General features: G+C 46.1%; 11 protein-coding genes and 1 long non-coding RNA gene across 21 annotated transcripts; 5 read left to right on the plus strand and 7 right to left on the minus strand.

The window, feature by feature from the left end:
• The first annotated feature begins 3,349 nt into the window (after positions 1-3,349).
• On the plus strand, positions 3,350-10,191 carry LOC132079263 (spermatogenesis-associated protein 2-like protein). The gene is made up of 2 exons (XM_059481765.1): positions 3,350-3,673; positions 5,972-10,191. The coding sequence occupies exons 1-2, from the start codon at positions 3,350-3,352 to the stop codon at positions 7,388-7,390; spliced, it is 1,743 nt and encodes a 580-aa protein (XP_059337748.1). The 3' UTR covers positions 7,391-10,191.
• A 1,853-nt stretch (positions 10,192-12,044) lies between these two features.
• TK2 (thymidine kinase 2) lies at positions 12,045-23,969 on the minus strand. 6 transcript variants are annotated; one of them, XM_059481306.1, is made up of 10 exons: positions 23,862-23,969; positions 22,569-22,606; positions 21,764-21,838; positions 20,379-20,432; positions 18,387-18,476; positions 17,052-17,125; positions 14,503-14,591; positions 14,131-14,210; positions 12,889-12,969; positions 12,045-12,494 (listed from the first exon to the last, which is right to left on the minus strand). In XM_059481306.1, exons 1-10 carry the CDS (start codon positions 23,905-23,907, stop codon positions 12,390-12,392), a joined length of 732 nt encoding a protein of 243 aa, XP_059337289.1. In that variant the 5' UTR covers positions 23,908-23,969; the 3' UTR covers positions 12,045-12,389. The 6 variants fall into 6 exon arrangements, with proteins under 6 accessions (XP_059337289.1, XP_059337292.1, XP_059337287.1 ...); XM_059481309.1 differs by lacking the exon at positions 23,862-23,969 and adding an exon at positions 23,547-23,716; XM_059481304.1 differs by lacking the exon at positions 23,862-23,969 and adding an exon at positions 23,415-23,556.
• Positions 23,617-27,264, plus strand: LOC132078945 (chemokine-like factor). The gene is made up of 4 exons (XM_059481311.1): positions 23,617-23,801; positions 23,885-24,043; positions 25,199-25,294; positions 26,871-27,264. Exons 1-4 carry the CDS (start codon positions 23,640-23,642, stop codon positions 26,973-26,975), a joined length of 522 nt encoding a protein of 173 aa, XP_059337294.1. The 5' UTR covers positions 23,617-23,639; the 3' UTR covers positions 26,976-27,264.
• A 384-nt stretch (positions 27,265-27,648) lies between these two features.
• On the plus strand, positions 27,649-43,392 carry CMTM3 (CKLF like MARVEL transmembrane domain containing 3). 2 transcript variants are annotated; one of them, XM_059481755.1, is made up of 5 exons: positions 27,649-27,942; positions 36,985-37,140; positions 38,814-38,909; positions 40,110-40,227; positions 41,664-43,392. In XM_059481755.1, the coding sequence occupies exons 1-5, from the start codon at positions 27,832-27,834 to the stop codon at positions 41,690-41,692; spliced, it is 510 nt and encodes a 169-aa protein (XP_059337738.1). In that variant the 5' UTR covers positions 27,649-27,831; the 3' UTR covers positions 41,693-43,392. The 2 variants fall into 2 exon arrangements, with proteins under 2 accessions (XP_059337738.1, XP_059337739.1); XM_059481756.1 differs by lacking the exon at positions 41,664-43,392 and adding an exon at positions 40,355-40,521.
• A 6,713-nt stretch (positions 43,393-50,105) lies between these two features.
• On the minus strand, positions 50,106-83,243 carry CMTM4 (CKLF like MARVEL transmembrane domain containing 4). The gene is made up of 4 exons (XM_059481516.1): positions 82,826-83,243; positions 65,386-65,562; positions 55,906-56,004; positions 50,106-55,035 (listed from the first exon to the last, which is right to left on the minus strand). Exons 1-4 carry the CDS (start codon positions 83,009-83,011, stop codon positions 54,865-54,867), a joined length of 633 nt encoding a protein of 210 aa, XP_059337499.1. The 5' UTR covers positions 83,012-83,243; the 3' UTR covers positions 50,106-54,864.
• A 10,805-nt stretch (positions 83,244-94,048) lies between these two features.
• Positions 94,049-123,453, minus strand: DYNC1LI2 (dynein cytoplasmic 1 light intermediate chain 2). 2 transcript variants are annotated; one of them, XM_059481178.1, is made up of 13 exons: positions 123,373-123,453; positions 119,519-119,592; positions 119,009-119,125; positions 112,972-113,202; positions 106,701-106,867; positions 106,250-106,343; positions 105,510-105,645; positions 105,082-105,193; positions 104,345-104,404; positions 103,575-103,616; positions 103,043-103,160; positions 101,970-102,086; positions 94,049-97,032 (listed from the first exon to the last, which is right to left on the minus strand). In XM_059481178.1, the coding sequence occupies exons 3-13, from the start codon at positions 119,094-119,096 to the stop codon at positions 96,926-96,928; spliced, it is 1,272 nt and encodes a 423-aa protein (XP_059337161.1). In that variant the 5' UTR covers positions 119,097-119,125; positions 119,519-119,592; positions 123,373-123,453; the 3' UTR covers positions 94,049-96,925. The 2 variants fall into 2 exon arrangements, with proteins under 2 accessions (XP_059337161.1, XP_059337160.1); XM_059481177.1 differs by lacking the exon at positions 123,373-123,453 and adding an exon at positions 120,224-120,358.
• Positions 121,356-141,953, minus strand: TERB1 (telomere repeat binding bouquet formation protein 1). The gene is made up of 21 exons (XM_059481766.1): positions 141,909-141,953; positions 139,801-139,858; positions 138,753-138,863; positions 138,444-138,572; positions 137,875-138,006; positions 137,369-137,429; positions 137,158-137,273; positions 136,892-137,014; positions 136,217-136,369; positions 135,042-135,173; positions 133,519-133,644; positions 132,391-132,548; positions 131,317-131,672; positions 129,727-129,788; positions 128,642-128,734; positions 127,135-127,305; positions 125,998-126,078; positions 124,935-125,051; positions 124,435-124,547; positions 123,608-123,907; positions 121,356-121,469 (listed from the first exon to the last, which is right to left on the minus strand). Exons 2-21 carry the CDS (start codon positions 139,832-139,834, stop codon positions 121,356-121,358), a joined length of 2,682 nt encoding a protein of 893 aa, XP_059337749.1. The 5' UTR covers positions 139,835-139,858; positions 141,909-141,953.
• Positions 141,954-144,761: 2,808 nt separating this feature from the next.
• On the minus strand, positions 144,762-211,086 carry LOC132079267 (hydrocephalus-inducing protein-like). Its single transcript, XM_059481768.1, has 66 exons — positions 211,051-211,086; positions 210,751-210,870; positions 208,632-208,751; positions 206,703-206,837; positions 205,075-205,274; positions 201,501-201,619; positions 199,991-200,195; positions 196,984-197,170; positions 195,882-195,981; positions 194,618-194,736; positions 193,235-193,458; positions 191,285-191,352; positions 189,231-189,463; positions 188,312-188,412; positions 186,938-187,073; positions 186,325-186,489; positions 185,288-185,440; positions 183,340-183,578; positions 181,934-182,186; positions 181,165-181,401; positions 179,767-179,907; positions 178,960-179,276; positions 177,283-177,448; positions 176,706-176,891; positions 175,806-176,015; positions 174,821-174,949; positions 171,774-171,951; positions 171,050-171,255; positions 170,203-170,336; positions 169,107-169,243; positions 168,346-168,467; positions 168,076-168,258; positions 167,555-167,707; positions 166,259-166,495; positions 165,897-166,008; positions 165,481-165,564; positions 165,271-165,438; positions 164,819-164,971; positions 163,607-163,731; positions 163,095-163,223; positions 162,589-162,793; positions 162,012-162,102; positions 160,410-161,067; positions 159,841-159,921; positions 159,144-159,340; positions 158,796-158,978; positions 158,457-158,576; positions 157,069-157,228; positions 156,792-156,964; positions 156,437-156,635; positions 155,641-155,740; positions 155,002-155,101; positions 154,364-154,532; positions 153,915-154,153; positions 153,524-153,596; positions 152,708-152,912; positions 152,077-152,303; positions 151,339-151,490; positions 150,200-150,392; positions 149,537-149,645; positions 148,698-148,946; positions 148,211-148,353; positions 147,635-147,856; positions 146,302-146,462; positions 145,699-145,790; positions 144,762-145,117 (listed from the first exon to the last, which is right to left on the minus strand). The coding sequence occupies exons 1-66, from the start codon at positions 211,084-211,086 to the stop codon at positions 144,762-144,764; spliced, it is 11,277 nt and encodes a 3,758-aa protein (XP_059337751.1).
• A 6,630-nt stretch (positions 211,087-217,716) lies between these two features.
• NAE1 (NEDD8 activating enzyme E1 subunit 1) lies at positions 217,717-231,257 on the minus strand. Its single transcript, XM_059481300.1, has 20 exons — positions 231,199-231,257; positions 229,263-229,366; positions 229,111-229,171; positions 228,192-228,222; positions 227,503-227,574; positions 227,126-227,205; positions 226,498-226,607; positions 226,071-226,180; positions 225,421-225,483; positions 225,124-225,187; positions 223,988-224,079; positions 222,695-222,754; positions 222,474-222,607; positions 222,242-222,317; positions 221,982-222,021; positions 220,529-220,615; positions 219,569-219,661; positions 219,042-219,156; positions 218,917-218,966; positions 217,717-217,956 (listed from the first exon to the last, which is right to left on the minus strand). The coding sequence occupies exons 1-20, from the start codon at positions 231,252-231,254 to the stop codon at positions 217,847-217,849; spliced, it is 1,608 nt and encodes a 535-aa protein (XP_059337283.1). The 5' UTR covers positions 231,255-231,257; the 3' UTR covers positions 217,717-217,846.
• Positions 231,258-237,547: 6,290 nt separating this feature from the next.
• CA7 (carbonic anhydrase 7) lies at positions 237,548-247,107 on the plus strand. Of its 2 annotated transcripts, none has more exons than XM_059481385.1 (7): positions 237,548-237,590; positions 239,586-239,783; positions 242,522-242,640; positions 243,529-243,624; positions 243,865-243,927; positions 244,928-245,083; positions 245,357-247,107. In XM_059481385.1, the coding sequence occupies exons 1-7, from the start codon at positions 237,551-237,553 to the stop codon at positions 245,477-245,479; spliced, it is 795 nt and encodes a 264-aa protein (XP_059337368.1). In that variant the 5' UTR covers positions 237,548-237,550; the 3' UTR covers positions 245,480-247,107. The 2 variants fall into 2 exon arrangements, with proteins under 2 accessions (XP_059337368.1, XP_059337369.1); XM_059481386.1 differs by having other exon boundaries at positions 245,332-245,403.
• Positions 242,481-248,686, minus strand: LOC132078988 (uncharacterized). Its single transcript, XR_009419341.1, has 3 exons — positions 248,370-248,686; positions 248,070-248,134; positions 242,481-242,776 (listed from the first exon to the last, which is right to left on the minus strand). It is a non-coding gene; the product is annotated as an uncharacterized LOC132078988 (long non-coding RNA).
• Positions 248,687-252,858: 4,172 nt separating this feature from the next.
• Positions 252,859-257,823, plus strand: PDP2 (pyruvate dehydrogenase phosphatase catalytic subunit 2). Of its 2 annotated transcripts, none has more exons than XM_059481600.1 (2): positions 252,859-252,976; positions 255,729-257,823. In XM_059481600.1, exon 2 carries the CDS (start codon positions 255,784-255,786, stop codon positions 257,386-257,388), a length of 1,605 nt encoding a protein of 534 aa, XP_059337583.1. In that variant the 5' UTR covers positions 252,859-252,976; positions 255,729-255,783; the 3' UTR covers positions 257,389-257,823. The 2 variants fall into 2 exon arrangements, with proteins under 2 accessions (XP_059337583.1, XP_059337584.1); XM_059481601.1 differs by lacking the exon at positions 252,859-252,976 and adding an exon at positions 253,036-253,093.
• Positions 257,824-282,540: the final 24,717 nt, after the last annotated feature.

Below are 282,540 nucleotides of genomic sequence, written 5' to 3' on the forward strand. Positions count from 1 at the left end.
ATTTAAAGCCATTGTCCTGATGAATATAAAAGTAAGATGAAATGGAGGTAAAAATAAAAACCCCCATGGATATTTGAGTCTAGTTATGTAGCACTCTGATTTCACTTTCTAACCTCTCCCTTCCCCAAGAACCATTTCCATCACCCAGCCTGGGGTTTGGGAGCCTGGCAGTAACACAGGGGCACAGTGTGTGCTGCAGTCTGCTGAGAAGACACATGCTCAATATCCCAATTTTCAGGAAATATCCCAGATCTTAATTGCCCTGCAGTTAGTGTGGCTGAGGAAATAGGTTCTTAATTTGTCTGGCTCCAGCAGAAATGTTTTTCAGGTTAACTCAATAGAGAAAGGGTATTTGATAGGAGACATTTAACATATAAGGTAAGCATGCATTTTTTCCTAAGTAGATGACAGTAAATATGTATGTTGCTAAAATGAGACAATTCTTTTGCAGTTCAGCAAGATTTTCAATATTCTCAGTACACTATACCCAAAAGAACAAAAATTCACCATTTTGCACTGCAGAACTGCTGGCACGCATTGCTAGAAGGTAAGGCTCTATTTCACATTTGTGTTTTTAACAGGGAGAGCTGCTCATCTCAATAAAGTTTTCATTTCAAGAGTTTGGGGGTAAGCACAGCACCCTGCAATGAGAGAAACAACCCTCTGCCCCAGCTCAGAGGGGCAGAGATGCACAGAAGTGCCTCAGTCAGGTTTACTGGCAGGGCAGTCGGCAGAGAGGGAAGTACAGGGGGCTCTGTGCAGAATGGGATTGCAGAATGGGATTGGCTTCCATCTGCCTGCAGCCCTGCACAGCTGTCACTGCCCTGGGCTGGCCGTGCCTGCAGCCCTGCACAGCTGTCCCTGCACTGGAACAGGCTGTGCCTGCAGCCCTGCACAGCTGTCCCTGCACTGGAACAGGGCCAGGGTCTGGGACCTGCTGCCCTTGGGCTGCTCCTGGGGAGGGCTGGGCAATCTGATGAACCCACAGCAGAAGGCAAAGGGGATTTTTTCCCTGAAATTTAAGCTCTTCCAAGTTACATGGTGTAACTTGGAGTCCCAGGCTCTTCTGCAGACAGGCACAGAGGGCTTTTCACACGTGGCAGACAAGTCCAGTTACTGATGCTCAGTTTCTCTGCACAGATGGAAACCCTTTGCTGTGGCTTTTCACCTTTCTAACAGGGATTTCCTGCCCTTCCACCAACTCTGTATCTGTGATTTACAAAACAAGCTGACTTTAAGTAGACTTCTGATGAGAATGGGAGATTTACATATTGCCTCATGTTAGCAATACATTGGTAAAATTGTAGAAGACTAATCCAAGTCTTTCTTTCTTCCTTCAGTTACAGTGAAGTGTCCCTGGCACTGTGCTCTGGGTTTGGCAGCATTTCTCACACACATCTGCCTGCTCCCTCTGGTGGTGTGGGCCCTTCCATAAATTCCTGTCATCCTGTTATCACAGAATAATCCAAATAACCCCAGCTGGCTGTCAACGGATATGGGAGCCAAAACATCCACATCCAACTGTAGCATTTTTCTGAGTTACCACTGAATACCTGGGGTTTGTGGTTCATTACAAACATATATAATTAAATAACAAACTGTGAATTGAAGGCAGAGTGTGCTTCCTTCTGTGATATCTTACCACCATCACTTGCAGGAGTGGTTTAGCATTTTCTGCTCTTGTTAATCTTTTCAACTGAGTGAAATCCAACAAACATGGAGGGGGAATATAAATCCAAATATAACATAAATCCAGACAGACAGCCCCAGACAGAATAAATTAGCTGTAAAACACTACAGAGAGACATTTGCAGCTCTGAAGCTGCTGGAGCAGCTTAGGATGCCACTACTGCTGGTGTTGAAATTCCTTGTGATGATGCAGTAAGGACATGCTTTCATTTCTTGAAAATATTGCAGATCTTAGATAAGTCTCAGCAAAGTTGGCAGAGTGATGTTGCTCTTGAGAAATTAATCTCTTGCTGTCAGATATTATCCTAAACCCTTGCATGATTTTAATACCAGTGCTAAAACCCAGGCTTAACACAGGCCTTTGCTTTATTACATGGGTGAAATCAGAGAGAAAACTGGACATGCTATTTCTTGCTACATGATAACAACCCTGTACTTCTGTAGTCCTCTCTTCTGCTTTAATTTTTAGTATACTGATCTTATACAGAACTTTTAGTAAAGAACACACACATATTTGGGTTGGCTTCTGTGCTTTTTATTTTACATCTCCGGTACCACCCACGACTGAGCAACTGCTGAGGAAGCAGCTCTGTGCTTCAGTCTCTTACATTTGGATTTTACCTTTGTCAGAGGCCACAGGAACAAGCACTGGAGCAGTCAGGTCCCTCCTGCTCTGGGGGACAAGTCAGTGTCCAAGCTCAAGAGGGGCAGAGTCAAATTACTCAAGTCAGGACACTGAAAATGACAACTTATCACCAAGGGAAAATATGAAAATAGGAAAAATAGGCCAATCACTCCAGAAATATTCAAACAGATAATTTTTTAGCACAGCAAGGTGAGTAAAGATGTATTTCCTGAATGGAAACCACATCCAACTGATCTAAGTGGTTTTGGTACAGTCTGACAAATTATTCCCTTCCTTACCCTACAGAAATAATTTCTATGTGAAATTATGGCCATAGACTTCTGTGAAATAAAATAACAATCATCATATGAGAGAATATTTATCAATTTGTGAAGTCATACAGGAGCACAACATCATGGTGGCCACAGGTGGTGACTTGAAAATTCAGATTCCAAAAAATCAAGGTCAGAAAAGCACCTGGATCACAGGTGAGTGCTCCAGCTGCTGGATCCAGCCAGTGCAGGGCAGTTAGCCCACAGCACAGATCCCATTTAACCCCAGGGCAGGGCAGGGCAGGGCAGGCACAAACCTCTCGCAGCCAGACATTACCAGCAGCGAGGGGTCTGAGGGCTAACCAACACACAATTTGTGACCAATGACTGCCTATACCTCTGTTAAAATGTGCAATGTAAACTTTTGATGACCAGGGAGCTTTTGGTGGGTCACCAGGAGCTCCCTGCTTCGTGCAAACCAGGTTAGAGTACAGAAACACCGCCCGGCGGTGTAAGAATTGGCTCTGCGCACCGGGGAGCCACCGACATCTCGGGACATTCCCGAGACACCCAGAGACATCCCAGGCCATTCCCCTCCCCTCACCGCCCCTGTCGCGACAAGCCCCGCCCCGCGCCGTGCGCAGCCCGAGCCCTCACCGCCCTCCCGCCTTTCACTTTCGATTCGCGTGGCTCCGCCCCCCCGCCCCTCCCACTGACAAGTGGGAGAACCAATGGCCGCCCGGCACGCGGGCGGTGCCGGCCAATGGCGGCGCGGGGCGGGCCGCGGGGCGGGCCCGGCGCCATGGCGGAGCCGGCGCTGCTGAGGGAGTACGTGTCGCACCTGGCGGCCCGCGCGGCGCAGGGACAGCTCGCGGCCTGCGCCGACCCCACGCTCAAGGCCCGGGCGCGGCGGCTGCTGGGCCCGGGGCGCCGCGGGGCCCTGGACGTGCGCGGCGTGGCCGAGCGCTGCCGGCGGGCGCGGGGCGGCCGCGCCCTGCGCGACCTGCTCAAGGCGCTGGAGCTGCTGGAGCTGCTCTGCGTCAACCTCCTGCTGTGCCCTTGGCGCCGGGAGATCCGCTCCCTCAAGGTACCGCACTGCCGCCCGACCCCCGGGCTGCGAGGCCGCTTCTCCGGCCGGGGCTTGGCAGCGGCACCGGGACGTGGGAGCGGGGTCGGGGGCACATCCAGCTCGGGATAGCAAGCAGGGCCGGGGGTACGTCCAGCTCGGGGCAGGGAGCGGGGCCAGGGGCACATCCTGCTCGGGGCAGGGTACGGGGTATGGGGTGAGCAGGGCCAGGGGCACATCCTGCTCGGGGCAGGGAGCGGGGTATGGGGTGAGCAGGGCCAGGGGCACATCCAGGTCGGAGTGAGCGGGGTATGGGCACATCCAGCTCGGGGTGAGCAGGGCCAAGGGCACATCCAGCTCGGGGTGAGCAGGGCCAGGGGCACATCCAGCTCGGGGTGAGCGGGGTCAGGAGCAGATCCAGCCCGGGCCAGGGTGCCCAGCACGGTGCACGGCTGCTCAGGGGTGTTCATTGGCCTTCACTGGCCGTGTCCTCGCTGAGGCCCTGAGTGCTGAGCAGCTGCGGGGTCGGCAGTGCAGCCCCTCGCTGTGGTGAGGCAGCAGGGAAGGTAAAAGCCATCCCGCAAGGCTTTGCCGTCCATCGCGTTAAGCTGTGAGCAGGTGTGCCCATAAGCAGGGGTGTTTTGGCCGTGGCCGTGTGCGGTGGCTCGGTGCCCCCGGCCAGGTGAGCCAGTGCCGCTCTGGTCCCTGATCCCAGCTCAGGCTGCAGCGGGCAGGGACAGCCCCTGGGAAAGAGGAATTGCTGCTGCTGCTTTTTGCAGCCGGGTGCTCACGGTTACCCCGCTTCCCCAGCACACTGAGCACGTCTCATTGCCCAGAGGACACAGACATCTTCACACATCCCAGTTTTAAACAGACTCCCCAGACACCCAAATGCAAACTTACTGCCCTTGCTTTGACAACAGGTGCTGGTGAGAAAAAGCCATTTCTTTGATTCTTCCTGCACTTAGGTCTCACCTGTGGATTTTCAAACAGCTGTAAATTCCTGTTCTTTTCATTCATCTCCCTAAAACAGGGCAGAGCATCAGATAGTCAGGTCTACACTTGGTGGGTTCAGCTTTTCCTAACACAAGGATCCTAGGCTGCATTAAAATTAAACTTTGAAGACCACTGTGGGCAACCCAAGGTGTAAGACAGCCTGCTGCAGGCCTGAAATAATTCTACCACAAGGCACAAGTTGGGGAAAAACCAGTACCTTGTGCATGTAGAGGTTTGACTAAAGCTACTGAACTACATGGAACAGTATTTCCCATGTCCTGCCCCTCACCTGCTCTGATGTCCCTGCAGTGCCTGCAGCTGCCCCCCTCCAGAAGGAGCAGGAGGTGGGGAGTGCAGGGCACTGTTATCAGATTTATCTGAGGATTACACTGTGCCCGTTCTGGGGGTCAGTTTTGTTCTCCTGAATCTCCTCCTTGTGACACCAATGCTCAGGGCTCAGCCTTGCTCTGGCCCAAGCTGAGCAGCCTGAAAACAAGGTTCCCCACTTCTGGAAAGCCTGGCCTTGCATTCCCACCTGTGTTCTGTTCTGACTGGCCAGGAGTTGGTCATGCCCAGCTCACAATAGTCTCTCCTGTCACAGGGTTTCTGACAAAAACAAAAACCACTTCCATGTTACAGTCTAGGCCTCGTGCCTGGGGTAGCTCTAAAATCATGCAAACATTGAACAGTTTTTTGAGTTGTTGCACAGCATTTTATTGGTGCTTGTGCAAAGAGAGGTGTTTGAACAATACTTCTGTTAGAACAGTCTCTCTTCAGCTGCTTTTTAAAAATGGCAGTTTAATTCAAGGGTAGCAAAGTTCACAGCAGGAGTCTGAACCATGGAAAAAGAAAATGTTACAGACTTGTCCCCATTTCAGAAATGGGATTCACAGTGAGTGCGTCATGTCTGTTTCTTTAGGAAAAGACCTCAGTGATTCATTCTATGAATCTCAGTTTGTTTCAAAGCTTAGGTTCAGTAGAACACAAAAGGTTTATTTCTGAGTTTCTCTACTTTGACTAAAATGATTTCCTTATTATTTCCTTATTTTTGAATACTGGCACTCTTAGCCAAGACCCCAGCAGGTTTAAAGTGGCACAACTTCACTGGAACTGATGTGCTGTAGCAGAGCCACCATGCTGGAGAGGCTTTTAGAAAAGGCTCACTCACTGCAATTCAAAACTCTGACTGGTAGAACACAGCTTTGTGAAAGCTGTAAGCAAATCTTGAAGTATTTGTGATCTTTAGGAAATCAGCTGTTTCACATTTCCCTGCACCCTTTCCCCCAGTGTTCACCAGCTTTTCCATGTTGTGTTCTGTTCCAGACTTTCACTGGGAATTTTGTCTACTACATCCAGCCAGTGCTCCCAGAGGACATTGTGAAAGCAGTCCTGGAGAAAATCGGCTATGTTGCAACTACAGCAACAGAGTTTTCACTTGTCAAAAAGAGAAACAATGAGGAAACGAAGCAGACTGCATTTGAGATATTCCTGGCAAGAATCGAGTGTGAGGCCATCCTGGAGATGGCAAATGAAGAAGCACGTGGCAGTCTGGAGGAGAGCCTGCAGCAGGGAACACAAACACGACAGCATGGAGGAGAGGAGGATGAGGAGCATCACACACCCCAGAGAGGGGACACTGGAAGTCTGGGAGATGAAGGGAGCAGTGAGACACCTCTGTGCCCTGTCCCCCAGCAGAAGGGCTCGGTTCCCTGTGCTGCATCCCGTGGAGCTGCTGGGAATGTGAGGATCCCAGGGGACGTGGCTCAGTCAGCAGCTGCTGCATCCCCCAGCAGCCTCCAGCAGCCCCAGAGGCAAAGCGCGGACACCCTGCCGGGGAAGGGCTCGGACAGCGAGGACTTCCTGAGCAGGTACAGTGACATTGTCATAGCACAGACACCCATCTTCAGTGAGAGCCTCTCCCCCAGGGCTTTGGGGCAGGAGCCCAGGGCCAGGCTGGCTGAGGAGCGTGCCTTGGCACGGGCACTGGGGCCTCTGTCCCCGGGAGCCAGCGGCCCCCCAGCCTTTGCCATGTTTGCTGACGGCGCCTGTGACAGCAAAACCACCTTGGAGTTTGAAGCTCCAGGAGTCCCAGAAGGATCAATTGAAGCAGAAATTAATGATGCCATAAATTGCATAGACCCAGCCCCTGGTGATGAGCCCTCTGAGCTGAAGTCTCTGCCCTACAAGGACTTTGCCCAAAACTGCGGCGTGCCCAGGGAAGAGGACATTTGTGAGCTGTCTTTAACCTTCACAGAACTGCAGATCAAGGATGCTCAGGAAGAACTTATGTATCCAGTAGAGGAAAGTGGCCAGCCTGGGGCAGGAACAAGTGACAGGCACGTTAGAGAATGCAGTTGCTCCCAAATAAAACATACATACCTGCCTGATGCTGACCTGCACAAGAGAGCACTGTCACACCCTGAGCCACCTTCAGGTCTGTGCTGCACTGCTGGGCACACAGAGGATGCCACTGCTGGTTCTGACAGCAAGAGACTGTTCATGGATCCTGCTAAGGGACACCCGGCTTCTGAGTGCTTCAGGCACGTCAGAGAGCCCCCCAACCTCACCTACATCCCCCCCCAGAGCATGGATGTGCAGCCCTGCCAGGGGCAGCCTGCAGGGGCCTCTGCTGGAGGCAGGGGAGGGAGGCTGGAGCACAGCAGCTCCCAAGAGACTGACGGCCAGGAGCCCTATGTCATCATTGACAGCACCGAGCAGGCAGCGCTGAGCCAGCACACCTGAGGCTGTCACCCCCTGGGGGACTGTCCCCTCACCTGTGGCCTTGATCCCATTGGCAGCGAGATGATTTGCTCTGTCACAACAATTCTGAAAAAACCCAAACCACATCCCTGCCTTGGGATAGTAAATAGCAGGAGTTACACAAATTCCTGATGGTTCCTTTTGCAAGGAAACCTGAATGGTCACCTTTTTAAAGGGTAGGCAAACTTCTATACATTTAAATCCATTTAATTCATCAGTCAGATTCCTTCTGGCTGTTCTTAATGCCAGACAGCTTTCTCCAGCTGGGCATCCTGCTTCTCTTTTTTCCCTCACAGACCTATTCCTGGAATACTCTTCCAGCACGAGGTAAATTCTGCTAAACTGGAAGAAGTTTAGAAATGCCTTACTGGACTGTACTCCTTAACTCTGCATTCCTTTGAAGCTGTGTCTGAGCTAATCTTCCTCCTGACTTCAGCTGAAAACAGGTTTAGAAAGTTTGGTAACATTCCTTTAGCTTTACAGAGGGAAACAGCTCTGTGAGCAAACACTTGGTTTTGTAGAGACATTGACCTGTGTTACAGATTTTATATCTAACCAATATATAACCATTTGTTACCAAAGTATTTTGTGGCCACCACCACAATTTCCAGGAGAAGCCTTGAGCACTGGAACTGTTCACTGCACCAGCAGAGAGAGGTCCAGCTACAGCTGCCATTTCCCTTGCCCCTGCTCCTGACATTTAATTCTGCACAGAATTTTTCTGCAGGCTGGTTCATCTCACTGAAATGAAGAGGGAAAAAAATCTCATTCTTCACCATTTTAATGGCAGGAAAAAAAAATCTGCTCGGAGATGATCCCAGTGAGCAGCAGAGGCAGGACCAGGGATGTCCTGCAGGTGGGAGTGCTGTGTGGAAAGCTCAGGATGTTGGATCAGCTGGAAGCTGGGATCCCAGCACTGAGAGCCTGTGTCACACAGCTCTGAACTCCTTTAGGAGAGCACATTGCTGCTGGGCTTGGGCACAGTCTGCAGTGCTATTGGTACAAATTCCTCCAAGGGCTGTCAGAGCCTGGTGCCCAGCAGCAGGACAAAGAGCAATGGCCATAACCTAAAACACAGAAAAATTCACCCCAACATGAGGAAAAATTTGTTTTCCTGGAGGGGGCAGAGCCCTGGAGCTGATGCCCAGGGAGGCTGTGGAATCTCCCTCTCTGGGACATTCCAAACCTACCTGGACATGTTCCTGTGTCACCTGCTCGAGGTGACTGTCGTGGTTTGAGAGGAAGTGAGGTTTTGGGATGCTGTGGTCAAACCAATAGGTGCTCAGATTTGAATATTGGCACCTGGTGTGGCCACTCACTTCCTCTCAAACCACAATAGTGACCCTGCCTGGGCAGGGCTTGGACTGGGTGACCTCCAGAGCTCCCTTCCAACCCTAAAAATTCTGGGATTCTATGATGCACTTGTTACCTAGAAAAACACTTCAATACTGCTTCAGGTAGCTATTTCAGCACACTGAAATGTGTGCTGGCTTGGGCTGGGGTAGAGTTAATTTTCTTCACAGTGGCTAATATGGAGTTCAGTTCTAAATGCTAGAAAATGCCTTTCTTGTACAGTTAAAATATTAGCTGACACTACTTTTGTATTAATTGCTTATAATTGACTTTCATCCCAGAAAAAAATCAGAGGAGCACACATGGATTAGACTAGAAAAACCTCAGGAACTAAAACATAAAGATTTGCTTTTTGAAGAACTAATGGTTGAAATTCTGTCACCCCCTGATTCCAGCAGTGTAGGAGAAACAGAATTTGCTCAAGGTAACACCAGGGGACAGGACAGAGCCTTCAGCTCTGGGTGTGGTGTGAGAAATGAGTGTTAGGAACAAAGAGCATTCACAGGGCTGTGTCTGACAAGTAACAGTGCCATCCTTTGGGTGTAAGATTCTCTGTACTAAACCATAAAGTGACATTTTCTGTGCTCTGCAAAATGTATGCCTGTAGTGAAATTAGAATTAAGAACAAACTGCAGATGACTGAACTTCAAACATATAGAACCATTTCCAAAGAAATTGTTCTTTTGGACTCTCAGAGAAGTAAAAGTTTTGAAAGTTTAACAGAAGGTATCAAGAATAGCTGGTATCCCCCTACAATGAAGCTGCAAGAAGTAAGAGAATTATTTAGCATACAAAATCTTACTTTTAAGCTGGAATTTTAAAGGTTTACAACAGAGCAGTAGAATGGCATTCCTGGGATCACAAGCTTTAGTACCAGCTTAGTACTTCACTAGGAAATGCTCTCTCTGTGCATTTATTAAGTTGCATTTAAAACTTACATTATTTAGAAAAGAAGCAGCTGATCAGGTGGGGATTACAGGACAGGAGCTGCAGTTCCTGGCTGCGTGTGGTTCTTCCAGTGCAATGGGTTTTAGGCAAACCACAGCCCTACAGAAGCAGCACCATCAGATATTGTTGAAAAGCCTCATAACTGAATGTTTCTATCCTGCACAAAGTGCCTGACAAACGTCTGTACAAAGTGATCAGAGTGCTGTTAAAGCCTTGCATCTAAACCAACCAAAACCAATAGGGGAAAACACATTCTGTACTTGTGGGATCACTCCCTAAAACTGCCCAGGAAATCATTGTGAGAGCAGTGTGTGTGCTGCAGGGAGAGGATTCCCCCGAGGGCAGCACCCACAGGGTAAAGCACAAGTGAAGGGCAACTCAGCACTTTGACAGGGCCAAGAATGAAACCCCCACTGCTTTTCTGTACTCTCCAAGTACTTACAGGTCATAATAAACTGATCATGGCATAAACCCCCAAAAAACGGTGTTTTTCTTTATAAAAAGAAGTAAAATCAAAGAATGCAAACCAGTTAAGAAACCAATTAATTCTAGGATGTTTTTAGAACCATTTGAAAAGAATAACAAACAGTCCCATGCACCCTGTATTTTCACTGTTCCTCAGCTCAGCCAGAGCAGGGCTGGGATTCTCATGAACACATATAAAATAGGCTCTCTATAAAAGCCAGCTGAAAAAAACTCCTCAGGGCCATTCTGCAATCGCTTACAAAATTTTTTTTTGCACTGAATTCAGTGGGACTACCAGTGCACAGCTCTCTTCAGAACTAAGCTATATTGTAATGTCCTGTAGAGCAGAAAGAACTTCCTGAATTCAATGAAGTTGCATTCATGTGGGCAGGATTAGAGCAAAACCTTTCAAACTGGCAAGATCTGCCTAACAAAGCTATTTTGACTAGATGCACTTCATTTGCAGCCTCCAATAATAAAATAATGAACATCCCCCTTCCGGTGTGAAGTGTGTAAAGCCTGGGGCAGGAAGGAGTCAATGCCTTGCTGTGCCTCTGGATGTGCCTGGAAAGGGGAATGAAGGAGCAGAGGGTGAGGCAGCACCTTCCTGGAGCCAGATTGCTGCTCAGGTCCATGGTGCCCACACAGCACAGGAGCACCAGTGGGCACAGCCAGAGGGGCACTGAGACCACCCAGGCTCGGAGTGCCCTGCCTGCTGCCAGGGAGGCTCCACCGAGGGCTCTGCATGGCCCTCAGAGCTGGCAGGAGGAATCATTTCCCTGGGGAGGGACACAGCTGTTCCCACATAAATGGAATGTCTGCAAGCCTCTGAACCTTTTGTTTGGTGGGTACCACCCCAAGGGATCAAGAATGAACATTGATCTGACCGTGGACATCAAAATTCCAACATCGAAATTCCAACCATCCAGCCTTGTTGCTCTGACATCTCTCCACTACCTACTCTTACCTTTGCCTTCCATACTTTGTGCTGTTTTTGTACCTGAATAGAAAATCCAAAGAGCTGCACCCCTCCTCTCTGCTGCTATTCAGTTGTTAGAAAATCACAGAATTACTGAGGTTGGAAAATACCTCGGGGGTTTTTGTGTCCAGCCTGTTCCCAGTGCTGTGACCCCGCCTGGAGCACTGAGTGCCACACTCAGACCTGCCCTGGAGCTGCAGTGCAGGGTCCATGGGACACCCAGCCAGCCTGGCCAGGGCCCTCAGCAGAGCCCTCCCATTCCTGCCCAAGGGCTGTCACCCCAGTTAGCTCAGGGTCAGCTCAGTGCCCTCCTCCAGACCATCAGAGCAGGTTAAACAGGGCTGCTCCCAGCATGGATCCCATTCCCACCACCCTGGGCCCAGCCAGCTGCCAGGTGCCATCCCACCCAAGCTGGGACTGCAGCTTCTCCAGGAGATGCCATGGGACAGGGGCTCAAAGGCTCTGCTGAGCTCCAGGGAGACACATTCACAGCCTTTCCCTCACCCACCAGGAGGGACACCTGGCTGGGGAAGATGAGGTGGGCCAGGCAGAACCTGCCCCTCCTAAACCCAGACTGGCTGGGGCTGATCCTGTGGTTGGTGATCCCGTGGTTGGTGATCCCGTGGTTGGTGATCCCGTGGTTGGTGATCCCGTGGTTGGTGATCCCATGGTGATCCTGTGGTTGGTGATCCCATGGTTGGTGATCCCATGGTGATCCTGTGGTTGGTGATCCTGTGCTGAGCCCATCCATGCCCTGTGCTCACACTCAGGATGATGTCTGGGCCCCAGGGTACAGGCTGACAGCTCTGTACCTCCCTCATACACACCCTGGCCCTTTGGTGTTGTTTCAGCACAATTCACCCCAAGGGGGGCATTAAGAGAAACCTCAGGTGCCCTCCCTCAGAGGAACACTGTAATAAACCATTTATTTCAAATTACAACAACAGGGTTGTCTTTGGGGGAGGGGGGAGGAAAGTTACTTCTAGGAAGCAGCAGTGAAGTGGGAAATGAGGAAAACAGCCATGTTTTAGCTGAACAGAACTGACACAGTAAAGCTGATGGAAAACCTAAAATCACAAAGGAAATTGATTCACATTCTGTTCCTGACTGGTACCTGATCATTTCAGAGATGTAGTCCACAGCGTTCTACAAAGCATAGTGCAAAAACAATATCCATCATATTTAAATATTAAAAATACCAACTCAGACTTGAGTAGATGATTTCTGATACAACAGTCACAGGCTTCTATAAACAGTGCAGTTAGCTGGGTTCAGTATTTGGTCCCGGTTCTCCTCATACTTCTCTATCATTTTCTGCATGTCATGGTCAGCTCCAATCACCTTGGAGAGAAGAGGATGGACACTGGCAATAGCTGACACCACAAAACTTGGTTTCTTTTCAGCAGAACAGAGCAGGACTACCAGTGCAGCCAAACTGGGATACCCTATGGATTTGCCCAAGCTGCTTTCTGCTGGGAATTTGGCATTCCCTGAAAAGCTCCACAGCTGATCCTGCAAGCAATCCCAGTGAACAGCCCCTCAAACTCCACTGCAGAGATGGCAGACCCCCTTTTGTGCTACACACCAACAGCTGTCACATTTGTCTGAGGCTGTCCTTCTCCAAAGGTTATCAGAAAAGCAGATTTATTTACTTTTACCACTAAACAATGCTCCCATTATTTGGAAAGCACAACCCTCCACATGCCTAATTGGTTATAATAAAAATAATACTCACAAGTACTGGGCAGGACACTTCAAACAGTGCACGTTTAATGAGCCACTCTTCATAGAGCTCATGAATAGCTTCTAAATATTCCTAGAAAAAAGGCACTGGAATAATACAAATGCCCAGGGATGACACACACATTGCAATCTTTATCCACTGGGATACATATGAAAGCCTGCAACACATATCTTCCACTAACAAAAACTAAAAAGCATCAGAATGTTTTTGAGAAAAATTAATTCTAGTACAAAGTTTAACTCCAGGGAGACCTCAAAGACACAGCTTACAGGAGCACAGGGCTCTCAGCTCCTTTTGAGATCAAGCAACCATGATTCTCTCCCACAGGTAAAATGTGCTTCAAGATTTTACAGAAAAAATTTACAACAAAGTAAGGACAAAAAGGGCAAGGCTGCAAAGAATATGTATGGGAGGCACTTTCTGTGTCAGTACATTTCCCTAGAATTCCCAGTTCACTTTCTCATAACTCAATTTCCTCTAAAAGCTCTCCTGCCTGTCATGAACTGCCTTTTTTCTTCATGGAGACCACTTCACATTGCTCATTCATAACTGCTCCCCTCTTCTTCAGCAGAGCTGCAAAATAACACAAGGGCTCTTCAAATCCACTACAGGAGGATTTATTCTCAAAATTTCACATGGCCCAAGATTTAACTCTTAGCACGATTTTCAACTGATGATTGCTTCTCCTGAGCCACCCACCCAGGGCTGCATTCATGCCTGGTCAGGCTCCTTCAGAAGCCTTGTGGCACAAGAACTGACACAGAAATCACTGCTCCACCAGCACAGCTTGTTCTAAAGCAGATTCCCAAGCTCACAGATTTCAAGGAGCTGCTTCCTTGCAGCCACCGCAGGGACACTTTTCATGCACAAACATCCTGGAGGGAGCAGACAGCAAAGGGCCCACAGAAACCTCAGCACCTGCAAGGCCACACCTGGGTGCTTCTGTGCCATTTCATGGTACAAAGATAATTGACTTTTACATCCCAGAGAAGATTACCAGTTGATTAATGCTGCACCTCAAGTCAGCTACAGCAGAACTCCTGGGAGAGTCAGCATGCATGACAGAACATATCTTAAAAACAAATCTAAATTCAGTATTCAGGGTTTAGTTTGCAGTGGAAACAGCTGCACCACATTCTGGCAATATACTCAGGATATAATTTTAGTATTTAGATTGGAATTGTTCTGTTTTCAAAGCTCCTTGTAAGCACATGTATCAGAGGAACTCCTTACCAGAGGAATGACTTTTTCCTCTTCCCTGCATCTTGTCTTTAGCCTCTCATAGCAAACTTCAGGAGATGTCTGCAAATAAACTGCAGGAACAAAAATGTCAATAGCTATGTTCAAGGATCAGCTTTAAAAGCAAATAAGAAACTCACTTCACAAACTACAGAAGGGAAGGACCCTGGCTTGGGTACCACCACTGGACCTCCCCTTTGGCACTACCCAACCCATGAACCACCCACAAACCCAAGCTGCCTGATGGTGGTCACTTTTATACTGAATAATGTGATTATTTATGACCCAAGAAACAAGAATTATTTTCTTCTCCCAGAAAGAAAACCCACCCACAAACACAGCCCTCCAGACCCATCAAGATGTTACCTATCAAATCAACTGAAACATCAGTGTTGCTCTGGATCCAGTCAAACCATTCACTCAGGACAGCATAATCCACCTCTGGCATTTTTCCACTGAACAAACACAAGAGGAGCACATCTGAGCAGCATGCAGAGATCAAAACTCCCATTTTGCTCACCTGACCACAATCCCTCCCCCTTGACTCCAACATTTGTGACAAGAAGCCCATGCAAATTGAAGGCCACATAAACCATTGTTTATAAAACAGAAAGGCCAAATCTTTTCCTTTTTTTAAAGTACTCAATGGTATTTATTGCTCAGTTCTCTGTATCAAATCTGTCCCAGGGCATGCCACCAGAAGGGCTGGATTTACTGAGCAGCACCAACAATTCCTTACAGAAGCCACAGCAAAAGGCAGCAGAAATATAATGTCCATGTGTCAATAAATTCACTCCCACTGTAAGAAATATTTGTGGAAAGAGTAGTAAAATACTCAATATGCTTAACTCTGAACTCAGCACAGAATGTTGGAGACAGATGTCCCAAAGTTATCTCAGCAACAACAATAAAGTATCAGACAACTCAAGTAAAAGGGAGTTACTGAGGACATGTTAAGAATCACATACTGTGTTTTTATTAGTGTATCAATTTTCACTTATTACCACATTCCTGAGTGTCAAATATTACTAATTTTACAGTATCCACTCTGCAAAACTGGTGACAATAACACATACTCCATACTCTTTCCTAAACACTTCTGCAATACAAAAAAATGTTAAGAAGATGGAGTTGGGAGGCTCCTGTGCTCTCCAGCTGAATGATTCAGACCAGTTAGGCCATTTTAAATGGACTGAAGAAAAATATTCCACAGATTTCTAAACCAGTCCCCTGGCAACTTGCTTTGATCACTTGCAAAAGTGAGCAAAAGTAATACAGATATTTCCCTAAGTATGGAAAAAAAGCAAAATCCCTGTTTGTGCCATGTCCCATCTTGATCTGCCAGCCAGAAATGGGGTAGCACTGCTCACTGCTGCTCTTCTTGATAATCACAGCAATTCTGGGCAGCAGGGATCCACATCAGCCAAAGTCTTATTGTGCTGCTTTTCTCCAGGATAGAGGAAGGAAATAGGAAGGCTGAAATAAACTGGAAATAAGAAAAAGCTCCACTGTTCCTACTCAAAAATACAAATACATCCAAGTCAATCCTGCACTGACCTGCCCTACAGACAGCACATCTCTGCTTTCCCTGGGAGGACTCTGGCTCAAGATCCACACAGACACAGGGTATATAAAAGGCACAAAAAAAATGGTGTTTACATTTCCAAAGCTTGCTGGCATTTGGCCCCTACCAAGTCAGGATTTTACTGCCTCAATCCAACATGAGCAGAGTGAGATTCCATCCTAAGCAGTGATGGGCTCAGAGGGACAGTGAGCTGCAGTGCTCACCTACAGCACACCCATGTGCACACTCTTAACACTCACCTAACACAGCCAGACTCACTCCATGCTTAATGTCTCACAAAACAGCTACTTTCACACATTCCTCAACTATTCCTTCTTTTATTTAGAATCCTTTTACACATTATTTTCTTTTGGCTTGCTGTTGGTTCTATCAGCTCCCTCCTAGCTTGCTGTAACAAAACAAAGCAAATGCCTTTTTTCAACATTTAAAAAGGGCAAAACATCTTAAATGGCCTTAAAATTGTTATTATTAACTCACAGCATTGCCACAAACGGATTTAGCCTCAGAGCAAGTAAGTCTTTAGGAAAACAAGCACTTTGTCTACAATGAAAAAAGAACAGCAAGTAAAAATGAGGATATTCCAGGCTGCTTGCACTGTGTGTGGACTGGGATGAATAACTTCCAAAGGTTTTCCCATGGCAGAGAGGTGCTCGTGCAGCATGGATGACACCTTGTGGCACAAACTGGGGTTTGTTACTGTTCCAGTCCCTCAAGGCCACTGAAAAACCCACTAAACCCCATCTGTCACATACACTCCTCGTCAGAAATTCAGCACTCAAAACAAACAAACAAAACCCCGATTCCTGCACTATTTCAGTTTGTTTGGGACAGGTGAGTTCCACCTAGGGCAGTTAGGTGTAACTGTTAGAATTGTTCTTCCTTTACTCACAGCCTACCAAGACTTGCAGTCTATTTTGATCCTGTCAATCCTGATTCTGAGCAAGAGCCCAGGACTTGAGACCCCTGGATGCCAGGCTGGCTAACACTGCCCAGTTCTCTACTTCCCACACTCTCATTCTTTCTATCTTTGTGGTTTTTTACCTGTCCAGCACATGTTTGATTCAAGCAAGATTTGGGTATTCAGCTGGAGAGCCAGTAACTTCAATAGATGAGTGCTAAATGCTCAGGAGCACTGCTGGAAAATGTTTCCCAGAGTCCTGCAGGGAGTGGGCAGCAGCACAGCCCACACCAAACACACTGCCACTAAACACAGAACTGGCACATTTCACAGGCCCCTTAAATGCACACTACCAAAGGAATTATCATTTGATTAGGTGTCTATTTAAAATAATGAAGCCAAGAAAGTAAAGCAGAAAACCACATGCCATACCTTCGATAGAGGTTTTCCACAAAAATGTGTTTTGCACTGTGAATGGACCTCTCCATCATCCTTATGGGGGAAATCTGCAACACAGAACCTGACTCTGTACAAGTTCATGCTTGTTTCTTTTCACACTCCTAGGGCACATATGAAATACAATTTTCAGATCTTGTGAGAAACAAACTTACCAGAAGGGTGGGAACCACAAAGCAAACAAGGACTCCTGATCTTACTCTGATTTGTTATTCAGTTCGAAGCCAAGTGTTCAGCATTCAGCTGAGCAGTGGAAGGTAACTCAGGGTAAAAAAAGCAGCAATCCATTTGGGGTCTGCAGGACAATGGGAACTACTGCTCCATCCCAGGCATTGCTGGTCACAGCACACAGCTGACACCAGACACATTCAAGAAAGGAAACAGGACTTTTAAAAGAAGTGACTGCAGCTGACAGGGCCCAACTTCATGTTGGAGCAGGGAGATTTCTGACACTCCTGGGCCTGGCAGAGCAGCTTCTCACCCAGGCTTCTGCACATTAACAAAGCAAAAACGGCTCCAGCAAGGCTCAAATGACCAAAAAAGCTCAGAGGGAAATCCTCGGAATTCTTGAATGAACAACTTCTCCAAGAGAACAGGATTTCTATTGTCTTGGAAAAACACCTTTTGCAAAAACCTACTGATTCTATGTGCCACTTTCATATTTGGCACTGCCAACAGTCTGCCCTGACACAAACTCAGAAAACAGAACATAAGAACAATCAGTAAAATAGAAGCATGGCATCTAAGACCAGGTGTTGTCATCAAGATAGCATAGAATGTAACAAAAAGTGTTTGAAGGAAAAAAGAATTAAGAAATCTTGATAAAAAGGTAGGATGTGAAATTTAATATAAAAAAAATTTACACGAAAGAAAGAATGTCAACCACCTGAAAAAGGAATAGAAAATGGTAGTGGAAGTATTTTGCATAAACAGAAGAAGCAATGGCTAAATTTGTACTAGACAGCAGGAAGCAGTACTATGTATTCTAACAAGAGATTACTTGGTGTTTGCCAAAGATTTGAGATAATGAAATTCCAGACAAGTCACTGACATGAAATGAGGAAGAGATTTGTGCAAGCCTAGCCCTGGAGGGTGTGCCCAAAGAGCAGCACCACTTTGGGGAAGCTGTGAGCAGGCAGGAGGCAGAGGTTTTGCCCCAGAGCATATCAATGTGCACCTCAGAAATTCCTGCTCGCTGCAGGAACAAAGAATGGATGCACACAGCATCCCAGCTCTTGAATACAATGTTAAAGGGATTTAGCACTCATTACCACATCTAATTACTCATAAAATGAAAAGAAGTTTCCTTACCATGGGCCTGGTGTGCTGCTCCAGCATGGTCAGCTGGACATAGGTCTGCAGAGTTATCCCCCACCTTGATGCATCCTGGTACATTAAGCCCTGGGGCAGAGATGGAAGCAGGACAGATGGACATTTGTTGGGACAAACAGCACAACAGGAAGTTGGGTATTTAGGAAACTTTTCCCTACAACAGCATGGCTCTAAGAAAAGTGCTAAAACAGCTGACATCAGGTTTGACCAAAATGAAGTGATAATTTGCTCTCCACAATGGAGATGCAGAATTACAGCCCTGTCCCCACAGACACTGAGTGGGAGGCTGGCTGATCTCAGCAGGAATTAGTTACTCTGCACATAGAACAGTCAGAACCAACTAATGGAAAAACCCACCTACTACACCATTTTTGTGCCCTGACAGACCCTCAGTGCACCCAGTGCATCCAGACATCATACAGGGTTCTAAATATGGTCTGGGCCTCAGCAAAGGTGTCCTTTAACACAGGACACATCCTCACAGCAGCTCTCAGGTAGCTGTTCCACTTTCTGATTGCTGCAATTCCACACTCACATAGAACTTAAAGCAACCATCTATCCTGCACAGCAGAGAAAGGATCTCACTCAAAATAAAACATCATTCAGTGTCTTTTGGCTGAGGTGACAAGTTCTAATACAGCAGCAAAGCTTCAGCCCACAGCTCTCACCTTCTGCTTTGCTCCCTGCCAAGATCAGACTTTCCCACTGCTCCAAGGCTGCTGTGCTGTCATGCAACACATGCCCCAGCCCTTCACTAACAATCAGAAAGGCATCAGCAACTCCTAGGAGGGACAATTTACTGTTCCAGAGGGCCTGTGCTAACACTGATGATATTTCACACATGTCAGGGCAAGCATGGCTTGGGCTGTGTCCACAGTGCAGACTGCAGAGCACAGACCCTGCCTCAGCCACCCTGGGTTCCTGCAGAGGGGCCAGCACAGGGCTCACAGCAGGGACCATCCCAGCAAGGCCAGTGTGCAGCTGGGAGCCAGGGACAGCCTGGGGGAGCAGCTCCAAGAAGCCTCAGCCACCCAAAGGACAATGGAAGCCCTCAACTCCTCACTGGGCTGAACTTTCCTTACCTGCAGCAGCCACAGGATCACAGATTCATGCAGGGTTAAGGAGTTGGAATGGACCTTAAATCCCACCCAGTGCCACCCCTGCCGTGGCAGGGACACCTCCCACTGCCCCAGGCTGCTCCAGCCCCAGTGTCCAGCCTGGCCTTGGGCACTGCCAGGGATCCAGGGACAGCCCCAGTTGCTCTGGGCACCCTGTGCCAGGGCCTGCCCACCCTGCCAGGGAACAATTCCTTCCATACATCCAATATAAACTACCTCTCTTTCCATTGTCCCCTTTCCCCCTGTCCTGTCCCTGCAGTTCCTGAGGAACTGTCCCTGTCTGGGTTCCCCTCAGAGCCTGGAAGGAGCTGTGAGCTCTCCACACAACCTTCTCCTGTCCAGGCTGAGCAGCCCCAGCTCTCCCAGCCTGGCTCCACAGGGGAGCTGCTCCAGCCCCCTCAGCCCCTCCATGGCCTCCTCTGGACTCTGCCCAACAGTTCCATGTCCTCCTTGTGTTGGGGGCTCCAGAACTGTTCACAGATCTCCAGTCACACAACATTAACTGACAGATCCACCCCTCACCTCACCTCCTTCCCTTCTTTGAAACAGGCACAACAAAAAAGCACATTTAGAAACAACTGCCACACTCAGGGCTGACCTTCCTGGGAACTGCTTTAACTCACCCCACTGGACACCCAGTCCTTGCCAAAACCACATTTTATATACAGAGTTTCTATTGCATGCATGTCTCAACCACAGCAGAAGCTCTTTTGCTTTGTGGAGCTTTAGTTTTTGCTGTGTGAGATTTGGATCACACCTTTTGTAGCAGTTTTGCTGGCTGATAAAAAGCCATCACACAAATCTTGCTAAAAGAGCAAGACTTGTAACTGCAGGAATCATTTCTGCCACTTACCAGGATATTATGACCTCGAACATTCCTCCACTTGGTCAAGGGCTCCTTCAAAACCTGGTTTAAAAGAATTACTCCATGTTAAATACATCTTAGATTCAAAATACTTAATGTGACCCTACAAGTGACCAACTACTCTTCAGGAATACTTGTGCAGTAAATCAGAGCATTCAGGACTTGTATTGGAAAGCTCATGACAAAAAACCAGCACTGAATTGTGTAACACAAAAGGTAATAATGAACACTGCTAAAAATAGAGACATGTCAATACCCAATGTCTTCTCAGCATTTTTAAACACCTCCTAAGCCTGGAGAGAAATTTTTTTTGAGTCAAAATCAGCACCACATAAAGGAAAGAGCAGCTTAGCAGAGTGCTTAGCATTTCAATGACAAGTCCATCCCCTCACAAATTAACTTCTCAGAAAGTAACACTTGTCAGCAAAGGACGAGGATCAGACTGCTGCCACATTCGTTTTCATTTTATTTTTGTGTTCTAACAAACAAAATGTATTCAAATCTTTTACAAAATGAATCAGAAAATCTTCTACCCTGAATAGGTAAAATCACAAGAGACCTGCCTGGTTCAAACAGGGTCTAAATCTACAATAATACTGTAGAGTCAGACCTAAGAGAATTACATCAGCCTAGGAGCTTAAGTAGCTACTTTAAAATGCTGCACTGTATGCAAATTAAAGTCTGTTATCCTTTGAATTAATAGTTAATTACTTCATAAGGACAATTCCTGTTAAATTACAAAATAACATCTGGCAACCCAGCATTTCTATGAGGACTCAAACTTATTGCCAAATGTGTTGCTAGGTCTGTTGGGGAAAGCATTAATATCTGTTGTACAAGAACAATTGTTCACTAAGGTTTGACCTTGGTTTTGTTTAAAATGCAACAAGACTGCCCTTCCCCTAACCTGGTTCTAAGCAACATGAAATCAAATACCACATCAGTCTAAGAAATCTCCTGAAACAGCTCTAACAGATTTTCCTTTTATTAAAAAAAGCCATCTATTCACTGGGATCTCTGTTACAAGGTATTTTTACATAATAATTCTTTACTTTGCTTTCACCAGACCCATCTAAGATTTCAGTGACATGAAAGGGCAAACAGGCAAGTCCAAACATGCCCATACTCTGTGGGTTGCTGTCACTTTATAAAGGCACAAACACTGATTCACAGTTTTTTCTGGTATTTTGGCATCCAGTACATACCACATGTGATCTACATTTCTCTGCTGCAATTTGAGTGTAAAAAGTTGGGGTGGTGCCCCAGCGAGCCCCTGGCCCGGCCCCTGCTGCTCCCTCCTCACACACAAGGACACATTGGATCCAAGACAAGCTCAGTGAGGGGATAGGGACAAAGAAATGTGCATCCAGTACCTCAATGCTGGTAGTCTGTGCAAAATAATCCAGGCATGTTGTTTTTCCACTGGCAATGTTGCCCTCGATACAGATCTGGTGAGAAGCAGAGAGACTCTGAGCCCCACGCTGTGGCAGGGCAGTGACAGTGTGTCAGAAATGCCCCCTTCCATTCCAGCATGCCATGCTGGGAACAGATTGTTCCATGGGATCCCTCTGGATGCTGTGACTCCCCCAGAACATCACTTTTTCCCTCCCTGCATCCCCCACAGCCAGCCCTGTCCTGCTCCCAGCTTTCTCCCCTTCCCAGGACCCCAGAGGTTCCAGACCTGCTGCTCCCACTCTGCCATAACCCACCTCAGAGCCTGACTCCCAACTCAAATAAGTGCCAGCTGTCATAATAACCTCAGCATCCATTATATAGATAGCTTAAACCTTAACAGGGATCACATTTTTATTTTCAGAGACCTAAACAGCTAAAATAAACTCAGGGAATTTTTTTTCAACTGTCTTAAAATAATTTATAGCCCAGGGGGTTATATAAGCAATGGCAAGGCTGCACATGCAGGAGTGAACCCACACTGCCACCTGTCCTGACACAAGCCCTCACAGTTTTTGCACAGATCTCCCACAATTTCACTACAATTTTCAGAACTAGACCAGCATAGTTTTGCACAGAGTATGAGCCAGTGACAGACACATCACCACACAGTGACACAGCTATGGCCTACGGCTGCCTTTACACACACACTCAAATTACAATGGAATTACACTGAAAGAGGCTGCACTTTTCACTTTGTTTTCTGAACAAAATGCAAATACTTACAATTCTCTTCCTAGGATCTTTTTTTATCAGATGCTTATCTAGAATGGAAATAAACAACAGTTTATTTAACAACAGTTAAATCAAAGCAATTTCCATAACTTAGTTATACTGAGTCTCTTAATATGAGACACTCCAGCCCAGTTTTAGGTAATTAATTATTGGGTCATGTAACAGAGACATTGTGGCACCGACTGACACAGATTTAGCTAAAGTTCTGCACTGTCCCTGACACTGCCAAGAGTCCGATGGGGAGTGCTCACACTCTCACCAGAGTTTGGCTGCATCTGCTGCTCCTCAGTGGGTCTGCACAGGGGAAAAATAAGCTGGGAAAAAAAGTCTTGGAAAAACCAGCTGGAGCAGCACCCATTGGCCTCACAGGATTACAGAGCAGCTCCCAAACAAGCACCTTACACCTCAAAACAGCGGTAAAAACCTGTCCCAGCCCAGCTGAGCTTACAGACCCTTCACCCAGGCAAGCACGGCAGGAGGGCAGGGACGGGCTGGGCGCTCCAGTCCGACCCCTCTCCCGCTCCCGCGGAGCCCTCCCGGGTCTGACCCCGCTCCTGTTCCCGCTCCCGGGTCTGACCCCGCTCCTGTTCCCGCTCCCGCGGAGCCGCTCCCGGGTCTGACCCCGCTCCTGTTCCCGCTCCCGGGTCTGACCCCGCTCCTGTTCCCGCTCCCGGGTCTGACCCCGCTCCTGTTCCCTCTCCCCCGGAGCCGCTCCCGGGTCTGACCCTGCTCCCCCGGAGCGGCTCCAGCGCATCCCGAGGGCTCGCAGGGAGCCGCAACCGGGCCCAGGGGCGGCCGCCCGGCCCAGCCCGTGCTGCGGTTCCGCCCCGCACTTACGGTGGGCAGCGGCGCGGGGCCCGCCCGCTGAGGGGCCGGGGACGGCAGTGCCCGCGCCCCGCCGGCCCCACGCCCAGGCCGCGCCCCGCCGCCACATTGCCCATCCCCGCTGCCGCCCGGCCCGCGCCGCACCGGCCCAGCTCCGGCCCGCCCCGGCCCTTCCGTCGCCGAGCCATCACTTCCTCCGCCCCGGCGCTCTGAGGCGGGGCTGCTCCAGCGCCGGCGATGGCCCCGGCATCACCTGCGGGATCGGCGCCGGGATCTCCCCGGCTCCCGCCGTCCCGGAGTCCCGGTGCCGCGGCGCGCCGCCCGCCCGCCACAGGGCGGACGCTGGTGGACCGGGCCTTCCCCCGCACGCCGCAGGGCGCGCTGAAGATCTCCCGCACGGTACGGCCAGGGGCGGCCCGGGGCCGGCGGGCAAGGCCCGAGACACGGGCCGGCGCTGACCTCCGTCCCCTCCTGTCCCGCAGCTGGTGGCGCTGGCCGCCTTCATCTGCTTCGCGGTCTCGGGCGCGCACGGGGCCTACACGGCGCTGGCCGGCATGGAGATGGTGATCACCCTGCTGTTCCTGCTGCTCTACCTCCTCAGGATCGACGTGCGGATGCGCTTCCTCCTCTGGCCGCTGGCTGTGAGTACCCGTGGGCTGTGAGTACTGATGGCTGTGAGTACTAATGGCTGTGAGTACCTGTGGGGTGTGAGTACTGATGGCTGTGGGTACTGATGGCTGTGAGTACCCGTGGGCTGTGAGTACCCGTGGGCTGTGAGTACCTGTGGGGTGTGAGTACTGATGGCTGTGGGTACTGATGGCTGTGAGTACCTGTGGGCTGTGAGTACCCGTGTGCCCGGCCGTGAGTATTGATGGACGCTGGGTACCGATGTCCCCTGGCCGTGAGTACCGATGTCCCATAGCTGTGGGTTCTACTGTCCCCCACTGTCCCCAGAGTCCCCTGGCTGTGGCTATGGCTGTCCCCAATGTCCCCTCGCTGTGGGTATGGCTGTCCCCAGAGTCCCCTGGCTGTGGGCATGTCTGTCCCCAATGTCCCCTGGCTGTGGCTGTGGCTGTCCCCAGAGTCCCCTGGCTGTGGGTCCTGCTGTTCCCAATGTCCCCTGGCTGTGGGCATGGCTGTCCCCAGTCTCCCTTGGCTGTGGCTATGGCTGTCCCCAGTGTCCCCTGGCTGTGGGTCCTGCTGTCCCCTGGCTGTTGTGGCCAATGGCTGTGAGCACCAGCAGGGCTGTGACCTGGAGGGATCACCTGTCCCAAGGGACGTGCTCGGCAGCTCAGTGATTGTTTCTGTCCAGGTAAGGCAAGCCCCAGTGTGCTGTGGAGGCTGAAGCAGGTTCTCCTAACAGAGTGTTCTGTTCCATCCATTCTGGACACTGCTGGATCCGATAACAGCCCCTCCTGGCACAGGCACTGTTTGCTTCGTGCTGTAACACCTTCACATCACAAATTAGTCACACACTTTCACTCAAATGCTAACAAGGTCTCCTCTTACCTCCCTTTTGTACGTGTATTTGCTGCTTCAGTCTCTCAGATGTAGCCTAGTTGCAAAAATTTGATGCAAAAACAACAGAAGAAAGGTAAAACAAGGAACTTTTACTCCAAACACTCTTTTTGTGATCAAACCACTGGGTGTCAGTGTCCTCTCACACAGATATTGCTGTAACTGTCTTCATGGCCGTCCAGCTGCTTTCAACCATCCCTTCTGTGCTGGGAGCTCTCCACACTCTCCTTCAGGCCTGTATTTCAGAATAAATATTTTGCTTCCACTGGCTGTTTCAGGATATTTTCAACTCGGTGATTGCAGCGTTGTTCCTCCTCGTTGTGGCCTTGTTTGCAATAATAATCAAGACCAACAAGGGGACATTGGCTGGAGGAGTAAGTAGGAGCATTGTTAATGAATTTCAGTTCTTAGAGTGCAGTGATTTGAACCTCTTAGTACACTCACATTGTGGTAGGACCATGCGAACAATTGTCTTGGAAGAACACTCAGCAGTAGCAAACAAGTTACATCCAGTGTGTCTCATTAAAAGAAAATAATCCTCACACCACTATTAATCTAAAGATGTTACAAGACTTAAGAATTACTGCAGAGAAGTACTGAAACTTCTAGAGTTTTTAAGTAACCTACATTTGCTACCATAGCTTGAAATCCTGGGTGGCAGAATCCCTAGCTCTTTTAGGACTACCCAGTTGGGTTACTACTTGAGAAAAAATGCTAAGTGTCCTAAAAAGAGTTTAAACTTTTTTAACAGACACACTAGTACCTCCCTCCTGGCGTGTACATTGTTTTTTCTGACACAAACTGAGGGATTATGTCAGTTAAAAATGGGTTTTGTTCATACTATGATTGTAAGAATTTTGTGTTCTTAAGATGAAATCAGTTTAATAGTTTGAGTAACTGGTATTTTTAATTCAAATGTCAATTAATGTAATTAACCTTAGTAAACAATAAGGAGAGAAAGAAAGCCCTCCAGTTTTGAAAGTCTCTAGAAGTACAAGATAAGCTGAAATGTGACAAGCAACCAAAAGAAACCTAAAAGCTGCCACAGAGCTCTTTCAAACTCAGCTTAGGAGGTGATGAGGGGGAAAGCTGATGGTTTCACTGGCAGTGGCATCCTAAGCAAAAAGGAGACTTTCTGATAGAGTGACTGTGCTGGAGTAGAATTTATATTCTCACTTGTGAAGTCCACAGAAATGAAAGGTGGGAGCAGGAGGCTGAGCAGGTAGCTGGGAACACAGGTTTGGGTAGAACATGTGACATCTTCAGTGCTGGGAGGGACAGAATCACCCCCAGCCTGTTCTGCTGAGGCACAGAGTGCCTTGAGCTGTGCCCTCCCAAGAGCTCTCCTGAAAATAACTCCCCTGATCAGGTAATGCAGTGCTTGCATTAATAACCCCAGTGTGCACGTGGGATGGGGCTGGAGGGCAGGAGCTGAGTTATCTCAGTGGCTTTTCTGCAGACACATTTTTCCAGTTACCTTCCTGAGGTGGTGTATTTTGTAAATAATTTAGTACATTTTCTTCTAGTTTGGAAATATGTTTCCCATTCAGAGCTTCAGAGGAGAAGAGCATTTTTCTGCTGGGCTTGTTTCTAGGAATACTGACTTTCCCTTGACTTTTCTCAGGGCCAGTCCCATTAATTAAGCAGCCCTTAAAGAGACAGAAGGGCTTTCATTTAGGATAAAAGTATTGTCTGGCATAGTGCAGCATTAGCTTAGCTTTGAGGGAGAGCACCACGCTACCTCCAAGGCCTGACAAAACATCAAACAGAGCAGGCTGCAGACAGCTCTCTGAAAGCCTGATGGGATGTAAATGTAGGTGTATTTAATTTATCAGTATCTCAAATCACACACATTTTCAAGGCCAGAAACAAGTATATGTTTACTGATGAGTCACTACAGTAAAAGTTCGAGACTGAGTGGGGGAACTAATTTTATGGTAATTCTTATAGGTTTTGGGTCTTATATTGCTTGTTCTCTGCATTGTCGACGCGGTTCTTCTTTGCAAGAAGATTAGACTTGATAGAGGAAGAGGAAGGAGTGCTCCTCCCAAATAAGAATGACATGTTAGTGAAAGAATGAGTTCTCCATTCTGTTTTCCCACTCCCTTTTAAAGAGTTTGTGTTTTCATGTGCTCACTTTTGAATTTCCTGTGCACTGATGTTTCTGCAAGTATCATTCATAAGGTTTTGTGCTTTTCCAAATGCAGTTTCAGCATTGCAATTTCACCAGTTAAAGCTTGGGAGAAAATTGTCGTGTTTTTCTAAACTTAATTATGTTTTTACCTGTATGAAAATTGTTTTTATGGTTGTCTTCTTTCTCTAATAAAAAGAAAATACAAACGGGCTTAAGTGCATTATTTAATCTTATTTATTTACTAAGTGTAAAAAAGTACATTAGAGTAAATGTACCTTTTAAAGTAAAGTAAAAATGTAATGACCCAGTAACCATTCTTTGGAAAGATTTTCTTCTGCCATGCAGATTTCATGTTAAAGCGCTCGCCGAGGCATTTGTATCCCGAAATTTCAGCCCTGAGCGGGGTTTGGGCTGTGATCTCCAGCGGTTCCGTGCGTTCGGGGTGGCGGGACCCGAGCCCGCCTGGCTCTCTGCTCTGGGTCCCGCAGCCCAGCTCCATTGTCCCGGGGCTGGGGGCGGGCGCTGGGGCCACCCCCCACAGCTGGGGATGCTGAAACTTTTTTTTTCACGTTTCCGCAGTGTCACGATTTCCGCTTCCCTCCTTCAGAGAGAAAAAAAAAAAAATTAAAAAAAAAATTCCACGGCCAACCCCCTACCCCGAGCCTGAGCCCGCGCCCAGCCCGAGCCCGGCTCGAGCTCCGCCAGAGCCGAGCCCGGCCCGGCCCAGCTGAGCCGAGCCCGGCCCCAGCCCGCGCCCACCCCGCCCGCGCCGCGGCCATGGAGGACCCCGAGTCCGAGGGGACCGCACCGCCGCCCGGGCTGAGCTCGCTGCTCCCCCCCCGGGAGTTCCTGCGCTCCCGCAAGGGGCAGCTGCTGCTCGCAGAGTCGGTAAGGACGGGACACCGGGGCTGGGGCAGCCGGGACCCGAGCGGGCTCCGCCGGACCGAGCCGTCCCGGGCCGCTCCCTGTGCGGCTGAGGGAGAGGGGGCAGCGGCTGAGGGGAAAACTGGGGGAAAACAACCGAGGGGAGACGGGGCCAACAACTGAGGGGAAAATGGGAACAGCAGCCGAAGGGGAAAATGGGGAACAGCAACCAGGGGGAGACGGGGTCCACAGCTGAGGGGAAAAATGGGGAACAGCAACCGAGAGGAGACGGGGGGCAACAACTGAGGAGGAAAATGGGAGAACGCAACCGAGGGCAGACGAGGGGCAAGAGCTGAGGGGAAACGGGGAAAACAACCGAGGGGAGAGAGAGGCAACAACCAAGGGGAAAATGGGGAAACCCGTACCCCAATGGAGGAACTGCAGGGCTGTTTCAGAGCATAATGGATTTAGCGTAATTCAGGCAGAGCACGTTAGAGACCAGAACTTGTCGCGTTAGACTTCCAGAGCATTAAGTGTGTTTCACTATTGGGACCCCTTTTCGGTAAAAAAGGGCTTTGATTTCGTTTTAAGCTCTTTGTGGTGTAATCCAGTAACCACTGGGGCTGCGGTTTGTATTATCGGCTGGTGCCAGGTTGGGGGGTAGCCTGTCCTGAGTGTGTCAGGAAAGACTTTACTCATTAATTTATGATGTGTGCCATCAGGCTGTACACCACGGTCGCTCAGCCACTGTCCCCAGCCCTCCAGAGGCACGTTTGTCACTGACCCTCAGAGGGACTTGGGCTTGGGCTGGAGAGCTGCCCACAGGGACAGGCACCAGCCCAGGTGGGCACAGGGCCAGGGACACCTGGCATGGATCAGCACAGTGTGGCAGCAGGACCAGGGCAGTGACTGTGGTGTGAGACTTTCTGGAATTTTACAGGTAAAGGCTTAAACCTGACAGCTGAAACAGTACCCATGTGATAGGGAAGGAGATTGCTCACCCCATGGGGAGTGGGTATTTCACACCAAAATTTAGCTTCTGAATAGGAAGCTCGTTGATTGAAATTAGATGTTCAACATCGTTTTTGCTAGAAATAATGATAAATTCAAACACTAAGTTTGCTGGAGTTTTGGCAGCAGATAGTCAAATATCAGGACAGCCCAAATGGCAGTCAGGTCCATGGAGCACTGTTCAGATGTGCAAGGTGTCTCTGGCTGTCCACTGTTCTGACTCAGGGAAGGAAACCAGGATATTCCAGCAAAAGAAAGATGAGGAGCAGACAGAAGGAGGCAGGATTGTCTGTGGCCAGCTGGTGGGGACCAGCTCTGAGGGCTTGTGAGGCTGTGGGCAATGCCCTGTGGCAGAGAGACAGGAACAGCCAGATGTGAGGCTGGCTCTGAGAGGAAAAGCATTCACTCAGCAGGTCAGGATGGCTTCAGGGGTGGAGAAAGCCTCGGGCTGGGTAGCAGCAGGCCATGGGCTTTATCAGCTCCACCAAAAAAATGCCAGCTACCCCATCACTCACACAACATGTGGAGTTTACAAAACCACACATTTAGAAGATACCAGAGCCCAGCTAACCTGGCTCCTTTGGCATGTATTTTTGTTACATCCTATAACACACACTGGAATTTCCTTTACAAGCTTACAGCCACTAAATGATGGCTTTCAGGCAGCCTGGCTTTTTAACATCTCAGAATGATGACATATTGGAGGAGTACTGTTCTGGTCATGGGATCAGACTCACCCTTTTGTTGTCATAGAGAAGCACTGACGATGCCTCCTTGGAGTAATAAAAACTGCTCTGTCTTGACAAAACAGGGGTTTATCCTCTGTCAGGCCACTCGGGGCTTCCCGAGGGCTTGGCTGGCTGAGAGCAGCTCTGAAATCCCATCTGCAGAGAGCTGTCCCTGTGCTCCTTGCAGGCCAAGCCCACGTGCTCAGGACGTGGTTTCCTGGCACACAAGAGGCAGCAGTAGTTTCTCTGCAGTTGTCTCAGCTTTGCCAGAAGAAACCCTTGAAGACAGCACAGGCCCCAGAGTAAATGCAGCCTGTACACAATTAGAGAAATGCAGTGCCAAATAATTGAAGATGAGTCCAAGTTAAATCTATCATGATTTAAATCTGTGTTTCATCTTTAGCTTTGTATTTCTCGTCTTGAATGTTTAATTTTTCCTCTGACACAGTGCTAATGTGGGGTGGGGTTGGGTTCTGCATAAATGTATGGAAATAATATTCATGGATGCACTTTTTGAACAGTGCTTTTTGTTCAGAAGCAAAGTGGGGTGCTCATTACTGTTACAAATGTCACATTATTCAGCATCTTGGCAGTTCCCCAGAAATGCACTTTATTTCTGCAGCTCTCGAGCCGTTTTTGAAAATAACATTTCCACACAGGGGATCTTCTGGATCTTCTGGATGTCCAGGTGTGATTTGCTCTGGTGCAGTACCCGTGCAAACTGGACATCTAGAGCAGGCCAGGCTGGGATGGAGCTGATAATAGGTAGAGGCTTAATTACCTCAAATTTTATTCAGATAAGAAAGATATCCTCCCCCTATCCCCCGTTCCTTTTGATCTCTACAGGATCACAGAATAGTTGGGGTTGTATGGGGCCTCTGGGGAACATCCAGTCCACCTCCCCTAACCTGCCTGATTAATTTTTTATTCCACCTGGGACATCTGTAAAGACAAAGAAGCAGTAGCATCAAATACATTCATAAGCTTCACTATCTTTCATAATCCTGTTTATTTTCACTGCCTTGCTCCCTCCATTTTCTAACCACCATTTTTAATCTTACAGGTTACTCCTCTTTCCTTTCTACTCTCCCCTTTTCCATGCGACAGTTTCTTCCACACATTTTAACACTCTTTTTAAGCTACTGATTTTTCCTAACCACTCAAGTTGCTGTGCTGAAGGTCAGCATCTCATCCTCACTCTTTTCCACCCTTCAAGAGATGAGTTTTCAGCTCCCTGTGTCCTGTGTTGGAGCCATTTAACAGCCACTCTCACACTGGCACCAGAGCTTGTCTGGGCAGGATCCCAGCTGTGGGTTCTGCTGCTCACCTGCCTGTTCCACTCGAGCCCTTGTGGCTGCTTTATTGGCACCTCCTCAGTCTCCTGAAGCCAGCATGCAGTGGCATTGCATTTTCTTTAGTTTTTATAAAAATGCAGTGAGAATAAGTAAAATTGTGCCACCTTTGTGGTGACATAAAAGGATGTAGAAATCATTGTGCCTGTTTCTCTCCTCTTCTCCTGTCTTTCTCTGTCTTTTCAGTCTCCTCTGACCTGACCTTCATAACTGAAACTCCAGATGCTCGGTGTAAACTCTCCTTGGAAGAGGCCCCTGTGCCCTTCTCAGGGTCTGTGGCCAGGCCTCTCCTGCAGCCAGTTCTGGAGGAAGCAGGAATTTCACCTCCTCAACAAGTGCAGCAGAGAAGTAACTGAACAGCAGAGACCACTGAGTGATGCACTTTGTCTGTCTGACAAGAATACAAGAACAAAATGCACTCTTGCCCAGAAGGTGACACTGCTGCCCACTCATAAAGCCTTAGGCAAAGCTGTTCTTTCCTGGGGATTGAGGTGGGAGCAGGAGATGAGGGGAAGGAGATGGGAGCAGGAGATGAGGAGCAGGAGATGAGGGGCAGGAGATGGGAGCAGGAGATGAGGAGCAGGAGATGGGAGCAGGAGATGAGGAGCAGGAAATGAGGAGCAGGAGATGAGGAGCAGGAGATGAGGGGCAGGAGATGGGAGCAGGAGATGAGGGGCAGGAGATGAGGGGCAGGAGATGGGAGCAGGAGATGAGGAGCAGGAGGTGGGAGCAGGAGATGGGAGCAGGAGATGAGGGGCAGGAGGTGGGAGCAGGAGATGAGGAGCAGGAGATGAGGAGCAGGAGATGGGAGCAGGAGATGAGGGGCAGGAGATGAGGAGCAGGAGATGAGGAGCAGGAGATGAGGGGCAGGAGATGAGGAGCAGGAGATGAGGGGCAGGAGATGAGCAGGAGATGAGGGGCAGGAGATGAGCAGGAGATGAGGGGCAGGAGATGGGAGCAGGAGATGGGAGCAGGAGATGAGGGGCAGGAGATGGGAGCAGGAGATGAGGAGCAGGAGATGAGGGGCAGGAGATGAGCAGGAGATGGGAGCAGGAGATGAGGGGCAGGAGATGAGGAGCAGGAGATGAGGGGCAGGAGATGGGAGCAGGAGATGAGGGGCAGGAGATGAGGAGCAGGAGATGAGGAGCAGGAGATGAGGAGCAGGAGATGGGAACAGGAGGTGGGAGCAGGAGATGAGCAGGAGATGAGGGGCAGGAGATGAGGGCAGGAGGTGGGAGCAGGAGATGAGGAGCAGGAGATGGAGATGAGGGCAGGAGGTGGGAGCAGGAGATGAGGGGCAGGAGATGAGGGGCAGGAGATGAGCAGGAGATGAGGGGCAGGAGGTGGGAGCAGGAGATGAGGAGCTGGGCAGTGGTGCCTCCCAGCATCCCCATATTCCCAGTGGGTTCCAGCAGGTCTGTTCTCCCTCCTCCAAGTGCCTCTGGAGCTTCCATGACCTCAGCTCTGCTCAGGCCTCCCTCCCTTCAGGGACACTGTGCTCTCTAACCACTGTCAGCATTGTTTTTTAGGCCTTGAACTGCAAGCTGGTTGTGCAGTAAAGTGTAACTTTGTAATGCCTGGCCACCCTAAGAACACAATATTAAGTAATAATTGCATGGGATTCAATGGGAAAGTTACTTTCTGAAACACAATACCCAAGAAGGGTTTTGTGTGAATGGGAGTGTACATAAAAGGTGCTTAGTGAACAATCAGGCTGCTTTTTTGCCAGGATTTTTTATTATTTTTTTGCCAAGCTGTGAAAGGTTCCTGTCCTGCTCTCTGCTGCATTAGAGCTTCCTTCACTGCATGCAGATATTCCTGCCCTGTGAAGCTGGCAGCAGTCACACCAGCCTGTCAGCAGCAGTGCCTCAGGAAGAGCTCAGACTCAGCTGCTCTCAGTGCTCAGGGTGCAACCCCAAGAGAGGGGAAGAGAAAAAAGCTGTGTAAATACAAATTGACAAAACTGATAAAACATTGCTGCTTTTTTTCCCTCCCAGAAGCTGCAGTGCTTTCTGAAAGTGCTAGCAATGAACTTGCAATGGCATGGAGACTCAGAGACTTCCTCTCTAGCTGCCTTTTTTTTTTTTTTTTAAGCACAGATACAAAGCTCTAACAAAAATCAAGGTCCATTGCTTGACCTTTCTCTGAAGTGACCATGAAACACACAGCTCCAGGAAAAGAGGTGCAGAGGTGCACAAATGTGATGTGCAGTGGAACATTTGACAGTCCTTGGAGGGGTCAGGGTATATTCTGAAAGGTGCTGTTGAGTTTTTAGAGCACCTTTCAGTTTGCAAGATGCTTTTTACGAAGACTTGAAGTCTGGATAAGTACGTAGGTAGGTGTCATTATTTCTGAGTGCAGACTGGCACTGCAGTGTTTGTATTGTGGGAGGGGAGGTGTATTTTTAAAATTTTAAGATAACATCAAATGCTTCAGTTAGTAGCAGTGCACTTAAATGGCCAGAAAAGGCACCTGCTGACTTCTGTAATTGAGAAAAGACAGTTATAGGTAATATCCAGTATTGCTCCAGGAGTCCACAGCTGTGCATTCCAGCTGTCAGAAGAGGAAATGAGAAACATCATCAAAACCCTACAATTTGTGGGCTCTTGTATTACACAGGGCTGTTCCCAAGCTACCAGGGAAGTTTGGCATTGAAATCCATGTCAGGGCAGTGACAGGAGACAGAAAAGACAAAAACCAAAGAGCAAGGTGCAGTACCAAGGTGCAGTGCCATGGTCATCACCTGACAGACCTCAGGCACCTCCTTCCTCCTGATCCTCTGGCTCTTTCCAAGATCTGCCTCCCTCCCCTTCCTGTGCTTTCCGGCCTTCCCCCAGTGAAGGCATCTAAAAATACCATCTTTCAAATCTTCATTCTCAAAATCTGGTCTGTTCTTTTTTAGACATTTATTTCACATAAAATCTCGAGTGCCTCCAGAATGAGGAATGATGTTTAACTGCAGACCAATTTCCAGTCTTCAGAGTCTTTCCCCTTTACTAATACCATCAGTAATCTACTGAAATCAATGGGTTCTTGTGAATCAAAGGTGCCTTTTTTTTTTTCAGCGTGCCTGGAGGTGCAGTTCTCCCCACAAAGGGATGCTGCCAAGTGGAGAGCAGGACAGGCTGGAGTGAATCCCAGCACTGAGGGTGGGAAGGTGGGAATGCAGTGCCTGACCTTCAGGGCTGAGGAGCAGGCAGCAGGACACTGCTATCATCTACCACCCATGCAGGGCTTGCTTTGAACAAGTGACTGGCCTGGGAACCACATTTTTAAATAAACAACTAAAATTTCCCCAGCTTCTCTGGGTCAGACCATTTAGAAAGCTGAAATGCTCAGACTGATGTGACCCTTCAGCAGCCTCCCTGGCACAGAAGCAGGGATCCCCTGGCACCCCAGCCCCTGGGATCAGGGGCTCCTTGGTGTGTTCCTGCTCCTCTTTCACCCTGAGTCTGATCCTCACACCTGCCCAGGGCTGAAAGGAGATGGCAGGAGCCTTCCCTGGCACAAATTGCCATAAAGCTGATAAGAACAGACCACAGAGGCTCTTCCTTTCACTTTACACCTCGTCAGGAAAGCTTTTTTCTCAGTGCAAAAGCAGTCAGAGCCCAGGAGTTACTGAGGCAAAGAGAATGGAGATCAAAGGCATCTCTGCTGTGCAGCATCACCTTACAGATCTGCAGTTTGCCTCTCTGCCTCCCTTACTGCTCCAGCAGGATGGGTTATTTAACACTGCATTTAATCCTCTCTTAAGAGATCACTAGGTTTAGTTCAAGTCTAAGATCTGCCACTGGAAGGGTTGTGGTCAGTGGGACCTGCCCTGAACCCATCACCTCTGCAGCTCAGCCATCACACACCTGCCTTTAGCCACAAAAAGGAACATATTTTTTCAACACCAGAACAAAAAGAAAATGTCATGTATAGATGGTGATTTCTTTTTATTCCAACAAGACATAGAACTGTGTCTAAATTGTGTTCCAGAAATGCAAGTGAAGCAGATGCACAAAGCAAGTGCAGTTTGTTCTTTGGGGTGGGAAGGGAATAGGTGCTGTGATGGGAAGAAGGAAGTTCTCTCTCCTCTTAGGAGTTGTCAAGCTCTGATAAATCCACTTCCCTTTAAAGAGTTCTTACCCCTTTTAGCTCATAGGAAGAAAATACTACACTGAGGATGAGATACAGGGAATGAACTCCCTCCACTTTATGAAAATAAGAAAAACCTGCAGAGAGGCTTTGTGAGCAGTAAACACCTCAGAATGGGGTAGACATGAACAAAGGGGCAGACATTACCAGCTAGCAGGCCCATGCAGAAATGAGCTCTGTAAACTATCCCAGCTCAGTTTCTAGAACCAGTGAAACAAGAACAATGCACAGACCTGCAAGATAAATATAGTCCCTTACTAAAAATGTCACATCCTCTCTAGCCTCACCAGCCAGTCCCAATGGATGAAAACAGTTTGTTCCAGCTGTTAGCATCCTGCTCAGGCACTGACTGCTTTCCCCAAAACACAGGCTGAAAGTAAAGGCTTGGTAATTAATTACACCAAGAAATTATTTCAGGGGGATTGAACTGCTTAGTTGTCCCCTAAACATAAAAGGGTTTTTTTGATACATGTATTTGAGGGTTGAATGACCTCTCATGGGAGTAATTACCAATTAATAATTATAGGAACCTTATCAGTAAAGTGTAATTATGATTTTTTTCTGAGGCTTAGGTGGTCCCCAAGAACCTATGGTAGCAGCAAACAAGGAAATCCACAGAGCTGAAATTTAATGAGGCAAATGCATTGATTACCTTTGCAGGAAGCTACATCTGCCTTTAGATGCATCTGGGGGAAAAGAATCCATTTATTTTCAGTGCTGTGTGAGTGGGAATGTCAGTGTCCTGATTTGGAATTAGAAGTTAAAAAACTGTTTGTAATCTACTGCTCAGTCTGTGCTGACCAAAAGCATCCCTGAGCTTTTGGAGTCAGAGATTTGTGTCCAGGAGGAAAGGCTGGTCAGAGCAGCCCAGGTGCCAACTGGCACATAATAATGTGTAATTAGCATCCTGCCTACTTTTGTTACTTCAGGCTAATTTGATTGAAGCAGCAGCCAGTTCCCATGCAAGGCAGTGAAACAGGAGGGACTGGACCTTCTTTTTGGAGGTGACCAACCCCCAGTACAGCAGCTGAAAATGGTCTTGAGCTTCTCCATGGCTCCCTCACCATCCTCTTATACAAACACAGTCCAGGAAAGCACTCTGGTACTGCCTGGTTTAGGTGAAAATGCATTTTCTTCAGTTGTTTTCCCATTGTGAAACTTTCTATTTTGAACCATATGCTAAAGGTATTTCAATTGAGTGGGGGAAAAAAATGCCATTTTTTATTATTTACTAGTTAGGAAACATTATGGAGATAAAAGAAATCTATGGGATTTATCTGTCCTATTACTCTCTAAAACAGCTTCCACGCTGGAAAACTGGAACCAGACACTTCCAGAAGTCACAGAACAATTAATTCTTGGCCCTTTTCTATCCATCAGCAGCAGACTTTATTCTTTCAACTCCAAGATTATACATGCTGAGTTACTTCAGGCTGTCTGAGCACTGATTTGGGTTTCAAATGAGAGCTGTCACAGTTGAAAGCTTAGAGCTCTGCTTGCTTGGCAACCCCACTCTATTTTCAGAATTATGTTGTCAGAGCTGTTTACAATCCAGAGCAAATTACTGACTTGGAGAGGTGCAAATCCACCCAGCGCTCCGGAAAAGCGATTTCACACACGTGGAAATAAACACCCTTACTTCAGATTTATTCTGTGCTCAACAACAAAAATCATTTGGCCCAATGAGAAATAAAAAAAGTAGGATGCTGAAGGTATGCCAGCAGCAGCAGCAGCCCTGACAGAAATACACAGGGAAAATAACACTTCAAAGCTGCTCAGCTGCCTACGGCTCTGCTGTTCCATGCAAATAACTTGGAGTTTTCCCTTTACTTTAGGTGCTGTCATTTATCATCTTTATCTGCTATATTGCATCTCTAGCAGCTTCTTTCATGATGGCACCACTCCTAGAGTTTCTGCTGGCACTGTTTCTTTTTTTTGCCTACGCCTCCAGGCTTAATGAGAAGTTTAAAGGAGTCCACTGGCCTTTGGCGGTAAGTGAGATGTGCAACAGAAACCTTCAGATTTAATTGTGCAGTGAGAGGGGAGGGAAGGTGGCTGGGCAGGAGTTCAGGGTGACTGTAGCAATTTTACTGCCCTCTTAGAAACTTGTCCCTGCTGTCTCTGCTTCAGAAGGTCCCAGAGCACTCTAAACTCTGCCCTGCTCTGCACTGCAGCTTTTTGAGTGCTGACACCGGGCATGGCTTCATCAAAGCCCAGAATGTGTGCCCAATTCCAGGCAGATGGCCTAGGGCCAGCATCAGCCCAAGTCTGCCTGCCGGGGGCTCCTTACTGCCACCCTTGCAGAGGGGGAAGCAGGTGTGTTGTTGATAATGGGCAGGCTTTGTCAGGCTGTGATTGAATTCTCGGGTAGAGTTACACCCACAGACAATCTGAGCTGCTCTGGGAAGGGGCAGCTCTGGCCAGTTCATGCTCACAAAGGAGCCCAGTGGCTGCTGGGGCAGTGCTGGGGCTGCAGGAGAGCCCTGGCCACTGGATGGCCCTGCAGTCTCAAATATCACTGCAAAGGGAGCAGCTGCCTTGCAGTACAAGTACTTCAAAAACCCTTTCTGATCTTATCAATCTTGATTCTCTTTTGGTACCATCAGTAGTTCATTGCACTGAGATTTGAATTTGAGCTCTCAGTGTATAAAAATAACTTCAGCAAGGCCACTGGTGGATAAAACAATATCAGTGACTTTGGCTATGACTGTGCACAGCTCTCAGCTGGTAATCTCTGTTCCATCATTTTCCCATTTTCTACATGCATCTGGTTCCAGAACTAAGACAAAAAAAGCACTTGTGTGTTTGTTATGGCCATTAACATAACATATTGCAGGCACACAGTGTAGATAACTGACCTTGTCCTGACTTCAGAGGAGTCAGGTTTCTTGCAGGATTTGTGCTTTGAGACAAATCTTACTCCTCCATCTGTTCTGGAAAAGCAGGAGAGCTAATTGTGAACAGAGCTGAGGGTGCCATTATTGCAGCCCTCATTATTTGGGCATGCCCTGGACACAGCTCTGTGCCTAGAGCTCACTGCAGAGATGTCCCTGCTGGTATGACAGGGCACAGCTCAGCAGGACAAATCCCAGGGGTCACACCAGGCACGAGCTCCTGGGGCAGGCTGGTGGACATGAGAAGTACAAATCGTTCCAGCACTAAACCAAGGGTTTGGTTCCTCAATGAGGAATTGCACAGACAGCTCTCCCTGGAGATCACCACACAGCCCTGCATCCACAGAGAGACAGGCACCTGTTCCCACAGAGCTGGGACCCCCTGAGCCTCTGGGGCCACAGCAGTTCTACTCTAACACAAGGCTTTTAAGGCATTTCAAATGATCTTTCCATTAAAGCCCTTGCTGTGCTCCAAGGCAAACACCCCACACAGCCCTCCCAGGCTGAAGGAGGGTCTGCCTGACACAGGCAGGGTGGCAGCAGGATTTATCCAGCATCTTTACAAGCAGAAGTTTCTGCCAAGGTTCAGCTCTTCTCTTATTTAGAACTATTTCACAGATGAGCAGTTCCTCCTCTACAGCAAACCAGGCTGTGCTCACACACCAGCAAAGGCACTGATGCAACAGCAGAGGGGCTGAGTGTTGGTTCCCAGGATGGGTTTAGAGGAAATCCTTAACCAGTCTGAGAGGGCACCGTTGCTTCTTCCCCAGGATTTCGTGCGCTGTGTCACCGCTGCCATCATTTACTTTGCCATTTCCATTGCTGCTGTCTCCAAGTACGGCGATGGAGCATCGAAAGCAGCAGGGGTGAGTAGGCATCAGCTTTCCACCTAGGTGCTGTGCTGAACTGAGTGCACTTCAGTGCATGGATGCACTTATAAACAGTTCAAATATCACCCCACTGCAAGTCATAGACGTTTCTTCAATTAACTGAGAATTAATTTGCCTAAAGCAAAGAAGAAATGGTACTTACTCAGAAAAACATGTCTCAAACCAATGAATAGATTTTCACCCTAACAGAGCTCCTCAGTGTTAACTGTACCCTTAGGGAAGGCACCTGTTCTGCTTTTTAATTTTACTAGCTGCTCCTGCAAGGAGTGTCAAGATCCTTGAATGGAAGGAGTAATAATAATAATGATGATGATGATGATAAAAAAAAAAAAAATAACTCAAACCTGTAACTGCTAAGGCCAGTCTAAATTAAGTAATTTCAACCTCCTGCCTCTTCTGCTTAGTTTTAGTTGGATGAGTTGAAACAAGAGCAGTGTCATTTTACCCTCCTGCACAAGGACTGCCCAGGAAAGAGTCTTCACCCATCAGCATTTTGAAATACAGAAATACAATACAGCCCCTGCATCTGCAACTTGACTCTAAGCATCAATAATGTATGCAACATAAATAAAATTTGCATAACAATTTTTTAAGCTTGGGAAGATCAGTGCCCAGTGGTGTGGGCCAGCAGCCCTTCCCAAACCATCCCACAATACAAACCCAAATCTTGTTTAATCTTTGTCCCTGCAGTGAGCAATGGAGTGTGTTCAGCCTTGGCTCCTCTTCCAGCACCCAGCTTGGCACAACTCTGCTGCTCTGTCACTGGAGAGAGAATTCCAGAATCATTTAATCTGTCTCATTCACACAGCAATAGACACATCTCCTTGTAAACAAGTGGAAAGTTATTTCCCAAGAAATGGAGGTGATTCCTTGGTGGCAGAGGTGCCCTGGCACAGTGGAGGTGCAGGAGGTGCTGATGTCCAGAAGAGGCCCAGAGCCCAAGAGGGCTGCAGCCTGGGGCAGGGATAAAGACACCCCTGGTCACTTCTCAGGCTCCCAGAGCAGCTGTAATTCAGGTGACACGAGTGTCTCACAAACCATTTCTCCTCCCTGCCTTTTTGGAAAGGCACAGGCCAAAAAAGCCATGGAGTTTTTGCTGTGTGGGTTTGGTCGGGTTTGGTTTGTCCCCGACAGACTGGAGCTGTTGTTAGGGACAGCATTATTTTGCCCTTTCAGGTGTTTGGGTTTGCAGCCACCATCGTGTTTGCCATTGATTTCTACATCACCTTCAATGACCTGGTCACTTTCCTCAAGCAAGGCAGCTCCGATTCCCCCGAGGGGCACAAGACAGAAGGTGGGTGAAATTCCCTGCTCGTCACACGAGCTGCAGGGTGAGATTTCCCTCTCCATTTCACCCTTTGCAGGGAGCAGGAGCTCTTGCTCAGTAAGAGCAGTTTCTATTCTTGGTTTGTCTGCCACAGCTCTGCTCGGTTAGGAAGCTGCAAATGGAATTCCAGTGATTTATGAAGATAACCTGCAAGCCAGGAATGTGAAGTTTCTCAGAGTTTCACATCTCACTTTGAAAAGCCCTAGATCCAATTTTAGAAATCACCATGCAGTACAGATTTTCTTTCCCTATTAAAATGTCTTGTTGTAAAAAACAAGGAAACTTCTACCTTTTTTTTTCTTTTTGTAACTTATAATTAGCATCCATTAATCCACAGCTTTTTGTGTCCAAATAGTGCTTTTCTCTTTATCATTTCCTTGTCATGATTGCCTCTTATCATCTTTGACTATCTGTGGGCAAATGACCTTAAAATCCAAGGGTCAAACAGCATAAAATTAACAAGGTTGCTATCAATTTTTTTTTTTTTTATTATTATAGTTTACTTCAGATCAGACAGACCCACTTAGGAGAAGATAAAAAGGTGTTGGGTGTTCAGAGCCAGTTCAGGTCAGGACAGGGGTAGTTGTTCTGTAGTTTTCAGGAGCCCAAATGGGGCATCATGTCCCTGTGACTCCTTATTGCACCCACATGGATTAAAAAGACTGCTCCACACTTAAAAGCAAACAAAAAATATCCCCAAACACCTCATCTAAAACCCCTGAAAAACCAAACACCCAAGGTGTGTATGGAATCCTAGGAGGGGAACAGCAGCACTGACTGTCTCTTCTGGGGATTTTAGTAGACTGTTAAGTGTTTTTTCAAGCTTTAGGCTGAAAAGAAAGACAAAGGGAAAAAAGAATAAAAGGAACAAGAAATAGACTGTAAAAGCTAAAACCTGAACTGCCCTCAGAAGATGATCAGGTGGCAAGGGTGCAGAATTAGGATACAAATAGGATCTAATTTCCCTGGAGATGGAGGCACGAATACATAAACTCCCAGAAGTGCAGTCACAGAGATTTGTGTTGGTGTTTGTGGCCGTGCAAGGAGGGCTCAGCCCTGCAGCCCCAGCCTGTGCTTACCCAGGGGCTCCTGAGTGCTGAGGCCAGAAGGGTGGAGCTCTGTGGGCCTGCTGGGGTTGCTCAGCGTCTCAGAGGTGCACACAGCAGTGCCCAGAGCAGAAGGATGCCAGCAGGGCCTCTCAGCAGCATCTTCCAACTCCTTCAAACACCATTTCAGGTCCCACCACGTCAGCAAGAGCTGTCATTTCACAGAGGTGTTCATTCCCAGCCCTCTGTGTTCCTTGCGCACACCCTGTCAGCACAGCCTCTCTGTCCCAGCCAGAGCCACAGCTGGGGGGATTTCCAGTTTGCATTTTCACTCTTGTTCCTTGTTTCACCCCTCAGATGAGGACTCCGACTCTGACTCAGACTGAAGAACCAAACACCAACCAAGCGTGAAGGGAAGATGATCAAGCACTTTCCTCTTTGCTGAATGCACTGCCAATTGAAATATCCCCTCATTTCAGCCCCTTTCCACTTCACTGTTTGTGGAATCACCAGAGCACAGACAGGGCAGTGATGTGGAAAAGGAGACTACTCCCACTGCCATTGAACACTCCTTGGCAACTACAGATCCTACAGCAGATCTGTGCAAACAACCCAGCTCAATTCTCTGTTGCCCCTCCCCAGCCAGCACATCCATGTCCCAAGTAAGTGGGAACAGCATTTGTAACATTTACAGCTTTTAATGTGCTTTCATCATTCCAAACCTTTAACACTTAGAGCTTTTATATTTCTTGACACGCCAAAGAGGAGAGGTTTGGATGCCTGTTTGTATTTTTCTTGATTAACTAACAGTATTTCTTTATCCAGTCTGAATACTCCCAAGCACTGAGGGCAAGGAGTGCAGTTAACAGTTGGTTTCAATGCCTTTGTATCTCCTGCCTATCTGTGACAAGGAAAAGTGACAACTGGAAATCTGCAGCAAGAACAAACCTCAAAGTGTAATGGTGCTGCAGGGCAGCTGGCTCATCAAACCCTCAGTATCCCTTGTTTTAAGCTGCTTGCATGGAGTCACAACCCCTCTGCTGCAATTCCACCCCAAGATGGGGGGAGCTGGTGAGACAGCTCTGGGCAGCCCTGTCCTGTTTTTGTGGAAGCCCTGGGAAGGCAGGCTTGGCAAATACCTCCAGCAGGACCTGCCTGGAGAACCTGCAGGAGTTTGTGCCCCAGGCAGCAGTGCTGATGTCCTGCCCTGTGCCATGGCCACTGCTGCTGCCACACTGAATGCACCCAGGCCCCAGGAGGGCAGTGCCCCCTCCCCACTGTGAAAAGGCCAAGAAACCAGCCCCAAACTACAGAATGTCTGCAATGAATTCATCTCCCCAGCCCCCCTTTTCAGTGTGGGGTGGCTTGGGTTGGTTTTTCTCCCCTGGAAGGATGTGATTTATCTTGTGGTGATGCATTCCAGGAAAAAAGCCCTCAGAATGTACAAGCTGTTTTCACAGGTAGCACAACCTCCCCTGGAATATCTGTGTCCATTTATAAACCCTTGGGAATGCTTGGGAAGAGCGTGGCACACTCCTCACAGGTGGCATCACACAGATCTGTGGCAAAGAAACCTGCATGGATGTTTTAAAAATGAATACAGTGCCAGAACAGGTGTGATTAAAATGAGAGCAGATGGTACTAACAGAGTAAGTGAAAACCAGGGATGAAACAATGAAAGCAGATTTCCTTTGGAATAAAATCAGCACCTGGGCTCCAGGTCCCTGTGGCAGCTGCCAGCAGGACAGGGGAGCTGGCAGGGACCAGGGCTGCTGCTCAGGCTCAGAGCTGTCCAGCAGGCACTGCTACATCTCCTGCTTCTGACCACTGACAGTAAATGCAAAACAAGTGGGAAAGACAATCTCAAAGATTTCTTTGAACCTTTTCCTGTATGATACCCCGTGTTTCTCTTCCTTCTCTTGTCATATTTTACTGGCACACACTGTGATGTTCAGGGGACCTGGGCTCATTTTTGTACTTTTTTTGTATTTCTCTTTTTTTTAAGTAAAAAAATGTACTGCATGTCACAGCTGGAGACATGGTTAATATTTAGAAACCATGCTGGATTAAACTTCTTTTAATAGAAGTGTTGGGTGTCTTTACTTACTTGGAGACCTGATTTTGCCTGCTTACCTGATTTTGGTGCTTTGCCTCTGCCCAGCACAAGGGACTGTGACTTCAGGAATCCTAAATCTGTACTGGGGAAGGGGCTCAGCTCAGAGCCAGCCCTGGGGACCAGCCACAGGTCAAACCTCTTCCTTAGGGCATGAGATGAAAAAATTTAACCAGGAATTTGTTCTAACTATTGAGTAGACATTGTGGATTCAGTGCTCTCTCTTGGCAACCAATAACCCTGTAAACAACAAAGTCCCCTTTGGGTTCATCCTTACACACCCAAAATATACTGAGATTTTCTGGTCATTTGTTCCATGTTGGTTTAAAGTAAACAGGCAGCAAACAAAATGTTCATGAGTTACTTCAGGACTGCTTTAGCAGCTTGCAGTGAGTGCCTGCCCAGAGAAATTCCTTACTGGTTTTTTAGTCCTTGATGGCTCAGATTATTTCAAAGCAGTTTGCTCCCAGGGCCAAGCACTTCTGTAAGATCCCTTTTGTTAAAAAAGATCTGTTCCCATGACTGAAAGAAAACATGGTTCTGTATCTTAGGGATATCATTTCAGAAAATTAGATTTAAAATCATTACTTCAAAGCCAGTTTGGATTGGGGTAGAAGGGGCTGACTCAGTCTTCTGCCCATATTCTGCCACAAATACTGCACAAGTTCAGGCTCTGGGGCACGTGGAGGAAAAGTCAGCTTGGCTTTTTGGGTTTTTTGTTTGTTTGCTTGTTTTTCCTCAACTGACAACATCAAAAGGGTGCTGGGAGCACTCTCTGCAATTCAGGAGACAAGCACAACACCCCACCTGCAGTGTGGATTCAGTGGCCTCCTCAGACACCTCTTTGCAATCACAATCACTCGTGTGCCATGGAGGAGCTGCTTCCAAAGCCCCCAGAGCCCAATCCCTGCCCTCACTGCAGCACCTGGAGTTCCTGGGCCTGCCCGAGGAGGAGTTTCCAACCCCAGGTGTGGATGAATCCCTGTAGGATCAATGCCAGAAGTTCCATGGGCTCAAAGCCACGGACAGGAAGGGAAAGTGGCACCTCAGGTGAGTTCACTCAGCTCTCGCCTGCCTGGAGGGCTCTCTCCCTCCTACCAAGCTTCTCCATTTACCTGTGGACTTGTTCAGACTTGTGCAGTGATCTTTGGACAGGTGACACTAAAGAGTTCAAAAGACCTTTCCAAGGAATTGAAATGCCTTTCCAAGTAGCTGTTTTAGATTCTGACTGAAGTAGGAGGCTGTTATCCTTTGAACACTGTCCATTACCTAACTGTGCTTTTCACTTGATACTGTTTGAAGTTCCTCAAGTCTTCAGTTTCCATCTGGCAGTCACTCCCAGGATCCCAGGGAAGAGCAGAGCATCTCAGCTGCTGTGGTGGTGGAGAGCAGCCTGCTGTGCTGGAAAGCAGAACACAGCTGGATGCTCCTGCTTCCACTCATGCTCCTTCTGCTGAGGAAGTTCACTGGGCACAGTTCTGGTCAGAAATAATAAATCATTGAGTGGCTTCACTCCAGATTTGCACCAGGATACAAACAGCCCAAATGCCACATGTGCAGAGCAGCCCTGCCTGGCCCTCCTTTAATCCTCAGAGAGGATGCATCAAGGAAGCACAGGAAATTTAGGTAAGCACTGAGAGTGTAAATCTTCTCAAACATTCCAAGATGCTTGAGACACCTTTTTGCGTGGAGTATTGGCTTAAATGTCAGGATCTTTAAATGTCAGGGATAAATAAACAGGAGTGCATCAAAGAATCCACACTGCAACACAGATAGTCACCCTAGGACACTCCTTTACTGGGAGAATTCAGTGTTCAGTGTTTTGTAAAGCTTCCAGGCCAGAAAGTAAAACAGTGCTACCCAGAAAATTTAAAATTTAAGTATGGTTTTGTTTGGGGCTCTGGGGAGGAGGAGTTTGGGTGGAGGTTGGGGTTGTTAGGGTTTTTTTTGGTTGGTGGGATTTGGTTTTAGTTTGGTTTTTTTATTGCTATTGCTTTTGTGGGGTTTTGTTGATTGTTTGGTTTTGGTTTTTTTTTTTAAATAAGTCAATTTTTAAATCCACTTCCATGAAGAGGAAAATAGATTCCAATGTTAATTTTCACTAGGAAACACTTGTCCTTTTCTTTTATGGATTTTGGACACAGCCCATCACATTTTGTTAGCCCGATCCATGAATAAATTAATTACAGTCTTCCCGGGAGACTGAAGGAAGATCCAGTAACTAAAAGTCAGACAATTTTTGTTTATTTTGTTTATTTTTTTTTAAATCTGAGAGCTGATGAAGCTTCTCCTGCCCAGGAGCACCATGGATGCCACCCTGGGTAATGCACAGTGCTGCTGACAGCCCCACACAGGGAAAATGAACTGGCCCCTTGTAAGAGCCTCTGGCTCCTCAGGGAATCCTTCCCTTGTGCCACCACCTGTGTCCCTCTCCCCAGTGTTGGGAGTGCTGCAGCCACATTCCCACATTCCCAAATCCTGACTCACCCATCCCTCATGCCTCTCCACAGTTCTCACCTGCACTGACTCAGTGCCTCCACCTTGTGCCTGAAGCACCTGGAAACCAAAAATCCCCCCAGCATCACTTGCAGCCCCAGCCCGGGAGGCAGCAGAGTGTTCCCCACTCCCTGGGGCACTTCAGCCCCAAAATCCCTTTCCAGTCCCAAATGGGCAGCTGCAGACCCCAGGATGGAGCCCTGCAGGCCATGGCAGCACACCAGAACTGCTCCAAGAGCAATCCCAGCCCCAGCCTGAGAGCAGTTCCACGTTCCCTCTGCTCCATCGTTCCCTCTGCTCCACTGCCTCTCCCCAAGGCTCTGCCGTGGTTTCTCCTGCCCCCAGGAGGGTCCCAGGGACAGCCCCAGCCAGGAATGCCGTGGTGGGAGTTTCCCCCCACACACAAAGTGCCTTTGGCAGCTGCCTGGCTTTGTTTGGAGCCCAGGATCCTCCCAAGCCCCTGGCAGGGCTCGCTCTCCTCCACCGGGGTCAGGCAGAGAATGGGGAGGGGAAAAGTGAGAAAACTCCTGTGGTGAGATAAAGACAATTTCATGGGGAAAGCAAAAGCTGTGCACACAAGCAAAACAAAACAAGGAATTAATTCCCATGGGCAGGCAGGTGTGCAGCACCTCCAGGAGAGCCACAGGGCCACATCCCCTGGAAGGGTGACTTGGGAAGACAAACTCCATCACTCCAAAGCCCTTCCTCCTTCCACTTTCATATACTGATGCCATAAGGCGTGGGATGCCCCTGTGGTCAGCTGGGGCCATCTGTCCTGGCTGTGTCCCCTCAGCCCCTCCCCAGCATGGCAGCACAAGGGGCAGGAAAAGCCTTGGCTCAGCATTAACAAAAACATCTCTGAATTACCAACACACATCCAAAACAGCCCCACACCAGCCACTGGAAGAAAATTACCCCAGCCCAGGCCATGTTAAGAGATGAAGACACAGTTTTAGTACTTTAATATGTCCATTTATTAAACAGGAAGTCCTTCACAAATGATTCCGTACTATATTGATTGGGATAAGTGTTAGAAAACTTCCATTTCTCCTACATACAAAAATACAGACTTTTACCACTATGAAGAATGATCAGAAGAGTACCGTGAAAACCCAGAGAGCTCAAATCTTCCAGTACCAGAAAGAAAAGACATGAAAGACAACTAAATAAAAAAAAAATTTACAAAAAGTATTGTGCCCATATACAAAAGACTGGAAAAGCAAAATGACATTTAAAACTGATAAATACACCATTTAAATTATGCTGCAACAGCATGGATTTTAAAACCAAGACTGCTTTGTGTATTGCAAGACTTTACAATTCTTCAGCTTGTGTTTTTTGATTAGCACAGACACCAAAGAAAGAACTGAACAACTGAGAGACGGTTACTGGTGTAGAAACAAGCTACACAAGGAGGTTGTGTTTGTAGAGTACCTGCCTTTGAGCTTGGTCAGGCATTCCCAGGACTCCTGTCCCAGGCAGGGCTGGCAGCTGCAGCTGTGCCAGCAGGAAGGTGCTCCCAGCTGCAGGCACCACCTCGGTTGGAGCAGCTGCTGCAGCCCCAGCCCTGCAGGACAATGGGAACTCTGCAGGGCTGTGAGCTGGCTCCAGGGGAACGTGCTGCCTGCTGGAACCCCCCAGTCCCGGGCAGGCTCTGGTGCCAGGGCAGCCCTGGCCTGGCCCCGGGTGAGGGGGCACTGCCAGGGCAGGACACAGCTGGGTGCTGCCCTGGCACCACTCAGAGATGCACCAAGGGTTCTGTACTCCAGAGTACCAAGGGTATTGCACAGCACACTTGTGCTCATGAAAAAAGGAAAATTGCATCCCCTTTGCTCAGCCTGAATAGAATTCTAACCTGGTGTTTCCGTAATTCCTCTGAGCTGTTTGCAATTACAAACCTGTCAATACAGCACCTGTAACCCAGAGAGATAAAGTCTTCTGGTCAGGCCTGGATGCTCCCTCCTCAGAAGCTGTAAATTATAAATTATGAGCTAAATTTGGAATGTTTGGATTGGGCTGCAGTCGGTCTAGAGGAGCCAGGGTCAGCCCTGGGGACACAGACACCCCACCCTGAGCATCCCTCACAAGGCCCAAGGAACAGAACCTGGAGCACCAGGAATGTGCTCGGGGCAGAGCAAAGGAGACACAAGCTGTGGCTCCCCAGGGATCAGATCCAGTGCACATGGAGGGAAGGCAGTGACACAGCAGCCACAAACCTGGTGGTGGTGGGAACAAAGCACAGCGAGGCCAGAGCTGTGTCAGTGACTCACATTACAAAAATAGTGTTTGCTGGATTCATAAATTTACATCTCTATTCCTGTGAATGACAAGTGTTAGTACCACACATGGAAGGCACCCTAGGTGAAGCAGTTTTTCGGTATTTGTTTACAATTCTGTGAAAAGACATACAAAGTGTCAACTTCCAAATCAAATTTGAGCATTATCATGAGAAATAAATACATACTTTACTATTTTACTGTGGGTTCCTGAACCCTTACAAACTTCAACATATACAAATAGTTTCAAAATGACACTAACACAAAAGAGAGTAAGTCTAGACAGATACAATGATTAGCTAAGTCATTCGTCCTATTATGTCATAAATGTTGTGTCTTAAGTATAGAAGTCATTTTAAAATGCAATAAATTGGCCACAATATATATATTTCAAAATATTTTCTTACTCCAGGACTGTGATGTATGAGTTAAAGCTGGATGAGCTGTAGTGCTAAGAGACTCTCCCTCCACAAGATCCAACAATAGAAACTGGTAAACATTCAAGATTAAAGTAGAAACAGTAGAAAAATGAAGGTAGCAATTGTTGTAACAAAAGGGTGCTAGCCAGGACCACTTTAACCTGCAGACATCAGGATAGCTGGAACATCACTTAAAATATTAGACAACACAACTTTTGGGATTAAAGGGGTACCAAAAGTGACAAATCAGCCTAGTTAAGGGAGGATGTTTTCTTTCAGACACATGAAGGTTTTAATTAAATAGGTCTATTGAGACATTTGTCCGAAGCAAAACAATACAATACCCTGAAATTTCCTGTGCTCTAGACAATAGCCTGTTACAGTCAGAAGAGGCAGATGCTCATATTCCATTCTGTTACTCACATCCAGATGTTATTAAAATAGCTGCAGGGACCAGCCCCAATCAAAAAATAAGATACTCTGTAAAACAATCTGGCTATTGCCTTTTAAATGCTCCTCTGTCCTCATCGTGAAGCCATGAAGAAAGTTCCCACAACCTTCCATAAATGCTAACTGACTTTTTAAAGTTTCACCCATGAGGTCCATGGGATACAGATAAAACCTTCATAGTAAACACAAAGCTCTATGTTATAAATATGTCAATCAAGGTAACTATGTATATTGTATATAAAATTAAATATCTTCTGTTTGCCAAGTATAATTTAAAAATGAATATCTGTGGCTAGTTATAAAAAAATATTTATTAACCCATAGAGATTAAAAGGCAATTTCACTAACTAATCCATCCAGCACATATGAAAGAGCTGCACTGGGATTCTGGATAGGTTACTTTATCTAATCACATTCCTATGATAAATAGACAACTTTCGTTTCTGGGCATATATAAGAACACTTCTGAAAGCTGCATATCCCAAAAGAAAATTAGATTGTGTTGTATACTCTAAATTAAAGGCTACCAAAAATCACAGTGTAAGTAGATTTTTTTAAGATTATTTTTAGCATACAAATGGTTAAATTATAGACAGATTTTTAAAATACAACCAAAAAAAAAAAAAAAAGACCAAAACAAGGGAATCCTTTCAGGTTGGACAGTTGGACAGCACCACTCTGACTAGGTCAAGCAGATCTATCAAGGTGGCCAAGTGGCTGACAGGGAAAATAAAAATAATATACCAGGAAAACCCTCTAAAATGTCATTCAGAGATTTCCTGAGTATGTGTATAAATTCATTTTAACCAATCCCTCTGTCAAAATAAAGAGAGCAATAGGGCATAATTTTTGCAAAGTATAATTTCTACAAAGTTCCATGCATTTTTGTACTGACTTTAGGATCAAGCTTAAAATGCTTTTGTTGCCATTAAAACTCACACACAGACACCTGTACCTGCACAGTAATTCTGAGCTTTGCTGGCCCTGCAGCCAATGACCAATCCATCATTTCATGCTGCAAACAGCACAAGCCAAGTGCCTGATTTCCAGACGTGCCCCTGCTTCCCCCTCCCCGCGGGACTGAGCAGGGCCCAGCCTGGGCCCCTCTGGAAGCTGAGCCTGGGCAATCCCAGCCCTTCCCAGCCCCCCGAGATCCCCACGGCTGCTGTGACCACTGGGGCTCTGACTGTTCATGTTCACTGTGAGAGCTCTGGATTGCCAAGGGTCCTTCTCACATCTCCAACCCCTTATCAGGCTTTTCATTATCCTCACTGCCGCTGAAGAGTTCTGGCTCCAGAGCTTGCAGGACAGTTCTGTTCTTCCTCCTCCTCCAAGCTGATCAGTATCCCAGCTGAGTAGGAGAAACAATATTACTTCCTACACTATCTGAACTGCTATTAAGTTGGGTTTCATTTTTTAATTATGCCCTAAATTATTCTTGCTTATTTTAGATTTTTGGTCAGTTTTTTTTTTTTTTTCTCTCGTGAAAGAAAACAAGTAGAAATTATTACAACATGACATGAGACAAGAAAATAGCAGATACAGAAGGAGGCCTAAGGAAGAGGGAGGAAGAAAGAATTGCATTAATCAAGCCACAGATTGGGTAAGAATTTGCTGTGCCTGCACATCCCAAAAAGCGTGGAGAGGTGACCAAATTCATTTAGGGACCTTAAAGCTCATGAAAAGCTGGTGTTTAACTGAGGCAGAACAGTCCAGGGCAGCAGATCCTCTCTCTGCTGTGTGCACAGCACTCCATGAACCTCTGGCTCTGCCCTGGTGGGAGGGGAAATCAGCACATGGACAGAAATTCACAGGGGGAACATAAACTGCTACCCAGGGAGGAGTGGGAACCTTTCCCTCCCCTTTCTGGAAGCAGCAAAGGAATCCAGAGAGCTGAAACAATGCCAGAGCGTGCCATGAGACCAGAGTGACCAACAAACCCTGGGAAGTGTTTGTCACAACAGTGACAAAGCCAAGGAAAGAGCAGCACACTGCTCCTTTATCGCATGGAAAGACACCTTAAAGTGAAGGATGAGGAGCTGCTGCCAAGGCACAGAGCTGTGCTGACGCCGTGCTCCTGAATGAGTGAGCAGCACACGCTGCAATCTCAGCTCCCTGGGGCCAGAGCCTGTCTCAGAAGGCACAGGGAGGTCACTCCAGGAATTTCAGAGCAGCCCCAGCATTCCACAGACCACAGAAAGAACACCAAGCCAGCAGGAAAGGGAAGAGCACCACAGCTGACACCAAGGGATACCGGACACATTCTGATCTTCCTGGCACTGCACAGACCAACAGAGGCTTAGCAAGAATTAAATATTAAAGCATTTGATCCATGAGGCACGAATATTCCAAATGAAAGGAAAAGGGGGAAAGAAAGAAGGGATTGGCTTTACTCAGACACGTGAGTTCCCCTGTGGCTTCAGGAGCTCCCGCTGGGGCTGCTTGCACAGCTCAAGGACGTGGCACCAAGCCCAGCTGAGCAGGAGAGGCAAAGAGGCTCCTGCAGCACCGACAGCAGCTCCAGGCAGAGCTCACTGTGTAACACACTGGGATGTCTGCACAGGGGCACAATTCAGTCATTTCTACACCCAGAAATACACACAAACGCTCTCTGACCAAAGGGCACCCATCCAAACCCTCACTGTTCCAAGCATCCTGTTCCTACCAACCTCAACTGTTTGCTTTCATTTAGTTCTATTTACAGTGGGGTTTGAGTCCCTTTATGAAGCTAAACAGCACCCTTAAGGACAAAAAGAAATTATCCCTGTGTGCTAGCAATTACAAGCAAGACTAACTGGCTGAGAGAAGCAATTTAATGTCACTTCTCTAAGCAAGTTTAAAAAAAATTAAACTTTCTACCCTCTTCTCTTCCTTAAGGGTTTTTTGTGTGACTGCAGTTTAAGTAACAGTCTTTAAGAAGTACCTCTCCAATACACTGTGTAAAATTAACTCAGGGGAAATGGATACATCAAATGATCTTAATATTTCAAATGTAGTCATCTCTCACAGCTACTTTATTTCCCTTCTATATAATCCAAATAGTAAATAATGTCTCTGCAGAGCAGTAAGTGCTTAAGATTTTTTAGAAAGAATATACTATACAATACTAAAATCATCTTTGGTCCCAAAACCAAGGAAATTACACATTTACATTTGCCTTTGTTTCACAAAGTGAATCGGATAGTGTTTTTTAAATCACTGTTCTCTTTTGGATTCCACCTGAGAGCTGTGCTAGGCTCAGGGCACGATGTGAGTAATGAATCCTGGCACTCCCAGCTGCAGGAATCTCACCCCTCCTGTGACTGCCCCACTCTGCTCCTGCCCCTGCAGCTCCAGGGGCTGGGCCCTCACTGCACAGCAAACCCCAGGTACCCTTCTGCTAGGCCAGGACGGGTGCAGGGTTTGAAAGGTACAAATTCATAAACCCAGAGAGGCTCCCAGAGCTCTGCCCCAGCCTCAGGGAGCTCAGGGAGCACAGAGAGGATCTGGGAATGCTCCTCCAGCCCTGGCCAGTGACGGGACAGCTCCTGACAAACCCCTGGGGACACCATCCTGTTCCCTGATTGCAGATGGCAGCTCCACTCCAACAGCACGGATCTTCTGGAGAACTCTGTTTTGTATTTCAGTAGGTGGGTTCGGCTTGATTTTGGTGTGGGATGTTTGGGTTTGGTTTTTTGTTTTGTCTGGTTTGGGTTTGCTTGGGGTTCTTTACAATCTTTATCCAAACTGCTTTGATGGCAGTTTAAAATTCCTGACTGGCTATGCCTGTGCTACTTTTAAAAAGTCTTTTAATAATTGACATTGCAAACTCTGCCAGTGCTGGCAAACAGCAGAGCTGCCACAGCAGCTCTGGCAATAACAAATTGTTATTTCCTACCACAGTGGCCATGGAACTGCCATGTGCTGCTCAGGAAATGCACCCAGGTGAGGAAACCCTCTGTGGAATGTCTGCTCTGACCCAGCACCAAGAGCTGGTTCCATCTCCTCTTAAACTGGTGTTCCCTTTGGCATAGCATCCAGTAAAGCACAATAAAGTGTTACTGTAGGAACTGGTAAACCATCAATCACTAAGAAAATGCAAATTTTCCTTAACCTCATCAGTAACTCTGAATTTTAATCTTCTTCTCAGCCACTGAGGTGAAATGCACTATAGATGTCAATACACTGAAGATGGAAAGGCATCACCTTTGTCACCTTTTCACTCATCAAAATAATTCTCTGCTGCTCAATTTGAACATTGCAGCATTAGGTTCACACTTCCACTACCCCAGCTCCCTCCAGTACTATAAAAGCCCAGGCACTTCTCCTGATCTCCTGTTTGGTGTGACTTGGTTTTCATGGTAAATACCTCACCCAGCACACTGCCCATTGTCCTTAAGGCTCCAGGGGCTGCACTCACCTGAGCAGTGCAGCTCCAGCAGGACACACAAACCCAGTCACACATGGCAAACCAGCCCAACAATTGCACAGATTTCCATTTTCCTCACACCACAAAGGAGTTTAGTTCTAGAGATCTCCTCCCACACACACTTGTCTTCGCTCAGGCACACAAATGCCAAATAATGCACTGAAGAGATGAAAACACCAAAGAAACAGGAAAATATCAAGAGACATCTTCCTAATAATATTGTGACATTATCTAGCCAATTACTGCTGAATTTGAGTTCTGAGTAGAGAAAATGTAATTCATTCACTGGAAGTACAAGGAAAACTTAAAAAAGAAAACTTCAGCTAAGTAAAACTATTTCTAAACAAATCAATACAATCATATTATTTTCCAATTAGCTAAATTCATTTTTCAAAGAATCCTAAGGGGAAAAAATCTGCAGAAACACCCAGTTAAATAAAAATCAGGTTCACTTACCACCAATTAAGTTTTAATTTCAGAACAACCATCCTTCCAAAAAGAAATATTTACCTTACATGAATCACAACATTGCAACCTTAGGAACACTTTAAAAGCACATACATTTTTGCTAGTTCTTGCTTACCCTGGGCTTAGAGGGAAAGCAAGTTCTAGCAAAAACTTCTGGAAATGCTGAACCTTAAAAAAAAAAAAGAAAAAAGGGGGAAAAAAAAGAAAAAGAAAGCCACAGCCGGAATGTAAGTCTGTAGGATGACAACCCCTTCGTTCTCTACTGTGCCCCTTAAGCCCCTTTTGTACACCCCATCTCCTAAACACATTTATTTTCCCACTTTGGAATGAACACTGGAATGTGTCCCGACAGGAGCAGGCAGCCCCTCCGTGCCCCCCAGGCTCGGCCAGGGCCCTGCCCAGCACCAGCAGAACTCTGGCACGGCTTCCAGCAGGCAGGCAGCTGGGCAGAGCTCAGGGCAGGAGGACAGACAGACAGACACAGTTTGGGACGGACAGGCCCCGCTGGCTGAGTTATTGCTGAGTGCCCCTGGCTCCTTGGCACGTCTGGGGGCTCCATCTCCTCCCTCAGCAGCCGGGCAGGGCTGCTCCGTGCCCGGGGCGGCTGCAGGAACAGGGCATCTCCAGAGAGGGAAGGGAACTCTGTGCAGGTAATCCAAAGCAGTGACACACTTCAGAACAGACATACATTATATATTCTGGGAGCTATATAATATATGCCCATGTCTATGCGGAGGCCTTGAGGGGATCTTCCTTTGGAACCACCACCATTTTCTGCCTCCATGACAGCAGCTTCTGGCTCAACACATCTCTGCACGCGTGCAGGGCTGGGCATCCTCGCCAGCCTCGATGCACCTTTTCCTGCTTAAATAAAGCCAAAGCCTTGTTCCATGAGGGAGCTGGGCGCTGTTTTCCCTTGGGGCGGCCCTCAGGCGTCCAGGCGCTGGATCTCGGGCCGGTGCACCACCTCGCGGGACTCGCTGCGGGCGCGCACGTACTCGCTGCTCTGGCGGCTCTGCTGCCGCCGGCCCAGCCGCCAGCGCTGCACCGCCACGGCCGCGTTCACCGCGAACACCAGCGTGGCCAGGAAGCCGAACACCTGCGGGCACAGACACACGGGGCACGGTGAAACACCAGCGGCAGCCTCACAGCACAGCCCTCACGAGTTCTGCTTCCCACGTTATTTGCGCTGATAAATCATCGTGGCCTGGGAAATTACACTTTTTCTTCTCAATGAACTACAGAATCTGCAAAAGCAGCTGAGATCAATGGTCCCAGAAAACAGAGTTCTCTGACTACCAACATGAGAATTAAATCCTGCAGTGCAACTCAGGGTAAAGAAACCAACTCTTACTCTCAGGGTAAAGAACTCCCTTGTAAAGAAACCAGCTCTTTATCCAAAAGCTCATTCATTCCTCGGAGTGCACACAAACAGTGACAAGTCCAGAGCATCAGCCTCAATGCTTCTGCAGAACTCATGTGATTTTAAAAACCAGGTTAAAAAGAAAATAAACAATAATAAGGGGTCGCCAACTCACACACAAAAGTGATTTGTTTGAACTGACTGTTGTAGACTTAAAAGCCTGAAGTGCTGCTACACTCACTCCAAAGAATAAAAAATCATCTGTACTGAGCAAGAACAAAGCAAATTATGCATAAGCAGCTTCAACTTCTTACTTTTTGGCTCTATCGTTTCCATAGGCTCGCAACATAGAGCACCAAAGAAAAGGCACCAAAGAGAAAGGTGAGTTCAACTGTAAAGTGTTCTCTGCAAGTCTTTTTTCTGCTCTTCTTGCCTCAGGCCTTCAGACTAAGCTCCAAGGATTCTTAAAATAAGAACTATCTCACAGCAAATTGTAAAAGTAGAAGCAAATTGTGATGGCAAAGGCAACAGGTGTATTCAATCAATGAGTAAAAGTTAATTTTAATACAAGGTGAGAGTCAGATAGAAACAAGTTGAAATTCTTACCACAGCAGCAATTTCTGCTCCAGTTTTATGGTTTAAAGCAGCCAGTACTACAGAGGCAATGAAAAAGAAGAAAGTGCTGAGTCCAGTGTTGACCAGATCCTAAAAAAATAAATTCAGCAGCATTATTAAATGATGATTGTTTGCTTTATCAGAAGTGATGACACAGAAGGTTGGAACAAGAAGTGCAGCAATCCTCTGGTGGCCCAGGTGTCCCAGGGAGGCAGAGGCTGTGCCACAGGAGCAGCAGGAGTGGAGCTGCAGTGCCAGGGCACCCGAGCACCCTGCAGCCCTGGCACATCCCCTCGGGGCTGGCAGTGGGCACAGCTGGCAGCACAGGGCTCACCCTGCCCGGCGGGGCTGAGCCAGCCTGGGATGCGCTGCTCACATCCAGCACAGCCCACACACCTGCCAGCAGCCTTCCCACCCCTCCTGCACTGAACAAAACTGCACCTCCTGTGCCACTGCTGGGAGTAACAGCTGCCAGCAGGGTAAGAACAGAGGTTTTCACCTATTTATTGCATAAAACTGGTATTTCACACAGACATTTTAGAACACACACACTGCATCATGCTCAGGGAAAACTGCTTTGCTCCAAGCAAAGGAAAACAACTTGCTCCACACAATTCCTGTCACGGGTGTTCAGATGGTGATGCTGCCCTGCCTCACCTCAAACAGGGTCATGAACATGTCACTGGAACCAAAGGAAGCATTCTGAATGGCAGGTGTTTGCACAAGAGTGATTACATCAATACAAGACTGACTGATCAGACTCGAGGGAAAAAATACCCAAAGGTGTAAATAAGAGAAGAAACAAAGTCTAGATTTGTTCAGGACAAGGTGCTCAGTGTGTTATCAGGACACCTTTCACATCTGATGTGTGTGGACCCTGCACTGTCTGCATGCTCCCACTAAACTGGGGAACACCATTCCCAAACACAAAGCCATCATGAATGAACAGGTGAGACAAGGGTGCAGGGATCAGGAAAGGACAATTCAGCACAAACATCAAATCTGTGAGAAGTGAATACTACCACAGACAGAACGGATTGACAGAAAACCCTCAGTTCAAGATTGCTGTGCTACTTATAGCCTTGAGGTAAAGGAAAAACCCAAAAAAACCCCACACAAACCCGAAAAAAAAAAAAAAAAAAAAAAAAAAAAAAAAAAAAAAAACCACAAAACCACAGTGAATATGACAACTCCCACCATATAAAAGCAATCACAACAATTAGAATTTAAGGACAATTTGTTCTATTTGACTCTCTTCTCCCACATGCAAGGCAGGCTCACTTCCTGTTACAGCTCCTTCACTTTTTCCATTTTTTAATAATTATTTTATTATTTCCCCAAAGGGCATCTTGTGAAGTGCAATGAGAAGCCAGGCTCAGAAGATTTAAGATGTAATTCTAAAGTGACTCCTGTGGGTGTGAGTCCCCAGCTGTGCTCCAGTTCCACAGCACAAGGAGTTTTTGGAGGGAACAGTGCTGTCCAGCCTGCCCCAAACATCTCCTGTCCCAGCCACAAGCACAGAATGCTGCAGACAGGCACTGCAGAAGGTTCTGGCACTGTGCTACTCACATAACACAATCTATTTTGGGGGTGCTGACTCAGCACAGCTGGTTATCAGCACTGAGTGTCCAGACTGCACCAGGCACCTCCGGGGCCTGAGCCTCATCTCCAGCAGGGACCTTCCCAAGGACCAGAGAGCTTCCCATGGCTCATGGCCACACTCCCCCCCAGGTGTCACGAGCCCAGTAAGACCCAAACTCCAATCAAATAGTAAAGAAACAAAAGCAAATTGTGGGTCTTACAAATTCCTACCAATTTTTCACCTGCCTGCGTACAGAGATATTTTTCTTACCCCTGCTCAAGCTCACTGAGATAGATGCAGCCTGAGACCTAGGACATCAAACGAACCCAAATTCTATTAACTAGGTATTGCAGTTTTTATTATATAACTTTTTCTTTGCAGAGATGAAATTTAAACTTATATAAATAGCAGTATTATAAAATAAATGGCTTGACAGAGTTTCTCCAAGCGTGCCCCTGTGCAGCTCTGAGTTTACACCTCCAGCTGTGCTCCTGCAGCTGCCAGCACGAGCTGGGGCTCTCACCTGCAGGAACCTTTTCCCACTGGAGGGGAACTCTCACTCTACCTGCAACAGACCCACTTCAGCACTTCCAGCAAGTCTCTGTGTAAATATATGTGTGTCTCCAAGAATGGGGAAACTACATACTGAGGAGAGGGCAGCCCCTGGATAATTAAAAAACCAGAAATTAATTCAACTCAAGGTTCAAGTTGTGTATTTTACTACCAGAGTACATCTGGCACCTACAGGAAAGACCTGCAGAACAGAGACAAATCCCAGAAGAAATAATTCAGAAGAACTTGGTAATTACTGCAGGCAGGCATCTCAAGAGGTGCTGCCATGACCACAAATAGGGACAAAAATCACTTTGCACTCCTTTGGACTTATGGACAAAACAGGTGGTAATCTTACCTTTGCAAGGGACACTGCACCCTGTTCCAGTATCCACATTTTTAAAAGAATGTTGAAAAATTGGACAGGATACAGAGAAGAGCCTCAGAAGTTATTGAAAGGAGGAGAAAATTTCTCACAGTATGAATCAAAAGAACCTAAACTGCTTTGAATATTAAAAAGATTGAGCTGTGTGCACGAAGACTCCAGTGCTCAAACAACCAAAAACACTGGTTGTTTTAAAAGCTTAACATCAGACAGCCAGCAAAACTGACAGCAAAACAAAACCAACAGCTGCCAAGTTAAGGCAGAAGTCGTATTCAAAATGAAGCTAATTTTAAATGTAGGAGACCTAAGCATCAGAACAAACAGCCAAATATTAAAAGTATTTAATATTCTACCCTTTCACTTCATATAACCCAGGTTATGCTTTTTCAGACACACACACATTCTGTGCTTCCTTAGCACCATAATTAAAGACTACATGGATGGCACATGATGGTCTGTGACTTCTGGGGTCAGATGAACTCATTAATTAATCCTGCTGACCTCTGAGGTTCAGAATTGTCACCTTGGGGACCTTTCCAAAGGAGCTCAGTGTAAGCAAGAGGGCCAACATGACACATTGATCACCTAGCTCCATGCTGCAAATGGACCTGCAAAATATAAAATCCTGCTGAAATTAAATTGCTGATGCCTTTTCTAATGGACTTTGATGTAAGTACAGCAGCAACTTGTCATCATCACTGGCATTTTATTCTAGTTTAATTTTTACAAAGAATATCAAATTCTACACAGAGAATTCAACAATTTAAATCTAAACAAGTGATTCTATCTTGAAGCTCCAATTTATTCATCTTTGCAACTCCATTTTCCCCGTTTAGGTCAAACCCTTCTAATGCAATTACAACTGATTCACATTCATATAATGAGGCTGGGTTTTGAAAAAAGCTAAAATGAAAATTATTTTCTACCCTCAGAGTAGACTTTGGAGCGTTAGGAGCAATGACAGCAGTGACACTGTCATATACACATGTAATGGTAACATCACAGATGGAAACAGCAATGGACTCCTTAATCCAAAATATGGGAGCTACTACTTAGAGCAGAAAGATAAGAAAAGCAAAAAAAACCTCAGTAGTTTTGGGCAAAGTAAGAGGAGAAATAAAAGAAAACAAACTACAGCAAGAAGCAGAGGACACTCCCTAAAATACTGCAAGTTTTTTCCACGTAAGAGAAAATGAATAATCGTGACAATAGGAAGAATAAACTAATTGGAAAAAGATGAGCTGCTTCAAATCTGTCCATGATGGAGCTGAAGCTCTTGCTATTATATTTATAGACAAAGTAAAACCACATCACAGAGGTAGAAGAATTTCTGCTGAAATTACAGCAACCTCATGAGACAGAATGCTGTGCCATTAAATCCTGTGCAGAGCTGCCATCCACAACAGAATCAAATCCCTGAGCTGAATCAAACCCACTCCAGGCTGCTGCTGCTTCCTTTCTCCTTTCCAAAATAATTCAAGTGAACAAATGACTCCTGGTCACTTGCTAGTTTATTTGCAAGGATTCTGCTCAGTCCCAGTGGTCCTGCCAGTCCAGTTGAGAGTTTCCAAGGCCATGGATTTGCTCTCTGTCCCACTCAGGGCAGGACAAGGCAGAGGAGATGTTGTAACTCATGGATGAAGATGGGCTTATGCCAAGAAAAATATTTTATGCTACAAGAGGGCAACGCTTTTGTTCTGGTGTGAACAGAACAGAAGAATGCTGAAAGCCCCATTCCATGATCCTGTAACCATCCCACACTCTGGTTTTTGAGGGTCCAGGCAGGTTCAGCTCCTGGGTTACAGAGGATGGAAAAGCTGAACTGGTGCTACCAATGAGAGCTCTGATAACAGATGGGGCCACTGGCACCAGGGCACTGCTGAGATCTCCCCTTCAGGCTGGGACATCACCAGAGCTGCCTCTGACGCTCACGGGCTCCAGCAGCACCCACACATCCTCATCCACAGCTCCCCACAGCCTCACACAAAGCTTTTAGGAATCATTCAATCAAAACTCCTGCCTTTCTATCCTGTACATCATCCTGCACAAGTGCCCAGGTACTGTTTAAAAGGCAAACTGTGCCATATTGCAGCTGAAACTCGTGTAAACAGAGATACCACATTTACACTGGTGCCTGCTCTTGTCATTTGCTTTCTGAAATCTAAAAGTTTACATCTTGATGGAGATTCAAGTGGCTAAACTGATGTACTCTGGAAGCAAAGCCTGCACATTTCAACAACCTGACAGAAGTCAGTGCCACAATCAGACACCTGATTTATCTTCCATAGAAGACAGAGCTCAAAGTAACATTTCCTTTTAGTTTTGTTTAGGTTTGCTGGTAGGGGAAACCAGGAAACCTAAACAAAACTAAAGGGAGGGGGAGTGTGGTTATTAATATTTTTTAATTATTATTTTTTAAATTTTTTTTTTACAATGACCTTAATTTTTCCTCTAACCAGTACTTTATTTGCAAGGTTTGGGAACATCTTCCCTTGCTTCTATATGAAGGTGTCAAGTTGAAGGTTACAAACACACCAGTCAGTCCTCTAAACCAAGCACCTCTGGTCAAACTCCCAGAATTTTGTTCTGTTATTAAACACTGTTTGAGTATTTTGCAGTACAATTAAAAATGGAAACATGGTCCATCAAGCAAAAATAAGTGCTAGGTAGAAAGAACCAAATAAACCCTATGAGCATTAATTGCCATCTCTTTTTTCCCTCATATATTTACAGTTACCTAGGTAAACACAAGATACACATAAGCACTGCTTCCCCAATAGAAGAGCCCATATAAATTCTGAATATAAATTTCAGAAAGTTACTGTCACAAAGCAACAGACCACACCTGCAATAACTACCAAAATATATAATGTTTCTTGTATTTAAAACTCGAGGCTGCATTTATTACAGAGTAACATTTACACCTTGCACCAAACCAGAACAGTCCATGAAGAGCCAAGAGAAAATTAATTCTTACAGTTGTTGTTAAACACATAAAATGTTCACTTCTATCCTTAACAGGTACTGCTATTTTGAAAGAATTAAGTATAAAGGTCAAGGATGACTGACTTAATTTTTCATTCAACAGCTAAGGAAAGCAAAATGTTTTTTTCAAAACAAAAGGGGAAAAACTAAATTAAAAATATAAATAAAAATCAAGATTGTCCTGTTAAGGACTTTGAGCTATAGCTTTGTAATTATACTGTGCAAGGCAAGGCAGCACAGGACAGTTTTGTCACTCAGTTTTGTCACATGAAATTTTCTGCCGACTCCTTCAAGTGTCAGCTGCTGTGCTACAGAAGGTTTCACTGCTGCAAAAAGAGAAAACAAGCAGCTCTGCAGAGATGATGAAATCAGTGTTCAGGCAGCACAGAACTCCCCAGCTGCCCTGTGTGCTCTAACACACACACACCTGGGTCCCTGTTTGCTCCCTGGGGCTGAGTCCAGAGGAACTCTGATTTTGTGCTGTGCTCAGCTCTGTGCCTCACTTCTGAGCTGGAAAACTGCAGCCACAACTGGACTCCCAAAATACACTCCATAACTCCAGTGAGTGCTCCAAGAAAATAATTTAAAGCAAAAAAATCAATGGTCAAAATGTCTTGGAAGATTTTTTTTCCCCTATACACTGACAAACAGCTCATTCTACAGACTGATCATGCAATGATTTACATTGGTACTCAGGTAATCAGGTTTCCCTTGTCACACAAACTTCCATCCAAGGGACACTGCCAAATTCCAGTGTTCCCAGCTCCCTGGCACCACTGAGGTGTCTCCCTGAGCAGGAGAGAGGATCCCAGACCCAGTCACAGCCCAGGGCAGGATCCCAGGGCAGGATCCCAACCCCAGGAGCAGATCCCAGTGCAGGATCCCAGTCCCAGTTCCAGTCCCATCCCCAGGAGCAGATCCCAGGGCAGGATCCCAGTCCCAGGAGCAGATCCCAGGGCAGGATCCCAGTCCCAGGAGCAGATCCCAGTGCAGGATCCCAGTCCCAGTTCCAGTCCCAGCCCCAGGAGCAGATCCCAGGGCAGGATCCCAGCCCAGTCCCAGTGCAGGATCCCAGCCCAGCCCCAGGACTCCAGCACCTGTCCTGCTCCTGCAGGCTGCCAGCTCACACTCACCCTTTGGATACCAGACCCTCAGATCTCCCTGTACATCACATGAGATGCAAATCATGAATTTTAGAAAAAAGAAAAAGATAATTTAGGCAAAGACTAAACTACAGCAGAATTCATTAGCTCTCTCTGAAAGCAACCCTGCCCGAGCTCCGGGTGGAGCAGGAGCTGCTGTGCTCCCCATTCCCCTGGGCCACTCCTGTCTCCCTGCAGAATGGGCTCCCTCTGAGCTCTGAGGCACAAAGGAAATGGAAATTTCCACTGACAGGTTCCCCAGCTTTTGCATTTTTGCATATTATTGATAGTGCTGCACAACACAGACAAGGGGCTGTTCTTTCATCTTGCAGGAGCAAACCAGCCTCTCTCCAACACACCCGGACAAGGCTCTTCTCTGCCCTCACCTGCTCCCTGTTTCTTGCATGTTTACCTCAGGAAAATATGAAAATGACTGGCAAGTCTCTAATTAGTATCTAAACAACTATCTTTTCCCCAAATGGCTAGAAAGATACATTTTTTAAAAATTTAGCACCTTTGCATATCTGTTAGATCCTAGTCCATACTCATCCACATTTCATTCTAGCCAGGGACAAGGGACATCTGCCAATATCCACAACACATTGGAAAGAATTCTGATTTTAATAAACTTTTAAAGGAAAAAATCCTGTGTTGGACAATAGCAGATGATGGCCAGGTACTTTCTAATACACAGGATCATTTGAAAGCAAATGTTTGCAATGGTTCCTAGGGAGAATAGTTATTTTTAAAGGAAGATTTTTTCCTAAATTTAAGTCAGTTGAATTCCTTCAAGCACTGCAACAGCCTCTTCTTCTCACACAGCTTCTAAAAGCAATGCTTGAGACTTTCCATAAGGGAAATGTGCATTATAAAGTCATATATATTTTTAAAAGCATGTATCTTGATGAATTTATACATAAGCAGGAGTGACTTTCTCCTAAGGCACTCAGGGATGTGAAGGACTGTTGTTCAGAAAGCAACTCCTGTAGTAACTCTGTCATATACAGAGGCTGCAAAAGTATAAAAATAACCATCAAAACACAGGGAAGTAATAAATATTGAAAGAGGCAAATAATGTATGAACATACATTTAAATTGTAAAAAATAAAATGCCAAAAAAAGCAAAAGGAAAAAAAAAGTCAGCCAGAACTATACATTCTTAGATTTCTTACTAACTTGGCCAAAGTAATGTCCCACAGGTGTTTCATGAGCAAGCTTTGATCCCTCACTCTGTACTTGCAGGAGCAGAAACAGCTGTAGACTCACAGAATGGTCCCAAACACTCTGAATACTGAAGGTAATCTCTCACTCCTGCCAGAGAAACAGTCCCAACTGTTTATCAAATAATCATAAATAAAAATTAAATCCAATCAGATTGCTGAAATCTGTAAGAAACACGGGGAAGCAGGATGGTCTCATCAGTGCAACAAGCTGCCAGGTCAGCTCCCTCCTCACTTGTGGGGAGCCCCGGTGCCAGGATGGGAGCAGCGCCTCATCTCCAGTGCCCAGCTCACAGAGGGAGCCTTGGGAGGGCAAGGCAGACTCCTGCTGCCTCTGGATGTGCCGTGAGAGCTGCAGCCAAGCCCTGCAGGGACCCCAGGGCCCTCTGCCTCATCTCCACCTCTCTCACTGCTCCAGGGCCACTGGGGCTGCAGAGCGCGGCCAGGGCTCAAAAACTGAAACGGCTTTGTAAAACAAAACAAAGAAACCCCAAAGCACAACTGACTGGATTTTTAACCCCACCCCTTCCCCAAAACATCTCCCAACAGGTGCTATGCAGGCACAATTGATGCCACCACAAAGGGATCATTTCTGGACAGTTCAGGCACACAACACCTTATCTATCCACCAAGCACTCCTAGAAGGAGTTCATCAACTGACTGTGCAGCCCCAGGGTAGAAGGGATCACCTGATTCCACATTCCAGTCTCAATTTAACCAAGTCACTTAGGCTGAGAAACTAAGCAAACTGCTACATTAATAAATTACGTTTTAAATTTTTTTTTAAAGCCACACAGAAGCCTAAAAACCTCTGGGACTCTGACAGTACTTGCAAAATTACTGTTATAACACAGAACACTGGCACAACTGTATCTGTACTGTCCAAAGAAGTTGGTATAAATATTGCCCTTGAAGCTGACAGATCTTTTGCTAGTGACTTAACATGCTGATTTTGTGACCTGTGTTTATGCAACCCAGTCTGAAAGTTTAACTCAGAATACAGCACGAAAATAGAGACATGTACAAAAGGAATGTGCACCACCAGCAGTTCTCTTCCTAAAACTCCTCATATCTGAGAACAGATTAAGGATTGCCAGTCAATGTTTAATAGTTAGGTGTGTAGGCAATACAAAACACCCAATTTTCACAGAAAGCACTTAATTTATACACTACTGCCCAATGATTGTATTAGTCTATGTAAGAAAATATATGTAGCAAATTTGTCCTAATATAAAAAACCCCCAGGTTAAGAGAGAACAACATGCTGCTGTAAATCAGCATCTGTCAAAGTTAAATAACTACAGGCTGCATTTTTATCCACTTCACCCACACAGCATAATTGCTGGCATTAGCAGAAGTTTGTCCTCCCAAAGACAATCTACCAGAACACGATTTTAATTCTATTAGTGCAGTTTAACTTGCCATATTTCACAGCTCATTCTGCTGATAGCATTCAAAATAAATGTAAGTAAAATGTATACTTTACCCAGCATAAAGAACACTCATACACAATACTAAACAACAGGAGAAAGCAAAGCCCAAAGACCAAACTTAAACCAGATTTGCAGCTATTTTTTAACCCAGTGAGGATTCAAATGAACTTACAGTGAGATTCCAGTTGATCTGGGGTATTCTTGTGTGGAGGCTGAGACTGAACAAAATCAGGAGAGCGCCGGTGACCACAAGAGCGCTGCAGCTGACGAACTCAAAGAAATAAAGGCCCTCGCAGGGGGAGCATTCCATGATGGTCTCTATGCAGATGAACGCCGTCAGCGCCAAAAGCTGCGAAGAAAAACAAGTGGGGAGAAAAAAAAGTAAAATAGATTTGCACATTTTGAAAGTAGCCACAAGTATTCCTGACATTTCCATTGGGAACACGATCGGTTTACGCTCAGGAATGTGTGATTTCGGTTTACAACAGGGCACTGTGAAGGGAGCAAAAACAAAAGCAAAGTAATGTATGATTTTCTGGATTTGTCCCATTCAACAAAGAACACTTGAGCACTTTTACAAGGATTCTAACATCAAAATGACTAAGACACCCCAAAAAAAGCATGAAACCCTTGCAGGCCACTGGCTTAACATGCAAACAGCACCTCAAACATTTTGTTACATTTTTTACTCATGAGACACTATTCCAAAACGAGAAGATGGAATGCATTTGTCAACCTCAAACACAATTACAGAGTATTAATGTTGTGTGATTTTGAAAGACATGTCAATAAAGATTATTACTTAAAATCCACTACCAATTGAGATCTAAATCGATTCAAAACAGAACGGATTCAGGATTTCTACCACTCTCCAAAAATGCCTGCCTTTTTCACATTTATCATCATCAGTACACTGTATTTCATATAAAAACACATTTTATCATTCCTTTATAGCACAATAAAACAAGCAGCTAAGAGATGAAGGAAAATCCCCTGGTGCTGCAATCACAAATAGGGAACTGGGATAATGACAGGTCACTCTAAATTCAGAGGATGAATTAACACGTGTGCACTCTGATTTCAACAAGAGCTGAATCCACCATTTAGGACAAAACCCTAACACTTGCTGTACTTGAAAATAAAGTTTGCCCAGTGGACAAAACTAAAATATATCCCCCCAGAGGCCAGTACCAGGCAGCAGGGACGGCTGCCACCACGGGACAGCGCGGGCACACCGTGGGCACACAGCTCTCACACCACGCCTGAAGCAACTGCATGGATGGTTTGGGGGATTTTTGTTGTTTTGTTGGGGTTTCTGCATTTTCCAGGACAAGCAAGGAAGGCCTTAAGAATGCTTTGCTTTGGTTTGCAGGACAACCACCCCCATCCACCCACTGACATTTTTTAGAAAGAATTCTCTTCTTGCTGTGCCACAAAATTCTATGGAGGCTGCACTAAGCACTTCAATCTGAGGATGAGGAACTAAGGGAGATTCTTTCCTCAGAGCCAAATACTCAACAATCTGAATGTGTTGCACAAACATAAGTTTAGAAGATTGACAGAAGCCAGGATAAAAACCAATTTCTGCTAAATCCTCCTTTGCCAATGTCAGTGTTTTGCAAATGCACCTCCTTCAACACTCTTTATGCTTCATCCATTGGTTTGTCTTTGCCTCCCACAACAAAACTTGCAAAATGAAGAAAGAGGATTTTGAAAGAAGTAACCAAGAAAGCATTTTTGCCACTAACATGAGCAGTAATTCTAAGAAAAGGACAATACCCCTCATGCTCATTTGCCACATACTTCAGAATACAGCAGAAAATGTAAATTTAAAACCAGATTAAAACTCAACCAAACTGCTTTAATAAAAAACTCACACTTGGTTGGAAAGCCTCTCACAGTTCAATTAGCACATGTTCATTAAAGACAGCAGATGCCACACTAATTTCTGTCAGCTAACAGAGCAGGACAATTCACATCAAACAAATTCTCAATGGATACTCAGTGATTAAACACTTCAGATTTTATCTTTGACATTGAATAGCCTCAGAAAGAAAGATCATGTGTGAAATGGAATAGTCAGAATCAAAGCAGAATCAAAGTCAAGCTATGATTTCAGCAATGACACACATACCAAAAAATTACTGTCCAGACACAGCCTCATTTTAAAGTATTAGCATGTCATGAAGTTCATCTTCTGTGTGAACACAAGCCTCAAAACTGAAGATGACACTGAATGCAATTTTTAAAAAAGCTTTAAAAACCAATCTTTGCTCTTTCAAGAATCAACATCACACATTAATGCTAAATGTTAGCCAGCAAAATTTCTACTTCTAGATTCTCCAATATAATAAAGTTTCTGTTTTTCTTGACACTATTTTTAATGTATTATGACACTTGTAATCTTTTATTTTCTTTTAAAAGGTATGGTTCTGCAATATTCTCTAGAAATACTGCAGTACAAGCCCCAAATATTAGGTTAATTTTCTGAAAACATGAACAACTCTGAATTGTGCCACCCACATTAGGCTGAAGGAGCCAAAATCTCTTGCACATAAGGTGCTGCACAGGGCACCAATTCTGGTTTTGCTGATAAACTTTGACACTGACTCTTCTCCACACCAGGCAGCATTGCTTCTTCAAGGCCAATACACCCTTCCTTGGCTTGCAAAGCTCTAAAGAGACCAAAGAGTTTCCTGCAAGCAGCATTAGAAATTAATTATGTACTGAAGAGGCACTTGGAGCAATGAACTCAAATAATCCCGTATTATTCACATATTCCCAAGCCCAGAATTAATAAACTCCAGAGCAACTCTATATTTAGATTTCATTTTATCCCTTAAGAAACTATAATATACATTTACCTGTGACACACTTTTATAAGAAAAAACCCTTAGCTGTGTACACTTAGGTGTGACTCAACCCAAAGCATTTCAAATGCAAGTAAAGATGTGCCATCAGTTTAGGATGTTCAGCAGCAGCAGCAGCCTGGGGTGTGCAGCCCAAGTCTACGGATAAATTCACCAGAGAGGCAGGGAGAAATCCTCAGCTGCTCCCCTGTCTGATGGAGAGAGACAAGAAAAGGACAATAGCCCCATACAAAATGTTTATTTCTATCTCTTTGGTACTTCAGATAGATTACAACTAGATCTGTTAGCATTTTTCTTGCAATAAAAATTTATGTTCCCCTTCTCAAAGTCTGTCCATGCTGCCAGTGCTACAGACACTCCCTCCTGCCACTCCTTTCTCACAGCAAAGCCATGGCAAAACATGAAATCCACATTAATCATTTCATCAGAAACTTCCTTTTTCCTAATCACAATAGAAATCTCAATCCTCAATACAAAATATATTCTCTTTAAAACATCAGGATAATCTTGTCCTCCTACACATTTAGAAACTTGCCTGAAGCATCCTCCCAGCTTGCAGTTACAAGTTATATGAAACTTCAATAAAACATACTTACTATCGCTTTCACTGCCATTCACCCGGAGAGGAACCTAACTTTGTTTTCAATAAAACTGCTCAGAACACAAGAAATGAAAGTGAAATACACAAGGTTGATTCCACAGCCCCATGACTTAGAGATCTCAGAAGTGTTGTGCACATGCTGCCACACGAACCAAAGCTGCTTCTCAAGGGCCAGGGCTCATCCAGTGAGAGGGATCATTTAAAAATCCCAGCCATGTGCTAACATTCATTATCACAGTGGTTTGTAATTGATGAATTCAGTAACTTGTGAGGCAGTGCAGACAAATGAGGCCGTGAATTAACAGGAGCACCCCTGGCTGGCAGGGCTGTGAGCACAGCGAGTCCCTGGCTCTGCCACAGCCCACAGGAGATCAGCCTGCTGCCTTGCCCTGCCATGCCCACTGCACACACTCTCTCCTGGGAAGGGAAATCAAGGATCAGGAACCTCCAGCCCTCCCGGGCAGCCTCCACGCTCCAGCCGAGCCTGCACTGCTCCAGGTGAGCGAGGCACGGAGCTGCAGAGACAAACCCAGCTCCCCAAGCGCTGCAGCTCCGTCCCTGCTTTGGAACACTCCAGAGCCAGGAGCCCGCTTCTGCCTCCCACAGCTGCAGCTCCAAGGCTGCCTAAAAAAACCCCACAAAACCAGGGGAACAGCACAATATCAGAGCACAGGTCTTGGCCAACAAATACACCATGACATTTGTCCAACACAGGAGGCAACCCCCACTTTCAAATCACACATCTTTTCATAGTTTGGGGGGATGAGATTTGACATGTTTTTCCACAAGCAGAAGTTTCAAGGCTGGTTTACCAGGGAAAAATGAGAAGCTGAATGCGGTGGAAATCTCCTCTTACATGAATTACTGCTCTCCCCCACAAATAACACAGCTACAGCTTTCTTGGGCCAAGGCAAGAGAGAAAGTTTTCTCTGATGGACAAAACAAACCTTTCCATCTGTTTTTTCTCTGCACCAAGTACTTTGAGAGCTCTCTATTCCACTCTAATTCCTCCAACACTCTAACATTTGTATAGCCCTCTTTTAAATCCTTGTCTTTTTTTAGCAGTTGCTTTTGGTTTCTCTTCCACTTCCACTCTTCTTAGAGTAAGTACAGTGAATATTGCATTAAAACTTTGTCATAACAGAAACATCTGCTAATTCTGGATGCTCAGGTCCATGCAGAGCTATCCCAGGCCAGCTGCAGTAAAACACCTTTCTCTGGTAAGGATGTGGTGAACAAAGCAGCTCAGCAGGAATGAGCTGTGCTCAGGTGAGCTGAGGAAAGGTCAGGCTCTGCCAGCGTGGGCACTGCAGAGCTGTGCTGTGACAGAGCATCCCTGCCCTGCATCCCCCTCTGCCACCACCACAGCCCACACAAGGAGGAAAAAGCCCCAGGCAAAGGGTTAAACAGGAGATGTGCTCCCCATTTTGTGCTTTTAGCCCTGAATAAAGTGCCAAGGGTCACTGATGGGGCGATTCCTGCACCGAGCCCCCAGAGCAGCTCCGGGAGCCACCACAATTCAGGGCCACCAATTCCTGAGAGAGCCTCTGCTCCCGGACCCAGTGTCCTCGGAGTCAGCCACACCAGCCTCCACCATCACAGCAATCCATCCCAACTTTCCTGCAAAAGGAGGAGGGCCCTTAATGAAGAAATCATCCGCCCCAGGGCTATGTAAATGGCTCATATTTACATCACTTTCCTGGCAACACAGGCACATCAGACATCAAACACTCCCTTTCCCAAAATGGAGAAGACCTGCTGTGACAGGTACCAACGCTGCAAAAGAACTTTTCGGAGGTTGCTAATGGTTTATTTTTCCTGTCAGAATATGTTGTGCTCTATTTTTGAGGAAAATAATCAAAGAACTTTGCACGAAAAATAAAAAAAAGACAGTTCTGCAATGAAAACAAAGTAAAAAATGAGTTTTCCTGTTTATCTAAAACACTACCACGGAAAGCCTTATTGTGTGGTTAAATGACATAATTACACATGATTTCCAAAAAACCACAAAATGGTCAGCATTTTTTCTGCTTGAAAAATACCCACAGAATTTTAGAAAGAATGTCACACTAGCAAGACATTTTTACATCCAGACTGTTTAAATTAATGGTACAGCAGAATTCACATGCACAAAATAGGGAGGAATATATTGCTTTTACACCGCTCAAAGTATCTGAAGACTTTGAACTTTCTGGAATTAAAATCTAGATTTATTGTTCTCATTTCCTTGGCCCAGCAGCCCCAACTTTATGCATGAAACGAAGTGGGTCTCATTCCTTGCAAAGCACATGCATTCCCCACATCTGAAACAGCTGGCACAGATATGAATATTTGGGATCATACGGCTCAAACGCAGTCCTGCTCCTCCAGCAGGAAACCATCTTTCACCCTAAGCAAAAAATGACTGATTTCCCTCCTGCTCTGCATCCTCAAGGCTCCATGAAAAGTGTTATTAACTCTGGTAAGAGGCTTCAAGGGGCCTTAAATCACAAAGGAGCATTAAAAATTCCCTGCAAGACAGAAAGTTTAGGAAAACAACACTTACCAGAAAGGGAAGCTTAAGCACCACCAGTGATTCAGCACCCTAAAACTAAATTGTGCTCTGAAGGCACAAACAACCAAACCAACCCAGAGAAATTCAACCAGGCCTCCCAATTCACCTCCGATCTGGTTTTGCTGGTGATGGTAGAAATAAAAGCAGAAAATATGAGTTTCAGATCATCACTGCACCTCTAGTGTTGTACACAGTGCTGCAAAGTTTTCATTATTTCTTAGTTCACTTTTGGCTGTAATGTGGAAAAACTCCAGTGCAATAAATTTGTGGAATCTTCACTAAATCAGCTGATCTTCTGCCACCTCCAGCAGTTTTCTATAACCCTAAGATTCAGCTACTGCAGACTTCCCCTTCTCAGTGCAGGCAGAGGACCAATTCTAAATACAGAACATATTGTTGAGACCTGAAACATTTTGATGGTGTATTAGGAGAAAGGGTCATATTTTAGAGTGAGGGTAATCAACACCCAAAATCAACAACAGAATGATGGTTTTTCCAAAGCATTTGTGACATCAAAATGAAGGCTTATTCTAAAAAAAAATGAATTGAACTACAGTGAACAGAGGAAATTCTCAACTGGCTAAACCAGAAAGGCATCAATTCTTAAAGTGAACTTAATCATAGAATCTAGAACAAAAAAAGCTACAGACATGATGTGGTGACTTATTTCCTGCTAACTGCATTAGTACAGAGTTTTGTTATTGCTTGGACACACTTATACAACAAACATTCTTATCTGCTAGATAAATGCAAAACCAATTCCAGCTCAAGTACCATTAAACACACAGCAGGTTTTGACAGATAAAACAAATATAGTTCTTCCTAAGAAAACAAAAGCAATGAACCCCCCCGCAAGTCTGATTTAGATGTATTTTAGGTTTTATCCAACAAGCCGCTGACCAAACCAACCACTGAACAGCATCTGAAGCCAAGGCACACTGCAAGGAGGTTTTTGTTTTAGGCACATGACATTTCCCCACTGAAATCTGAATGAGATTCAAACAAACCTTCCAGATTAGACAAAAATGAATGTAGTGCCACCTGTCCCATAAACAAAAGCCCATTAACAGTATTTTAGCAACCCCACCCTACAGGAAGGTTCATTTGAAGACCATAGGGAGAGCCATGCTTTAAACAAAGCCAAACATAACTGGTTTCTCCCACCAATTCCTCTCCACAGGAACCTGTGCTTCCAGTCCCCAGAAACTAAAATTCTTGTGTAGCACAAATCAAAATATTTTCATAAGCAACAGGTCCTTCAAGACAATCATGAACAAAATCTCAACACAGAGTCTCATTTATTTTTAACTTTCCCATTCATATTCTGCATTAATCACTTTATTCCTGAACAACCCAGCAAAGTGAACAACTCATAAATGGAAAGGTTTATTTTGTATTTACAGTACATGAATTGTGCCAATGGCCACAGTGAGTGTCATCAAACAGAGAAACTAAAGGAGGTAGATGGTTCTTTGCCTGTTTTTCGATACCAGAGGCTCAATTTTCCCCTTCACTGTCTCGTGCTCATTCTGGCAGCACCTACAAGCAGATTTTTCAGCCATTCTAACTCCCAAGCCCCACAGCTGGCCTGTCAGTGATGCTCCCTGGTGCCAGGCAGGGCAGGTTGCTCAAGGCAGCTGCAGCTCCCCAGGTCAGCAGCACAATCAATTCTGCTCAGTGCCCCTGCCTGCCCGGAGCAGAGAGGGACCCCCAGCCCCGGGAGCTCTGCACACAAACCCCTGCAGCCTCACAGCAGGGCTCCAGGTGCTGATAACAACCATAACCAAGCACTCACACAACAGCCAGTGGAAGCTCTTCAAGAGCAGCATTACCCAGCTAGGTTTCTTCAAGTCTAATTTTATCACAATCCGACCAGCATTTGCATATCGTGTTCTTCAACAAGACAGGCAAAAATAGGTCAAAGAAACCATCATACATTTCTTTGGTGCCACGCTGAATATAATTCTGTATGCACTGAGTCATCTGCATCTTCCTCAGCCACTGCCAGCTGCAAGTAGTGGGAGCAGAAGGAAGAATAAAATATTTTCCCATTAGTCCCATTTGCTGCTATGGTCCTACTCATGCAGGTTTTACCACAATAGTAACACAAAGTAAAAACTGGCTACAGGTAAAATGGAGACTAAATCCAGCTGAAGTGCTCCGTTAGCATGCCTCACTTTCAGGCACCAAAGCAGGGAAATAAAACCTTCCTTAAAAATCACTGCCAAACCCTGTCAGTGTCACAGACTAATTTAATAGTTAGTGCCACTGAAGCCAGCAGAGTCCCCAGTTTTGTACCAGCACTCATGAGTTGGCAGTAACACCTGTGTGGGTCACTCAGGGCAGAGCATCTCTGCTCTAACTATCACTGTGCTTAACAAAAGGTTTCTTCTGCTCTCAGGAGGTCCCTCCAGTGCAGCCCCCACCTCTCCCTGCCCAGTGCCCTCTCCATCCACTTCTGGCACCTTCCATTAAGTCAGGCTGTAAGGAAGCAGACCTTATCACACCTTTGCCATTTAAACAAAATGGGCAGATAAAACTGCCCTGCTCCTGTCTCAGGGCTGCACCCACACACACACACACACTGCTGGAATACAGCACATCACTGACATCCTACTTGTGTGATTTTTAAATAAAGTACAAATAATCCCTATTGCCTCACCCATGAGGATTCTCTGTACAGCTCTTAAAAAAGAAAAAATCAATACTTCTGAACTGGCTTCATGCTCCCATCCATGTTCACAGGCCAGCCTGTGCTGGAAACCTGTCCAGTCAAAACAATATTAAAACACAGTAAATATGGTAACAAATAGATAAATTAAGTAATTTATTAGTTTTAAGAAGGTATAATTATAAAATTTGTCAAGTATTGGGTCTGCACAGCCTCTAGTTTAACTAGCCTGTTTGGCTATTTTAAAAAGTGGAAGTTCTGTTTCATCACTATCAGAATCTCTCTGTATCCTTTAAAATCCCATTTAATCCAAACTATGAGTAACCATCAAACATCCCACAAATACTAAGACAAGAAAGGAATTTTAATGAGAATTTTAATCTTGACTGTTTAGTCAAGAACTTAAAGCAGTCCTAGGGAATCCACTGCAGTTCTTTGGGTTTGTTTTTGCTGAAAGGAAATGGTGCAAAATGTCCCTGCAATGCCAAGGTTCCCAAGGCTGTAACCCCACGGCCCCCGTGGATGCCATGCCTTAAAAGGCAAAAAGAGCCCAGACACCCTGGGGAAGGAGAACTCGCACAGGAGATGGGGCCAGGACACAGAGCCCCGCCAGCTGCACCGGGAACGTGCTGGACAGACAGACAGACTGACACACACAGGGGCAGCACAGACTGACAGACAAGGGGGTGCAGGACAGACAGACACAGGGTGCTGGACAGACAGATAGGCACAGGGGTGCAGGACAGACAGACAGACACGGAGGGCAGCACAGACAGACACAGGGGGTGCTGGACAGACAGACACAGGGTGCAGGACAGACGGACACAGGGGTGCAGGACAGACTGACACAGGGGGACAGGACAGACAGACACAGGGGGTGCAGGACAGACGGACACAGGGGGTGCAGGACAGACGGACACAGGGGGGCAGGACAGACGGACACAGGGGTGCAGGACAGACTGACACAGGGGGTGCAGGACAGACTGACACAGGGGGTGCAGGACAGACGGACACAGGGGGTGCAGGACAGACGGACACAGGGGTGCTGGACAGACAGACACAGGGTGCTGGACAGACAGACACAGGGTGCAGGACAGACGGACACAGGGGGTGCAGGACAGACAGACACAGGGTGCAGGACAGACGGACACAGGAGGTGCTGGACAGACAGACACAGGGTGCAGGACAGACGGACACAGGGTGCAGGACAGACGGACACAGGGGGTGCAGGACAGACAGACAGACAGACACAGGGGGTGCAGGACAGACGGACACAGGGGTGCAGGACAGAAAGACAGACAGACACAGGGTGCAGGACAGACAGACAGACAGACAGACAGGTGCAGGACAGACAGACACTGGGGTGCAGGACAGACTGACACAGCTGCACCACAGCAATTCCAAATGTTACTAATTACAGCAGCATCTCTGCTTCAAATATCACCGTGCTTACAAAAGGTTTCCTCTACATTAGATAAAAGTTTCTAAGCATTAAATGCAACAATTAGTTTCCTTCAGAAGAGCTTGCCATCACACTAATTAAGCTAAGTAATCTACTCACGACATTCAAGTGGCAGTATCAGTCTCTAGCATGAAAGTAATTTCTAGCATGAAAATAATTTCCTGAGACAGAAGTTACTACAGATTTTTAAAGACTTGGAGAACTTAAGCATTTAATAATATTCACAACCATGCTCGTTGCTTTCTTGCCACAAGTACTTCAGTTCAAAAATGTACAAAAGTACAGAAAATTCCTAATATGGAAATGGCTGTAGTCAATTCATAAAATAATTTGTAAAAAAACGGCCAGTACTGTTTTGAGCAATGCTGTATCAGTGGCAGATGTGCAGCATTTGAGAAGGCCCTGGGTGAGCCTCAGTGACAGCCACAGCAGAAGCACAGGACATGTTCCTGCTCCTTTTCCTGCTCCTGCTGGGCTTTCAGGCTCTCCTGAATGAAGCAAACATCCCCAGCCAGGTCAGCTCACTTCCAGCCTGAACACTCGGGGAATGCAGATATGAGCGAAAGGAAATTTAAAGACATGCAAGCATCACCACCTGAATGTCAAGTTACACATTACCAGAAGTTTAACTGGATGCTGGAACGCTTGTCTGGGTGAAAATGCATCATATTCTTCCAGAAGTTAAAGCATTACACAGCAGAGCCTTGATTACAGCTCATTAGACACCACAGTCAGGAATGTGACACTCTGAGTTACAGTTCCCAGCTCAATTTGCACACAGGGACATTAAACCATCAGAGGATCTCTGCCCACCCGAGCCCCCTCTGTGGGCTGTGAGTGGCCCCTCACTCTGGGGAGAGCTACACCAGCTCTAGGACCTCTCTGCCCATTGCCAGCAATATTTCTGACCCATCTGCTCTCTACTCATGGCCAGGTGTTTTCACACCTATTCCACAGCAGGCTGATGTTGTCCAGCTTTTGCTTCCCTCCTCCCATAGTCTGGAGTTGATGGCACAAGTTCCAGGGAAACCTAAACATCACTTCCACGTTCTGGAAGCAACTATTCAAATCATCTGAGAATTACTTTTTTTTTAAAAAAAAATAAGAATGTATTCTTAATTGCAGGTCTAGTAAGTGGTGACTTTAGCACTACAGAACAACAGCAGCTGACCCATTGGTAAGATGATGCCTTGGAGTGGCTGCCTAGAACAGGGGCTGGAGAAGGTTAAGAGAATAAAAGTAGGTTTTTATTAAAGACCTTCAAAAGGCACATTTTGGGCAGTCAAAAGCCTCTGGGAGGGGAGGGGCTACACCCAAGATGGACAATGGAGTTTTTCAGAGAATTGTAAGTTTGGTCCATTCACACATCAGGGGTTAATCCTCCAATTGCAGCTTCAGGTAATGAAGTGATATTCCCCCAGTTTCCTCCCCTCTAACTCACTTTTGTTTGTACTTTTCAGGGCCTGAGGCTGCAGGGTGTCCCTGAGTTTCAGGCCTAAAGGAATTGTTTTGTGTGACCAAAACATGAAGAGAGTTAACGAACACTCTATATGGAGTTTAAACACTAATGCAATACAGGATTTGAAAAATATAAAAGCTAAAATCCTGAGGCATCAAGATGTCTCTTCACTGTGCATTTAGTTTTCTTTGTATACAAAATTTCAGTACAAAATTATTTGTCAAGGTCCTGAAGCAAGAGGGATTTTGATGAAATGCAACTTTGAGCACAGGATGATGGTGGCTACTGGAAAGCGTGCAAGTTGATTTTGCAAAACAATGCACTAACTCTCACCACAAGTAACAGATTCCTCCAACACTGATTATGTTACAACCTCTTAAATTTCTAGTCCTTGTCTTTCTTATCTCAAGATGATAATTAAATCACTAGGGAGCCTCGTCAACAAAAGATATCACCAGAAACATTACAAGAAGTAAAGATAGCTTTCCAATTATTAATACCATGAGAACTGCATTAGTGTAGTGCATCTATTACTATTGCACTGGTTCATTATGGAAGGGAAAAAAATACAGCATACTTGGTACAGACATAGTAGGAATTTCTTCAGAAATCGGAATTTAAAAACTATCCACTATCTTAGGAGGGAAATTAGCAGGAATCGGGAGTTTACTGGCAGGAAGATATGCCATGGCCAGATGGTAGTTATGAGACACCATGAAAGAAACCAAAACCCATTCACCTTTCTGTGGGAAGACAGACACAGCAATTTCTTTAGTTTCTTGGGTTCACAGAAACAATAAAAAGCTAAGCTAAACAGAATTATCTTACTATTCTTCCACAGTAAATATTAGGATAAAAATGCCACCACACACCAATGCAGATCCACAACATTTAAAGATAAATCGTTTTGAAGAAAAGCCAAGAGTTTCAGAGGCACTGAAGAGACACCTGAAAACTATTTCTAAGCATATTTGTGCATTACGAATCTGCTCCTGTCAATATGAGATAACAGCCTTTTTCTAAGAGCAAATACCAGAGATCACCACGTGGGAAGGTGTGGTACCCCACATCTTCTGAACAAGCAGCTACAAATGCCACCGAAAATCAAAGCTCAGCACATGCTGAATTAACACCCACTGACAGAAATCCAAACTCCACCACAACCAGTGCCAAAGCCATCTCCCTTCATTCACACTGAGCCAGCGAAGTTCCCTGACTGCAGATGGCAGCTCCCTGCTCCAGCCACCCATTCCCATCAGGAATCACACCCAGAGCACTGCAGGGCCAAGTCACACAGGCCCTCAGGAGGGACACGTCACACACGGGGGGAGCTTGGGGGCTCCATCCAATCCTCCCCTCCAGCTGAGATGCTGGGCTCCAGACACAAGAAGAAAGCAGTAACTAAATATGAGATTAATGAACACCTCAGAATAGCTTTCAACCAGATTCCAATAGTCAGCAATTAGCTTGTTCCTTGGAACATGAATGTTATTACTTTAATTTTCCAATATAATTAACAACAAGAATTCTCAACAGTCTTATTACCCATGTAGGCACGCATTCCTGACTTTTAAATTTTGTTTTCTTCATCTCAACAGAACCTGACAGCCCTGAGCTCCACTGTAGTCCTGGCCTCTGCAACCCATTTCTGAATCTGGAAATGTATAATGACAGCAAGCCACAAAACAACTTTTTTTCAACGCACAGCTACTCTCCACCAATGAAGATAGAACTTTTTATTCTGAAAACTATGAACATCTGAACTGCTATTCCCAGCAGATTTCATTTAGCTCAAACTGCTGCCTCCCCTGGCAATATCAAATGCTACAGACAAGAAGACAAGAGCAAGAAAGCAGTGAGACTTCCCAGTGCACTCATCAGCATCTCCAGCTCAGAGACCTCCCAAGCAGAAGTATTATCTTCTTTAAAAGGAATCTCTGATGGATTTCTGTAGCATTTGGAACAAGCACACGAGGAGAAGAATGTCTGGGGCTGTCTGAGCCACAGAAGCCATCACCAACCACCACAAGTGCCATCCACCCTCCCAGCCAGCACAAGCTGAGGGGTTTCTGCTCCTGCTGCTCTGTGGTCCCAGGTGGAGCATTCCTACCTGCTGCCCACGCCACGGGAGCTGACCAGGCACAGTTCCTCACAGCCACCGGCACAGCTGCCCAAGGTGATACATGTCACTCTAAATCAGGCAAACCTGGCAGGGCTACAGCGAGAGCCAACCAGGTTTCCAACAGGATCCTGCCTGGTTTTCCTTCCCTTCAAGCCTATGCACAGCCCACCTCCAAAAACACCGAGCAGCAAAGGGCAGCCACGACCAGCCATGGGAATCTCAGTAGGAAACGTGTCTGTGCCCAGCCTTAATGACAGTAAGGTACTTGAAGGTGCAGAATTACAATAACCAAGGAAAAATAATAATAATAATAATGCATTTGGAAAAGCTGAAAACTAAAATGAAGAGGCAGGAAAAAAAGCAGACAGTCTCATCTAAAATGAAAGTATTTCCAGCAAAGAGGAGGAGGTACCTCCCAACCAGCTGATCTGCTTGGCATGACAGAATGGGCCCCTCCTGACTCCCCACACTAAACATCTCTTTCCAGCAAGCACACTCATGAGAGACTGTCCTTAGGAGATTCAAGGGAATGGGGAGAAAGTACTGAAATAAAACTAATCATTTGAGGACATCCATAGCAAAGTTTTCCAGTGATACCCATTTCATCATCGTACAGCAGTCTCTGTGGGAAGTATTCAAAGCACTCAAAAGCATGAGAAACAAATTCATGCCAGAAAGAAACGAGAATAAACTCTAAAGAACATTCCTGCTCTGCTCTCCAAGGACGGCCACCTCTCACTCCTTCCATGAGAAAAGGTACTGCTCCTTTTAAATGCCAGGAGGTCAATGGAGACAACCTCTCCAAAGGAAAAACATTTCTTTGGTTAGCACACAAATGCACTGGGCTGTCCCTGACGTCCCTTCTGAGATCAAAGTCCCATCAGAACAAAACCAAAAGCACAAAGCAAACATGAAGGCTGCAAGCTGCCTTTAAGTACTCTCCCCTTCAGTTTCCCTTCGTGCCCTTTGTGTGTCACTTTGTGTCACTTCCCCCCTGCCTGGGGACACCCTCAGGTGTCAGGAGCCCTGCACACTCCTTTTCTGACCTGGTCCAACACTCCCCACCCTCCTCCAAGCTGCTGCTGCAAGGAGCCCACAGCTGCAGCCCCAGTGTGGAGGGATGCTCCCTCACAGATCCTGACACACACACAGCTATTTCAACAGAACACAGACACAGCTAAAGGCTGCCTTTCTGAAACGCTCACCTGCCTGGCAATAGCACTGTCAAAATCAGGGAAGTCATTTCAACACTAAGCTGTTCCACATGGGCCCCTTCCCTTGCTCCCTCACTGCTATTACTGACCACTGCCCATAAAGAGGAGATGGAACCCCCAAATTGTAGTTTTCCAGTCTGCAACCAAATCTAAACTTAGCAAAAACCAAAACAAGGCTGAGAAATAAGCTGCACAATAACACACATGAAACATCATCATAACCCATTACATTGGTGTCCCTCCAAAGGACACTTTGGGCATATTGTCTTGAAATATTAATGAGTTAAAACTATTGTCCCCTCTAGCAGCACTTACATTACTCCATATGCCTACAATGTCATCATGGTTTACCCCCTTGCAACAACCCCTTTATTTGAATCCATAAAGATAAATCTACAACAAATTAACAGAGCCTTACACCTATTTTAAGTGATGTGGGTTTTCCCTGTTCCCTCTGTTTTTGACAGTCAAAAATGGGCATTTGGAAGCAGGGCCATGCAAGCCACAAAGAGCAGCAGTTTTCCTTCCCTCAGCACCACAGGGCAGTTTGTGGGAAGCCCTTCAACCAAAGATTAGAACAAGCAGCAGCAATGTTTGCCTCGAGCTGATATTTTGCCTGTCAATCACAAATGTATTTTAAGATAAATCCTGATGCTAAATGAAGCACATGCATTGTAATCTTTCCTGTAACATTCTTTTTTACTATAATACACTTAGAGACTTCTATCTTAACCAATACTTGCATTTTTCCTTTCTGTAATGTTTATTTGAGTGCCAGGAGTTCCTTCTTGTTTTTAAGAGATAGAGTTCTACACCACAGACTTTGTTACGTTTTGGTTCCTACAGTATTTTTGTAAAGGCATTATTGAATATTGTAATTGCAATAATTATACTTGACAAATAAGCAACCTAAGTACACAGTGGAATGTGCTCTCTCTCTTTTCCAACACTGCTCAGTTTTCCATTGGTTTGCAAATGTCAGAAGTCTGCTCTTCCATTACCATGAATGAGGAGTTTTTTTGAGTACAAGTAACCGGGCTGAGGTGGTGCACAGCCTTCCACCCTACACTAACCAACCTTATTTCTATTTAACTGCTGCCCCTCTGCATTCATACACCCCTGGGAACCACATGCAATAGCTCAGATCATTCTTGTGAAATTGGCACAAAGCACAGCTCAGCTCCTCTCAAAACACTGCTCTGCAAGTACCAATGTCCCCAAGGACTGAGAGCAGCAGTGTCTTTGTGTCTTTGTCCAGGGACAAGGAAGCCTCTCTAACCCCAGCAGAGCGTGGTTTTCCCCCATCTTTCTTTACATGACTTAAAAACTTATGAGGTGTACTCCAAGCATCTTTGGGATTTGCTCCAAGCAAGTCAGATTTAATAATAAAGGATTCGGTTACAATCAGTAATTAGTCATTTTAATGACAAGTTTTTAACAAGACTTGCCATGGTTATTAGCGTGCTGCCGAAAGGATCTGCAGTAGGAACTGAAACAAAAATCCCGAGGGCGGATTATTTCAGCGTATCAGGCAGCACCAGCCCAGGATTTCCACCACATGGACAGTTTTTAACAGCTCGAAGACAGGTAGATGTTGCACAGCGATGACAGATCCCTTGGCTCCAGTCCTGAACACACACACCGCACACACTGCTGGTCCCGGGTGTTTTACTGGGCTCACACGCTCACTGCTACCACTCGCAGAGCACAGATCCTGCCCTGCGCCGAGGAGATGAGATGGAAACAAATCACACTTCCAAAGCCTGGATTGTACTGGGCATTCATAAAAAATGAACTCATCACCAGAGTCCTCTATAAACCTGTGTGCAGCTGAAGCCAGGATAGTTCCAATGTGTTTTTCATGAAACCTGTAGGTGCAAGTTTTGCCTTGTACTAACCAGCAGTGGTTTTAAATGCCAAAGTTATAAATACGAAATATTAAAATGTTTCTAGCATCACACTTCTCAAAGAACTTGTTTAAGTTACAAGAATTTGCAGCACCCTGTAAGAAATTACTTTAAAATCTCTTTCAAGGTGATTATCATTTGCATAAAGCACCTCTTTTCCTAAGATCCTGAAAAACACATTTGTTGATTTGAAAAACATAAATATTATAGAGAAATGGAAAGCAGATCAGATGAAGGCACTGGCAGCACAGAAACTGCTGAAATGCTTCGGTGTTTATTACGCGTTTCACTGCTGGGGTGGTCCGAGCCTTGCACGGGCTCCATCAAACTGAACCAGCCCAGGCGTCCAAAGTACACGAACGAACCCAGCTCACGTTTAATTTCCCAATACAAAACCTCACGTTTGGTGTTCGGGGTTTTTTTAAGGGTTTCTTTCTTTTTACTCGGTGCACTTAGGAGAACTTGTGCCCGCTAAGGGCAAAGCAGGCGAGCGAGGGCTCTGCGAGCTCCGCACCCAGCACCGGGCGGGTCCCAGGGGGGAGCGGCGGAGGCTGCCCCGGGCACCGGGCCGCAGGGAGCGGGGTCGGCAGGCGCGGTGCTGGCACGGAGCCGCCGTGCCGCGCTGTGCCGGCCCCGCAGCGGCTCTCTGGGCACACGGCCCCGGTGGATCGCGCTCCCGCGGCCCCGGCAGCGCCGCACGGCCCGGCCGGGCCCGCCCCTCACACCGCCCGGCTCCCCGCCGCGGTACTCACCACCTCGGCCAGCTTCAGCCTGCCCAAGGTGCCCCGCAGGTAGTCCAGGTCGCAGCGCAGGCCGCCCAGCCCGCGGCGCTGGCTGACGGGCTCCGTGGTGGGCTGGTAGGGGCTGCTGGCCGCAGAGATCATGGAGGCGCTGGACGCCTCGCCGTCGAAGCCTTCCAGGTCATCGCCGTTCCTCATGGTGCCGGTGCTGCCGGTGCCGCCGGGGGGTGGCCGCGGGCTCCGGGCCGAGCGCCGCGCTCAGCTAAAGCAGCGAGGGCTGCATGGCCGCCCCGCGCTCGCCTCAGGCGCTGCGGTGCGGGGAGCGCCCGGGCAGCATCGCGCGGAGCGGGGCCGCGCTGCCCTGCGGAGAGGCGCGGAGCGCTGCCCCGGTGCGGTGCGGAGAGGCGCGGAGCGCTGCCGCGGTGCGGTGCGGAGAGGCGTGCAGGGTGCGCGGAGCGGAGCTGCCCTGTCCCGATGCGGAGCCGTGCCCCGGCCGGGGGCGCGCAGCTCTGAGCGCCGCAGCCCGCCCCGCCACTCGGGGGCGTGCTCCCGGCTCCGCTGTCCTGGTTCTGATCCTAATGCTGGTCCCGATCCCGGTTCTGGTCCTGGTACCGATCCGATACCGGTCCTGATCCTGGTCCCGGTCCCGGCAGAGCAGCCCAGCTCCGAGCGGCGCTGCCGCAGCCGCTCCTCCCCCTGCGCGGAGCGGAAAGGGCGGGCAGGGCCCGCCCCGGAGGGCGCGCAGCCGGGCGGTGCCTGCGCCGCGCCCGCCCCGCGGGGAGGGCCGCGCACCTGCCCCGGGCACCGCGCCCGCCCCGCCCGGCCCGCGGCCGCTCGGCTTTCTGCGGCCGCTGCTGGCTCCGAGGTGCGCTCACGGCCCCAGCTCGGCCCCCGCGGGCCGGGCTCGGAGCAGGCTCCGGGCTCCGGGACCTGCCCCGGGCTCACGGCCGAGCCCCTGCTCTGACACTGCGCCCGAGCGGCTCCGGCAGCGGAAACCTCCGCGCCGTTCTTCCACCAGTGTTGTCTTTCGAAACAGTGACGTTTTCCAAGGTAGCCTTGACTGGCTCTGAATCAGGTTTTGAGGGTGCTTTTCCTTGTGCTATGTCACGACAAATAAGGACAAATTGCAACATAACCCGGCAAGTCCAGGTGAGGGAAATGCAGCTGAGTTATTTTTTTAAACACAGCCCTACTGCTGTGTACCACGGTGCGGTTCAGTTGTTCCGTGTCGCATCCTGTGATCTGCCTTGGATATCAGCCAGGCTCTGATAGAGCCGTGCTCCTTTTCTTGTCACTGATAGTTTACACTGTCACCTGTTCCACATTACAGGACTTTAACACATTACAATTCTAGCATCTTCCTCTGGCCTCCAAGAGTCTAACTGCTGCAGTTCTTCCGTTTTCCACGAATACTGTGAATTATCCACCTGGGGATTTCCTTTTCAGTTACCTGCGTGTCTACACACAGGTGGACACACAGGTAACTACTCATGTGTCCCTTTCAGTTCCCTTGAAACTCCTTTGTTCCCTCTTTTCATAGGTTCTACCGTGTACACGTGATTTTTAATTTCAAGATATTTTTCTTCTTTCGTTTGGCCTCTGGATAAACACCTCCAAAGAAGGAGGGGCAAGGAGAGAGAGCCAGGGGAAGAGTCAGGGGTTTGTTCACCACTAACAGTCACAGTTTGGTTAAGTGGAGCTGCAGCTGACTGTGCAAAGTCCTCCCACAGCTTCTCTGCTACACCCTGAGCAGCAGGGTAAGGCCGTATTCTCAAGCAAGGTGAAGAGTTGGGAGATGTGTAAAACAAAGTCATTGCCCTTTGGTGAAGGGTGAGCATCAGGGAAACAAAAAAATAAGAAAACATGAGTAAAGCATGGAGAAACCCGAGGATAACTCTTGCTTAGGTCACATGAACCTGGCCTAACAATAGGAAATCATGAAAGGGGAAAATCCCACTGTGGCACAGGGCTGGACTAATAGGTGTTTACAGTCTCTTATCTCAGTTCTTGTATAACTCTAGGGAGTTATAGAAATTACAACTCTCACAATATGTGGTTGTCATTTAGAGCATCTCTGGATTGCAACTGAAGGCTCCATGGGTGTTTCAGAACACAAGTTATGCATATTTACCTGAAGAAACATTTAACCTTTATTTTGAAGGACTGCTGTTGCAGTTCTGGAAAACTGTCCTGAGCAAAGGAAGGAAAACATTTCTGAAACATCCAGTGAGTATTATTTTGGTCAGTCTTTTGCAATTCTAATCAAAACACATCCGTGTGTTGAAAGAGAATCTAAAGGTGTGTTGAAGAAGGACAAAGGGGGAAGATGGTTGAGTGGTTTAGCAAAAGGTGAGGTGGTAGGAGATCTTTACTCTGGCTGTTTGCTTAGTTCCTCCAGCACACCCTTCTGCAAACTTGTTAATAACTTCCTTCTCCCCTGGCGTGGAGAACACAAAGTGTAAATGTATTTAAATCATGAGAGCAGTTTGGGGGTGCTGGGAGGTGCAGACACACCAAACCTGTCTGGTTTTGGGCAGCCAGTTTCAGGGGCAGGGAGAGCACAGCGAGAGAGCTCTGCTCCAGCAAGGTGTTCTGGGGCAAGAGGAGGGCTGGTCCCGGAGTGTGAGTGTCCCAGGGCAGCTCCCGAGTGTCTGTCCCAGCTCCCGAGTGTCTGTCCCAGCCCCTGAGTGTCTGTCCCAGCTCCCGAGTGTCTGTCCCAGCTCCCAGGGCAGCTCCCGAGTGTCTGTCCCAGCTCCCAGGGCAGCTCCCGAGTGTCTGTCCCAGCTCCCGAGTGTCTGTCCCAGCCCCTGAGTGTCTGTCCCAGCTCCCGAGTGTCTGTCCCAGCCCCTGAGTGTCTGTCCCAGCTCCCGAGTGTCTGTCCCAGCTCCCGAGTGTCTGTCCCAGCCCCTGAGTGTCCCAGCTCCCGAGTGTCCCAGCTCCCAGGGCAGCTCCCGAGTGTCTGTCCCAGCCCCTGGGAGTCCCAGCTCCCAGGGCACAGCCCTGCCAGGAGAGCCCACACCCAGCCCAGGCTGTGCTCGGATCCCTGGCGTGCTCCTGGATGGGTGGGTGGGTGGGCTGGACTGACTTGGCAAGGCTGGCTGAGGCTGCTGCCAGCATTTAACAAAGGAATCCTTTACACACATTCTTGCCTGATACGGCACCTTTTCAGCTCTGCAGCACGGGAAGGAAAAAAAAAAGTCTGCGTTTAATATGTAAATAGAAGGAGTGATCCAGGAAAAAGGTCACTGCATTCATCCCCGCGGATCAGATCGCTCTCAGATAACTTTGGCTCTGTGACTTTCCAGCACAGCCTGCCATTCCATTGTGTGCCTGCTCAGGGGACCAGGAAAATGGGGAACTGGGTCACTCCTCAGCACTCAAGACATCACCATAGTATCGAGCTAATCACATCAGGGATTTAATCACTTCACATCCAGCTAAAATGGGACTGAAGAGTGAAAACAAGGAAGAAGCAGCACTGAGGGAAAAACCAAGTATACTCTTCATAGACAGTGTAATTAAATGATCTGATTGTTACAGAACAGTTGGGTCAGCTTTGACAGAATTAAAAACTCCCCATCAGAAAGAATCTCCATGACACTGGTCATAAATTAAAACCAGCTGGTGAGTTAGGTGCAAAAAGCAGTTGAAAGAGAATCTTAAATATTCTCAGTGAACAAACTGAACAAAGAGACCTTCATCTCTCAACCTTAATCTCAGCTGTTCCTACAACCTCTCATAAATTTGTGAATCAATTTTGGGTTCTTTTCATTAAGCACATTTAAGTGCTATTTCCAAGATTAAAACTGTGATTCTATTCCAGTAGAATATAATTTTAAAACCAGATTTTAAAGTGCATGTATGTAGTTTAAACACACTTAAAAGTATTTTAATGCTCAAACATAAAATTTTGTAGATCTGAATGGTGCTTGTTAGGAATGGTGCTTTAACGCTGTCAAGAGTGTAAAAGGCATTAGAATCCTAACAGGAAAGTTACATCTGTGCAAGTACCTGAAAAGAGCTGAGAGGTTCTTTAAGAAAAGGCTCCGATATTTCCACGTGATCTACCAAGGGGAAGGAGCACTGGTATGCTGCCAAATTCCAGGAGAGCTGAGCAGTGATTAGAGTTTAACTTTGGCATCAGACAGGAGGCTTTTTTCCCCCCTTGAAATTCTCAACGTAAAAAGTGCTGAAGCTTTTTCTCAGCTTTTCAGTTGGGGAAAAGAAAAAAGCCAAGGCCCACCCTCAAAAGCTAATAAAGGACTTGCTTTAGGAAAACATCTGGTAGCCTTGAGTGCCTCAGTGCAGGGAATTGTGCATTTTCCCAGTGTGGGAGTGTGGTGTGCACACTGGTTCTGAAGCCATGAGCTGCATGGGAGGTGGACAAATAATTTTGCTGAGTCAGAAGTAGGAATTAATAGAGGAAGAAGAAGCTGTGAGTTCTGACAGATTTTAAGCAGAAGAAAGACTGTCTGGGATGTTGGGGAGTCATGAGGTCAGTTCTCTGCAATGCTGCTGAGCAGTGTGGCAATCCCGTGTCACCACAGCTGGCACTGCAGCCCCCCAGCAGGACACCACGAGCAAAGGCACCTCAGGAACAGTGAGGAGACCTGGGTTCCACAGCTGGGAGTCAAAAACCTGTCCTAGAGCTGAGGAAAGGGTCAGAGCACAGCCCTGCCAGCTGAGGAAAGTTCAGAGAGAAGCAGAGAGGACAACAGAAAGAATCTGAGATGAAGGGCAGCCTCTAAAAGTTTCTTGCAAGTTCCACTGGCTGAAAACGCCGTGCCCATTTGGCCAGGCTCTCCTGGGCACACACCACAGCACAGGGAGGGACTCCTGGGCTTTCCATCTGGTTAAAAAACTGCAGCTTCAGTAGCCAAAATGTGGTGAGTCCTACTCCTCTCCTCAGCTACAACATCAGTCAGTGCAGACTTTCACCACCTCCACCTGGATTCCAGCCCTGAGGCCTTGGAAAACAAACAGAGCAGCCCTGGAGCCCCCAGGCTTCAGGTGACAGTCCCCAGCGCCAGGGATGGCACCAGCTCCCACAGCTGGGAGCAGAGGCAGCTGAAGTCCCCACAGGACCCTGCCAAGGAGCTGTACTGGATTAAGGGGACAGGTAAAAGTGTCACTGCTGAAACTTCACCATCACTATCAGGAAACAGGGTTTCCCTTTCAAAATCAAACAAACAAACCAACCTCCCCCCTCCCAGAAACAAAACCAAGAAAGGCAATGCTGCCAAAGGGATCCGTGAGACCCTTACCTTGCAGACAGGAACACGACTTCATGTGCTTTTAACAATGAGCCATTCACAGAACCATTTTATTATTTTTTTTTACTCCAGGATTAGGGACTGACATCTCATTCTGTCTCATCTACTGGGCCAGTTTGGTAGTGAATGAGGAAATCACTGGCTCCTTTCACCTCCAAACACTTCTAAGGGCATCTGCAATCTGCAAGTGCCAGAGAGGGGTTACTGTGCAGCCACAGCTGGGCTAAAGGGCAGCAGACATTCTACAGAGCAGAAGGTGAAATGAATTTCTATAAAAAAGAGAAGCAAAATGCCAGATTCTTAAGAAAAGTGCCAGCAGACCTTTAATGGTGCTGGGAACCAGCCAAGACTGTGAGTTACATTTCTTTTGAAAGAATCCTGTATAATGAAGCACACTGAAAAAATATGCAGAGAGACTGACAGCAGTGTTTATTTTATTCATGGCACTACATTTATCCAGGGAACCGAGGGGAAAAAAAGCCCTGAACTGAGAAAAAGGTGGTGGTCTGGTGGTCTTCCAATAACACCATAAAACCACACAGACCTAGAGCAGAAGTCCAGAAAACTCTTGTTTCCTCTGCATGGACATGGGGATGGCTTCCTCTGCAACATCAGTAGTTTCATAGCAAGTGATGGAGCAGGCAGGGTACAGCAGACCTTGGAGAGAAGGAGCTGGGGTTTATTTTTTGAGGAGGTGGGAAGCTGAAGGGGAGGATGAAAAAATGGTATAAACCATGTTTTATAAGAAAAGTTTTAAAGGTCCCTTAGCAGGCTTAAAAAAAAGATGAAGTACACTCACTACATTCTTTCTTTCCACGGACGGAACGGGCCAGCGAAAACAACTGACCTCAACTGTCTGAATCCTGTGTGTGTTGTTATGCAACAACCCAGCCAGTCCCTGCACTTCTCCTGGGGAACTGCACATGGTGGAGAAGTTCATTCTTTAATTACCCTTCTGAATGTTTTACTTTCAGCTAACCTGCAGCTGACTGCTAACATCAGCAACCATAACAGCAGTTCAAAGAATACTCCCTTTTGCAACAGCCCTAATTTCTCCATAAACTCTGTATTCAGCTCATCTGGCTCATTCCCTCACTAAGTATTTCTTTGGTTACATGGGTCTTCTACATGGAAGGGAAAGTTTTGGCTTTTTGGCTTTTTTTTTCAACAGGAAAAATAATTTCAGGTCTTCCAGGGCAGGCATATGGCCCCAGCTCTCCACAGCTGTACACAGAGGAATGAATAAATCCTGATTCCTTGCAGGCTTGTCTGCTCTTCCCACCTTCCCCACCTCACCCCTCCCAGCGAGGCCACTGCCCCAGGGCCTCCCCAGGGTCCCCTTGCACAGGAGCTGCTTGGCTCCTATTTCTGCCCTCCAACTCCTGCTGGAGCAGAAGGAAGCCAGCGCTGCGCTGGTTCTGTGTGTGCAGACCACAGATCTTTGTTTGGCTGGGCTCGCCTAGGAACCAGCCAAACTTCCTTGGCAATCCCTGCCTGAAGCAGAGGAAATCTTTGGATTTATCGTCTCCACCAAGCCCTTAATTTTCATGCAACTGGGATTAAGTCAGCTGTCTGCGAGATCTTTCTTGTCACTGAGACTGGCCAAAAGATTTAAGTTATTTTTGAGGAGGGGATAGAACAGGACAGAGAACAAATGCAAAAGCAGTGGAAACCATGCTAAAAATATTTGAAATATGACAGCATTCTCTTAATAGTTGTGTTGTACTTCTGTTCAGCTGAAAGGTGATTTGGGAGAGATTTTGACAGGATTTTGCTGTTTGAAGTATTTCAGATCCTGCCAGTTTCTCAGCATTGCAAGATCCTGGTAAAAACATCCCAATTCAGCCAGCTAAGCACAGCTAATTAGTCACCTACTGACAATCCAGGGTTGTCCTGCGGCATATGTGCTCTTCCCAGGAAAACAAACCTGGAAGTAATAATTCAGGTTCACAGCATAAACAAATGCCAGTATTAATTTAGTAGTCCCCATCTCTTGCACAGATCAAGGGCAGATGTTCCATTGCTTGTTTCCAAACCAGCCTATCACCACAGGAGCTCCCAACTCTTACCAAAGCTTGAGCCCAGCTGTGATGGTCAGGCTCCATCACTGAGTGAGAAAGAGCCACTTGTGGGCTTGGTTGGAGTGCCCAGAGCTGTCCCTCCAGGACTTCTGCCTTCGTTTTGCCTTCAAGAGATTCTCTGTGCAGTCAGTGACTGGTCTTTAATGAAATGGAATTCTCTTCTACTTCTCCCTCTCTGCCTGTAGGCACAGTAACTGAACTCTTTCAGAACATCAGAAAATTTGGAACATCTTCACTTTCTAATAATCTGCAGAGTATAATCAGTATACCAAGTCCTTTGTGGGTAATCATTTTCCTCCTCTGCAAAGGAGAGGTTTTAATTTGGTGCCCTCAGGGCACAGCACTGTCCTGCAGTCCCTCTCACTGAGGCCATGGACAACACACAGAGTGGATCTGATCTCAGCAGCCCTCTCCATCCATCCATCCATCCATCCATCCATCCATCCATCCATCCATCCATCCATCCATCCATCCATCCATCCATCCATCCATCCATCCCCCAGGGGTCTCACTCCCTCTGTTCTGTCAATGAAGTCCATTCCACTCCCTCTCTAAAAGGCAAGTCCTTGGCTTTTGGAATGCTGTCAGACTGGTCAGGTGAGTGCCAGAGATCTACAATGGCATTTTCCTTTCCTCAACTTGAATATTTCACTACACATGCTTGCAGTAGTTGCAACTCCATTTCTGGCATGTTTTGATGGATTGTTTTGGGCAAGCCTATTGTAAATCAAAGGTGACTCTGACAAAGGGGAGAGAGAATGATGCATCTGACTCCATCATCAGAAGGCTGAAGAATTATTTATTATACTATATAATGTACATTTCATCTAAACTGAATCTGCCCTGCACTCACCCTAGCTCACAACTGCTCACCCTGCCCTCATCTCTGATTCTCTCCTGACTGTCCCATGACACTCCCACACACACACACCTGGCCCTGACACCCTCACTGTGGGTAAACCATCTCCATATTGCATTCTGCTTTAGCACAGCACAGGCACAGCAAGCCAGACAAGAATTGTGTTTTCCCTCTTCTCTGCTTGTCTCACTGTTCAGAAGGCATGGGAATACCACACAAGCCTAAGTTAAAGATCACATTTATATGTCATAAAGCTACACTGCATGTTACATACAAAACATTTGTACTGAAAACTCAGACACTTTTCAAAGGCAGCTTGTGCAAGCTAATTCAGCTTTCTTGTGGACAGATAAAACTCTTGGCTTTCAGAGCAGGACTCTGCTATTTCAGCTTTTGTTCTGAAAGAAACAAATCTGTCAAACCAGTGTCAATTTAGTCAACTTGAAATTAAAAGGAGAACAGCGTAACCCATATTAAAATTCATAAAACTTAATGGAATCGCTTTTCTTTGGGAAAAAATCATCAGCTCACTCTTTGGAAGATACTTGGATATCAAAACAAAAATAATCTGCCTAACAGGAATTACTGAGGGAAGCTGACAAACAGTGCCTTTGCCTTTTGCCTTTGTAGACATATCCAGCATTGTCACCTTCAGGCATCAATCCCACGCCTGCCACCTCCCAGGCTTGGAATATTTCAGCTCCAGAAACATTCATCAAAACATAATTAAGTGTCAGGGAACGGGGAGTGAGGAATCTTTTCCTTCAGATAAAGTGTTACTACTCATAGTGTTGGTTCTGCTGCACAAAGTCTGCTACCAAAGGCAACAAAGAAAATTAATTGCTTCCCTTGGTTCTGACATAATCTCACAGACCTCCTGCATGTAATTACTAATGTGCTTCCCATAAAGCCCTGCAGGAACTCACAGCTGGGGGCTCTGACTCCTGGAACCAACCAGGGATTATACAGCCCTTTCAGAGAGTGACAGTGCTCCAGATCCACTGCCAGGTCACAGCGCTGGCATCAGGCACTGCTGGCCACAGTGACACTGCCTGTGCTCCTGGGCACTGCTGCTGCTGTGCTGCTGATGCTGCACCATGGCCGTGCTGCTGATGCTGCAAGCCTTTTTATTCTTTTAAGACAACCAAAGCAGAATTAGGTGCCCTACCCTTCAGGTTTTTGGAGACATGCCTGATTTGGAAGCATTGTAACAGTATATTTATATTACCGCTTGTCAAGAAATTAATTGGAAAAAATTCCTTGAGCTTTTTTCTAAACATTTGAATTTCACTGAGGTACCTGTGGAAGCAGACATCACTTCCTTTCACTCTTCCAGAGAGCAGAAATCCCACTCAATTCCAGCCTGTGCTCACCTGCAGCCTGCAGTGCCCATTCCATGGAGCTGCTGATAAACCACTTACAGGGAGTGCAGGAATCTCACAGGAGCCAGTGGTGTCCCAGAGCAGCAGCTCAGACTGTTGGCTTTTGTGATTATTTGTGCTTGTTGTCTCCACACAATCTGAGTGGGTCAGTGAAGAAGAAATTCATTATTACAAAGGCATTCCAGCATGTCAGGCTGGAATTTTAATGCCAATTCCTTGAAGGGAAACTGAATTCCAGCAAAAGAGTGCCTTTGGGAATTAAACTATATCTACCCTATGAATACATTATTTATTTTTAAATGAAAAAGACCATATAACAGACAAGTTTGGGTTTGGTACCAAACAGTCCATTCAGCTCTAAACACAGACCCAGACAAGCAGAGTCTCCTTCAGGTCATCTGTAACAACCTTTTAACCCCCAGCTTCTCCTATGGAGGTATTAGAACTGCAATGATTCAGAAATTCACTCTTCTGTTCAAGCAGAGGCTCTTACCCGAGCAGTTCATTCTCTAACAAAGCCCTGCCACACCTGAAAAGCCAGAGAGTTAATGCCACCATTTGGAACAGCACAGGCAGTGAATGACCCCTAAGAGCAGCTTAGAAAGCTTAAATCAGCCTTCAGAGCAGCCTTAAGAATGACTCTTCTGCACCAAAGCCTTATTATCCCAATTTTTTTCCCCTAACTTAAGGACATTTTGCTTTGAAAAAAAATGAATTATAGTTGAAGAGCAGCAAAGTAAATGTAGGAGTTATAAGTTCTTCCACTTCCATCCACTGTCACCCATCTTTCCAAAGTCACTTTCAACTTCACCTCATCTGATGATGAAGTCTTCACTTGGTTTTCTCCCAGACTAATAGAATAGAATTCTCTTCATATACTCAAAACATATTTTCTAAAGCCCATCTTTAAGGGTTAAAATTGATTATTCACATTAATGAGCTAATGAAAACATTATGGCAATTCTGAAATGATAATTGTTTCATGGCCTCATAAGGATTCCCTTCTGGAGAAATTATATTCCAGAAAGCCAAAGCTTAGCTGATTTATATTTCAGAGGCAGGGTGACTCAACAAACATTCCTACTTAGAGCTTCAATCTGTGCAGGGGAACAGAGGCATCCAGTTGATATGAAATGAAACAAACGATGAAAACAAGCAGCAGATTCCTAATTAAATGCCCACTTCTTCTGTGCTTACTGGGAAGTTCTTCTTACACCCAGCCAAGTGAGAACACTTGACTATTGGCAGAGAAGAGGGATTTTCAACACTCCAGCAATTCACTCCTTAAACTTCCCATAGCCTGGATTTGCATTCTGCTAATTCAGGATCAGTGCTGTGCTTGGGAACACTATTCCACAAAATACATCTGAAGCTGCTGAAGCACACAGTTGTCTCCCCAGCCCAATGAAAAACATTACTTTGGACTAAAGCAGTTGTGCCGTGAGCTGTCCCAAGCACAGCTCTGCTCCACTGGCACAGGACACAGCTCCCAGCTCCAGAGGACTGCACTGGCAGCTGTCACTAACCCAGGGACACAGCTCACAGCCAACCTGCTCCTCCTGCTCACAGAGCTCACCCACACCCTGCTCCCACACAAACAGTGCCAGGAGGGCATCTCCCAGACAAAAGCACAGCAGAAAGCAGTCTGGATTCATGTTTATTGAAGCCAGTAATTAAAGACGTCCTCATTTTGCCAGCACTAGAAAGCAAGGTTCCACATGACTGCATACTGCACCTGGTTAAAGCCATACAAGTGGACTAAGTTTTGTTTCATACATTTGCAGTCCTAATTGTAAGTTGGAAGAAAAACCAATAAACTTAGTATACAGGACAGTGAACTTTCATTTACAGCATGTATATTGTTAAGTTCACGATGTACAGAGCAGTCACTTTCAACGTAGTTAAATTAAATAAAATACGAAATTCTGTTCAGTTTAAACAGTTTGTTTTTTTTTTAATGCCAATAAAAAAAGTGCAAACTTAAAATCAAGCAGCATAACCACAGCATTTTTATGGAGGGCCAATCTTTAAAGTTTTCTATTTGCTTCAAGTTGAATGCTTTCATTTTTTGTTTTCTTAGTTTAAACATGAACAGTAGATGCAGTCACTATAATGCATATAAATATAGGCATATAATAGTTTAAACAGTCTACCATACAAGTGTATCTGCAAATAAAATGAAGTTTCACTTGAAAATGTAAAGGCTGTTTGCATTTGGCCTTTGGTTCCAATGCTTGAAGACACCAGAATAACAACTGTGCAGCTCACCAAAGCCAGCAGACTTTGGCACCCACAGGATGCTACATTACTTACACCTCTCTTCAGTAAACTAGGAGCATTCACTTGCAATTAGAAACTGGAAATCTGTCCCTGTTTTGTCTTTCTTCAAAGCTGGTAAGTTATGACACAGTAACAGTTTTGATCAGTTTTAGTATACTCAACATTTTTATACATATGGAAAATACTTCCCATTGTAAGTTTTAGCCATATTGCTAGAAAAGTGCTTATCAGGTTAGATGACAAAAAAAGGCAGCTTCAGACTGAGGTTTTCAAACCATGCCATTACAATCACACACTAGTTTTCCTGTCCAATTTTTGATGGTTTAGTCTCCAATCTCACTTCTCAGTGTCAGAAGGACAGTGTGTAATTACCTCTGGTGTGGTAACTTGCAACTGGCACCCATTACACCAGAAAGTGCATCCACGTCACCATCAGCCAGCCACAGTCTTAGTCTAACTGTTATCTAGACAACTGTATAACTTCAGGTCATACCATTTCTTAAAAAAGTAAAAAAAAAAAAAAACAAAAACCAAACAAAAAATAGAGTATTTTCAACAAAAAAACTGGCACAAGTAACATACTCATGATAATGTTTGTCAAAGAGGCAAGTAAATACTCTTAGCTTTCTAGATGTCTAGACAGACTCACACGAACAGCTTCTTGCTGTAACATAGGAGTTGAGGTTAACACCCAGCACTGTGTTAGTGGTCAGTCTAATTCTGTATCTTAAAGTAACAATATATATTAGGGAAGTTATATCCTGACATCAGATTTAGTACAACAAGTTCATATTAATAAAAAGTAAACTCTGTATAATTCAAATTGTGGTTTTTCCCTTCAGCGTTAAGAGCACACAATATGCTTGGTATTTTTAATTTCTGGTAGTGTGTCCATGTAAAACAAGCATACTGTGTATAAAATCAAAGTGCCATTTCAGTAACCACTGCAGCTGTGTTTGTTGGTACAGAATGAGGGTTTATGTGACCATGGACAGGGCTCCCTTAGAGCAACGGGGACAACCACAACCAATCTTTTCAAATGAAATGCTACATGAAAGAAAACACAAAACAACTTCAGGATGTCCATCGTGTACACATTCATACTTTTTAGGTTACCTTCAGAATTGGAGTTGGCTGCACCTGCAGCAGATGTGGTTGGAACTAGGGCCTTGAAAGTTTTTTTTAAAAACCTCCATAGGTGTAAGGCAGGAATCCATTTTAGCTTGGTAGCTAATATTTAGTTACAAAAAAGTAAGAAAGAAAAATACTGAGAGTGTTCTGTAGCACATTTCATTATGGGAAAATGATCCGTCACCCACCATTCTTCATAGGCCAGCCTCTTGGCATAAAAAAGGCAGAAGCTATCAGAAAACAGGAGTTAAAATTAAATACAAATTGCCAAACTACTGTTTTTCAAATAAAACCAAACAGTGACTGTTTGTACTACAGTGCACAATAAGTTCAAGCACCTTCTAAAGACACATCACATACTGTGCCAGGCACTTGGAGCTAAACAAGTTTAGTTTCTCCCTTTGTCAGCTACACCAGAAAGGGCATCCACACTCTTAAGACTTCTTTAAAAACTAAAACAAGATTTATAACAAGAATAAATTCCCATGGTTCTTAGTGTTTGGCCTGGAATTCTCCAATGTAAAGTAGTCTTTTAAAAACAGTGACTATTTACCCCCTGTGAAACACAGGATTTGACAACATTGCTCCTCTCCAGTCAATCCAACATTCTGGTTTCTCGCTGTCCCAAATCCGTTTCCCCTTTCAGGGCTCCATTCCCCACCTTGGCTTCTTTCCCCCAGTTAATGCTGTTCCACCACCACCAAGAATATAAAATGCATTGCAAACATACAAGTAGCCAATTCCAGAAACTCTGAAAGAGGGTTTCAGTTCTCTTCCTTGCCTCGTGTGCAGTCAGTAGTACTTTTAAGAGAATTCTCCATTTTGCTTCTCTGTGTTCTTCACAACAGGAAATGCAGCTGCACCTGCTTTACCTCCAAACCAAAAGAATTGCCCTATATAAACTCTAAATGGTTATCTTATACAGAGGGATTTTATATGCAAACTTCCTGAATGTGCACTTTTTACTGGGACAAGGCAATGATGTAGTAAGCTCATTTCCCCTGCCCCGAGAAAACTGATAGCATCTGCCATAGCAGAAAATTCCTGGTCTTATCAGATCACTATACATAGTTATTTGGTCATTTACATCTGCATTGTTCTGCCCATCAAGCCTCGTTCTCTGTTGGAGGAGAGTTTGTTGTTACCATGGGGTCAGGCTTGCGAGTGATCCTGTCCAGCTCCTCCTGAGCATTCGCCAAAACTGTCTTTTGTCCTGGAGAGAAAAAGAACACAAAGTAATTGAGTTTCAATGAAATGTTTTAACCAAGAAGCACAAGTGTTCAATAAATCACCTTTAGATGACAATATATTATTTGTTTCTCATTATTTTGCCACTTTCCCAAGGCCACAGAGCCTGGCACAATGCAGGGTATTTTTTGTGTAAAGACTGATACTCAGGTTTGATTCACTTTAAAGAGATGAAAAGCTGAACTACACAGCAGGAAAAAGCACAACACTACCAGTGATATGTTTATAGCAACTAACATTTAAAAATAACTATATTATTTCTTCCATAAAATTCAACCATACACAATTCTACTATTGGCATTGATAGCAAGGACTTTATTTAAACCCAACTTTTAATCACAAGGTATGTAGGACACTTGCTAAAAAAAAAATCCCATTTATTTGGTTGCACTTGTACCTACTGCATTTGAATATGAAATAAGTAACAGGAAGAACTCTGATATCTGCAGACAACACTTCCCTTCAAAAGCGGACAAGAATTGCATACTCATGTAATATCTCCAAGCAGGCATTTCAAAGCACTTCTTCAATTGGAACCAGACACACTGAAGTATTTCATGGGAAGGCATATCTTACATTTCTATATTAGACTCAAAACTTTTTAACAATTCCCTAATTGAACCATCAGCTTACTTCAGTGTTCCTGAAAATTATAAACCCACAGACAAATTCATCACCAAAATTGGAACAATATATCCTAATGCATGGAGCATACAACCATTTAAGATTAAAAAGCTATATTTTTAGACAAAAAGTAGATTATATAACCATGTACAGCTCCCTTACATAGCCAAAGAATTTAACAAGCATCTGTTTTCCAGCTCAAATGTGTGTGAAATATTAGGTGGATTTTTTCCAGGGTACATGCTGAAAACATTAAGAAGGCAAGATTTGACTGGTAGAGATTCAAGTGTTTTTTTTCCAAAGTACAAAGACATAACCAAGTTAAAAGGTTACCTTTAATCACTAGAAAGGTTTCATAAGCCACAGTACTCTACACAGTATCTACTCAAAGTTGGAGTATTTGAGCAAAATTTAGGAGTTAGTACATTAATTAATGCACTGTAACAGAACTTAAAATACAAAACACTTCATGTGTAGACTAATGGCACCTGGGAGTTTAAAAAGCCTAAACCCTAAAACAATAAAGCCACACAAAATCCTCACTTAAACAAGAGCAGATCTAAACAAAAGCCAGGACTTTGTTTTTTATGCTGGATAAACTGGCTCCTTAGGGCTCCAAAATAACCCCAAGCTGTGTCCTGCAAATACCTCATGTGGACAGGAAAAACTCTCCCAGTGCAGAGGAACATACTCCCCTTTCCTACCACAGGGAGCACCTTCCAAAGGAGGAGAAATACAGGGAGCAGTTTTTAAGAAAATAAGAGTTTCCCCTCAACTATGAATGAGAGTGACACTTGCTTTCAGTTTCCCTATAAATTTCAAGGAGTGATGGCCTCATTCAGGGAGATGTGTTCTGGACAATTACATGCCCCCAGTTCTGTACAATTCTCCTTGCTAGAACAGAGTGAGAGCAGGGAACCTGAGTTCTTTATCCTCTGTACAGGAATAGAGAGGGAAGGCAGCCTTAGAATTTGCAAGAATCTTCTTGTGAATATAAATGAAATAACTGTGGGGCTATAGAAGTTCATACGTAGAAAAATAAATCACCACAGAAATAACCAATTGAAGTTTTTTGAAACATCACGGTCTAGGCATCAAAGAGTCCAGAAACAAAGGCAAACAAGAAGCATGGCACAGCAGGAAAAATGGACATGACACTGCCCAGAAGAGAGGTTTTTCTCGGGTAAGAACTGTCACAGTAGAAACCAATCCATCAATGAGGCTGACCAGTATTGCTGAGACCCACATTGTCACTTATGCTGGGACAGAATCTCAACATTTCAACCTCAGGCTATTCCTAGCTGTGAGAGAAACAGATGGTCTCTTTAAAGCTAAATATTTTTGTCATCAACCTTCTGAAAACGTCAGGCTCTTTAAACAGTTTAGACATTTGAAATGCTTACAAAGATAATTTTAGCACATTTACTCGCACAGAGGATGCTGCTGGAAATAATGCTTTCCCCGAGATGTTCTGATGTGCTGCTCACCTCTTCCACAAAGGAACAGGTCATCTCTTCTGCTCTCACCAGCACCAGGTACCTCACAAACCCAACAAGAGGGAGCATGAGGAGCCCTTCCCTTCTCAGCACAGTTTAATCTTACACTGGTTCACACAAAGTGTGAGCACAGCAGGTGACAGGAACAGGCACCTTCTCCTGGGAGTGAAAGCCAACTGCTCTGTTCCCAAAGCCAGGAAAGGAATAGGAGGAAAAGAAAAACTCAATGTAGCCAAGAAAAGCCAACCTTGAGATCATTCAGGAGAAGCACTTCCACCCAAGACAGAGAACTGCTGCAGCAGGCACTGCAGCGAGGGAGATCTGCAGAGCTCAGTACAATGTCCTGATACTGATATCCTGATACCCTGACCATTGTGTTCAGGACAAGAATAAGCCAATGATGGGAACTAATGAAGAAACTAGTGAGGAAAACAGAGCTCACCTCTAGCAGGAGACCAAAACTTGTCTAATTTAGTCTATCAAAATCAAAGTTAAGGAAGGATGTATGATTGCTCTGTCTACATGTTTCAGGACAGAAATTATCTATTCCAATTAGAAGTTAATGCTGGCATAAGGAGAGAAAAAAAAAAAAAAAAAAAAAAAAGGCTTGTTATCTTTGAAAGTCCTGGAAGGCATAGAGTGTTCTAGAAGACTCAGAGTACAGCCCATTACAGACTAGTTTAGCAGTTTTCCCAGAAAATGCAGTTGTGTTCTGGGTGCTCAGAACAGCCTACAAGCCCAACAACCAACAGGGTCTGTCCAGACAGGTTCTGCCAAGCCACTCACATTTCTGTGAAAGGATAACAGGTCCTGTGCAGAAGGGAGAAGTGGTTGATATCACATCTCACATCACCTTCACAGAAATAAACTTTTTTAAAAAAGCCTTGATATTTCAGAGAAAATTAATGGATTTTAATTCATAAAATTACACATTAATTATCCATAGCACTGGCCAGTACTTTTATTCAGCAATCTACTGTGTCTGGTGTTGAAGAGAGCAGATATGTAGGAAAGTGTGCCTGAAGAGACAACAATCAATTTGGAAAGACAGGATTGGGGAAAAAGTTATTTACATAAATTACCAAAGCAATGCATGATGATAGAATGGAAAGCAATGATTAAGCAAACACACAAGCTTTTGAGACATTGAATTTGATACAGACTAGAAACCCTCCTTCCAGGAGGCACAGAATGTATTAAACTGGCTGAATTGTTCTAGCAGCCCACACACAAGTCACAGGCAAAGGGGAGCAGCTTTCAAACCCAAACACTGCTGCAAACACAAAGAGGCAACACTGAGCTCCACTGCCACCCTAACAAGACCAAAAGTGCTGGGATTCACAAAGACTGGGCAAAGGAAAAAAGTAACTGAGAAATTAGTACTGGAATAGGCTTCCTGGAAAGGTGACATTACAGCTTTTATTTCTGAGTTTGATTTTTAATCACTAGCCAGGTACTCCCCAACTGACTTGGCTTCAGGTAGAAAGCATGGATGAAATAACACCTAAAAATAATTCCAGTTCTATTTCTACCGAATTTATTTTGATTTTGTGAGTAAAACATGAGGCTGCATTTGATGAAGCAGTGGACATCTTTTGGTGTTTAACTGAAGAGGGCATTCTGGATTATGAAAGAATTAGTTCAGCGTTTTTATAACATGGAAACAATATTATTATGGAAATAATATATAATGCAAATCCCTTTTGTTATCTTCATCATAATTAAATTTAATAAAGACAAAATTACAGGATTCATCATGCTGAAACAAAACCCATAAAAATCACACCTGACTTGCTCTCAGTCCAATCTTAGGCATTTTTGAACTTTTAGAACACGAAATGTCATATATAAATCTTCCCAGTTAAAAAGAAGATTTAAAATACCCAAACTCCAACTGCCCTGGCTCTCTGACTGACAGAACCATCAGTGTGGCTGGGAGCAGATACGTCTCATTTCCAGTTCAGAAAGCCTTATCTTCCCCTCTCAGCTGTGGTTTGAGGAACTGTGGGTTTGGCATCACCATTAGCACCCAAAGATTGCACAAGCTTGGGATCTATCCCAAGGAAGCAGTGTATCTATCAATAATTTAATAGTAAAAGAATTCTGGAAGGAAAGCTCCTGAACATTCAGTGTGATGGGAATGCCAGTATTGAACAGAAACAGTCAAAGAATCAAAGCAGTAAATTCCATCTGTCAGGTGGACAATGTATTTTGCACCACCAAGGTCTAGGTAGGTACCAACCACTCTGACAGGTTTCTTTCATTTTCACTGAACTGCTGCATTATTTATCAGCAAGGCTCTCCCACAGTGCAGTCACAGCACACACATTTGTCAGTGTTACCAGCTGTGCTGGATTGCAATAAAATTCTAAATAATTAATGAGTGAACAACTTCAAGCTGTCACAAACAGTGATTCATTCCACCTTGAACTCTGGGGAGATTTCAATTGTTTCACTGCTAACTCCAGCCCAAACCCAAAGAACTGCATCTCCTTTGCAACAGCAAAGCATCAAGAAAAGAAAGGAAGGAATTCTGAAGTTGAAAAATAAATCAGCACTCTCAGCATAGGATCAAGACTCAAATGTCACTGAAATCCAAGCAGTGCAACTTCACTAAAAATAAACAGAATTTAACAGAAGCCCTGGAGGTGTGATGCAGCAGTAGTTTAGTTCTTTTAAAGACATTTTGTACTGTCATCTGTCAAGGTCTGTCACTTTCCTGACCAGTGTCAGAGACACACCCAGGGGCCAAGGAGCCAAATAAACTATTAAAAACAATTACCTGATTTCTTGGCTGTGCTTTGCACTCCTCCAGCACCAGGACTTCCAGGAGAGCCAGTCTTTTTGCTCAAGAGACTGTTAAAGAAACTAGCCAAGACACCTTCACTTGCAGCATTATCTAAAGACAAAAAACAAATATCAATTACACAGCACACTGAGAGGTGGTAAATTATAACCTATTTTCACAGAGATACAAATCTCTTGTCAATCAGGCAAATAAACCTCAGCTCTGAGAAAATCTGTCCTTTGTTCAGTTTGAATACCCCAGTCCTTTGCATACCTTAGTACAGGCAGAGATGGCTGAATGCACATTCCTGCTTTTCTGGAATGATGGGAGGTGTAATGAAATTTTAATCTAAATATTTGTACATTTTAAAGCTTTTAATAAATGTAAAAGCCAAGAGCAAGATTATTAAGTACAGACATTAAATTCAAAGACTAATAAGCCCATTAACAACTTGCACATATGTCCTAATACAGCCTTTCATGCCACACTTGGCAATTCAGCAATGAGACAGGATCCATGAAGGGCATTTCACCCCCTGGAAGTGAAGCACGGCCCTACAGTGCACAAGAAAAAACAACACTGGCCCTGCAGACCTTCTGAATGCCCAGAGGGTAAAGAAGCCCCTCAATACCACAGAGCTGCATGTCAGGGAAAGATCTCATCTCCAAGTGACTCCGTCTGCTACAGCAGATGACATTGACAAATGACCCAGTGGAACAGGGTTTGCTGTGGATTCCAGAATAAGTGGTATGAAGTATAAAATTGTTCATAGTTTAGAGCAGTCTCCACCCTAATAATCCACCTGATTCGTAATAAATGTATCGAGGCAATTTAAGGAAATTAGGATGCATTCAACCTCTGTCTGACTGCTTGCCACTAACAGAACTCTAGTCCAAGTCACACAAATGACCAGAAAAGAAAAAAACAATCCAAAGTTATGTCATAAATGCATTTCTGTTATTAAACTACCTGTACAATTAGTGAATAAGTACCCAAATCTTTCTACAGAATAGGATTCATGTTAAGGGAAATAACACATGATAGAACAGTAAAATGCTCATTCATACTTTTAATATTTGGATCTGGTTTCTTAACTGATGTGATTGGTGAGGCACTGGGTACATTGGTGGGACCAGCTCTGCCTTGAGTCCTTGGGGATCCTGCAGGGCCTCTTGCAGGAGATTCCTTAAAAAGTCCAAATCACACACATCAGAAAAGAATTTCAAAGTATTAGTTACATTAAGCAAGCTTAACATCACAGACTTTTTCAGCCTTTCTACTGACACTGTAGTGATGCACACTGGAGAAAGAAAACAAACAAGCACCCAAGACATCAGTTATTTTGGGAAATGTGCCACTACTACAGGAAAGGCTGAATCATGGCAGGAAATGTTCAGTTCAATAATCCAATGTTTCCACAGTGAATTCATAAGCAACATTTTAAAATATTGCCTCATTATTTATTTCCTTTCTGCAGTTTGCAGAGATTATGTAGGTTACATTTAAATATAAAAAATGGATCTCTGCAGGTTAGAATCATTCCCTTTTTCCCTCCAAGGAAACAAAACACCTCCTACTCTTTTCCTTGGATCTACTTACTGATGCTCTTGTAGGCGTTGCTGGCTGTTTGGCAAGGAATGACTGCAAAAACAACACATTAGCACATTAAATAGATTTCAAAGAATACAGAGGAATAAAATACAGTGAAGCTGAGTAACCATAAGTTTACTTGATCTTTTTCCTGATATTTACAGGATTCCTCTTTGATATTTCCATACTTCTCCACTCTGCCTCTAGAGGACTGACTGCAAGGAGTAAATAAGCTTTGGGCCTTTGTTTCACACAGTCAGCCAGAACTCAAAGCCAAAATCACAGACACCCCAATCTGTAACCTCCAGGACATTTATAATCCTGGATAGGGACCTATTGCTATATGTTTTAAACTATAGAGTAATAAAGAAAATAGCAAGTTACAGCATAGCCAAATTTGACACATGAAAGTCTTTCAAACCTTTGGCTGTAAGGAAACTGCAAAGCTCAGATGTTAGGTTTTAAAAGTATTTCTATTTCCCAGATCAATACAACTGTGTGGTGAAACACAAAGTCTCTTCTTCCTCTTCTCCTTTGACATGTACATTCTTTCTGTTTTCAGCGTATCTTCCCTTCAACTTGCTAAGTTAAGTGACCACATTTCCTACTTGCATTTGTTAGAATAAAGTCTTACTTCACAATTACATCTGAATTTGCAAAGCTGAGAAACAGCTACCTGGTGATTTAAATGAGAAATGAAAAACTAAAGGCAACAACAGGGGAGAAATTAAAGTGAAATCTTACATAGTAAGGACTTATTTTCACTCTTCCATTCTTACCTGCTGCTTCATAAGAAATACTTGCTCATCTTCTGCTGCCAGCTCTTTATCATGGACTAGCTGTTGAACAAAACATTTTGTTGTTATAAGTAAAAACTGAAATTACTGTAACTGGCTTTTATGCTTTGGTGATCAAAAGGGGGGAGAGAGAGGCAAATCTTTAAGACTACTGTTCACTAGTTTTTTTAATTGTTCTTCCACATTTAAAATAATAGTACCATTAAAGAAGTTGCCATTAAAAAATACTGTAAAATAAAAAACATTGGAGTAGATGAACAGTGATGCCAGCACTGTCCTACAGAGATGAGCACTTGGTAAGTAGCCACATTCCTCTTTTTAAGTTTGGATATTCATCTCATCAGCATCTCTTCAGTGAGCTGACAGGATCTTGCTTTTGTCTTTGCATGGCAACATCAAAGGCACGTGAGTACAAATGGAAATGTCCTACAAGAGAATTCTGCATTTTCTGGGTGTGTTTTTGCCCCATGCATGCAAAAATGGTAAATGTAAAAATAGCTATTCCTGGACTGCCTTTCATTCAATAAGGTGAATGGTTTCTGGGTTGCTTGCAGTATTTTAAATAACTAATAAATGAAAGCCTGACATTTCCACATATTTAGATTTTAAAAAAAAGTTACATTTATATTTGGAGTTCTTCAATAGTAATAGTCCTTAGCAGCCATTCGAGCAAACTCTACTTATTTGTTGGGATACAGAAAGAAAGAACCCCTTTTTACCTTTCTTACAGGAGGTTTTACAATGAAGTCCTCATATGCATCTTCTGGTTTTACTGTTGTGAAGTTTTCATGTAAAATGGCAATTTTCTTCTCATTGTCCCAACCAGCAGGTCTGTAAAGAGAATAAGAATTTACCTTTTCTGCAACTTCTACAGAGAACATTTATTTACTGCCCTCTACTTAAACAAGGCAATTTTCTTACAGATCAGCCCTATTACTCAGCTAAATTCCAAGGATACAAAAACAGGAATAGTATAGTCTGAGTCAATAATATGCACTAAGTTGCTGTTTAAATTTGGGATTCTACAAGACTTGCATAGTAAGTTTTTGAACAACATACCATTTAATTTACTTTCATATCCATATTACATGCAGTGCAGTGCTAAATAAAACCCCCTTGGCACAATGCTGCTTGTCCAGTGACTCACATAAAAACTGCATCCTTCTCTACCACTAAGGCAGGCGTGGTAAACTGGAAACCGTAGGTTTTATGTACAATGTACTTATACAACAGGTCAAGGTTCTTCTCCTCCTTAACTGATGTATAAATCAAGGCAGCCCCATCTGGGCTTCTGGTTAAGGAAAATTAGGTAATATACAGTTTCTAAATTACAAAAACAATTTCAAAACAGGAATTAATAGATTTATAGTTACTAACTAGGCAAAACTAGAGGCATTTAGTATACAGGGGTGAAGGGGATATAACAGGGCAAGGCTCGTGGCACTTTTCAGTGACATACACAGAAATTATCCATCCTCCCAGGCTTACATGGAAACTGTGTCCTACTTCACTTGGAACAAGTCAAAAGCTTAATACACACATGAGATCTCAGGCTTACATGGAAATTGCAATTTCTGAGGGGAAAACCAAGGAAAAACACTTCACAAAATGTAAGGCAAACCCTTTGTAAAAGAACAAAAGGTCCAAGTCCCATGCGCAACTTAAAAACTATAAAGTATTTTATACATGTGTCAACATTTTCAAAAAAACAAACTATATACATTACCTAAGGTTAGGTATGTGTAGCATATACCCTAACCAATAACTAAATACCAATAGCAATCTTGCAGAGCAATTTCTTGGATGAATGTTATGTGCAATTGAACATGAAAACATCTCTTGTTGCCTGCAGATTAGAGGCAATCTCCTCAGCACAGAACAGGATACACTGTAAGCAGAATCTGCGGATGTGTGACTGAATGAAGTCAAAGTGTTCTTCCCTGTAGTCGTGCTCCTTCTCCAGGACACTCACTGCATCACACTGGGAGAGGCAGGAAAACAAAGCAGAAAAACTCAGGCATTTAACCCCAGCACACCTTCCTTAATCTTACACACTCCCATCACATTTACTTTGAGTCTCTGGTTCTAAAATAGCACTGTTAAATCAAACACTAAAGTAATTAACATATAATTGATAAAGTTATTACTATTTCATCCAAATAAAAATTGATGTCAATGGCAGAAGCTCACTTGGAGGATTTCTCCACTGTTAATCCAGAATTCAAGCTCACTTGTAGAACAAATCCCTCCACTGTTAATCCAGAATTAATTCTGCCTGTCTGCAGAAGGCATGCCTTTCACAGAGAAGCAATGAAAGCCAAGAGAAGCAGAGCCTCACCTTAGTGCACACCACGAGCACGGGAATGCCCAGGTTGTGAGTCAGCACATTGTCTCCGAGGGGAAGGGACACGTGTTCGTCCTCCTGGCCAGAGGAGGGGCCTCTCCTCTGTGGTGATCCTTGGTAACCTTCTTCAGGTTCTACATACTCCTGAAACTCCTTGATAACTATTAAAAGAGAGAGATTCTTAGGCTGCAACAAAGGAGCTAGCTCTTTTTAAACCATAATTAATCTACAACTAACTAGAAATCTCAAGGGTTTTTTATTTTAAATTTTTATACTACATGAGAACTGAATGCAAGTTAAGCCTCGTTGCCCTTTCCAACAGCACAATACTCCTCCACCAAAACTTACAGGAAGCTAAATCGAGTAGGATCTGGAGTCATTATGAATAATCACAATTATTTGCAAAAACGCGTGTTCCTGAACATTTCATTATAGGGCAGTTGACAAGAGGAAACAAATGTGGTTTTATAGCAACACAGCCTATACCCTGCAATTTATACTTATTGTGGAAGAAAGCATGGTGAAAACATAAATGTACACAGAAAACACCAACCTGAAACAGCCACTTTTCCTTACGAACAATTACTTTAGTTCCTATTACTCTACATTTCTGTTGCAGGCATCCAGTGCTAGAAATATAAAACCTATCTGCATAAACACAGATTGGTTTTATATTTCAAGAGCATCTGCAGGCTACCTGAAGAGACTCAGCTGCATTCTGGAAAACTACAGTGGGGTCCAGAGGAAACTTGATGCTTTCTATGTATTAGTATTTTAATTGTATTGCAACAGTATTTATGGCAATAGTATTAAGGTCATTTTGGAAATGCTCTGTGAACTCACACATGCCTTATCAAATATGGGCTGCAATCCACACTTTAATGTCTTTTATTGAAGACCAAAGCCACAGACCAGCTAAATCTGTGTCTTGGATGTGGCTGCTCCAGGCACTCACTGTCCCGAGGCCCTGGGCTCTCCTCCTCCTCACTCAGCCATAAGGAACCCTCAGGAAAGAGCCAAGCAAACTCCATGATCTGCTCCCACAAGGGCTCCTCCATTTCAGAAACAGTGGGAACAGAGTGACTGGAGGGGCAGTCAGGAAAACTCCTTAGAAAAGCCACCAGTGTCCAGCCCAGCCACACAGGGAGAATGCTCAGAACACCCCCTGTACCAGGGAAGGACCTGCAATGAGCCTCTTGAGCTTTAGGAAGTGGCAAAACCTCAGGGAAGCTTCTTAAACAAGCCTTGCAAAAAGAAGTCATGGTACCTTTCAAAACAGGAACCACTCCTGCAATGGCATGGGTGCATGGAAGGAAGAACAAATCAGAAAACTCTTCTGTTTAAAGCTGCACAATCTACAATGCTTAGCTGAAATATAAAATTGTGTGATTCTTGTGGAAGAGAAGTCCATTCCAGAGAAAAGCCTAAAAACCTCAAACTAAATACAGACCATAAAACTTCCAATCACCAATTCAATTTATGCCAGGGTGCAAGGAAATACAAATGAAATGAAATGCAGTTCCTTTTAACATGGGGAGACAGTGCCTTCTTGTGGAGGAGAAACAGCAGTGCTCCAAAGGATGCTGTCTTCAGGACTGTTTTAGTCAGCTACTGCAAATCAAAATTCCATCATACATTCTGCACATTCCACATGTTTATTATCTCACCAGAAGCATTTAACTAGCAAGGAAGTTTTCTGAAGTGCCACTTTCCTTTATTAGCTTTCCCATTACTATTTACTTTTGAGGTCAAGTGTATTACAGCAGTTCAGATGAGTCTCTCTGACTTAATCAAACAGAAAAGATTATTTGACAATACAGCTCTCAATTTACCACAGCATTATAATCAGACAGGATTCCTTTCCTGGGTTTTGTTCATATCAAAGCAAAATAATTTTTTCTTTACTGAGCATAAACCCCTTCATATTTGGGGAAAAAAGAACTCTCCCAAAAAGAGGAACAGTCAACAACATGAGAAAACACGAGATGCTCTAAGAATTTTAGAAATTTAAGTAATAGCAAATGCAACATGGATATTTCAGAAGTCTGATGGTTTCATCCTCATGAATTTCTGCTGAATGGGAATGAAGAGCATAATCCCAGAGAGCCACAGCTCCCATTCCCCCCTCTCCCCAGGAGTCAGCAGGACCCAGCAGCAGCACCAAGGCCATGCCTCACACAGGAGGGAGAACACCCTTCCACAGCCTTCCTGTGGAGCTGAGCTCTGTGTGGATTCCAGGGATGCACCTGGCCTGGCATTAACCCCTGCCAGACGTGGAGCAATGGGACACAACACTGGGGCCAACAACTGCTGGGTTAACAGAAGGCACCAGGCAGAGCAAGAAGCTCTGACTGCAGCAGCCTGAGCACACAGACACCCCCTGAACTCAGGAGCAAGTGGGAGCTCCTGACAGAATGAGGCTCCTCAGCCCTGCTCCAGGCTTCCACTCAACCCCTGTTCCCTTCTGAATTTAGTCCTAAGAAATCCAAGTGAACCTGAACCCCAGGCACTGTCGGATGCCCCGATGAACAAACTGCACTGTCACAAAGTAACAAAGCAGCTCACTGCATTAAAACTTTCTTTGACACACAGCAATTACATACTTTTTCTTACCTCCCACAGCTATGTCTCATTTGAGCTCTGTTATCAGGTTTTTAATGGATATAAAGTTGTGCATCCATACAGCTCATAACATCTTTTATTTTTCCTTTTTTTCCAATGAGCTATGAATATTAGCTCCTCCCCATAGTTCTAATTGAGGAATCATCTTCTATATGGTATGGAAAACAACTATTTTCTTTATTAAGAAATAGTGAAAATTACTTTAGTTTAAGGTTTTTCAACAGGAAACACCCTTAAGATGATGCACATAAAATAGGAAGCCAGAAAAACAACAGTTCCTCTGGAAATCTGTAAAATTCTGCCACCCATCACTAAGGTGGAGTACTCAGAATGGCCTATAATGTTAATAAAATTCTCACCAGGTGATGATGTGCCATTGAAATCCCACCTCCACTACAGAGTGCTCATTTATCTACCAAACTTGTGGCTCTTTAGAGTTTTGCATTGAACACAGCAAATGAAAGCAAGGTCCCAGCAAACTTTTGTTGCTGATTTTCACACAAGGCACTGCAAGGTAACTCCACCAAAAACTGCTGCATCACCCAGGACATGCAATGACTAGAAGCACCACTGAGACAGCAATCCACAATTATTAGGTTTGCTTGTTCCAGCAACAGTAATCTGCTCAGGCTTGGAGTGCTCTTAAACTGCAATGTGGAAATGCAGGCAAACACTCCAACCTAATGGATAAATCCCAAAGGCCCTGAACAGCAAAATGAGAAAAAGGAAGAATGTTTTTCTGAGAAAATCATTCCATATTTACAGTCTTCAAAGTTTCACAAACACTTTTAGGTTTTTTTTGTGCCCTATCTTTACTGATCATTAAAAATTTTAGTCTTGTGAAAAGAATTCCTAGGCAAAAGATACCTGGATAAACTATTTTTAAAAAAATCTTTTAGCTTAAGAAATCTTTCAGCTCTATGTCAATTTAGAAAAGCAAAAAGGTAGACAATCTAAAACTAATTCAGTTGAATGGGACAGTGCACAGTTTGCAACAACATGTTATTTTCTTTCAATTCTTTAGCTTCAAACATCCCAGAGGTCACTGGTGTAATTGTAATTTGACCAGTAAACCTCCTTTCTGCAGTTCTTGATTGCTGACAGCCACCTTATCTACTCTGCTATCTTAAAAAGGGAGGCAACATCCCCGAAATAATTACTCAAATATGTGTTATTCAAAGAATGAATTATCACAATTGAGCCTGAATTAAATGGACATAGCTGACATTATGTACCTGAGTCCACATTAGCCAAGCTATCAGCAAGGAATAGAAGGAGCTCAGTGATGGAGTGAGTGCAGGCAGGCAATGCCCTGGGTACATTCCCAAGAAAGCAGCCTTGGCCTCCATGTGTGTCCTGCTGCCCACTCTGGAAGCTCTTTAACTCCAAAGGGAAGTTTCTCACCCAGCCAGGCAAGCCAAGAGTCAGAATCCCAGCCAGCAAACACAGGAGCAAGGGCTGGTGCAGAAAGGCCTCCCAAACGCTGCCAGCAGAGACAAGCAGCCCAAAGCCCAACTGCACTGACAAGGGTGAGCTAACAAAGGCATCTCTGCAAACTCTGAGCACCTGAGCAATGCAGAAGGAACAACCTTGCAGCACTTCCAGCCAGTGGGGCAGGACTGGGCAGTGTTTCCCAGGGGTTCCTGGTGCTGAGTGTGACAGCCAGGGAAAGCACTGGGGCCATTCAGCTGGGGATGGAGGAGCAGGAGTAAGGGAATACTCTGCTAGAGAAGTCAGGTGGTCTTATGCTGCAGGGGGCTTAAATTTAGCACATCCCATCACTCTGCACTCCATTTCTATGTTTCAACTGCCCTCATGTGAACTTTATTATCCTGGTTTTCACATATTTGGGCTGTTGCAAGCCAGTGACTTCATTTTCTACGTGGCAGCCTATCCCAGGAGGCACAGGCAGCAGCATTTCAGCAAGGAGAGCTTTGCTGTGCAGCTTCAGGATGGGCAGCAGTGCCAAGGCAGTCACCAGGCACGTGTGCAGTACCCTGACACAGTTACCACGGGCCTTTCCTCAGGAGGGGGTGCTAAGAGAATTACAGGACATGGTGGCCAAAGTTCTGAGCACAGAGCTGGCCCCAGGGACAGTCTGCAAGAAGCCAGAGATGTGTCCAGGTGACACAAGGGTCCAGCACAAGGCCTGAGAACAGGAGGTGGAAATTTGAAGACATCAAGGCCCTGTGTGGCACAGCTGAGCCAGGGGATGGCACTGGAGCCAGGCATGGGGGAACTCAGCCCCTCTCCCATCTCCTCTTCCCTTGGCTCCAGGAGAGCTCAGGACAAACCAGGAGTTTCTATGATACTTTAGAATTCTCTGTCCAAGATACCACTATTAGAAAGCCTTTTAAGTCCCTCAGACAGGGTCCTCAAGCTTTGCCATGGCTCCTTCACAGAGTGCACTCTGAAGGGAAGGCTGAAAAGCTTCTCTTTCCAAAAGGAAAATTTAAGTGCACAAACTCGCCCTTTATTTGGATTGCCATAACATTTGCAGTGTCTCACAAATGTGCAAATTGGGTTAAGTGCTGGATTTTGATACTAGAACTACCTTTCCATTTCCCATTCCAAAAAATCTCTGACACACTTTTTTTTTCCCCTAAAAGCTCTCATATTTTATTTTTTGTTTAAATGTAACCTGATGATCAAACTTGGGTGGTTTCAATCATTAAGTCTAAACTGCAGCTGGTATGCTGTAGGCACAAGGCTTCAGGGAACACAATATTTAACATTCAGAAAGGATTATCAGCTATACAAATACACCTGAGTGGTCACAGGTCAAACAGATCACACTGCTCCCTGTGGTAGCTCAGGAACCTGCCAGACCATATTTGCAAGGGTTCCACACTCCAGCAGAGAGAGCTACCAGGAGCAAAAGCAGCTAGCACAAAGGATCAGTCTGAATCCACTTCATCTAAAAGAACTGGAAGTTGCTAAGGTCTTTTCCACTAAAGACATTTATTTTGGAGTAATTCAATATGAAAACAGAAAAAAAAAATCTCAAGAAACATTCAATGCTACTTTAGGAAAGCACTGCAGGATCCAATACTGCAACAATGACTGCCTGCCAGTGCTAGATTCCATCCTGCCATGGATATGCCAGGAAAGAAGGTTAATTTATACAACATTCCTAAAGTCACAGGGTAGGAATGGCTGAAGTGAGACACAATTAGCTGCACCAGGTTCACAGAAACCAGAACCAGTTCTGAGCCACCAGAAAATCAAGGGCAGAGAGACTTTCTGTAAGACAAGCACAGTATGGGAATGGGACCTGGCTGAGGTATCACAGCAAAGCAGACAGCTCACTTCATCACTGAATTTTGTCACCATCTTTTAAAAACTGAATCTGGAATTTTATTGAGTTATTTTTTTAAATTGCCCTTTTAAAAAATCAAATTATCAAAATTTCATTATTGCCCACGATCTAGACCAATAATTCACCTGATGTTTTGTCAGCACAGCAAAACTGCAAGAGCTGTTTTAAAGCCTAACACAGTATATTTGAATTAGTGTTGCAATCACAACTTAGGAGTAATTTTTATCCAACCCATTCTCAAAACACTGGCCCAAAGAAATCCATCAAATGTTGTGAGAGCTAATTAAAAAACCAACAGCAATGCATGGATGCACAAAGACTTACACTTCTGCTCCATGTGCCTCATCTCTTCTGGAGGAATTTTCATCTTATCAATGTGTTCTTGCAAGACACTGGCCCATTTCTGTAAAGACTCCATAACAGTCCAAGGTCTAGACATATCTGCAACAAAGACCACGATGGTGTCTTGCAGGGATTCAGCAGAAACAGCAAACTTCAGCAGCCCTTTGTGGTACAAGTCTCCATCCAGGATCCAGACGTTGCAGCGAGTGTGATCTGAAAGGAAAAGGCACAGTTGGAAGGCAGCAGATGCCAGGGCTGGCTTTGCCAGCCTGGGAATGACCAGGTGGGAGCATCAGTGTTCAGCAGAAGGAGCAGACCCAGCTACCAGCACACTTTGCCTGCTTATTTATGACAGGTTGCTGTGCAAATGCCTATATTAGTCAGAAATGCTTTCATTTCTGGATTCAGAACATTTTCCTTAAAAAAATAATTTCTGTGCTTGAGCTTTTACTCAGGACAGCTGTCAGGACAGTTTTTAATCGCTGCACGACATTCCTGCATTAGAAACAAGCCCAGTGAACCCAGAAGCCAGGGGATGTGTGTGTAAGGCCCAGAGGGGTGGCCCTGCCCTGCCCAGCCCAGCAGGGGATGAACGCTGCCCTCAGTGTCTCCCACACACATAAGCTGGTTTCACACACTCAAGAAACTTCCCAGCAGAAATAAGCTGCACACAAGATAGCAGCAATAAGCAGCTTAAGTTTCTAGCACAGGAGTGGGAGGAGCAAATAGAGGATGAACTCCCCACCTCCCCAACAAGGTTGTGCCACCTGCTCTTAACTCACACTGACTTAACACCAGCTCCTTCTGCAGGCTCCTGACCAAATGGGCACTGGGGAAATGACCTGGTATTGCAGCTTGTGTGTTTCTTGCACAAGTGTTTTTGATAGTGGCAGGATCCTTCTTTGGAATGCAAGGCAGAGTAGAGGGGGATCAGCTGGGTCAGACAGCTGGCATTTTACCCCAAAACTGAGCTCCTGGCAGGAGTATAAGAACTGAAAAAGAAGCTTCCTCCACAAATGATCTATCAGGTAGCATAAACAACCAATTCTTCCAAATTAAAAAAAAAAAAAAAAGAAAAAAAAAAAAGAGAGAAGGAGAGAGGGAACATTATCCTCAGAACTTCCTGCTGAAGAGGAACAACTTCATTGTTTCTATCTTCTAGATTCTTCTTAGTACCCCCCCCTAAGTATTCTCTATTTCACTACAGCTATCCAGAGGGATCAGTGAGTCTCTCTTGCACTGCATACACAATATGTCACTTCTGAAACACAGAGATCTGCAAACCAGCCACTGCAGAACCCAGATTTTCAAAGCAGCTACTGAGCTCCATAATTACCCTGCCTCACTGTACTTCTGTGTCCTGAATCTTTCAGCTTCACAAAATAAATCCAGTTACTATGGCTATCAGAACTTTATTCTGGGAAGGAATCCACCCCTCTTGACTGCAGAAAAAGACAAAAGCTTGGCTAAGAAATATGGAGGAAGAAAAGATGACAGATATATACATCCTACCTGTTTAATCAGGCCTTGGACAAAATTACTGAGCAGCCCAGTTTCAGACACCTCATCGAGGTTCTGTATGTGGCTGTCTGTGTTTAGCATTTGTTGTAAGTTCTGTTGGGCTGTCCTAAGACATTCCACCATCAGCCATCACACAAACAGGCCAGCAGCCACATTGTGAACTTACAGCTCCTCTCACTGCCAGCTGCACCCCTCCATTCACTCCACAGTGATCAGTGAGGGTAAGCCCTGTGGAGCTCAGAAATGCACAAATGAAATATCTGTGTAGGACTCTCTGCATCCCAGAAACATCCTGTGTACATCCCTAAAGCAGCAGCCTCCCAGTAAATAACAACCCCGTGAGTTTTCTATGAGCTAAGGGTTATTAATAGACAGGGACTGTGTGTATGTACAACTGTCTCCTTGGAGCATGAAGGAAAGTTTTGAAAACCTAATGCAAATCTATCCATACTTTATGCAAGTTTACAGCTTTCTGCAGTGCTGATGGATTCTCCTGTGGGGAATACTCTGCAGAAAAGACTTTAACACCTTGGCAAGTTAGAAAAATTAATAATATCCAAATTCATTGCTTCTAATTCTTGTTTTAAAGCCAATATCTAAGGTTAAAATTGTTTTGTTTGCTAAGCTCCTTTGTTCCCCTTAAGGATTTAATTTTTGCTTAACATGTGGAATGCAGACTGGAACTAGAATACAGGTGGAACTACCACTCACAGTCAATCTGCTAGGAAGCCTTGCACTCACATCAAAATGTACTCTAGCAAAAAAAAAAGTAACATTGTATGTAAAGGAAAGGTTTTGCTCCTTTCCAACAGGACAGAGGAATGTCTTGCGATTCACATTTGCTAAAACATTAAACATAAAAATACAGCACTGGGTGCTCATAATTTGGCAAGGACCTGGTGATAAATTCAGCTTTGTCAGCACCACATCAAGCTCGTACTTAGTCATGAATGTTAACTGTGCCCTTCTCACTGGCCATGACACAACATACAAAAACAGAGCAAACAATTCCCAGGTCCTGTTGGAAAAGCAGGAGCAACTTATCACAGGCTATTACAAAAGCTGCTAAAATCACATCTCTAAATCCTGTCAATATTCCATTGGCCCTTTAGTCCTGAAAAAGATTTTCCAGCTTTGATGAATTTTATTGCACATGGTTGATTCTGTGAACTGCAACTACATCTGCATCTACTCAAAAGATATCAGTGGCAATTACATATCCCTTGCTCAAGCTGTGAAGAGAAGCAAAAAAGGAGAAAACTTTCAAGAAAACTATTTCTAAAAAAGACTATTTTTCTCATTAGAAACTAGTGCAGCAGCAAGACTTGGCTCAATCTGGAACAACCAGTTCAGCTGGAATATGCATATGATACGGCTGAAGCCAGTCCAAACCTGAGGCAAAACCCAAGACTGCTTTGTTTTGTTACAAGCAAGAATGCAAGCCCAGAATGGCTCCTCTTCCCTGCACAGTGGGCACGGGTGCATCTGCAGCCTGGCAGGTGAGAAATGTCCCTGTGGTGCTCGTGGTGCTCCAGCTGACACAGAGCACAGAGCAGGCCATGCAGTCTGGCTCCCTGTTCTGCTCTACATCCCCCCTGTAACTCTGCCCTGCAGGGGCCTCTGAAACTCTGGAAACAGATCCTTTAGGAAAATTGTGCACAGCTTCCCTTCTACCTCCTATGAATTCAGAGTCTCAGTCCTCAAAAGCAGACTAACCAGTAGAGACAAAAACCATCTGTTCATCATAAAGACAGGCAAAAAACTGAAATTTGCCACACTCCCTGAGAAATTCCACTAATGGAGGACTCTGGGGCTCAGCTCCAGGATCAGTTAATGCTCACAGCTAAGGTTGCAGGCAGTGCTATAAATGCTTTCATCAGATGAACCACAGTGCCATGTATGCAGGAGCAGCCATATGCTCTAAGGATAATGCAGCTGGGGATTTAGGAGAATCCTCTCTCCCCCAGGATTGCTTCTCAGGTCCCTCCAAACCTCTTCCTGAGCAAATGCCTTGGCCTAGGCAGCATTTGGGATAGTGATAAAATATAACTTTAAAATAAAAAGGTATCTTTTTAGATACCTCTTTATTTTAAAGGAAAGAGACTTTTCAGACAGAGATTCAGTAGCAGACTTGGAATCTCAGTATCCTGAGCCCTGTATCCTCAGTATTCTCAGTATCCTGGGAAGCAAAGCCCACATGTCACACTGAGCAGTGACACCTGGCACAGCTGGAGCAGCTGGACAGAGCACTGTGCCCATGTGCCTCCAGCTGCCAAGAAACCAGCAGGGGACATGGAAATCCACCCAGTCCCTGGGCACCTCTGTGAGCCACAGGGGGCCTGCAAGGCAGAGATACTTCCTGCACTTTCCTACAAACCAAAAAGAACAATTTAATTGCTGAGCTGATCTTAAGGATGAAAGTAACACTAAACTAAGATTGCATCCAGCAATCCAGAAATATTCTACTTTAGATGTAGGAGCAGCCAGGTTCAAACATCCCTTCAAGAGGAATGGGGAGGGGAGACCACAGCATAGGAACAACACAGATTTTCCCTAAGCTTTCCTTGGGGAAGTGGGAAGTAGATAATTAATGACTCAGCATTATGAGGAAAATATTTCTCCTGAAGACTAAGAGAGCAAATAAATCTTCTATCACCTGGGAAAGAAGCTGAGATGATCTCACTCCACTGCAGAGTTTCAGTTACCAGTGTTGACCTGGAACCCCTGGAAATCCTTGTGATCTCATCTTGGCTAGGTTGGAGTCTAACAAAAAGCAGAGACCCTCGGAACCACCCATCTGCTCCTGAGCTCCTGAATGCATACTCTGAGGTTCTTTATGGCTCCCAGAATTGTGGGTCAATTATAAAGCCTTTGTTCCCCAACCTGGACATGAGCATACACTCATCTGAAGCACACAGAGAGTTTAAAAACCAAATCCAAACCTGTCCTAGAGAAGAAAGAGCGTTATCTCTGCCTGCTGGGAGGTCCTGACCCACTTTGCTATTTATTTTGCTTGTGGATGACACTAATGAGACAGAAAGGAAAAAGGCATGTATTATTAGCTCCTAACACACCCATTAGAGGATGCATGCAGACCTGAATTGGCCAGCTGAGCCTGTAGTCAGTCAAAAAGATCTCTTTTTTCCCTGCTAGTGCTGCCTGAGTTCTTACGACAGGCCTCTCCTAATCACTTCAAATACTTATCACTTTCAGCCACTCAGGAATAGCCCCAAAATACTTCCAGTGTAGGAATACACTTGAGGTTTGATAGATAACACCAGGGAAAATAGCACAGCAAACATTTTTCTGCTTGTAACAGCATCTTCTTTGAAGCTGCAAGAGGCCTGATGACACAGGCTGTCTCAGCCCTCCTAATCATAGGGGCTTTTTCCACCCTGAAGTGTTTATGCAGAACTAAAGCAGATTTTGCATGGTGGAAAAGCACTTACAGCCAGAACCTGAAGAAGCACTTAAAATGACAGCCCAAAAGATTTTTAGGAACTGCAAGGAGGCCCCTGGAAGATATGGCAATGTACTCATCCTTTCATTGTACCTAACAGTATCCAAAGGGAGCTTCCTGCCACGTGAGTGCAGGCCCCATCTCCATAACAACCAGTCACATATGGCACTTAATCACTCCTGCAAGCCTTCAGTGCATCTCCAGTTTCAAAATACCATTACAGGATCTTCCTACTTGTTCCCAGGAACGGGGATGAACCACCACCACTGCTTCCCTCTCCTGAGCTCTGAAGGAAGTCATGAATTGTAAGACTTACATTCCCCATTTTTAAAGACAATCCAACCCAAGGAGGCCTAGCAGCTTGCCCAAAATGAGATCAGGAGAAGCACATTTAGGAGCAAAGATAAAGAACTCACTCCCCATCTCCTCCTGTCCCCAGCCTTCTCAAAAACATGAGTAATCTGATCATGAGGCCTGCTTTTAAATGGTCCCTTGGCATAATCTCCCTCCACACAGCAGAGAGACAAGAGATCAGCAGCAGCAACAAAAAGACAAGGGGCAAAGAGCAAAGAGATCAGCTCCAGCTTGAGAAAAGTAAACGCTTATTCTGACTTTAAGCTCTGTTCTTCACTCAGCCAACTAGAGCAAAACATCTGTTAGCTAACCAAAATCCCACACACAGCCCCTGTGAGAAACACCCTGCGCCCAGAAATCCACGCTGAGCATGAAGTTCTCAGGGATGTATCTCTGCCTTTCTCTAGTCACACAGTAGCCACAGCAACGCCACTGCAGCTGCTACAAAGTCACCACCAGGCAAGGGATCCCCCCTAGGCCAGCAGGGATCCCCGGAGCTGCCCTGCCCCAGGCAGGCACTGTAAAACCTTTCCCTCCACACAAACGGACACAGCTCCAGAACTCCCAGCACCACCAGCTGAACCAGCCACCGGGGCGTAGCCCAGAACACACTCATCAAAGCACAATTATTAAAACAGCATGGCAGCCACTTAATTAAAGAGATTGCATTTGAAACAAACTTACCATCTCTATCTTCGTCGTGAATGTTCAAATACAAGTATTCCAGTCCTCTTCCTTTCTTGCCATGCTCTGCTCCCTGTATTTTAGCCATGAGTGTGGTTTTGCCTGAACCATCATCACCTGCCAGTAAGTTTGTAGAGGAAAAAAAGACACCTTCAGACTTCACAGAAAAGATTTTTTCACAACTTGCTTAATTAATGAGAAGCATCCTTGTACACTTCTGAATCACAGTTATTTGCTGTTCTCCTTCAAGTGTTTCAGCTAAATCCAGTGGCTTATACCAGAACAATAAGAATGAAGAACTATCTTATTCTCTATTATTACTTAAAACAGGCTATAAAACTAACAGTGGAAATCAAAGAGAAAGCAGATCTATAAGCACAAGACAAGACCATAAATCAAATTACATAACCCAACTGTAACGACCCCATGTGCCAGTTTGCAACAATCGGCGTTTGAAAATACACTTTGTTCCTATAAATAAAAAAGCAACAAACCAACACCCAAACTTACCAAAAACAAGGATATTCTTGCCCGACGGCAATTTAGATCTGGAGCGTGTGGAGACTTCGCTGAGGATGGAGGACCTGGGGAAGCAGCAGCAGAGCGGCGGCGTTAGCGCGGCCCGGAGCGGTGACAGCACCATGAGCTCAGCACATCCGCACCCACCGCCGGCACATGCGGGCTGGGCACGGCGGGGCTGTCACAGCCACAGCCACAGCCGCGCTCTGCAGCACCGCAAGTGTGCCACCTTCCACACAGAGCCTTCATGATTGCTAAACCAGGGACGGGGACATTTAAAGTTCTCCTCCCTTGCAAGAGGCCGCAATACTGCAGAACATTACTTTGCAACTAACTCTCATCACAATCGATTGCTGTATTCGATATACGGCCTTCTGCCACGATAGGTATTTTTGAAAGCGTTCTTTAGAAATAAACACACGAGATCGCCTTTGCCGGAGCCGGCCCCGCGGCCGTCCCGCAGAGCCGCGGTCCCGGGCCCCGCTGCCCCCTCTGCGTCACCCCCGTACTCCCGTCCCTGGGCCCGCGGCGTTCCCGTCACGCACGCCCGGGCCCCCCGGCGCTATCCCCGGGCCCCGCCGCCGCCCGCGGGACCCAAGCGCGGCCCCGACCGGCCGAGAGCCCGCGCTCCGCTTCAGCCTAGCGGAGCCCGGGCTCACCCAGCCGCGCAGGCTCCGGGCGGCCGCGGGCGCTCACCAGAGGTTCTGCCCCTCGTCCTCCTCGCCGGGCAGCTCGGCCCCGCCGGGCCCGTCCGGCCCCAGCAGCTTCTTCTCCGCCAGCACCGGCGCCATCTTGGAGCCGCCACAAAGAGTGACTTCACCGGGCCGCGAGGACCCCGCCCCGCCCCGCCCGCCCGCGCGCGCCGCCGGCCCCCGCGCCCCGCGGCCGCCCCGCCGGCCCCGCGCGCGCCGCGCCCGCCCCGCGATCAGGCGGTGCCCGGGCAGCCCCGGCCGCGGCCCGCCCTGCGCGCGCCGGCCTGGGACCGCCAGCGCCCCCTGCTGCCCGCGGAGCGGCACCGCTCGGGAACCGCTCGGGAACCGCCTCCCGCACCCGGCACCGCTCGGGAACCGCCTCCCGCACCCGGCACCGCTCTGAAACCTCCTCCCGCACCCAGCACCGCTCCGGCACCGCTCGGGAACCGCCTCCCGCACCCGGCACCGCTCGGGAACCGCTCGGGAACCGCCTCCCGCACCCGGCACCGCTCCGGAACCTCCTCCCGCACCCAGCACCGCTCCGGCACCGCTCGGGAACCGCCTCCCGCACCCGGCACCGCTCGGGAACCGCTCGGGAACCGCTCCGGAACCGCCTCCCGCACCCGGCACCGCTCTGAAACCTCCTCCCGCACCCAGCACCGCTCCGGAACCGCTCGGGAACCGCCTCCCGCACCCGGCACCGCTCGGGAACTGCTCGGGAACCGCCTCCCGCACCCGGCACCGCTCCGGAACCTCCTCCCGCACCCAGCACCGCTCCGGAACCGCTCGGGAACCGCCTCCCGCACCCGGCACCGCTCGGGAACCATTCGGGAACCTCCTCCCGCACCTGGCACCGCTCCGCAACCTCCTCCCGCATCCGGTACCTGCTCAGGTACCTCCTCCCGCACCCGGCACCGCTCCGGAACCTGCTCCCGCACTCGGCACCGCTCGGGAGCCATTCGGGAACCTCCTCCCGCAGCTGGCACCGCTCTGAAACCTCCTCCCGCACCCGGCACCGCTCAGGAACTGCTCAGGTACCTCCTCCCGCACCCCGGCACGGCTCGGGAACCGCCTCCCGCACCCGGCACCGCTCCGGAGCCTCCTCTTATATCCCGGGTACCTTCCCTGGCGCTTGCTCAGGTACCTTCTCCTGATCCTCGTTCCTGCCCTGGTCCCTCTCCACAGCCACGGTCCCCACCCTGCCGCGCCCCCGCCAGTGCAGCCGCGGTGCCGGCAGTGCCGGGGCAGATCTGGATGAGCACACCGTGTAAATTGTTGCTGATTGATCAAGCTGTCATTACCACCCCATCCTCACACCCCTAACACCCTCTGTTTGACCAACAGAACCAGGAGAGCATGTCAGGGTTTTCACAAATGGACTTTCCTCGATGGTTTGTCAGTAATTCTAGCTTTTCAAAGTGCTGGAATACTGCCCTGGGTGGCCCAACCGGCCTAAAAGTGACATCAACTATTCTCATGCAATTTTGGTTTTGTGGTGCCTGTTACATGTGGATTTCCAAGCACTTGTGCAGGAAAATTAAACTGATCAAAACTGTGCAGTCAGTCCAAAGGAGAGCAAAAGACTGACTTGCACAAATTCACACCTCAGGTGTTGACTGTTCCTGGTCCATGACTTCCCTTTCAGATCCCACCAGAATGTTCCAGTGATGTGGCTCCAGCCCCTGCCTTCTGAGAGGAGGTAAAACACGAGCAGAGGTTGCCCAAAAAGGCAGCAGGAATTCCTTCCTTGAAAAGCCTCAGAACTTCACAAAGCACTGAACAACTTGAATAACTTTGACCTCAGTCCTGCTCCAAAGAGAGGAGACCAAAGGCTCCACAGGGCCTTTCCAACCTGAACTTTACCTAAGGTGAGGTAAATGGTCAGTATTGCAACATTCTCACCTTGTGGCAAGTAAAGATTCACACCTTACACATTTTAGCCACTTGAGACATATTTCAGATCTTGACAATGTGGATACTGATACACATTCAGTGAAAGGATGAAGTCACAGATTGTCTGGACTAGGCTGGTGTCCCAGGGAAAACACCTGGAGTGTGTGAGGGACCTCAGTGTCCTCCTTGGGGACACTCCACCTCAGGAGCCCTTCTGGCTCCCACTCTGCCAACAGTTCCACTGATACTCAACCCTGCTACTGGCAACAGCTCCACTCAGAGACATCTTTTATAGGTGTTTCAATATTTTAATAATGAAACCCCCAAATTACAACAGCTGAAAAGACTGGAAGGCATATTTACTGCATCACTGGCATCATCTTTATTGCAAGTCTCTCAGGTTTTGGTTACCTTGCCTGTTTTCAAGCATTTAAGCCACATCATAGTGAAAACCTAGTGCTAATACAATAACTAAACCTTTTCCATAATAAAATAACTATTGATTCATCCTTCCTTTACCAGAACAAGTAAAAAATACAACTGAAATACTAAGGCTATCACTGAAAAAGCGAGTTACCAAGGCTTTCAGTAAAGCTTCCTATAAAAAATGTGTAATTAGCAGAAATTCTGGTTCTGCTCACTTATTTGAAAAATACACCAGAAAACAGTCCAATTATAAACAGAAGCCAAATTCTACCAGTACCTGCTCAGTCCAACAGTGAGTACAGAATTTCTGCAGCAGTGAAAGATTTGCCTCCTCTGTGCAGCAGTGTTTAACCACAAATTCAGTGTTTTCTGTCAGAGACCTTTTTCTGCACATGCAGCATATTCAACACGTGACAAAATATTCCACCTGCTTTAAACATTTTACTAATTAAGAGGAAACAGATTCAGACACAACAACATTAACAGCACTTCCAGACATAAAGTATTCATTTTAGCAATATATCTTTTTCTTACAAATAGCATAGAGCAAGCGACAAAAAGTTAACTCAAAAATTGCACAATCAAATACTCAAGAAGCTTAAGTTCCAAATTAATGTAATTTTTACCAATAGAGATTTTGTTGTCTACGATAGCATTACTTAAATAAACTGTCAAGTTATAGTAAATTAAAACTACAATGCATAACAATTCTGTCAGTTGTCACTGAAAAACAGGAGTCCAAGCCAACCTAAATTCTCCAAGGGCCTGAGTTGTTCTGGTAATACCTCACTGTTACAAAGGCTGTTCTTGAACATTCTGCAACAAAGCACTTACAGATGATGTTACTGATGTCCTTTGTGGGCTTTTTTCATCTATAAAATGGAGATAAAAGAGAAAATATCAAGATAAATGTTGCCCCAAACCACTGCACAATTTCAGACCAGCTATCCATAGACAAAGGCTTGTCATTTAATTGCTCCCATGGTCTCCAAAGCACAGGAGCAATGCTCCCTGTGTGAGGGATGCATGGATTTATCACTGGGAAACTGCTGCAGAGGCTCTCACAGACCAGCATCACAACAGAGGCTGGGCAGAGAGGAGACCAATTTCCTGATAATTGGAAGCATTTGCCATCAGTAGAAAATTCAGTGCTGAGTACCTGCACCTGTAACCTGTAGTATTTCTTGGAAAGGTCAACGCTTGTCCGGCCTTTCTGGAAAGGGTAAGACCACAAAATCAAATTCCAGTGGTTGCCCATCTTCTGGACGCCTTTCAAAAGGCAGTTGATTTCTTCAGTTGTGAAATCTTTTCGGACTCTTCTCTTGTTCAAAGGTCTCGTGCTCATGGCCAGGGAATACATTTCATTGCCCTGCAAATAATTATTTTGGTGTTATTAAGAATGATGTAAATGTACATGCTATTTTGCACGTTGAACTAACATATTACTGGCAATTCAACATTTAATAGTTGTACAGAAATGGTCCCACTGGCAAGGGAACAATGCTTCTCCAAGGTTTCTTCACTGTCACTACTTACTAAAATACAGTATTTTTCTGGGATCTTCATTTCTGTTGTGCCTACATAGTTTATTCTTTTAGCAGGTTTATTCCTTTAGGTTTCTGTTACTTCCACACTGTGCAAATCTTCATCAATACAGGAAAAATCAGACCTTCAGATCCACCGTTCTGAAAGTATGTCAGCTGAAAAATGCTGAACTCAATTCAAGGCTAAATCAGTGTGACTGGAGTAGAATCAACACAGGAATATTACTTTAACAAGGTTCATTTTGCTACTAGGCTACTGTTAAAGGTGACTAAAAAAGAAACTACGCAATTCCTACTTTTATTTGGCCATTTATAAACATGTCAGTGCATGATTAGGCTGTGCATAACTAACCTCATCTTTGTCAAGTGAATGTGTGCAATTTTCTTTTAAATGCTGACATTTCTGGCTGCACATCTCTTTGACTCTCTGTCTCTTCTGGTTAGCATCCTGGGATTTTTGTAAAGCTACAAAATTGTGAACAAGGAGGCCACTTAGTCACGTTAAGCTAACTAAAATCTACTGAAAAACTGGATATAAAACTGTAAAGGAGCATTTATTCTAATTAATCTGAATATGTAAATGTTGCTTTGTTAATACTATCTCATTCTCCTTAGATCTTTTTCTCATAATCCACATTAAGACATAGGGACTATTGATGAACCAGAAGCAAATAATAATATTATTGATGTTCAAGTTGATTTCTGTGAGAGAAAGTGTAACAGTTTATTTAAATTTACAGCCATTTATCTCCAATAGCAAGGACAGGTACTTCTCTCAATGCCCTGACCTAAACCCAAATACTGATCTTTCAGATGTGCATATCAGAGAATTCACTTTCTGATAATACTCACAGTTTTCATAAGCAGGTGTCAAGTTATAGCTGCTAGTCCACCTAGTAGTATTCCTACTATATTCATCTCTCTTTGAAGTATTAGATTTGTCTTTTCTATTTGGAGTCAAAAGAATGCCTTAAAAAATAAACAATAAAACATTACACACCTTTATGAGAAAAAACCCAAATCATAAAACAGAGGTTATGTTTTAGGAATTAAAATTTAAGCGAGAGTTATTTTTTGAGCTATACCACTAATCTGGTCTTGGAAGAAAGACTGGAAAATTCAGTTTACTTCAGCTTACAGGAAATGTGTACTTGCTAAAGATAAGACATTGTTCTAATGGGCTTTCAAGATGAAATACAGTTGCTTTGGTTGTTTTTTTTTGTTTTAAAATTCCTTTGTGGTTTTCATAAGACCAATTACTCAATTACTGAATCTGATGGGGAAAAATATAAACAAATTTTAAAATCAACCTACTAGCTTTTACTGGGCATAAATTAAATAAAATAACCATGTGAACAAGGCTTTTGACAATACGAGTACTAAAAATAAATTTTTGGTGGGAATTTCAAAATTCAAATTTCAATTCTCATTTCAAAGAATTCATTCTTAAGGATTCCCCTTGTAGCTGAGTATCACAAGCCCCAAGTCCTTAGCAGAGCTCCCAGCAGGAACTGGAATGAATCTAGTGGAATAACATGTTTGGAACTGCATAAGGAGTGGTGCTGAATCCAGGTTCAGGCAGCTAAGCTCTGCTCTGAGCCTGACTAAACCTCTCCATTTTAGAAAACAATGCCACAAAAAACTGAGGAATAGCAAATGCCATGGAAGTAACCCAGACAGGATTCAAAACAGGATCAATACAGCAAGTGCCTGATAACTTTGCAGGGAAATAATGTGCATTACACAATTTCATTATTATAGAGTATGCATCTTCTGGCCTAATAATATACAGATTGTTCTCAGAATCTAGAGGGGAAAAAAAAATTTCTATTCACAGTCTCCCATTATAAAGTTCTGCAAAAGAATTAATAGACAGTAAGGGCTTTTCAAACTAGTTTCTGAACCAAGCCCTTACTTTGGAAATGATCCTTCTTGCTCCTAAAAGTTGGTATTTCTTTATGCAGCCTGTCTTTCTCTACTGAGGCCAGCGGCATTTCTGGAAAATATAAGATGAACACCAGTACAAATGCCAATAAGTAATAACTGTTTAATTTTCAGAATTCATTCTTTAAACCAGAAAAAATAGAGGATGCGCTTCTATTTAATTCATTAAGATCTCTAAGTATCCTAGACTCATAAGTGCATCAGGAATGGTGTGGCCAGCAGGAGCAGGGAGATCATCCTTCCCCTGTGCTCAGCACTGCTGAGGCCTCACCTCAACTGCTGTGTCCAGTCTGGGCCCTCAGCTTGGGAAGGACCTTGGGACACTCGAGAGCATCCAGAGGAGGCAACGAGGCTGGAGAGGGGCTGGGAACACAAATCCTGTGAGGAACCCCTGAGGGAGCTGGGAGTGCTCAGCCTGGGGAAGAGGAGACTCAGGGGTGCCTGTATCACTCTCTACAGATCCCTGAAAGGATAGTTGTGGTCAGGTGGGGTTGGTCTCTGCTCCCAGGCAACAACTGACCGAACCAGAGGACACGGTCTCAAGCTGCACCAAGGGAAATTTAGGTTGGATATTAAGGAAGGTTTTTCACAGAATGAATGATAAAGTTCTGGAATGGTCTACCTGGGGAGGTGGTGAGTCACCATCCCTGGATGCATTTAAAACAAGGCTGGATGTGGCACTCAGTGCCATGGTTTAGTTGAGGTGTTGGGGCATGGGTTGGACTCGATGACCTTAAAGGTCTCTTCCAACCCAGTCATTCTGTGATGCTGTGAATACTGAATGAAATTACTTTGGTGTGATGTCATACATTTACTCACACATATTTCAACTTAACACATTCCTTTCTCTTAGGACTTGACTAATTCTGGCAAATGTGAGAGTCTTATGAAAGCCTATAATGAGCATCTGTCACCATGGCAAGAAACACACAAAGTCCTTCAAAACAGGAGTGGCCAGTTCTGATCTCACTTGGTACAAATCACTGTAAATCAAATTCAATGAGTGAGTTTCAAACAGCAAGACAATCAGAAATAAATAAACAAAAGTTCAGAGCTGTAAATGCCATTCTAAAGCAATGGTTCCAAGTACTGAACATAAACTCCATACTCTGGTGAGTTGCAGATCTGTTGCTGTTTCCAGCAGCCACCCTGCGGAGCTCCCCTCGGTATCTTTCTTCAGCCTCCAGGATAACTCTGTGGTGCTCACACCTATGCAGGCATCTGTGCAACATCGTGGTGAAGGTTTTGCTGTTCAGGGACAGTCCTCCTGCTGTACAACCTGGGAAAAACAGGATATTGCAGAAATAGCAATCACGGCTTCTAAAGGAGCCACCACAAAGTTCAGGGTTTTATTTTGCTCACTAGGATCAATTTGACTTCAGGTTTTCCATACTCATGGTGCTTTTATGTGCCTTCTTGAAATACTATGTATTTGTTCTCTTAGAAAAAAAATGGTTTCAACATTTTATGGGACTAAGTTATACTGCACTTCCACTCCAGAAGTACTGAGTGGGGCACAGATCCTCTACAGAACTACAAATATTGGTGGGATGGGAAGACACAGGCCTCAGTTCCATTTGCACATTTATTCAGGAGCCAAAATATATATATTATGTGCCATATATTTTTTTAAACTTTGTGTTGTAACAGGCATGAATGGTCTCACAGGAAGCCTTGCTGTTCATTTTTGAGGACATTCCCTAGGGTAATTTATGCTTTAAGATATCCTTGGATGCTCTCATGGATGCCCTCATACATCAGCTGAAGGAGAACTTGTGTGAGGAATCACAGGAAGGGCACAAGTCCATATTTGTAACATTCTGCCTTAAGATAAAGCAGTGCTAAAGCTCAGCTTGAATTTAGTTTGACAACTCGGATAAAAACAATGTTCAAACGTGGGTTATGGGCTGCTTTAGGGGTTCTTTTGTTTTCTGTGGGTTTTTGTTCTGTTGAGGGTTTTTAAATAAAGGAACATTGGCTTGATTACAAAATCCACTCACAAATCCAGAGTACCACCAGCATTCTCATGACCTACTGATGGAGCAGGCTGAGGAATCAGAGCTTGGGGTAACAGAGGGCTGGAGCTGTGGATTACCATGAAACAGCAGTGAGGGAGAGAGAGGGGCTGCAGAACACTGAGGAGGTTTAGCAGGCAAAGAAATGAGGGAAATGAGCAGGGCTACGTGTTCTTCCTTCCTGTCTGAAGGCAGAGAAAGGAGCAAAACACCTGCTCAAGTATTCTTCTAATTATTCTTCTAATTAATTCAAGTTACTGTATGTTCTGTTTGTCAGCAAACCCACATTATTACATGGACTGAAACTGCAATTTGTCAGTTTCATTTCAATATTTATCTTTTATATTGGAGGTAGAAAAAAGGAAGGGAAAGGGGAAAGGGGAAAGGAAAAAGGAAAAAGGAAAGGGAAAGGGAAAGGGGAAAGGGCAAAGGGGAAAGGGAAGGGGGAAAGGGAAAGGGGAAGGGAAAGGCTTTGTTATTACATATCAGGTAATAGAAAAGATGTGTTACAATTTCTGTCAAGACAATCCACTTACTGCACTGCTGACTCTTTAAGGCTTTTTATGTACACTGGAAAGAAAGATCTAAGATAATACTTACCCAAACACCTTAAATCTGCAATTTTATGGGATGAAGATACAGCTGAAGTACTTTTGACTCTCTCAGTTTTCTCTGAGCAGAATGAATGTTGACCTAAATGAGGGAGGAAAAAAGTCACTAAGGAATATAATCCATCTTTTGCCATGGTAATCATGCATCAGCGCAACTACATCCAACTGCATTTTCTATTTGTAGATTATTAAAGTATAACTAATAGAACAGCAGAAATCCAAATGAAATTGCTCAAGTTAAATGCCTCACATTGACATTTCTGTAATTCCAGAATAACCATATTCAATTAAATGTTTTTTCATTACTCTCCCAAAGGATATTACCTCAACTTGTAGATAGCAAATGAGCCCAGTAAACCCATATTCCTTAACCAAGTGCTATAAACTTTATTTTTGTTTGGAATCAAGTGCTGAAAAATGTAATGTATTGGAATAATACATATTCTCAGTTTAAACAGGTGTAACCTGGAGATCAGCTGGATGCCTGTAAAGCTCCCATTCTGGCAAACTCTAATCTAAGGAATACTTAACAATTTTATAAATTAACAGGAAAGTAAACAATGAATAAAGATTTGATTGAACTGATCCCAGTTCTGAAATAAATGTATCAGGCCAGGATTAATGCAAATCTGGAAAACTCTTCTCTTAAACACATGTTCATCATGTAGGAACAGCATCAGGCAAAAGTCACTCTCACAGGCAGGTTCTATCCCAGCCTTACAGGCACAGCACCAAACCTCCATTTTCTGTTAGTGGCTTTCACTGGTCATTACAGATTAAACACTAAACTTAATCTCTGATACATTCATTTGTACAATTAAAATCAGTTTAAAAAAACAAAGCTAAAATACGATTTAGAAGAAAAGTAGGATAAATATTCTCCTGATAAAATTGTGTACAATATAAAATTCCAACACTATGCAAACCCATTGAAGGATATTACACATAAGGCACCTCTGTGATCTAATGTTACATAACAAGTGATAAAAAGTAGTGATAAATGTACACAAAACTAATTAAAATTTCATTAAGAACAAAATCAGCTCAGAAAGGAATATGTGTAGCTATTTGTACCTGATGTGCATGTCTGTTTCATATTTTTAACAGTCTCTGCTGGTTGTTTAAATAACTGTTCACTGGGAAGATCAAAATGTAAACAAATTAAAACCAATAGACCAATAAAAACAATGTACGTTTACCTGCAAATGAATACACACATTCCAAGGGCACAACAAAAAAACATATTAAATATATAAAAGAGAAAACTCTAAAAAAATTATTCTAATTATCCCAAGTTACTGGACTTATGGCACCCAGCATGTAAGCAGTGCATGTTAAAACCTGTTTCCCAGAGATCTGTGCCTGGCATTCTGTGCAGTCTGTCCAGCAGGGAGTGCAGAGCTGTCACTGGTTTCCTGCGTAATTTGCAATTCAGATTCACATAAAGATTACCAAGTGCACATAAAGCTCTCACAGAGTCTTCAGAATACTGTACCCTTCACCATTTGCAGCACTCTAAAAGGCAATTGGTTTTCTTCTTTTCTTAGATTAATTAACTTCTGTGCAACCAACACACTGCTATGATACCCTGATGGAGCATTTTTGTGTCCCTGACTCCCTCTGAAAGCCACAGGAGCAAGAAGCCTGATCCATGGTCACCTTCCAGTAACTCCTGTGTTCACACAAACACATATTCAAAACTAGATTTTTTAAAAATTAATATTTTAAGAATTTTGTGCATCAGAGCCCAGAACAACAACTAAAGCAGCTGTGAAATTACGCTAACCAGTAGCAAGGCAAAATTTACCTGAACGTACCATGGAAAATATCCAGGCTCTTGGTGATTTCTGTGCTAGTTGCAAAGTAACAATATCAGCAAACTGCACAGAGCAAGGTGCAGCCAGACACACAAAAAAAGCACAAGAAAAATGTGGAACTCAAAAAGTCCAAAACAAAACATACCCCCCCCCCACCCCCAAAATGTAGTTTTGCTTATACTTTTCCATTGACTGTCTTGAGGAATATTCCAGATATAAACTCAAGAGAATGGAATCTGTATTTATCATTGCAAGTTAGCTATCAATAATTTTGGGGTTATCAATAGGAAAGATAAACACAAGCAGCAAAAGAAAATTAGCATCTGTGTGAGAGCAATGAGCAAGAGAACAGTTCCAAATAGGGCTGTTCCACCACTGGAACATAAGGGGAGAACAGCAGAGGTGCAGAAACTTTTCCCCCTACTTTGCAGACACTCCAGTTTAGTATTTTTCCAAGCAGTTCTCTACCTGTTGTTTCCCTAGTAAATGCACACTATAGAAACCATTGTAGTTTTGTCCAAACCAACAGCTGACATCTTGATCTGTTACACCAGTGAGAATTTTAGGGCAAAAGCCATGGATGATTTTCAGCACTATGCTGAAGGCATTCAAATGTGCCCTAAAAGAGGCACTCTGTCCAACACCAGCACTCAGAGAGCAGCAGCTTTACAATGACTGTAATCTTTGATCTGTGACCTCAAAAACAATCTCTGATGGGCCACCAAAGGGCTACATCTTCCACTAGGAAAAACACCCATAGTTAGTTACAGGTAATTAAAACACCTGTCAATCTGGAATGACTAAAGAAAAGCAACTTAGTATTTCTGCTTAGGTGTAAAATTCTCACCCTGCCTGAAGATCAGACCGACTTTTTCCACAAGCAGTTTTCCCATTTAAATTGTGACTCTGAGGCACACTGTCTGTTTGCAGCTCAGTGACTGAACATGGAATGTTCCTCTGTTCAATTTGCCTGGTAGAAGCTGCATCCATAGTGTTCACTGTTTCATTTTTTTGTGGAGCAGAAGTTAGAGATGGAGCAAGAACCTGATTATTCAACTTTGAGGTCAACTGTGGACAACAGACGACTTTCTGTGTTCCTTCTGCGTACTTCTTTGGATCAACAGGTTTCACTTCGTGGGATTTTAATGCTTCAGAACTGGCTACTGAAGATTCATCTACAAATATTTCTCTTTGCACTCTTTCCTGTATTGAAAAGTACTGATTAGTGACTATGTGAGCTCCATAAAAATGTTAAATAAATCCAGTGCCAGGATTAACTACATAGTCTAACTCTGACAGTTCAGCAAATTCCAGAAAACCCTCTGACTGAGCTGAGAGCCAGCAAGACAGCAATGCCACTGAATGTGTTGAGGGGGTACTTCCTAAATGCTAATTTCAGGCTGAAGCAAGGAATTGGCTACTAAGGTACTGCTAGAAAGTAAGAGGCATCTAAATAACTCATAAACTTGCTGTTCCAAACCCACAGATACATAGCAGCTTTAGAGCACATGGAGAAAATGAAACAACTTTATCTCAGCCTATGTTTGCATTCTCCTTTATCATCTATCCCACCACAGCCATACAACCCTGAGCATTCATGCATGCAAATATTAAAATTATAGGTTTGAATGTCCAGCAATTAAAAATTATTTCAACTTCTTTTTCTATCTCATAGAAAATCTGGGGTTACAATAAACAAGAGCACTTCATACAATACAGATGCCTCCATTCTCTGCACACCTGTAACTCAGTCTGATCTACAATACTGATAAAAGCTGCAGGCTGTAGTTTCACACAAATCCAATGTTTTTTCCTGGGATTTTTGCTCACATGGAAATTATCTTAAGGATTTACTTTCACTTTCTCCTTAAACTCTGGAAAGGTGTGATTAGTTTTATACTATTTTGGTAAACAGACCAACCTCATTGTGCTGTTTTTCAATTGAGTTTATTCTGTGTAAAATTTCTTTTGCTTTCTTCCAGTAGTCTTGCAGACATCTATTTCTGACTTGCACATCCAATTCTTCTGCATTGTTCACATTTAATGAGTTATCATATAATTTCAGAGACAACTGTTCAGCTTTATAAAATATAAAACAAGATTAATATTTCAAATTTTATCAAGTAACATTTTGAAAGTATTTATTATATTTAGTACGCTGAGGGACAGCCCCAATAATTTAATGCAAAATAACAATTTTTATAAAACTTAAATTTATACATAAATATTAACACACTTGAAATATACACTGCAGTTACAAGAGGTGAACTTGCAATTATAGCTCCTATAAACAGTTTTCACAGTGATGCTGTGGAAAAAAAAAAAAAAAAGCTTTTTCATTGAATTAACTCTGGCTTCTTCACCAGTATGAGTTTCTGCTTTTTTAAAAAACAACTCCATATTAATGGACACTACAAATCTCCACACCTCCTCAATCTTACACAAACCTCTCAGTTGTGCTTGCAGCACAGAAATGTAGATATCTGTTTGTTTTTTCCTAATTGGCAACTGCACACCTTCCACGCTCTAGAGATTACAGGACAAGGTCTCCCTGTTTCATGGGAGGGATTGTACAGATAAGTAATAAAAAAACTGAGAGGGGGGACCTAAAAATACATCCTATTTTAGAAAAAAAAAGATCAAGATTTCTTAATATTAGAAATTAATGTAGACACAGTGATTTTGGGCTTGATTATCTCATGGTTTATTCTCTCCCTCTAGTGGTACGTCCCCAGGAAGAGAGTATCCACTGGGTGTTAAATGACAGTGTTTGTATTTTCCACACAATTTATAGATGGGAAAACTTTAAGAACTGGCCCTACATGGAGAGGTTTCACAAATGCATTTTTGCAACACTGTTGGAATTTTTACTTCTCTTTTTTCTGCCTAAGTCAGTTCTTGATGACAAAAAAAGCAACTTTCTGTGCAGAAAACAAACATCTTTTGGAGTACACAGAATTACAAAGCTGCTGCAGTTAAAATCACTTGGGGAATAACACAGAGATGGAAACAATCACTCTCATTTTTAAAGCAGTAACAGCAAGCTTACTCATTTGTTTGCAGTTCTGCAGCACAAAAGTAGCAGCTTTGATGAGTTCCTCGTCCTGAGATTCTGTCAATACCTGAATCATAAGTGGCAGACCATTGTTCTGAAGCAGCTCACACTGGTTCTCTTCTAGAACAGGACATGGTAAAGGAAAGCTTTGGTTTTAGCCCCACACACCTCAACCTTACAATAATTTTAGGGGCCAATACTGGCAGCTCTCTGCAAGTTTCTGTAGAAAGAGAGATTTGCATCCCAGACCCGAGCCTGCTGCAGAGACAGCAGGAGTTAACATCCCACAGGATGATTTGACCAGAACTCAGATTGCTGTAAGAAAACTGAAGGATGACTGAGACAAATTATACCATGGAGTTCCAAGCTCATTTAATTGTGGCCTAAAACATTTGAATAATGACTCCTGTATTTCTTTTCCATTACCTGCTCTTGGAGTAGATATGTGACATTTCTGTGAGGCCTGAGATGAGGAAATATCAAAATCTCAAGGTTTATAATGAGCAAAATCAAATTAGTAGTTTAATCCTGGTCTAGCCAATCTGTTCCTCCTCATTTATTATATAATTAGCTGAATTTTTATTGTGATCTCATTCGCATATGTATTCATGTAACTGATAACTTGCTAAACATAGTTCTTTCTTCTTTAAACTCAATTAAAAAAAGAAATTAAAAAATTTAACATTTTTATTTTGACAGGGTTGACATTTTAAGAAAAACCTTTTTTCTGTTGAAACAATTGTTCAATAATTTTTAAATAATTTTTTGATTCAAAAGACATTTTCCATTAAGTCTTGTTTCACTAATTCTTAATGAAAAAATGTCTGTTAAAACAAATTTATGACCGATTGAGCTAATTATTGAACATGTCATTGGCACTCAGAGGATGAAAATCAACTAGGATTTTTGAACATAAGGCCTTCATCTTGTTTATCTAAACATAAATGAGAAAAAAAAGAAGTACAAATGAATTTCCCTTTCTCTTTGCTTGCACTACCACAAAACACCAACTGAAGTGCTGTATTTGTACCAGATATGCTTGGACAAGCCCTGAGGAACATGACAAAAACATTTCAGGGCTACCTGCTGCTTCTGTGTCCTGAAACCAATGCACTTCCATGGCTTTTACAAATAGCACTGGCCTTGTAAGCAGTGGACAGAAGCTGTATGTGCCAAGGACCGTGAAAAAGAGAGCTCAAGAGAACTCATTTGCTGTGTCTGCATTGTAGTAGCTTCCAGCTCTGGATTAATTATTCCCTGTGACACCTAAGCCCAGCTCTGAATTCTTGCATATTTAGTCTACTTTTTTAAAGCTACTAAAGACACTTGCTGCTTACATGCTTTAAAATTTAACAATGGAATAATTTAGAAAACTTTTTGTCCAAATACTGACATAGTATTATTTAACAGAACTCTCTCTCATGCCCCAGCCTTGATGAAGTGACACCACTGGGGGAGTCAGGAGATGAGAATTTAGGAGAAGCTGACAGACAGTGAAAAAAAAAAGCAAATCTTACCACAAACTTCAGTGCAGTGTCCAATTGTTAGAATAATACTGATTTTTTCTCCTGTGCTCAGTGTCTCGTTGGACAGCAGCTTCAGCAGCTCTGACACAGTGTGATACTTTGCCAAGACAACACCCATGGCAGCTGTTTGTTAAAATAATTGGAAGGAAAATAAACGAGATCATGAGTGTACAGGAATTGAACTCTACAAACCCCTCAAAGCCTTGGGCTGCTCAGCCCTGCCCTGCTCCACGTGGAACAGCTCAGATTGCCCCATGCCTCCTGTGCTGCTCCCAAATGCAGCCCTGCCCGTCCTCCCAGCCTGTGCTCCATGGAGGTGAGGCAGAAGATCTGATGGATGAGGGCTTTGCACTGTGCAGCTTTTGCAGATCCCTGCTGAGTTTCTCCTTTATCAGCTCCAGCATGGAGCCAGAGAGAGTTGAATAAAACAACAGAGTATCTGCCATAAAAGAGCAGGGGGCAAGCCCTTCCTGGCACTGGCAACACCCCTGCTGGTCCATCCACGCTGAGGCCTGGTGCTGTCACACCCAACTGATCTGAAACTACCCTCACAACTAGTGCAGGATGATGCTTTTAAACTTTTGGGAACTTCCATTTGAAGCTCTTATGGCAGAAGTGGGAGATACACCAACCATGGCCACAGCACAGGTTGATCAGCATCACAGGTTTATGCAAACCTTCTGTGGAAAACACAAAACCTCATCAGCAGAGCAGTACCCAGCCAGCAAACCAGAGCAGAGTGTGCTGTGCAGAAACACCACATTGGTTCAGCTCCACCTCTGAATGATTAAAGCTTCCTTAAGCTACACTATTTATTATTCAGGCACAGGCCTAACTCCAGGATCCATGACTGGTCAAACCCAGGCCCAGAGCTCAGCTTTACTTACCCAGCACAGGCTGTAGCACCTTATTTTTAATTTTTAATTTTCAGTTGAGTTTAAATTTCACTGTATTTATTTTAGCAACAATGGGACAGTAATCCACCTCAGATGAACTGAATCACTCCCCACTTACACCTCTGAGTTTTAAAAAACACTGCAACATCCACTGGGATGTGTACAACTTAACTGCCTTTAAGCATTCATTTCTGCAACTTTACCACCAGCACAAGACTTTAAAAATTGCATTTTAAAATTACTATAGATAACAAATGTCTTTCCACTCACAGTTATTAGCAATACAGGCATCCAGAGTCTTTGTTACTACCACGGCAAGTTTCATGCTGGAGTGACTCAAACAAGAATCATGCATAAGCTCAAGGAGAACTTTGGCTAATGTATCCAATCCTCCAATAGAAGCAAAATACTTCTGCACATATGCTTGGTGGAAAAAACAAAAAATGTGATTTAAGCGACAGAGTTTGCAAATTATTTTAGCATTTCACTGAGTAAGTCCATTAGAGTTTTTCTGTGCATGTGTTAGTCATTACATTTCTTATACAACAGAAGCTGGATATACATTAATCTCATAAAGAAATGCAGTGACTGCATATAAAATAGTTACAGGAAAACATGACCCTAGTATGTGCACACAAATGGCAGACATCATGCCCGAGTTCTACCAATCAGTCATGTAATAAGGACTTTAATTTAGACACACTTTTAATCAGAACAGCTCCAAACAGTTTTACTGACCCTAGGAAATGTCACCAGACTGTGGCTATCTGTGGACATGAGCACAGCATAGTGTAAGTAAAGATGTGGAATACAGTGGTCAAAGTCGGAAGAACAGCAAATGACTTTGTTAGAGATAAATTGACAAGAAAGAAAAAATCATTTAGCTCTCTAATTAAACTTCCTTTTATCAAATGCAAAACTGTGTAAAGCTTGAGCTGCACTTACAATTATTTGCAACAGTGAGACCAAGAAATGAACAAATGGGACGAACTATCTCAGGCTCTGTGCAACTCTCCAGCCACTCTTTGGCATGGGGAAAAACTGAACAGCAAATGTTTTGATTATCTTCTGCAAAAGTAAAAACAAATTACCCCAAATCAAAACACAATCATTGAAATCAACTTCAGCTGAACAGGAAAAATGAAACCAAAGTGTTACCGATTTGGAGAATATCTCTGAACTTCCTCCACAATTTTCAGAGCAACACGTACCGTTCTGGGGGTTGTTGACACAGGCACAGAGAGTGCTGCACACTGAGCACCAGAGCTGATAGCAGGGATCAGAGTTTTCATCTGACACATTCTTCTCAGACGTGGAGAGAGTTGTTCTGTTCAAGACAATGCAAGCAAGTCCCAAATAGTCAAGGAAACACAGCTGCTAACCAGTCCATTATCTGTCTGTTTGAATTGCAACCCTGTTTACCTGAACAACTGCAGCAGCAGGCTGATGCAGCCTGTGTCTCTGACACAGGTTTGCCCATTTTCTAAAAGAGAACACACACAAGACTCCAGAGACAAATGCAATTGCAGACAAAATCTTAACAGCAAGTTTAATTTACATACATACATTCCCTTTCCCAAGCACATATCCTCCCCAGAAGGAAATACAAAATCATATCAACATGTTGGTAAATAACCTTTCTATTCCTTCTATTCTAGTCTCTCTTTCTAGACACTCTCAGAAACTATGGGTTTCCATTTGCAAACTGTATTTTTAGAACTAAACCACGTTCTGCTGTTTAAGAAAATCCCAGTAAACAATGACATACTTTGACAATTCAGGTTCAGTTACATGCAAACATTCATCTTTATAAATTAACTTCACCAAAACATTGCTTATTGGCTGTGCCAAATTTTGGACTGCAGATTGGCAAATAGAAAAGGAATGTTGTTGTAACACAGAGGAAAAAAACCCATTTTTTTACTTACTATTATTTGACACCAGAGCTAAGATGACATAAACAGACATTCTTTTCAAGTTCACACCAGAATCCTTTTTAATTAAAAATAAAATGAGGTCTTCAAACAGTGCAGAAGTACACAAAGTCTGTTGACAATACACTGGAAACAGAAAGTGAAAACCATTAAGTGCTAAAGTAAGCCACTCATCATCCTAAATTATTAAGTCTCAGTTGTGGCCAGTACTTGGAGAGCAGAGACAGGGCAGGACTATGCAGTGCCTGAGGGCTTCCCCCTGGCAGTGAGTTCTACACCAAGCTTTGGAACAATCCAGGAGCCATTGAACACTTGCTGCTGAGGGAGAGGGGAGTGCAGGTGTCTGCAAACTCAAAGACACTCTGTGTGCACAGGGGAGCAAGGCATTGACCAAACCCAGGCGTGGACAGGGCAACTGGGGCACCCTCACTGCCCCTGCTCCAGCTGACAAGCTTTTAGTTTCATTTTGTGAGACCAAAAGAAAATGGAGACAAAGCAGGAGCACAGGTAATGACAGGGGGCCATAGCACGCTCAGAAATACAAACAATATTATTTTTATTACCATTACTCTCTATAATAATCCCCAATGTAAATAAAGCTGCTTCCTTTACGATGCAATGAGCACTGGACTTGGCAAGGTCATTTATAAACATCAAACCACCAATTTCTCGCAAGTATTCGCTCGCTTCACCTACAAGAGGAAAAAAGAGCAGAAACTTTTGCTTTTGTTTCTCTGCAAAATGAAAGGCTTCTAAGATTCTCCGACACCTCAAGCCTTATGTCCTCTAGACATTTTTACAGTGCCCACCAGTTCTTGGCATATTTGGTGATCATAAATGACTGCATTGGTTTAAGGAAAAGCCTTTCTTACTGTTTTGCTGGCAAATGGAATAGATAGTGATCAAAGCCTCCTTCTGAGACAGAGGGCAGTCCATCTGATATTTAAGGCATTCAAGCAGTAAGTTCAAATCTGTTTTCATATCTAGGAGCAAACACAAAAAACTTCATTAAAATTGTTATATTTTCTAGATATTAATCTAATATAACCTGTCCAAAATGTAGTATGTACATGCATTTTAAAACGGGGGGAAAAGTGAGCCAAAATGGAGCCACACCACTTCTATTCAGCCACAAACAACAAACCTAGAAATATTTCTGTCCATAGTTTGTTATCTGAGCATGATTTCCTTTGCAGAGTAACAGCCTCCTTGTAATATTTCTGGCCTTTAATTACTAGTAATTCTTAGTAAGTCTGATGTAAACTACTAAATATTAAATTCACAACTGCAAGGTGCGTTAAGTGTAAATAATACAGAGCCCTTAAAGTATTCAGAGTGCAAATAAAATTCAGAGTGCAGTTGAAAATCTCTGGAGCAGTAAGGAAAGAGCCCAAGAGCACAAGGCTGCTGTGTGGTACTGAGTTACAGGAGACAGAAACCATGCAGCACAGCAGCACAGCCCTCAGTCAGGTGCTTGGAGATGTAACAGAAAATATTCTCTGCCTCCTACATACAACCCTGGGTGGGTAAAACAGACTTGGAAAATCTGCTTCTTAGTCTTTGGGCTATCATTAAAAGACTGACTTGGTAATTATTTCTAACAGTGACAGAAGGTATTGTTTACTGTAAACCCTTACAAGGTTTGAAGGTTCTTAAAGAAGGTAAAATACAATAAAAATGTGGATAAATATTAGCAAATAAAAAAAAAAGTGACTTTGTGGTGGTGTGTCTTACTCTGAGTGTAGGTTTGGCATTGGATGTACCCTTTGCATATCCAATACAGTATCCAAAATTTGGCAACTAGGAAAAAGCACATTTTCCCAACTGCTCACCACCCCCCAACAGGCCTATCACTAAAGTCTGCTAAAACTTTGTAAAACTGATGCAGATTATAATGATAAATTATATTAGATATCTTACCACACTGACTTATCTGCACCTTTTGAGTGTTCATTTTTGTTTTATCTCTGTTCTTGTTCTACAACAGCAAGGAAAAAGTGTTTTCAGTTCTGTTCAGATTAGCAGCGTTTATAATATATGCAGTATAAATTACATCATTTTTCTAAAATGCACTTTTCCCAATTTTCTGCTTTTACTCTGTCATCTCTCACACACAGTTTAATGTATTCCTGTATGGCAAAGTTTTCCTTTGGAAATGATGTTGTAGTGCGTTTTTAAGTTTCTCTTGTGTTCCCCCATTTTATGTATCATTCTCCTGTTGTCCTTGTAAAATGGTTCTTCCCTCCCCAGTTTTCCCGCCACAGCTCTCCTGACAGTTATGTTACTGTGGTTACCCCTGCCCCCTTCAGTTGTCAATAGTTCAATTTATGTAACTTCCCCTCCCTCATTTTACCATATAAGTAAGCTTTTCCTCCTCCCTGGGCTCAGTCAATCAGCCCCCACTCCTCCCAGCTTTCGAGAACCTTCTTCTCTTTGGGGGATGCAATTGGCTGGGGTCCCGGGGCTCCTCTCTAACCTTGTGTTTATTGGATATGTTTGCATGTCAGTTATGTTGTGCATCTCCCTATATGTTTTCCTATTTGCTAGCGGGGTTTCCCTCCTTTCTCCGCCCCTTGCCTTTAAAACCTCGCCTCTCCCCTTGCTCGAGGCCATTTTGCTGGTCGTTGCCCTCCATCTGTTGGTCCCTGCCATCCTTCAATAAACCGACGTTAACCCCCAGCAAGTGGTCGCTCCCTTTCCTCGTCTCGTCCAGCGTGTATAATCCAGTCCGCGATCCGGCCCAGCCCGAGGCCGCGATGCCAGGGGGGGCTGGCCTCAGATGCAGCGGAGGCGTCGGCAGTTTCCCCTCTAGCTAGCCGGACTTTGAGCCGCATACGCGTTCGCGCAAAATACAGTATTTTATAATAGCCCTGCATTTGTAACTATCAGGTTATCTTTGGAGAGTGGACAAAGGCTCAAAGCAGAATCATTGTCATCTTAATGAAGACAGCCAGCCCTGCTTTCTCTTGGGAGTTACTAATTGCCCCCATTCCTTTGCTGCTTCCCTTAGAGAGTGAGAATTGAGAGACTTCAATTCCCTGCAGCCTTTCAGAAGTGATAACAGACGTGCATTTCATTTTCCTACAAATCCAACCCTGCCACAAGAAAAAGCTTGCCAGCCTTCCTCACCTCTTTTTGTCCTGCTGCCACCACTCTGCCAGCCTAAGAAAAAACAAAACCCGCCCAAACAAAAGGAAGGCTGCAAAAATGAGTTCACTCTGGAGCTAACTGCTTTTCAGAAGAGTTTAATTTAATACATGTTTATACAATTACACAATGTAGGAAGCACAAGGGGTTTAAAACTGTATGTATACAAGGGCACATCTTGACTTTTTCCTGGATCTTTTGCAACCTACAGAAGGTACACAAAATAGTGTTTATAAGCCGGCCTACATTAATTAGATGCAAACAGCTCACCTCAGTTGTTGCATCACAGAGCAAGGTGGAAAGACAAGCAACTAGATTTATCTCAACAAACAGCTGGCAAGTGTTGCATATGAAACTTCTCCATCAGTTATGGCAAACAACCCAGTAACATTGCTTCAAACCTCAGAAACCACTCCTGGGGAGAAGCGCAGATCTGTCAGTGCGTGTGCTCAGCAGCACTAGAGCACATGGCTGGCATGGCCAGCAGAGCAGCCAGCCTGGGCAGGACTTATCCTTCGAAACCAGGGACCAAACCCAGAGGGGACAAGTGCGCCTTGTTGGCCTCCTGTGGAAACCAAAGACCAGAGCAGCAGCTAAAGGCCGTGAGGACGCTGCGCTGTGGAACAGGACTTGGGGCTGTCCTGGCCTATTTCAGCTCCCTCCTCCCTCAGATGAGCCCTGCGTGATTTACAGCTCATTATCACAGCTCCACTCTGAAGCCTTAGTAAGCACTCCAGATCAGCCCAAATATAAAAGCGAAAGAACATAAGAAAGAGGGGAGGGGGATGAAAGGCAACAGTCTACTGATGAAACAGCAGCTGCGTTCTTGAGTGGGAAGGTTAGGGAGTCTCGAGGGGGAAAATGGGGCACGGCTCGAGTACCTGTGGTCCAGTGGCGCGGGTGGCTCCGGGCAAGCCCCGAGGCGAGGCGGGTGCCCGCTGCCGAGCGCGGCCCGGCTGAGGATGGGATCTGCGGGCTTGAGGGGTGGGATCGCCGGACTGAGGGATGGGATGGGGTGGGATCGTCGGGCTGAAGGACAGCGGAGGCCCCGCCGGCCTGAGGGCTGCGATCTCGCGGAGCTGAGGGCAGAGCCCGGCCCGGCCCCTCAGGAGCCGCCGCAGCCGCAGCGCCGCCCGAGCCCCTCAGGCGCGGCCGCCCCTGGACTCGGGACAGCCCTGAGCCTTCCCCTCAGCCGGGCGGGAAGCGCTTGGAGTTGTAGAACCGGCAGGGGTGAAAGAGATCTTTAAGACCATCAGTTCAACGTCAGGCCAGCACTGACACTGCAAACGCTAAACCACTAAACCATTTCCCAGGGTCAGATCCAGAGGCCTCTTTAACAGCTCCAGGGATGGCAACTCCACCCCCTCTCTGGCCAACCTGTTCCCAGGCCTGAACTCCTGAACAGTGAAATTTTTTTTTCTAAAATCTAACCTGAATTTCCTCTCAATGTGAGGCTACTTCCTCTGGTTCTTAGTGCATAGCTAATAGCTGAGTTTATTAGAAATGCATTCTTTTATACACCATTCTGATAGAGGTGGACCTGATTGGTCTTTTAATCAACACCTTGTCACACCATCTGCTAATGAAGAAGACACCCTTTGGTAAACCTCTTATGAAAAAACAACTCTTCAAAGCACCAGCTGTAATTGCCTGCAATAATTTCTGAGATGGGAGTCATTAGTTTCAGCTCTACCTTCCCAGATTAGGTAACCCAAGTAATATTTCATTGGGAGAAATTCCTATGTCCTTTCTTGGAGCAGTTCTGATCCGTAATAATGCTGATCTGGTTTCAATCATTAATTTGGTAATACGGTTCTTAAGGATAGCATTCATTCTCTCCACACATCCAGAGCTTTGAGGGTGCCACGGGGTATGGAATTTCCAATTTATGTCTAATGCAACACATAGAACATAAAATTTTTTGAAGTAAAGTGTGTTCCCTTACCTGAGTCCATTCTTTCAGGTTATTGCATATCTGGGAATGATTTGTTCTAATAGCATCTTAGCCACTTTGGAGGTAGTTGCAGTTGAGATAGGAAAGGCTCCCAGTGGGTGAGGTGATCAACTGTTCCAAGAAGATATTTCCATCTCTGTATTTTGGGGAACTCAGTCTAATGTATTTGCATATTTTGAAAGGGTCTAAGGGCTAGAGCTCTTCCCTCACTAGGGTGTTTTCTCATCACTTATTTCTCTTTGAACAACTTCAACATTGTCCAGTCACTATTTGGCTACTGCAGAGACTCCCTCACAGCAATAAGTTCTTCAGAATTGATCATACAGTGCTTGAGCTCTCCAGTGCATTCCTTGGTGTAGCTTAATTTCAATTACTGTAGCAATTGTTTTATTCATTATTTGCCTCCCTTTCCTGCCAGCTGTGACTGGAACTACAGCAAAGGGAAAGTGCCTGCAGCCGAAGGAAGGCTGTGGTTGGGTATCTGCTTCTGTTTGTTGTTGCTGCCAGTGTTGTTGTTTGTTTGCCTTGCCGTACATACTGGCAAAGAACTTCTCCCATATCTTTGCCTGAAAGCCCCTTAATTTCAAAGTTATAATAATTTAGAGAGGAGGAGGTCACATTTTCCATTCCAGAGAGGTCCCGCAGACACCTGTCTTTCCAACCAAGACAAGCTGACGGTTAGCCATGTATTAACAATTGTTTATTAACAATTAATTGTTGAAAATGAATTATTATCAATCTAATAAACAGTTATGTAGGTGATTAAAGGTTGGCTAGAGGTCTTCACTGGAGCTCGGAAGGGTAGCTGCAGAGGTCTCTGGTGAAGGGGGGGAGACCAGCAGCAGCAGAAGGCACGATGTTGCTGCCTCCTGCAGGAGCTCCAGCTGACACAAATGCTGTCCCTCAGGTGCTGGTTTCCAGGGCGCCTGATCCTTGGCTCCCTGGCCTTTCTCCGTCTGCCCTACCAAGAATCTTCTGCTCCAAGGCTCTGCCTTTCACAGTCACCTGCCTCATCTTCTCAGTTGGATTCAGGTTAGAAATTCTAGGAAGAAGGGGACTGGTATTAGCCAGACAAACATTCCCAGCCAGTTGCTCTGCAACTCGCACAGCAAGTTGCACAGTGTTGCATCCTCTGTGCAAGCAGCATGCAGCAAATGAAACAAGCTGTGTGGAGGCTGCAGAGGTGCAAGGGCAGGACCATGACCTGTTAAGTGCCTGGGGACCAACTACAGCACACAGGGTTCAGGCAGAGAAGCAGGCCTTGCTTGTCTCAAAAGGAAGCAGAGCTAGGGACTTGCTGGTTCCTGGATCTCCCAGATTTTGCAACCTTCCAGCAGTGTGATGTTCCATACAGTGTCTTTTCCCAGTGTCTCCCTCCCAAGGCCAGATGATGATCTTTCTGTGCTCCTGTGGGTGTTTGTGCCACCTCTCTGGGGCTGCCTGACTCCATGCCCACCTCCCCATCCCAGTCAGAGGGACTGAAAGCAGGGTGTTGGGGGATGAACCAGGCTCTGCTTGGTGGTGCCCAGCATTAGGACAAGAAGCAATGGGCAGAACCTGAACAGGGAATCCCATCTGAACCTGAGGAAGAACTTCTTTCCTGTGCAGGTGCCAGGTTGCCCAGAGAGGGTGTGGAGTGTCCCTCACTGGAATTATTGCAGAGCCCTCTGGACACAACCCTGTGCCATGTGGGACCAGATGACCTACTGGGGTCCTTTCCACCCTGTGATCACCCAGTGATAGCCATCAGAAACATGAGTTGGCAAGGGCTGGTTGTTTCTCACCTGCACAGCAGGGTGGTCTGGAACATCCCCGCGCACTTTGGGGAGAACTGCACTTGAAAGGCCTGCTTCTGGCCAGGAGTGATGATGCCGTGGTAGGGCTTGATGGAGAACAGTGGCAGGTCATAGATGGCATCTGGGAAGATTTCCAGGGCGGAACCAACGCGCTTTGAGTTGCGCAGCTTCTTGGGATGGTCCTGCTCCTCGAACTGCTGCCTCTTGGAATCCTGCAGGTGCTTGGCCAGCCGCTGCAGCAGCCGCAGCTCAAAAGCCTGAGTTTCCTGGTCCTGCTGCCACCCAAAACGATGCAGCAGGTTTCTGCAACGCCTTAAAGTTTCAGAGGAGAGGAAATTACCTGCAGAGAGGAGGAGGACACCTTTCAAAGACAAAATCCTGTGCTCCCAGCAGCTCTGCCTCCTGATGCAGGTAGGTGGAAAAGAGCTGGGATGCACTTGGAGCATCTCTGGCCAAGTACTTTTAGCAGGAAATGGGGTATCTGGGACAGGGTCTCTGCCTGAAGCACACACTCCTGTGCCAAAGCAGGAGAGTTGCTTTTAGACAGTGACTTTGCATTTGCCCTGGAGTGAGGAACTGCACACAGACAGTGGCTACAGGTCAGCTCACTTGTGACACATTGTGTTTCCCAGTCTCAGACTTCTCAAGGAGTCTGAGATGTCCCCGATGTCCCCCTTCCCAGTCCTGACCCAGCACGTGGCTCTCCCCAGAGGCTGGCTCAGCTCCTTTGCAGACCGGAAGTGGCAGAGCGAGAACAGAAGGGGATGAACGGCAGATAGGGGCAAAAACTCTCCAGCTGCAGCTGGGAAGATGCTGATGAAAGTGGATGTGTGGAGAAGGATGAAAAAGCAATTCATGTTTTGGAGTGAAGTGGCAGGGTCTTCTCCCCAGGCTCTCAGCTACCAAGTGAAATGCCCTTACGTGCCAGAGCAGTTCTCATCGCTGCTTCACTATCTCCAGCTTCCTCCCAGAAGTATTCCAGGGCTATCTTCCCTGTGTTGCATAGCCTGAAACTGAAAAGCAAGAAGGAGGAATAACAAAAAATTTCCAATAAATATAAAGCAAATAGTACAGTAAGATTGTCTGATGGCCTCCTGGTACCACTTTCTGCTGAAGAGAACCTTCTTCCCCAGGCAGCCCTGCCATGCTCAGACTGCTGTCCTGGGTGGCCCAAAACAGTATTTCCAAGTGTGGATGTTTAAGAGGAAAGGGCCAACATGGTGCCCAGGACATTGAAGCCAAGGGGCTTACTCTGGACTTTAGGTCTTGGTTTGATTGCAAACTTATTCTTGAGCAGATGAGGACAGGTGACATGCAGTGAGAGCAAACCCATGGCTGCTCTCAGCAGAAAGGTCTGGCAGCCCTGAGGCTCTCCTGACCACCATCTCCTGCTTGGCCTTGTGTGCACGCAAAGGGGCCTGTGCTGGTTGGGGCTGGGGCAGAGTTGTGGCAAGCAGGCACTGGGCCAGCCCTGGGCAAAGGCAGCTCCCGCTCACAGGGCCCTGCCTGGCCTCCAGCACTCACAAGGCTGTCCTTGTCTGGAAGGGCAAGGTATCCTTGAACTCAACCACGGTTGTGCTCAGTTTGAACTGGGCGTGGGCAACAACAGCACTGAGGTACACCTCAGCCTCCTGGCTGCTCTCCTCCACCACAGTGTGAGCTGGTTCCAGGACTGGCTCAACCACCTGCAAACAGAGGAGGGAGAAATCACTGAGCAGAGCCCAGAAGGTCAGGCTGAGAAGGGAATCTTCTGGCCTCCAAGATCAGCCTCACAGCGGGACTAGAAAGGACCATTGACTTTTACTTCCCTGGAAAGATGACAAAATTAGGACTGCTCTGTCTACGGTAGTTGTTTCTACCCACTGATCCAAGCAGTCACTACCACAGCTGTTAATATCCCCATGGATAGCTGTGTTCCAGTCCCTGTCCTTCAACCTTGTAGAGGGACTGGCTTTTTTCCTGTCCCCTGTAAATCCAGCAGGTCGCAAAATTAGGGTTAAGTTCTCCTGCTGGAGCTTTGTGGATGGAGAACCTCAAGACTGAAGAGTTCTAGAAAGCACCTTTTCCTTCTTGTCTTAGGAGAAAGTGCTCTCCAGATGTCATGTCCGGAGCAACAGCCACACTGCTGGGAGCTGAGCATCGGCATTTTGGGATGTGAAAGATCTCATTGGAAAAGTCTCCAACTGCAGATGTTCTGATAGAAAAGAGGATGTTTTTTAGAGGCCTTAAAATGGTCCAGAAACTCAGAAAGAACCTTCGCCCAAGATGAGTGTGTTTGGCAATAATGACAATAAAAGCAAGAGTCTCTGGAGATGATCCTTCTCTGGACTCCTCCATAGAGTCATGCAGTGCCTGGGTTACTTCGTGATGAGATACCCCACACAATACAGAGACTATAACCAAATTCTCTGGTATCCATGCAGACAAAACTTGGAGCTCACCAGCATATGCAGGAGAAGTATATTTCTCTCCACTTTAAAAGAAGAGACAGAGTGCAGCAGACTTAACTCCTTGTTGGTGAAAAGGCACCAAATGAGATGAAGAGATTTCTAACACCATAAAATGGGATAAAATTATAAAACATTGTCTCCCATTCAACATGGGCTGCAACACTTGTGCTTGTGGCACAGACTGATAGTTTGTGTGTGGCTAAAGGTCTCTTGTCCAAAGGCTTCCCCCTCTTGTGTGAGTGCATCCAGTCACTGTGCATCCACCTCTCCCCTGGAATGCACTGTTGCTGAGCCTCGTGGCTGTGCAGTGTCAGAGGAAGCAGGAGCTGCACAGCCAGCAGTGATGCTGTTATGGTGGTTCTTTTAGTAAAAGCTGGGTTGCCTTTTTTTGCCCTTTTGCTTCTTACCTTCTCTTTTTTAGGCCACCTGGCTGCTGGGTCTTTCCACGTGGTATCCTTCAACGTCACAGTGCGCATTTGGTCGTCCCAGTCTAGAACCTTCCTTCGTGGCTGCTCAAAGTTGATCTTGGTCACCTTACATTTCACAAGGTGCCTTCTGAAGGTGACTGGGACATCTGATCTCAAGATCACTGTGATGCCCTTGGCACAGCCAGGATGGAGGTGTCCCACCTAGGGAGAATCAGGGAAACAGTCAAGACTTCCAAACTGGAAGCACTGCCAAGGGCAGGACTGACAGCAAAAGCAACTGATGTGGTGAACAGCTGTGCCAGAAATCTGCATCTCAGAGTGGATTTATGTGAAATTTGACAGACAAAAGTAAGAACAAAAGGTGCCACCTCCCAAAATATGAAGTCTTGTCTGCAAGGCTGGCAGCCTTGGCCCAGCCAAGCCAGGGACTGCATCTCCTACATGGCACTGGAACCGGGATATCAGTGGCATGTGAGGACTCCCTGCCCTGCCTGCTCTTGGGAGCACCAGGGCAGGGCCTGAGCAATGGGGAGAGGCAGAGCAGTGCATGCTCACCTTGGGGGAGAACTGGAATGGGGCGTCTGCATCCCACTCAAAGCGCATGGCCTGTGTAAGGGTGCGGTTGGTGATGGTGAAGGTCCTGCGGCAGCGCTTCCCGACAGGACAGTGCCCAAACTCGATGTGGTTCACTCTGACAGCTGTTGTGGAGGAGAGCAAGGCATGTCAGCATGCAGGGAGCTCCACCTGCCCCCCTCAGGTGCACAGACACCTGCACGTTCAATGCTTCCTTGCTCCAAGCCTTCCTCCCTCTGGAGGGAGTTCCCCAGGCAGTTCCCCATCCCACCACTTCCAGGGAAACACCCTGACACATCCTTAAGCCACCAACGTGCAGCACAGCACACACTGCTCTGCATGCATGGCTGCCACGCCCACAAGCCACCAAGTCCCGCGGGTGACAGCCCAGGCCTGGCTAGAGGGAGGACACACGTGATCAGACATTGTCCTCCTCCTTGCTCCACCTTGGCAGCCTCTCCTCTCTTACCATCAATGATGTCTTTCCTCAGACTGCTCTTGGCATTCCTCTCCTGGGTGTCTTCCTTTAATCCATCGAGGGTGAATTCGTCATTGTGGCCTTCACCCACCAGCTCAACCAGGGTCATGCAGATGTCCCCCACTACCAGAGCAATCTTCCCTTCCACACGTTGAGCCAGGGTGGGTTTGAAAATGACCTTAAACTGTGCCGATTGCCCATGACGCAGAAGGATGAAAGTCTGCTTTGGGGGCTTGGTCTCTGCACAGCAATGAAATCAGAGTTAAGTGATACAGCTGTACAGAGGAAATATTTCCATAGGATAAATGAGGAATAAGAGTTTGAAACCAGCTGCCTTCTAAGCACAGGTTCTACCCACAGTGGTTCCAGACCCTCTTGCTATGTTCACAAGCCTGCCACCCCCAGACACAGCACCACTTAAGCAGCTTAACCTCAGGCTGATGCCCAGCCCTCATTCCACCTGCTTCCAGCCAGCTCCAGCCATATGCAAAGCTCAGCCAAAGAGTGCTTTTGGCTTCTGCCTGCTGGTTGTGTGCTCAAGGGCTGTGTCTGTTCAGGCTGGTACCTTTCCACATGCAGCAAATACCTCAGAGGGCCCACTGAGGTAGTGACAGTCTCCCACAACTCAACCCAGCCTGTCTAGAAGAACTGAACAACTTCCTACAACTTGCTAGGAGGAGACCCTGCAAAACGTCCCCAGGAAAAGCCTGGGGGACAGAGAGCCCAAAGAATGAAACTAACATCTGGCTGCTGCTCAGAGAAGCCAAGAGCAGGGCTCTTTTTCCGTTTTTCCTCTGTGCATGATCACACTGCATGGTTAAGGAATTTACCGTTTCTGACGGAGTCCTCTTCCATATCTCCAGTGAGGACTGTCTTGAATGTGAAGGCCCTGCCTTTCAAGGAGAACGCTCCATGCTCATCCTCCATCTGTAACATAAACTGAGAAAAGAGAAGCCAGAGCACAGTGATGCTGGTGTGAGTACAGGATGGCACAGGGACTGACACCACAGTGCTGCTGGTCCCACATGGCAGCCTGGCACCTCTCCCACTACAAAACAGCACCGAGCACAAAAGTGAAGTCAAACCAGCTGAGAAGAAAGGGCGTTCAGAGGCATCTGGATAGAGCCGACACAGAACCAAACAGGACAGAAAGTAAGGGGCAGAATGTAATTAAACCCCAACTAAGTTTCCCTCAAATGTAGTAAACTGGGATCAAATACAATCTAATGGAACTGGGAAACCACACATGTCCATGAGAACAAAAGGTGACCTGAGAGATGGGGGAAAATACTCCACCACCTTTCTTGTGTTCAATTAAAGAAAAAAGACTGGATGGAAAATTTTCAAAAACTCTCTTTTTGGAGAACAGATGTCAGTCACTTGCTTAAAAAGAATTTCTGACACCTCTTCCCAGGTCTGCCATGTTTTTTGGGACCCTTCAGCTGTGCCACAAGCACTTGTTCCCAAACCTTCCTTGAGCAGGTCCTCCTCACCTTGACAGGTTTGGTGCCACTGTTACGGAGGACCAGGGGGAGCATCTCTGAATGCTCCAGCTGGAGCCTCTTGAAGCGCAGCACGGCCGTTCCCCTCTTGCTGCGAGCATTTGGGCGCACGACCGTCACCGGCAGCTCCTGCCCCTTCCCACTGATGGTGAAGGTCAGGATTTGGGGTTGAATTTCCACAGAGCTGCAGGAGAGGTGCAGAAACAATTTCAGCTGGCGCTAACCCATTTCTCACTGGGCAAGTGAAGCACCAAGGGCCACCCACAGTGTTTTCCCTGCCTGGTGGTCCTGGTGCTGCTGGGGGGCTTCCACAACACAGCCCCCCACCGGCCTCTTCCCAATCCACTCAGGGCCATTCACTAGAGGAATCTGCTCCAAAGAGCCAGAGCCTTCCACAATAGCAGTTAAAAACAATTTCACTTAATTCAATCATGCAGTGCAGCAGGTAAATAAGGAGGCACCAGATGAGATATGGCAAATCCCCTGTCTGCAGTGAGATGAGACTTAACGCAACAAGCAAAAGCACAGCACAAAAGCAATACAAAAGCAACAAGGCAAAAATAAATCATCGTCACCATCAGCAAAGATCATTTCCAAGAACAGTAAAAAAGCAATTCCTTATTAGCAGTTAGGCTTGTCTTGTTGTGATTCAGCCACTAAATTGCTGAGGAAGGACAGGTCAAAGCCCCAGTTCACAGGTCCCAGGGCAGAGGAACTGCGTTCCTCTTTCATACCAGCTCCAATCAATCACATAAAAAAGCTTAATGAATGCAAGTGAGTCACAGAGGATCACTTAATTTTACAGGAAAAAGAGGAAAATGTGACTACTGACTTACTGGCACAGAAACTGCTTCATCTAAAACTTTGTCCATGGAAACGCCCAGGTCAGCTGCAGCACATCTCAGTAACTTCAAATTGACTACCTAAGATTTCCTTGTCTTGATAGTTCTTCATGCAGAATAAACTATCAGCCTCATTTTTCTACTCTAAGAGTTACTCCCAGATCATCTCATGCCAAGTACTCTGCCTAAGGCTACTGAAAGCATTAGAGCTAACAAGAGGCCTGTTCCTTCCCAGTGGAGAGGCAGCTGTCAGTGAGGCCTCCCCCAATATTTCACAGGGTCAGTTACCCTTTGGGGATGACAAGGGAAGCCTTGAAGGTGCAGTCGTAGCTCTGCTTGTCTGGCGGGGTGAAGGTCACCGTAGCAATGGCAGAGGATGAGCCACGAATGGACATCTTGACAGGATCCAGATTGAAAATATTGTTGATAGGGATTTGTTCCTTGGGGGAACCCAGAGAGCAGTGTTAGGAGAAAACACCTTTCAACATGACACAGTTTTAGTCATAAATGCATTACTGAGAACAGCCCCAGACATTGTGTCTTCCTTCCTCCTTCCCTGGGCAGGCTCTCTCCCTCCCAGGGAATGCTGACCTTTTGCTAAAGCATTGTGTGTTTGGAGCACTGGCAGCTGCCCCAGCCTATATGGGAGATGGGCACTGCGTGAAAGCCCCTGTAAACAACTTAGAACTGGCCTTCAAAGAGAAGGAAAAGCCAGGGAGCCTGAGGAAATGCTCTGCTTTGAGCCCTGGCATGTCAGCTCATGACAGCCCCTCTCTGCGTGTGCTTCCAGGAGAGGTTCAGAAGGATTCACTTCTCCCACTGAAGACCCAGAGGTGTGAGCCAAAACCTTGCCCAAGACACGCAGAATTCCACACAACTGTTCCCTGGCTCTGCTGCTCTCCCCTGCAGTTTGACCTGCACTGAGCTACACTAGTCTGGGCCACAGGAAGCAATGCACCTGGAGAACAAAAGAGGCTCTCACCCAGCCCTTAGAGGGCAACCACCACCTTGGCCTCCTGCTCTTACCTCTCCAGGCAGGATGGAGAGGGCCACGTCACATGGCAGACGGCCTGCATTGCAAATTCTGAAATGGGCTTCTGCCTCCTGCCCAACCAGAATCTTGTTGAAAACGAATCTGTTCTCATCTCTGACAAACAGGCCCATGCCTTCCAGCGACTGCAGCTTGTACTCAAGGTCGGCGCTGCTGCAGATCGGGTAGTCCTTGAAGACTGACGTGACATCCTGAACGAGTGCTGTGGACAGACCAGAGGGATGAGCACAGAGAAGCCTCCCTGAGCAGAGGGATGAGCACGGAGGGGCCTCCCTTATGAATTTGTCTAGACCCCGCTGGCCTCTCAGAAGCCTTGATAAGCCCTTTCTGCCTGGGTGATTGCTAAACCCAGCCTTGGGTGGGGGAGCTGGCTGTGAGGATGGAACTCAGTCAACCTCAGTCTTAGAGAGCATTGCTTTCCTTTTATCCTCCCATGCATCCCTCTCAGCCTGGGAGGGATGAGTGAAGTGGTGGACTTGAAGAGGGCTGGAACCTCTGAGGATTTTAAGGTGGGACACCAGGGCTAGCATGCCTCTCTATCCAAGCAGCAAGTTTAGGTGCTGATCAGCAGCAGGTGTGACCAAGGGCACTGTGGGCAGTAGGTACCTGGGAGGCAGGACTCGACAATCAGGGTGAAGGGAATGCCCAGGGGGTTGTCCTTGGGGTCTCTGCCCATGATGTCGATGTAGAGCTGCTGCTCACATGTCCCCTCCTGCCCTGCGAGGCACTCCACTTTGATCACCTGCAGGCCACACGGACGGATGGAGCCACAGCAGGGGGACACCGTGAACGCGCCAAGATTGAGGTGACTCTGCAGAAAGAGTTCCAGAGGAGGCTGATGGCTAACAGCTGTGCCTTGAGCCCCCCAGCAAAGAGTATGTCCTGCCGTGGCCTCCAGCTGGGCCCAAACACCCAGTCACAGGGCAGGGAAGGATGACTTCATGGCCCAATGGCAGCCCCAGGCTGGGAGCAACAAGCCAAGAGGAGCTGCAAGCCTGTGCCAAGTGGCAGAGAGAAAGGAGTTTGAATCTAAAGAATGAAGGTGGTAGCTTTGAACCTCCAGAGGTAACACCAGAGGGCCGAAATAGCTCTGAGAAATGATAGGAGAGAGGTAGGGGACTGGGAAGAAGAAAAAGTGATGTTGTCTGAGCTCTGTGGACTGGGAGTTCAGTGGGGGATGTTTTTGCTTTTGAGGTGTTCACAGACATATGCTGGCTAGCAGCTACCAAACACAGGACCTGCTCCCCTCTGTTGACCCCACAACTCCAGGTCAGAGCCAGACTACAGGACTGTCAGTGGGACTGAGCAGATACTGGTCTTGCAGACCACGTCCCACCCTGTGGCGATGAGCCCCAGCCTGGGCACAGCAGCATCTTCTCACATCCCCTGCAGCAGCACTGCTGGGCAGCAGGAGTCACCCACCGGTGTTGAGAAGCTTGATTCCTTTCCTGTCGAGCGCTTTGTAGCTGATGGAGCAGATTTCCTTTGCTTTGAACTGAGGGGAGAAAGCAGAGGTATCTGTCATGCTGAGCTCCTGTGCCTCAAAGGCCAAAGCTGGCCTTCCTCCTCACAGAGGAAAGCCTTCCTGCTCCTTATGGCTCGCAGAGAGCAGCCAGCAGCTCCCATTGCTGGACTGAGCAGCTCTATCACCAGCTTTGTGCTACACATGGGGATACTGAGGTGTGTTTTTGCTCCCTGTCCCCAAGCCAGGGATGCAAATGGACGATAGCCCAGGTCTCCTGGCTGCCTGCCACATACCAGCTGTGGAGTGCTGCCTCTTCAGACAGGAAGGGTGGTGCAGGGCTTCTCATACCTTTTGCTTTCCAACGCACATGCAAGCTTGGGTGTTTGGCGGATGCAGAATGTGAAATTGGCCATGCCTATGTTCTTCAGCACAACACTCCGGGTCTTCCTGGTGCCCACGATCATGGCTCCGAAGTCGGTGGGCGAGGCAGGCACAATGCTGTACTTGCTGTACTCCGCTTCGGCCGACACCCTCACTGGGATGTTGGCAACAGCCGGGCGTCCTCGACCTGGGCTGGCATCTGCCACCTGTGTCCACAGGAAGGGCTTGGTAAACAATAAAGAGGCCAGCCAGATTCTCAGCTCCACTTAAGAAGCCTCGCAAATGGTGTGGAAAGACTTTGTTTGTGTATGTAGGAGAGAGGATTCTCCAGTTAAAGGCCTCCTTCCATTAGACATCTAGCTTGTTTACGCTCCCAAAACACCGTGTGATAACACAGCCTGGCCCAGGCGGCTCACCTGGCAGTACAGGATGGGATTGTTCTTGAGGACCATTTCACTGGTGGGGTGGAAGAGCATCTCAACCTTCTCACCAGGCCGGGATGCAATCAGCACGCCTGACTGAGGCTCAACAGTGAAGTGGGATGCCAAGTCTTGCATCTTGGGACCTGCACCCTTCAGCGTGAAACTGGGGAGAAAGGGAAGGAATGGAGATCTCTGCAGTTAAAAGTACAGGTGCCACCAGCACAGCCAGGACTTTGCATAGGACCAGAAAAAAAAGGGAGAGTCCAGTTCTGGGAATCCTGGGTCTTGACAGAGAGTGCAGACAATCACAAGATTACTGCAAGAAACCTCGAGACTGAAATTTTTCATTCACTCCTTTACAGAGTCTCAGAAAGAGAAAGGAGGTGACCACCAAAACAAGGCAATGAATCTCAGCATTTCAGTGGCTGAAATTTTTGGGGCTCTCCTTTGGGCTCCAGCTGAGCTGTGAAGAACTGCTGGTTTGTGGCTGAATTCTCTGGTAAAACAATTGAGATCAGAGAGCCCAAGTTTTGTATTTACCATGAGGTAGCCAGCACGGAAACAGGCCCTAGCCATTGACAGAGGGAGAATGAAGGTCTGGGAAATGCTCACTACCAGGCAGCTGGACTCACCTGTACTCAATGTTGTATACCCCTTTGTTCTGTAGACTCAGGACTTTCTTCACTTTATCCAGGACATTAATGGTTCCAAATTCCAAGCTTCCATCTGCACCTGCAGAAAACCCACAGAGTGAGGTCAAACACGGTATTTGTGAGCTGCTGCAGAATGCACCAAGTCACAAGAAACATGGAGGTCTCGGCACAAAACCCTTTTCAGCAAGATCCCATTCTTGAAAGTGTTTTCCAGCTACTTGTCTGCCCTTTCTCTTCTTACTCAAAATATCTGCAGGCTTAGTAGCTAAAGAGTTCGCCTTCCATTTCCTCGCTCCCAAGCACAAATCCAATTACTTTAAATGCTGTGCTGAGTCTGTGGGCATTGCCAAGTGCCTGTTTACGTCACTGTTGTTTCAAAGCCCCCAAATCCAATCTGCACATGAAACTGCACACTTCAGTTCAGAGGGGAGAGACTTAAGGCTGTCAGAGTCCTGACAATGCTTTATTCCACGCAGCTTGCAGAGTATGTGCTTTAGGCATCCATGCCTTCCTTGCATGCTGTCCCATCCCATCCCATCCCATCAAGTGCTTTGGCTGCCCACCTCCCAAGGTAATGCAGTGCACCTGGACTGCTTTGTTTGGGAGGCATCCACTGACCTTCAGGCATGTCAATGCTCAGAGAAACTTCATAGACCTCTGCAGAGATTTTGATGTTTTCAGTCTGAAAATTCCCCAGGATGTTTTCTGTATCTGAAACCTGAGGCAGCAAGAAACAAACACTTCAGATTATTCTTTTGGTAGACAGCCTGAAAGTCCTTGTCTCTGCTGGCTGCTTCCCCTATGGCCTCCCTGGCTTCACAAGCATTGGTGGACTCCCAAGCTTTGCTAACCTGTTCCTCTCAGGGGCTGCCCCAGTGGGATTCTGCTGCAGTAAAAACCCTATCAGCCCAACTCTGCACTCCTGCAGCAGGGAATGCTGCTGCTAAAGCATCCTTGAGAGGCACAGGGGTGTAAGAACAACCACAAAAAGTGTGAGGTGTCTCAGAGCAGGTGGCATTGACAACCCTCTCCAATCACCTTGCACCCTGTCTGAAATGCAGCCCCTAAACCATGGGGAACAAAATCCCAGGGGGAGAGTTTGTTGCACTATGCAAGGGCTTCAGACAAAGCCCAGGAGGAACGTAGAGATCACGCTACAGTCCGTACAACCAGACAACAGCCTTCAGCCATTCACAGGGACAGGGTGGTTGTGCTACAGGCTCAGGATGCAGTGTCTGCTTATCTGGGGGGATGTGGATGCACTACATGGTCTGGCAAATGCTGTGCAGAGGCAGAAGTTGGGGTCACAGCACCCTCGTGTCTGGCAGGTGCAGCTCTTTGTGACTCTGTCCCTAGGAGCACATGGGCTGCTCACTGTGCCCTGCTCTGCCAGGCAGAGCACAGTTCCTCTCACCTCTAGTCGCAGGATCTTCTCAATGCTGCCAATGTGCTCAGCCTTGAAATGCACTGTCACTTGAAACTCTGAGTGGGGATCAAGGATGCCATTATCTTGTGACAAGGAGAAGTCCTCAACAAGGCCACCCAGCCCACGGAGCTGCCAGGCCATGGGCAGTAGGGTGTTGTTTTTCAGGACCAAGGTCCTGCTGTCAGCCCTGCAGAGACAGGAAGGCACTTGGCATCAGCTGCTGGATGGTCACACCAGCCTCGCCACTGAACGCAACTTGGAGCAGCTCCATCCATGCCCCGGAAACCAGAGTCAAACGTTTTCTCTTTGTCACAAGTCTTGGAGTGCTTGTGGGATGACTGACCTGTGCAGAAGCAGCTTGTCAAAAGACAGCTGCAGGGGGCTGACCTCCAGCTTCATGTCCACCCCATGGCAGCACAGGCTGAAGACCACTGGCTCCGGGTTCTTCCTAATGCTGCAGATGAGCTTGTCTTCCAGGAAGCCAGGGGAGGTGGGGTATGCCCAAATGGTCAGCTCCTGGACATGGCCCCACAGAAGAAATCAAAGGAGCTCTGAGTGTGAGCAGGAGGAGCAGCCCCTGGGCACTTCAGCAGTGCCTGCTCTACCTGCCCTTCTCCTACCTTCGTCTCCTTTGGTTTCAGGGTCATGCGGCGAGGGTCTGCAACGAAGGTCCTTGTTTTCCAATCTTTCTCAAAGGAGAAGTGGACCTCTATGACCATGGGGGAGTTGTTGAGGATGGTTAGCTTCTCTGAGTTGCCGGGACAGTTCTGGGCCTCATACCTGTCCACAAAAGGGGAAAAGGCTGCAGAGGAGACTGTTGCCCTTGCCACACACCGAGGAGAGCACCGTGTGCACCCAAGGAAGCACTGCTGGGAGACCCTGCTCTAACAGACAAGTGAGGGAAATGGATCCCAGTCAGAGGCATGGCAAGGATCCTTGCCGTAGTTTATGCCTAACCCCTGGACTTGGTGCCTCCACCACAGAAGCCGGATGATGCTCAGGCCACTTTTAGAGTTTTTAATACAACATAAATTCAAGGGTGCCTAGAAAAATAACAGTACACCAGGCACATGGGTTCCTTCCCCTTCTTTCTTGGGGTGCCTTCCCTGCAGCGTATAAAGAAAGGCTTTTGGAAACAGAGTTTAGCTAATCTTTTTCATAAAAGTCACGCAACTGCTTTGGATTTCATGGGTAGCTCAAAGTCCGAGAAAGAAATATGAAGCATCAATTCCCAAGAGGAATGCAAAGAGATAACAAGTGACCCTTCTCTCGTGTGTGGAAATGACTTTGGAGTGAAAGGGTTAAAGAGTCAAACAGAAATCCCAAACCATCCATCAACCTGGCTAAAGATCGTCTGGGTTTTTAAACTATTTTAATTTCATTTCCTTGGGTTGTCAAAATAGACCTAATCCTCAAGAGTTCCTATGGGGACAAGAACTTAAATGCTATTAAAAAAACTAGTGACAGTAAAAGTAGAAATACACAATAGCTTCAATGACCATGTGCTTAGGCAGATTTTATCCAGCAGTGAGCATGCCATGTCATTACAGGAAAATGTGATTCCTGCTGTATGTTCCCCTCAACATCCATTTGCAGGTCAATAATAAAATTTTGTTATGATTGCAGATGAACAAAAGTTTTACAAAACCATCTACAGAATAATTGCTTGATCAGGCTACCTGCAGAGCTCAAAGCACTTCAAAAACCACCATAAAGTTCATTTCTTAAGGGGTGAAGCTGAGATGTGGGGGGGGACAGAAGTTACCATCCAACACCTTTGGACTGGCGGCAGCACGCGGCTCTGGCCACCAAGGCAGCCACTGGGTAGGCAGAGCAGCTCCTCTCCAAGGCTCATTTGCCTCTTATCTGTTCAAGTTCCCATCTGTGGTCCTTCAAGCCCATGTCTCTCCCAGGACTCTGCCAGGGACTACCCTGGATTGTGCAACCAGGAGAGCATGTCTCTCCAGGCATGTCCAGAAAAGTACAAGGCCCAGCAGGGAGCACATACCACTCTCTTGACTTCCCACACAGCAGCGGTCCAAAGTGGAATTGCTTTGTGCTCTCAACATATTCTTTGAAGATGACTTCATCCTCCTCCATGGTCTCCCTCCAGTGTGGAAACACCAGCCTGGGCAGAGAAAGTGGGGAAGGAGGAGCTATGAGATGCTCCAAGTAGGAAATGTCATCAGAAAGCCATAACCCTTCCTGGTGGCTGAGGTACCATCTGCCTTCCCAGCTCCCAGCACAGGAAGAGGGGCTGGGCAGCCTCAGGCAGCACAATCTCCCCGGCCCTGGCTGTGAGTTCAGGGCAGCTGTGCTGTGGGAGGCTGCTGGGGCCCAGCCTTACCGTGGGTTCTGGATGATGCTGGGGTACAGGCCGGTGACACTGCAGGGCAGCTCGTACTGGCGCTTTGACAGCACGATCTCAAACTTCATTGTCTGCTCAAACTTCCCTGGCTTTTTGGTGAAGAAGTTGACCTTCAGTTCCACCTGACCTTGGGCAGGCACTTTCCACCGGTACTGTTTCAGCCTGGCAATTAAAGAGGAGGCTTCAGACATTGCTGAGGAGCAAATGAAGCAAGGAGGGTGCACTCACCATCCCCCAGCACTGGGTTGCTGTGGAGCTGGGGACAATGGACTTTGTTTGGCAAGAGGACCAAGAAGCAGAAGCATCACCTCCTCCTTTGTGGCTCACCTGAGGAATGCTGCAGGGGTTGAGGCTCTTTCCAGCACTTTCGAAGGACTTTGGGATCTTGTTACAGAGGAATCCTGGGAGCTTTCTGTTCTCTGTGTGGAGATCTGGTTCTCCTTTGCAGACCTGACACTGCTGACCACTTTACCCCTCTTTGGCTGCCTCTCAGCAGAACTGCCCTTTGCATCTGGGGCCTTTGCCTAAGGGGAGAGAGAAAAGGGAGGGAGAGGTGAGGCCTGAGACATCCCCGTCCTGGAGAGTAAAATGAGGGTTTGTTCACCAATGGAAGAGAGAATAAATACATAAGTCCACCTGCCCATGGGCTTGGTTTTCCTTATTGGTGCTTGTTTTGCCTAGGATGCCCCTTCTTAGGCAAGACCCTCTCCTCAAAGGAAGTTGATGGTTTTAAGTTACTTTTTTCCTTCTTGTCTTACAGAACTGCTCTGTTTCCAGCAGAGTCCCATCCCTGGCAGAAAGGGGACCTGCAGACATGGGGCCTCCCATCACATCTTCACAACCTCTCCACAATGACTCCTTTCCATCCAACCTGTCCCCCTTGCCCCATCCAGCCTGGTCCCTACCCTGGCACCTTCAGTGCCAGCACCACTGGAGCACCGACCAGATTGTCTCCCACGGCAGCACCTCCTGGTGCCACCACGGTGGTGAAGGGCTCCACACACTCTGCAGAGCCCAGCCTCACCTCTGGGTACTCGACTGTGGAGAGCGCAGCACCAGGGGCAAGGGGAGGGCCATCAGGATGCAGTCCCAGATGTTTCAGCAGCTAAACAGAAGAGAAAATCCTGTTGATACCTCTGTCACCTTCATCCTCACAACTCCTTCTCTAAAGGCACTGAGCTTTTGGCAATGGGGTTTTTGACTTATAGGAAGTACAAGTGCTTTGCTATGCCCAGTGGGGTGAGCAGGCTCCAGAACAGATGCAAGAGCTACAAGCCGGAGCGGGAGAGAAACCTCTCCTGAGTGACTCAGCTGAAGAAAACAATGGCCATGAGCTGCCCTGTCCTGGGGCCGTTTATAATGATTTCTGGGCTGGGAGACTGAACAGATGGGACACTTGTACACAGAGCACTCCTGCTTTCTGCCCATCTGAGGGATGGTGATAACTTCCCCATTCACATAGATGCTACAGAGGCATTGTGGAACATCATCAGGGGTCTGGACAAGGCTCTGTGACATTACCACCTGGAGGACACAATGCTCCAGGGCCCACAACCACAGCAAGCTCAAGATCTGAGCCTTGCAGGGTTTTACCTGGTCTTCTGTTGGCAGCTTCCCATCCCTCAGGATCTCCCCAATCATGGCCTTCGGATCTGTGACCTGGATGTCCAAGCACGGCACCCCGACATGCTTGTCTCTGACTGCCCCTTCTGCAACTTTGCTTTGTGTCCTCAGCTGAGATGACTGAAGACTCCTTTGGCCTTCATGTTTTGGTTTAGGCTGCCTCTTCACCTTCTCCTGAGGCTTACTGGTCTTCCAGCCTTTGTTTCCAGCTGCAGGCTGGGACTTGTTTCCCTTTTGGATCACGGGTAACTGCACGGTACCCTGAACCCTGTCCCAGTAGGAGAAAACCTGTGCCATGTCCTGCTGTGATGACTCATAGATCTGAAACCTCAGGACCAAGATCTCAGCTGGGTCCTTGGGGACTTTGGTTTTCCCCTTCCCAGAGGCTTTAGTTCCCCTCTTCTGTGGGGCTTTGGTTCCCCTCTTCTGTGGGGCTTTGGGTGCCCCCTTCTCTGGGGCTTTGGTTTCCTTCTTCTCTGGAGATATGATTTCCTTCTCTGGTTTTGCAGGCTGCTTCCCGAAGGAGACTTTCTTTTCCTTCTTCAGCTTCTCTTCCTCCTTCTGCTTCTCTTCCTGCTCTAAGGCTTTTGCCTCCTCCTCAAGCTTTTGAGCTGGCTGCTTCAGCTCCCTTCAGCAAACAAAGAAGAAAACATCACTGAGAGTCCCCACCAGAAACTTGGGCTCACCAGTCCTGGCTGGCCCTGCACTTCATTCCTTGACCCTGAGGCCATGGCAGAATTCATTTCTGTGGATTTTCCTCAACCCACAGAGGCTGGGAACATCCCAAGTGAGGGCATTGGTGGAAGGGCACCTCCAGGACCAGCCAAACCTAAGCCTTGCCATTGTAAGGCCTCAACTGTACCACCTCCCTCTTAAGGCACAGCCAGACACCTCCAGCCCCTGCCAAAGGCTGATCCACCAGCTCTTTGTGCTGATGCCTGAAAAAGCTCTTTGTCTCTTGACTTCCCAGTTTAAAGCAGAGCACAGATTGCTGACATCTGCTTATCTCTCCTACAATTCTCACTCAGCTCATTCAGACCCCTTCTCTGTGGGCACAGCCTGCTCCTTAATGAGAATAATCCTATCAGTCAGAAAGCAGAGTCTGCAGGAACTCTTCTCCTGCAAGACAGGCTCTTGTCAGCCAGGTTTCCTGCTGGAACCCAGCTGTGACCAAGCAAACTGTCTGACCAAGTGCTATCTGCCATAGAAACAATTTGAAGCAGCTTCATCTGTCTCCTCTCCATGGAACCAACTTCAGCCTGGGCTGAAAGGAGTCCTGAGCTTGCTTTAAGCAGCCTCCACTCCCAGCTCCACACTTTTCCTGTGAGTCCTGAGCTGGGCTGCCTTGCTGGAGCAGAGCTTCTCCTGTGCTTGCCTCCTGCTGCAGCTGAAGGGGAGCCTAAAGGACATGAGCTTTTCTGGGTGCTGTCCCACCATAAGGAGAACCAGGAGCTAAGAGACTGGCCACCCTTCTGGCCTTTGATATCAAATACTTCTGAGCTCAAAGTCCTTGGAGCAGGGAAACCCTCCAGGGACAAAACCCTGAGCAGTAACCCATGAGGGCTTACTCACCCCTGCGTCTCTGTTCTCTTCCTTTCCCGTAATATTTTATCCACTTTTGCTTTCTTCTCCTCAGGGAGGGCATCATGCTCATCCTCATCCACTTGCAAGATGTGCAAGAGAAACAATGAGTGACTGCAAGCACAGCTGGGTGCTCTATGTCAGCTGCAAGGATTCACAGCTTTTCCCCATCCAGCCTATCATCCCAGGAGATATTGGGGAGCTCATATCCCTGCTCCAAAATTCAGACAATCCCCCAAACTATGGCTGATCAGAGAGTTCTGGGCTTTGCCTGGCTTAAGTGCACCAAGGCTGTGGACAGTCGTTTGTCACTGAGCTACAGCAGCTGGCTCTTGTGCCCAAGATTTAATGTTAGAGATTAACATTAAATCTAACATCTCTAACATCTGAGGTCTTTAAACCTCAGACCTCCTGCAACTCTGAGATGAGTGCTAGTTACACTGAGGCAGAAGGTAAAAAGATTAATAAAAACATTTCTCACAAGCTCTGCTGAAAATCCAGATACACAGGGATAAGGTTGAGGCTTGAGATAAGGTTGAGAGAGAAGATTTGAGAGAAGATATCTCACCTTCCTTCTCTCTTTGAGCTTCCTTCTTCTTTCTTTCAGCTTTGTTCTTGGCTTTCCAAGAAGCATAATCCTGCTGCAGGTTCACCACATAGATATGATGACAGTTCTTGACAGCTCTGAGTACACAGAGCAGAGAAGATTCCAGGCTGCTTGTAAAGAGGCTCTCCAAGCCATCAAAGATCACTCCCTTGTAGCAGTCTTTCTGCTGCAAATAAAGGGAAGAGTAAGTCAGCCATTGCACGCAGGGGCCTCACAGCTGGACAGTGATCCCAGATGTCCCAGGGCACCAGCTATCCTTGTTCCAAGTGCAGTAGCTAAGAGCAGCTGGGACCTGTCCTTAGGCTCTGCCAACTAAGGGCAGCTGCAGCTTCCCCCAGGGTTCCCTGCACACAGTCCAGGATCCTCGAGCAGCATGTACAGAGCTGCTCCTCCTCCTCCTCTCTGAGTCGTACCTCAGTGCCTTCTCTCCGGAGCAGGAATGTCTCCTTTTCCCCCACCCCACACACCTGCAGCCTCTCACTGAGGATGTCCACCAGCAGCTCCTCGGGCAGCACACAGCTCAAGCAGTTCAGCTCTTCCCCACGACTGCTGACGATGCTCAGCTGCTGGGGCGCAGGAGCAGTGGAAACTGTGAACTGCAATGGGAACAGAAACCAACAGCCCTGAACAACTCCCACTGCTGGGCTTGGAGCTGGGGTTCCTCACTAGTGGAGACTAGAACAGACTAGCAGTGCAGGCTGGGGGCTCCAGGGGAAGGTCCTGCAGGGCCCATCCCTTGGCCAGCAGAGACCTGAGCTTGCAAGCCCCAGTGCAGCCTCCCAGCACTTTGCTCACTTTGCCAGCAAACCACTGAGAGCCAGTGGAGCTGTCTGCCAGAGCACATTCCCAGCCCAAGTATGGCACAATGGACCCACGTGCCAGGCCCTGGCTGGCACAGAGCCTCCACTGTAAGCACTCCCTGCTCTTCTCAAAGACAATGTAAAGATCCCAGGCATCAACCAGGGCAGACCATGTTTACCTTGGTGCCCTTCACGTTGGCTGGCTCCTTCTTTTGTGCTGGAAGGTTCTTGCCTTTGGCATACTTCTTGTAGATGTTTTCCTCAGCGGCTTCTTTATTCTTGCTCTGAGCAGTGAGCTTTTTACCTGCACAGGGGACAGACGGTTCAGGGGGGCTTTGTAAAGCAAGTAGGCACCTTTCACTGCAATGGGCACAACCTTGGGCCCTGGAAGGAACATGGCACTTGTTCCCCATTCTGCTGGGCACTGGCAGCACTGTTTCCCAGAAGCAGCTCCTTCCCTGCTTCTCTTACCAGCATGCCATACTTGATTTTAAAGCCAGCGCTATGTCCCTCCTAACAACTGTGCACGCAGGTGACGCTGCTCACACAGCAGTTCCCCTGCAGATCAAGCCAGAGATTTGTCCTCCAGGAGCATTGTTTCCATACACTGCACCCATCCTGCATTCTCATGTGGAGACCTGCAGCCTGCCCCACTTGCATCATTTGTCTCCACTGAAGCTAAATCCTCCTTGTGGGAAAACCCCAGCTTCTTCTTCTTCCTTCCACCAGCTCCCAATCCAGCCAGGTTCAAAACTGAGCACTGCAAAACTTCCCCCTGCACCAAGCCAGGTCTGGCCTCACCCTGCAGAGCTCAGGGCACCGACTGCCCAGGAAGTTTCGTAAATGTCTCCAGTCTCAGAACAGCCCAACGAGCTGTGTAACCTGACAGTGGCCATAGGTAACTCTCTGGAGAAAAGAGCTCATCTGGAGCATGTTTCTCATTGGAAATTCCTCTGGGAGGCTGTCCTTCCCTTCCTCTCGTTTGCGAGGTTACACGCATAGTCAGTTCTCTTGTGCTCAATGAGCCACTTCAGAAGGCTTTTTCCTTGTTCAGGTGGGCAGCAGTTCTGCTTGCTGCCCATGAGGAGCAAGCTCAATTCAGCTTTGAGGAAATATAAAATATTTTGGAAAGAGACAGGCGTGCTTCAACACCCCTAGAAAAATGAACATGTTCCAAGAATAGCAGAAAAAGGGGCTATAAAAGAGCCCCTGACTGAGCCCTTAAAATTGATTTTTTTTAAAGAAGCCAGAGACGCACTTCAGCCACATTCCCTAAGAGACACAAGGACTGAAAAACTGCTGCTCTGAGTAAGCAGAAGTGGACAGTCGTGGTGGGTTTCTCAAGCACTGTCTCTAGCATTTTTCCTTACCAGCATCACCTTTGTGTTTACCTTTTTGCTCCAGGGCAGCCTGGGTGCAGAGCAGCCGGGCACGGAGCCCCGCTGAGCTCTGGTTGTTGGCCATGGCCTCTTTCACCACGGTGTCAATGGACATGTGAGCAGCACCATAATACTGACACAGGCCTGCTGCTATCTCTGTCTTTCCTGAGAGAGAGAGGAGGACTGCTTGGTGACACTGGCACAGGAGGCACTACAGGGACAGGCCCTGGAAAAATCTCCAACAAGATTTAAAGGTTAAAAGGACAGTGGGAAAGCAAGTGTCCCTCCAGGGGAGGCCATGAGGGAGGCAGCTGCAGCGTGGATACAAACTCTGAATTCTAGAGCCAAGAGGATCATCTCCACCTCCCGTTCAGCTGAGGACTTGCCTTAAGCACCGTGGCCCACCAGGATGTGTTCCCCCTGCTCGTCCCTCTCCCTGCAGCCCTGGGCTGCAGCTCACGTACCTGCCCGGGGCGGCCCATGGACGATGACAACAATCCCTCGGTGGGGCTGCGCCTCGCGCCTCCACGAGGACGGGGCAGTGCCCGGGTGGCGCAGGACAGCCCGAGAGAAAGGAATCCCAGCCACCTTCGCCACGGACTCAGGATGGAATGTGATAGCTCTGTGACGTGCTGCAGTGCAAAACCAGGGGGAAAAGTCAGCCTCCTGCCTACCTTTGATCCTCACCATCCTCCCCATCTTCTCAGATCCCAGGAAAGGAGACTCGGTGAAAGCAACATGAGCTTGTTCTTTTGTTGCTAGGAAGGTGCAAATATAAAAGAGCCAGTGATATTAGACCTGTCTGAAGAACTCATCCAATCCTAGTCTTTGTGGCTAAGGGACACAAGGGAATATCCTGATTATTTCCCCAGTCTATGGCAGGTGCTTGCTTTGGCTAAACCCAGGATTGGAAGAGGATGCCACAGCCCTTCAGCCAAGAGCTCCTCCACCAAGCTGGGGAACAGGCAGCTGCTAAAAGCATGGGCTTTCCCTGGAGAGCAAGGCGACAGAGAGTTCAGGGTGTATGGGCTGGACTCTGCTGTGACCACAGTCCAAACAGACACTGGCAAACCCTCACTGTTTTTCTGACCTGCCGCTGCCTTGCCCATGGCCTTGGCCTCAGCCTCAGCCCTGGCCTTGAGCTCTGCCTTCAGCCACTTCTGTGCTTCATGATCCTCAGACTCCTCTGCCATCCGCAGGATCTGTGCACGTAGGGAAGAGAAACCATCCACAAGATTCCTTTTCTTGCCTTTCATCATGCAGACTCAACAAACCTATTGTCTGTCTCCTCCCTTCCTCCCAACAACACAAACTATTTAGTTTAGGTCCTCCCACAGCCTGTCAGCACACCTGGCTTTGCCCTGGGGATTGTCTCCATCTCCCTGGCACAAGCCTGGGAATGCTGGAGTGCTGTGGAGCTCGGGCAGCATGTACATGGACCTGCCTTCTCACCTTCTTCTCAAGGTACTGCTCATCAAAATCCAGGGCGTAAAACTCAATGGGGAAGTTGCATGGGTTCTTCACCACCACTGTGGCCTCCATCCCATCACTGTCCACCAGCATCCATCCCATCTCTAGTTCTGGGGGGCTGAACTCCAACCGTGGCTCCAGACCTTGTCCTGAGAGGTACAGCTTGAACTGATTGCTGCTCCCAAAAATGTTAAGCTCCAGCTCATTACTGTAAGACCTCTGTAAAGAGAAAAGTGCAGGAAACTCATCCATGAAGTCTCAGATGACAGGACCCCAAATACAATGCTTGCCCCAAGGCTGGGGTGTTATCAGTGTCTCCAAGGTAAATGGAAACCAGATATTTACTTATGCTAGGGAGTACAGCATCTGTAGTAGTCTGGGTCTGAGTAACTGGGATGAATGCTGGTGTGCACTGTAACTGGGTATTTGGGAATCAGATGGATGTACAGTGGACTGTCAGACATTTTCACCTAGTCATGCAGGAGTGCAATACTTATGGGAAGGGCCCTCAGGGTTACAGTGTCCAGACACAGTCCTGGCACTGCTGCATCAGGCAAACACCAGCTCCAGGAGAGGCAAATGAGCTCTTGCTGGCCAGAAATAAGGGTCATCTTCTCTGCTTAGTGTTTGGCTCTGGTCCAAGCCAGACACAAGATGGTTACATTTCTTGAGCAATTAAAAGATCCCTGGGAGTGTGTGTGGGCACAGAAGCACTTGTGTCCATGCTGGTACACACTGCCACTTTCCAAGACCCAGCAGCCACAGGCAAACCACTTTTGGGAATGCTCCATCCTTTAAAAGTTGACTCCCCAGCTGCACAGGAATGTGCAGGCAGGCCAGAGCCCCAGGGACTGCTGGCAGCACCCCACTACAGGTGACCGTCCTGCCGTGCCCAGGAAGGTGGGTGGTGGCTGTTTGGTCTGTCCTGCAGCAGGATGAGCCATTCCAGGATTATCCTCTGTGAGTGGGCAGCTGCTCTGCACTGAGTGTCACAGCTGCAAATACAGCCAGGCAAGGGGCAGGTTGAGGGGAGTTGGGCACATCCCCCCCATGTGCCAAGAGGCAGCCTCAGAGCCCTGGTGCTCTCTGTGCAAGCTCCCTGTGGGCATTTCAAAGCACATCTCACAGGAGTGCTCTGTGGGGTGAACTGAGCCACGCTGAGTACGGGGTTTGCAGAAGGCTCCCGTGAAGGCAGAGCTCCTACCACACTCTCTGCACCAGGCCCTCATTTCCAGATAGCCCTGACAGGCCTCCTGGGCTGACACCCGCCAATCTCACCTCCTCCTTGGGTGTAAATTTGATTTTCAGATTCTGGCACCTTCCTGGATCAAGGGTTCCTTTGGAGGGCTTCACTTCAAAGGGGCAGGGCTCATACTCCAGCGCCTGCTGCTTCTGACGAACGGCTGGTGTCATGTATTTGCAGTGATTGGTCTGGGCACAGAAACCAATTATGTGAGGTCTCCTCATGCTCTGAGACACTGACATGGTGCTGAGAGCACCCACAGCCAAACCAAGTGTGGACCCCATAGCCTACAGCAGGAGGGAAAACCTCACCCAGGGCAGGCAGATAGGGAACTACTGTCCTCAGAGGAGGAGGAGGAATGGGTGAAGATGGCAGAAAAGCAAAGCATCTGCTAATGGAACAGGTCCAGGCAAACCAGCCTTGATCTAGACCCTCAGAAGCTTCCTCAAACACGCTGTAGACCCAAGTGCTCAGGCAGCCACAGGAGCAGAAAGGGCAAGAGTCACAAAGAAAACCCAACCAAGAAGTTTTGTGTTCAATGTTGCCTGGGCTTTACCTTCTGAACAGGCTTGATGGACCATTTGCAGGGTACTCGGAACCAGTTGTAGAGGTGGACTGTCTCAACCTTGTACTGCCCAACAACGACAGCAGAGTAGTGCACAATGTTCTTGGACAGTTCGATTGACAACTCAGACACAGTGGCATGAAGACGGATGTTATATGTGGGGCCTTTTGTCACCTGGAGAAGGACAGAGAATTCAGCGGAGGGTGCAGGTGACATCTGCTGCTGTGCCCAGCCTGCTGCCTGCCCCAAGAGCTGTGGTACCTCTATGGGCAGCACCACATCCACATCACCCCGTGGCCGCCGGGCACTTTCAAAGCGCACGTCAAATGTCTTGATGTAGCTGTGGGGCAGGCCCTCCACCGTGTTCAGGTCCACGCTGAAACCTTGAAGAGACAAACACAAAGCAGCTGAGATACACCAGAAATACAAAATGTGTCATAAGCACATTTAGGTCTTACAGGTGTCCTAGCTGAGAGGTCTGGCAAAAGCACCATGCCCTGCTGTGACCTGGACAAAAACTTCAGAGTGCACCTGAACACCCTTCAGACACAGCGAGCCACTGTGTGATGGAAGGGCAGCCTTGCCTCAAGGTCTCTTTTGGAAACCTCTTTTGATCCACCAGAGGATCTCACAGGCTGCTTCCTCAAAAAAGGCTGAATACAAGTCCTGCGATAGTGTGAACTTCAAACAAAGCACTTCAAAAACACAGCAGACCCCACTGGTTGGCAAAGTAAGCCCATAGAGTGCCCAAAGAAACTCGATGCCCATGGGAGCCAAGGGTGGAAGATGCTGAGAGGTGACCAGGGTGATGGTCACCATTGGCCCCTGCACTGAAGCGTTAGGGCAGTCACAGGCAGGCCAAATCCCTGGGCATGGCTGGCCAGGAGAGTTCTGCCTCTAAAGCTCTCAGCAGAGGCACTGAGAAGAAAAAGCTCAGAAACCTCCCCAGGTTCAATGGCTTAAGCTAATCTGTCTGAGACACCTCCTCCAAGCCCATAGGAAGTGTCTCCAGCACTGCTTACCTGTGTTCTCCAGGACAGATACATGGATCTGGAAGGACACTGGGATCTGCCCATGGTTGGTGATCTCCAGAGTGCTTCTCTCAGTGAAACCCTTACGGACAGTGCCCATGTCCAGGACATACTCGGGCAGCTCAACTCTGCAAGGAAGATTAAGGACAGTCCTTAAACCACAGCCTGGCTACACATCCAAGTGGATGGAGGATACAAATACAGTGGCTGTTTCTTTATTCACTGCTGTAAAAACTCAGCTCAAGCCCATGAAACCCATGGCCTAACCACCTGGCAATGACTTTGGGAAGTCAGGAGAAGTGCAGCTCCTAGGTTTTTTCAGCTACTAATGGTACCTGAAAATAAGTTTAAAATGGACACTGGCCACAGCTCCTCTGCCATGAAAACCCAGTGTAAGTGAGTATACTAGGTCTCCACCAGTCTCAATGAAACTGCTTAGCCTGGTGTACAGCCTGAGCCTGAAATTGCTTTGGGGCCTAGTAACAAGATTTGCCTGCACAGGAAATCTTCATTGCTCTGCAACCAGACCACACGATCTGTTCTGCAGAGCATCTCCTTCCTGAATTGAAGCTCCCGTGCTTGTGCTGCATCATGATGGTGCAAAGGGATGGACCAAGTCACCTAGATAAGCCCTGCCACCCCACCAGGGTTCAAGCCATCTGATGTTGGGTTTTAAAGGGTTTGCTGACACGTGCAGTTCCCTTCTCCTTTTGTTCAGTATCACAGCTGCACAGCTGTTAGTTGGAAGCAAGACCTCAGCTGGGAGTTGTCTCTTTCAGAGCTAGGCAGCAGGGACAGAATCTATGCTGTCTGGAAGGGCTAGAAGGTCTGCACTGGGTCCCCCAGCTCTAGGGACAGAACCCCACACCTGTGGGGAGCTGAGCAGTGCAAAGCTCAGCGTGGTGCTGGGGAAGGGAGGACACTCTGCTGCTCACATGCAGCATGTCACAGCCACCAGGACCAGACCCCTTCTGGAGTCCAGGCTGTTCCCAGCTCTGCAGACACAGGGAGCTCTCAGGAGAAGGGGACATGGCTGGGTGTTCCCACCCAGGGGCACCTGGAGATGGGGATGGGAGTCCCTACTCACTTGACAAGGCTCTGGCACAGCTCCTTGTCAGGGAAGCTGCTCGTCGGGGGTAGGGACATGAACTGTTCCTGCAGCTCCACAGCAGCCTTCGCTACCAGGTTCCTCACCATGTTTAACTGCAACTGAGTGTTTGTCTGAGGAAAGGGAAGACGGGCTGTTTAGCAAAGGTCCTTCCCATGGTTTACACCTGAGAAAGGATCCCAGCCCACTCTTGTTGGGAGGGGGTGTGGGGTCCTCCTGTCGGGCTGCTCAGTGCCTGTGACACCTCCTGCTCTCTTAGCCAGGACCTCATCTCCAGGGAAGTAACTCCAGCATCTTTGCCTGCCCAGACACTGTTAGCAAAGATGATCTGGCCAGGCAGACAGACAAGCCAGGAACCTTCCAGAGCTCCAGATACTTGCCTGCCCCCAGCCGGTACCAAGGCAGCTTGGACAAAAACTGTCTTGAAAGGGGGACCAAGCTGGTGCCTATTGGAGATGAGCCCTGCCAGCACAGCCCCTGGGCACAATCAGGCAGCTGCTGTTAAGATCTGTAAATCTGGCAGGGCTTGGGCTGGGACCAACAAACTCCCCAGCAATGATCTGCATCTCCTTCAAAGCACCATCAACTCCATCCCTGGAGCATGGCCTTCAGGATCTCTCCCTGGGGTAGGCAGGAAGCTGGTGCAGCCCCAGAGGAGACCATGACCAGCGTGGCAGCCCTAGGGGCAATGCTGAGGTGACACAAGGTTGTCAGTGGGCAGGGAGGTCCCGGGTGCCATCAGGGCAGCAGGAGCTGCTGTGTGCTGCAAGGGGCTCAGGTGACATGGGAGGTGGCCTGTGCCAAACGGGGCTGCAGCTGTTCTTACTGCAGTGCCAGAGGCAATCACGCTGGGCTGCAGGTCCCGAGTCTTCGGAATCAGACTCTTTGGAGTCTGAGCTTCTGCGGTCTGAGACTTCAAGGTCTCAGTCTTCAGGCTCTGAGTCTTCTTCCGAGCACCTGATTTACTCTTCTGACTGTGTTGTTGCAGCGGTTTTACGGGCTGTGTCAGAGGCTTCTCATGTGTTTCATCTCCTGAAGGAAGAAAACATCCACAAAGAGAAGTGTGAGCAAAGTGCTAGTCCCACTGAAGCTGGGAAGTCCCTACTTCACAACACTGGTTTCTTCCAGAAAGAAATCCCTCAAGCCATCTAAGGAAAGTGGATGCTGCTGCTCCTCTCTGAATTCTCATGTTCGCTCCCACCCACCTCCCTTGCCACTGAGGAGCAGCTCATCCCCTGCAATGTCACACAAACCCAACCCTGCCACAAGCCCTGCCAGCCTCTCTTACAGCTTTCCCAAGCCTTTCACTCTAGCCATCATCCTTCAGGACCCTGCCAGATGAGCTGGCAGGCTCTGCAGGTTGGTTCCTGGGACAAAGCCCACATGGGATGCTCTGCTCAAGACTCATGAAGCAACCAGGGGGCTTGAGTTGGTCTGGGAGTCCTGCAACCCTCCAGGCTTGGTGGAGGTTGGGATGAGCTGCCCTATGGGCCTATGGTAGGGAACAAAACCAGAGGGGTCCTTCCTGGGGGCAGACAGACAGTGCCCACCTTTGATGTTCCAGGGCAGGTTCAAAGTGATCATGGGAAAGGATGCTTCTCCTTTCAGGCAGATCTTTTCTGGTTCCAGGTCACCCACTTTAAGATGGTAAGTCCTGCTGAAGGCTCCTGGTAATCCTGGCATGTAAGAGAATTCCAGCACTTGCTTCTCGCCAGGTGCAATGGAGCCCTGCATGGACAGGAGAGGAGGGAGGGAATGCATCAGAGTGTTTGATGGGGATGGCTCAGGGGACAGACAGGCTGAGCAGACAGGTTCTCATCTAGAAGAAACCATCAGATCACATCACCTTAGTGATAAACATATTACAGTATTGGCTTTCACAACTGTTAGAGTAAATACTATGTGTTTTATAATGTTGACTTTTGTAAAAGAAGTTTTGCTAAAGTTTAGAGTTCTTTTAATGCAAATGTTGTGTTGTGATACCAATGTTGGTGAAGAGTTGTTGTAGTATTAACACTTAACCAATGAAGGAATGGAAACCTGTTGAATGTGTAAAAAAGTTAACAAATGACCAGGACTAGGACAACTGCACATACTCCAAAAAGATGAGACGGAGGAGGAACTATGTTAAATTATCTCAATATGTATAAGCATTTGTAGATATGGCTGATGCAATACCCAGGGTATATCAGGGCTGTTGCTGTGCTGACTGGTCTGTGCCTCTGGCTAAGCACCCAAGCCAAGCACCTAGTGCTGTTACTTCTGCTTTGTTGACTTTGTCCCCTTTGTCTCTTACTAAATTTTCTTTAAATTTTAACTGAGGAGTGGCCTTCATTTTTCACACCTTCTACCTTCCTTGTGCCCAAAGAGTCGAGCCTCTGACCCCGGGGTGCAGTGTGTCCTCCCCAGGGCTCATAAGGCTGCAGCCCCAGCACAGCTCTGCTGCTGATGGGGTTTGCCCTCTGCCAGCAAGCGCCTGCCTCGTCAAAAAAAAGGCTCTTGTGTTGCCGCTGTGGAAGGGAAATGCCTGCACTGAGCAGGGCCAGCAGCTCCTCTCATCCCTTGCAGGAGGCAGCCATGAAGAAATGGAAAGCCAATCGGCTTCCTCTTCCCACTGCAAGGAGGGACAAAGGCAGGAGCGCTGCTTCGGCTCAAAGACATCCATCCAGACAGGACTGAGAAGCTTGGACAGTGGTGGGATGCTGCAGATTTTTCTCCAGCTCTTCCAGCCCCGCTGCTCCCTGGCCCCCTCACTGCCCCACAAAGGCGCTGCACAGCAACAAAGCTGGAAGAGGCAGGGAGCAGCAAGGCTACTAAGGGATATGTGATCACACAGCCTGGGTAAGGTGACCCTCAGAAACGCTCCAGTGCCAGCACAGCCTGAGATCTCAGCCGTCGGGGTCCCCAGAGTGACTGTGAGCAACCAATTAAATTTTAAGTTATGCCACAACATATGTTATAAATCCACTTTCTGACATGGGGTGAAAAATTACTATAGAGGCTGTAGACGTGCTGGGAGCCTTAACACATCGCACGCGTAAAGGAGGTCGTTAGGAGAAAATGCAGACAGGCTCTGTGTCTGGGGGGCTGCAAGAGATTTCCCCCTTGGAGGCAAGCAGACCCCGAAGCCCGGGAAAATTTTGCCCGTCTGACCAACAGTCTTCCTAAAAGGGCTGAGTTACGGGAGGAATCTTAGCATATACAAGCAGTTAACACTGCCAGGTTTTCCCCGCCATTTTTGTTTTTTGTTGGGCTTAGATCACCCGGAGGGTCCGGCTCCCTGCAGAGCCACTTCTTCCCTGTCTGTCTACGCTGCTGTTGCCTCTTCCCCGCTCGCCACGGCAACCCAGTGCTCCTCTGCTTCCCCGAGGGAGCAGCCGCCGTGTCCCGAAGGGACAAACCGCGGCTGCTGAGCCCGGTCCGGCCCGGCCGCAGCCCGCGGGACAGCCAGCCCTGCTGCCGGCCATGGAGCCGGGCCCGGTGCCGGCCATGGAGCCGGGCCCTGCTGCCCGCCCATGGAGCCGGGCCCTGCTGCCGGCCATGGAGCCGGGCCCTGCTGCCGGCGAATCCAGCCCGGCCCCGCTGCCGCCCGATCCAGCCCGGCCCCGCTGCCCGCCCATGGAGCCCGGCCCGGTGCCGCCCGATGGAGCCGGGCCCCGCTGCCGGCAGATCCAGCCCGGCCCCGCTGCCGGCAGATCCAGCCCGGCCCCGCTGCCGGCCCATGGAGCCGGGCCCCGCTGCCGGCAGATCCAGCCCGGCCCCGCTGCCGGCAGATCCAGCCCGGCCCCGCTGCCGGCAGATCCAGCCCGGCCCCGCTGCCGGCAGATCCAGCCCGGCCCCGCTGCCGGCAGATCCAGCCCGGCCCCGCTGCCGGCAGATCCAGCCCGGCCCCGCTGCCGGCAGATCCAGCCCGGCCCCGCTGCCGGCAGATCCAGCCCGGCCCCGCTGCCGGCCCATGGAGCCGGGCCCCGCTGCCGGCCCATGGAGCCGGGCCCCGCTGCCGGCAGATCCAGCCCGGCCCCGCTGCCGCCCGATCCAGCCCCTCACGCCGCGGCGGGCACGCACGCTGGTACGGTTGGCAGCACTTGCTCCATCTGCCGAGCAGGACCCGACACAGCGCCTCAGGGCTCTAGCAGTGACGCTCTGTCCCCGTCCTCTCTTTGCTCTGTCCGGTTCTTATTTTCTCTCTCACTCTTTTCTGTCCCCTTCTGGTCGGGACCATACCCTTTCTTTATCAAGAAACAGTTTTCAGATACAAGGCTGCGTTTGCGCCTTATTTTCATCCGAGAAATCTATCAAAAAGAATTCTCCTCTACTCCCCTTATAGCAGGACAGACAGCGACCAACACACCTGTGCCTCCCGCCGGTGTCGCCTCTGACAGCAGAGCCACCCACCAGCCAAGGCCATTGGGAAGTCTATCAGGTGAGCACTTGTTTGACCTTCTCTGCCCCCGGCAGAAATGGATTACAGCTCTGTCTCTCTCATGGCTGGGTTTGGGGGTTTCCCCTCCGACTTCCCCCGCCCCAGCTTTTTTCCTTTTAAAATTCTCCTGGGCTACCTGACACAGGGCTGGGCTCAGTCACTTGTGCTACTTACAGTGGTGGGGTTGACCAGAAACACACCAGGCAGACGCTGGTCTGCAGGGCTAGGGTTTAGCACCCAGTTGAATTTCATCTTGCCGGTGTTCTCCAGGGTGACATTGCTGTGATGAATTTCATTAAACAGCTGGAGAGAAGGCACAAGAGAGGGAAGTTACAGACCCAGGCCTGCTGCTGGGAATCCCCTTCCTCTCTCCTGGGTTTGAAAGCAGACACATCATGGGAGCAGGGACCAGGGAGGAGACAGGGGCACTTGGGAACCGGGGAACCCCCAGGCACAGGGCACCTGCACAGCACCAGGGAGCTCTGGCAGCACACAGAGCTGTGGTAACAACCACGTGAGGGCCAGGAATGAATGAACCAGGGGACACAGGCCCTCCTCTGCCCTCTGAGGGGTCACCAACAGCCAGGAGAAACAGAGACAGCACTGAGGCATTCCAGAAGAAAAGACACCTGCATGCAAGTATTGGCAAGCGACATGGATGCAACAAGGGAGTCACCCAGGGCAACACAGACAGGGCCAGCAGTTGGAAATATCTGTGGGCTTTCAATTGAAAAAGAGTGAAGTGGGGATTATTCTGGGACATTCTCTCCAAATATAGTGACTGAAAGCCTAACTTTTTCCCTTGATTATTGTGTGGATTAAGCAAGAGCTTTAGACAAGAGCATCTCCTTGGAGGTCAGGCTTTAGGAGTGGACCAGCAGAGGGATGTCTCAGGGACACACCCCTCAGAGCATCCCCACTGGGCCCCTGCCTGCCCCAGGAGGCAGTGTTAGGTACCCTGAAAAAGAGGCATTCCCAGCATTGTGGAGAGGGTTGGAGATGGCCATTTTAAAGCAGCTTGGATGCCAGATGTGTCCCTCAAAGGTTGGACTTCCAAGCCCCAGAGCCAACAAAGGGGCTGGGAAGGGCAGGGAGCCCTGGAGCGAGGTGGGCAGGAAGCCACCAAGGCAAGGAGCTGTGGCAGGGATGTGTGTGGTACCTGAGAGCCACAGTAGGTCTCCCGGGGGCTCACGGAGTAGCTGATGCATGAGGCCTCCCCAGTCAGCATCACCTCGTAGGTGGGGCCTCCCTCCACGTAGCACAGCGCCGTGACATAGGAGATGGTGTTGAACTGGCTACAGAAGGTGAAGGAGACCTGCTGGCTCTCTCCTGGCTGCAGCACACCTGACAGTGGCAGGATACTGAAAACCTGAAGGACAGGAGAGATTGAGGTGTTGCGCATGGAAATGGATGCAAAGAGCATCTTGGAGCAAAGTGCAGCTGTACCTGGAGGGGCCTATTCCACAAACACTGCCAGAATCACCCTCATCTCATCCTGCATCCATGCCATTGACCAGTGCAGGGACCATGGGGAAAATCTTCTCCCATACTCACAGATCAATGCATTAATTAATACACTAAATTAAAGTAAATGTCTCCTGGCAGTAGAAATTCTCTCTGATGCACAACTTGTCTTTAAAAAGCATTTCTTACTGCTTTTAGCAAAGGTGGACACTCAGAGTGAGAGCTCTTGGAGCTCAGGGAGTCAGAGAAGAGCTCCAGCCCAGCTCATCTGACTCCTGAGGCCTTTCCCCTTTCTCTCTGATGTATATGGTGCGTTCTCAAGGTGCCTCAGCAAAAGCTCCTGCAAAAATTTCCTATGAGATGAGGTCTAGGGGGAGCAGTGCCCTCCATAGGTGCTGCACAGCATCCTTGGGCAGCCCTACAAGGTGTCCTGCACGGCCTCTCCAACTACCAGCTGCTCCAGCAGCACTTGGTGATGGGCCTGCAGGGATGGGAGGCCCCTCTGTGGCCAATGCTGAGGGCCCCCAGTGGCACTGGGAGCTGCAGCCCTGCTTGCCACACTGACAGTGTGCAAGTGAGACAGATTCCCTCTTACCTCCTCCGTGGCCACGGGAGTGTGCAGTACATCCCTGGGAGGCATGGTTCCCACCAACTCTAGTGGGCTGTAATACCGTGGCACCTGAAAGACAAGCCATTTTCTATGCTGGGAGGAAGAGACAGCTACTTTGCAAAGTCCCACTTTGTAAGACAGCTTCAGGGCCAGCAGTGCAATAGCAGCTCTCTAGTGAAAGCAGGGACCTGGAAACAGGGAGTCTGGCTGGGTTGGGAAGAGGCTCCATGGAGATCAGGATCATCCCAGCTTGTCTGGGAGGGAAGCTGGAGGTGTTACCATGATGATGCAGAGAAAATCGTCATCTTACATTGGGAAGGAAACAAGGCAAAAAATCCCACACTCAACACAGATCTGTAGGATCTGAGCCAGCTTCTCCAAGGAAAACTCTCCTATTTCTCCCTCCCCCTCAGCCCATGTCCAGCCACTGGCCCTGCTGCCCAGCCCACTGTCAGGGCACAGCACAGCAGGGCAGCAAAAAGAGAGGTCAGCAGCACAAGCATGACCTGGTGCTGGCAGGCTGGGGAGGCAACACAAGCACTAGGTGTACAAGAAAATCTACCTCTGCTACTGAAGAGTGGGCAGAATCCTGCGATTCTTGCAGGGCTGTGGCTGTCTCCTGCACACTTCTAAACCTGAGGCGTCTCCTGAGAGATGACGCGGAAGGCAAACTGGTTCTCCTCTCCTTGGGTGGTCGGGGTCTGAATTTAGCTGAGCTAAGCTCGTATCTGGAATATAACATAACTATGAACAGGGAGCTGCAGTGGGAGGGAGGGAGGGACAGCTGCACGAGCAGCTCCTGGCCAGGATGCAGCCCCTGGCTGGGTGCTGGCTCGTTGAACTGAGAAATGGTTTGATCCAGCCCTTCCCAATCCAGGCTGGGGCAGGTCTGTTCTAAAGGCAGCCCAGGGATGGCACTGAGGTGCTGCAGCAGCTGCAACTGCTCGCATTGAGCAATTACAGAGGACAGGCATTTACACCTGGTGGGGATGCAAAAAGCACAGTGGGAGTGGAAAAGACAGAAAAGGCAGCAAAAAGGTGAGATTTGAGGCACCAAGGGGTAGAGCCGGCCACTGATGAGCCAGCACAGCCCCCACCCCCAGTGCCCAACACCAGAAACTGCATCTCTACCTGGGGGACTTGGTTGACATTTTCCAACACTCCCAGGTGACTCAGGTCACATCCCCCACTTTTAATTGAAGCAGGTGCTCAGGGTAACTCTGCTTGTGTTTCTAATGCCACGTGAGGGACACAGTCAAACCGTGCCTGCCTGTCACCCTGCTGAGCTGCAAGTGCTCCCCACAGTCAAACATGACCTGGGTGCTCCATTCCCAGACAAGGGCCTGTAATGACCTGCTCCCCAAAGAATCACTGCCTTCAGCTTTGTAGCTTGTTATCTAAGGCTAGGTTTAATTTCTGGATGAGGTGCTCTCTCATTATAACCCTCAAGAGATCCCTAATCATCTATTCCACTGTCTTTAGTTTTAATGAATGGTTTGAGGCAACTTCCCAGGACCATGGTGCCCAGAGAATGACATTTTTCACTCTAAAGTAGAAACTCTCTGGAAGGCAGGGATAGGAGATGATGTGACGAACGAGTCCTGCTGCCAAGCACTACAGAACCCATAAGGGAAATGTTGCAGCGAGGAGAAATCAAAATGAGTAACAAGTGTCACAAAAAAAAGGAGTGAAGAATCGAAGATGTCCACTGAAAGCTGACCCCTGGGAAAGAAATCATCCTGGCAGTAAAGGAGTTGTCTCAGAAAAGAAGGAAAGGGAAGGCTGTTCAGCTGGCTGTTCAGCATCAGCCCAGGCACTAAGTAGCTCTTTGGCTGGTGTTGGGACCTTCTGGGCATCCTCCAGCACAGTGCCAGGGAGGAAGGCAAGGAGCAGAGAGCAGCTCCTGCAGAGAGGACCCATCCCAAAGCAGAGGGGCCAGAAAGGCCTCCAGCAGCACTGTGGGATCTGGGACTGGGAGCCTTTCATCAAGGTGGACATGGTCTCAGGCCACAGAGGTCTGAGAAAGCAGCTTTCACCCCAGCTTTCCTTCCCAGGGGAAACCACTCGGGGGGCTATGCAGCATCAAACTGGTGGAAAACCTATTCCCTGAGCACCCAGCCTGAGCACAGCTGGTCGGTGTTATTTGCACCAGAAAAAGTCAGAAGTACTTTGTTCTTTGCCAAGTACAAACAGGACACCAGCAAGAAGAGCTTCAAGGAGAGGGCAAAGGTGCACATACCTCAACCTGTAAACCTGGCTCTTGGAATGGAATGACCAGTGGTACTGGACGGGCAGTGGGCTACAGTTGGTTATCTTCAGAGAACGCACTTCTTCAGTGCCAGCCACAATGCAGCCAAACTCCAGGGATCTGGACTGCATTTGGAGATTTGGGAAGTGCACTTCTCCCCGAAGGATGATACGCTCCACAAGAGGATGGCCCCTGACCATGTCTATCTTCAGAAGCTTCTCTGTTTTCCAGCTCTTAAAATCCAGTTTATAAGCTGGGTCGAATGCGATGTAGAGATGGCAGGTCTCCCCTACACCCACTCTCACAGGCTGCAAGGAGATGAGCAGTAATTAATCACCTGTGGGATGATGTCCCAAGGTCTGACAGCAGCAAACAGTAAATGCTCAAAGTGAGCCCAGCATGGGCTCCTCAGTTCATGGTTCATCTCTCTACAGCAGGGGTCTGACTGCAGGCACCACAGGCCAGTCCAGGATCCCTCAGGCTCCCGTTGCTGTGCTCAGCCCCAATCCAAGGGGGTGGCTGCTGGAGAGCTGGCATGCTTTCCAGGAGACACCTCTACTGCATGGCTTGCCCAGACCAAGCTGCCTGCTCCCTTCTCCCTGTGCCTTATTAAAGCCAGGATGGATCTTCTCAATTCAGATACTATTTTGATTCTTTCAGCAGCTCTGCTGATGCAGCTCAGGCCAGCCCACTGCTGATGCTACAGAATAAACTTCTTGACTCAAGGAGCTCCCAAGAGAAAGGCACCACAACATCCCTCCTCTCCAGACCCCACTGGAGGAGTCCAGGGCTGCTCACCTGGCCATCTGGGAGGGGCTGCTTCTCCTTATCACAGACCTGGAACGGCTGCTCCAAGCCCAGCATAAGGTCCAGTGGCAGCAGGCAGGTGTTTTTTATAGCCAAAGGCTGGTACTGCAGCCTCAGGACATCACTGGGTTTCTATGGAAACAGGAGAGAAGGAAAACCAGCCTCAACTAGCCATAGCCGTCCTTCTCCTTCTGCTGCATCTCACATTCTTCAGCCCAGAAGTGCATACATCTCTATTTACCCTTTCTATTTGTTTCTACCCTTCCAGGAGGTTTTTCCTGACAGCAGATGCTTTTCATGTTTAGAAACCACAGCATCATCTGGGGAACAGGGAAACACACCCATGTACAGATGAGGGAATAGGCCCCTGAGCAGAGGTGGCTGCTTGAACAAGATCTAAAGCAGAAAGTGAATCCAGGCCATTCATCTCCAGTTTTGTCTTTCTGTTGGGCAAAACAGCACTAGAGGATCTTCACTCACAGACAGTCATTTCTCACAACCTTATTGGCTCTAGCAGCCTCACAAAAGCCCGGGCTCTTCCTTCCTGTCTGTGCATTGTGCTGGGCTTCCTGCGTGGTTCAGAGAAACCAGAGGCTTTGGGAAGCTGGTTCTGGAGGTACTGGTATCAAACAGGTGCTGTGCCATAGTATGCCATAAATCAGTTTGTGTGTGTGTCATTGAGCAGAACCCAGGCAGAATCAGGGAGAGCTGAAAAGCTCCTAAATTACATCTGAACTGCCTGTTCCAGGGGGGGATTCTGTACTTCAGTGGAAGCCTGGGAAACCAGAGGAGAGGCCTGAAACTACAGAAACCAAAGGATGAAAGATCTTCTCTTTTTTAGACAACTTGCAGGAGAGGGAAAGGTGATGCTGGAGTTGGGATCCAGAGACTAAAGGGCACCTGCTCTGCCTCAGTGTCATCACTGCAGTTGCAGGATGCCTGGGGGTCCTTTGAAGACTTAGGGAAATGCACAGAGCTGTACTATATAACTATACCATAAAGCATTCATGCCAATAGCAGAGAAGGCAAAGAGACATAGAAGGTGATGGGTTTTTCCTTGTCAGCCTGAGGAATTCACAGGAATCTCCATTTTTCCCAGCTTCCCTACAGTATCGGTGCACAGACATCACCATGCCTTGGAGCATCCTCCAAAACCTCTCTTTACAGTGAGCAGAGAAATTGGCATTTCTCTGGAAGTGGCCATGATCCCCCTTGGCAGTGCAGCTGTAACTGCAGTTTTACTTTGGGGAAATTAAATACCAGTCTCATCCCTAAAAGCATCTTCACTCACTTTACAGAGTGCCTCAGGAAGGGTAAAGAGGGGCTTTAACCCAAGCACACACCCCCCTCAGCCATGCTGTTAAATGCCAGCATGCAATCCAGACTTACCTTGGTCACCTGGAAAGAGAAGTGTCTGGCTGACAATTCTATAGAAGGGTGAATAAATTTGCAGGTAATGACTGTCTCCATTATCTTCTCAGTCCTGCTGGTTGCCATACTGACAGCTTCACACATCACATAATCCTGCACCTCCTGCGTGCAAGAGTCACTTGTCACCAGTGGGTGGTGGCAGAGCATCCAGCAAATGCCCTCCACTGGCTCAGCACCCGCCACCCACCACAGGCTCTATAATTGCCACAGAGTTATGGTCACTGCCCCCTTTTCTTCCAGTGATGCAGCTTATTTATTTTGTGCTCAATTGTCGGTAACACTGCACCCCAATACCCACAAAAGGCACTTGTGAGATAACTCCCTCCCTTCACAAGGCTTTTGTTTTACTCCATGCTTACCCCAGATAAATCACTTGGCACTTGTTTAATTCACTTTCTTTTTGGGCTTTTAGACTAAGTGTAACTTATTTCTCTGCCCTTCTTTTCTGACTCAGCATGCAGCACTGTTTGCCCAAAAAGAGCAATATTTCCTTCCACTGCTGCTTTGGGATCAGCACTGGGTTTTGGTAGCTGTGGAATCACAATAAAGCCTTAGCTGGTCTGATGGTGGCCAGCAAGGAAAGCAACTGGTGCTGCCACAGAAACATGTGGTCTTACATCAGCTTCTTAAAGGCCTCTGCTCAGTTCCCCAGGGAAATGTGAAGGGAACAAGCCCAGGGGAGGGGATCTGATGGTGGCCCAGGCTCAGCCCACGGTGGGGACCTCACCTGTGCGATGCTGGAGAAGCCTCGCAGCACCATGTCCTCAGACCGGCCTGGCTGCAGGTCCATCGACAGCGGCTCCAGCCCAAACAAAGGCTCGGCACGTTTGGGGCTCTGGGAATCATCCTTGGGGCTGCTGAGGGCTGAGACACTCTGGCCCTCCTGCTCAGATGGGCTGTAGCATTCCACTCTCCAGAAGAGCCGATGGAAATGGTGGCCCCTGTTTGTTACTTTGAACTGACGAATACAGGGCACCAGGCTGGAATAGAAGGCAGGATGGAAAATAGTATGGGAGTTGCTTTTTCCCTGGTCATCAGATTGCTCCCAGTGAGCAACCTGAGGTGTTAATTGCTTGGAGACTGTCTACATTTCCAGTTCCTAATGTGGACCGGAAATAGTGTCTGATAAGGTGCCCTTTTGACATCGTTATTTCAAAGGGAAATATGTTTATAATGGTAATGTAACATTTGCCAGGTGAGGCTAACAGGAGGTGGTGTTTTCCTCCAAGATGTTTGTTCTGGGTTGATTCATACTGTTACTGTCTTTTGTAATAATCTGTGCCTGAAACTGTTACTGAATCTTTGAGATCCTGCACTGGGGGACATTGTGTGGGGGGGTATGATTGCAGACATTTCTAAAAGCCAGCTCGGAGGCAGTTTCTGGATGATCCCAGCAAGCTGGTAAAAAGTGTCTGCCTGCTCCAGGAGAGGACACCAGGGGTGCAGAGCCTCTCTCATTCGTAGTAGCTTTGGTTTTGCACTGCTAGCCAAACTTGTAGAAACTTCATTTTGCATTAGAAACTGTTTGGAAGTGAACTTTGCAAACTCTGCTGGCAGTGAAAAATCGAGTGAGGTGCTGGGCAGAGCAGGGCAGCAGCAGAGCCCACGAACAGCACGAGGAAGCGGCGGCAGCAGCCGTGCGGACCCCACACAAACCAGAGTTTCCATCTGCCTCTGGAACTGCTCTGTGCGCTCCTGCCTTGCCCGTGGGGGTTGTCACCCTCCTGTCTCGTTGTTCCCAGGGCCCCTGCTTGCCATTTTGGAAGGGAAGGGTGTGATGCCATCTTCCCTTGGTCCCTCAGCCACAGGGAGGGACTGCCTCATCTGGACACCATTTCAGGAACCTTTTGTTCTGGGGGAGCCTGTGAGATCATTACTTGGTCAAGTGAGGACATCAATGTATCAGAGCTAAAGACAATTCAATGGCAATTTAGCAACTGGTTTCCCTGTCAGTGGCTTTTGAGGGTGTCTAACAACTCTCAACTGGCCATCACATGCTTCTAAAAGAATCTCTGCCTTCAGGGAAGGAGTCAGGGCTTTCAACACTGAAGAAGACCTTGCCTGAAGGACTACAGCAAAACTGCTCCTTGTTGAGACAGGAGGAGGAGAGGTGCGAGTGGAGAGATCTCCTACCTGAATTGGTATCCCAGGTTGAGCTCTGGGCTGAATGGCTTGTCTATGACAATTGTGGTGCCAGTGCCCAAAGCCACCAGCCCGAAGGCGGTGCTAAGGCTGCTCCCAATGAACACCCGGACAGGGACAGAGAAAAGCCCCCTGTCATCCAGGGTTGCTGTGACAGTCACAGGCACCTCACCCCCAGCAGGGATCACTCCTTCGCTGGGTTCAACGGTACAGCAGTGGCGTTTGCGAACCTGTAAGACAAGCACAATATGCATTTAGGAAACCACCCTGGTCTCTTGTGGGCCACAAGAGAAGAAAGACTAAAGAGAGGATGATAAAAATTATAAAGGTTTAAAATCCCTAAAATACAGTATTGGGCAACAGCAGAGTTCATACAACCTGTATTTTCCCCTCCTTTTAGGGACTCACCCAATTAACCCCGTCTTGCCCAACCCAAGGGATGCTTATCCTCAGGAGAGTGTTCCTTCCCCAGCCTTTCTCTGCAGTGCGGGCCAAGGAAAGCTGCTTTCTCTCTCCTGGCCTCTCACAAAGGCTCAAGGCCACAGGAAGCCAGGACTGCTCAAATCCCACTGCAGGAACCACATGGCTGGAGGACACTACTGAGAGCCTGAAGAGTATCTCTGCAAAACCAGGTAAGCAAAACCCCAACACCAAACAATTCTTCCCCAAGGAGCCATCAGTGCTTCTCAACACCCCCTGAAGGACTGAAGCCCTCACTTCCCACTGATCATCAGCTGTAGAGAGGTGCCCCAGGGCCCTCTGCTTTGGAAAAGTCACCTCTAAATGCTTCTAGCAGAGCAGGAAAGTAGGAAGCAGAAAGAAAACTAGATGCATGTGCTCTGTGGGCATGGCCCACTCTTCCCAAGAACTTTTGTCATCTTGTTTCTCATGGACTTCACGGACTGGGCAAGAGAGCTGGAAGCTGCCCAAAGGAGGGGGGAAAGGCCTTGCACCAGCACAGCTGTACAGACACAGCTCTGCAGGTCTGGCCCTGGTATGAGCACGTGAAACCCAACCTTTACACACCATGAGCACCCAGCCAAGGTGCACTGCTCCCTGCAGAGGCTGAAAGCAGAACTCCATTGTGGAAACAGCTGGAAAAGCATCAAGAGGAAAATTCACACCCCTCCTCCTTGGCCCAGGAGGCTGTGGCTGGACTCTCCCACATGGCCTGATGCTTTATCCACAGACCAAACAAGTCCATAGCATCAGGTTTTATCGAGCTCCACAAGTTCAACACACCCAGCATGAAGAAGAACAAGCCTCAAGCCCCTCACAGATCTCCCCCTCCAGCAGACATCCCAGCCAGCCCCAGGCCCAGCCTACAAGCCCTTCCTGGCTGCACCAGCCCTGCTCCCCCTGCCAGGGGAGCAGCCCCAGCTCCTTCTGCCCTCTGCAGCCCCCCATGTATTAGGCAGCCCTTCTCTGCAGCTGCTCCCCAAAGATGCTCTTCAATAGCACAGAGATCACAGGCTGGGGGGGTTCACAACCCCCACACTTATCTTTGTGTGGACAGCCCAGATGGCTTGACCCACAGGAGCCTCCACATGAGCAGTTTGGCACAAAGCAACTGTAGGTGGACAAGGAAACCATTGGGAAATCCATGCTGTGGGGAGCAAAGGCCCACAGGTTTCTCTTGAGCACAGAGCTCCAAAAATGTGATCACGCAAAGCTAAAGACCTTCCATAAAATTAAGGGAGAACTTGTCAACACAATCCAGATTAATTTCTGCTCCAACATCTCTGCACCTGATTTCACTGAGAGGTGCCCCAGCTAAAACCACTCCAGAGCCAGGTTCCTCTTGCCTTGCTCAGATGGAATATTGGAGTATCTTGCCTCCTCTCACACAGGGCAATATGGAAATCTTGCATATAAAAACCAAGTCATGGCTGCTACTGACCAGTCCATTTCCCTGGAAAACAGCCCCACAGATACTTACAACCTCCATCCTGAAGTCTGTAGGGACATGACCTTTGTTGAAGAGGGTAAGACTTCGTGAAGTAGGCTGTAGTGCTGGGATCTTGCCAAACTCTATCAGCCTGGGACTTGGGTAGATTTGTGCCAGCTGTCCAGTGCTCCGTAATTCTGGTCTCTGTTCCAGGAAGCAGGCAAGAAAGATTAAAAAAAACAAAACAAAACAAAACAAACCATAACAGGGAAACCTAAAAAAGCTTAAACAGCTCAACTGCACTCGAGTTGTTTCTTTAGGGAATGCTTCCACTTTCCAGCTGAAATGCTGGGCTTTTAGAAAAAAAAAAAGAAAATATTCACCTCCAAATTAAAAAGGATTAAGGTATGAGAAACTTTCCAACCACAAATTATTGGCCCAAAGGTAAAAGCTTTGCAAGGAATTTCTAGTTAAGACCAGGCTGAGAGTTAAACAATTAGTTATTGTGGTGGGGAGAAACCCTCCTCTTTAAGGGAAGCAGCCTGATAGTAGAAAGCAGCTGTTTTGTCAGACTTCAGCTTGCACTGCCTGTCCTGGCACAGCTTGCACTGCCTGTCCCTCCTGTTCACTGATTTACATGCAGTGCCACAATGGCCCAGGTTCAGATGTTTGGTGCCACCCAGGGAATTTGGCATCATCATTTCGATCTGTTTTAGTATAAATTTACATCCCTCTCCAACCACTCTTCAAATGCCAGCTTTCCTTTCTTTAAGAGAAGGCTCAAGGTTCCCAGAAGTCTTCTGACATCCTCTTTTGTGCTCAGAGAGATGACATTTTAAAACAGATGTTTCCAAAATTAATAGCATTAAAGATTAATTAACTAAAATAATATTTGATTCCAGCTTAGATGAACTACCTTCTGTGTCAGACACTGAGGTCACCACCTGTGAGGCACGGGCTGTTTGTGCCCCCATCCCTCCTGTCCTTCTCCCCAGCAGCCTGTGCCTGTTTTCCCCAGCAGAGTCCCTGTCCCTGTGCACCCTGCCAGGAGCAGCTGCACACAGGCTCACATCTCCCCTTGCCCTCACCAGGGGGTTTCTCTCATCCCCGAACACGCCGATGAGAATGTCGGTGCGATGCTTCTCCAGTGTTTGGACTTCGATTATAACTGGGACCTCGGCAAAGCTGTGAGGCTGGACAATCCCACAGGGCTTGGGGCTGCTGTAGAGCACAGGAGAGTCCTCCTTGCATTCCTGGAAGGGACACAATGAAATGCAGCTTCAGAGGGACCTTTGAAGAAACCTTAAACTCCTGAACATCCACTGCAACAGCAACCTACACACATGTTTAAAAATCCCCAGAACAAAGGTCAAAGACAGAAACAAGATGCAAGAATTGCAGGCTTAGCATTCTCAGGGGGTCCTGCAAGGAGGGTGCCAGCACAGGCGTTGGTGTCTGTGGATGCAGCGGCTTTCAACAACTCTCTAAGATCTCTCACAAGAAAACACCCTGAAGACTAGACCAGAACATCAACTGTTTCCTCAGGAGGTTGAACTGCATCCTAAAGTTTACATTCAGGATCCTGTTCTCAGCAGATCTTTAAGACTGAATAGAAACCAGAAAGGCTTTATCCAAACCCTTTTTTCCCCTAATAATCTCCTCAATAATATTTGAGAGGAGGAAGTGGATGTGATGCCAAACCTGGGGAATAAGCCCGTAGCAGCCAGGAAAGTCGGTGTCATTTGCAATGAGGAACTTCCTCTCGTATGGCACATTCAGGTGGCACTCATCGTACAGCAGGATTTCAGGGTACACTCTCAGCTCAGGAACGAGACACCTGGGCAAAGAGATGACCCCAGAGGAATCAGAGATACTGAGAGAAGGTAGAACGTTTACCCCCAAAGATTGTGAAATGGAGCATAACACTTGTCACTATCAAATAGATATTTAACAGCCCTACAGTGATAAATTGCCTTCTATCTCTTCCCACTCCCACATGTCTTGTCAAGGAGGGGCAAACCCTGAGAGGCAGCACCCAGAGGCTGCCAAGGGCCCCAGGCAGAGCACTTTGCCCCACAGCTGCCTCAGCCCTTCCTTTACCCAAGAAGGCTTGCAAGGACTCCTGCAACAGTGCCAGTGACCCACGAGCTCTGGGGGAGCCTTCCCAACAAGGATCAGTGCTCCCTAAGGCTCAAGGAACACACAGCTCCAGGGTCTCAATAAAACTGACTCCCTTCTCTGCCATTGTGCTGTTGCCCTGCCTGAGAACTCAGCTCTTTGCCCCAGCCCTGGAGGGCACGAGACAGCAGCTGCCCCACAGAGGGGCTGATCAGCCCCTGCCAGGCCCTGCAGCTCCCTGGCTCCTTCACTGCACAGCTCCAGGCACTGCCTGGCCCCAGCTCCACCTGCTGTACACAGTGGCAGCCCAGGCACTGCCTGGATGGCTCTGCCTGGCACAGGGAACAGCACCAGGGAGCTGCATCCCTCTGGGCATCACACTGACACCCACAGCAGCACAGCAGCATGGAATTCTGCTGCAGCAACAACGACTTTTGGTTTAAGTCTGAGAACGTTAAAGCTCAAAATAGGAAGCACAGGGAAGGAGAAAAACTGGAACTGACCTGCCCCATCAAGGGCTGCTTTCCCCTCATAAGATCTTGCACTCACCACTGTTTCTGTGAGCCACTTTCCCTTGTCATGTGCTGTCATTAACAGAACCAGACCCTGACTCTCAGCAGCTGCTTGGTGTGGCCCAAACCAGTGCAAGGTGCTCACAACCAGCACAACTCCACCTCTTGCAGGAAGGAGAGAAGGCCCTTGGGAAATTTATTCTACCCCAAGGAACAAACCCCAGGCCAATAAAAATATCATTCCTGATCCCTTTAGAAAAAGGCTCAGAACCGTGCTGGGCTATGAGCAGGGGTGCTTTTCACCACAGGCTGCTGACCAAGCACTGCTGTTCTCATGTCCAGCTGGCACAACATGAGGGCATTCAGCAGCACTTCTCCTTGGCAGCTGCAGCCAGCAGAGCCTGGGCAAGGCAGTGCCTGGGGGAGGCCAGGCAAGGGCTGGTACCTGGCTGTGATGATCAGGGCTGTCACTCCCTTGCCAAAACCCTCCAGGTCCACCAGCATTCTCCGGTAGAAATCCATCACGCTGTTGGAGCACAGGGTCACCTGGTGCAAGAGAAAAGTAGTCAATTCTTCCTTACAAAAGCTCATTACCCACGTGTAATATCCTCCAGTTCTTGTTTCATGGTAAAGAAAGGGCAGATTTTGCCTTAATTCTTCTGCTGGTCCATGTTAAAGCAGAGTCTCAGAGTAACAAAAGCCTTCTGGCAAGATCAGATCTGGTAAACACACCTTGCTATCAGGGCATAAGTCTACATTAACCTACATTAAAACATTAGACTAAAGCTTTATGCACCGCTGTATTCAAATTAAGGGGCCAATTTTTCATCTGACTAGGATGACATAAACAGAGGAAATCTGCTGACTTGAACAGAATGAGTTCAGCTTTACAGTAGGAAGCTGAGGGTAAAGTGTGGCCCAGCAGGTGCTGGGCAGTTCATGGCTGCAGTTTTTTTGTCTCCACTGGAGATTCCTGCAGTGAACACAAATCATCTGCTCCCCAGGAGGGGGGAAATGAGACCAAGAAAAAAAGCTCACTGCTTGATACAATGACATCTCTCTAACAGCCACCTTCTGCCCTTATCCTTGCTCTGGCCACTTGTAATCAAATAAATTGCTCTCAAAAACACAAGAATGGCTTCAAGCCTTGACCATAAGGTCTGTGAGCTCAGCATATGATTCTGGAAAGCAAACAGTGCTCCCTGAGGAACATCCCGACTAAGCCAGCCAGCAGAGGCGTCCCAGCAGTGCAGATCTCTCCGTGCCAGGATGCTCCAAGCTGGCACCAGAGCTAAAGCCCTCCCACCCTGCAGTGCAGCTCCAGCCCTGGTGCTGCAGCGGCTGTGGCTGGGCTCTTGCCGTACCTCGATGTCCTGGTGTCCCTGGGGGAGGATGGTGCCTTGGCTGGGATTGATGGTGAACTCCTTGGGCTCCAGATAGAAATTAATTCCGTTCCTCCAGGATGGGTCACCTTCTCTGCGTATCTGATCCAGGCTGTCCACAGCCGGCTGCGTGCCATCGTCCGACATGCGGAGCTGGAACGTCACGGGCACCGCGGAGCTGTTGGTGAGGCGGCAGCGCTGCGTGTGGGGAAAGCCTGGGCAAGGACACAAATATCCATTCAGGCCCCCAGCAGGGCATGATCCTGGGGGAATATCATGGCAGGATCAAAGTGGGATTGGAGTTGAGCTCTTTATGATCTGAACTACAGCTCACCCAGAAGCCGCGTGAGGAATTAATCGTCACTTAGCTCCCTTTGACACAGATTCCAGACTGCAGCCTTGAAAATGCCCACTCCTAGCCCTGCTGAACACTGCAAGCTTGTCTCTTTGTGATGGGAAGGAGCTCCCTCACCTGCCTCAAACCAGCACCAGTTCTCTCTCAGTGATGAGTGTGCACCCAGACCCAGCATTTACTCTGAGAATTCAAGCTGTAAAATTCCCTGTCAAGTCTGCCAACACTCTCAGTTTTCAAGATATATAAACAGTGAGTTGTCCTTGAGAAGAAGCTACAGCAAAAAAAGTGAGGATAGAATCAGGAACTAGAACATGATGCATTTAATGCAGCTTGTCTCTGCAGGACCCTTAAGGCATCTCTTGGTTTGGGCCGAACAGACTGAGCACGTGACAGCTCAGAGCCCACTCAGCTGGGGGCACAGCCTAGCCTTGCTTTGAGATTAGCAATCAGGAACCAGGTCCCACCTCAGCCCACAAACAGGGACATCACAGCCATGATGCTCACTGAGAGTGCTGCCTGCAAGGGTTTACCCCACTTTGGCTCTGAGATTTGCTTTCCATCCTGCAAAGCCAGAGATACAGCCACTCATGGTGGGGATGTCCTGCAGAGCGCGCAGAGCAGCCACAGCCTGCTCTGCACTGCACATCTGGCTGGGCTGGCCAGCTCTGTGGGGAGGAGACTTCTCCCCAGGCCTGCTCACCAAGAGCATCTGGGACACAGATGGGGAGAAAAAACAACTGCAGGTGCAGCCCAGAGCTTCTCTGTGCCCATCCAAGTGACCACTGCCAGCTCCAGCAGGGACTCTGGCAGGGAGGCAAGGGAGGCACAAAAAGGACAAACACAGATGTCAAAACCTCAAATGAGACTGAGGCCAGCACATGCAGACAACAGTCAACAGTTGAAAAGAAGCAAAGACAAAACAGCTGCCTTCAGCTGAAGAGACTTCAGGAATGAAATCAGATTAAGTAGGGTGAATCTCCTGTTTCAGAACCATATTTCCATCTGTTGCCTTTCTTCTTCCATTTATTCAAAAGGCATCCTAACAAGTGCCTCAGTGGTGATGCAGGGTGGGGAAGAAGCAGCTCAGGAAAGGCAATGAGTTTTCTTTAAAAGTTCATGAACTTCATTAATATGGGTTTAGGCTTCATAGTGAATATTCCCCTTGGTCTGGGAAGAGGGACAGGAGTTTTGGGGTGGGCTTTTCTGAGATCCCCGCAGCTCCTCCTGCCTTTGAACACAACTACGCCAAAGGGGAAAAACACTACTTGGTGGGTTGGAAACTTCTGTTATTGTGTTCTTGTTTGTGCTGTCTTGATATATTCTAGTAAAGAACTGTTATTCCTTTTCCCATGTTTTTTTTGCCTGGAAGCTCTGTAGTTTCAAAAGTATAATAATTTGAAAGGGAGGGGGTTCTCTTTCCATTCTAGGAAGATTCCCCTTCCTTGGCAGACATCTGTCTTTTAAAGCAGGACAGAGACACCAGAAAATACTGACTTTCCATTCCTTGCTTCTACTGGATCTCACAATGGCAAAAGGCTACCTGAGGCACCAGCAGCCCTGGAGGTCACAGCCTGAAGAGGCTGCTGTGGCAGAACATGAGTGACAGATGCTTTTATGTCCAAGGGCTCCATTTTGGAAGGCACAGATCCCTGACGCTGTGTCCGGCCCAGGGAACACTCACCAAAGGAGATCTCACCGAAGTTGATCTCATCGACATCGAACTCTAAGCTTGGCACGGTGACGCTGCCCCTGGAGGACAGAGCAGGCAATGGCTCGGTTAAAGGCATTGCAAAGGTGTGGCTGTCGTGGCTCAGGGGCACAAAACCTGGGCTCAGGGCACCCTGGGTTTCCAACCAACACAGCCCCGTGTGCTCAGCACAGGGCCCTGGGCACAGGAGGCAGCTCAAGCCAAGGGGCAGCAGCCAACAGCCACTGATGGGCAGGCAGGAGAGGCCCCAGGATGCTGGTGATCCCATGAAGGACCCTGAACACACACCCCAACTTGGCTCTGTGCCTCAGTTTCCCCATCTGAAATGGCATGGACATCAAGGTGTCCCCACAAACTTCTGTAAGCAGCCCTTCCAGCCACAGCTTCCCTGCTTTGCTCCTTCTGAGCTGCAACTGCTGTTCCCATGGAGGAGCTTTCTCAGGAGAGTTTGACCCATACAATCATTACAGACAGTTTTGAGACATGAAGCCAGGGGAGCCCCAAACATCCTCTGAAAAGAGCAGCAACAGTTCTACACAATGGACAGATCAATCCTAGAGGCAAGGACCAGCTTGTCAGCAGTGCACCAGCTGGCACAGCCAAGAGCAAGAGCTTCAACAACCAAACAAGGCTGTCCTGAATCTAGCACAGCACCTCACCTGTCCTTGAACTCAGCAGACACACTCCAAAAGCCACCAACATCCACTGAAATCAGCACTTGAAGCTGCACAACACTCATGAGTTTATTTCATGTATCGATGCCAATCAATGCCCACTCTGCCTTTTGGTTCAAAATCAAGGAGCAGTGAACTGTGCCTTGTGTTGTACTCACAGGACTGCCCCTGGCTCTGCTCTGCACATCTCAGCAAGAGAGACCTGCCCCTGCTCAAGGAGAAAGCTGCTTATGCACAAACACCCCATGACCACTTTGGGGAAAGGACAGAGAAGAATCAATTATTTGATGGTGAAAGGTTCCCTCTTGATTTCCAAACTAAAAAAGCAGCACCTTTCCTCCAAAAGCAAAGCCAGCATCATTGTTTCTCCACTATGGGCAGACCTACTCACCACTTTTCTCTTGCTAAGTAATAACTTTCTTGTTCTTTTTAATCCATTTCCCTTATCTCATTGGTATAATCCAGTTTTCATTTCTTTACTGCCTTGAGCCAGTGCTGCCCAAGAGCAGCAGCCCAGCTCCAAAGCTGCAGAGCAGCCAGCATCAGCTCTCCTGCTTCCACTCCATTATCCTGCAGCACATGGCTCAGGCTGGCAGGGACAAGGCCTCACGCTGCTGTGGTGCTGAGCACTGAGCTCTGCCTCCCCTATGATCCGCCCTTCTCCCTGTGGCTGGGCCAGGATTGTCTCTTGCCATGGCACCAGCCCACGGGATGGTGCCCAAGTCCTTGGCACAGTTCCTGACTCCCACATCAGCGCTTTGCTGGCTGTGCAAAGGAGGCACCAGAGCCCTCTGGGCACAGGAGCTGGGGGCACAGCTTGTGCCCCACAGCATGGCCATGAGAGGTGAGCTGAGGCTGCTGCTGCCCATCTGGCAGGGATTATTCACAGGAGTTTTTACAAACACTGCTGCTGCTGCAGAATCAGCCAGGCTGGCCCATCTGCAAAGCCCTGGGGGCCTTGCTGGGTGTTCAGGTGGGACATCCCAGAGCAGCTGCTGCCCAAAGCTGATCCATCCCACTGCCTGCCATGGCCCAAGGCACAGGGAGATCCCTGCAGGGACGAGTCATTCCAGCTCCCAGCTACCACACAGGGCAGCAGGCAGCCTCACACTAAGGTAATGCTAGCATCAAAGCAGAGATTCAGACCTCAGGATACACCTTTTTTCTCTGCTCCACCCCAGAATGAGGTAGGTGGGGGATGTCCCAGAGACAGCCACAGATGTGCCCACCCAGCTCCCAGGGTCCTTACTTGATGGTCAGGATGGCAGGCATAGGAGATCCAGCCACACTGAACTGGAACTCCTCCTCAAAGCTCCCCAGCACGGTGGCACTGAAGGCGATCTGAATAGTCTGGTTCCCACCTGCTGCAATGATCCCCTCCTCAGGCTCAAACTTGAAGCAGGAGCCCACGTTGGTGGTTGAAGGGATATAGATGAAGGGAGCATCAAGAGCTCCTGTGTTAATCAGTTCCACCTGCAGAAGCAAGAAAGCAAAATGGAAATCCATGTGGAACCTTCCTTTCTTGTGAGTTATTGTCTAATGATGCAATGAACACCCAGAAAAGGCAGAAGATGCTTTGTGCTGCTGAATGGCACAAGTCCAAAGATACAACAGGACAACTTCTGCCTTTGGGTTTTCATGCAGAGCAGTGGCAACTCCACAGAACTGCAGTCACCCTGGGCTTATCCCGTGGGCACAGAGCAGTGCCCCTCTGCTCAGCAGCACCAAGCACATTGAGAGCTGGCGCTGAGAGCAACGTGGGCTGATTGCAGCTGCATAGGGAATCACCCCAGAGCTGCTGCTGCCCCAGTGAGCACAGCTCCAACAGCACCATCTGCTCATTCACCTTTTCGCAGACCATGAAAACAATACATTGAGAATGAGGCATCAGCATCAAAACATACAGACAGCACCATCTTTTGGTAAGAAAACTCAGGGTGTCTTTCCCTTCCACAGCCACACTTTTGAAAGTGTCTGGCATGATGTAGAGCCTCATTTTCTACATCTTTCAGTTGCTCTCCTTGATTTATTTTTTTTTTTCTGGAGGGAGAGGTAAATAGGTAGAAAACTCCTTTGCTTTATTCCCAGGAGCACTTTTCTCTTTCTCGGGTCAGAGATGCACCGAGGCCAAAGTGTGGTGAGGGACTGGTCAGCAAGGAAAAGAACTCCCAAGCCTTTAGCAAGGGCCAGCACTGAGCCAGGAGGCTGGATGGCTTTCCTGTGACTTCCAGGAATAGGCAGGGACACTTGGCTGGCAGCTGTTTGCAGTGGGCTGAAGCCCAAGGCAGCCAGTTTGTTGCAGCTGCTTCTGCAGAGCCCAGTGCAAAGGGGCCTTGTGTCTGGCACTGCCACAAAAGCCTCTGAACATGCAGCTTTTTGAGGCAGTGTTGGTTTCATGTGCCAAGGGGTTGTTTTGCAGGAAGCCTCCCAGCTGATCCCTAAGGAAGGCTGCCCAAAAGCAGGGACTGGGGCTTCAGGAACAACAGACACACCTTTGTGACCCCTGAGATTTGAGCAGTCCATCAAATATTCCCTGCTCACAAGTGCCCAGGTTGGCAGCAATTCCACAGCTGCACCAGGCTTGCTGCTGCCTCAGGAGCCATCAGGATCCATCCCAAGCCCTGCTGCTCACCTCATGGATGTGGGAAGAGTTGACAAAAACATTCCCAATGTTCAGTGTATGAGAGCTGAATTCGACCAAGGGTCCTTGGCCTTCCCCTCTGAGGCGCAGGGGCAGCCTGCTCTCACGGCCTGGGGAGAGATGTCCATTGCAGTACAATCATTCCCTCTGCTCCACTGCATTTTCCAGGCTGGATGCAACCAGCTCCTGATGCTGCAGGAGAAGATATGCACCCTTCTCTTCCCTCAGGAGACATCCCTTGGGGCTGACTTCTAATTTCTAACCCATTCCTCAGGCTGCTTTCCAATTTAAACCAGCAGTCTGCTGAGTTTAAAACATCTCTGATGTCCTGTAGTGACAGGCCAAGGAGTAATGGGTAGAAATTGAAAGAAATTTAGGTTAGATATTAGGGAAGAAATTTTTTACTATGGGGTGGTGAGGCACTGGGGCAGATTCCCCAAGGGTGAGGCTCCAACCCTGAAAGTGTTCAAAGCCACGCTGGATGGGGCTTGGAGCTACCTGATCTAGTGGGAAGGGACTAGATGATCTTTAAGGTCCATTCCATCCTGAACATGCTAGAATTCTGTGGTTTCTTTCCCATGCACTTAGAGGAACTCTGAAATCCATTCAGGGAAGGCACAAAGCTTATTAAGAGCAAATTGCCAGGCAGCAATTGCCAAACTACCTGGCCCAGTAGCACACAACTTCATTGCCAAAGTCCTCAATTTCTGACACTCAGCACTGTGTTCTATTTCCACAGACTGTGAGCTGCAAGGTGACAATTCCCACACAGGGACAGAAGCAGGTGCTGGCCAAGGGTGCTCCTTCTACAACCACCCTGGGCTCAGTGGGGCTCAGCCATGTCTGGGCACTGGGAGGTGATCCAGGCTCAGGGAGCACATTTATAATTCAGCTCCTGCTGCCTGATGATGAATCCATGTCAAATGGAGCCATCCTGGAGGTGTCTAGAGGGGCTTAGTGCTTGTTCACTGAAGCTGTTCTGCTCTGTAGCTCTTTGGCCTTTGAGGAAATGCTGGCAAAGCCATGGCATGAAAACTTCTCCCTGCACTGCCTGGGTTGCTCTGGGATTGGTAACCCAGACACGGCTGTTCTGAGCCCTGGCCCAGCACGGGAGACTCCCTGGGAGCTGCAGGGCCAGTGGGGATGTGCCAGCACTGCCCTGCTGACCAGGGACTCTTCCCAGCACTTCCATGGGAGCCCAGGCTGGCACCATGGCTTCACTGTGGGTGAGAGAAGCAGAGGGAAGGAGCTGTACCTGAGATGCTGAGGTAAGCCATACTTTGGTACCCCAGTACGTCCAGGGGTTTAAAGGTCACTCTGATTCCGGCCGAACAATGCGGCCCGATTTCTCCCTCCTACAACAGAAAGACAGCAAAACATTTCTCTTCAAACTTTGTGTTTCTTGTTCTCAACCACAGTCCTGTAAGCCTTGATTTAGAGCATCAATGATGAGTGAACAACACAAGGAGCCCAAGGAAACACTCCAAACCCAGCTTAACATAGTGCTGGAAGCTCTCAATGCTCAGCTGATCAGCTCCCACTCCCCACAATATTCCTGCTGCTCTGACACAAGCTCTTGGTCCCATCATGCTGCTGTCAGCTACAGTGGGATGCAACTGCCACTGTGCCCTGCTGGCTCTTGGCCTTAGATGGACCATAGCTGTAACCAAGAAGAGAACATGATCCCCTTCCTTGGAAATAAAAATATTAGTTTAATCTGTTTTGAAAGAAAGCAGAGGTTGGCATTATTCTAGGGTTTACTCCAAGATAAGAAGAGATTTTGCACTGTGCAGACAGCAGGCATTCATCATCTCTCACAATGCCAGTACTCAGAATCAAGGCTCTGGTTGATGGGAGCATGTGGCAGTTTGCTTGCATCACCAGAAAAGGAAAAGGTTTTCTGTCCCTGTGTGCAGGACAACTCCAAAGGCCCATTTTAACCTTCCACCCTGGTGTCCAGGCTCACAGATGACGCTGGAAGGGACACTCAGAAACAGTGCAAGGCATGGTTACAGGAGGGGATTGGCATTTCTGTCATTAACATTGGGCTGAATTTGGCCTCCTTTTGCCAGGGAACCATTGCAAGCTTCAGGTCAGTGTGTGAGCTGGCAGTGCTCCAACAGCCTCTGCTGAGCCCCACGTGTGGGGGGAGCCCCTGCCTACAGGAACTGCTCCCTGGGACACTGACAGGACACGCAGGCAGGGCCTTGAGCTCCAGCCTGGCAGCAGAACTGGGCTTTGTCAGGCTCCCAGCCCTGCCCGGAGCCTGCAGGGCACAAATGCTTTGAGCAGGGAGCTCTGCAGCCGCTCCAGAAAGGAGGAGGAGGAGGAAAATGGGGTTCTCACCTATCACTTACCATTGGCTCAATGAAAAAAATGTCATCGGAGAACATCATGGAGTCTTCTTGCACCTCTGCCATCTTCTCCTGGGCCATGCTGGTCAGGAGAGCAGCACCGTCTTCATCTTTCTCCTCCTCTGATTTTTTCTCCTCTGTGAATTTTTCCAGCCTCACCTGCCTCGGTGAGTGCAGCAAACTGCGCCGCCTGCAGCCCCAGGGAGAGACAAGGCCAGCAGATGGTTTCATGAGCCACAGATTTGCAGAGAGAAGTGTGAGTGCAGGAGAGAAAGCACTTGGGGAGGAGCAGCAGCAGTTCCCCAGCAAGGGCTGACCCCAAGCCATGGGAGTCCCAGATGGATCAGAGGACAACTTGTTCACTGGCACAAGGTAGTTTTACTCCACACTTGCAAGCTCAGGAGAGCTTTCCAAAGCCAGAAGCCCTCAAGAGAACCTCCTGGCTCAAAGCCTCTGCCAAAACTGAGGGAGAATCCACCGACCACCTCAGCTGGCTTTTCCTACCACTGAGCTACTTGGGGAAAGCAGATAAAAGATCAGGGAGCAGGACTTCCCTGGGAAGGGGAGATGAAGCTGGCTTGCAGCTACATGTTACCAGCATCACTCTTTGTTTCTTTCATTTTGGACCTGCCCCGTTCCCTACTCTGCCTTTCACAAGAGCATCCCAGAGCACTTCCACAGGAAATTGATGAATTCAGGCACCACATCCCTTCAGTGACATTCAAGGCTTTATATGCATGAAAACAGAGGCTCTGAGAGGGGAAGGGACTTTGTTGTGCAGGAGGGCAACAGCAAACTCCTGGAGTTTCATGATCCAGAGCTTTTTGGGTCCCATCCCAGTGCATGGTAGTAGAATGTCCTGAAAGGGAAAGGATCCTGCACTATCTCCTCTCATAAAAAGTCCTCTTTGCTCTGAAATCTCAAAAGCTTCTCTGGCAGCAGGACAGTGGCCTTGGAGCTAAAACTATTCCTGTGACTGGAAGTAAGGAAGAACAACATGTCCTGGTGACAGTCTAGGAAACAAAGTGGCATAAAACCAGATGCAATTGGAAGAAACCCCACAAAAGCAAAACCAAGTTGAAGTTTACTTTGGGGAAACGTAGTTGCTTCTGAGGGGAAAGTGGATCACCTGGGGTCCAGGCTGAGGCAGGCAAGTGGGAAAAAATGGAAATAAACAGCCCAGGGAAGTAGCCAGAGAAGGTCATGGGATTTTCTTTTACCACACAGAGCTTGTATGGAAGTCAAACACAGTGTAAGGAGATAGAGAACAGTGGCAAACCAAGAAGCCCAGGGCACTGAAGGACCCTCTCACCAGCCATTCAAGCGGGCAAGGGTCGATCTCCTGGTCCTTTGCAGGCAATTTAAAATGGCTCTGGGGAGTGTGAGTGACCTGGCCCGCAGCACACAGGGGCTTGCCACGGCACTTTTGGCCCAGCAGTTTTGGCCCAGCAGTTTTTCAGTTTTTGCTTGGCTGAGCAGAAAGGGTGCAGTGACTCACTCTCCTTGTGTAGTGGGTTGTGTCTATTTGCTGGTTGTGAGGTGCAAGCCTTTTTTTTTTCTTTCTTTCTTGTTTCTGCTTTTTTATTTCCCTAGCAATGGTTTACAAATGATGAAAAGCCCTTGCTGCTGCTGCTGCCAGCAGGAGTGCACTAACTCAAACAGAACCCTTAGAAAGGACGAAGCTGCCCAGGCCCCTGGCTGCAGGGAGGGTCTGGCCTGGTGCTAAGATCAGAGGTTAGTGCAAAAGACACCTGTGTGTGGAGTCAGCAGGTGAATGATCTGCTCTGTCCCGTAGCAGAGCTTAAGGAAGAAGTGGAAAGGCTGAGGAGCATTAGGGAGAGTGAAAAATAAATAAACTGGTGGAGTTACACCCGTCCAACCCTGAGAGAAGCTCAGCAGGAACCAGAGGAGCCCTGCCCATCTTGTGAGCAGGCAGAAGGAGGAGACCTAAGAGACAGTGGGGAATGGAAATGGGTCTCTACAGGAGAGGTAATAAAATTCTGTCCTGACCCCCATCACCCACCCAGGTGCCCTGACAGAACAGGTATGAGGCCTTGCCTCCAGAGGGTCAGGCAGATGACACTAAGGAACAAATTCTGTCTGGAGAGCCTCCCAGTTGCACTTGGGCTGTCAGACAGATCACAGCCTCAAGTATTAACAAGAAGGGTGGTGGTAGTAGGTGACTCCCTTCTAAGGGGAACTGAGGGCCCTGTACATTGACCAGATCCATTCCACAGGGAAGCTACCTCCCTGGAGGTAGGTGCTACCTCCCTGGAGTCCAGGTACTGGATATCACCAGGAGATCCTCTAATGATAAATTAGGGAATTTAGTTCCCTAAATGAACTTGATCTGTTCACCACTGTCTGGGGTACAGTGACCGTGAAATAATTGAGTTCTCAATATTTGGTGAAATGAGGAGGGGCATCAACAAAACTTCCACTGTGGACTCCTGGAGGGCAGACTTTGGCCTGTTCAAGAGACTGATTTGGAGAGTGCCTTGGCAAACAGCCCTTAAATACAAAGGGGTCCAGGAAGAATGGAGATACTTCAAGAAAGAAGTCTTCAAGACACAGGAACAAACTGTCTCTGTGTGCTGAAAGACAAGCTGATGGAGAAAACAACCAGCCTGGATGGGCAAGGAGCTCTTGAAGGAACTAAGGGAAAAAAAAGAGGGTGTGTCACCTTTGGAAAGAGGGGCTAGCAACTCAGGAACTGTTTAAGGATGTTGGTCATGTAGGAAAAAGATTAGAGAGGCAAAAGCCCAATTAGAACTTGAGGAAATCCAGTCATTGCAGCCAACCTTTCCTTCCAAAAATGCCATCCTTGGTTGGAGTATAAATGGAACTGGAATGCTGAGTGCTGAGCTCCTGAAGCACAGGGTGACACACCCCACTGCCAGGCATGGTTTACTTGGCCTAAACCATTCAAAAGCACCAACACCCCCTGAGGCCACACATCAGTTTCAGTCCTGGGCCATATATCTCACTGAAATGTATCTTTCAAACCAACCTCCTCTTCACTTCATTCTCACGTTCCTCAGTAGGAAAGGCCTTCCACTGGAAGTGGGCTGTGATGTTACTCCTGTTTTCAATGAACAGGGTTCTGTGGGTAGATGTGGTGATGTAGGTGGTGTCAACGTGCACGATATTTGTGCTCAGCCCAACGTTGACATCTACAGCTTCTCCACAGAGCTTTGTGTGGATTCTTTCTTCACCTGGAACAAAGCAAAGGAGAGTCTTTGCTCAGCTCACTGGCTGATGGAAGCACAAGGAACAGAGCAAACCACAGGGCACAGAAGAAGGTGTCCCAGCTTTTAGTTGCATTAGCAGTTCTGTGCATCAGTCCGTTTATCACATCCTGACAGCTCTGTGTGTGTAGAGCGTGGGGATGTCCTGGGCAGCTCCTTAAACACCTTATTTCTGAGAGTGTTTGTGGAGATTTGGCCCCAAGGTGACAGGATGGACAGGGAGATTGGTCCATGTGCTCTGGTGACCCACTCAGATCACCAGGATTTCTGATTTCTGCATCCAAGTCCTTCAGGTGACAGGGCTGAGGAGCCCTGCTCAGTCCTGCCTTGCCCAGGCTCTCCCCGGGCATCCCAGGAGACTCCTGTCTCTCCTGATCCCTTGGATCCCTTCTTGCTGACCAGCAAATATGCCTGGGGGCAGGTGGGCAGCAAAAGGAGGCCCAGAGGAACAAATGAAGTGACAGCCCACAGCAGGAGGGGACACAGGTGAGGAAACACAGCCAGCCTGGCTCTGCAATATGACAAACCACTACAAACTGAACACCATGAAAATGATCATCATTTCCTGTCCAAACCCACAGCCACATCAGTCTTGAAATATTTTATATTGCTGTGATTTCAAAAACCAAGCTGGAGCATTTCAAATTAAATAAAAAAGGGACAAAGGAATGATTAATAAGTACAGAGCAGCTTCTTTATGAAGACTGAATGGGATTCCTCAGTCTAGAAATCAAATGGGAGATAGATGTGAGAGGTCTGCAACTGCATGAACGACCTGGGAAATGGGGATGAGGAAGACTTTGTCTTGACTTGTCACCAACCAGGAACTCGAGGGCCTGAAAATGTTATTAGGCAGAAACTACATTTATGTGTAGAGGGCAACATAGAAAAAGGGTCTGTGACAAGCCAATGGAGAAGCAGCATATGGGACAGAGGTGTGCAAGAATTCCATTGCTTTGGAGAGTCTGATGGAGACCTCACACCTCTCATACAGCACTGCCCAGGAATAAAATAAAACTTCACCCAGGCACAGCCCCATGGTAGTGGAGAATTAGGGTTCCTCCTCCCTCCACTCAGCAACTCCCAGCAAAATAGGAGTCCAAAAATCCCCTGTTAGAGGGGGTTTTATCAAGTCCCCAAACACCAAGGAGTTCTCAGTTTTTTTGGGGGTAAATCTGGAACAGGGAGGAACCTCTAGAGGGAATGCAGGGGATGGACAGCAGGGAGCCATGGTGGACAACTGTCCTGTGCCCTGCAGGGTCCAGCACTCACCTGTGCTGCAGCTCAGGAGGCTGCAATGGACACCCGTGGTCAGCGGGTGAAATGTCACTGTCACCTGCAGGGTTTCACCAGCGCCCAGAGTTCCTGAGGTCGGCACCACGGAGAAAGGACTGCAACACAGAGACAGGGGTCAGGCCTGGGGACACCTGGCCATGAGATTCCTGCTGCACTGCAGCTCCCTTGGGCAAGCAGGGAGCAAACCAAGCACAGGCAGCAGAAGGCAGAACAGACAGGGTCAGAAACAGCCACTGAGCCACTGCTGAGAAGATCCAGCCCTCACAAGATCCTGGGGGTAAAATGACCTCAGCTCCCCATACTCTGCATCCAGCTCTCTGCAATGAGCCTCAAGGCTCCCACTGCCAGCAATCCCATCAGAGAATGGTTTGTGAAGAGCACAGAGAGGGTTCAGAGCTATCTGCATGCACAACTTGACACTTACTGCCTAAGGAATTCCTCTTTTCCTGCTGCCTATAAACCACATCTCAAGAGATGCAAATGTTAGGGCACTACCTATCCTGTGATATTACAGCCTAGGAATCAGACAGGGAGAAGGAACTTTTCCTTGAAGATTGAGGAATAATTACTGTTGAATTTGTAGTGTAGTTCTTTGGTTTATTTTACCTTGAAAACATGCTGATTTAGCCTAAAACGGGCACATTTTATCAGCATTTCAATGAAAGCTGCTCTAAGAAAAGGAGCAGTCAAAACTCTAAAAGAGTACAAATAGAGTGCAGATTGTGGGAGGATGGATTGTAAGAGAATAGAGATAGTGCAGGAGGCAATCTCACCCCTGAGGATTTGCAGCTGTACTAATTACCAAAGAGTAGGAACAGCCTTGCCCTCAATAGGTCACCGCTGTGTCCAGTAAGGATGGTGCAATAAGGATGGGTGTTATAAAAGAGTGGATTAGCTGGTGCAGAGGAGAGTTGGAGTTTTTCAGCTGTGCTATGAAGAGTAAGGGTCAGGTGGTTGTGCTAGGGACAGCAAGGGTTAGTATGTGCTGTGAGGGACAGGAAGGAGGAGGAAAGAGGAAAGGAGTCAGTGTTGCGAGGAGCTGCCTGTGAGAACTCCCAGAGAGAAGGCAGGAAAGTTTTGCAGTGGGATGATAAACTGACAGTGAGAGTCAGCTCCCATCCACCATCGACTGGTGCCAAGCACCAACACCACCAGCAGATTAGAGCAATACAGTGGCATGGAAACAAGACCCAAAAGGAGGATGCCATTTACAGTCTGAAGGGTCCAATCCCAGCTAAATGAAGCACCAATAGCAGGAGCACATCAAGGAGGTTTCTTTGTATTTACCAGCAATGCAGTCTGGAGCTGTGGCTTGTCATGCAGGCTGGTAATGTTTGCTTGGCCCAGCAGAGAAACTCTGTTCAACATGTTGGAAATGTTAATGCAAATGTGTTGGTGCACTTTGGATTTAACAGGAGCAATCAGGATTGGTCACCAGATAAAGAGCTTTTGCCTGACAAGCACAAGACTCCGTGCTTTGATGCTCAGGGACAGCTCAGGGGAAATGTGCTTCTGCCCAGCAGCTGCTGGGCTTTGTGCACTTCTACAGCCATGGCCTTGGTGCTTTGCTGCTGGTCAATCTGTCACTTAAAAGTGTGTTCTGGGGACTTTGATGATGAATGCATCACACCCAAAAACAAAGAGAACATCTGGCAAGCTGAACTTTATTCATGTCAGTAGTGACAGCTGATGAACTTGCTTCAGGTTCTGCTCATTCAGGACCTCTTGCTGTAATTATGGGCTGACCTGTTCCCATTGCCACTGGTGAGAACATCACTGCTGGCTGATGGAGAAGCCTTGGGCCAGCAATGTTCATGTGCTGGACGTGAGACTTTGGAGGGAGGGGAGGAAAGACAAGGCCCCAGCAGCCCCAGAGCCAGATCAGTGCTCGTGCTCCTGCATCTGCCCCAGGGCTGATGCCAGCACTGCTGCAGCTCTGCTGGGGCTGGGGGATCAGGGCCTGCTGGGGGCAAGGCACAGCATTCTGTTCTTAGTCTTTGGCCAGAAATTTCATCAGAACAGAGAAGCTGCCAGTTAGGGAATCCCTGGCCAGGCTTCAGCACTACCTTCCATTCCATTCCCTTCCCACTCCTGCCCCATCTTACATGCTCCTGCCTTCAGGTGGCAGGATGGGAATAACATTCCAGGGATGACTTCAGGGCTTGCCTGAGAAAGAAGGTGTCTTCTTCTTTTCAAATTATCAGGAGAAGAGGATCCAGCCAAGTTCAGGACTCAGCTGTCAGGACTGAAAAACTGACTCCAATTCAGCCCCTGCATATCCTCCGTCCCTGGGCTGTACCCACCAGACTCCTCTGTTCCTGCTGTAGCAGTCATCTCTCACACAGACCTGGCTCCCCAAGACCCAAGGACACAAGCTCTACTCCTCTGAATTTCAGCCAGCATCACTAAGCTGTTCCCTGAGCCCACAGATAGAAGAGCTGTGAAGGAGACATCCCTGACACTGTAATAACCAAATGAAAACCACTGCTGAGAGATAGGGCTGGCAAGCTAAATTTTGGCCTTTTATCTGTTAATTGTGAGCTGTTCCTTAAGACACTTCTCATCCTCTTAGATCCATCCTCTCATTGAATCACTACTGCACCTGACAGGCAGAAAAGATAAGGTATGGAGGGGGTTTTAATAGGTTGTTTTCACCCGCTTTTTAACTAGGTCCATTGGTATGTTTGTTTACTTGTGTGGCATCTAAAGACAGGTCCAGATCTCCCAACGGCACCTTGCAACCCCCAGACACTGCTCTTGCTTTGAGCAGTGTGTCTGCTCAGATGATTTCCAGAGGTCCCCTCCAGCAAAAGTTATTCTATACTTTTACCTTCTAAATGAGCCCAATTGCTTTTCACATATTCACTAAATGTCTCCTATTTCCTATAGACCTGTGCATGTCCCTATAGGCATGTGGTATATGGAGAGGCATCACAAGAGCTCAACCTTCATCAAAGTTCCCAATGAAGAATGCATGATCTTTTGGCAAACATTTAACACAAAACAAAAAGAAAAAACAGCAGAAACACAGGAACTTCGGAGTATTTAAAAAGAAATCTCAATGGAAGGGGCACAACCTTATTGAGAGATTTAAATAATCTTTTGAAATTTTAAACTGTCTTTCAAAGGTTCATCATGGAACAGAAGAGGTGACTGATGCCCTCAGCTGATAAGGGTAATCAGATCAGCTTTAAGTAACAGGAACTGCACTGGCTGCCTGCAGCACAGCTCATGTTGGGCATCTCATGAGAGGACCACTGGAAAGCCACATGCTTGTGTCCTCCCAGAGAATGGGTCTATTTGGCTGACAGTAGTGAGCAGGCATTTCAGAAGCTGCTTGTGCTCAGGAGGGTGCAAGCCAGCTACTAACATGTTCCAGCACCCTCCAGGAAATTTGGGACAGAGAAAGCCCAAAGGCCACTGAAAGTAAGAGCAGATGCCATCCATGCTGCTCCCTTTCCAGCCAGGCTGCAGGGCAGCACTGCAATGCTCTTTCCCAACTCTGCTCCCACCCAAAGGTGTTTGCACAGGGACAGATGAGCTGCCTCACCTCTGGGTGCTCAGCTGGTACTGAGCTTTCAGGTTACCGACATTGCGCACCAGCAGAGTCTGCTGGGTGCCGACCTTGACTGGACACTTGGAGAAGTCCAGATGGGCAGGGAAGTCCAGCACAGCTCGGGCAGCAATGGCCTCAATTGGCACAACGATCCTTTCCCTTGCAGTGACGCAGACGAACTCGTGGGAATAATCCTGCAGGAAAAGAAACTGGCTCAGCACAGGACATTTAGTGCCATCCCCATGGCAGAAGAAAAACCATTTCTATAACCCTTCAAGGGCATCAATTTACCTATCCCACTATAAAATGAACACTAAGTTCTACTAATATGTCACATTTTAAAGACACAAGTGCACTTTGCAAAGCCTGTCTCTGTGGCATTAAGCTCTTGTGTCACTTGGGTCATACAGAGAACTACCCTAGGTCACCATAATTTTTACTCTAAATTTTAATAATGTTAAATAGTTCCTAAGTCCCTTCTAAGGAACATGGAGCTGGGGAACACAGGACATTGCTCTTTAGGTTTCTATATTCCCACTGTCTGAGAATAGGACAAAGTGTTCAAGCAGCAAAAGGAAGATGAGAAAACAGCTGCACCCAAAGACATCCTGCACCTCTGGCCTGGTGCAGAAATATCAGTTGGCTCAAAACTCCCCTCTAACTTTGCCTGTCCAACCAAGTCAGGAGAAGAACAGTGCTAAGAGGTAGCAGGATGCTGTTGGAAAGGGCCTCTCTTTGTTTCCCTGCAAGGCTTCCTCCCTTCCATGCCATGCCCTCAACCCTTCTGTATGAACAAGCCTCCAGATCAGAACATGAACCCTCCAGATCCCAGCACTGAGATCAGACTTGCCAGGGCCTCAGCACTGCTGTGCAAACCTCCCCACAAAAACACCTTTGGCACGGAATGGGTGCCAGCTGACAGAGCAAGCACAGGGACAGGCATGAAGACAGAGCCCCAGCAGTGTCACTGCCACGGGCTCTGGGCTCACAGCTCTGCCTGCAGCTTGTACCTGCCCTACACCAGCTCCTTCAGGCAGGTGTCCAAGTGCCCTGCAGCTCAGCAACCTCCTGCTGACCAAGGGCACCCAGGGCCCAGTGTGCCTGTGCCAGGCCGGGCTCACGGGCACAGCACATCCTCTGCCCTTGCCCTGCAGCTGTGCCATGCTCACTTGTGCTCTGGGACAGCACAGCTGACAGGCTGCACAACAGAGGGGGTGAAAAAGCACCGGCTGTGCTCCAGCCCAGGGGCAGGCAGGGAAGCTGTTGGCAGTCCAGGAAGGAGGAAAGCTCTCTGACCTCTTTGTTCCTCTGGTGTTTTCCATCAGAATGAAACCCCTTCCACTGGACCTAGAGATGGCCCAACATCTATCAACAGCCCTCTGTCATTTTCATCCTGTTTCCCGTGCATCTTCCCTTGGCAATGCTCAGCAGTGTGCAGGGAGGGCAAGCAGAGCCTGTCAGGCCTGGCTGCAGTGCCTGCCAGCAGTGCCAAGGTGTGACTGGCTGCAGGCTGCCTGCCCACGCCTGGAGCCCAGCTCACAGCATGCAATGGGCTGGAGCCAGAGTGCAGGGAAAACAATGGCTGTGGAGATCATTGTGTGCTTTGGCTCCTCCAGCCTCACCTTGCTCTCGTCAGGGGTGAAGCGGACGCGCACAGGGACAGAGGCGCCCGGCAGCACGACACGGTATGCATTGTTGGAGCTCACCAGCTGGAAGTAAGGTGAGCTCTCCATGGAGACCTTCACCACCTGAGGAAACTGCAGCAAAGACAGGAAATGATGACTTGGCCACTTGTGGAAACAGGACGAGAGGAAACCTGTCCGTGCCCTGGTGACATCCCTCCTTGGCGCCTTTCCCAAAGCACTTCCAGCTGAGCAGGCACAGGCACATCATTCACAAGGCTGAACTTGAATCCCTTCTCTCTGGCTCCAGCATTTTGGCCAGGGGCAGTAGGGCAGTGCCTGCTGGGAAGGAAGGGCCGAGCAGGGCAGCACCAGCAGGATGGAGACACAGCACCTGAACCAAGTCACCTGCATATTCAACAAGGCCAAAAAACCTGCTGGCTTCTGCCTGCACACAGCCATGAAGTGGTCCTGTTCCAGAGGGGGAATGTGCTACCTAAAAGCAAACCAGCACATTGCTGTGGGGGAAGGGAGAAATTCCCTTCTAGCAGATCAGGGTTGGGTAGGGACCTTCTGGGGACAGAGTCAGGCAGGCAGACCAGCAAGACAGGAGACCAAACACTGTGGCCTTACTGGGAATAAAAGCAAACCTGAAAAGCAAAAGAAGGAATGAACACAGCAAGATAATCCCTAAAACAAGGAGATGACAAAGAGAATTTAAATGGGCAGTAAAGCAGCAAGGAGGAATCATAAAACCATGACAGCAATCAGCTTGCCAACAGTGACAGAAACACAGACAGGCTGTGCCTATTGACTCTGGGCTTCAAAGGCATTTTCTGCCTGGAGAAACAGGACCAGCACTGACTGACAGTGTGGTTCCAGTATGAAAAGCCAATCTTGGCTCTCCAGGGCTTCCTGCTGCCTGTGCAGGCAAGCTGGGCTGCTGGGCATTCCTGCCTGCAGCCAGCAGGCCAGGTTCTGCCCTGTGGGGTTCATAGACACAGCACACATGCATTTTCTAGCTCACTGATATCGTCAACCCCTGAGCACCAAAATGCTCTCCAAAAGTCTAAACCAGATGATTTGGACTCCCTCTTGTCTCCTCCCACCACCCCACTCTTGGCACGAGCCTCACTTGAGAAAATGTTTCTCTGACTGAAATTCAGAATGTAAAGAGTTGTCCTCTTTACAGTGGAACACAACTGCTGACCTTTTACAACTTTTTCCCTCTCAGCTCTCTTGAGAAACCGCAAAACAATCACTATTACTTCACATGAAGGTGCAAACCTCCAGGAGCACATGGCTTTGGATGTGCTGTGCTTCTGCAAAGGGAAAGCAGAGCACCGTGTTGCTTTTGGAAAAGCTGAGCAGAGCTGGATGAAGCTGAGCAGGAGCCTCAAGTGGCACCTAAAGGCCTCCCACTGCTTCTGCTCCATCACTCTGATTGCAGGGCTCTTGCAGAACACGGTTCCTGCAGGGCCAATGCCATTAATGAGAAGTGATTCCAGCATAAAGTGCAGAAGGCTCAGCCCCTGAGCTTTGCCTGTGAGCTGCACAGAGGGAGCCAAACTGGCTGAGAGAGGCAGAGATTCCTACCAGGAGCCAAGATTAACCAAGAAGATACAGGATGTGGTATAGACTCGAGGCAAAGCATGAGAGCAGGTAAGAACTGTACAGCCCTCAACATTCCTATCAATGCAGAGCTTTCCAGAGAAGGAAACTCCTTTGGCATAGATACCATCAACACACGGCCAAAATCTGGGGACAATTCCCAGCACAGGAAGATTTCCACCATCTTGCTGAACAAAGGTGCTGAGACATTTTCGTCTGCATGTGCTGCAGCAGATAACTTGCTTTGCTGTACACTGGGGGAATGACAGCACTCTCCTCTTCCAGCACAGTGTTAAAGCCTCACGTCCCAGCACTTACCTTGTCCTTATTCATGAGAGACAGCGCCATCTCATAAACCTCATGAGCGACAATGTTCTCAAATACCATCTCTGGTGGGGAAACCTCAAATGAACTCGGTTTCAGGGCACCTATTGACGACTGGAGAGGCGAGAGAGAGGAGGGAGAGCTTCAGCTGCTGGGAGGAAGGTTCATCAAGGATCCCTGCCACTGATCCCCAGTGAAGTACAGACTCTGAGGGAGCACGTCGGCCCAGCCCACACTGGGCAAACAGTGGCTCCCCCACCTCTGCTCTGAGCTCATCCACAGCTGCTGGGCCACACAGAGCAGGCTCAAGCCAAGCTGCTCTTTTGGCATGGATTTCTCCAGGTTTCTTTCTCCAGAATGCCAGGCAGCACTTTCCTAAAACACAGCCCTGTGCCCATGTGGTCACAGAGCTCTGGGGCACTGACTGAGCACTAATGGAGTAAGTAAAACCCATGAATATACAGGAGACTCTATGGGAAACAATTTTGGGGTGTCCTTTACTCTGAGAGAGGAAAACCCAGGCCCACACAACTGCAAATACCTTTTTTGCTCTAGAACTTAGACATCAGTAAGAAGAGAACAGTACCAGAGGAGGTGTGAGAGATGAGGTGATATTTTGCTGAAGACAAAAGGTTATTAAGCAAAAGAATGGAATTTGCTGGTTCTGTGTTGTTTGTGGTTTGGATTTGTTCAGGTTGGTTTGTTGGGTGTCGCAGTGAGAGGGACGGGGATTAAGACCCGACCGAAAGGAAGTAGGATGAGAGGGGAGGGCACAGAAAAGTTGGTGCTCAGAAGAGAATGGAAGCTCCTGAGTGCCCATCCAATGGCAAAGGGCACAGGGACCGCCCCAGCCGGGTACAGAGGGGATACAAAGATTGCCATTTTCTCAGAGGGGGTGTGTGTGTGCTTGGCTAACGGGGAGGATGACGTGCCTGGCTCAGCTGAATCGTTTCTAATAAACCATTTTCTTTTGCGTCAATGATTTTGTCCCCTTTGATTGTACTTAAAAATTAGTGTGTTTCAAACAGGCAAAAATAAAAAGACAAATGAGGTGAATGCTGTATGAGGATAAGGTTCAGTTGTTTTCTCAGTGACTTGGGTAAAAGTAGAGTTGTTATCTCCTTTTTCCATGTGTTTTAAATGGGTGCTTTCTTATATTTATTGCTATCTTATTTAATACCATTGTAGAGGCACATCTGGAATGATGAGGCAACAACAGCAAATGCTTCTGGAGCAGAGACATTGCTTGGAGAAAACTCTGCCCTGCTTTGTCTGCCTTCTCCAGCCACACTGCTGTCACCGCAGAGACACAAGCAGGTCTCCTGTGTGACTTCACAGCAGACACATTCCGCTGAAGGGAGTGGCTGCAGCACACTGTCCCTTAGCTGTGCCCTTCCCTGAGGTGTTCCCAAGGCTCCTCTCCAGGACAATCCTTAACCTGGATTGTGTTCTGTGTCTCTTGCTGCCAATTTCCTGCTCAACAGCCCACCTCAGTCACCTACCCGTTTGGACTGTGCTTTATACCGAGCTAGTCCTGCCAGAAAAGCAGCTTTAAACACACCTCTGAGTAGGCACTGATCCAGACAAAGCACATCCACTCCCCTCTGCCCAGGGCCAGTCCCCTGTACATCTGGCAGCCTGCAAAATCTAACACCCCGTCAGGCTCCAACACATTGTTCCAGCCCAAAGCAGTAATGCAATTTGTTTTGTTCAATCTGAAGTAATTCCTGCAGGTCCTCAGCCTTCAAAGGCCAACGCTGCCACTCTGCAGGGAATTCTGTGACCCCGAGCATTTGATGGTGACCACACCAAAGCAAGAGGTGGCTCCTTCAGCAGGAGAATGGCAAATGGCAATGTTGTGCCTTTGTGTCCCCAGCCTTCCTCCCATTGTTTTAGCAATGGCAGCTGCACTCCAGCACACCCCAGCAGCTTCAGCAGAGGGTATTTGTGTTGGCTTAGTGCAGATCAGGACTCCCAGCCCACACTCCCAGCACCTTGCAATGACAGCAGGACCTGGACACTGAGGTATTTTGCTGGAGGCAAGCCTGTCACAAGCACACACCCTCTTCAAACTTCTTGTGAAACAGAAAGGAAAAGAGCAGGAAAAGGCTACCTTTCGACGAGTCTCACTCCTGTCTAGAAATGGGCCAATTCTGGGCAGAATACTCTTCCCAGGACTGGCCTCCTTCTTTGTGCTGAGAAACTTCTCCCTCAGGAACTTAGAGGGAAGCAGCTGAAAGGCAAAAGTAAACCAGCTAGAGCCTCAGAGATGTGCTTGTTCAGAAAGGCTTTTCTTGAACAAGTGGCACTGGTGAATAACTTGTGATCACAGCCACTAGGACATTCCTGGAAGCCCTGGAAGTCTCCTGCTGAAATACTTAGCATCAGTCAATAAGACATGCAATACACATACTCCAGCCATCAGCTTCTCCGTGACTGGATGGGACATGGTTGGGGGTTTCTGCTCTTTGGGCATTTGTTTCCTCTTACGTTTCATTGGATTGAGGCAGTGACCTTTCCAGAGAATGGGAAGGAGCTCTCAGAACTGCCTGAACTCCATCCCTTCACAACGCTCAGAACTCACAGCAAGGAGATATCACTGCTGGATGAGTCCGAGATGCAAGAAAACAAAGCTGTACCAAGAGTGAGGTGCACAGGAATGTGTCCAGGTTTTAGTTGTCCCTGTTGTTTTCTCTGTCTGGGCCCACAGAGCCCTCCACAGAAGAAAACAGAGTCATCTCCTTGGCAGAGCCTCAGCAGTGGGGCATCTTCAGCCAAGTGAGCTGCAGACAGCAAGGGACCTTTGTGGCCCTGGCTCCATCCAGTGCTGCCTGCAGGGCTGCATCTGTGCCCACCCAGGAGCTGGGAGAGAACAGCTGCCGTGGGAGCTCTTCCAGCTGGGACCAGCCGTGGCTCTCAAGGCTTTGGGCAGAGTTTGAGCTTTCCCCCTCACGTGCCCGGGTGCCCAAGGGCAGGATGGTCAGAGCAGCACAGGTGAGTGCTGCCCAGCCTGACAGAAGGAATGGCTGTGGCAAAGGGGAAGGAAAGAAGCCCATGCTCAGGGCTTCAGCTGTACATTGGTTTCCCTTGGCTCTGCTGGCACAGCCAGGCAAGGCCCTGGGCTGTCCCTGACACATCCCACAGTGTTCCCTACTGCACCGGGACAGCCCCAGCAACAGCAGCACGGCACAAAGGGCTGGGGAGGGGCTCTGCAGCTTCAGAGCACTGCTGGACAGCAGGGGCAGGGAGAGCAGGGACACCAGGAGAGTTTCCAGTGGATACTTACACTAAAAGATTTCAGCATTTCCCTGGACAAAAGACGAGGTGTTGATGTCTTCTTCGGCAATTCAGCCGCCATTTTGAATGGATGATGTCACAGATGAGACAACGCCTCATCAAAACTGGAAGGAGCAAGAATGGAACTCTGAAAATCCAGAACCCAATTCATGGCAGATTCAAGGCATATACTGGTGCTAAAAATGCTATATTATTTGAAAGTAGTTGAGTGCTTGTTTGGCATAAGTAGCTAGTATTGTTAGGTCTCTAGTTGGACTTTATTTGAACTATATGGCTACCTTGTGCAATTCAAAGTTAGATCATACTGAAACCTGGAGCTAAAAATCTGAACATTAATAATAGTTTGAACAGAGAAAGCTATAGCTTAAATATTACTTAAAAATAGCTAGAGTGGGCCTCCTCTTCTATAGGCTAAACCACCTATGCTCTCTCAGCTGTTCCTCACAGGACTTGTGAGAGACTGGAATGTTATGGCTAATGGCTTAAATATTGTTAGGAAGGACTTTTTGCCCATTCTGACAAAACTGAATAAAGAAGCTGTGACCAATGAAGCCAACCCTTCCCTGAAAATGCCTCCTGACTGAACTTGGGACCGTGAGGTAAGCCACCTAAGGGAACTTGAGGCAAGATCAAGGTGACACTATTGTCCTGTTATCTCAGGTCTGGGGAGAAGTAAACAAGGCTACAGGAGAAAAATGTATCCACAACAAAGCCAAACCCAGCAGCTGTTCTGAAAATCAGCTGTGTCTGCCTTCAGGCTGGGGAAGTCATACCACAGACTCGTCTGCTGAGGCCAGGTTGGCACACAAACCTCCCATCCACAGAGGGGGAGGAGGAAATTCTGGGTGTGTAGCACAACCTCTGGTAAGGGGCAGAGGACACCCATCCTCCCTCAGACAAACTGGCTCAGCTCTAAAACCCCCCAGCCCCAGAAGGCCACATCCAGGGGACATTCCTATGAGGGGCAGCTGAGGGGGTGTCATAACCCAGCAAAGACCTCCAAAGTGCCCCCAGAGCCATTCCTGAGGCCTTGCACCAGATGACTGCATGGCATGCAGAGAAACACAGCAGATCTGAAAATCCACAACCCAATTCATGACAGACTCAAAAGGATATACTGGTGCTAAAAAATTTATATTATTTGAAAGTAGCAAGAGATAGAGTCCAACTTGCCCCAGCCCAGGAAGGTACCTGGGCAGTCCCAACTTGCCCAAATCTGCATGAATCCATTGGAGTCCTATGTTTTGCCAGACCTCACCACAGAGAAGACCAGAAGAGGATTTAATTGTATGCCAGTGAGATCCATGCGATGGTGATACTTTCTACTTTCTACCTAATCTGTCACTCTCTATTTCTCTCCCCCTCCCCAACGCCCTTCTCTATTTCTCTCTCTCTCTTCCTCACATTTACTGTTACATAAAATCCAGACTACTAACTTTGGCATATGGTCTCGTTTTCACCTTAATTCAGGGGCATCTCCCTAATAATTTTAATGACTAGATCATTACAACCCACTGAAACTTGAACAGAACTCATTCACCTTTAAGCAGTTTAAGTAATCACTATAGGAAAAAAAGGTATAAACTAGTATATATAGGAAATTCTGCACTTCTTCACTGGAAAAAAAAAGCACAATCAGTCGACCATATAGTGCATCCATTTAGCTGTACACGCCACTGAACTGCTGCGCCAGAGGACTGGCATTATCACATTCTGTATTTCCCTTTGGCATTCTCTTTCAGAGCACAGAGACAAAACCAAAAGGAACAACTTCAGTCGATCTTTACCTTCAAACGACATTCAGTACACGCTGCAGAGACCAACGCTCTGCGGGGTCAGGACTCCTTGCTCGCAGAGACCAACGCTCTGCGGGGTCAGGACTCGCTCTCAGAGACAATCTCTGTGAACAAGCCCCTTGGCGAATCGCTAATGAAGCCGTTTCACGAGCCCCAGGCTGCGAACGAGCAGCCCAGAGCGCGCTCCGCGGCAACTGAGGCGGCAGCGCCGTCACAGCGGCGGCGGCCGCGGCGCGGTTCCCCGGCAACGGCGGCCCCCATTGTGGGGCCGGGCCGCGCCGGTGACGCCGGCCGGGCCTCAGCGCCCGCGTTCCAGGCCTGGAATCCGCGCCGGGGCCCGGAACGTGGCGGGGCGCGGGGGCAGCGCTCCATGTCGCCAGACCCCTGCCCCCAGCGCCGGGCTGCTCCTCCGCAACGGGAAAAAGCCAGGGGCTCAACAGCTGGTGTTCAGCGCATAGTACAAGCGGGAATCGGCGAGCTGCAGGTCCTGGGCAGTAAGATGTAGCTTCTGGTTCTTAGGGACACACAAGGAGCAGAATTAATTCCCTGGTGTCATGGTTTATCAGCAGCCAGGAATTAGTGCTCCGGAAGATTGACATGATCACATCCTGTATTTCTCTTTGGCATTCTCTTTCATGTGAAATACAAAGCTGTGTTTCGTGTCAGGTACAAACAGGCGATGTGTGTAGTTGTGAATGCGAAATGTGTGGACCCCGACAATGGGAGAGCTGTGAATTCTAATAATTGCTGAGGAGACTAAAGCATGGAAAAAAGCCTTTGAACCTATCTTTTGTTTGCAAATTAACCCTAGATGATTTAGGAGCATTGGAATTAAAGTGTTAAAGATGTTGCTTTTTGCCTGCATTTAATCCATAAAAAACTCTGCAATAAGAACCTTTTGAAGTATAATTTTAGAATATTACTTGTATCCTTGAAACTATAGCTTTGGAATATATATAAAGGAAATATGCTTATGTCATGCCTTATTGAAGCTGAGAAAAACAGCTTGAGAAAGGAAGATGAACATCACTTCAAGGGTTTATGGTTTCGACCAAAGGGAAGCTGGACATCACTGTAATGAGATTTAGAGTCTCTGCAATTAGAAGGTGGACACACATCTGGGGAGCTGGACCCCACCAGATGGGATTCGTCTTTCTTCTTTTGGAAACTGGACCATCACCATCTGGGGATAATCCTTTCAGATACATCCTGAGAAATTAAAATCACAATAGTGTATAGAATTGTGATGTAATAATTTGGAATAAAAATTGCTGATGAGTAAAAATTGGAAATTGTTGAAAAAAAAAGCCGATGAGTACCCCTATAAATACCTGTAACCATCAATTATCAGTGTGCAGTTGGAGGGAAAACTTCCCCCACTGTACCCAGAGCTGTATTGCTCATACCTTACCATATTAAATAATAAATTGATTGCTGCTTGAATATTGGCCTAGTCAAGCTTCTTATTCATAACATTCAGAACACAGATGTGCTAAAAGGAAAAACAATAACCTACAATATTTATCAACCTCTATCTTCAAATTAAATGCAAGACTGATTTTCAGTTATATCCCCAGCATTGTAATAAAAAACCACTAGAACCATAACCGTTGCAAGTTTCCTTGCAGTAAATTCGAGATTTAGTACGCTGAGGGACAGCCCCAATATTTAATGCAAAATAATATTTTCTATAAAACTTAAATTTATACATAAATATTAACACACTTGAAATACGCGCTGCAGTTACAAGAGGTGAACTTGCAATTATAGCTCCTATAAACAGTTTTCACAATGATGCTGTGAAAAAAAAAAAAAAGCTTTTTCATTGAATTAACTCTGGCTTCTTCACCAGTATGAGTCTCTGCTTTTTTAAAAAACAATTCCATATTAATGGACACTACAAAGCCCCATAACCCTGACAGAGAACCCAAGACTAACACCATGAATGCCTTTGAGCATCAGCACTTTATTTTTCCCCAGTACAGCCTTTTATGCCCTTTTGCCTTATGCTAACACCTGTGTGCCCTTTTACCCCTCGGCATTGGTCAGTGCACTTCAGCATTCCTGCTCCTTTTTCCCTTAAGGATGGTCACTTGTTTTACACAGCTGCACTTTATCAGGGGTGAGATTGCCTGCAGCACTACCTCTATTCTCTTACAATCCATTCTCCCACACACCCTCAATCTTACACAAACATCTCAGTTGTGCTTGCAGCACAGAAATGTAGATACCTGTTTGTTTTTTCCTAATTAGCAACTGCACACCTTCCACGCTCTAGAGATTAGAGGACAAGGTCTCTGTTTCATGGGAGGGATCTCGCGGAGCTGAGCAGTGGGATTGTCCGGCTGAAGGACAGCGGAGGCCCCGCCGGTTTAAATTTCACTGTATTTATTTTATTTATCCTGAGGGCTGGGATCTCGCGGAGCTGAGCGGTGGGATTGTCCGGCTGAAAGACAGCGGAGGCCCCGCCGGTTTAAATTTCACTGTATTTATTTTATTTATCCTGAGGGCTGCGATCTCGCGGAGCTGAGGGCAGAGCCCGGCCCGGCCCCTCAGGAGCCGCCGCAGCCGCAGCGCCGCCCGAGCCCCTCAGGCGCGGCCGCCCCTGGACTCGGGACAGCCCTGAGCCTTCCCCTCAGCCGGGCGGGAAGCGCTTGGAGTTGTAGAACCGGCAGGGGTGAAAGAGATCTTTAAGACCATCAGTTCAACGTCAGGCCAGCACTGACACTGCAAACACTAAACCACTAAACCATTTCCCAGGGTCAGATCCAGAGGCCTCTTTAACAGCTCCAGGGATGGCAACTCCACCCCCTCTCTGGCCAACCTATTCCCAGACCTGAACACCTGAACAGTGAAAAGTTTTTTCTAAAATCTAACCTGAATTTCCTCTCAATGTGAGGCCACTTCCTCTGGTTCTCAGTGCAGGCCCAGCAGCAGAGAGCAGCCCCCCCTCAGTGCACGCTCCTGTCAGGGAGCTGGAGACAGCAGTGAGGTCCCTCCTGAGCCTCTTCTCCAGCCTGAACCAACCCAGCTCCCTCAGCTACTCCTCATGGGGCACCTTTTCTAGAGCCTTCGTGAGCCTTGCTGCCCTTCCCTGGACACACTCAGCCCCTCAATGTCCTTCTTCCCGAGGGGCCCAGAGCTGGGCACAGCACCGAGGTGTGGCCTCAGCAGTGCCCAGCACAGAGGGGCAGGCGCTGCCCTGCTCCTGCTGATCCAGCCCAGGTGCCATGGGCCTCTTGCCCCCTTGGGCACACTTTGGCTCACACTGAGGCGGCTGCTGAGCTGCAGGATGTGGCACCACGCCTTGTGGAACCTCACATCCTTGTCCTTGGCCCATTGATCGAGTCTGTCCAAGTCTCACTGCAGAGCCTTCCCATCCTCCAGCAGATCCACGGTCCCACCCAACTGGGCATCTGCAAATTTATTGAGGGTGCTCTCAATCCAGATCATCAAAAAAGATGTTAACCAGGACCAGCCCCTAAACTGAGCCCTGGAGAACACATTTCAATGCAGCTCACTTTGCATACTCTGCAGTTGGAGGCCACAACAGAAAGAGCTGCCATCCCTTGGCACTGGCCACGCACACAGGTGCAGGAAAAAAAAACTTTTACTAGGTGAATACAGCTGACAGAACTGAGCTTTCAGGCACACACTCCCTTTCCCTAATGACCCTGAATTCAATAAAAGGTATTTCATCTTCCAGCTCTTTGCACTACTGGTATCATGGACCATCAGAGCTCCACCAGCCTCTCTCATCCTTTTGTGTCCTCTTCCCACTCAAGCTGATGAGCAGCTTTGATGAGAAAAAATGCAGTTCTGCTGCCAACAAGGTGAGCCAATTTGCAAAATGCAACTTACCCTGCCAAAAACAGCTACTGCCTTTTTCTTTCAGAGGTGAGTCAAAAAATTCTAGATTTTAAAGAATTGTCAAGATATAGTATGATTTTATTTGTCCTCAGGAAACAACAACAACAAAAAAAAGATAATTACAAATAAAGAAACTTTAATTGGCAGGTCATACAGAACAGTCCAGTCAGTGGTAGAACATCACAGTATTTACAGTTCTGTAAATACAGCAGCAGCATCTGGAGGCATTGAAGTCAAGAGCTTATCCTACAGCTGGAAAGTTGCTGAAGTCTGTGACATTCCACTGTAAATAAAAGTGTTATTAAAAATTACAAACTGCCCTGTAATGACTTTGATAACTTCCTGTGCAGCAGCTCCTGCAAAAGAGAAGAAAAAACAGAAGGCAGTTAGCAGGTCATATTTAAACAAGAGTAAAATAATGTTACTTATCTAGAAGTCTCTACACTGGAATTATTTTAGAAGTGCCTGATAAATGTCCCAGGAGGCAAAAATGCCCTTCAGTACTTCCCACTATAAAAGAAGATCAGAAAGCTACTACTTCAGAAGTTAGCTTTGCATACACTTTCCCTCCATGTACAGACACACAGAATAAAAATGGGTGAGCAGACAGACCCATGCAAGTTGCAACCTCTCTCATCAGAGAAGCTGAATTAAAAAAAAAAAAAATCATGTAAAATTTAACTGCAAAATAAACTGAAGGGTCACTTCAGTGTGTTCCCTCTGAGTTTTCCTGTAGTAAGAAACATTCTGTACCTTCTTCAGAAATTACCTTTATGTACACCAAATTTTGCTTTATCAGAAAAAAATTCCTACATATGCAGAATATAATACAAAATCTTCAGCACTGCATGAAGCCAAAGAAGGTAAGTGAATTGATGTATCAATTTGGGGCATCCATTAAAATACATCTGCAGGTCAAATGAAGGTAAGAATCCAAGGCTGCTGATATTTCATAGATCTCTAACATATGTGTACTATGTTAAAAGAAGATATATACTGCACTAATTTTAAAATTACTATAATTATCACTTTCCTTTTAAAAAAATTAAGCCTCTTTCCAGCATTTCATTTCTTAACAGATTTTTAAGCTTGAAGAGTTGATTGTTTTTGAAGTTTATTTATTTTACTGATTATAACCTTTGGTGCATTCACTTACTCTATATGTGCTGCAAGAGGTCTCATCTGGAGAATGAAGGGGAGGATTGTGCCCTACTGCTGTCTGTGGCTGCAGCCTTTGCTCTGGGAGTCCAGAGTCACTAAGGCAGCAGAGTTGTGGCTGAGCAGGCTGTTTGTGTGGCCCTGGATGTCACCCTTACCTCCCATGAAGGCAGCAACAGCGTGAGGCTCGGCAGCTCCGTAGCGACAACTGCACAGGAAAGGAACAGTCACAAACAGCCCAGCAGCTCTACCAACAAAGCCACACCTCAAAAACAACACTTACAACTCCTGCACATAGTCATCTTTCACCACTACAGACAGCCCATGTTCTTGGAGGAAACCAGTAAGGCATGATTTTAGCTTTCCAATATCATCTTCCACCTGGTAGTTGTAGACACCTGGAAAATAAATCAACTCATCAACTGTTTCATCACACAACTCTAACATCACAGTCAAAGCTAATGGTTTTAAATGGCAGCCTGAATATTTTGTTTTCCTAAAGTTTCTAAGCCAATTACTGTGCTATTAGTACTAGACAAATAATAATTGAATATTCTGTTGATGCTTCTTATGATAGACAAATTACTGCATAGCTGAACTGATTCATAGTCCAAACAACCCATTAATGATACCAATTCAGATAAATTTTTTAAGTTCCTGAAGAGAAAAAACTCTAATTTTCATATTCCTAAAGCTGTATTACTGTGGAAACAAAACCACAACTAATGTTTTGCAGTTTATAACTTGAACTACAGTAACTATTGGACTTTATATTTTTTTTGATGATGTGAAGAACTGGTATTAACATACCTGGGTATCTGCCATGCTGCTTGTAAAACCTATTGACAGCCCTCAGCATCAAGTACAGCACTATTTCACTGTCAGGGTTATCCATATGGGAAACTGAAAACAGCAAGAGAACTGGTTAGCTGCTGCAGACAGAATGGAAAAAGCAATGTTTTGAATTGCCTGAAAATAGTAAATCTGCAGTAGAAAGAAACCTTAATGAATGCAACCTATGACAGAACCTTAATCAAACAGCTGTCAGATACACAATTTTGCCTCCAAAGTTTCTGACAAAACCATATTTTATGTATTTAATATAAACTATTCAGTGAAGAAACTCACATTTCAATTCTGGCAGGTGCTTTAAATGGGTATTCCTTAGTTATAATTTTAGGATTTGAAATACATGCTTTAAGTATTATCTGTAATAACTGTAATTATAAAACAGGTCTTAAATCCCTTACCACACAGCTCTGTAGTCTTTGTAAATACTAGCTGCTACTTATATCTGGCACAAAAAAAAAGGCAATATAAAAAGCAAAAAGCAGTATCAAGTAACTAGTTTGTTAGTTCACATCCTAAAGAGATAAGCTGAAAGGGGTCAGGATATTTATTTTATTTGGTCAAGTTAAAGCACCTTTTCAGCTCTGTCAGAAATAACTGACGTACAGAAAAGAGAAGTTTGAAAAAAACCCATTGTTTTATTTACAGAGTACTACAAGTAAAATCCACAAGAAAACAAAAGCTGAAATACGCATCAATCTCTAAGGTCACTTTTGAAATTTCAAAATCAAATTGAATTCCACATTCTAGACCTAAATCTCCACAACTGTAGTTGAGAGACATATTCCTTACATTAAATATTTTAATTCACTGAAGACTTTGTGACATTGCAAATGATAAAACTCCATAATGCAACAGAACATGTAGCTTACATTGTGTTTTCCTCACCAAAGCATTGCAAGTCTGAAATGCAGCACTTACTGATGGCATCCCTGCTGCAGGAGTTGGGGCTGTGCTCCTGGGCCAGCGAGCGGCAGCGCACCACGCGCAGGAAGGCGGCGTTGCTGCCTGCATGGGGACAAGGACACAGCGCCCGTCAGTGCCACCCTCACCACAGCTCTGTCCCACTGCCACGGGGCACGGCAGAGGTACAACCCAACAGAGTTTCAACACTTCCCTGTTTCTTCTCAGCTTGCAGTAATAAAAGCCTGTTTAACTACCTTTAGGTCTAGGGTCAGGAGAGTTTTAGGGAAATCCTCCCTGCTCATGTGGAATGTCTATCTATCCTCTCTGTGGTTAATGTAACAGCTACACACAGCAATTCATCAGTCACAGCCACCATGTTTCCCTCTTCCAGGCTGCAAATCAACATGATAGTGGAGCCTTGGAAAAAGTTAAAGATAGAATCTAAAATGTTAGGCTTTGTGCTTTCCCAGATCAACTGCACCTGCGTAAGCAGTATGATAAATTATATAATTGTTAGATGTGATGATAGTTTAGTAATTAAATATAATTGTTATATAACCATAAGAAGAATAATGAGAAACGGTGTTGGAAATTCAGAGGGGAGCTAAATCTATGTATACAATAGAACAATATAAGTTCAATAATTAACATGAAAGTTATATATTGATAGGGTATAAAAACATGATCATCTCAGATGTATGGTCGGAGTCAGATTTGGGTTGAATATACCCCTGACACCCAGAGCTCTTAAGAAAAAGCACTGCATATAATCCCCCGTGATTTTGAATCCCCGTTTTTGAATGCTAACAAACATGGTTCTTTCCATCTTCCACTACAGCTAACACTGCCTCACATGTTCTCAATTAGTATTTTAACAGCACAGCTATGAGCTGGAAAAGGTCCTTTTCCAATATCATTGCTATGGATCGACCCAAGGTGCAATTACAACCCAGCACTGAAAAAGGAGCAACTGGGAGGCTCCCAAATGCTTTTACAACGCAGAGCAGCATGCTCTTGGCTCTGTGCTTACAGGGGAGCTTTGCAGCTCTGGGGAGCCTCCGCCAGGCTGCTGCTGGAGACGTGTACACATCCAGGACAGACGCAGCCTGAAGGGCCATCAGCTGAGTTACAGCTTTTCAGACTACCTCAAGTCTGCAGAGCCCACACTGAAACCAGTACCCCAGCATGAGCAGGAGTGCTCAGGTACTCATCACAAAAAGCAGAGGGCAGCTGCTCCCTGTTGTTTGGAGTGAAAAGATACATAATTTTAAAGCCAACCTTTACAGACTCACTCCTGAGAGATGCTGAACATCTGCTACTTCTCCTGAAAATGAGGGATGCAAACCACTTAGTACTTTCTTAAAAAATTCAAATACTGACTTACTTCTTAATAACTACATGATTATTCAAAAGTTTTTGATTATTTGATCATTTGCATAAACCCAGAACAGAATCCAAGCATACTCACAGAACAATTTCAATTCTCTCTCTGAAATAGACTCAGGTGCCTAAAAGAGAGAATATACTCATTCCAGTACACACAATGGCTAGAGAATTCCTGCTTTCACATATATATTAATATATTTATAGTGAAATAACTAGTTACCAAAAAAACCACCCTGTCTTAAATTGTAAAGAGTATATCCCTGTATGCATTTTACTTTTATAAAGCAGACACTTCACAGATACTTAATTGCATTAAAAGAATGCCCACAGGTTTGCACTCACCTTGCCCAGGGACTGTAACAATTTAGCAGCATGGCTCCCCACAGCAGCAGTATCCTTCTTTGCTTTTTCACGGTATCTGGTAATAATGAAGAAGTAAATAATTACAACAGAAAGCCATCAACTCCACATTGAAGGCAATCTTTTTTTTTTTTTTTTGCTTGTTTCACATTATAAAGACAAAATACAAGCCACATGAATGGTAGTGAGCTCCCTCAAGGAGTTGTCTACTTACATATTTTGCAATTTGATGAATTTACTGGAGTCTGCCATCATATCAGGAATGGTGCCCCGGACAGGCAAGCTTCCTTGCCCTTCATTTGCCACAAATTCCTTTAAAGCTCGAACCAAAATCCAGAAGGAAGATGACTACAAAAGCACAAGAGACAGCCATGTACACAGATGTTATATACAATGCTTTTTCTCCATTTAAGTCTTACCCTTAACTACTCATACCTGCTCCGTTAGTTTTAGGCAGCAGTCATCATTAAAAAGCTCTTCAATTCCTCTTGGAATCTATGAAAATAAATAAATTGGGTTGGTAATTCTTTGACTTTTAATTTCTTGAATTATCTCATCACTCAGTACATAGGTGAGCCAACTCCAAGTGACCTCAGAGTTTCACAGCAAATCTCTGAATCCTACACAGTCAAACAGCAGCCCTGCCCAAGAGCAAGGCAATGCTTCTGAGCAAGATCAATGTCACAAACAAAATCTCATCTGACTTCCATCTTTGACAGAGAAGATGTAAAGAACTGCAGCAGTAACTGCCCAGCCTGCCTGGTGGGGCAGAGCAGCCAAAAGGCCAGGGAAGGGGAATGGGGCTACAAAAGTCAGTGTGTTAGTCAGAATCCTTAACTGCTGCAGGTCAGTCTGGCACAAACTCAAATAAATATTAATATCCTGGGCTGTGTCTTGTAGTGGCTTGGATGACAGAACTAAGTTTTACCTGCTGCTTTTTGGGAGACTTAACATGACCATCCAAGCAAGGATCAGCACAGTTCAAAACAAAAGAACACAATCTAAGAAGAATTACAGAATGTGCTTTTGCCCCATGTAGCCTTTGCAATTTACCCCAGATGAGAAACGAAAGAAATCAGAGCTTAATTTTAAACCACATGTTATGAGGTCAGGATTATTTAAGAAACAATGAGAGCATCACTTCTAATGCTTTTAAGCTTGACCAGTTTATGAAGGGAATTTTGTAGTAAGTTTCTTCAAGAGCAAAGAAGTGAATTTATTGTATCAGGAGTCCCATGAAGCCCTTCAGTTCTACAGAGAGTAACTAGTACAGCCCCTGGCTTCAATACAGCACGATTTCAGTAAGTGCTCTCAGTTTCCCTCACACCAGTGTATTTAAATTGGCATCAGCCACACCTCTCACTGCTAAATCCTTGCAGTTGTACCCAGGACTTCAGAGTTTCTTACAGACTGAACTGTAGAAGTCAGACAAGAACTCACTGATGCACTCTGGCTGCTGACTCATTCTAGGCTTGAATTCAAGTCTGCAGGAGGGAAATGCAGATTTCTTGCAAGAGCAAAGAAGTAAGAGAATTTCCATAAGCTACATTTCCAGCTAGTCTAGGTCTATTTAACTACACAACTGCAGTTCTAACATTGTACTAATCCTGTTTTTAGCTAAATACAAATGTTACAAATGGAATTTCCATCCTAAAACTGAAGAATATATTCTGAGAAAATGAGGCAGTTGAAATTGCTTCAGTTTTATCACAGAAATGTTTATTTTACCTCTGTACGATTTAATGCTGTATTCACATTTTTTATAGCTTCCTCAAAGTTTTCCTCATCTTCTGGGGTGCCATTTTCATTCTTTAAGATACCTGATTGAAAAAAAAAAACAACTAAAACACACAACTGTTTGAATTACATCTCATCATTTATGTCTTACCAACAGAGCAGACTGGCTGTGGATGTATTTGTAATGCATTTGTGGCCTATCAGCTACCAGCAAAAAATGAAAAATAAATCACAAGAAAAAAGATCAGATGTAATTATTAAGCTAACTTCATCTAAATTCTGCATATGATTCATTTTCCTGTAATGCTAAGTAGAAATTCCTCAGAACAAAAGCACTGGGTGTAAGAAGGATATAATGAAGCTTCATAGGCACTAAATTAATAATTCAACTCTCCTTCCCATGCCAGTCATGTTTTGCTGGGGTTTTTGGATCAAATTTGGCAAATACTTATGCATCCACAGATCAAGCCAGCCCAAGAAAGGGCCTCCACTAAAAATCTGACATAACCAAAGGAAATTACTACGGATCAGATCTGCCCCTTATCACAGCATGGGCATGAGGACCTCTTCAAACTTGCCCACAGGCCATCTTCAAGTAAGGAAATACCAAAAATTCAGTCAATGGTGTTTTTCTACAATAATTTAAGACAATGCATATAGATCTTAAAAATGCCACATGAGCTTTAGCACCCTGCAAAATGAAGCCATTCACACACTGGTCACAGTGCAGTCAGTGCTACAGAACCTGGCCATGCAGAGGTGGATGATTACCAATGTCTGATGGGTCAGTGGACACACCAAATACTTGCAGAATAACAATTCTAGTGTCAAAAGCCATTTGTTTTCCTCTTTATAACATTTTTAACAGAATTTTATCATAAGGCCTTTGCTCCCACCCAAATCACACTCTGGATCTTAGACAGGATAAAACATTAACAACAGACATTTATAAGCAAGTCTGGCATCTTAAGATCCACCTGTACAAAGCACTAATTTAGCAGAAGAATCAGTATATACCAGCATATCTTTCATAAATTAAACTTGGGAGAACTAAGGATTACTTTTCAGGTGCCACATTGTATCTATTTCTGCCAGCAGGAATGAGGGAGCCCTGGGACACGGATTACCTTGCCGAATCAGTTCTTTGAAGGCTTCTTTCTCTTTGTAATTCTTAGGCAACTGTTCACTTTTCTAAATTAAAAAAACATAAAGAGATTTTTGTCTTTAAAATGCCTACTACTAAGCTTACTGTGTTCAGACTGCTGAACTCCAGGAGTCTGTCACTGCTCACAGATTCACTTGTATTTCAGTTAGTAATTTTTTTTATGACTCCACCTTTTTTTTAATGTCACACACAGCAAAAAGAATTAACTGCTTCAGAAAAGACAGACCAATAACAGTAATAATACAGTTTTGCAACATACCTCATTGAACCATTTTGTGAGATACTTGGCTACAATCACAATCCATGGAGTGTGGCTGTGGTCCTGTAATTGAACAGTGGAGAAATCTTTGTCAGATGGAGAAAAGATAAAAAATAGGAAACAAATTAAAAACCTATACTTAATGTAATCTCCAAATATCCTTTCCACTACTCCAAAGACACACGACATGTTCCAGATTTTGATTCAGCAAAAATGTTCTTTAAGTACTACAAAAGAAATTATCAAATTATTATTACTTTATTTTAAAAAAGGGTGAGCCAAGTTCTCCAATATTTTTCTGGAGTGAAACTTATGCCATGCACAACCACCCACGGTGCAAAGCTCTGCAACAGTAGGTTAACTAAAAAAATTAAAAAACAAATTCAAAAGAGGGTGTGAGGGGATAATCTAGCAAAAGATCAAGTTGTCCAAGAATACTCATTGATTCCTAAGACCCCCACCTGCTTAAGATTTAAATAGACTGGAACATTTGGAGCAGAGGCAAAAATAGTTCCTCGTGACTGATTCTAGAGTTGGTTCTGTTCAGATGAGACTTGGCACCAGAGTCATCTGCCAAGAGCCATTTTCACAGGATCCCTGCACTGTATATCTGCATCTGTCCTGGGGAGCACAGTGCAAACCACACAAACCTTTTTGTCCATATGCTCCAAGTCATAATCCTGAACGTGTTCTGTCAGCTCTGGAAATGGTCTGTCCAGTCTCAAATCTTCTAACATATTGTCAGGGTGAGATTCAACAACTGTGAATAAACATCACAACTCATTTCTCAGCATTATGTCTGGCCTTCAAAACAGAGCTACACAAACACAGGATCACCTGTGTTTGATTCTCAAAGTAAGTGTTCTGTGTAACCCATAACGTCAGGATAATCCCAATTTTACTATTTGTTGCAGTCCATAATCCCCATGTATTCTGAAAAGAATGCAAACTACCTAAGACTTAACAAATACTAAATGTGTGACAAGATGAAAAAAGACAAACAAAAAACCCCAAAGTGACATAAGTTATTGAAGCTTTAAACCTTCCAGGAAGTCTTTACCTCAGCAAACCTCTAACCTGTATGTTCTTTAATCACGACTCTCATGTAACCAACCAGTCCATAGGTCCTGCAGACCAGCAGAGGAACGTTGGAATTCCAGAGAACTTCAGCCAGGCGCAACAATGTACTGGAAGGAAAACCAGGCTTTTTTCAGATCTACAGAATACAACATTTAACTATAAAGTTAACTCCTGCACCAGTTACTCTGTGAAAGAGTCCTCTCAGAAAACTTTTCTAATTTCATCATGATCCTAAACACATAAGGTGATCAATTTTGTACAGGAATTTACAGTGAGTTGGAAAAATATTCATCCATTATCTTACTTATGTCTCATCTCACCCTCCCAAATGCTCCAAGTATCAAATAAAAAGCTTCAATGAGTTGTTAGTTAGAAATAAAGGATTAGATCCATGTGTTGCAGAGTCCTAACTTCAAGCAGAGGCAATTCCCATCAGAGGAGCAAAAACGTCTCTAGAAAATGCCATCACTGGCTGAAATTTTCCTTCACAATGACAGAGTTCTGTTCTGTTTAAGTTTTTCTGCAAGGAAGTGCCTGTGCATAAATGCACATACACACACACACATATATAAACTTGCTTTTAAACTGAATGAAAACAGGTAATTCAATCTTAGGTGATTCTTACCTTTCTGGCAGTTGTGTTGCAACCACTAAGTTAAACCGATTAAAAAAGGAAGGGTCGTTGTCTAAAAGCTTTTCTGGACTCTAAATAGGGGGGAAATATATGTCAGGGAACACTGACAATTTCTGAGTACAGAGCAAGTCTGCTGAATATGATGTGTTAAGTGAAAGTTATAAAATTAAGATGAAGCTACAAAATAGTGTTTGAAATACATGAAGTGACTTTTTGTTTGAAATACATACAAATGATTTATCTTTCTCAAATGCTGTTTTACCCTGAATCTATTTAAACTGCAACATCACAAAGCAGCACAGAGCTGTTATTTCACATTTTTATCACACTCTATAATACACACATAGTACTAATTTAGGAAGACAAACCTCTTCAACAAAGTTTCCAGAAACATCACTATTCAATTCCTGCAAGAGCTCCATGGCACTCTGGGCACGACTCTGTTTCAGAGCAATCAGAACGAAATGTAGTTTACACAGTGTTTGAGTACTACATAATGCCACACCAAGCAATACCAACAAAACAACCCCAGAAAACACCCCACAACAAAGCTCATTTATAAGCTAAGGCTCCTTACTTCAAGCCTTGCTCATCTGAAGCAAAAATGCATCCCATAATAGCAGACGATTTGTTTGAGAACATTTTCTGTAATATCATTTTAAAAAGACAAATTGTGAGACAGCTATTTCCTAATTTCCAGTTTCATTACAGAATATCCAGGAGTTATCTATGCCTCTTGTACTCTCTGTTTTTGTGATATTTTTTCCCCATTTCCCTCTCTATTCTTAACTTTACTCCTTCAACCACAATGGTCTTATACCTCATCCTTCCATAGATTTTAATCATAAGCTCTTCATTTTTTTCTATTCAATCTCACCACAATTGAGTTTATCTCTCGCTCATGAGCAACTAAAATAAACATGGAAATTCTGTTAAAGAATAAACAGACTTTAACCTATACACATATAGCTTTTAGCATTATTCATAATACCACGTTTAAATACTCAACACTTCCATGCTTTCAATACACATAAACTGACATTTATTAACTCCTTACCTGACCAATATGGCTTTTTTGTAAAAAGAAACTGAAAAAGAGGCAAGAGAAAATGACATGTGAATTTTTATTCTGAAGAAAAAAACAACACTGAAGTTACAGTTTGTTCTGCAGAATATGCTGCTCTCATGCACAACAAACCACTTTCCCCTTTAAATCTGCTTTTTCTCACTACTGTTGTATTCTCCTCAAAAACAGTTTCTTAAGAAAGCTTTTCAATTCCCAAGCCATAAATGTGAAATACAGAACATGCCAAACTTCTCTAGAAGACAGGCTCATGCTGCAGAGTCTTTCTCACCAGGCTAATCAAAGACTCACTAGCACTGATTTCCTCATATAATGGAATTTCCTTCCCCTCACATAACCCCTGCAGGTATCTATGCACACCACAACAGAACTTGACCAAGAATCAGTATTCAAATCAATTTTACAGGATTCGCAAACATTTTCTTACCCTTTCCCCTGCTGCACAGAGCCTTTCAAAGCTATGAAAGCTAATAAATGCCTAGGAGTCACAGTTGCACAATGATTAATGAAAATCAAATCATCTGCATCACCAGAATTAGGGAAAATATACTGAACCACACTGAAACACTAGCACTGTCATAGCTCAAGACTACATCAAACAAGTTAATTTTCAATATTTTTATATTGAGTAGAGCATTGTCTCTATAAACTTGACGTGTGAAGCAAACAGACCTGTAAGGTCCAAACCCAGCAAGTAAAATAATTCAGCAACTAATGTCAAAATGACTGTGCATGCTGTTTGTCACCAACCCCCAAACCCACAGAAGACCTGGAGAAACACAGAGTGGCTTTCAAAACCATCTTACAGGGCTTCTTAGCAAATATAGAGATGGAACTACCTATGAAACTCTGTCACTTGTCAATTTGTAACTGAAATCAATAAAAAACCTACTTATTTCCAACATCTTCTCCAGAGACTCGATTCCCATCGACAATTGTAAACGAACCAATACCTTTGGGGGGAAAAAACTTCCCATGAATAACTTGGCATCATTAAGCTGTCAGATAGATCACAAAGAAGAGACAGAAGAAATATCTACTGACCTGGCAGCACCAAGTTTTTGAGTATTTCAGTTCCTGTTGCTGTTGCATTTATCACACAAACATGGGCAGATTCCAATGCTTCCTGGCCATGGTCACCCCATAGTCTGCATTGGGAGGGAAACCAAAAGGCAATGAAGCTATTGAACTTCAGATTGCACAGCCAATAAAAACAAATAACAACAACAACTAAAAAAAGACAAATGGAGGGCTGGCATGCAACTGTCCATTCACTGCTGAGGACCTAAACAGCACTAACCAAAATAAAGATCCTTAAAGAAACTTACTGTGAAAACTGAGACTTTCCAAAGAGAGTTTCCCTGACATCTCATTTTCTCCAACTTTACACCAGATGCATGCACACATCTCTTTCTCTTGGAACATACTTTAACTGGTTAAAAACCAGCAAGGCTTAAAGCAGTCCTTGCCCAAATTTTGTCCTGTTCAGCTTTTCCTAACTTTTCTAATAAATAATAGATTTTTATATGTATTTTTTAAAATTTCTCGTACAAGACACTGAAACACACAGGAGACAGAAATCAGTCTTGCTGAGTCTGGTACTTCAGACCCCTAGAGAACAGCACTGAGGCTGAGATCTGGCTGGGACAGCCCTGGGTCACACATCCTGCTGATTTCACTGGGGTAGTAACTCACAGAATTTTTTAGGCTTGGAAGGGAGCTCTGGAGGTCACCCAGTCCAAGCCCTGCCCAGGCAGGGTCACCTCGAGCAGGTGACACAGGAACATGTCCAGGTAGGTTTGGAATGTCCCAGAGAAGGAGATTCCACAGCCTCCCTGGGCATCAGCTCCAGGGCTCTGCCCCCTCCAGGAAAACAAATTCTTCCTCATGTTGGGGTGAATTTTTTTGTGGTTTAGCTTATGGCCATTGCTCTTTGTCCTGCTGCTGGGCATCACTCGAAAGTCTTGCCCCACCCTCTTACACCCACTTCTGAGATATTACTATGCATTGATGAGATTCCCCTCTCAATTTTCTCCCTTCCAAGCTGGACCAACCAGGTCCAGCTCCCAGCAGACTCTCCTCACCAGAGGTGCTCCAGACCCCAAATCCTCTCTGTGCCCTCCACAGGACGGCTCCTTGTGGAAACTTAACAGCAGCACTGCAGACAGCCACTCCGGTGCTAACTCCGGTGCCGCTATCCCTCCCTGGTAACTCGGATCTTTTCTGCCCTTTCACAGAACCCAAGAATGGCTCAGCCTGGAGGGGCCCACAGGGGCTGCTGTGGTGGCACCTCCCTGCTCCAGCAGGGCCATCGCAGAGCCCAGGGCACAGCAGTGTGTCCGTGTGGCTCTGCAGTGTCCCCAGGCAGGAGCCTGCACAGCCTCTGTGCCCCATCTGCTCAGGGCTGGGCACTGCCCAGGGCAGGAGCTCTGGGCATGGGCAGGGGCAGCTCCTGGGCTCAGGCCCTGCCCGTGGCTCTGGGGCCATGGCTGGGCCCGCAACAGAGCCTGGCTCCGTCTTTTCAGCACACCCGTTTATACATTCATATATATACACAGAGATATACATAATATCAGTATTTAGAATATATATTTATATATTATGTACTTATACAACAAACATTGTACAAATAAATTATATATCTTATATAAAAACGTACACGAGTACCTACGTAGATATATACTTTTATGTATCTCCATCCCCCTTTGTGTATACACTTAAGATTATGTATGCATATATATATATTCCCCAGATATATCCTGTTAATTTACTGCATATCTACTGTCCGTGTGCCGGTAGAGCCCTCACGGCCCCGGAGGTCGGACACAGCTCCTGTTCCCCGCGGCCCCGGGGGCCTGTCCCCGGCGTGGCGCCGAGCGGGCCCGTGCCCTCCGCGGGCCGCCGGAGGCGCGGCCCCGCTCCCCGCTCGGTCGGAGCCGGTCCGTGCCGGGCGGTGCCGGTCCGTGCCCGCCCGCGGTACCTGAGCTGGCGGTCGTAGCGCTGCTCCTTGAGGCCGGCCCGGCCCGGCCGCGCCATGGCCGCTGCTCCCGCTGCGCACGCGCGGGGCGGGTCCTGCCCTGCCCTGCCCTGCCCTGAGGAGCGGCCGCGGCTGCGGTGCCGAGTCCGGGCCGTGCGCTGGCTGCGGCCGCGTCTCTACCTCCGGCCGCGTCTCTACCTCCCTCAGCCCTGCTGGCAGCAGCACCGGCGGTGCTGGAGGCTCGAAGCCGACAATGTCGGTAGCACCTGGATCTTCCCCTCTCACCCGCACCCACCCCGTGTGCACCAACGCCGCCCCCGCCCTCCGCTGTGCCGCTCCTGGGGACCCCTCCGCACCGTTTGCCGGCACATGAGGCCTCAGAGAGAACTGTATTAAACACGGCTTTCTCCACATCAAATCATTTCGCCCTAATAATAGTCACAATAGGAGTAGACCTGCCCCCAGCAGCTTTCCTCCTCATCTCAACCCACCCATTCTTTAAAGCAATGCTACTCCTCTGCTCAGAGTCCGTTATCCACAGCCTGAACAGTAAATAGGAAAAATAGGAGGCCAACAAAAAACACTTCCAACAACCACCCCTTGCCTAACCACTGGCAATCCAGCCCTCATGGGAGCCCCACTGCTGGCAGGATTCCACTCAAAAGATCTCATGGAGAGTTTAATCACATCCCACCTATGCCTTAGCACTACTCCTCATAAAATGTAGAGTATGTAAAATTTTGTTAAGAAAATGTTCTTTGCTGTCTGATCTTTGTAACTTGCAAACCTGATCAACAAGGAGGGAGATTTAATCAGTGAAACAGAGCAGCCAACAAGCTCTAAGTGATGTGCAGCTCTTAGAAGCACAAATTCCTGGTCAGCAGCATTGCCTTGTTAAGGTTTGGGGCTGGACATGTTCCGATGATCTCAGCCCCGCGGGAGGTTAATAGAGATCAGGAGAAGGATTTCCACTGATACACGAGAAATACAGAATTCAGCAGCCACAAGGACAAGGAACAAAGGAAGGCCACTCAGTAACTGTGTGGAATCAGCTCTGAGCGGGTAAGGGGAAATTTCGGCTAAGTCTGGTTGCAAGGAAAAAGCCATGGTGGAAGCCATGTTGTGGCAGTTTTCTGTTCCCCTTGGGATGCCCTTTGCAGCTGCAGTGTGCCTGGAGCTCTGGGCTTTGTGGTTTCAAAAGCCTAACCCTAGGCAGCAAAGAGTGCTTTAGGCTAAGACTGGTTCCGTGGAAAAAGCTGTGGTGGAAGCCGTGTTGTGGCAATTTTGCAGGGGCAGGTCAGGAGCTCCAGCTCCTGGAGCGGCCCACAGGAAAGCAGCGAGCCAAAGGCCGAGAAAGGGAGAGTGTGGCAGGGATTAATAGGAGATGCGAAACACTCGTTAACCAATAGAAGAGAGAATACTAATAAATAAGAGAACTATGTAACCTGTAGCCAATGGACACTCATGTCTTTGTTTGCTAAAATATATAAATACGGGAAAGTACAGATAGTTGGGACAAGTTGGGCTGCTTGATTTGTGGGACACCACCGAACACGCGGCTTGGCAACTCTGAAATAGACAATCAATGTCTCTCTCAAGTGTGTATTTGCTGGCTGTCGCACAGTAATGGATCCAATTTATCTGGACAACAGTGTCATTACCAGAATTTATTATTAAAATGGGCATTTCTCTGCATCTCTTGATGCACTTTCTGTATGGACTTTTGAGGCATTTTCAGGCAGACTGAGGCAGAAGCCCTGAAGATTCTGCAGTCAGGAAAATCCGGTAGGATATATTTTGCAGAGATGTTGCACATTACTGCAGCTATTCCTGCTTAGTATGGAGACAAGAACATATGAAATCTGTTGTGCCTATGTGCTTCTGTTATGAAGATCTTCCCATATAGGATCAACATTGGTTGGACTTTGACAGTGTATAAAAAAAGAGAATATTTCAACACCTTAAAAGATTTCAACCAACATTTCTGGCACTAAGTTTCAACAACAAAAGAGAGGTCCTGAAATACCTGCATTGTTCACACTGATTTGTTAGTCCATATAAAAAGTCCATTATCCTTTTAATCTGCTTCTCTTCAATAACTTTAGTTTTCTGTATATCTGCTGGAATGATGCACACAGAAGTGCATTATTAGATGGAGTGGTTTACATCTTGCTGGGGATGTACTACAAAACAGAGCTTCCTCTTTTGTTTTCCATACACAACATCTCCAGCAAAGTTCATTTTTCAGGCTTTGTCTTTGCTGTGCCACAGTAAGTACTTTCTTTTGCTGTCATTTCAGTGACCATTGCTGGATTTCAGGAAAATTCTCTTCCCCAAAATCAGAAGAAGTCTCCTGTTCTTGCTCTCTACTGCACTGCTTAATCTGGACAAACCATAAGTTGCAAGAATTAATATTTCAGGCTTAGTTCCAGAATGCAGTTCCCATACCTAGTACAGGGCAACCAAGTGTGTATAGCTTTAAAAGTCAAAACTAAGTAATAAAAAAATGGTGTATGAAGGCTGGGAAAGCCCTAGAGAACCAGGTGCCTCATTCTTCTTTTTCTACCCCACTTTCCCAAGTGTTCCTACTAAATTCCTTCTATCCCCTTGACCATCTTGGCCCGTGTTTGATACAAGCTTTTTCTCTTGCACAGTTGTCTGTTAACTATGCATGTCCTTTTTGTCCTTTTCTTCTTAATCCCTTCACTTTGGCACATTTTTTTTGTTTTCCCCCAATGCCAGGAGGAGATTCCCAGTTGAGTTTTTGCCTTAGAAATCCCATGACTCTCAGAAATCTCTGTTGCTGTGGGGGAAGGATGACCAATTTCAGCTCCTGAAGTTCCACTGGCTGCATGAAAATCTCAATATATCAATGTACATATTTATGTATATGACCTCAATGTATCAATACATGTATATATGTATATAATCTCAATATGTCTATATATATAGAAAAGCCATCACATTTTTCTGTTTGCAGGGAAGAACTTGAGAATTTAAAAATTGAAATTTCTGTGGTCAACCAAGAACTGTAGGCAGTCTGTTTTAAAATAAAATACTAAAAATTACAAAAAGTATGTGGGATTATTGTGCTTTTTAGTGTTCAGTGTTGGCAGTGCACTGTTCTGCTTATATTTACTGTGTGGAGTATTTTTGTGCAGCTCCTGGGTTCGTTTGAAATGCCTTTAGCACACATGTAAAGAACAGATGCCAGCTCAGAGTAACCCCCTGTGGGAGCTGCCAGCATCTGTGGTGGCAATGTGAGAGGAGAGAGGAGCTGCCTGGATAAACAGATACTCTGTCAAGAGGCACAGACAGGCTCTGGAGGGATGAATGTTTTATTTAACATTTCATCTGCTCCTTCCCATGGTATGTGAGCGGCTCGGAGTGTGCAGCCTGCACCCAGACTGGTGGGATTTCTAACCTGGTTTTGTTGGCATGCAGTGACATGGGGTGCATTAAAGAAGGCACATAACACCTTGCTCAAATGTGTCACCATTATTAATGATGTCAGCAGATGTAATTGCCAAGTTACTTAATACACTTAGAGTGCCATTGAGCCATTCACCTTGGAACCAAATAACTCTTACTTCATCTTACATACCTTAAAATGCAGCTCTGCCCCTCCACAGTGATGCAGTAATATTTATCAGAAGCATTATCCTCAAGTGGCACCTCCATGTGCAACAACCTCCCAACAACTCCAGACCTGTAGTATTATAGAGGCATTTCACCTTAGAGATTAAAATCCCCAATTTCCTCAAAACTGCAAAACTTAAATATGTCCAACTTCAATTCAGCATTCCAATCTTACTTGAAGTTTTCTAACCATAATATACAGTCCTTATATATATAGCAATTTTAATAAAGGGAGCTCCAATTAAATAACAAAGAAAATTAATTCTATATGTAAAGGTGGGGAACCTGCAGCATTCGTTGTTAGTTCTGTATCACAACCTGGTGACAGGTTCAGAAGACCCCCTGTATTTGTCCTGGGCTGCTGCTCTGTTCTCATCACTGCTGGCAAAGGGGAATAAAGCACTAAGTGAGAAGGCTGGGGAAGACAGATTTCTGTTTTAAGGCAGCTTGGAACACCCCACTGTAGTGAATGGAATTATGTCTTCCCATCACTCACTGTGAAGCAGACACTTCTGACATGGCGTGAAGAGCCCAGGAGAAATTTGTGGAAATCATGTCACTTTTAGCTCAGCTTTGGAGAAATCCACACCTTGAGCACCTACCACTCTGTTGTTCTCACTTCCATAAGTTCACGAGTGTGATGTAATTGTCCTGGATTCAAACTAGTAAAACAGAACAGAATTACATGATGACTGCAGCTTTTGAAGTGATAAATGATAATTTGAGGACAGAATCAGTAAAACCCATTACTAAAGTCAGCCAATATCCAGAGGTATCAGGGTTACAGAATAACGTGTTGCTTTGTATAAGCAACACTGTTACTTTATATTAAAGGAAAATTTAATATTTTCCTCATAAAGAAAGAAGGCTGGCTGGGTTGGAAGCACATAAAGTTGTCACTTACACACTGGTTATCATTAATAATGATACATTTTACAAGCTAAAGTTTTATTCAGGCTCTCTTTCCTTTCCCCTCAGGTATTATCATTCCCCCTTTCCACTTTTCTAAATCCATCCATCTGAACCTCCATTTTGTGGAGTCTGTTTCCTGCCATGTCTTCAGGATATTTTCACTTGTGTCAGAGCTCTTCCTGTGCCCCGTGTTTGTAGTGCAGATCTGCAGAGACCTGTGTGGGTTTGAGTGAGAAGATAAAAGCTGAAGGGTCGATGGTGCCCAGTGCAGGTTGGCACTGCAGTGCCCTGTGGGCTCGCCTGAGCCCAGTTGTGATGTTTCTCTTGAAAACAGCTGCTCAGCATTCTCTGCCTTGCATGTGGGCTTCCCCAGATTATGCTCTGCTCTTTTAACACACAAAATCCCTCTTCCATTCCTTTTCACTGCTGTGTTGGTATTTTTTGTACTTTTCCCTAGACCCGCTTTCCTGACTCTGCATCTGAGAATTTTAAGGTTCTAATTCCAGTGTTGGGTGCCCACAAGGGGCTGTGTGCCCAGACTGTTGGGACACAGCTGTGCCCATGGTCTGTGCCAGGGACCTGAGCGGGTCACAGAAGCTTGACAGGAGCAAACTGAGGAGCTGGCCTGAGTAAGTCGTTGTAGAGCTCTCCTGTGGAGACCTTTGCAGCAGTTTACATCCCTCTGTGAGTGATTTAGCTGGCATCAGCAACTCTTAAAGGTTTTATAGCTGACTATCATGGAAACCTCCTGAAAAAAAAAATTAATACTTACAAGGCAGTATCACAACATAAAAGTTGCATAAAATGCTCTTATTGATTTATTCCTTCCATATTCTTGATTGCATAATAAAAGAATTCCTATTTTTGTGTGCTACTGTCTTTGTGAAAATCAATGTGTTTGTAAAATGTATCCTTGACAGAGAGCATTTCCTCAGAGCTAACAAAATTACAATGAAGGAGCCTTTTTCCTTGCCCCAGAGATGTCTTAAGACATTTTACAGCTGCAGATTGGGTGTCTCATTGTAGCCTCTGCATGGGTTTAGCAGGGTGCAGGCAACTGCTGGATCATTCCAGGTAACTGAGGCTTCACAGATCAACTCCGTTCTCTGGAGTCTGCTATGTTCTGTCCCTAATGTAACCACACTTTTAATTTTGTCCATTTAAAATGTTTCTTTAAAGTTGCAAAATTAAAATCAGATTGTCAATTCATCCATCCTTACTTTGTTTGATTTGTACCTTGTTTAAAAGCAGCGCAAGAAGTTTTTTTCCAAGATGAAAAAAACTTATCCATCTCATCTAAGCACCAATTGTGATTAATTACAGATCTGGTGAAAACACCATTCCTTTTTTGCAGCTGGCAGCAGGGTTTCAGAAGAGAGGCAGTGATGTTTCCCCCTGAAGAACACAGATGTGAGAAGGGCCAGTCCCACCTGCACACGACCGTCCTGATGCTCAGAGCACCTTTTGGCTTTTTCTTCCTTGAGGCAGAGAATGAGAAAACACTGATGTTTCTTCTAAATTTGATCCACAGTTTGGCTTTCTCTCTAAGTCCTGAGACTTCAGTTGTCTGAATTTTACATTTTCCTTCGCCTGTGCTGCCTTAGCAAATAGGGGGAGCAGAAGCAGAGCAGGAGCAGCAGGGCTGGAGCAGGAGAACACGCGTGCTTTCCCTGTCCTGCAGGAATTGCTTTGGCTGCTCTGTATCTTTAAGGGGCTGACCCTATCCCACGGGAGCCGCTATAAAGGCAGGTAGGCAGCAGTGCCCTGCTCAGGGAGCTGGAGCCAAGCAGGGGCAGCTCCCAAAATGACTGGCCACCACAGTTGGGGATATGGGCAGGCTGACGGTAGGTTATGGCATTTCCGTGCTGCATCTCTCTGTCTCCCCCCACTCGTTTTCTTTCTAGAGCTGTTGCCTGAGCCCTGCAGAGCTGCCTGCATTTTGATGTCTGCAAGAATCAAGTATATACAGCAGGTAATTAATTACTTTATTGATAATCAATAGCACCCAGAAAGTGGCACCAAAAGATGTGCAAGTTTACATCTGCTGCCTTTCAGAGTTGCAATCAACATTCCTAAACTGAGGGAAGCAGTTTGAATGATTTGGGGTTTTTTCAGACTGCAGATATTACAGATGGGTCCCTTTCCAAAATGCTGTTATAAAAAAGATTACCTGTGTCTCTCTCCAAAGGCAATTCTGTTAGGCAAAGAAGATTTAGTAGAGCAGTAATAGATCTCCTGGTTCTGTGCAGTTGCTGAAATGTGATATCTGGGCTTTCATAAAAGTGAATAAAATAAGCTATATGTTATGTATGTCTAGTACATCAATAAATCGTACAGACCAGTATCAGATCTCCTACAGAACAAGTTATGCTTTCTGATTTGACAGTTTTTAATTTAGTCCTCCTCCTTTGCTTCCCACCTCCACGGCTGCGTGTCACAGCGCAGGGGGGACGTGGAGCTCCTGAAGGATTGCCACGGGAGTGTCGTGTAGTGCCTGGATCCTTTACAGACAGGGTGGATCAGAGCCTGATGCTGGCCAATGACACAATTGCATAACTTGCTGGAGTCTCTCTCCTTGCAGCAATTATTTTAGCTGCTGAGTGTCCAACAAGAGTCTTTTGTATAACCTTGAGGGGCCAGTCTCTTTCTTAGTAGCAATTCCTTTAGTTTCTGTGAGTGTGAGAGCACAGCTGAATACCAAGTGAAGCTGGTTAGTGCTAGTAAGTAACATTATGTATTTGTGCTTGTAGCTAGGAGTAATAGAGCCGTGGGTACTCTGATGAAGCTTGTGAGAGCCAAATGATATTGCCTTAGCTTGTGTAAGAGCATTTAATTCCTAGATCTGCTTTCTATGCAGGATGAGAAAAGATAATTTTATAAGCTTAGCAGAAAGTGTTAAAGCCAAGTAACAGTGCAATAGATCACTGTTGTGTTATGTAAACTCAAGGACGCTAAATACCTGTGCTTGATTTAAAAAAAAGCTTCCCCTTGTGAAAGTAAGTGAGAATGCTGCAATGAAAAATGTGCTTCTTGAGAATCCTGAAGCACAATTGTTACTGTTATGCTTCATGCATAGAAGCGGCAGAGGAATTTAATTGCTGCTTTCACTACCATAGCAAAGTAGAAAATGAGCCATAAGAAACAGGAATTCATAGATATGGATAAGCTTTTGTTATCTTAAATGGCTTAAGAATCTTCCAGCTCTGGCAGCAGAGTTCTGCTATTAAATTGGGCCTTTTCCCCTCTCTATTGAGGTCAGGAAGTCCCAAAATGTTAATTATCATCCTGTATCCTTCACTCAGGTTCGAGAGATACCATAAGGAGCATGAGTGAAGAATGGAGCTGTCTCAAAGATTTACTGCAGTCATAAAATTATTTTAAAAATAACTGCATAGTCAGTAGCTAAGAGATTGAGTCATCTGCATCTAATTTGAATTGCTGGAGCTTTTACACTCTCTTTCCCAGGGAGAATTAAATGCTTTTTCTTTGGGGAGTGTGTTTGTGCATGCAGATGTTTACACCTGTACCTACCTTGGAACACCTTATCAAGGTAACTGCAGCCTCTGCAGAGAGAGTGGCACAAGTGACTGGGGGTACAGCAGTCTCTGCCATGATCTCCTCAGCGTGTTCTGGACAAGATATTTGAATCCCCATCTTGTTGCAGCCTGCTTGTGCTAATAAAACCACACCAGCCTAGAATTTAAATTAATTTCTCACATTCCAAACATTGGAGTCACTCTTGCTGAGCAAGCTATTTCAAGCCTCCTGCAAACCCATAATGACCATTCTGTGTGTGGTGGGAAGGAAATAATGCTGCTTTCCTTGGCTTGCTGTTGAAGGCCCTTCCGAGTGGCACAAGGCTTACCCCATCGCCCAGGGGAACCGGCAGTCCCCCATCGACATCGACTCCGCGCGCGCCGTGTACGACCCCAGCCTGCAGCCCCTCGTCATCTCCTACGAGTCCTGCACCTCCCTCAGCATCTCCAACACCGGCCACTCCGTCATGGTGGAGTTTGAGGATGCTGACGACAGGACAGGTGAGACTGGCACAGCCAGCTAACTCAGAACGCAGCTTGGGACTCAGTGGGGGCATTAATTAAGCACATTCTGTACGGAGTAACTGCTATGATGTATAATTTCAGCTTAGAACAAGGCATGTGACTGGAGCTGTTTATATTTTGTCTTCACTTGGAGCCTCTCTAGCAATGCAATATCACAGATCAATAAGTGTTTCTTCATTAGGAAAAGCTCTTGCCTCATGAAAATGAGAAGTTTGATTGCAGTCCTTTTCTTTTAGATGAGCATTGAAGTTTGCTGGGCATCTCTCCAGCACTGCCAGACCACATCCAGCACCCAGAGCAGGGATGTTAGCTCCTCAGTGCCCTGGCTTGTGATCACCCCAATCAAAGATGCCAACTCATGTGCCAGCTCTGGCTCAGTGCCCAGCTCCCACCCACAGGGAAGGGAAGAGGATGATAAGCAGAGCTGGTTCATGCAGCACAGTCATCATAGTCATAATCACTGCGCCAATTTGTACCTGGATAAGTTGCTGTTACCTTGCATTTTCTTTTCTCCTCCCTGACTTGTAGCACTTTGGTTTCTTCAGAAATTAGAAAATCTTCAGCTCATTCTGGGTTCTGAGTTGGTAGCAGCCAACTTTGGATGTTGGGCTGTCTGCAGTTGTACATTATTCTTGTCTCAGCCCTTGGCAGAGAATGTAAATTCTTTAAGTGATTGATTTCTTCTGTTAGGTCTGTTTCCATGGTAGACTGTGCTTTTACATCTGGGGGTAGGGGAAGAGCATTCAAATGGAGATAATAAAGCAGCTGATAAATGGGAAGAGTGCATTAAAAAAAAACAAAACAAAAAGAACTGGAACAATTTGTAAGCCTATCAGCTGATTTCATATTCCTTTTGGGTGTGCTGATTGATGCAAGTTAAACAGGATACCTTGATTTTGAAAACAAATTATTTTTTCTGTGAAGTGGTTTGTCTGCCCTTCTAAATAAGGGCTAAAGGTTAATATTCCAGACATCTTATTTTAAAATCTCTCTTCTGGAATGAATTTAAGAACCTACCCAATGGGGTGGTCAAGTTTTTAAGCATCTTATCTTTACTGAATTTGCAAACTGGGTGAGCATTTTCCACTTTTACTGCACAGATCTGTTCAGAATAACACCTTATAAATAGAATTTGTAAAACCTTTCTGGAAGTATTATCTTAGCTTGGTAACCACTTTAATGCAATTTTCAGGTGAACTGTATCTGTGTAACAGTGAACTTTATTCAGCCTTAGAAGTTAAGAGCATGTATTACTCTGCACTTAGTGACACAGACTCAGAGCACCTGCCAGGAATGAGACCCTTCTACACTAAGCATGTCTTGTTTCAATAACACTCTTCCAAGGAAGATAACTGCTAGGAGTGGGAAACATGGCTTAAACTGCTTTTAGTTGTGTTGAAATAGATCTAGTGACTCAAAGCTCTGCTTAAATGACACAACAGAATTTTGACAGTAATCCATAATAGCTAAATTTCTTAAAATATTAGGGACAGGTGATGCATTTTTTTGCTAACTTTAGAAAAATGTACTAGGAGTATTTATATCTTTAATTAATATTAAAACCTTTGCTTTGGCAAGGCTGGTTTCCTGCTTAAAGGCCAGCTGGAAGCATGCACATGTGGTAGCACCATGCAAGTCCCATTTTTCACTCTTTAAATAAAATGTTATGAACTGCACTCAGGATGCAAGCTTTACAGATATTAAATGTAATTTTAATTTTCTTAATGTGAGACTGATCAGGTCTTGAGGTCTGTTGGGCAAAGTGAGATTTGGTGGCATATAAAATTACAGGGATTACTAAAGCTGTGATAAAATATCTTCTATAGGTGGCATCTTAAACATTTGTTTGTGCTTAGGTGTTATTTCTAAATGATGTATGAAGTGTCTCTGTGGCATTTCCTTACCTTTAGAAGGTGATTTGAGGTTGAGTGGTGTCATGTGAAGTACCAGCTATTATATTTCCTCTTTTATGGGATCAGGTATTTAAAGGAAATGGAATATAGATAACCTCCACTAAAAGTAAAGATACTGTGAGAAGGAAATACTTATCTGAATTGTCTAGCTGATGTTCAGGGTGTAAGGTTTCCTTGGAGCCTTCTCCTGTGCAGGTGAGCAATGCCAGCTGTGCCAGCCTTTCCTGCCAGCAGAGCTGTTCCATCCCTCTGCTCATCCTGGTGCCTCCTCTGGGCTCTCTGCAGCAGCTCCAGCTCCTGGCTGTGCTGGTCCAGGGCTGGGGCAGCTCTGCAGGTGGGGTCTCACCTGGGGGGCAGAATCCCCTCCCTGCTGCCCACGCTGGGCTCAGCCCAGGGCAGAGGGTTCAGGGCTGGGGCAGGGCCAGCTCGCACCCCCGGGTCCCTCTCCAGTTCCACTTGCATTTATTGTGTTTACCAGGAAACATGTAACCATAAGGGTGGTCACAACATCTTCATGTGTCAAATATGCTCTTTCAAAAAAGCTACAAATTCTGCACAGGTAGCCACACAGTGGTTTTAATTTACATTTTTTTCAAACGAGTTTTGATGCTCTCCATTAATAAATCCATCCCTCTTAAATGCCTGGATAAAGCATCTTTTGCATGCTGGCAGCTTGGAGAGGCTACTGCCTTTTTTCCACTATTGTGCCAACGGTGGTTAGTTTTACTAGTAGGAAGCTAAAAAGCCAGAATGCTTAAGCTTTCTTCTCCTGTTTATTTCTTTTCTTGTTCTTCTGCCCAGCAATCAGTGGAGGGCCCTTTCAGAGTCCCTTCCGGCTAAAGCAGTTCCACTTCCACTGGGGCACCACTCACAGCCAGGGATCAGAGCACACCATTGATGGAAAACCTTTTCCCTCTGAGGTAAGGATGTGTCTTCACAGATGGGATTATTTCATGCAAATCATGTTGTCACATGGCTTTGTCTGCAGTGGGGGCAGGATTAGGATTCTGATTCCTTGCTCACCATAGGTAGGTCAGCCATCCCTGCCCTCCTCAGCTGGATGGGGAGAGGAGAGATAAGGAGATAAGGAAAGGCTTGTGAGTCAGGATAAGGGCAGGGAGAGCTCCCTCACCAGTTACTGACACAGCAAAACAAAAAATCTGTTAACAACCAAATCAGAGTAGGATAATGGCAAATAAAAACTAAATCTTAAACCAGCTTCTCCTCATCCCTCCTTTCTCCCTGGGTTTAACTTTACTCCCAGCTTTCTCCACTCTGCCCTGAGTGGTGCAGGGGGATGGGGAATGGGGGCTGTGCTCAGCTCATCCCAGGCTGTCTCTGCTGCTCCTCCCTCCTCGGGGAAGGGCTCCTCACATCTTCCTGTGCTGCAGTGTGGGGTCCCTCCCACAGGGGACAGTGAGCTCCTTGAGCTTCTGCAGCCTGAGAGCTTCCATGGGCTGCATCCTTCAGGAGCTGCTCCAGCCTGGTCCTTCAGGAGCTGCTCCAGCCTGGTCCCTTCCTTGTGATCACGAGCTGGGGAAGCTTCTGGCAGTTTCTCACAGGAGCCACCCCTGTATCCTCCCACTCCCAAAGCCTGGCCATGCCACCCCCGTGTGGGCTGTCACAGAAAACTGGCTGGGTTCCTGCCCACACTCATGGACCTGTCCAAAGGATTGAACTTCATGTTTCCAGCAATGCCTTTGGCACAAAGCTGTTCTGTTATGAACAACTGTTAGTGCTATCAATGAGAAACCACGTTGATAACTTTGATCACTAATTTAATTCTTATTTGTTATTTTTCTTTAAAGCTCCACTTAGTACATTGGAATGCCAGAAAATATGCAACATTTGGAGAGGCAGCAGCAGCTCCAGATGGCTTGGCAGTAGTTGGTGTTTTCTTGGAGGTAAGAATTGCAAAAATAGCATGTTTACATGATAAAAAGCATTATGCTGTAAAGTGTTTGAGGACTATGCCACATATTTAAGAAGTGCTTAAGGAAAACAGATGACTTACTGGAAGCATTAATGCATTGAAAATTGCTGAAAACTTTGGTAGGAATGTTAAGATTTGAGTAAGAAAGCAACCCCTGATTAAAGCATGGTTGCAGTCCTTCTTATTTATCCTGTCTACTCCATTCTTTTAGATTGGAAAAGAACATGCCAGCATGAACAGACTCACTGATGCTTTGTACATGGTAAAATTTAAAGTAAGTTCTAAGCTCTTTAAATTTGCTTCTGGGATATCCTTTAAAAGTCATGCTCATGTACATCTTTGAGACAAAAATGAAAAATCACCCGCCCACAGATCCTCCCATAACTAGAACATAACTGTAGTTGTAGCTTCTTTTTCCTCTCCAAAGTTCATATTATTTTCCAAATTTCAGGTGCACCACAAGGCCATGCTGACCCCACTGGTCATCCAGAGGTTCTGCCTTTCCCAAAAAGTCTAAAATCCACAGCTCCCTGACCCTTGAGACTCAGCTCTTAGACCCAGCAAAATAATCCTTCTCCACTGAGCCTCAGCTGGCACAAGTGCAAGCTGCCTGTTTGTCTTTGCTGCAGAGCTCTGTCGGGGATGATCTCACTGAGGTCCAGAGTTTGTTCCTGAGGTGTTTCCTGAGTGACTGAGACCCTTTTGGATGCTCCTTCAGCCTGAAGAATGTTGCTTTAGACTGTGGTACTTAAGGCAATCACTGCTTTAGGCAGCATCCCCTTCTATTTCTACCAATCTTTTGGTTGATGTATCTTCCTCTATCAATCCACCTTCCTCTAATTTTAGACATGAAGGTTTGATTTATTGTTTTTGAGCCATATTTACCATAGTAGACAATAACTATAGGATTTAAATTTTCCTACTAAAATAGATGAGAAAGAAATGAAACAAGGAACTCTGCTGTGATATTATCTATACTCACACTGAACACTAAATGCAAAACACATTTCCTGCATTGTTTTTGGGCCTGTTGTGACAAGAGGTGAATTTTGGTAGAGACAATGGTGCAAGATCTCAAAGTCCAGTAAGCCAGCATTAGCCATCACACTTGCCATCTACTTTTGGCTAACAGTTATAAGGCAGCCAAACCTTTACGGAATTCTCCTTTCCCCTTTTCTTAATGTTGGTTTAATGTTTTCTTCTCTTTCAAAAAAGTTATTTTACCTGCTCTTAAAAGTAAAAGGATACATTTCATGTCTATTTTCTCTTCCCAGGGAACAAAAGCTCAGTTTAGAGGCTTCAACCCTAAATGTCTCCTGCCCACGAGTCTAGATTATTGGACATACCTCGGTTCTCTGACAACCCCACCCCTTAATGAGAGTGTGACATGGATAGTGCTGAAAGAACCCATAAGAATCTCTGTCAAACAGGTAAATTTCTGATACTTTGTTATTGTAGCATTCAGTGCTGTATAAGCAGGCAAAGACTGTTTTGATTTGAAATTAGGCTAAGTTAAAAGTCTCTGAATATTTAATTTGGCCTGTTCAATCCTCAGGGCTTCTGTTGATTTCTGTTAATACTCTCTAGTGTTATTGAACCTGTTCCATTAACTGATTGAAATATATTTCCTTTTAGTCCTTTATAAAAAACTATTACTGTCGATTGCCCCCTTGAGCAGTGAATTGTTTCCCCTGAACTTCCAGCTGGAGAAATTCCGCATGCTGCTCTTCACTGGTGAGGAAGACCAGAGGATCCAAATGGCCAACAACTTCCGCCCCCCTCAGCCTCTGAAGGGGAGAATTGTTCGAGCTTCCTTCAAGGCCTGAAGAAAACTGATCATGGCCCTGAGATATCCAAGAGCTTCCACATGTGAGATACTCTAAACAGAAACTCTGGTCTGCAGACCACTCATGGAACATGCAAGGCAGACATTTCCATGAACCCTCTGCTTGGACAGGGACAATCTTCTGGCTTTCTCTTTAAATTGAAGTGCTCATTGTTTGGAGAAATGGCATCTTTTTAACCAGCACTATTTAATATAAAGGATAGCTGAGTGAACTAAGTTTGTTGTCCAAGACTTGAAACTCTCTAAAATTAAAATGACATCAAAATCCAACTTGATATCAAGTGGAAAATTGTGTAGTGATCTACTAGTGCTGATGGCCACAACTTCTACTTGTCTCATTTAATACATGAGGAAACAGTAATCAAGAATTTTGGACAAACTGGACTTAAATTTTCCTTACTGATCTGTTACCATTTGCTGAGCTCTGATTTAAAGATTGCTTTCACTGTATTCTTGCTTCCTGATGACACAGCGTGTGAGTAGCACTAGAAAAAAGTTCTTTACTTGCCTCAAGTAGGCCCTGGTATGTAACTTATATATATATTTTAAATCTACTGTTCTTAGATGCTATCTTACAATTTAATGCTGTGCTAAAAAGCAGAGCAGTTTACTGCAATGTTATTTAGGTGTTTGTCCTTTCAGCCCATGCAGGACACAGGACCACAGTGCCCTGGTCAGGGTCAGTTTGCTTGAAGAGTTCCTCTGTAGTGATCCAGGTGTGTTTTGTGTTCCTCAGTTGCTCAGATTCTACCTCAGCTCAGTGCTATGCTCTGCAATATGACCTCCTTCAGTGTCTGCCTGACAGAAACCAGGTATTTTGTTTCCTTTAGGGAGCTCACGTGGGTTGATCTTGTCTGCCCTGGGTGAGCATTGCTGCACAGACCCTCCCTGCTCCAGGACTGCCTGGCAGGGATGCTCCCTGCACACACAAGGCTTCAGCACTCCTGAGTCCTTTTACCTCTGCAAAAGTTGCTTTAGAACAGCCATGAGTTGGTTCTGCAACTTAGGGACAAAATTCTGACTCTGGTACTCAATACTGTGATGTTCTCTGTGACTAGCCACAGTCAGTTCCCAGCTCCTTGAGTTCTGGGCCTCACGTGGCCTGTTCTGCCTGTGTAGTTCAGGTGAAATTGCTGATGTGGATCACTTTGCACCAGCTGAGATGGAGAAATCAGGATGTACAAGGCCAAGGGAGGTGGGGAGCAGGGGGAACAGCAGCTGCTGTGGCTGCTCCCCTTCCTCCAGGGAAGGATGACAACATGAGGTGTGGAGCACAGTACAAGGAGTGAAGGACTGAATTCTGCTCCTCAAATCTCCATGGTTTTTCTGCTACACTGACCTAAAACTTTCTCAGTTTCCTCTTATGTAGAAAGAGGGTAACACTGACCTCTACCTCACAGAGCTGTTGTGAGGGCTAATTCAGCATTGTTTTAGATGTGAAATTCTTATCCAGGAGATGCTGAAGGCAATGGAAAATACTTACAAAATGCAATGGTTTTAGCTATAATGAATGTTTTATGAACTTTGCTAGTAATGCAAACTGGTATTGTACAAAATCTATTTAATGTATCTTAATTTCTTTAACAAATTAAATAAATGAGACTTTAAAATCACATGTGCATATCTTCATCCTTCTTTTTGGGAAGACCCACCTCTCCCTACGTACAGCATTATTTTTCTTTGATTTTCATTAACAGAAATTATGTTTGAGGTTTTCAACAGTTGCATCTCTTTTGGATCAAGGAATGCTCTGACTGTTTATGTTCAGTTCTACAGAAACCTTCCCTAAGCTACTGTGGAATTATCTAAGTACAGCTAGGAGTTATTCCTCTCAAGTTTGTGGACAAGTTTTTAAATTCTAGAAATTATTTCTGACATTTCTTTTTAGTTTATATCACAGTTCTTACCATCTTCTAGGATTAACACTTTCTGTTTCAACTTAATCTTTTCACTTAAGTTCTAAAATCCTGTGTACCTTGAACGACTTCTTGCCCAGAGTTAAATTATTATCATTAATCTTAATGTAAATTTTAGAAGTGACATAAGAGATGCATTCTAAAATGTAAGAAGTCTTTCAACTCACATTTTGATAGCCAAAAACCATTTACTAGGGGCAAATTTAAAATACAACCAATATTATTTACCAAATGTACCATAATCAAGCTATCCCAGCACTGCTGCATTAATATTAGTACAGGTGTTCACAGAGCAGCACTTTCAGTGTTTTCCTCTCATTTTAGGCACAGGCAGAGGTTTCTGCTCCCCGTCTCTCACAGGAGGTAGAGGGCTTGTGTACTGAAACTTTGTCCAGTTTTCCCCAGTTCCAACCCCTCAATCTAAAAAGTTTATTTACACCCAGGCTGTGTCTGCTGTGACCTTGCACACAGTACTTAAGCTTCTTTCAGGGTGGTTTATCCATGAGCAGCAGAAGGATAATGTTTAGCTTACACAGTTATTGGAAAAGCTCAGCCATTGCAAAGAGCTTTAAGTGCTGCATTGCCCCAAGGTATTCAGTTCCAGGGAGAAGCTGAACTGTACCTTCTTGCAGAAATAAATTTGATTTTACTTACAGGATATGTTGGGCTGGGTTTTTTTTTTTCAGTTGTTGGATGCAAGAACATGATCTGTTTTTTTACTGCAAGGAAGTAAAATATAAAAGAAATACTTTTATATTCTTTGTTGTTTCTTGAGACCCTGATCATCCAATAAAAGCCACAAGTATTGCATTGGATAAACACCTCTTCAATGCACTTCATTTATTTTGAGACTAAACAATTCTAAAACAAGAGCTATCCTTACCTTTTACCAAGTTGTTGTGTTGAAGGAAAAATGGGAGTTGACTGCAATTATTGCAGCAAGATTTCACTTACCTTCTCCTGGGCTTGCAACCATCCTGAGAGAACAGAGGCCTCACGTTTGGGACAGCAACTGAACTTGCACAGTGGTAAAAGCTGCATTAAAAATGCCCTCTAGTGGCTCTCCTTCCCTTCCTTGCCACAATGCTTAAAGCAATTGTTAAGGCCCATTCAATCAAAATACAACACAGGAGAGAATTTAACTCTGGCAATTTGTAGATATGAGTGATTGCCATTGAAAACCCCTTGCTGGTTCTGTGTATGCAGTCATTGAAACTCCTTCCTCAGATAAAAATCAGTCTGACAAAAGAAACTCCATAAACCAGTTACAATTTTTTGTTCCTCATTTCACTGCTGAGCAGAGAGATCCTCTGCTTGGTGAGCTGCACACTCTCTTAACTTTAGCTTTTAAACTTTAATAGCTGTAGTTACAGTTCAACTTTGGGATTTTTCCCCAATCTCTTGCAAGCAGAAAGATTTTTAGGCAGTTTCCATCATACAGTTGCTATAATGTAGCAGATTTATAATGATATGTTTCATGATGAGGGTAAATTAATCCAAATAGAAGAACTGGGGAAAAGGTTTTGCAAGGTACCTCAACATCAAGATGGTGCTTTTGGCAGAGTTCAAAGGTCAGAAAGATAAAAAAGCGAGCTTTTCAGGAAAAAAAAACAGAGATAAGCCTGAAGAAAATGAGGTGTTATCTTATATCTCAGTGTAGCTGCTTTCCTCTCTGAATTCCTCTGCATGCAGAAGTGACCATTTAGTAACAGCACCGAGCATCAAAGGTCTGTCCCTGCTCTGCCTGGGAAAGTGGGGGTCTTGCACTTTTTCTCACTTACCCTGAGGAAAGCACAGCAGAGGACAGAACCTGAGTGACTTGCACAGAACTATTTCCAACTTGCTCAGCTGTAAGGCAGGGAACTCTCACTCCTCTGATGTTCCATTTATGCTGCTACCTGCAGCGCATTTGACATTTAGTAAAACTTCAGCATCTTACTCCAGGTTGTGAACAGCAACATAGTAACACAAATCATTTAATTTCATATTGACACAGTGGAATATTAAATTGAATTTAGGAGCCAGCTCACCCTGTTTGTCTGTTGGAGGAGCAAAAGGTGGAAGGAGGAGAGAGAGGAAAGGAACATAATCACTTTTTTACACACGAGCACTTCTTCCCAAGACACAAGATTTTCCTGGACTTGAAAACTCACCCCAAGAAATGTAAATTTACAGTGGCACAGAACCTAAATGAACATCTGTTTGTTTAACTAAAACCATTTTAAGCAACACCCAATAAAAATGATCCGTGTGGCGTTCAGGTCCCATTACAGCAACTGGGAAGACCTTTGCACCAGTGCAATTACATGGACTTAAACTGGGTCTTCAGATTAACCCCTGCAACTCCAGACCTGCTGAGCCTCTGCTGCAGGGAGAGGCTAAATGAAGCTGGAGGGCTGGAATGGCACCTTTCCTACCATTGTTCATGGTGTTTACCTCTGTTCATCGATGTTTCTTGCAGCGTGCCTTCTTTCCTAGCACTTGAGTGTTTGGTTTAGATTGTTTAGGAAGACCAGACAGGAAACAGCTGCAGCCAAACAACAAAGTGCAGTTGCTCTAACAGACCTAGAGCCTCCTTCATTTCTCCATTTGTTTGTGGGGTTTGTGTGTTCATAATAAGAGATTTCTGCATCTGCGGTGCCAATTTGCCTTTTGTGAAAATCCAAAATGTCTTATACAGCAGATGAAATGTCATTATTCACAGGACAAGATCCAGCCAGCAAATGGGACATTTTAAGGGTGCTCAGCAGGAAGGTGTTCTGTGGGCTGATGCTGCTTCCTTTCCAAAAGCTGGTTATTAGACTGTGGGGCTTTTTGTGCCAAAAGCACAAAACTCAGTCTCTGTTCACTGAGATGGGCCAGAGTTTGTTCAAAGGAGCCACTTTCCTTTGCATGCTCACAAGTTTACAAAAGGTTTGGATCTACTGCTGTTTTCTAATCTGTATCACTAGGCTGACTCTCTTTATTGCAGAAAAACTTCTGAAAACTAAGAAACTACTTTTAGTAGTAATTTACTTTTTTTTTTTTGATTCAAACTTTTTGCTGCTGGTCAGCTTTTTGACAAAAGGATTAGCTATTTATTAGAAATATTAGCCCAATTTTTAACTTGCTTTCTTAGGTATATCTGGCTTATTTGGTGTTTCTGATCTTTGTGTGCCCCATAACAGGAAATGTTTACAAAGCATCAGGAGTCCCAGACTTTCCATGAATATCAATGAGGTCACAGAAGGTAATCCATGCTAGCACCTGCTGTGAAGGCAGCGTGGATGAGGAGCAGCTGTTTGCAGCCTCTGGAAGCAGAAGATGTTTCAATTGCACCAAAGCAGCCACAGCTGGTTTTCCAAAGGAACAAGCAGGGAGAAAAATAACATTCTATGGGAAAGAAGGAAACCCCAAATAGTGCAGTCTGGCCAGAACAAGAACACAGAAATGAGTTCAAAAATGTATTTATACAGAAAACCAGAGCTGCTTACTGTTAAGCAAATAAGATTGTTCCTTGAAAAAAGTCTAAAAATAGGATCTGCTATATTTTAACATATAGCTGCACCTTAATACCATACCTGGAATTAGATTCATTTTCTTATAAATACGGGTTAGGATTTTCTTCTGCCACAGCACTAAACTTTGCACACATATAATCAGCAAAGTCAAAACCAAATCTGAGCTTTTTTAAAAGAAACTAGAGTTCTAATGTTTTCAATGCAAATGAAGAGCATAGAGCACTATGGCAACCAAGCATCATTGCTACAGAAATTTGCCATTTTTATTTGATATTCCCAAAGGCAAAAACACTGCAAGCCTTTTCAGGGAGTACAATTTCTTTCCTCAGATTATATGAGAGAGTAGCATTTCTAATATTTTTTCCTTTAATTATATATCTTTAGTTCATCAGCATAATCAAACACTCCAAAGCAGAATCTTAATCTCAATTCAAGTTGGTATTCAGCCCAGTCAAGTACCTTCAATATGATATTCCTTCTTGTGTTTAGAAAGTGTGGAGTGAAAGGGACATCTCCTGCAGGACTGTTAATTGTTTCACCTTCATTTACATGGTTCCTAAGTCACTTCAGCTTTATGCAATGAATTTATGAAATTACTGCATGAACATGTGAGCAGTAAGTTACAGTATGCAGCTGAAGAGGAGTATTTAACCATGGTGGGAGCCCAGGAAACTCAGAGCAGTCAGGCTTGTTTTCAGGCTGCTGTGTGAGGCTTTACCAGTTTTGTAAATGGTACAAAAGCTGAAAATTGGTAGGGCAGAAGAAAGAATCATTAAATCATGGAGTATCCTGAGTTGGAAGGGACCCACAAGGGTGATTGAGTCCAGCTCCTGTCCCTGCACATGTGCCTTCTCTTTAGAGCAGCTCATGTCCCTGTGCATCCCTGGCACGATGCCCAAGGGCTCCAGGGTTTGGCAGCCGTGCCCATTCCCTGGGGAGATCCCGAAGCTGCTTTTGGTGCATCTGAGCACTGCACAGCGCAGAGAGATGCGGGTAAGGGCTGCTGTGGGTGTCCCCTTTCAGCTCAGATTTGTCAGGCAGATAAAATAATTACGTCAAACTTAAGGTGGTTAGTTGTTTGGTTTTTCTTTGCCATGTGCTAAAATACTGCTTTGAAATTTTTGTTAAGATGACCTACTTTTTTGCATGTTCTTCCATGCAACATAAAATTATCGTTTCATTGTTTTAATAAAAACAAGAAACAAGTGAAAGCTCAGACTCATTGAGGACGATCGGCATCTTTCCACATGAGATAACCTGGGAGCACGCTCATCTCATCCAGGATACTTGCACCACAGTATTCAACTAAAATTCCTTGAATACAAGAAATAAAAGTACACTGATATTATCAAAGCCTCTTGTGACTTGCGAGCCCTGTTTTTTGCGAAAATGATTGTTAGAGGTTTTAAAGCAGGGACTACTTAGTAACCACGGCGTTAACATCAGTAACTACTGATTAACCTCCGTGCACTTTGGGCCCATTCCTTCCCCTCGTTACCGGGCTTAGAACCGCTCAGTGGAAATGTTAACCGAGACAAGCAGTCATATGAAACCAAAAAAACCGGGAGTCAGCAAAATGAGCCCTTTTGTTCTCCATAATTTATATGGCGAGTCAATTACGAAAGAGCTTTGCGATTTTGAGCCCCTTCAGCCGGTGTCCTCAGCGCTGAAGGGTGTAGAATCGTAGTGGAAAAAAAACCGGAAAAGCAAGGAGGAAACAGCACGGTTGTGAGCGACATAAATGAGGAAGAAAGCCCTGCTGGTGCTTTTTGTTCCTAACACGTATCACTCGCTCCCTTTTTGCTCTCGTTATTGGGCAGCCCAGGGCCGCTCCCACAGCGCCTCAGGGGCGGCGGGCGCGGGGCGGCGCCGGCAGCGAGCGGGGCCGGGGCCCCGCCGCGCACAACATGGCGGAGGGGCGGGGCCGCGCCCGCCCCGCTGTGTCCTGACGGGAACCCGCGGCAGGGCGGGTTGGGCGGCAGGGCTGTCGGTCAGCGCCGTCCCTCAGCCCCGCCGGGGGCAGCGCGGGGCCAGCGGGCTCGACTGGCGGCTGCTCGGCCGGTGGGTGCGCCAGGGGCGGGGGACGGGGCGGGCAGAGAGCGGCGGCCGCCGGGGCAGCCGTGCCGGGGCACAGGGAGTGGAGCCGGGCCTGGCGCGACGACTGTGCGGAAGCGGGAGGTGGGAGTTGTGCGGGGCACGGGCTGCCGCGGCGGCGGCGGTGTGCGGTGGGTGTGTGCGGGGCACAGGGCGTGTTCTGTGCGGGGCAGGGTGGGTATGTGTGCGGGGACGGGCTGTGTGAGGGTGCGGTGCGGGTGTGCGGGAGCACAGGGGTGAGTGCGGGGCAGGGCTGTGGGGGTTCGGGGTGTTGGGGAGCACAGGGGTGAGTGCGGGACAGGGGTGTGGGGGTTCGGGGTGTTGGGGAGCACAGGGGTGAGTGCGGGACAGGGGTGTGGGGGTTCGGGGTGTTGGGGAGCAGAGGGGCTCTGTGTGTCGGTGTGTGGGGCTGGGGCGGTGCGGAGGTGGCGCGGCAGGGCTCGGTGTGTGCCGGATGTGTGTGGGATGAGGGTGGGTGTGGGCAGCGTCAGGAGGGTGAGTGAGGGGAATGTGGGGATCTCAGAGAGGGTGTAAATCCGAATGTAACGGGTATCTGTTATTTCGCTGGGAAAAGCGGGCGCTGCTGCGCTCTGCGGTCCGGCAGCTGCTGGGGCCGTGCCTGGGCTGTGCCGGGGCTGGCCGGGCTCAGCCCGGGCCCCGCTGGGACACCGCGTCCCGGGGGAGGCAGTGCCGGCGCTGGAGCGGGAGCGAGTTTATGTAATAATTGGCTCTTACATAATGGTCTTTAGCACACCGCTTTAATTAGCACCGCTACCGGGGGCGTCCTGGGCAGCGGCGTCTGCACACTGCGGCTGGGGAGGACCCCGAGGATGGGAGCGCAGAGAGCAGGGCTGGCACGCAGGAACTGACCCTAGGCGGGCGCAGGGCTAACCGGTGTCACTGACTCTGCTGCTGGGCGGAAAACCACACCGCCTCGCACTGTCAGCCCGCCGGGAGGAACGGGGACTGTTCTTTAAACACTGTTTCAATCGGGTTTTTGATCAAGTATGTGAAAGTCGTCCTTTCAATCTCATGGCTGGGAGGGACAGGAAAAGAGTAGAGGAAAAACAACGGTGAATGGATTGAAAAAGGCTGGCAAACCTTGTGTCGTGCTGTAGGTGCTTTTTGGGTTTAGCTGTTGCTGGAGTTGGTAGTGTCAACTGTCTTCTTATTATTTTGGTTGCATTCTTTTGGTAGGACAACAAAAGGCATTGTGTGTGTTGGGAGATGCAGTGTCCCAGGAGACTGCAGGCGAGCCTTGGACAGGGAACTGGCACTGCCTTTTCCACCTCCTCTCCTGACATCAGCAGTGAAATTATGCTGTGTCTTTGCCTGTTCTCACCTGGTCACCAGATTCATAGTGGTGGGGTCTGTTGGAATGCTTGTCTGCTCTTTTCTGCATTAAGCACACTTCAGAAATGTTTTGTGACACATTGCTTTGGGTTCCAAACAGGATTTTAGCAGTTCTTGGGTTGTATCAGTAGGCCTTCTGTTTAGAATAGCTCAAGGTGACTTTTACTTCCTGCTGATTTCTTGGAAACATTTCCACTCATCTGATCTGGCTGATTTCTTGTTATTTCTTGTGAAGCGTGCTGCTAAAAAACTGCTGTTGTGGCAGCATGTAGTGTCTGTAGCCTGAGCAAGTGGTGTCACAGGCCACCTCTGTGTGTTTGAAAGCTCACAGAGAACTCTCTTTTCTCAGTGGCTGCTAATGGGATCTTTTGGGAGTAATTGTACCTGCGGTGCTGCCATACACTGAGTTTTTTAAATCCATGGGGCAAAATTCTGTTTGTGAGTCAACATCTGGTTGTACTTAGCACTATCCCACAGTTGGAATACCTTACTGAAAGCTGGAGACAACGTGAGGACCTCCCCCACGGCAATTGAAGAGCTTCAGCTGCTGAAGTGCCTGAGGTTTCAGTGCTGTTGGCAGCAGAGATCTTCCCTGCAGCTTGTTCTAATTGCCCTCCAAATGAACAAATTGTGAACCTGTAAAAGTTGTCAATGTCTTATAGCTTTCACTGCACCAGAGTGCACAATGCTGGGAAAAAAGCATTAATTAACCAGCAGAAGAATTTGCCTTCAGCTGTGTAAAAGATCCTGCCTGCCTGAGGGTTGGTTAAGACGTTGAAGGTAAAAAAAAGAACAGCTGAGCTTATAAGCTGTAACAGAATTGGAAAGGTAGGCTGGCTTGTTCTAGCTGTGAGGATCATGGTAATTCACATAAATCATTAACTGGCCACATCTCTCCACAGTCTTTCCACAGGGTTTAAGTACTTATCTTCTCCTGGGTTTGAAGTTTTGAGTCTATTAATAGAGTTGTACTCTAGCAGGCTTTTTTGAGAGTTGTGCAACTATTGTCAGTTTAAGTCCCAAGTTTCTTCTGTGTCATGTTAGACGAGGCTTTTTGTTGTGCAGTTTCCAATAATGTTTCTTGTAATGTTGCCATTTCTTCTTATTCTTGCCACAATGAGGGAAAAAATCCTGTCTGGAAAGTAAAAATTATCTTTTCTGATGAGTTAAAAGCAGCAGTCATATCCTTGGTTATAATTAAGTGACAGAAATGGTATCACTTTTAAGATGCCTTTATCCATAGCAATCTCTTTTGGAGAGAAGTTCTGACTGTTTCTGAGAGCTCTAGATATGCTTCTAAATTTCTATATGGAAAGCTTCTTATGAACTTTCTAATTATTTTCCCTTTCCTCCATTTATATTCCAGGCTGCAAGGACATTCTGTGTTACTGAGGGAAGGTGCTCCATTTTTGTAGTGACTTATGATGTCAGGAACTGTATCATCCTGGATTTTAAGCTCAGCCAGAAGCAGCATTATTTTACAAGGGAAAGGACGTTGGTACTCCATCTGTATCCCAAATAGGAACAAGATCAAATGGAAGCTCGTTTTCTCCAAAACATGTCCCTCCCCTGCTGGGAGCTGCAGCTTGGACAGGACTTTCTCCTTTCCCAAAGCATTCCGGCACACTTCCACCGAAGAAGAACATTTTTCCTTCCAGCTGTCTCCGGCGCAAATCAACGACATCCTCAGAGCAGGCGAACTATCCCACAGAACACTGGATTTGACTGGCAAGAGTGCCAATTCCGTGCTGAGGTTTGAAAGCAACCAGCTGGCCTCCAACAGCCCCATGGAGGACCGGTGCAGCGCGGCCACGTGCCTGCAGACGGCGGGGATGATGTTCGGCGTGTTCGACGGCCACGCGGGCGCCGCCTGCGCCCAGGCCGTGAGCGAGAGGCTGCTGCACTACATCGCCGTGTCCCTCCTGCCCCGCCAGAGCCTGGAGGAGATCGAGCTGGCCGTGGAGGCCATGAAACCCGTGCGGCCCATCCTGCAGTGGCACAGGCATCCCAACGACGTGGAGTACCGGGAAATCGCCTCGCAGTACTTTGAGAACCTCCGCGTTTACTGGCAGCACTTGCTGGACCTGGACGCGGAGCCGGGGTTTAGTTTGGAAGAAGCCATGATTTGTGCATTCAAAAGGTTAGACTCAGACATATCACTGGAAGTTCAGGCTCCTCATGAAAATGAGTTGATGAGAAATATTGCCCTGCAAGTAGCGTTTTCCGGTGCGACAGCCTGTGTAGCTCACATCGATGGCGTTCACCTACACGTGGCAAACACTGGCGATTGCAGAGCGGTTTTAGGGGTCCATGAAGAAGATGGAACGTGGTCTACTCTCCCTCTAACCCGAGACCACAATGCCTATGATGAATTTGAGATTAGAAGATTGAAGCGAGAGCATCCTAGATCTGAGGAGAAAACCCTATTTGTGAATGACAGATTACTGGGGATTCTCATGCCCTCCAGAGCTTTTGGAGATGTGCAATTAAAATGGAGTAAAGAATTGCAGCACAGCATTCTCGAGAACAGCTGCGATGTTGAGGCTCTAAACATTTATCAGTATGTTCCTCCAAACTACCACACCCCCCCTTATTTAACTGCAGAGCCTGAAGTCACATACCACAAGTTAAGAAGCAAGGACAAGTTTCTCGTTATTGCTTCAGATGGGCTGTGGGAGATGCTGAGTAACGAGAAGGTTGTAAAACTTGTTGCTGGACACCTTACCGAGCTCAACATGCAGAGACCACCACTGACTTTTAAGAAACCAGTTAATTTGGGTTACATGCACAACTTGTTGCTGCAGAGGAAGAGCAAAGGGCTGGCCTCCCTGGACCAGAACACGGCCACGCACCTGATCCGGCACGCCATCGGCAGCAACGAGTACGGCGAGGTGGACCCCGAGAAGCTGGCTGCCATGCTGGCCCTGCCCGAGGACCTGGCCAGGATGTACAGGGACGACATCACCGTCACCGTGGTGCACTTCAACTCACAAACCATTGAGGATTACTACAGGAGCCACCAGTAGAGCCTGGCACTGCTGCACTCCGACACCACCAGGGAACTTCCTGAGCCGTTCCTCTCGCTCTCTGGTGCTCCAGCTGCTACCAGTGCCTGCAAGATCCTAAATCTTCTTGTTACTTACTGGCTTTGAAAATAACTTTCTAAAAGGTGAAATTTCCCTGGGTTTCCAGGTTTGTATACACTGAAGAAAAAGGTTTTCATAAAACCTCACTGAAATGTGATAGAACTAAAGATTGTGGACCAGTTCTGATTCCAGGAGAACCTCTGGTAAAACTTTCCGATGAACAAACAAGGCAAATTTCACTGAGACTGGTACAGTTTAATAGAGATGGATAATAGGTGTAGCTGCATGGAGTGTCAGGCTCTGCTCTTGTGGGGAGTGAGTAGCATCCTGTTGAAGCACTGTAACTGAATTAAATAAATTAACTACCAAACCTTTTCTGGATGTGTCAGATATTTTAACAAACTGCCCCATATTTATAAAATAACATGAAAGAAGGCTGTTCAAACAACCCTGGGATTTTCAGATGCCTTTCCTGATTCTCTCCCTTAAGCAAGGGAAAAATTGTATCTTCTTGTGCAGTTCTTTTCAAATGGGAATTCATATTCTGTGTGTGGACTTGTGTGACAGCTTAGAGTTCAAACACATGAGGGCCTTCACAGTTCCCTGTTCAGGATTTAACAGTACTAGACTTAAGCATTTGAGTGTTTTGCTTAAACAATGTACTCTTTATTAAAGTATTGATAATTTAAATTGTTTGTCAGATCTAGAAGTTCAAAAATTCACCTAAAAGTAAATACAGCAAAAGAGAGCACTTTTCTCTCCAGATTTAACTTAGAAGAGATAACAGTGCTGATACTTCTCCAAAATGGGTTTAATTTTTCATTCTTGCTTCTCCTTATAGGTACAGAGTTATTTTCCCTAATGAATGTAAGTTTTAGTCTCTGAACATACACAAAAGTGTATTTTACAATGATTTTGCTTTGTACTGAGCTTTCCAGAGTCCATCCAAGCTTGCAAATAAGCTTTTACATATGGTGTTCTCTGGTGCCTCTTCCTTGTTTACACTCCACAGGAACTGTTTCCCACAAGGATTTACACACTGGAAATATAAACCTGTTTACTGTTCTTGCTGCTGAGTAATAACTCGTGTGTGTGCTGAAGAGCAAATAAAAATATTACTTTTTCTCTTAAAGTCACTTAAAAACATTATCCTCCTACAGTTTAGTAAATTAAAAATTTTAATTTAGTAAAATAAAATTTAATTTAGTAAAATAAAAAAAAATTTCTCAAGATCTTAAGTAGACAAGGTCTTGGAGCTTAAACTGATAGCATTTCTGGATTTGGGGCTCTTTGTGTACTTTTCCTTATATATAAAATTTCTTAGTGCTTTTTTCAGGCATTTAATAATCTGTTTTGAAGATGGGATTAGAAGGAGAAGGAAGGTAAAACTGTTAAAAAATATTCATGACTTTGACTATTCAGGATTGACTCTAATTAAGTGCTACAATTGCAATCACTAAATGTGTCCCTAAAAACCCCAAAGTTCTGTTCCTTTCACCATCCAGTGGTGAAGTCATCTCTTGAAAGAGTCACTGTGGCACTTTTTCATCAAGTGTAGGTCCTGGAGACATTGTTATGTGTAGGTTTTAACTGCACCTGCAAATGTGTGGTGATTGTTTTGGGTAATGTTTCTAAAAATCAGAAAGTTATTCCCCATTTCACAGTAGGTTTGCTCATGCAGCACTATAATTTTGACATGCAGCACTATAATTATCTGTGGTGAAAAAGGATGATGTTAAACTAGTTAAAAGTTTGATTTGGTTTGGTTGGTTGGTTTTTTAAATACAAATCATGGATTCAGCTGCATGTTCCCTGGAATTTGTTGCTGTCAGTGAAGGCAATCCATCCATACTTAGAATCATTTGGGTTGAAAAAGATCTCTAAGATTGAATCAGCTGTTAACCCATCACTGCCAAGGCCACCACTGAGCCGTGTCCCCAAGCACCACATGGCCTTAAATGTCTCCAGGGTGGTGACTCCACCACTGCCCTGGGCAAGCACTCAGGGAAAGACAGGAATTTACCAGAAACTCCTTCTCCTCTACAAAATGAGTGTGAACTAGGACTAATTAGGATGAGAAAACACCAGGGTGACAAGTCCACCCACGTAGAAGTGTGTGAGAGCCCTGGAAACCCAAAGCTGATTCTCTGAGATGCCAAGCACGTGGAGAAGACAACCTTCAGGTAAGCAAGGTGTTGTTGTGCATTCTTATCACTTTGTACTCTCAGCTGATACCCCAGGACTGTGAGATGACAGAGCTGTGGATTCTTACACAGAGCCCCTGGACAGCCACTCTGGCCCTGTGGCTGTCACACACAGGTGACAGGAGCAGCCGCTGGAGGTGCCACACCCCAGGCAGGGCTGTGCCATTCACCCCACCAAACAGTGAGCAGCTGGAGCCACACAAGCACTGAGATCATTTCTACTTCCATGCTCACATAGGAACAAGGTGACAGTGCTGTCACCCCTCCGTTGGTGATCTCGGACAGCTGGCACCAGGTGATCCAAAAGAACTGTACCTGATCAAAATGAGGGGGATTCTCTCAACAAGCCTGTGGGATCTTCGGCTCTGAGGAGCTGCTCAAACAGAATAAAGTATACACTGTGCTGAAATATTGCATTTTCTTGCAATTCCAGTCTTAATTCTCTGCAGTATTAGGTGTGCATATTTACTCAGGAAATGATCACCTTTTAAAGTCACTGCAGAAATTAAAGGTTGTGCTGAGTTGTGACAATGTGCACACAGTGAAATGATTTGTGATGAATTCACCCAGTACAGCCATGGTCCAACAACTCACTGAACCCTGCAATTGCCTGAATTGACAGCAATTCAATTGTGTCTCTATCCAATGGATTTTAACAAAGTTCCAGATTCAGTCACTCTCAATTCTCAGAAATGTGTACACCATACACTTGTGGTGAGGAAAATTGTACCCATTTGAACTGGATCATAGGTATTTTCATCTCTAAATTGCTTCATTAATTAGTGCAATCAGAACTAACTGGCACTAATAAAAATAGTATTTTGTGACTTGGACAGTGAAAATTTTTGTGTGAGCAAACTACCTGCCTTAACCTGCTCCTGCAAGCTTGATGATGTGAAGATTTATGACAACATTTAGATGCAACTCCTGCAAAATTGACAATCTGTTGGAATGATAATCTTTGCAGGCATTCTGGTTTAGGTTAGATAGTTCTGCTTGCCTTTTGTGTTCTTCATTTCCACAGCAGTAAGAGACATAATAATAGTCAATAGTAGTCACACAAATTCTGTGCCTTAAAATTATGGGCATTATGACTTGTAAATAAAACATCTGAGGTTGAGCATGGATGTAAATACTAGGAAAAATATAATTTTCTTCCCTAAAACTTACACCTTGTGCTCAAATACACCTTTTCTATACTTTTTCTTCAGTACTCCAAAATTATTATGCTTATTTATATTTAAGTATTGAGACCTCCATAATGTAGTTGGAGTTGGGAGAGGGTCTTTTTTTTTTTTTGTAACTTTTTTTGTAGTTGGTGAGGGGGAATCACTGTTTTTGTAAGTAAAAATACTCCTTTTACACTTAAAGCCAGTCTTTATTAAATGGATGCAAGGCGAGGTTTTGGTTGCTGCACTGGAATGCAGCTCCTAGGGAAACATGCCAGGTTCCAGGTCAGAAAGCACAAAGGTTCAACCTGGGGTACAAGTAAACAGCTGGAGTTGGCTGAAGTGTTTGTAGCTCTGGGGGTTTTCCACAACAAAAACAACTCTTAATAAATGAAAGTAAAGACATCTTGACACCATTGAGGCTCCATTAAATTAACCAGGTAGCATTGGGGACATGAGGTCACCAGCTAAAACATCCAAACTGGGCTTTAGTTAATTTGACACTTGCAGAAAGTTATTTTAACTTTGATATGTATGTGTTCATCAGCAGTTAAAACATCTCTGTAACATTCAAAATGTTGTTGTAATTGTCTTAAATAATGCAAAAATCCCCTACAACACCTGCAAAACCAATAAATCTTTGAATTGCAATAGACCAGTAGCAAGGCAAGTGTTCATGTAATCAGTCTTTGAGGCTTAACTTTATTCCCATTAATTCTGAGGAACTTATCTGTTCTTGGAGAGGTAAAAGAAAAGAAAATTGTTTGGGACTGATTTCTTCCAGAAGAAGATACTTGTCTAAAATTGAGGAAGAGTTTTTTGGTGCTAAGTTGAGCAGAGGCTCTCTGTTCAGAGGTGTAGTTACAATGAGAACCAGAGGCAGAGCTGTGCACTCCTGGGGCTTTGTCAGGTGTCAGTTTGTCCCACTGCTGGCGTGTGCTCTGTACTGCCACAGCCTGAGGGCTTCCACAGAAAACAGAAAGGGAAGAATCCCAGGTGTGAGCTTCTCTTGGGGTTACAAAGTGTGGTGTGGCATGAAAAAATGTTTTCCCTTCTTGTATCTATGGTGGGGACGTTGACCTTCAAACTGTCACTGTCCAGTGGAACACTTGCCATTTTAGCAGATCCTTGTGTTCATCCCCAAGGACTGGCTCCCAGTGCTCCTGCTGGGTCTCTGCACTTGCCAGCTGGGCGGGATCATTTCTGTGCTGGTGGCTCAGGGACATCACAGCCTGGCCTGTGCCAGCAGCACGGGGCACACAGGGCACCTCAGCCACTGGGGATGCTCTAAGAGAAGCTCTTTAACATCCTCAAGGAAAAAGGTGGCCGAGAGCCAGCAGTTGGGGCAGAGAAGAATAATGATGGTTTTTATTTGGGTTTTTATTTGGGTTGAGGGAACTTATCTGGCACTTTTCTTAAAAAGAAAAAACCTGCATGGCTTGATGAGTTTTTTTTTTTTTTTTAAATCAAGCAGTGCAGAAGGGGAAACTGTGGTCAGCAGGCAATGTTTAAAATTATATGGGTCGTAAAGCACATTTCCTGTGCCTCCCTGCTGAAATTTTGGAGCCAATCCTTTAGACACTTGTTCTGGGTGGGTAGTGAGCTCAGACTCTGGCTTTGTACTTCTCCCAAACCAGCCCAGAGGTTCTCCCTGTGGAAATTCTTCCCACCTGCAGGTGACTGCAGCACTTTAGGAGCCTGTGTCCTGCTGCCAGTGCAGGGGGTTCTGCATGCCCAGGGTGGAGCCTTGGGCATGGCCCTTTCTGTTTGTGTTCATTTGCTTTTGTTTGTCCCCTCTGAAATGCACTTGGTCGCTTTGAGGTGGCTCTCACAGCCCAACTTCACACTGCACATTTCTGTGTTGATTTTCTTGACAAGCAGAATTCCCATTTCAGTGCCTTTCTGGATAATCCTTGCTCTGGGACCTGCAGAGCCGGGCTTGGCCAGACGATGTCAGCTGAGTTTTGCAAAAGCATTGCTGTGCTGTGACCAGTCTCTCCTTGCTCTTAATTTTCATAACATAAATTTCAGATGCTCTTGAAAATAGAGGAAAAAACCAACAACCACCTATACACATCTTAAAAATTCTGTGTGATTTATCAGTACTTCAAACTTATGAACAGGGTAATCTAAGCAAGAGTTTGATTTGCTTTAATTCTTTTTCAAGATCAAGTCTGAATGGCCCGAGTGCCCTAAGGGCTGAGCTTTGTCTCCTTGTCCTGGCACTGTGAGGTACAAGAACACGCAGGTGAGGCCAGGACACACCTGCCTGAGCCTCCTGGAGAGGCTGCAGTTGCACAAGAGGCAGAGATGCTTCCAGAGCTGGGGGAATGTTTGCTCAGCCACAGCCCCCGAGTCTCCTCCTGCTGCTCCAGCTGCTGCCCCAGGGCCGCGCTGTGGCTTGGGGTAAAACATTTTCATTTGGACAAATTTCTAGTCTGGGAATTGCATTGGAATGCTCCTGGAGGAATGGGGATGTGTTGTTAGTTTGGGTGTTCACAGAGATGTCTGCTCCAGCCTCTGTGTCACCTGGCACTCCTGGATAAAATGAGCGTTTCCCCACCCTTTACCCTTTTATCTCCAGTTCTATTTCTCTGGACATAGCTGCCTGCACTGGGTGCAACTTATCAAAACTTGCATTTTCTGTGTATTCTTGCTGTCACATTTCCCTAATCCCTCTCCCCCTCCTATTCCTGTTACTGCATGCTATTACGTTTTCTGGTGATTGTTCCGGGCAACTACATCAGGAAAAAAGGACAACATTGTGATTTTAGAGCAGTATGAAAAGGGAGACATGACTTTCTTCCACAGAGGAGGGTGAGGGAATTCCAGCGTGCCACCAGGTGTAGTTTCTGACAGGTGCACATTTGAGAAATCCAGAATTCCATAGCAAAGCTTCTCCCATTTGCTGCTCTCACAGCAATGCAGAATTAACACAGAAATAACCCCATCTGAAGTGCTGGGGACAGAGGAATAACTTTGTCCTCATTGTTATTTGATAAAAGTAATGCATCTTTCTCTTAGACCAATTTTACCTTTTGTGTAATCCCAAACTTCAGCCTGGGATTTGTTTGAGTCTGTTTCTAACCACTTATCAAGAAAATAAAATAACCAGACAGTAAGTGGAACTCAACTGAAGGATTAAGATGCTGGGCAGTGGTGGAGCAGGGCAAAGTTGTGGGTTCTGATCTGAAACCCATTTGGAGTCTTTATTAACCAGATTTTTCCGTGCTCTCCCTCTATTAGAAGTGAAATCCAGTCATTTGGGCAGATTTTCAGAGGAAACAATAGGTCATGATTAAAATTTTCCAGGGTTGGGGCTCATGATGCTTCATCCTATTAAAAAAAATATTGGAATAGTTATTTCTGACTGTTTGGAAGCATATGTAAAACAAATAAAATCAGTGCAGCCAGCCCTAATTGTGATGTGCCATGCATTCAGGAACGTGCTCTTTGCCAGGGCTTTTCTCTGCTGTGAAATTCCCTGTGAATTCCCAAAGCAGGCACGCTTGCAGAGTTCAGTTTATGAATCAGAGATAATTGCTGTATTATTGAAACTACGGCAATAGTAGTAAAACCCTAACAGTGCTGAAAAAGGGATTTATTTATTTTTGTTATGACTTTTTGGTGAGCCCTGTGTCTCTGAAATCTTTGGCCAACAGTCTGAGTTTCTGTGGTGAAAACCCCAAAACCTGTGAATCCCACAGAAACAATGGGACATTGCTGCCCTTCTATGACCGTGTGACATAAAGGAAAAGGGGCTTCAAAATTTCATTTTGGCTTCAATTTTTTTTACTTCACTTTGTGTGTGGTTTTTACTCACCTGGTGTGCTCGCTTATCTGGTTACCTTCATTCCCTTTTCTGGAGTGAGAGTTAATTTTTTAATGGCTTTTTCATTTATTTTTTTCCCCCAGTCAGGCTTTTAGAGGCATTCTAGTGTCATTCTCAGTGCATGCTAGTAATAAATATTTCTACTTGATTCACCTGCCAACTCATCTTTTATTCATCCTGCTGATGAAAACAATCTCCCACGAAACTTCTGTTGCTGAGAGGGTTCAAAAACTTTCCAGTTATGGATGTAATTGATCTCCTTTCCAGCTCAGTGCGAGAACCTTCTATTGCTTTTTTACACATTTTTGAGGAGGTCAGGAATTGTAAAGTTCTGATGTTAGTTAGAGCAAGAGGAAGGTTGTAACCCAGGAAATGCAGCAAGAGGTGAACCTGCTCTTATTTTATGTCCTTATTGCAAAATCCCCACGTGGTACCCAGCAAACAGCAGCTGAAATCAAACGGCTCTCCTCGAGTTGTATTTTGCAATTATGTTTTGTGAAAACTGCAAATTGTGGCAGGAGCCTACACATGTAGTTAAAATATAACAAAATTACCAAATAAATTTGAACAGGTTGTACTGTTCCCCACACCACCTGAAGGCCGCAGCTATATATATATATATATATATATATATATATATATATATATAAATTATTTTTGTGTAAGTGTGGCTAAACACATCCCTTGATCTACAGGGGGAGAACGAGACCTGGAGGCAGGCTGGGGTCCTGGCAGCCATGAGCACCAGGATCTTCCTGCTTTAAATACATTTTTGTGATGAAAATATGATTTTTATGCTGTGTGAAGAAAAAGGAGGTTTTATGGCTGGGCAAATGGCTGATCTCTATTCTGGCTATCAGCTGATGGAGTATATTTTTATTTATTGCTGACCACTTTTTGAACTTTGGTCTCTTTTTTTTTTCTTTTTTTTTGTAGCAGAAATAGATTGGATCAATAACCTATTAATAACCTATTCAAGCCCAAAGTTCTATTCATCTGCACTTTCCAAACAAGAGATATTTCCATTGTTCATTATCGCGTGCCACATCCATTTCAACCCTGAACTCATAAATCATAAATGAGCTTGAAGTATTAATTTCCCTCTTTCAGCACTACCTTTATCTGGTATTTGCTGACATGCCTCATTATAAGTTATTTTTGAGCACAGTCCGACCTTGTTTTCTGAACAGATGAATTCATTGTTGGAAAAGACTCTATAAATAGAATTTAGGGGCCCCCAAAATGAGAAATTCTAGCTCATTAGGATCACAGCTGGAACAATGTGATCAGATATACAGAAATTTTGAGCTGGTGAAATGAAAGCAAAGCCTTGGCTAATTGGTTCTGAACATTTAAACAACACAAGGGTGATAGAAACCATCTGCAAAAAGAGGTTCAAGGCAGAACACATTGGAAGGAGAGAAGGAAGGAAAAATGAGGGCAGTTAATGCTAAGGAAAATAAATTGTGTATACAGTGGGATAAACAAATTATTTCTGGTATCTTCTGCTATTCTGAGCTATCTCCACCTGAGGCTTGCATGAAATAAAGTCTTATTAACCACTGCAAGTCTTCCTTATATGTAAAGGCAGATATGTCTCCTGTATCAACACTTAGTGCTGAAGTGGAGAGGTAAATTTATGGATGAGTGACTCCACTTCACTGTCTCAAGCAGGATTGCTATTGGAAAATGCATAAATCCTCTAAACTATCTACCCTCAAGGAAGAGTAAAGACTTCAGGCCACAACTAATTCCTGTGCTAACTCTGGGCACACAGATCTGGAGCTCTGGAGCTGGGCATGCATGGAGACTTTGCTCTAATTCCTCCTTATTGGCACATTTCAAGCATGGCTGGATGTCAAACCAGTCAGTTTTATCATCATGAAACAAAACCCTGAGTAATGTCTTGATTTCTTCTTTCCTCACTGAGGAACAAAGCTCATTGTGCAGGGTGAGCCCCCTGAGACCCATCAGGCAACGAGGGGAGCTGGAGGACACTTTCCTAGGATATGACATTTGATATTTAAGAATTACTTTATCATAAAATCCCAGAAGGGTTTGGGCTGGAAGGGACTTTAAATCCCACCCAGTGCCACCCCTGCCATGGCAGGGACACCTCCCACTGTCCCAGGCTGCTCCAGCCCCAGTGTCCAGCCTGGCCTTGGGCACTGCCAGGGATCCAGGGGCAGCCCCAGCTGCTCTGGGCACCCTGTGCCAGGGCCTGCCCACCCTGCCAGGGAACAATTCCTCATTCCCAAGGTCCCATCCAGCCCTGCCCTCTGGCACTGGCAGCCATTCCCTGGCTCCTGTCCCTGCAGCCCTTGGCAATTGTCTCTCTCCATCTTTCCTGCAGCTCCTTCAGGCCCTGCAAGGCCATCCTGAGCTCACCCAAAGCTTCTCCTCTCCAGGCTGAACAATCCCAATTTTTTCGCCTCTCTTCATGCAAAACATACAAGAAAATACATTTATTGTAAGTGCCTGAGAAAGGAATAAAGGGCAGAAAGGGCAGCCAGTGGAGTGAGGAAGTTTCCTGAGGTCAGCCCATGCTAGAAACAGATAAAACCTGTGAGCCCTGGCAGTGCCCAGCTGTGGCTCAGCCACAGGGCAAGAGCAGCTCTTGGGAAAGTCCTGCTTCCTCCTCCTCACAGTGGAAGAGTGAAATGTCTCTGACATGAGCTGCTTTTCTTGTTCACACCCAGCATTGCAAAATTCATCTGGTTCTGCTGAGAATTCGATCTTTTGAGAGGGCTGTTTCAAGAGGTACTTTCAACTTTGAGAAATTGTGTCAGCTACAAATCTTTTTTTTTTTTTTTTTTTTTTTTTTAAATAAACCGTCTAATATTTGTGTCTGGAAGATAAAGAAGACTTTTCTGTGTTCACAGAACTGCATTAAGAAAAGAAGCAGTGATAATGGCAAGACAGGTGGTTGATTTCCCCAACTGTTTCTCACCTGGGGGATCAGGAAGGCTGCTGGATTTAGACAAAACTGCAAATGTTTTTTAGACTCACTTATACCACCCTAATGGGAAGGACACAGGCAGTACCTAAAATTACATTTTTTGGTGGTGTTTCTTGTGCTTGTCATTTCCACTGTTAATGTGCATAACTTGCATAACTTCAAGGTGATGTCTGCCTTTCCTCCTGTGTTTCTTGACACTTATTTTAGAAATCATTCTTTAACTTCCCTAAAAGTAGAAATTTCTGATGTACCTATGTAGTTGAATTTTGTGGCAAAATTAGACTATCTAAACTAGAGTATTCTGAAGTCAGAAAAAGGAAACCTGAAGCTCAAAATCACTGTATGCTTTGAATTGTGCCTTATTACAATTTTGGTCCCTTCTTCAAAAACTAAAAATACCCCCAAACCCTCAACCTCTGTGGAAACAAACACCATTCCCTCAAAACCAAGCAAGTGTGAATGGGAGTCTGTCCAAGCAGATTTTTCATATTTATGAAGTTCAGAAGACTTGGAGACTGTAGCAAAAATCCTGTGCACACAGTTCAAAACTACCACCTCACATTCAGCTGGCTTGCTGTGTGTGTAGGATCCGAGCTGAAAGCACAAACTGACTTTTAAAAATCTATTTTAATTTTAGATTAAACTAATGATCTTAATTACACTATGGGTAGTGTAAGCCAGGACTGATTAAGGAAAAGAAAGTGATAGAAAATCATGCACTGATCTGAAAAATAAATTTGTGGTGCTCATTTCAAAATTACTTAAGTACTTCTTGCATGCTGGTCTTTTTCCTTTGGTCTCTGGGGATTTGCAAACTTTTTTTCCCTCTGGCAAAGGATGTTATGATTTACATCATACACAATGCTTATAAAATAGAGAGGTTAAAAATAATACACAGTCTAAATCCTTTAGGCACACACACACAAAATTGATAAAGACAAGTCTCAGCAAAAGGAGTGAGGAAAGAATGTAAAATACTCAGAGAGTACAAAACATTGGCAAGCAGAAGTAAATTTGGCATATTCTATATGAAAGTGTCCATGGTGTATATTGCCTTCTCATGTTAATGGTTTGAATGCAGTAATGCTAGGGCAGACAAGCCCAGACAAGCTCAGGAGCCAATTTTAAGAAGCTGTTACATTTCCCCATCTTAAATCTTTTAAAGATGATGATTCACAATCTTTATTCATTAATGGACAGCTGATTCATCGCTGGTTATAGGGGAAATAGATTTTTATATTGCAGCATAATTGCTCAGATTGCTTTATAAAGACCGTGCAATCACTTCCATGATTGATGTCTGCTTGGAAGGTTTGCAAGTTGTCTGCAAAGCCTATAACCTGCCAAGTCACAGCATTAGGGCAATCACTAAAGTGATATAAAGTGATTAGTTTTAATTTATGAAAAGGTTTTTCTTTAAAAAAAGAAAGTTTTAAAGTGCTCACATCTTTTTCAATGGCCTATAGAGCTCTAATTTTAATTTAAAAACGAGACGTACAATAATTTTCTGTTGGTTTAAATAAACTGGATTGTTCAGTCACACATTTCACAATCTTACATGCTGATTTTCACAGGATAAAAACTGGAATGTTTGGAGGTAATCAACAAAATATTATAGGAAAATAAACCCTGCAATAAATTTCTCCCCACTCAGGGTAGGGATGAAAAATCTTAATTTTGTATGAAAAGGCAATTCAGAATTTCCATCAGCACTTTGTAAAGTTAAATGGCTTATTCAGGACCAGCTTATATAAAACTAGGTATTAATTTTAAAAGTTTCTCTGTCTAAGGGTTGAGCAGGCTGGTTCAGGTGGAACCATGACATGACAGTGCCACTGGCCCTCAAGGCCACATTTATTTCATCTTCCCTTGGGGAGAAACTCCTGCCATGGCTGGGTTGGGAACGTGCTGCTTCCTGCACAGTGCAGGCAGGATAATTCCTGAGGGAGAGCTTTGCAAACCCCTCTGGGAGCGGCCACTGGCCACAGGCTGACATCTGTGAGTGGCTGAGTGACGTTTTGGGGTTTGGTTTTTGGTGTTACAGCACATTTCCCTAATCTGCCTGGCAATTCCAAGGAGTTACCATACTGCTGGGAGAGCTGAGCTGACCAGTGGCACCAGGTTGCTCCTGTTTTTTAGTGTCTCAAGATTAAAGAAACTGCCTCATTTGGGGATACTTTGATTCATCATTCGTTCACCAACAACATAATTATAATATAAAAATGTAAAACATTGTTATCATTATCATTATCACTATTATTCCTCCAATAATTTGGCCCCAAATACTTTGTTGGGCTTTCAGCAAGTCTTTGGCAAGCAGTAACTCCAAGTTGTCTCTCACTGTGGGTGTCTTGCAGAGGCTGAGGCTGCAGAGCCAGGATGTTCACAGCTTTGGGTGTTGGGAGCTGAGGGAGTTTATGCCACAGACGCTGTGAAATAAATATCTGAGAGCAGATTTGTCCTGGTAACAAGGACAGAAAGCTGTCCCTGTTGTTAGGAGGTGAGAGCTGGGAATCGCTGCTCCTTCTGAGTTCCAGCATGCGTGGGGAGAGGGTGAGAACACAAAACCTGGAATTCTATGGGAAAAAGGAAATCCATGAGAAGCTTTCAGACAGCCTGTCTTCAGAATCTGTTTGTGCCAAAAGGCCAGACAGCCCAGCTTTAAAAATGCTAACTAAAAACTTGTAGAAAATGCAGAAATCTTGAAGCCAACTGATTCTTTGTGAGATTCTGATCCCCCTTTTCGAATACAAAATCTCTGTGTAACACTGAGCGTAACTGAAGTATAACAGCTCTCTCTAGAACACTGAAAACCCCAAGTAGCTGAGTGAAATGCACTTGTGTCAGGCAAGGATTGATGGTCTGCAGCTGATGCTTGGTGTGGAAGCTTTATCTCTGCCCCCTTTGATAGGTTCTCCTTAAAGTCTCCGTCTCTGGCATTTAACCCTCATGTCGATTTTCATAATGTATTTTTTACAATTTTGATGACAACTCTATTTCTGTTTCATGTGTTGCTTTTTACTCTCCAGGGCTTCTTACCTCTATCCCATTATTACCATTCAAATTTTGTGAGAAAAGACTTCACCCAGTGTGAAGGCAATTTTCGGTTGTAAAAGCACAAAATGGGGAGCCATGAGTTACACTGAGGAGATGTGACCGACTAAAGCTGTTTTTATGTGAGCAGAAAGCAGCTGAACCTCTGAACATCCAAAATCCTACAGAGGCTCTTCACAGTATTCTCTTCCTTTTATTGGAGCCCTGATGGAAATTTCCACTTTCCAGCTTTGCAGAATTCCCATTACTTTAATAGTAAGTGTGGAAATGTAGTTTGTGTGATTCTAACTTTTACCACAATCCTATATGCATTTCTTATTTCATATTGATACAACTAATTGATATAAAATGTCTTACTTTTGTTGCTGTCTTCTGAACTAATAATTAATGTCAAAATGAAAGTGTAAGGAGGGTGGGGAGGAAATATCATATCTACATAAGAGAGGGATTAAAGTGTATTTATGTAGATAAATATATTTTATAAATGCAACAGTAAGGGAGCTTAAAGTATATATATTTTTTGTTGTTGCTGTATTTCTTTGAATTGGGAAAAAATGCTGTCTTTTGTCACAATTTTTTCTGAGGCTCTGAGGACTGTGAATTGTTTAGAGGCAAAGTTAGGGGGTAACTGCAGCTGTGAATGAAACCTGTCTGTTTTCTACCACACTTCAGACTGGTCAAAAATAACTGGATTTACATGTGAGTCTAGGTGGGAGATACAGAATATGAAGATCCCTGATTCAAATTTGAGCTTTTTCAGAAACTTTGGCAGCATCCACAGCTTTGCTCTGATGCTCTGGTGTCAGATACCTCTTTTCAACCCCCTTATTTCTGTGTTCTTCTGTCTGGTGTTTCACCTTCTGGGAGGGAGCACAACAGGATTAATGAGATAATCTTATCTGCTACATATAGGCATTGGAAATGGCACAGAATGGCATGTATTAATACAGCCTTTAGCCTAATGTACAAAGGAGCTTAAACATGAATTCTGTGATAGGGTTTGCCTTGTTGCATTTAACTCACAATGCAGATTGAAGCCTGCAGTGCCAATGACTGCAGTGCCAACAATTGCAGTGCCAGTGGCTGCAGTGCCTGCTCTGCTGGGCACTCGCACTCTGCTTTGGGTTTGCAGGGGACCAGGGAGGAAATCTCAGCCAAAGACACAAATTTATGCATTCAACTCGCTTGCTGCTGTGTGGCATCCAAGATTACCTCTGTTTTAGGGAGAGCTGAGGACTGTTGTCCCTGGATGGTTTCTGGCATGTCTCTCTGTCACTTGGGATTTGTGTACTGCAGTGTGTCTGAGCATTGGTGTTCTGGAAGTGTGTGGGGCCTCTGCATGGGAAAGTGCCAGGTAAAGTTCTGTCCACTGGAACAACAGCTGAAAGGTGTTGCTCCATTTGTCATACAGTTTTTCTTGCATATGTCTTCAAAGTTTCAGCTGAAGTGCCTGAGATCTATAGAGCCCAGGCTGACTGAGCAGAATGGGTGCCTGCATTTCAGTGGGAATTTCCTGCTAACCCTATTTGCACTGCCCTCACCATTAGAAGAGAAGAGCCAAAAGCTCTGCTGTCATGGACATATTTTAGGAAAAATCCTTTCCTTAGGATTTTTTTCTCCTGAGAAGCTGGGAGGCCTCAGGAACAAAATGTAAACAATGGTTATCTGCTGCTGTGGAATGCAACAGGTGCATCTGGGATTGGTCTCATGTGGTTGTTTGTAATTAATGGCCAATCACAGTCAGCTGTCTCGGACTCTCGGTCAGTCACAAGATTTTATCATCCTTCCATTCCTTTCTATTCCTTGCTGGCCTTCTGATGAAATCTTTTCCTTTGTTATTTTAGTATAGTTTTAATATAATTATATATAATAAAATAATAAATCAGCCTTCTGAAACATGGAGTCAAGATTCTCATCTCTTCCCTCATCCTGGGACCCCTGTGAACACCACCACACTCTGCTACCATAAATGTCTGAAATCCTACTAAAGTCTCCAAGACATCCTACAGAGGGGCACCCAGCCCCCTTAAAAGCAAGAGAGACTTGAACAGAATCTGTGGCTGCCATAGGGTATTTTTAAAACTAATTGCAGAATAAAAGTTTCCACGTTTTTGAAAAACAGCAATGCTCTCTTAAAAACTGAAGCTTTTTCATTGCTTCTTTTTTTTTTTTTTTAATTTCATCTATGGATATTTTAAAATTATCTCCTCCTGAGTATAAAAGTGGTAGCGCTCCACTTCTCTGCTGAAAATATTAACCAAACTTCCCAAAGACTTCTTTAAGTCATATCCCCAGTTTGAAGCAGCACTTGTCACACCAAATTTTAATTTGAAGGTAAACAATAAAACAATATCTGTCTGGGATACCTCCACACAGCATTCTGGTTCCAGAGGTTATGCACAGCAAGATTTGCCATCTCTAAAGCAGCAAAGCAGTGTTTGACATTGCAGCACCATATTGCTGGGGTTCTTCAAGGCATATTTATGAATAACCACAGCCAGAACTTGCCTGCTGAAGAGCCAGCATTCCAGTTACTTGTACCATGGAAATGGGGGATTCTTGAGTCTGACCCACCACACAGAGCAGTGTTGGAGCTGGAGGCAGGAAAACACACAAGCACTTTGTTCAGGTGGTGAGAAATGAGTTACAGCAGCAGCATTCAGCTGTGTCCCCATGGCCAATGAAAGAACAGAGCCAAGCTGTGGCCAAAACACAGGGTAGGAAAGAGTAGAAGCAGCAGCTGTTCAACTTTAATCAGCTTTCAGTATTTGTCTAGAATGCTCAAATAACAGACTCAACCGAACTAGAATAATTCTGTTTTAGAGGTGTGATTGCATATGAAAGTAAAGTAGGGAGCTCATTTCACTACAGTCTAAATGAAATGCAATTTCATTATTTATCTATTTTGGCTGAATTTTTCTGTCTGTTCTGCAATTAATAGGCTGACAGCCTACCTTTCAATCAACTCCTCTTAGGAGCAAGAGTGTATCCTTTTTTACTGTTCCACTTAGGCAAAAATGGCTCCTCTTCTGGCACCTTACAATTAATTTTTTTCCAGGTATGTGGTGGAAATGAAAGAGCTGAACTAGGTACAAGAAGGAACCATGTCACCCGGGGGCAGAATGTCTAAATCTGTGTCAATCACATGAACAAAAGCATCTTTCCAGCTTTTTGCTCCAGGAAACCAACAGCAGCTGGGGGTTTGCTGCTGCCTCCCAGCTGGGAGCAGGTGAGCTGGCTGGAAACACGATGCTGAGAGCTGCCTGCCTCCACTGAAAACATCCCAGCCCTTCCAGAAAAGGGGCAGGAAATCTGCTGCTGCAATCTGGAGGTAAGGGGAGCAGAGGTGTTGTGTGCAGAGGTGCTTGGTTTTGAGAAAAGACAAGATAGATCAGGCTTTGCACCCTTTGCAATGAGTGAATAAGGCTTGGCCTGCAGGGCTTCTCTTGGTTTCCAGCAAGGGGACTGAGAGCTCCTACCAAAAATGGGTTTCCAGTGCATTCTTTTTTTAGTACAGATTCTTTAGCAGTTCTAATTATGGGCATTCTTCAGAATTTATATTTCTAGTTATGGAAATATGTGATGGTGTTCGCAGGGGTCCCAGGACGAGGGAAGAGAGGAGAATGTTGACTCCAGGTTTCAGAAGGCTTGATTTATTATTTTATGATATATATATATTACATTAAAACTATACTGAAAGAATAGAAGAAAGGATTTCATCAGAAGGCTAGCAAGCAAGAAGAAGAATGATAACAAAAGCTCCTGACTCTCAGAGAGTCCGAGCCAGATGACTGTGATTGGCCATTAATTAGAAACAATCACATGAGACCAATCCCAGATGCACCTGTTGCATTCCACAGCAGCAGATAACCATTGTTTACATTTTGTTCCTGAGGCCTCCAGCTTCTCAGGAGGAAAAATCCTAAGGAAAGGATTTTTCATAAAACATGTCTGTGACAGAAATACTTTGGACTATGTAATTTACCGTGATTCCAGTCTTTCACCCGCGAGTTTAGAAATCTGCTAACCCACGCTGCACTGACACCTGCTGCAAAGCCCATTTTGGCTGAATTCTGGCAAGGGGATTCTCCCTCTGTGAGCTCAGGGAAGGTGAACAGCCCTGGCCACAAAACTGTTCAGGTCTCACCACTGGGAGCCCTCCCTGCCCGTGCCCAATGCCAGGGACACCAGCGTCTGTCTGTCCATCTCTCTGTCTGTCTGTCACGGGGATGAGCTGGCCTGTGGAGCCCCTGAGTCAGTGTTGGATGTGTTTTATCACCCATCTGGGCTCTGTCCCCAGCCCTCCTGTCCCCAGCCCCTCACACTGGGGGTGACAAAGGCTCCCTAAATATTACGTGCTTGGCAGTTTGCACTGCACCCAAACCATGGTGCTCACAGCTGGCACCAAGGCTTCTAAAAGTCTTGCAAACAGACTGATAACAGATACTAAAACAGCAGCCAAATATTTTTGATCTTTAATTGATAGTTTTTTTTCTTTTCCCCTTTAAAATCTACATTACAAGGGTATTTCAGACATTAATATGAGTTGCCTCTAGCTTACATAATGGTATTCACCTTTTTTGGCATTATTTCATGCTGAAGTGAAGAGAATTCAGAATTATTTCCCTCTACTTGCCAACCTGCTGTCAGGGTCTGTTCAAGAATGCTCATTGCTTACTTCTCTGAGTAATGTAAAATCATAAAACTTATGTATTTCAGTGCATAAATAATACTTCCAGGTAAAAACAGGCAGCCAAGACAGTAGAAAAAGGAAATAATCAAGGTTTTGACTATTGTTTTGTCATCGGTCTGGAGAAATCCTTGCTGCATTGGGGTCTCACAAGTGTAATGCAGTGGGAGACCTGGCTGGGTCCACCCTGACTTGCAGGAGCTGCTGTGGGGAGCCTGGAGTCCCTCCTCAGCAGACACCCCACACTAGAAACGTTCAGCTAAAGAGTTTCTTGCACTTTCATTTTCTGTCAGCTTTTATAACACTAATAAATTGAGAGAAAGATGGTTTGTGGCAATGCAGCTCCTCTCTGATTATGGCTGCATCTCTATTAAGTTTTCATATTTAGCAGTATTTTAGTGCATTTTCTGACAAATGGCAGAATTAAAAATCACTGCTGAATTTCGAAGGGAAGGGAAGGGAAGGGAAGGGAAGGGAAGGGAAGGGAAGGGAAGGGAAGGGAAGGGAAGGGAAGGGAAAGGAAGGGAAGGGAAGGGAAGGGAAGGGAAGGGAAGGGAAGGGAAGGGAAGGGAAGGGAAGGGAAGGGAAGGGAAGTTTCGTTTCTCCCACCCAAATCAACTCATTGTGTTACTATATATTTTTCTGATGCCTGTGCTCTGGTTGACAGTGTAAGTTATGAATGACTCTCTATTAATTTTAGTTTGGCCTATTTACTGTTGTTTTCCCAAATAGAGCCATTTTGGCAGATACAGCACAACAAGATATATAATCTTCAGTGGGCTTTCCCTGGAGCCAGACCAGACTGTGGAGACCTGGAAAAGGTAAGAAGAAATCTGCTAGAGCATAGGGAGACCCATACACAGATGTATGGATATACTTTGTAGGTCAGCTTTTAAAATAAAAAGCAATTTTCCCCCTCCCCTCCTTATCTTAACCATGAGTGTAGTAACCTTTCAATCCTTTTGTTTTCATTTATTCTTTTCATTTTAGTGTTTCCATTGAAGGTCATAGTCCCTCTTCCAACATTTTAAATGGTCAGATGCTAAAGGAGAGGGAGATTATGTGCAGAGGAACAATTTCCTAGCTGGATTAATGTCCATGAATAAATTCATTAGCGTGCCTTAGGGGAGAAAGGCCAAAGGACTGAGTTTTCCTTGATGACCAGGGGATTTCACCATCAGGGACAGCTGAGATGCATAGGTATATGAAGATAGTCAGCTGCAGCAATTGCTGCCCAGGCTTTGGATCTAATCTGGTCAGGTTTTTAATCCTTCCAAAGTAATTGGGAAATGAATTGCATTCTGAAGTCTTAAAGCATACCTTGGGTATCCTTTGTTAAAATAGGACAAGTTGGAATCACCCTACTTCCAGCCTTAAGCAGCCTTAATGCACTGGTATGTGGGACCAGATTTATTTCCAGAAGAAATAAGGCCTTATTCATAGACTTCTTGTGAAATTAACTTTTAAAATTATTTCAAATATTGGCAAAGTGTTCATAGCACTGATTTTTTTTTTTTTAACTTGTGCATTTATTGCCTAGATTTGCTATAAAGTCATGTTGAAAGGTAACATGAGCAAGGTGCTTCAAGGAGAAGCTTTAAAGTACAGCTGGGGACCTGTTCCAGCTTTTCTGGTGCTGAGCCATGGATTTGGTTTTGCTGCATGTCTTTACCTGCAGAGGCTGCTCTCTGTTCTGTCAGCGGTGCCAGGTGCAGCAGCAGAGACTTCCTGAGCTGGAGCCATTGGACAGCAGCAAAGCCCACACTGGACACAGAATTCCAGATGTGGCAGCTTACAAGGCCTCTTCTCTCTTCTAAGTGTGTCCCTCCAAAGTGTCTGCTTGTTCCTGTCTCTCCTGGTGTTATGTTTTCCTAGGTAAAAATTGATTTATTAATTTGAACTAGTATTTAATCAGCTGCAGGTGACGTGGTTGTCATGGAAATTGCAATCTTACTTTGAAAAATCTTACCAGTGATGTTAAGATTTGTATGTACTGTGGTAAACTAGGTCTGATCTGGCCAGCATTCCTCAAGCTACAGAACATTTACCATCTATACACCTTTCCCTGAGATGTGGCTCCCACTACAACGGTAAATATCAGAAATACAGTTCCACTGAATGATAGTAGTAATGACTAAAGCAGGTGGTGCTGCCAAAATGTTCCTGTTCTGTTACCCTGCTGTTCTGAACTGATGTGAGGTAACACAGCAAGGGCTCTGCCCACACAGGAGATTCTAGAGCTGGTTAAGGCTGGTAGATAGATTTGTACCACAGGTACATTCTATTTTAAAAAATGTGTTTGGATAAGAACATCTGCACTATCAATAAATAGTGAACTTCTCTCTGCCAGAAGGGTGAATTGGACATCTGCCATTATGACCCATCCCATTCTCTTACTAAAATATAAATATATATGTAAATGTATATATGTGTGTATATATCTATATCCTCTCCTGGTCATTAAATGAGGAAATACATCAAAGTCATCCCATGGTGGTTACATTTCACTTCCAGTTAGTTCAATTCAAAATTATTCTCTTCAGTTAGGTTGAGTATCAAGCCATCAGACATCTTAGGACTTCTTGAAGTGACAAGTCCTTTAGACCCCAGCAACAATTTGGAAAACCTCATGTGATAGCACAGTCCCCATTTTCTAGGTTAGTTATCCCTCTGTGAGTACAAATGTCCAGTGGGATAAAAATATTCCCTATCTTCAAGAAGAGCCACGACAGCACCTGTGTGCAGAAGTAATCATGCAAGCTAAAGATCATGAATGCTTCCCCAAGCCTGCGTGCCCAAAATAGCCCAGGTTTGGTATCTGCAGTCCAAGGGCTGCTATAAAAAGCTGCCTGGGTGCCTGTGCAGCATCGCTGCCATCCGTCAGGGGTTATTTCTGGCCTGAGCGCTGACACCGCCACTTGGAGCCAGGGCGGCACCGAGCCCTGGGCTCCCGTGAGCAGGGCCAGGGCAGGGCTGACCCTGCGCTGGGATTATATAACTGTGCCACTCCTGGGGGAGCCTCCCCAGCCTACGCTTCCCAGGGCAGCTCCAGCCCCGGGGCTGCTGCCCCTTCCCCTTCCCATGGGCCAGGAGGCTGCGCTGCCATCGCAGGGCTTGGGCAAGAGTCACCGGACATGTTCATTGCCCACAGCACAGCTGGCAGGCTCTCTCTTATCACAGCCCTTTTCCACCCTTTTCTGCTGCAGTTGAGGGGGGGTTTTTCTGGGTTTTTGGGTTTTTTTAATGGTTGAAGTAGAAAGATGTTTCCAAAAAAGTTCGTCCAAACTTTTCTCATCCTCAATACCATTGTATTCGGGGCTGTGCAATCTCATCCTCAAGAACCCCTGTAAATGTTTTCCAGGCAGCAAACTGAGGCCCAGACAAGCCAATCACTTGTTCAAGGTCACAGAGGCAGGTGTGAGAGTTCCCAAAGTGCGGCTGTTCTCTGCAGGACTGCCGGCCTCTGACAAAGGGTGTCTGTCCTGTGCTGGAAGACTTCGCTGCGACACACAGGCTGGGAGGATTTACTTTGCTGGGCTTCTGGAGTGGGGTTTTACTCATCCCATCTTCTGGCCAGGATGCTCTGCAGTTCCAGCATGGTGGGGATGAAGGTGTAAGAGTGAGAGCAGAGCTCTGCTGCCTGCTGGACCTGCTCTCCGTGCCTGGGAAAGGACTGGGGCTGATCCCTGGGCTCAGATTGCACAGGGCTTGTACAAGCCAGTGTCTGGGCCTTCTCCTATGAACTGAAACTAATGAACTATCCATGTCCACATTCCAATTTCTGGCTGAGGCTGAGTGAGGAGGAGTCTCGATGCATAACAAATGGGCAAACCCGAGCTGATGGTGCCACAGCAAATATTTTATATTGTGTATGGGATGTGGATATTCTGCTTTCAGGATGCAGAGTTAAAGGCAGTATTTTTAAAGATCCATAATAGATTTTTATACACATTCTTCATTCCCAGAGTGGCGATTTATTGAGGCTCATATATACTCAGCTTTTGCTGGTGATGATAACTCTAATCCTGCTCTTCTTTTTTGTCCTCTTAATAAGTTTTTCTAAAAAGTCTCTTCCCCAGGCTTTCCTCAGTAGCCAGCATATCACATCTTTTCCACTGGATGCACTGTGATGAGCTCTTTACTCCACGTTGTGAGGCCACTGTTTGTTCTGGCTGGGAGCAGGGTTTGAGGAGCCCCTGTGCTTGCACAGATGGTCTGGGAGCTCTGGGGGACCATCGATGGTCACTTGTGCTCAATTTACACCTCTCTGTTCCTGGCAACATGCCCAGGACACACAGACACTTCCCACTGGAGATGTGGGGAAAATGACAAAAAACAAAGTCTGGGGGAGTCCCTCTTTCCCACAGGTTGTTAGGCAGACAGACACAGTGTTCTGACCCAGTCCTGTCTTTCTGCAGGGCTCTGTTTTCATTTGAGCCACACTTCTATCGCTTCTGTGCCTCTGGTTTACATAAGATCCTCTTTGAACATGGAAAATTGCATCCAGTCCTTGCACGTATCACTCTGTGTTTGCCGCCAGCCCCATTGTTATCATCTTTAAAACGATGTAAAAAGCTCAGTTTTCTCCCTTATGAAGTGACTAAATAGACTAAAAGAAATCTTAGTAGTGTAAATGCAGCATGCTTCTAGTACAAACACGAAGCAGCTCTACCAAAATTGGTCAATTAAATGGATTCAAAATCAATTTAATGAGAGCAAAATTAGACTTTTGAAGCTGCTGACAACAAATTTTCTGTTATAGGTTGGTCATGCACAAACACTGAGAAATTTAAATAAGTCTCAAACAAATGCCATTAATTTGCGCCTGAATTCTTGTAAAACGAAACCCCTGCCAAGTTTCCAGGGAATGTGTTTGATAAGGAGGAGGCATCCTTGTGACCTTACTAAATACTCTCCTAGTGTGGGAATAGATCTTGCACGCTGTGCCCAGTGAGAACAGCAACGCTGCTAACTTTGTCCCAGATAGCTAAAAATGGGCTCGCTCACACGCTGGGGAGTCACTGCAGAGCCCCAAGGCTCGGGGCCAGCGTGGGAGATGGGAGGCTGGACTCAAAAATGAAGGGGTCAGGGGAGAAAGGCTCAACCAACCACTCCTGGGTAATTAAAACTGCCTAATCTGGCTCCTTGCTGCCTCTGAAGTTATTCCTGAAGGGTTTTTGTACAGCCCAGCCCATTGGGGATGGATAACTGGGGACACGACTGAGGAGCTCACCTGGCTCTCTACACAGTTTGCTGACAGAAAAATGGGATTTCTCAGGTTAAAACTTGAGTGACACTAAAGGCGCAGGTGACATTGCTAAACAAAAATACCACAGAAATCCCTTCCACATTATGCTGGGGTCTAGAAACCACCCCCTTTCTTCTCTCCCCTCTTCCCAATTATTTTACATTTTTAATGGACTGAACTCCAGAACTTGACATGTAGGCACAGAGATCTGAGTGCTGCATTAATTAACAGGTTGATAGGAAACTGTTAACTCCCAGTTTCTAAATCAAGCACAGATGTTGGGGTTTTTAGTTCTAGTTGCATAAACTCTGCTTTGTGGCACATTTAAGACACTTAATGAAATGTCACAGTAAGCCCAGGTGTATTACTAAGTGAGCCTGTTATTGAAGATGACTGTGCAGACTCTGTAGTTGCATTTAATGTTAGACTACAAAGTTCACTTCATACTGAAGGGTACAATTTGTTCTTGGATAGATTAGCTAACCAGCAAACCAGTGAACAGAGTTTCACTGCTTCACTGTCTAAAATAGATTGAGACATCCCATCAATAATCCACTTCTGAAATTAATGAGTGCACTGGCATGAAAATGATCACTCTTGGTTGTATTTCTGAACAGACTTAACCAAACTTGTGTCTGTATTTGATGTTTCAGTGAAAGCCTGTCACGGCTTATCATCAGTGATAATAAACTTTGTAATAGAATTATGAATCTATTTTGCTTTTGACAAAAATTTTCACAATGGGTCTTCTTGAGCCTGACTTTCAGCTATTCCTGCTTCAGGAGTGACAAGCCATTAAAAAATTAAGAATAAGTTCTGCCAACTGACTGATTTCAAAGCATAAGAGTACTTCAGATTTACAAGGTGCAAGAGTTGGGGGAAAAGAAATAGATGCAGGTGTTTGCAGTGTGTTTCCATTGAAAACATGGAATATGTATTTTACAATAAAATATGTATTTTACTTTTATATCCATGTGGTTCTGCTAATAAGTGGCTTTTCTTGTGGATTATTAGGTTTACAAATATCGCTGAAATATTTTAAGTCTCAGGTTTATTATTTGGTATTTTCAGCATGGAAGTGTAAGAAATTTGTAACATTTGCAAGGCAAAACAAGATTTCACTGAAATTTCCTATCCCAGAGCTGAATAGATAGCAAGGTATTGAATTTTGTCAGAAACTTGAAAGCACATTGACGTTAAAATATTGAAATTCAGATATTCTTGTCCAAATTATTCACATTCCTTCACACTTTCTAAAATATACTGTCTCAAACAACTGAAAGATCTCACTTTTCAATCAAATGAGCCATTTGTGTTGGGCTTTCATGCTTTTTTAAATGCAACTAACATTTTGGGATTTTTTAAAAAATACATAAATTATCAAAATAACCTGACAAACAAAACAAAATTAACCTCTTTATTGTGTGGAGTCTATATAAATTTACCTCAGCTTTTCTGTAGCTTTAACTGCAAGAAGCTCATTCTGCTAACAATGGGCTTTAAAAAATATTGCTTGATATACTCCAGGCTGTGCAGACAGAATTTCCAAGTGGAGTCTGCAGTGTTCTGGGAATCCTTGCATAATCTGGCAGCGGCTATAAATGGCTCAAGCCCTGGATGTGAGGGAAGTGTGACTCCTTAAAGCCACCGAGTGCTCGCCCCAGCCCAGCTCCCCGCAATGCTGGGGCTGCCAGGGCCCCCTCACTGAGGCACCAGGGCAGGAAGGAGGGTCCCAGTCTCTGGTCCCAGCCCCTTTCCTGGGCTCTTGGTGCCTCCAGTGTGGGATATCCACAGTGGGACCCGGCAGGGCCGCAGGGCCGCCCTCAGCTGCGGCCTCTGCTGAGCCCCTGCCACGGAGCAGCTTTGCCACTCAGAGGGCAAGGAGGACATCATTGATGAGCAATTGTACCTTCACCCCGTTTCTGGGTGCTGTTCA

Source organism: Ammospiza nelsoni, chromosome 13 (genome assembly GCF_027579445.1).
Source record: "Ammospiza nelsoni isolate bAmmNel1 chromosome 13, bAmmNel1.pri, whole genome shotgun sequence".
Classification (NCBI taxonomy): domain Eukaryota; kingdom Metazoa; phylum Chordata; class Aves; order Passeriformes; family Passerellidae; genus Ammospiza; species Ammospiza nelsoni.

What these genes read in the sequence shown, in the direction of transcription:
- LOC132079263 (XM_059481765.1), top strand. Translation starts at nt 3,350, where the DNA reads ATGGCGGCGCGGGGCGGGCCGCGGGGCGGGCCCGGCGCCATGGCGGAG. An exon ending in GGGAGATCCGCTCCCTCAAG is followed by an intron (nt 3,674 to 5,971) that starts GTACCGCACTGC and finishes GTTCTGTTCCAG; the next exon opens with ACTTTCACTGGGAATTTTGT.
- TK2 (XM_059481304.1), bottom strand. Translation starts at nt 23,511, where the DNA reads ATGTGGCGGCGGGGCGCGGCCTGGGCGTGGGGCCGGCGGGGCGCGGGC. An exon ending in GTGGAAAACCTCTATCGAAG is followed by an intron (nt 14,592 to 17,051) that starts GTATGGCATGTG and finishes GTGTTTGTTCAG; the next exon opens with TGGAAAAATGCCAGAGGTGG. An exon ending in AGGAAAAAGTCATTCCTCTG is followed by an intron (nt 12,970 to 14,130) that starts GTAAGGAGTTCC and finishes CCTTTTTTCTAG; the next exon opens with GAATATTTAGAAGCTATTCA.
- LOC132078945 (XM_059481311.1), top strand. Translation starts at nt 23,640, where the DNA reads ATGGCCCCGGCATCACCTGCGGGATCGGCGCCGGGATCTCCCCGGCTC. An exon ending in CGCTGAAGATCTCCCGCACG is followed by an intron (nt 23,802 to 23,884) that starts GTACGGCCAGGG and finishes CCTGTCCCGCAG; the next exon opens with CTGGTGGCGCTGGCCGCCTT. An exon ending in AGGGGACATTGGCTGGAGGA is followed by an intron (nt 25,295 to 26,870) that starts GTAAGTAGGAGC and finishes TAATTCTTATAG; the next exon opens with GTTTTGGGTCTTATATTGCT.
- CMTM3 (XM_059481755.1), top strand. Translation starts at nt 27,832, where the DNA reads ATGGAGGACCCCGAGTCCGAGGGGACCGCACCGCCGCCCGGGCTGAGC. An exon ending in GAGTCCACTGGCCTTTGGCG is followed by an intron (nt 37,141 to 38,813) that starts GTAAGTGAGATG and finishes CTTCTTCCCCAG; the next exon opens with GATTTCGTGCGCTGTGTCAC. An exon ending in CGAGGGGCACAAGACAGAAG is followed by an intron (nt 40,228 to 41,663) that starts GTGGGTGAAATT and finishes TTCACCCCTCAG; the next exon opens with ATGAGGACTCCGACTCTGAC.
- CMTM4 (XM_059481516.1), bottom strand. Translation starts at nt 83,011, where the DNA reads ATGAGGAACGGCGATGACCTGGAAGGCTTCGACGGCGAGGCGTCCAGC. An exon ending in GGCTGAAGCTGGCCGAGGTG is followed by an intron (nt 65,563 to 82,825) that starts GTGAGTACCGCG and finishes TTTTCTTCGCAG; the next exon opens with CTTTTGGCGCTGACGGCGTT. An exon ending in AGATCAACTGGAATCTCACT is followed by an intron (nt 56,005 to 65,385) that starts GTAAGTTCATTT and finishes TTATTTTTTTAG; the next exon opens with GATCTGGTCAACACTGGACT.
- DYNC1LI2 (XM_059481177.1), bottom strand. Translation starts at nt 120,318, where the DNA reads ATGGCGCCGGTGCTGGCGGAGAAGAAGCTGCTGGGGCCGGACGGGCCC. An exon ending in GACGAGGGGCAGAACCTCTG is followed by an intron (nt 119,593 to 120,223) that starts GTGAGCGCCCGC and finishes CTGCTTCCCCAG; the next exon opens with GTCCTCCATCCTCAGCGAAG. An exon ending in TAAAACCTCCTGTAAGAAAG is followed by an intron (nt 104,405 to 105,081) that starts GTAAAAAGGGGT and finishes TTTGTTCAACAG; the next exon opens with CTAGTCCATGATAAAGAGCT.
- TERB1 (XM_059481766.1), bottom strand. Translation starts at nt 139,834, where the DNA reads ATGAACACTCAAAAGGTGCAGATAAGTCAGTGTG. An exon ending in TTCCATTTGCCAGCAAAACA is followed by an intron (nt 138,573 to 138,752) that starts GTAAGAAAGGCT and finishes TTCCTCTTGTAG; the next exon opens with GTGAAGCGAGCGAATACTTG. An exon ending in GACACCTGCTTATGAAAACT is followed by an intron (nt 124,548 to 124,934) that starts GTGAGTATTATC and finishes ACAATTTTGTAG; the next exon opens with CTTTACAAAAATCCCAGGAT.
- LOC132079267 (XM_059481768.1), bottom strand. Translation starts at nt 211,086, where the DNA reads ATGTCCCATCCAGTCACGGAGAAGCTGATGGCTGGA. An exon ending in AAGAGAACAGAGACGCAGGG is followed by an intron (nt 161,068 to 162,011) that starts GTGAGTAAGCCC and finishes TGTTTGCTGAAG; the next exon opens with GGAGCTGAAGCAGCCAGCTC. An exon ending in GAGCATTGACATGCCTGAAG is followed by an intron (nt 155,102 to 155,640) that starts GTCAGTGGATGC and finishes GGTTTTCTGCAG; the next exon opens with GTGCAGATGGAAGCTTGGAA.
- NAE1 (XM_059481300.1), bottom strand. Translation starts at nt 231,254, where the DNA reads ATGGCGCGGCCGGGCCGGGCCGGCCTCAAGGAGCAGCGCTACGACCGC. An exon ending in CTGGAAACTTTGTTGAAGAG is followed by an intron (nt 227,206 to 227,502) that starts GTTTGTCTTCCT and finishes CCCCCTATTTAG; the next exon opens with AGTCCAGAAAAGCTTTTAGA. An exon ending in CAAAGAACTGATTCGGCAAG is followed by an intron (nt 224,080 to 225,123) that starts GTAATCCGTGTC and finishes TTTTTCAATCAG; the next exon opens with GTATCTTAAAGAATGAAAAT.
- CA7 (XM_059481385.1), top strand. Translation starts at nt 237,551, where the DNA reads ATGACTGGCCACCACAGTTGGGGATATGGGCAGGCTGACG. An exon ending in TGTACATGGTAAAATTTAAA is followed by an intron (nt 243,928 to 244,927) that starts GTAAGTTCTAAG and finishes TTCTCTTCCCAG; the next exon opens with GGAACAAAAGCTCAGTTTAG. An exon ending in TAAGAATCTCTGTCAAACAG is followed by an intron (nt 245,084 to 245,356) that starts GTAAATTTCTGA and finishes CTGAACTTCCAG; the next exon opens with CTGGAGAAATTCCGCATGCT.
- PDP2 (XM_059481600.1), top strand. Translation starts at nt 255,784, where the DNA reads ATGATGTCAGGAACTGTATCATCCTGGATTTTAAGCTCAGCCAGAAGC.